The sequence below is a fragment of the Wyeomyia smithii genome, chromosome 1, assembly GCF_029784165.1.
Source record: "Wyeomyia smithii strain HCP4-BCI-WySm-NY-G18 chromosome 1, ASM2978416v1, whole genome shotgun sequence".
Classification (NCBI taxonomy): domain Eukaryota; kingdom Metazoa; phylum Arthropoda; class Insecta; order Diptera; family Culicidae; genus Wyeomyia; species Wyeomyia smithii.
Window position 1 is genome coordinate 13,006,180 of NC_073694.1, and position 241,249 is coordinate 13,247,428.

The 241,249-nt window shown below is 40.1% G+C and overlaps 8 protein-coding genes across 21 annotated transcripts in view; 2 read left to right on the forward strand and 6 right to left on the reverse strand.

Annotated features, from left to right (window-relative positions):
• LOC129716723 (protein phosphatase Slingshot) overlaps nt 1–8,381 on the reverse strand; it is a 66,829-nt gene extending 58,448 nt beyond the window's left edge. Inside the window, exons 1-2 of one of the 5 annotated variants that reach the window (XM_055666562.1) lie at nt 7,629–8,381; nt 2,653–2,699 (exon numbers count right to left, since the gene is read on the reverse strand). In XM_055666562.1, the coding sequence (XP_055522537.1) occupies nt 2,653–2,699; nt 7,629–7,691 (110 nt within the window). In that variant the 5' untranslated portion in view covers nt 7,692–8,381. Of the gene's footprint in view, nt 1–2,652; nt 2,700–6,796; nt 7,010–7,339; nt 7,523–7,628 lie in introns of those variants that run through there. The other 4 variants (XM_055666575.1, XM_055666579.1, XM_055666586.1 and 1 more) reach the window with 4 other exon arrangements.
• Nucleotides 8,382–20,996: 12,615 nt separating this feature from the next.
• Nucleotides 20,997–28,400, reverse strand: LOC129717778 (uncharacterized). 7 transcript variants are annotated; one of them, XM_055667932.1, is made up of 3 exons: nt 28,052–28,400; nt 27,397–27,540; nt 20,997–27,340 (listed from the first exon to the last, which is right to left on the reverse strand). In XM_055667932.1, the coding sequence occupies exon 3, from the start codon at nt 27,320–27,322 to the stop codon at nt 21,080–21,082; it is 6,243 nt and encodes a 2,080-aa protein (XP_055523907.1). In that variant the 5' UTR covers nt 27,323–27,340; nt 27,397–27,540; nt 28,052–28,400; the 3' UTR covers nt 20,997–21,079. The 7 variants fall into 7 exon arrangements, with proteins under 7 accessions (XP_055523907.1, XP_055523908.1, XP_055523906.1 ...); XM_055667933.1 differs by lacking the exon at nt 28,052–28,400 and adding an exon at nt 27,788–28,019 and having other exon boundaries at nt 27,401–27,540; XM_055667931.1 differs by lacking the exon at nt 28,052–28,400 and adding an exon at nt 27,788–28,019.
• Nucleotides 28,401–33,931: 5,531 nt separating this feature from the next.
• On the forward strand, nt 33,932–38,817 carry LOC129721945 (protein xmas-like). The gene is made up of 3 exons (XM_055675083.1): nt 33,932–34,171; nt 34,241–34,566; nt 34,631–38,817. Exons 1-3 carry the CDS (start codon nt 34,116–34,118, stop codon nt 38,716–38,718), a joined length of 4,470 nt encoding a protein of 1,489 aa, XP_055531058.1. The 5' UTR covers nt 33,932–34,115; the 3' UTR covers nt 38,719–38,817.
• An 18,929-nt stretch (nt 38,818–57,746) lies between these two features.
• Nucleotides 57,747–86,553, reverse strand: LOC129717604 (uncharacterized). The gene is made up of 6 exons (XM_055667622.1): nt 86,320–86,553; nt 77,943–78,220; nt 59,921–60,037; nt 59,337–59,855; nt 59,199–59,272; nt 57,747–58,834 (listed from the first exon to the last, which is right to left on the reverse strand). The coding sequence occupies exons 2-6, from the start codon at nt 78,125–78,127 to the stop codon at nt 58,746–58,748; spliced, it is 984 nt and encodes a 327-aa protein (XP_055523597.1). The 5' UTR covers nt 78,128–78,220; nt 86,320–86,553; the 3' UTR covers nt 57,747–58,745.
• An 11,029-nt stretch (nt 86,554–97,582) lies between these two features.
• LOC129717599 (amyloid protein-binding protein 2) lies at nt 97,583–128,870 on the reverse strand. The gene is made up of 6 exons (XM_055667613.1): nt 128,677–128,870; nt 128,291–128,541; nt 99,713–100,203; nt 99,266–99,649; nt 98,189–99,134; nt 97,583–98,130 (listed from the first exon to the last, which is right to left on the reverse strand). Exons 2-6 carry the CDS (start codon nt 128,429–128,431, stop codon nt 97,843–97,845), a joined length of 2,250 nt encoding a protein of 749 aa, XP_055523588.1. The 5' UTR covers nt 128,432–128,541; nt 128,677–128,870; the 3' UTR covers nt 97,583–97,842.
• Nucleotides 128,871–133,296: 4,426 nt separating this feature from the next.
• On the forward strand, nt 133,297–206,603 carry LOC129717871 (protein-tyrosine sulfotransferase). Of its 4 annotated transcripts, none has more exons than XM_055668107.1 (7): nt 133,297–133,942; nt 158,332–158,413; nt 174,466–175,424; nt 184,833–185,073; nt 185,143–185,459; nt 185,516–185,714; nt 205,474–206,603. In XM_055668107.1, the coding sequence occupies exons 3-7, from the start codon at nt 175,126–175,128 to the stop codon at nt 205,612–205,614; spliced, it is 1,197 nt and encodes a 398-aa protein (XP_055524082.1). In that variant the 5' UTR covers nt 133,297–133,942; nt 158,332–158,413; nt 174,466–175,125; the 3' UTR covers nt 205,615–206,603. The 4 variants fall into 4 exon arrangements, with proteins under 4 accessions (XP_055524082.1, XP_055524085.1, XP_055524083.1 ...); XM_055668110.1 differs by lacking the exon at nt 158,332–158,413 and having other exon boundaries at nt 174,466–174,670; nt 174,751–175,424; XM_055668108.1 differs by lacking the exon at nt 158,332–158,413 and having other exon boundaries at nt 174,466–174,666; nt 174,751–175,424.
• LOC129717870 (alanine aminotransferase 1) lies at nt 206,600–235,355 on the reverse strand. Its single transcript, XM_055668105.1, has 5 exons — nt 235,254–235,355; nt 221,242–221,866; nt 221,076–221,165; nt 207,347–208,433; nt 206,600–207,285 (listed from the first exon to the last, which is right to left on the reverse strand). Exons 2-5 carry the CDS (start codon nt 221,581–221,583, stop codon nt 207,137–207,139), a joined length of 1,668 nt encoding a protein of 555 aa, XP_055524080.1. The 5' UTR covers nt 221,584–221,866; nt 235,254–235,355; the 3' UTR covers nt 206,600–207,136.
• Nucleotides 235,356–235,565: 210 nt separating this feature from the next.
• LOC129732871 (zinc finger protein 239-like) lies at nt 235,566–236,623 on the reverse strand. Its single transcript, XM_055694229.1, has 2 exons — nt 236,461–236,623; nt 235,566–236,397 (listed from the first exon to the last, which is right to left on the reverse strand). Exons 1-2 carry the CDS (start codon nt 236,559–236,561, stop codon nt 235,650–235,652), a joined length of 849 nt encoding a protein of 282 aa, XP_055550204.1. The 5' UTR covers nt 236,562–236,623; the 3' UTR covers nt 235,566–235,649.
• Between the last annotated feature and the right edge of the window lie 4,626 nt (nt 236,624–241,249).

The window sequence follows — 241,249 nt, forward strand, 5'->3', positions numbered from 1 at the left end:
TTGAGCCAAAATATTCATGATAATGCATGTTTTACTTAGTTTTGTGTATAATATCTCTATTTTCAATTATCTATTTTTCTATCTTGAATGTCATTCCTGAATGTCAACGAACATTTTATTGAAAAAAATCACGTGTCATCGCTTTGAATTCTGATTTAGAGACAAATTGAGCCTAAAAAATTATGGTCTGGTTTTGTGGAAAATATTTAAATTTTAAATAATCAGATACCTATTATTTTTCCCTCAAATATCTTTCCTAAATACAGCGAACAATTTATTACAAAAAAAAATTACAGATCACTGCTTCGAGTTTTGATTTAGAGACAAATTCAGCGTAAAAGTCATGATTTTGCATGTTTCACGTAGTCTTGTGTATAATATCTCGAGTTTCAGTAATCAGATACCTTTTTTTTCTCCAATTACTTTCTTAAACATCAACGAACATTTTAATGAAAAACAGAACCACATGTCATCGTTTTGAATTTTGATTTGGAGACGAACTAAGTATGAAAAGTCATAATTTTGCATGTTTTACGTAGTTTTGTGAATAATATCTCAAGTTTTAGTAATTAGATACCTATTATTTTTTCTCAAATGTCTTTCCTGAACATCTATAACCGCTTATTATTTTTGTATTAGAACGATTCAAAATGATGATGATTAATGTAAACCTCAGAGACTGAGGGAATAATATCAATAAGATCAAGCGTTACGGAATTCCTTTTTTATATAGTAGATTTTTAGGTTAAACGAAAAATTTAAAATTTGTTATCTAAAAAAGCTCATTTTTTGAAAACACAGATTTTTCAATAGAAACAACACAAGATTACCTAAACGGTGCTGTCTATCCAAGCAAGGACAAATCAGGAAAAAAGAGTTGTAATATTTGAAAAAAAAATATTTTTTTCACAGGGAACATTTTTTTGGAAGGACAAAATTATTATCTACAACTTTGCCAAAGACACTGTGCAACCAAACAAACCGTTTTGTTCGTAAAAATATTTTTAATTCCTTATAGAGTGCTCTATTGCGAATTAATAACATTTTTACAGCCAAAACGGTATGTTTGACTGGCATAGTTTCTTTGGCAAATTGTAGATTATAATTTTGTCCTTCTAAAAAAATATGCCTTTAAATTTTTCTTTTCAAGAAATTGAAACTTGGTTTTCTTGATTTCTTCACGGTCGAACAGACAATGTTAAGGTAATCTTTTATAGTTTTTATAAAAAAAATAGATTTTCAAAAAGTGGGTTTTTTTAGATTTTTTTTTTCAAAAAAAATTATTTTTCAAATTTTAAATTTTGAAGGTCACGAGCAAAAAAAAAGGTCTTTACTCTATCTTAATGTCTGGCCCCGGAGTAGGGGGGGGACCCTCCCCCCTCAAATCCGGGCCTGTTTTCGACCAAAAAAAAAGCTTCAGTCAAATCAGTTGTCAGGAGGGGAAAATTTTGTTTTCTCTTTAAGATCAAGATGGGTAAAACGAAGCTTGGGTGAAAAGGGCATTCTTTTGACAAAGTCGTTTTAGTTGAATAACGTCAGGCGGTAGTGACGCTGTTAACTTTTTCTTACGAAAACGGTTAGGAAGTTTGTCTAAAAAGTGAGCTTTTCTCAACTTTTATTAAACTAATCCTGAGGTGAAAATTGGTTTCTCGACTTTCGCTCGACTTCGCCAGGAAAAGTGCATGCATCGGTAAGAGATTTGCTTTGAAGCATATATAATGTGTAATGTGTAACAGCATTTTTAGTGGAGTAGTATTGCACGAAAAAACCAAACGGTCGAGTCGAACATGTTTTGATAACCTTGATATAATTTTTGTTTGATACAACATACACAAGCTTTCGGTTGGCGTAAGAATTTTTTAAAATAAGTGGATAGACACCTGTTTAAAAATCGATATTTCGGAAAAAAATCAATATGGAGGCCAAATTTTATATAGCGACTACCCACTTTGATATTTAAAAAAAATGCCCTACCTTAACGATATGTTGGTTTGAGTAACTAAAAGTGAGAGCAATTTTGGTGAGCCAAGTTTTGACGAAAAACGAAGGTGTCAATAAAGGATTCATTTCCAGCTAACGAGGGGTTCATCAATTTGATTAACCAAATGCAGTTTCTTAACTTATTTGTTTCATACTTATTCGCTCAATTTGCATAAAAATGTCAGAGTCTAATATGACAGGCGAACAAAAACTATGACAGATTTGATGCTGATTGAACCTCGATTGCTGAACAAAACGTTTGCTATTACAATTAGAATTTTTGCAAAATTTGCTAAACATTTTTTCTAAAACCTGGCAAAACTTTACGAAAAGACCGAAGATGCAGTTTGCTTTGTCTAACCAGCTGATTGGAGAGAATGGATAACGTCAATCAAAATCTATCCATCGGAAATCTGAAGAAACTGGCAATCAGATGACAGTATTTTATCGCGGATTTAGTATGAGAATCTACTGTTTAAAAAAAAAAATGATACCGAAAATTCTGTTTGATTCTGTTATTCTTATTTAAAAAAACCTTTCTCAGGAAAAGATGGACATTTTCAACAAATTTTAAGAAGTTACTTGTGTTCTAAGCAGCAAACAAATGGCCAACAATTGCAATCTTTCATATGATAACAATGTTCTAACTACAATAGAAAAAAAAACACTCACCTCTTGTTCACTTTAGCATTTTCTTCATCATCCGCACCGCTCGTATCCTGCAAAAGTGAAGCAAAGCAAAGAGAATGCTGTGAATCAAGAGGTTAGTAAAGGTACGAAGGACAACACGTTTGTCATTGACGGCACGCCGAAGAGAAACAACGCCAACGAGGGAAATGATGAAAGAAAATAAACCGTTCAACACCGCCGCCGGTGAAACGGTGCTTTCGATGGCGTGAAGGACGCGGTCGTCATGACAAGTATCGGACTCGTGATACTTTTACAACGTTAAACAGGTATAGATTTTCAACTAAGTGAGTTTTCCATTTTTTCAAAAAATAGTGGCCGATAACTTTTTTTATTTCTGCAAAGTGTTGGATGATATTCGCTTTGGCTGTTCCCAGAATCCGGAAATCTTGGATTTCAAAATGATGTCTGAAGTAAATGTCTGACTCCGAAAGTGTTCGGTATTTGGTATTTGACCATTTCTGGGTGTTGTCCAGTTTCGGGCATTTGGTCGGGCATTTGGTCATCATTCCGGCTCGGAAAAATACCCATATTGTATGGTACATGGCCATTCATGTCTTTCTAGAAGAAACCACACATTGGTCACTTTAAGCTGTTTTTCAGAAGCTGAACATCGTCATCTGGGGCTCTAAAATGGCGTATTTGACCATTTTATGCTGAATGTTTGTAAAATAAACTATTTTTCACAACGCTTTCATTCGTTCCACCAATTAAATCACTGTTCCAGCTATCGTGCCATAAATGTTTTAACATTGGTCCTATTATTTTTGACGTAGGGCTTCGTCTTTCTCTACTATACTGGGTTACATTCTGTGAAACTGAAATGGACAGCTACACTTAACGAATGCTTCGACTAGCAATGCCAACCAAACAATATTGCCACAAAATTAATTTTCTAACACAGACATCAAAAAGATAGACTCAAGTCTACTTTCATCGATCAGCAATGCCGATCAAATGGCATCGAATTTAAACGAAACTTTTGGAGGAAATACTGGCGATGCGACGAAAATTTCTCATACCTTTTCAGAAGGCAACGGACTACCAGCAATTTATCATACCATTCGTAGTCCTGCGTTGAACCAGCGTTTGTGTGCTTAGGCTGTTTAATTTTCCCTAATTTCCCTGATATTTGTTATCATTTGAACGCTAATGAGCCGTTTGAAGAATCACATCTCAGTCAAAATTGTTTTCCATTTTTCTGATATTCAGGAAAACAGACGACTGAGATCAAAGAATTTTTGCGTCAATGATCCATGAGATCAATATATGGGCTGAGATGAAATCAGAAACATATATCCTACTTTGAATCGTTTCTCGCGTAATTTTTCAAAAGGACCTATCTAACATTGACATCTCCCAGATGGTCTCGAGGTACGATGCTGGCCTAACAAGCCAGTCGTCGTAGGTTTCGAGTCTCGGCTCGGGAGAGACTGTTAGTGTCAGTAAGATCGTAGCGCTAGCCCCGCAATTGTCCTGTACACTTAACAGTTGGCTGCGAAGTCTGTGTACAATAAACAGAAGGTCGAGTTCCGATACGGAATGTAGCACCAAGTCTTTGCTTATCTAACATTGAGAGACTCTCTTTGTTTACTTTCTCTTTGATCAATAACTATGTTATATTTTCCATATTTCAAAACACTCAATGCATAGTAAGCAAGACAGTATTACGATCTCTCGATTAAGGGGAAGAAAGCTTGGAAAACATTTATAATACGACTTAATTAACGAAACAAAGTGAGAGAGGATAGGATCTGTCATTGTTACTTAGGTCCTTTTGAAAAATTACGCGATGTTTCATCTGAAGAAAAAAAGTGAAACATTCTAACTATCGATCAAGATCAGAAATGTTACAGTTTTCACAGCATGCCAAAAGTAAGACATAGTCCTTCGTCGGAAAACGCCTTGTTAAAAAAACTTTTAATTGTTTAGTTGTTACAAACTTTATTGTTAGGAAATCGAATTAGTCTAGGCTCATGGAAGGCATAAGTTGACCTGTTGGGACGAGAAGCTCGCTAAAAGTTTCCACTGACACAGAAAATGAAGAGCAGCTGCACAGTGGGGCGACTCCATACAAAGGCTGGCCAAGCAAAAAAAAAATCTCGATAAATGCGACAAAAACCTGGTATTTACATAATTTTGGGGCGCTGAACACGAATTTGGCATCCATTTTTTGTTTGGGCCCGTCCATAAAGCACGAAACAAAATTTTTAATATTTTTTGGCACTTTTTTCCTTATTTATAGAGTTATATGATTGACCACAAGTAGTGCCACTGGGCGTCCTCTCCATTAAAAAAAATACGTAATTCATGGACGAACCCTCAAAATCAACCAATTTTGCCTAAATATATATATTTTTTTAAATGAACTAAAACAACATAGGTAATACAAACTAATTACAAATTGAAAAAGTCATCATCATCATCATCATCATCTCCCGCTGTGATCGCTTAAAGCTTGTGTTGAATTGTTTCCAGAAAATTTGAAGTTCATTATACTTATCAGCAGGAAAAATGTCTTTCGCTGCTATTTTCATTTGTGATTTTCGATGTTTCATTATTTCATATATATGTTATCTTCCTAATCCGGTTTTTATGGTTGAAAGAGGACATTTAAATATATGTATAACTCCATGAATTGACAACTTGCTAGACATTGAATTAGGTGGTGCCGCTGAAGTCGAAGGCTCCATAATAAAATTCAACGAATTTATGAATTCGAAAACCAAGACACTGGAATGATACAACGTTCTAATTGAATACGAAATGGTGCGGAGGGCGACGACTGTTTTTTGTTTTTTCTCATAAAGCAAAATGTGTGCTTTACTTTTGTATGCAAACGCAAAAGCAATCTTCAAACGGGCTATGGTTAGCCGGAGTTTGATGGTATGAATTTGCTGCTAGTATTTGACACTCCAATCAGTTTAGCGAATTTCATGTTCATGAATTGAAAAGTGCTGAATTTTTTTAATGTTGTTTTAAATTTGCAGAAAGTGATAAAATTTGACATAATTAAAATTTCATACAGATTTGTTTACTGTTTTTTGTTTAACACTTATTCTATAACTTTTCATTGATAAATTTTGTGATTTTTGTCCAAATTTATATTTTATCCTTACGGATTGAGTACGATATCATAAATTTTCATTAATGGGGTATCATGGTTATGATTAAATTATTTCTGGATTAAATTTCAACTTCAAAAATAAAAACTAAATAAATCTGCTATCGCTTTTTTCACTAAAGTGACAATTTGCGCAGTTTTGCGCAGCAGCGGACAGTATGCATTTGAAAGCTTACGTTTTTACCTAAATTTTGAATGTAGTCACAACCGTGGCAAACTGCGGCAACTAAACTTTTAAGCTATTTTTCTGAAAAAAATCACGTTTTTTTTTAATTTTTAAGTGTAAGGCCTACTATAACCGAATTTTACAATATCTAATGAAAAGGGTTTGTTTTGCACAATATTTGAAAAGTCATAAAAAATTCAGATTTCATGATATTGCACCCAAATTTTGGATTAAGACACTTGAATGTTATAGCAATAAAGGAAAAATATTATGAAACAGCTAACGAAAAAAAATTTTTTTGGCTGATGGCCAGCGATTCCCCACTGTGGGCTGGTGTCTACTCTTGACGGTCGAAATTCGACCTTGAGGCTTTCACCAATCATGACAGACTAAGTCTTGCTATTAGCACCATACAAATGTTACAGAATACACTATTCAATTGACGCAAAAACATTGAATGTTTTAATAAAACTGACAAATAAAAGTTACACCGGTTGACTGTACCAAATTTTAAGTTAACATTTTCAAAGGTTAATGCAGACTTTTCAATGTGTCTGATAATCACGTTCAAAAGTGCATTGATGCGCAAAAAACGCATAAATAAGACCTTAGTGTACAGATATACCAGCACTGGTTGCATCCTGTCTTCGCAGCTACTTGCGCTCCAAGATTAGACGCGGAGCTGAACAAGATATCATGTGAAAATGTCTGCTGGTAGGATAGAGTGAACAGTCTAGCAGCTGTTGTCATTCATAATCACTATTCGAATGATAGCGACGGGCACTCACAAAATCGCTATTTTTCCCTCGTTCTTTTTTTTCTACTCTCTCACGTCTCACCTCAGTAGCGTATACGCAAGTCTCGCACACAGAGTCCCTTTGTTGCCATTTACATTCACCACGCCTCACACACAGCGAAACACAGGGACGAGGTGACGAAGCACCAAGCAAAATAGCAGGCGGTGCTCCACCTCGAATACCCGTTTTTACTATTCAATTCTTTTGGTTGGGCGCACTATACCCAGGGGCATGAACTTTCTTCCGACCGACCGAATCAACTTTCAGGAGGATCGCAATTAATCATCAAGAATGAGATGGCGCATACACGGAAATAGCATGGGGTGATAATACACGAGAAATCCGCTTAGCCAGACGTAATATTCTTATGAATTTCGCATTAACCCAATCTCATCCAGCACTTGATTTTTCACTGTTGATATCCGAGTGCGCTGACACCATTTTTCGTTCACTGCTTCCGTCTTAAACCTTTTCTCAACAGTATTCACGCAAACAGAATAGACTATTTTTGAAAAGTTTTTCTTTGCTAACTGGAAGCACAGCTTCAATTTCCAAGGAAGATTTATCCTTGAAAAATAAACTCACTTGTCTTTCACATTTTTTTCTCTTCGGTTTCGAAACAAAAAAACTATACACTGCATTTATTGCGAAAACACCACCAAATTCAAACACGGTTCGTACACGCACACTGTACCAAAGCAAAAATACTACACCCAAACATCGCAGCAAAAATACGATCTCTCGATGAATTTCACGCAGGAATCGCCATACCGTTTACGGTAATATCTCTCATTCAATCTAGTAGACTGCACTTGCGAGCAGGAAAAAAATGTACTTCGAAATTTTAAACACTACAAAATTACTCAAAGCCTACCGAGTTAGAGCTGTGGGTTGAACTTGCGAGACTAGGCGACCGCTGGATGGTCACCAGGGCCATCGCATACTCGCGGCCACAAGTTGTTCCAGAATTTCCTCCTGTCTGTTCGCCACCTTTTTCACAAGATTATCCACACAGCCGTATCGAAAACAACCGCGGTTACCATCCACGTAACTTTTCCGAAACAACTAAGACCCGATTCGAAAAAAAGTGCAGCAAATGAAAAAAATACACACACGACACGACTTTTTCTTCCTTTCTGCAACTTTACTCGCAACTGTGACTGACTGGCGAGCGAGATGACGACGATGGCCTGCTTTTTGTTTCGCCTTCAGCACACTGCTTTTTCCTCCTTCTTGACTGCTCACTGGTTGACTCTCTGCTTGCTTACTGGCGGTCGCGAAGAGCAGCAGCGTACCAGAAAGGTGCCACAGAACAAGAAACACTAAACACTGCTTCTATACCGAACAAACAAACAGCACAGGTCAGGCTGCCTGCGTTTCGAGCAGTCAGGCCTTTGCCTGTGGCGGCTGACCGATGAACGTAAAAAAAAAACGATTATCACAACGATTTAAAACGCTAAACCGAAATAAACGTCGTCGCCTATACTGTCTGTCGTTGTTCACGTTGCGAAGACAAAGTGCAGAGTGCTTCACGTTCACACTTCACACAGAGAGGCAGCAGAAATTCACAGTGGAGAAACTGTGTGTGCTGTTTTTTTCTCGTCTTCCAATTCAGCCAGCCATCAACACCATCAAATCACATGCATGAATTTTACTGCTCGCAGTTAGGTGAATTGAAGAAAAAGAAGACACATTGGCAGCTGTCAAGTTTTCCAGCAGCATACACGCTCGTTCGCTTTGACTCAAAAATGAGTATAAGATTTGATAACCCGCATAATAATTAACCATAAACGGATAACAATTCATATTGTTTAACAATAACCCATACAGTCGAGAATATATCCCGAACTAGTTGTCAGGCACGTTATATGGTTATTGATTATACGGGTAGCTATATCAGATTTTATATCATTTAAAAGAGCTGCACCACATACATAAGACATATACGTATACGTAACACTCAGGAAGAAATCTTCCATGAAAGTTGGTACAAAATGAACTACTCGAATGGTACCACCACATACATAAGACATACGTAACACTGGCGTTTTTTTTTCTGGTACACGTTGCCCCATAGTACTCCGTACCTCGCCCTGTCGAACTGCTCGATAAATAATGAACCAAATGAATTATCTTTTTCTCGGCCTTATCGAGCCCCAAAGAAAATCCCATAAGGAACTGTCAAAAAGTTATTCACAAAATCAATGCAGCATTTTTCGAGTAGGAACGAGACAAATGCAGGGCTGCGTAGGAACACTGCCTTCAAAAACAACTCAAACAGAGGTTTTTTTTACAGAGGTTGGTACTTTCGAGTAGTTCATTTTGTACCAACTTTTTTGGAAGATTTCTTCCTGAGTGTTACGTATGTCTTATGTATGTGGTACCACACTCTGAATAAAATCACTGTACGCAGTGTACTTGCGCAGCCCTGCATTTGTCTCGTTCCTGCTCGAAAAATACTGCTTAAATTTTGTAAGTAACTATTTGACAGTTCCTTATGGGATTTTCAACCTCCCAGTTGGTCTCGAGCAAGAAGACTGGGAACTCTGCCTGGGATTGAGCGACACTTATGGCAGCGCAGTCTTTTGAGTAAAAGTGGAACTGACGCATGCTAGTGTGTGTGCTGGCGACGTGCATGCAAGCCGAACGCACAGACTGGATTACCACATACGCACACTATGTCTTTGCAGCGATGGAATTGGGTTGTTTAGCTATATCAGTTTTTTATATCATCTGAAAGATCTGCATTTTTTAAGTAAACCGTGATTTAAAAATTTTTTCTATCGCTGTCCTTCGCTTTTTATAGCACGATTTAAAACTGCTCGAAATCTGCTCAAAATCACTACAATGACAGTTCGCCCACATACATAAGACATACGTAACACTGGCGTTTTTTTCTGGTACACGTTGCCCCATAGTACTCCGTACCTCGTTCTGTCCAACTGCTCGACAAATAATGAACAAAATGAATTTTCTTTTTCTCGGCTTTATCGAGCCCCAGAGAAAATCCCATAAGGAACTGTCAAAAAGTTATTTACAAATTCAATGCAGCATTTATCGAGTAGGAACGAGACAAATGCATGGCTGCGCAGGTACACTGCCTTAAAAACAACTCAAACAGTAATTTTATTCAGAGGGTGGTACCATTCGAGTAGTTCATTTTGTACCAACTTTTTTGGAAGATTTCTTCCTGAGTGTTACGTATGTCTTATGTATGTGGTTCGCCCATATACCAACTGTCATTGTAGCGATTTAGAGCGAATTTTCATTTTTCATTTAAAAATCGAAGGATAATGATACCGTGCTGGATCGAAATCCGTACACCTAAGCACATGATAATCTTCGACGGTCAATATAAAATCAAGAAATCACATATTGCTTTGAACTGACATGTTTAGTTATAGGTCTACTTATATTTTATCACTATTTTCCAGCAAAATGATTAAAATCACTCTGAAACTCGAAAAAATCATGTTTAAATAGAACATGTTTTGAATCGAAATCCGTACACAGTTTTTTGTCTGAATCAAAACCCGTACACTTTTGAATCGAAATCCGCTCACACGCGATATAGACTGGATCAAAGTCCATACAACAATAAATCAAATTCCGTATAGATGAAGAAGTACAAAAATGAACATCTTTTATTTATTATTTATCTTTAAATTACCGAAAAAGTATATTTTGAGGATCAACTGGCTCCTAAAGTTTCACACGGTTTTCTAATTTTTGATATCAGCTGAAACTGACTCTCGAGCTGACTCTCGAAGCTTCCCGGTACGACTTTCTCTTGCGCACCTCAGTCACAGCTCCTTCGAAATTGTTTGCCGTATATTTATACTTGTTTTCTTCCATTATATGCTGAAAACAAGAAAAAAAGTTCAACAATATATGCATGATACACACGCTGCACAGAGGAGTACCTAGAACAAAAAGCTGGCCAAAATTAGAAAAAAAAATTTTTAAGCGTTCTGGTGCCACTATATTTTTTCAGCATCTTAAATAAATGCTTCACAAGATGCCATCACTCGATTAACATTATACGGTGTTTACATAGGCTGGGAGCGCTGTAAACATTGACAAATTTTCAAGCATTTTTTTGGGAATCGAACCATTGATAGTAACAACTTGTGCCAGGCGTCAACAAAATGATAATTGATCAATATTTTGCAGCAAATGAGTTCTTTATGTTCAATGCTAATAAACCGGTTGATAGAAATTCCGAAATTAAAAATTATAACTACTCTTTAGAAGTTTTGGAAATGGGTGATTTTTATGTATTTTTGAGCATTTTCAATATTGAAAAAGTTATCAAATCTCGCGGAATCCGATCATATCATCTTCGGGGGAATGAAAGTTCATATCATCACGAACACATCCTTGCTAATAGCTTATCGGGTAACGTCCGGCTTGACATTTGCGACCCGTTTGAAAAATGTTGTTTTTGATGAATTTTGACGTTAAGTGTTGGCGCTCGATGCACAGAATTAATAATCCGGGTAAAAAACACTCCGGCTTTTTCCAACTTACACAGGCATCATATAATCGGTAAGCATCAAATTGAAAATTCGAAATGAAAATATTTTGCCACATCATTTTTCTGGTAAATTCTTCGATTTGCACGAGCGTATTACTTCATCTGCTCACTAACACTAATGGAGACACATTAGGCTATGTAAATGTAAACACTAAGTTGTGTGTGTGATATTTGGAGTTACTCTTTGATACAATACTCGAACCAGCTATAAAAGGTCAATGTGTTTTTACCATTGTAGAAAACAAGTCTTTAACTGAGCTCTGAGTTAGCTTCTTACAGTTTACAAAAAAAAATACTAGTTCCATTACATGAGTTCCGAACAACTGCCTGTTTTGACATGAGTACTGTTGAACGTAACTTTAATCAAGTCAGTCATTTGTATATTATTAAGTGCCATTTTCAGCTAGTTCATCGTTGTATTATTTTGTTTGGTCTAAATGAACCTAGTTGTCAATATACTGAGAATCTAAAATCATAGGTTTCATAGGTTTACACATTCGTTTCTAGATTATAGTAAAGGTTGCAAAATTGTGACAAGGCAGTGTCTTTATGAGGTAATGCAACGGAATACTGGTTCAATATTCAAAAAAATCGACCTAATGGAAAAGAAACTATTAAAAGAACTTAATTGTCCCCATGATCAACTGCACACTGTTAAGCAAAAATTGGTTAAGTTCAAATCCGAGTTTAAAAAAAGATGGTCTAGTTGCTCTTACAATAAAAAGACGTTTGTTCAAAAGCACTCTTGTTGGTTAATGGGGTTTTTAAGTTTTCCTATGTGGCGAAAAGTGGGAACTTCTGGTGCTGGACGCCCCAACAAAACATTTTTTGAGGCAAGCGAACGTAGTAAACGGCGTAAGACACAGGAACTTCGGAAAAACGTACCAATTGAAGAATTAATTTATGCAACGCAGATGAGTCAACGGGCATCTGGTAACATTGCGGCTGCAGCAATTATCAAAGATGTTAGTGAATTACCATCTAAAGCACATACCTATCAACAAGCTTTGGTAAAATTAGAAACTGCAAAAGTAAATAGACATTCGCTTTCAGAAGCATTGGCTATTTTCGTTGAAGCAGATCTGACAAGGAGTCAATGGGAGATTATTTATGCTTCAAATAAGTCTATCTATCCATCATATTCGTCATTGCAAAAGGCTAAGGCACAATGCTACCCCGAAGAAAAAATTATTTCGGTTTCTGAAGTCTGGTTAGAGGTTCAGCTTCAAGGCTAACTGGACCATACAGTAACCAGATTATGTCGTTATCTGGATGAAATATTGACAACCTTAACAACAAAAGAGCAACAAAGTTTGGAACTATACTCCAAGTGGGGTTGTGACGGCTCACAGCAAGACAAATTTAAACAAAAATTTAAAAACAGTGGCGATAGTGACAGTAACATTTTTTTAAGTTCGTTCGTACCCCTAAGACTGTTTGTCAACAACGACAACAAAAGCAAGTTGGTGTGGCAAAATCCAACTCCATCATCACCTAGATTTTGTCGCCCGATTCGGGGCCGGCTCATACGTGAAACCAATAACAACTGTGAAGGAAATGTCGCATGTCGAAAAGCAAATCTCACAACTTTTAAAATCGAAATACTATGCAAGCGATGGACACCTGATTCAAATTAAGCATACTCTTCAACCCACGATGGTTGATGCAAAAGTTTGCAATGCAGCGTGTAACACTTCATCTACCATGCGGTGTTACATTTGTGGTGCGACATCAAAGACATTTAATGATTTGAAAATTTCGAATGAGAATCCAGATACATTTAGATTCGGCCTATCAACGTTACATGCCAGGATTCGTTTTTTTGAACTCATACTTCATTTGAGCTACAAGCTACCATTGCAAAAATGGCAAGCTCGTCTTGACGAAGAAAAAGGGATCGTTGCGGAGAGGAAAAAACAGATTCAAACGGAAATGAAAACTAAGCTCGGACTTCTGGTGGATGTGCCGAAAGCAGGTTGCGGAAATACAAATGATGGCAACACTGGTAGGCGTTTTTTGAGGAAGTTGATGCGGTTGCTGAAATAACTGGTGTTGATAAAGAATTGATTCACCGATTCAAAATTATAATAGAGGTTATAACTTGTGGACACAGTATAGACCCTGACAAATTTTCGAGATACGCGATGGATACAGCACGGAGGTATACATCACTATATCTTTGGCATCCCATGACCCCAACCGTTCATAAGATTTTAGTGCACGGGAAGAGTGTCATAGAGCACGTTTTTTTGCCGATTGGATTACTTTCTGAGGAGGCTGCAGAGGCACGTAATAAATATTTTAGAGTATATCGCCAGAACTTTACGAGAAAGTTCTCGAGAACGGCTTGCAATCGAGATATCCTAAACAGGCTGCTGCTAAGCTCGGATCCGTTTTTGAGTTCCTCCAGTAAGAATCCAGTGAGAAAAAGTAAACCTTTCAGCGTCGAAACTCTCAATACGCTTAAGATAGATAACGTCGTGGGAAGCTATGATAAAGACTTTGCGAAAATTCGAAGCGACTCTGATGAAGAATCCAGCTAAGCGAACGTAAACAACTGTGATTCATCTCTAACTTGAGCAGTTTCTTTAACATTTCTCTCGTTTCAGGTTTCCAATCGTTAAGCATTTCTTTCATTTTTCCGTCTTATCTGTAATAAATTCATGATACCTGAACCGCAGAATAATAATAAACTAAACTTGAGAAGTCTTCTAATTTTTTTGGCATGAAAGCCAAATTAACACTGCTGTGTGGATTCAACACGTCAAGGGATTTCAGTTTTTGTATAGTTTAATTCAATAAACATTCAACTGTCCATTTTATTTCGCTTGAGTGTTAGATTAGCTAAATTCAGGACAAGAACACGAAACAAAGCGGCGACTGGAATTTGAAACGAACACAACATTTTTCCCATGGGCATTAGAAGCCCATAAATCATGGTTATCATGGTTATATCATAAAGTTAAAATTTCAAACAAATTACAAATAAATGGTACCAAGTAACTGTGAAAACTGATGTACAAATTTTCAATAAGCATGTTTTTAACTGCGAAGCAAAAATGCCGGTCGTGTTAATCACATATATTATATATGTATGTATGTATGAAGTTAGTTCTTTGTCTTTCCTTAGCTTCATAATTTACGTAAAATCGTTGTATATACGTTCTATCTTTCTATTCTGTAAAGGAAAAAAATTAAATTTATCAATATCAGATTCCAAAATTGTAAAACTTGTTTTTTTGGTCCTAAAAGGGTTAATTGAACTTATTTTACATCAGATCATTCTGAAATCATTTATTTCCACTTTTCACTCAAATATTACCCAAAACATTGCTAAATAGCAGCGAAAATAATTTTGGCCAGGTTTTCACTCGAATTACTCCTCTGTGCGCTGTACGGATTTCGATTCAAGCAAATAAAAAGAATCAAAATCCGTACGGCACAGTTTTTGTTGAATAAATACAACTTACACTATTTATTAGACAATATACAGCTCTAAAATGACAAAGACTTACCTTTTCCATCAATTTTCAAGAGATTCACAGAGTAAAACACTTATATCCCACTTAAAAATCGTTTTTATCTGAAGAACGTTTCCTTAGTAAATTCTCTAACGAAACAACGAAATGACAACTGAAACCGATACACGATTGATTTTTCCTTTTTAATATTTTTATTTCATGGCCTACTGGCGCATAGTTTAATTTAACAGAAGGCCAACAACTCAACGGATATGTACATGTAACTATCATATGAATTTTCACTTTTATAATGCTTAAAACTGAAGAAAATCATCAAGGTGTATGGATTTCGATACTGTACGGGTTTCGATCCAGCACGGTATAAAGTTTTAAAAAATCACGTTTTGCTCAGAAAATTACACTCTTTCAGATGATATATAAAAATCGGCAATCCGTGAATAGCTAAACAACCCAATTGTCCTGTACACTAAACAGTTGGCTGCGATGTCTGTGTATAAGAAACAGAAGGTCGAGTTCCGAATCGGAATGTAGCTCCAAGGCTTTTCTTGTGGGACTTTCTTTAGAGCTCGATAATGCCGAGAAAAAGAAAATTCACTTTACGAACTAATTTCATTTTTGTCATATGACTTACATTTTCTTAAGTTTAGTAAAGCGGGCAATATATGTAGTTTTTCGAGAAGGCGAAAATGAACGGGAATAGAAGGTGTGACTTTTAGGCTTAGAAAAATTTTTCCCTCGTCCAGACGGGACTCGTACCCAGGGTTAATATTTGTTGACACTCTTGAGTGAAAGTGAAAAAAAGCATCCATAAACGTTAGTTTTTTACAATCCTTTCAGAGTTCTCCCTTCCCGCTTTTTGCATGGAAGTGAACTGTCAAAACACCTCATTATATTTCATGCGATGGAAGCAAGACAACAAAATCAGTTGATCAGTTAACGAAGATTGTCAAGGCATCGGTCAGTGTCAGTGAAAAAGTGTATCGGTGACGTTTATTTTGGTTGAGTGGACTGTTTGTTTTTCTTTTTCGCTTTGAAGTGAAGATCATTTGGATGGATTTGTCGTCAAATTTTATTCCGTAACCGTGAACGATGCGCGCGATCTATTTCATCTGAGTATAACAGCACGTTACTAGTACGAAAATCAAGTGTATGTGAAAGAGTGCTGCGATCATTGGAAGTGAAAATTGAAAATGATTGGCTGTAATTTTCGAAGAATTTTGCTGGGGAAAATGACTTTTATCAGCACTGCTCGTACCTGCAATCTCCGTTGTCTCCGGCAAGGTGTTTTGGCCAATTAAACTACTGGGGCGTATGTGTTATGTATGTCTTATGTATGTGGGGGTCAGGGTTGATATTTGTTGACACTCTTGAGTGAAAGTGAAAAAAAGCATCCATAAACGTTATTTTTTACGATCCTTTCAGAGTTCTCCCTTCCCGCTTTTTGCATGGAAGTGAACTGTCAAAACACCTCATTATATTTCATGCGATGGAAGCAAGACAACAAAATCAGTTTATCAGTTAACGAAGATTGTCAAGGCATCGGTCAGTGTCAGTGAAAAAGTGTTTCGGTGAGGTTCATTTTGGTTGAGTGGACTGTTTGGTTTTTTTTTTTTTTTCGCTTAGAAGTGAAGATCATTTGGTTGGATTTGTCGTCAAATTTTATTCCGTAACCGTGAACGATGCGCGTGATCTATTTCATCTAAGTATAACAGCACGTTACTAGGACGAAAATCTACACAGTACCAAAAAATGAAATCCACAACTAATACAAATGAAAGCACATAACGATTTCTAGCACATAAAGTGAATAATATATACAATTTCACACCGTTAATAATGCACAATACAGAATCGTTTTAAGCCATGTAAATTTGTATGTTAATTGATATAAACTTAAAGCTTCGAATATAAATATGCATGCAAATTCACAATATATTCATTTACTTTGCATGTGAATATAATACCACACGGAATATTACATGGTTTACAATGCTCCATTTATGTGCATTAAAAGTGATGTAAATTTTTTGTACTGTGTAGTGTATCTGAAAGAGTGCTGCGATCATTGGAAGTGAAAATTGAAAATGATTGGCTGTAATTTTCGAAGAATTTTGCTGGGGAAAATGACTTTTATCAGCACTGGTGGTGGTACCATTCGAGTAGTTCATTTTGTTCATTTTTTTTGGAAGATTTCTTCCTGGGTGTTACGTATGTCTTATGTATGTGATACCACCACAGAGAACAGACATTCATGTTCATATAAAGAAATTTGAAAATCGTGTGTAAAAATTTGAATCAAAATACGTTAATACACTAACGACATCTGTCTAATGGTGCCCCAGTTGCACTGCATAAATATTGCTGTATCGATATTTTATCGATATAAGTGCTTGGTTTGTAAGTGACAAAAGCGCCACATAGCGGGAGCATTACCACTTAGTGGTAAATGACGGTTGCAAGTTTTTACACATGTTTTGAAAAGAAGATGAACGTCTGTTCTCTGTGATACCACCACATACATAAGACATACGTAACACTCAGGAAGAAATCTTCCAAAAAAGTTGGTACAAAATGAACTACTTAAATGGTACCACACTCTGAATAAAATCACTTTTTTAGTTGTTCCTAAAGGCAGTGTACCTGCGCAGCCCTGCATTGTCTCGTTCCTACTCGAAAAATGCTGCATTGATTTTGTAAATAACTTTTTGACAGTTCCTTATGGAATTTTTTTTGGGGCTCTATCAATCCGAGAAAAAGAAAATTCATTTCGTTCAATATTTCTCGGGCAGTTTGACAGGACGAGGTACGGAGTACTATGGGGCAACGTGTACCAGAAAAAACGCCAGTGTTACGTATGTCTTATGTATGTGTTAGCACTGTCTTCTCGTGAACCCCTTCCTTTCATGTATTTCGGTATGTCAAAAGCAGAATCGGCCATATTGGAAAGAAAAAATGCCAGCGAGTAGGTTTGTTTATAAACAACTAGGGCATAAGAATTATGCTTATATATCATTTGGATGCAATTAAATTATAAATATGGCTATGCTACATCTATACCTTGCTACCAAAATTCAATAATTTAAGAAACAATTTCCAACTTAAAACATCAGAATTTGCGGTATTCAATCGCCTAGTTAGTAAGGATATATCAACAAACACGAAAAATTCGCTGTTGCATAGTGATGCTTCGTCTCCAACCCTCCAAAGTGAAAAAACGCTTCCTCACCCCGCGCCTATATTTTGAGCAAACCGTTACACCATGTTCTACTCATCATGAGTGCAGCTACACCTCGAAAACGAATTAAAATAAATTTGACCATTATGTCAGAAGGTCAAATATTTGACCATTGGACAAAGAGTGTAATAAAGGCTTAAGATATAAACATGAAAATAAGAATGGAAGGGGTTTTTTTTTAGGAACCGTATGAGAATCGCCCCATAGGGGCGACGTACAACAGCGTCTGACCCGGAGCGGGCGGCTGAATTATGGAACGCTGTATCCCGCAAGCTACACCTAAGATGGCAGCCCCATCAGCAGGATGTAGGTATCGCGACCCTGGTAAGGTAGCATACCGGAACCTTTCTTCAACCACGAACAACGAATTTAGAAATACAGAACGGATCAATCGGCAAAGACCTAGGCTACGAACACGGAAAAAGATTAAGGTAAACCATTGGAAATTGGGTACTTGGAACGTCCGATCTCTCAATGAAGCGGGACGGACTGCCTTGCTTGCTCGAGAACTACAGAGGCAGGGAGTCGAAATCGCAGCGATTCAGGAGGTTCGGTTGCCAAATTCCGGAGAAAGGGAATTCCGTGCAGTGGACCCTATTGCACGCACTTCTTTCAAGTACCACATCTACTACAGTGGCAGCGAAGCAGCAGAACGGGGCGTCGGTTTCGTAGTGCTGGGAAATCAGAAAACAAGAGTCATTCGGTGGAGGCCCGTAAATGACCGTATATGCGTGTTGAGGATTAAGGGCAAATTCTTCAAATACAGTTTAATCAACACCTACGCACCAAAAAACGACAAATCCGATAAAGTAAGAGATGAGTTCTATGACAAGCTTGAGCGAATCTACACACTTAATTTATCTCGGCAAACTTCCCAACAGCTGATTGAGCTCGGCGAAGTTTTTAACGAATGTCAGCAATATATTTCGACGAACATTCAACAAATATATCGATTTACCGTAAACCAGCAAGTGTTGACGTTTCGTTTGCCGTAGTTCTTAAAAATTTTACCGAGAACTTGTAGAACATTTCGCTGAGTTTATCAGCTGTTGAGTTCTCGGCAATAAAATCTAAGTGTGTATGAAGAGTGCCCAAAACACGACGTAAAAGTCGTCATCGGAGACGCAAACGCACAGGTTGGGAGGGAGGAATTCTTCCGTCCGGTCATTGGAAGGCATAGCCTCCACTCGTCAACCAATGAAAACGGCCTGAGGCTGATAAACTTTACCGCGGCCAGAGGAATGGCCATATGTAGCTTCTATTTTCCACGTTTGAATATTTGGAAACACACCTGGAGGCATCCAAATGGATAAGCCTGCTCCCAGATCGATCACGTACTGATTGACGGTCGGCACTTTTCGGATGTTACTGATGTTAGGTCTTTTCGGGGACCAAAAATTAACTCTGACCATTATCTCGTCGTTTGTAAGATCCGCGCACGGTTGTCGAACGTGCTGCAATCTCGTACAGAGAGGACGACGCGTTATAACCTTCAGCGGTTGAAAGCTTATGGCGTGGCAGCAGAATACGCCAGAGAGCTGGATCAACGGATCACAGAACAGCAGGAGGAAGGAGTGGAAGATATAAATGGGCTGTGGAGCAGCATCCACGGCGCCATCGAAATGACTGCGAGAGAGGTGGTAGGTACGACGCGTGGAAGACAGCCTAATGGCTGGTTCGATGCCGAGTTTCGGAGCAGAGCAGGAACAGGATTATGAGTGACGAACAAGCTGTGGAGCCACCAACACAGGAGGAGGTGAAAAGGCGATTAGTGAGCTGAAAAACGGCAAGGCCGCTGGGGAGGACGGTATCCCGGCCGAACTTCTTAAAGCGGGAAGCGAGCGGCTGTACTATGCGATGCACCAGATAATACTAAGGATCTGGGCGGATGAACAAATGCCGAACGACTGTTGGAAGGCCGCATATGCCCTATCGATAAGAAGGGCCATCGATTGGATTGTGGCAAATATCGAGGCATAACGTTGCTAAACTCCGCATATAAAGTGCTCTCCCGTATCCTGTTCTTCAGATTGAGACCGTTAACGGAATCCTTTGTTGGCGAATACCAGGCTGGTTTTCGACAGGTGCGTTCCACGACGGATCAAATCTTCACCATGCGACAGATCCTCGATAAGTTCCGGAAGTACAACTTACCGACTCACCATCTGTTTGTGGACTTCAGAGCGGCATACGACTCAGTGAAAAGAAACGAGCTGTGGCAGATCATGCTGGAATTTCCCAACGAAACTAATTAAGCTGAATCGTATGACGCTGGAGGGATCAAAATCGTGCGTGCGGATAGCTGGCGAAACATCAGCCGCATTCGTAACGTTGGATGGACTGAAGCAGGGGGATGCGCTCTCAAACTTACTGTTTAACATCGCTCTTGAGGGTGCAGTACGAAGAGCAAACGTGGAAAGAAACGGTACAATCATCACGAAATCTCACATGCTTCTTAGTTTTGCGGACGACATCGATATCATCGGTATCAACCGTAAGGCCGTGGAGGAGGGCTTTGTACCTTTTAAGAGGGAAGCAGCGAGATTGGGGCTTGTCATTAACTCTGCCAAAACGAAGTACATGGTAGCTGGCAGAGAGCGTGGAAGTCCCCGTGGTGTTGGTGTGGAGGTGGAGATAGATGGGGAACGATTTGGAGTGGTTGACGAATTCGTTTATCTTGGTACACTTGTGACATGTGACAACGATATGAGCCGTGAAGTGAAACGACTATCTTCAGTAGAGTACCAGGAAAATGCCGTCGGCTTCTTGGTAGGCCTCGCACGCGGTGGATGTGCGCGGTGGATGTGCGCGGTGGAAGAAGATGCACGGTCTGCTGGTGTACGAGGAGACTGGAGAACGGCTGCCCAAGACAGAAGAAGCTGGACATCTCTAATTCGTTCGGCCCTAGACCGGTAAACGGTCCGTTAGCCAACAAAGTAAAGTAAGTATGAGAATTGTTTTTGAACTGTAGAAAGATTAAAATACACATTCAAATGTAAATAATTTTATTTGATTGTATAAAAATAGTTGTACAACTCTTGAACTCGCTCAGTACTGTAATATTCTATTTCCTAACCACTTTTTTTTGGCTCTGTAGATGCTCCGGTTGCAGCTGGCATTACTTCTGCGCATTTATTGCACGAGTCAATCGGGATGACCTGCTCAGGGGTAAAGTTTGCTGTTCCTGGCTTGTAGTACGATTCGACCATATAAATGACACCCTTTATCTCCAGATGTGGGTTGTTCTTCATATGGTTTCCCAGTTCATATTCTAGCTTCATTCTAGCACAGTTCCGAACACCCCGTGTCGGATATCGCTGTTGGGTATCTTTGTGGTTATATACATCGTATACCACTTTGCCATCAACACCGCCGGGATCTACGAAGCGGAAGCCCCTAAACTCGGCAGAGTAAGGCGTTGATCGTTGATCGTCCGTGCCACTGTTTGAGAAATCTAAACTTATGTTGTCGATTCTGATGCTGAATGGTGTGCCTCCAGACACTGTCATAATTCGAAATATGGAACCGTCTGTAAACAGTACCTCCATAGCTCCCATCATCATTTCTATTTTTGGTCCATCCTTGGTATCAATTCCAAATGTTGGAGCGTGTTTGTTGTGCTTTATATACGTAAGCTGCAGTTTTTTGGTCAATTTGTTGAAGTCATCTGCTGCTTTCTTCTGCTTGTTAAGATCGTTGCGAAGAAAGGCTAGAGGTTCTTTCAGATGTTCACTCACTTTTATACGATCCATGTGCGATGGGTAACTATTCCCATGTAACCATTTTTTTCCACCAAACAGAAAAATGCCACGTATTCCAATGTCGTGAACCTGATAGGCGATATATCTTTCCGGATCAGCATCTATACGGTTTACGGTGCTCTGTCGCATTGCTGCTGGGTCTTGTCCAGTTTGGCTGCATACTGCTTCGAAAAGACAATTGTTACCACCTGTCCCAGCTGACCAGTTCTTGTCTTCGCCTAATGGAACGTAATGACCGGTTGGGTTGTCCGCATCCGGGGGGAAATAGCGCACCTTAATCGGTTCCCCTGAACCTTTGTACTGTTCTCCAATTACGATTTCGTTCCCATTTTCGTCGTAAATATAAATGGGTCGTTTGATTTCATCGCTCAGAGCGGTTGCTTGCTCCTGGCCCGCGAGTCCACCTTCTCGGAAGTTTTGATTCAGTTCAAGGCACCTGGCGATTCTTTTTCTTTCTAAGGTATAATTACCATAGGCTGACTTTCCAACGGAGTACACCTCTTTACAAGTTTTCACGGTGGCGCTTATAAACTGTGCGTATAGTTCTTCGGTGAATTGGTCCGTAAGAAGATGCAAAAGCTTCTCAATGTCACTTTTTATGAGCTCAGCTCTGCTGATAAGCTTTCTATTAATATCCTTACAAAGCTTTGTTACATAACAGTACACCTCTTTCCAACTTATAAACTGATCGGCCGCCAGTGCACACAACTGAACGCGCCAGTTGCTACAATACTTGGACAGTGACATTATACTATCTTTCAAAATCCCTGCCACAGTTCCAAAGTCGATTGTTCCCCGTACCTCTTTGATGATGGTTTGAATATCTTCCATTAAAAAATATTTCAATTTATCTTTGTCAATGGTCTCTCGAACGGACTTTTCGACATGCTTTCGCAGCGTTGGTTTTACCGCTCCCATAGCGGAACTTAGTGCTGGGGTTACGAGTTTACTCATCACGACATGTTCTACTGTTCGCTTGGCTACGTTAGTTGCCACACTGACCGCAACTTGTTGCAAACTGGTTACACACGCTTGAAACCTAGTTATCTCCGACAATTTTCCGATTTGCTTCATTTCCGCTGCTAATTTCTCGAGCTGGTGAATTTGATCTCCCAGCTGCTTGAGTTGGTTCAAATCGTTTGAGGTTTTTAACTTTTCATAGAAGTTTAGTTTTTCTAGATTACTCATTTTGCTGAGCTTGGCTAAAGTTTCTAATTTTTCAAACCAATTGGTAAGTTTATCGAATTTAGTCGCCAGAAATTCGCACGCCTTGCAAAAGTACGGACAACTTCGTAGTGTTTCTGATAGCCATCGACAAGCTTTCTTCGCAGCGTTCAGAATTTTCGGGCACTGCAGTGCAGCATTAATTCCCATCGTTACAAGCGATGTACCATAGCTGATTACTTTTCCTTTGATGTACGCAGCCCTGTTGAACTTTCCATCGCTGATCAGCTCTATCGCAATGTCGCAGAGACCCTCCGTGATCAGTGTGCCGCCGATGGAAGACGTAACCGGCAGTGCCGGTGGGAAGAGAACGCCACTGGCGATCAGGATGAGACCTCCAGCGATTTGCAGCTGGGCTGCCGTAACAATCTCCGGGCTTACATCATGCACCACACGAAGCGAATATGTTGTGTTTGCGGAAATTTGTCGCAACTCCGACAGCTCCGAGTTTGTAATCGTTTTCTTAAGCTGCCGTTCCTTTTCGTCCTGCGGCTTAAGATTTGCGACATAATCGGATATGCGGCTTTGGACACAAATGCCGCCCCTAGTTTCGTTGATAGTGTCGTCAATCTGTTGGATAAGGCTCTCAGTTTGGCTCATACCAAGTGCAATCGTTTGATGCTTCGAAGATAAATGTTTGATGAACAGATTATCCGTTGATTGTTGTTCAGCATTTTCAACGATTCTATTGAAATCGTCAACTTCAAACAGCTGCGTGATATATTCGTGCTCCTTTTGGAAAGCTTCCTTCGTTTTCTTTAAATATTGTTTAGCATTCGCTCGATATGCTCCATCTGGCTTTACCATCGGCAGTATGAAAACATCACCAACCGCTTTTCGAAACTTATCCATTAGCACTTGACCCTTTTCGATTGACACTTCGAATAATTTGATGTACGCACTGTGAAGCATTTCGGGGTTCTTGCTAATGAAAAGCGCATGGTTCAGTGCCTGCTCGGCCTTGTCCAGTTGGTCGTTCAAAATGAAATGCTCTGCCTGTTGTATACTGTAGAAGGGATTGAACCAAATCACTCCGGCAATCGTTTGCGCCGCTTCCGATCTAAATCGGTTGAATTCCTTCGCCGGGTCGGTCGATCCGAGAAAATCATTTTTTTCCAACCAGAAAGCCCAAAACTCTTTCAAATCGTCCAGCACGTATTGATAGTCACCGTCACTCTGATCTTTCGCCTTCAGCTGCCGATACAGGATGGAAAACTGCTCGAAAATTTTGTCCTGAAATTCTAGTTCCTTCACCTTAACATCTCTAATATGCCGCACCCTAAGTGCTTCCTTTTCGTCTCTGACACGTTTTATGTGTAACATCCGGTTCGAATCTAGGCCTAGTTTATCGACCTCACTCTGTTTTACTACCAGTTTTCCAGTCCCGTTATTACCTTGACGAGCTGTCCTTCCGAAAGCCTGATCCTCTACGCGCTTGTTTGCTGGAAGAAAGGCCACACACACGTGCAATCCTCCGTTCTGCTCCAGCTCCGGAGTTGTTCGAAAATCGGTTCCCCGGCCGGCGATGTTGGTTGCGATCACTACCACACCCGGTTCGATCTCTTGTTCGGTGATGTGAGCATTGTCCTCATCGAAAAACGTGCGAATGTCAAACGTTTGCTCGGTGGAAAGATTTCTTAGCACTTCCCGAACAGTTTTCGCATCTTTAATCGTTTCACAAATAATCAACACAGCCCGACCTCGGCGCAACTCTGCGAGAGTATCTTCGGCGATGTGTTCCCCGAAAAGATCATCGTCTACAACTTCGCCTCCGATTTCGTAGAATTTCTTTTCCTTATAGGTAGGAATTCGGGCAAAACCTACGTTGTAAACCGAAGCTAGCAGCTTCTGTTCTGCTTCCGAACCGAGCGTCCCGGTAAGACCGAATATCCTTGTGCCGTATTTATTGATGTAACCCAGATTGGAGATGAAGCAGCTGGTAAGACTTTCGGCGGTGAGATGAAGGCCATGTTTGAGCTGCAGAAACTGATGCAAACCATACTGCCAGATGGTGTTCTTCATGGTTATGCCGGTGTTGGCGTAGTCAACCGGTTGGATAACCTCTTCACCGGTTTTGCTATCCTGTCGTATTACGTACTGTTCGTCCAGGCAGTAATTATACTTGGCATTAATCGCACTATCGATCCACCGATCTAGAGAACGTTCGGCGTACTCCCGAATGTGCGACGGAATTATGTCTATTTCTGTTGGTTTTGAAAGCTTGATGAGTTCTTTCATTTTCGGCGTTATCGATCCTTGCAACTCATAGACAAACTCATCGTAAATTTTTTGAGCTTCCTCATCATCTATTTTTCTAGACTCCAATTCTTGAGCTTTCTTCTGAAGCCGCAGCTGCAACTCTTCGGTGATGATTTTTTCCGCCTTAAGCAACTCCATCCATATTTTGATGTACACATACTTCAGATTTTCCATTCCGGGCAGAGAACCGCTCAGCTTTGCAATGTGACTCGCATTGTCTATAATCATGGAGTCCACCTCATCGAGGATGATGTTTTCGAAGGGTCTTCTGGCACGTGTACCGTAACCGAGAAACGAGTCTTTTAGAAAATCAAACTGAAAATTACCAATACTCCCGTAAACGATATCCACCTCATAACAGGCCCGTTTGCCGTGTTTGTAGTTGTCATCGGCGTTGTTTGTTTCAACGCGAACATTCAACAGGCTGTAGAACAGCCCTCTATCTCTAACACCATCCGAGGCAAGCACGGGGTTACTAGTCACAACGTCAACCTTTTCCCCCTGTAGAACTTTAATTGCCGCTAACACCGACACGATCGTGGTTTTTCCCTCTCCCGTTTGTATCTGGCAAAGCTGACCTTTACCGGTTGATTGCTGCAGGAAAGCCAGCACCGACAAAATCTGGGTATCTCGCAACTTGTGGCCCCCGGTGACTAGTTCGTTTGCTCTATCCATAACCGCTATTGCTTCATAAATTTCCGAATCCTTTAGCGTCCCTTTCTTTATTGCGCACCAACGGTTAACATCCTTCTCTTGTATGGCCTCCCACTGTTGTGAAAACTGCTTTACCTTCTGATAACCCTCCTCTAATGCACGCAATGTAGCAGTGTCTTCCGTAATAATTTCCTCTAATAACATTCTCAGCGGCCTAGCGTCGACATCAATCGTCGAGCTTTTAAACTTTATTTTTGCTATCTCAGCTAGCACATCCTCACACGTCTGAACACCGCTGGCATCATCTTCCAAGCTGCTGGATTCTTTGGTCTGAAAAAAGCTCCGTAGTTTAGTATAATCCAAATCTAGCTTCCTACAGATCTCTTCCAACGTCGCCTCTAATTTATCATCTACCATCGATTTTGCTAGTGGTTCAAATATTTTCGTGAACATTTGCATTTGCTTGGGAAACTTAATCTCAATATCGAACTGCTGTTTACCCTTTTCTGTGTGACCGGTTTCCAATTTATTAAGCGATTTAGTTCCTTCAAGCACCCGCTTTCTCGCCTCCTCAAGCAGTCTCAATTTCTCAGCATCGAATAAATCAAAATCGCGTTCATCCAATTCGGCAACCTCCTTGAGCCGTGCCTGGTAAACACGAAAGTGATCAATCTTGTCTAGCAGCGGGATTCCATTAATGAACCTGGCAATCGCCCGCTTAAACTCAACATCCCTTGCCAGCTTGTCGATATCGCTAGCGAACGTTTTGTAGTAACCATCTTTGACATAATTGAACATTTCGTTCTTCAAGTGACTAATCTTTTTCGTTGAAATCCACCCAAAGTGGGGATTCTTCTGGTTGGCATAATTTTTAATGAAATCCACCCGCTTATCTGCTTTCATGTTTTCCATAATCGTCTCCAGCGTTTTTAGTGAAATTACCATCGAGTCATCCCGTTTGCTGATCGGTTCTATTTTGGCGTGCACCTTAAATTCGACTTTTGCACCAAATTTTACTTCCAGCAGACTTTTCACCTCGGTTGGCACTTCTATATGCTGAAAATCGTTATACAAGCAGAAAATCTTATCCCCGTGCTGTACAACACAAAACACAGCCATGGTATTCTCATTGATTTCACAGATTACGAAGAACGGTTCCTGGAAATTGTTGGTGGTCGTTTGAGCATCTAGACGTACCCTGAGCTCGGAAACCTTACACACTACAACCGCATTCGGTTCGTATCCATGGGTTTTAGCGTAACACTTCGCTAGATAAATGATGTCCCCATAATCCAAACTGTTACCACTCAGCAGTTTCCCTCCGACACCAGACACTTCTGCGTCAGTTTTTGTCCTAACTTGTGCATTGATTTTCTGATTGGAAGCCTTTACCGTTTTAGCCGTATTACGCTGCATTTTTACGACACCACTGGCCTGGCAAACAGGGAAAAACTAAAAGAACTATTTCATAATTCAGAATACTAACCTACCTACTCGCTTTGCTATTGGTGGTAGGTATGAGAGATAAGACGTGTGCGGGCCGGCTTTCTCAGAAGCAATGACTCACTACATTCGCAGAACTGTGTTCTGAAAATTATGGCAGTTTCTATCACCAACTTCTGTATATCGAATATCTGAAATTAAACGGCTGATTAGTACATTACGCTAATATGAAAACTTAGATTAAAAATCATTCACTCAATCATTTCAACGCTCAAATTCGGTTTGTTTCGCTGACTCTCGAGCACAATAGTAATGACAACGCTGGCAAACGAATTCTCAGAAAACTGCCCACTGCCCGACAGCATGTTCGTTCTAGTTCATTTGTATGCGCATGCGCATCTTTCTTAGGATAATAAAAATTCTCCTAACATGACTCACCAGTGAGAAGAGCTACAAAATTCGGTAGGCACTATTGTTTTCATCACTCGTTTGATTTTTTATTTTTTTTCCAATTGTTAATTGGAGAAATTCTTTGTAATAACTTTTAACTTACTACTAACACGAAAAAAAAGTCGACCTGAACGATATGACTGCAAACTGGCAACTGAGCAGCTAACGACAGAGAGCACAGACATGTTTGCGCGCGTTTGCTTCCACACAGAGTTACATAGAACTGATAATGACCGGTTCCGAAATATTCACCTATAAACGAACAGGCATATTGATTTATGATGTAGGATAACAGCATTTTAGTGCTGTGTCTAAAGAGCGTTTAAGCCACCAGCTCCATCGAAGCACATTTTCTAGCCAAACAAATCAACACTTTTGATAACGATTGCAACGATCGCACTTCAATCCACCCACGCACAGAGATGCCTGACTTTTTTTTGGCAAGTCTGTATAATCCATAAAAATGTCTGTATAAGTCTGTATACCGCTGCGAAAAAAAGTTACCGATACATTGATACCTAATTGTTTGTCGACCTGTCAGATTGTTTTGTTTTATTGCTTGTTTTGATTGTTCTTTTTCGAGTCTATCATAGTTGGTCGATTAATCGATAACTAATTTATCCTTTAAATCTAAGTAACACAAAGAAGTAAGAGTCTTTCCCGTGATAAAAATCGTCGTTCGTCGTAATGTAGCTAAACTGATACATGATGGCAGAAGTCTCGCGGTTATAAAAATAGTACAACCCTAGTTCACGGTCTCGCTATAGTAGTCAGCCTATACACCAGAGAGACGCCAAAACACTCACCGTTAAGGCAACTGTCAACATCAAAACGGATAACGGCAATGCAAAATTATACAACTCGCCCGTTTTGATGTTGACAGTTGCCTTGACGGTGAGTGTCACGGCGTCTCTCTGGTGTATAGGCTGACTACGCTATAGTCACTGTATAATAGTCAGCCTATACACCTAGTCAGCCTATACACCAGAGAGACGCCGAGACACTTACCGTTAAGGCAGCTGTCAACATCAAAACGGGCGAACTGTATAATTTTGCATTGCCGTTACCCGTTTTGATGTTGACAGTTGCCTTAACGGTGAGTGTCTTGTCATTTCTCTAATGTATAGGTTCGCTACTGTATAACTAGTCTGGCGCCAAGTATGATGACAGTTCTACAAGGTATGCTATTCACGTCGATGCATTAGTATTAGTAATCGTTATGAACTTTTCCAATTTTGTATGAAATTTGAAATGATTTTGCATTTTAAACTAAACTTATAAAACATTTTTTCCTGAAAAGTTATCGAAATGATGTTGAAACATGTTTTATTTGTGGGGAATACACAAACATGCTGCGATTTAGGTAAAATATGCTGTTTTTAATCAATTTGCCGGTAACCTTTTTGCACTTTTCGTTTTTTTATTGTAGTCTAATAGCGCTTCTAAATAGAGTCGCTTATGTTTCATACAGTAACAAAAGTCATGAGCTATGACAATGACTAAGATTATGCTCCAACTATTAGAAATATAGCATTTTTATATATTTTTCAGTTAGACATATTGTCGCAATTTTTCACATTAAATCTAAATTAATATCAATTTCTAGTGTGTTTCAACTGGAGATTCACTCTCCAGCCAAAAAAATCAGATATAAAACAACATAAAACGAGAAATTTCCAAAAATGTTCTGAATTCCATACAAAACGCGAAATTTTTCATAACGAGATTTGTTTGTGTGCGTGGATAGACAAAAATGTAGCATACCTTGTAGAACTGTCATCATACTTGGAGTCTGGCGTACGGGGCGTACGGATGGTATTATATCTGTTATATGCAGTGTAGGCATGGCTTGAGGCTGTAGTACACTCTATGGCCAATGAAGCTTTTTACGCCAGATCTCACCAATACAGGCTTAGTCTGTATCCTTATAAAATCGATTTGTTTCCAACCAAAAAATCAGCTGATACTCAATTTCGAAAAATATTGCACTTATAAATCCTAGTTCATTAGTGTTACCTGTTTCAACAAACTTTGTTTTAGTGGAAACCCAGATGAAATAAAACGGCTTACAACTTGAATAAAAGCTTGGGGCAGGAGGATATTTGTTGTTACCACCAGCGTGTTGATTATTTGCAACCAAAATTAAACTTGTATTAGTGAAATCGACCACTAATACTAGCAACATTATCTGCATGAAACAAACTCCATATATTATTATTGAGCAGTGGCGTCGGGTCCACCTGTGCAACATGTGCACCGCACAGGTACCCTATTCCCTAATATTCGAGCATATGAAATTATCAAAGTATTATAACCTATAAAAATAAGTAAGCATACTAACGAAACCCTTAATTCAAAGCATCAAACACTTTGGTTCGATTTTCTTATTTCATTTTAGGAAAAAAAAACTTGAATAAATGTTAGGTGCACATGTGACGAAATCAGCTACGCCACGCCTCTGTTATTGAGGAACAGGTTTGTATTCAAATCTAACGTGCATGCTTCATATTATAATATTCATTGCATGTGTGTAACTTATCGTCTAGACCAAGTTCCTATTGTCTTCAATCAGCTGCTCCAGAATGGATATACGTAGTGACGTCCTGCGGTGCGAGCAAATGGCTAGCTACCCGGGATTTAGATTTGTTGAGTGGGCGATCAAAAATTTTTAAACGCATGCACGCTATTTCAGCCTCCACTCAACTAGCAAAAATCATGGGCGCGGTTTCGATACCGACCAGTGCGACTAATAGTCGATTATTGGATAGTGCAATTAAATTGTGGGGTCCTCCATGGACGCGCCCACCGCTCTCGAGAGCAAATTGGAACGACTCACCAATCGATTGCTGTTTGCTGCTGCTGATGCTGATGTTGGCCGTTGGCATGTTGAACTGCTGCTGCTGGCGATCACATTAGGCGTCGTACACAAATTACGTAACGCTAAAAATCTAGATTCCAGACCCCCCCCCCCTCTATGTAACGATAGGTAACGTTCGATATGACTCCCCCCCCTAAAAATACGTAACACTGAACAGCCTGACCCCCTTCAAAATTTTCAATTTCGAGCAAACATCACATTTACGTAACTATCTCCCTCCGTAACGTAACGATAAGTAACGCCGACTCAACCCCCCTCCCCCCCTTTATTCCTTACGTAATTTGTGTACGACGCCTTAGGCCAACGCGGTCGCTCAGCACACGCCGATTTGGATGACGAAAATTATTCACTGCAAAGCGCCGCTTTCCGGGAACCCTCGACCGGAAACTGCCACTAACCTCACCGGAGGACTTTTGTCTGTTCGATGCTGGTCACGTGGGCAGATTTGTGGCGATCTGCGAATGTCCTGGGCGATAACACGGCTGCCGGGAATAAGCTCGTCCTGGCGAAGAATTGCGCGTTGCGTCTTTCGCTGTCCTGCTCTCACTCAATCGGCTGTGAAGGAGTGTGCGCAGCCTTGTGGCTTCTCTGCTTTGCACACTATTTATCCAGCTTTTTACGCACCATAATGGCGGTCGCTATAATGCGCGTTCGTAATATGCGAACCTCTCGGCTTACGTCAGATTTGTAATTTTCGAAAAATTGGCAACACAAATGTTGCCAAATATATATTTCTTTTGATAAATTGTATGAAGACTTCAAACTGACGTAAGCAGAGTTGTCAAAAGGGTGGGTAACTTATTACGAACTTTGCATTATAGCGTCCGCCATTATGGCGCATAAAAAGCTGGATACGCACAATTTGCAATAGATTCAAATGTACCCGAAAAAAAATTACATCAAAAAAACCTTAAAAGTTACTGTAATTGTACATAGTTTTATCATGATTTACCTATGTTTTTTATTTTAAATACATCAATTTTACATTGAACATCATTGTCCTGAACAATAAAAAAACATTGTTTTTGCCATTTTTACCATGAAAAAAGGGGGTTGTTATGTATCTTAACAGTGTTTTTTCAGGCATTTTTCCCATTGTTTTTAATGTAAAATTATTGTCGGTGGTAAATTCAACAACAAAAAACGTTGATAAAACATGGTAATAACAAAAAACGTGTGTAAGCTTAAAGTAAAAATACCATGTTTATTTTGTAACCATAAAAAACATTGTCCATTTACTGTTCTCACCGCAAAATACACCGTAATTTTTTTGGGGGTATCTCACTGCACTTTATAACGAGCTTAACGAAAATTAACACGAAAACGCGGACACTTCCAAGTTGCTTGACGATCTAGAACGAAATTAACGATCGTTATTAGTCCTCAGATCAGGGATTTCGTACGAATTTACAGGAAGTACGTAATTTCCCGCAAATCTCGTCGTGAATATTCGGTAATCTACAACTCTGCTGTTTCATTTTGGCTACCGTCATTTGGCCCTATCTGTCCCTTTCCAACCATTTTTTGGCAATTTTATATGGGAACTACTTTGGGTTTTCTCAACCGCCTAATCTAGAGATGCACATTCTCGAAGAGACGCGTGCGCTAAGGTGTTGCGACAGATACGACAAACTAAGGTTGTCCACATCTTGGCGCAACACAATTGTGTTGTTGTTGATCGATTTTATAATAATTCCCAAAATACTATGACAGCTACAACTAGTGGTATGAATCTAAGGCTACTGACATACTGAGGCGTCAAATGAAGCGAAGCAAGAAGCGTCGCTAAAGCGTCCGAGCTACTTCTTCGAACGTCTATATGAAACGCTCAAACCAGTCATACTGGAGCGGCAAAGACGCGTCGATAGAGGCGGCGAAACAGAACGAGTAGTGTTTTGACGCGCGTATATGTACGCGGTAATACCGTATTCAGACTAAATCTTTTATCGCCAGGTGCTTTATTTTTGCTTTGTTTTGGTTTGGTAATTGAAAAAAGCAAATAAAATACATTTTCGTTTAGAAAATGTTAAAATGTTTAGAAGAGGGTTGTGCAGTAAATCCCTGTTTAGACTAAACCTGATTTCGCCAGGTACTTAATATTTGCTTTATTTTGGTCTTAAATCTTAAAAAAGAAAAAAAGTAGGATAGAAAATACTATCGGGAAAAATTTTCAGGTCGTCGGGAAAATAGCACTGATATTATTGATTGATATTGTTGAGTTTTGATTTGAATGGCCAGAAATTTAGCATGCTGAACTTCTTTGGTCGCGAAAATGCAAGCCGCTGAGTAACTAGCTGTGCTCACATGGGTTATTGAAATCCTAACAGATATTATAAACTAGTTGAACGTTGCTCGGGGTCAACGGGTTTAAAATTCAGAATAATTTCTTATAGTTTTTACTACGTCTGTATTTTATTCCATGAAAAAATCTCTATGTTTACAAAAACGTAATTTTCCGTGCTTGAAGAAGCAAAAAAATCTTCATTGGACGAATTCATATTCCCTTCAAACAAAACGCCACTGGAATCTAGGAATATGACAACACAACGCATTTGCGACGCTCGCTCCAGTATGTCATAGGAAGCTTCACCCAACGCTTCTGTTTATTCCGCTTCTCAAACGCTCAACGCTTCGCTTCATTTGACGCCTCAGTATGACAGTAGCCTAAGCTACATGTTCAGTTGAACATCAATATATGTTTTAAACTTGTTTCTGAATAATTTTTTTCATTCGTGATCAGAAATCGGAAGAAGCTACTGAACATAATCGACTCAAAATGTTAAAAAGTGATAAAAGTCGAAGCAACGAGCTGCGATGATTAACAGTTTGGAGGAAACAAAAGCAACTTTACACGGGCTTACACGTTTCCTAGTGTGCGTAGGTGAAAAGTCACTTATCTCTATAGAGTTTACACCAATTATTTGTAATCCCATTTTTTAGCTCTAAATAAAACAATGTTTTCAACGGATTCTAGCTTTATTGGCCCTGACGACTCTGTTGATATTGGTTTGGTTTTTACTTGCGAAAGTGAAGGAGGGAAATATTTTTGCTTTTGTTTTCACACATAAATTGACAGTTGCATATGAGAATTCGCGTAGGTGCGAACAGCCTTAAAAATCTCTTCTACTTGTGTCAGGGCCAATTCTCCACGACTGATTTTTTTGTGTATGCGGCAAGAACAACAAAATATCAGCTGATTATTTTAGTCGGGTTCGCATTGGAGTGCGTTCGCAAACTCTTTTTATTTTCTAATCGTATAACAGTTTACTGAGTCACGTCAAAACGGTCAAAACTGCTGCCGCCGTTGAATGGAAAAAGTTAAAACAACAGAAAAACGCATTAGATCGGTTGCATTTTGCTTGGAAAACAGCAAGTTAACTATTTTTTACCGGTCCGGTTTTGTGCCTTGCCACCAGGCAAGTGGAAATCAAAAACAGTATGTCGGACGACGATGTAATCGTTATTGAGGATTCACCTCAGCGCAAATCTATCAGGTTAGTTCGAGCCGGCAGGCAAAATAGATTGTTGTTCCCGCGGTTTCAATGTTTTACAATCCCTTTCAGCTGCGAACAAATACCCGAACTGTGGGTCCTTGATAAGCTGATCGCTCGAAAGCACTTCAGTCAGTTTGGTAGGATAACCGGTTTCATACTGCGGCCGAAACGCTTTTCCTGCACGGTTGAGTACGAAAGTCAGCAAGCGGCGGAGGCTGCTCTGGCGCGAGGTGGCCAATTCAAGGATATCAAATTCAAGGTGTTCTGGACGGACGAAGCTCCAGCGGTTGCCGTCGCACGGGATGAAAGTTTTGTTGATCCTGAAGTGCAGCAGGAGTTGGACTCGATGGTTGGGGGGCCAACCGCGCTACGCGCAAGGCAAACCTCCAAGCAGTGTAAGTTGGATTGTGCTTATATTATGTGTGTGGATTATTGATTGATGAAAGGTTCTCTTTTTAGCGATTGAATCTTTTCTGAAAAAGACAGAACGCTTTCCTGCGCCTCCGGTGGTAGCACCACCGAAACAATTTCGCATTGTTCCGTCGGCGCGTGTGGAAGGAGCGGTTGTGGATTCAAAGGTTGCTCAAGCACGGTCTGATTTTGAAATGCTGGCCAAGCAGCCGTCCATGACGGCAGAGGATCGCTACCGGGTGCTGGAGGCCCGTGATAAGTACATTCGATTGACGAGTGATCGAACGACGGACATCCGGAAGGCTAGCAGCACTCAGGGAACGTGCCGGGATATGTGCCCGGAAAAGGAACGCTACATGAGAGAGTGCAAATTTCAGGTTGCCTCGTACGAAGCTGGTGCTAGTTTGCAGCAAATGGATCACCACAAAGCGATCAAGCAGTATTCGAGAAGTTCGGCCGATCAGGAGGCTCCAATGCCGCACGAACTGCGTTCGGAGGAAGGTTTGGAGAGGACAATGAACTATTTGCTTCAGCGAATTGTTGATGATTGTGACGACGACGATGTTAATCTTGCCGACTGGTTTCACTTTGTGTGGGATAGAACTCGTAGCGTTCGTAAGGATATCACCCAGCAAGAGCTGTGTTCAACGAGAGCGGTGCAGTTGGTCGAGCAGTGTGCTCGGTTTCACATCCACTGCGCTGCGCGGCTGGTAGCGGAGGAACCTTCAGTGTTCGATCAGAAAATCAACACGGAAAATATGACCAAATGCCTGCAGTCGCTAAAATACATGTACAATGATTTGGGACTGAAAGGAATCCGCTGCCGGAATGAGGCAGAATTTCGAGCCTATGTGGTGTTGCTGAATTTGAACGATGGAAATTTCCTGTGGGAGATTAAACAACTTCCGGCGGACATTCTGCACTCCATGGAGATCCGGTTTGCTTTGCAGGTTTATTTTGCGTTGGAGAACAATAATTATATTAGATTTTTTCGGCTGGTCCGGCAGACTTCCTACATGAATGCGTGTATTTTGCTGCGGTATTTCAACCAGATTAGAACACGAGCTGTGGAAACCATGCTAAGAGCTTACACGTATCGCGCTCCAGCCAGTTTTGCGCTGATTCATATCACGGATTTGCTTGCGTTTGAAGATATCGAGGCTACCGTTTGTTTTTTGGAATGTTACGGTTTACCCGTGGATCAAGCGCTGGGAACGGTGCTGATGGATCCTAAGCAATACGAACGTCCGGAGCTACCGTATCAGTTGGAACGGGCACTCAAACTGGTCGAAAGCAAACGGGACTGCACTGTGGGAGAAGCCATCGCTGGCCACCCATTGGATGATGATAGCGAGTTGGAGCATCATCAGTTAGAGGAAAGTTTCGATACCGCCGGCTTTCTTCGGGAAGCAGTTTTGCGGAACATTCTTAAACAAAGCAATCCGCTGGCAGGGGAAGCGGCAGCTTCGGCTCCAAACGACGACGACAAACTTTTCAAAGTGCCTTCGCCAAATTCGGTATCTCCCAAGCCGGTGTTTCCAAGGCCGCTGGCACCGCCTACTGGCACTCTCTTTCAGCCATCTCGTTTCACGTCCCGAATTGAAATCAACGCTCCTGCTCCGCTGGCACCGTCTGTATTCTCGAAGCATAGTCCAACTCCGATGCTGTCTGGAATCACACCGCTAGCGAAAACAGCAGAACCGACCACTTTCGGCCAAAATCTGTTCGGCACTGTTAGCTTTGTGCAGCCAGCCGAGGGTTCGAGATTCGGCACTGGTTCGATCTTTGTTGGTCCTGTGGTGCGGCCATCCAAACCGGACCACGAGCAATGCAAACAGGATGCAGAGGAGGCCGAAAAAGCCCGTCGAAAGCAACGCGACGAGGAGATGAAACAACTACAAAAGCAAGCGGAAGAGCTTCGTCAGAAACGGGAGGCCGAGGAGGAAAGCCTTCGGCAGCAGTTAATCGCCCGTAAGGAGGCGGAAATTCGACAACTCAAACAGCTGGAAGAGGAAGGTCGCCGTCAGTTGGAAGCTACGGTAAACAAAGTTTCAGAGCGCATTTATGCCGAGCTGGTAGCCGAGGTGTGCGATGAAGATTTGAAAAGTATTGCGACGGAGTGCTGCAACCGCCATCAACTGCTGGAGGAGTATCCGAAGCAGCTGCTGGAAGAATTGCAGGATGAATTTTTGGCTGAGTTTTTGAGCGCTACTGTGCGCGAGGAGGCCATAGTGCGCAACTGTCAGGAGAATCGCCAACTGAATGTTCTCCGGAAGTATTTTCGTCTGTGGCGCCGCAATGTTCACCAGCTGCTAGACAACAGACTGCAAATAGAGAATAGTCCGGCCTGGCTTCCGGAACGAAATTTGCCGGAACAAGCTAGAGAGTGCTTCCGAGATCATCAGGTGCTAAGTTTGGCTAACATGAAACGTTACTTGGGCGGCACTCCGAAGCAGTTTGAAATACCAGAAACGAAGGAACCCAAGTTGGATTTGTTCGCAATCGTTCGGAATGGTCTGAAGCGTACCACGGGTCAAAAACGCAACGGGTTGATCCGAAATCACATCTATTGGAAGATAGCAATTTCCATTCCCTTCAAACAAGAGGAAGATTCATCAGGTTTTTACTATTTCATAAGTAAATGGTTGAAAAATTTGTTTCAACGCACAGAGCAAGAAACAGGAAAATGCTTTTTCCTGGAGGCCCAAGAATCAACAACCGCTCGTGAGCGTTTGGCGGTATGCATTCGGCTGCTCAAAGGTACCTCTCCCCTAGACGAACAAAACTCACCCGATGAGGCAGCCTTGGACAACTCGAATGGTTTACTATTTCTTCTAACTTCAAACAACGTCACAAAATCTAAAACAAGACTGCACAACATACTCCGTAACGCGTCAGCCTGGGGTCCAATACCGCTCACCATAGTTGCCTACAACTGCCAGCCCAGCCAGGTGGAAACGCTAGAGCAACAGCTCGACTTGGACACACTGCTAGAGGAAGGTAAAATCGATGATTTCGAAGTCTACCACCATCGAGAGTCGCAAAAAGCGCCGCTCCGAGTAGCCCTCCTCAAATCGCTCACATTTTTGGCGTCCTGCTACAGCTCAGACTGCCCACTGGAAATGCAATCCCAAACGGCCTTCATCGGAACCTGTCTCGGAGATGAACAATGGCACCGGTTTCGCATTTCAGCCCAACAAAATCCCAAACTACTGGAAGCCTGTCAGGATTTAAATTTCACTCTAAGCCTCTTCAATCAAGCCGTCGATCGTACCATCAACCTCGTTCAGCACGATTTTTCTGGCTATCCGGATTTTCCTGCCGAGTTCAAACCGCTTGTTTCGAAGCGACGCTTCGATATCCCTCTAGATTTGGAGTATTTTCCAAAAGATTGGCGTTCTCGAGATCGCCAGCATAAGCTGCAAAACTTTTTCTTCCAACTCAAACTTCCCACCGCGGAATTCGAACCGGTATCCTGTACGACACTGCAAGATCTTCAATCACATCTGCTTGCCTACATTCGCGGCAGCTTGCCGCGACCAAACGATAAACTAGCCCGTCGTCTGTTAGCTCTACTCACCCAGGAGCTGCTGAAATCGTTCCCTCCAGCTATGGCATTTACGCAAGCTATCCAAGTGCAAAACTGGCTTCCCATCGTGTCCATCCTCGCTGAAGAACTACTCCGGCTACACTGGAGCGAACACATTGTGCACCTACCATGCGAAGTAATCTACCACCGGGGAGAGTTTGAAAGCTACAGTGGCACTCTCTGGTGGTTAGCGGAGCTAAAAAAAATACCAACAAAGCGAAAATCTCTTCCCGACGTGAGCAGCAATGGACAACCGGAAACAGACGAAGACTGCCTTGATGCTACTGCTGCTGAGGTTTCCATGACCAATCAGCCGCTGCCGGCGGCCAAAAGGATGAAGCTTAACATTACCCTAGCTAAGGACGACTTGGATGAAATTCTGTCACGCAGCCAACGCTGTCTGCAGCAGGCCGAAGAAAAGCTAACCCAAGTGCGGAACCTTACGGTGCAAAGTAAACAGCTGGCTAGCTTGCTAGATGGCCGATTGTACGACCAAGAGCGGGCTTTCCGCGCTAACAAGTGGACCTGGGAGACCAACTTCCGGTAGATGTTATGAGGGGTGTTTTGTGGTGAAATTAAATGGTTAATGTTGTCTTTGTTTTGTCAGTTCAGGATAATAAACAGAACGAGGTTCTATTGAAAGCAATCGATCTTATATCTTTTAATCATTCCAGTTTATTTTTTCCCCCCAAGTTTGTGATATTTTTGATTGATATTTGAAAATATTTTCCTGGCAAATTTATGTTGAAGTTTGATATCTTTAATACTAACTCTCTGACAAGCGACTTTTGGAGCCCTTCTCGACGAGTTTTTGATGATTTTTAACTGAGTTTTTCAATGACTTGAATTTTTTGGCGACATTTTTTGGTCAAAAAGTGCTGTGCTTTTGAACGATTTTTCGAGGATGGCTTTTTACCAGTTTAATATTTTGACTATTTTTTGTTTCAATTTGCATAATTTTTTTTTGCCAATTTGTTTCAATCCTCTTGATTTTGGTAAGTATTTGAGATGTGGTTGTCGACAACCAAATTTTCGACTAACAATTTTTTGGTAAAGTATTGACGACTTTTTGCCATTTTTTTCAATTCTAAGTTTTCTAACCTTCAAAAACCTAAAAATTCGATAACTGCCGTTGGAAAAATCTATTAGAAATCCTCATCACGGTGATAAAAATCGACAAGGATTAATCGGCATCAGCCAATCGATTTATCGCAGTATGTAATCTATAAATTTTAATCGAATTTGAAGAACTTTAAAGCATTTGTGTTGCATTCTAGGTAATCCCAGCAACCATTGCCTGGCAAAAAAATCCTTTCAATTTTAACCGTAAAATATAGAAAAAGCTTTTGTTTCACTCAAGCCCTTGGAGCTCCAAAGAAGGATGACCAACAAGTTCCTGATTGCAAAGCAACAATCCTGCTGGTGGCTCAACTCTCCGACGCGGAGTAAGTAAGAGACCATGTTGGCCAACATCAGCGAGTTCTGCTTCGGTCCGGGGAACGGCCCTTCAAAAAGTTTCAAAAGCAACGTACGTAATCTGGACAATGCAGCCCAGGTTCGACGTGACTACGTCAATTACATCCTTCCTAAGCTGCCGACAGCCACCTCTAGCCTTGAAGCCACTGAATAGACTTAACGTTAGAAGCGAATCAATATCTACATCATAACTTTTCCGTTGCTGAAGGTGAAAATGGTATCCAGAAGAAATACGTAAGTAATTACCTCCATTTCCTGTTAATCCAATTTTAAGCATATTAGTCGTAAATGCGTTTGAAAACGTGGACGTTGACGATTCGGAAACACATGATGCGCCCAAGAGAAAATTAAAGTGTTGTAGCGATCCGGACAACAATTAAGATAAGTAAAACACGAGATTGCGGAGCATATAAAAATAAAACGTGGTTTTATTCTGTATGAAAAGCTAATGATTGGCTATTGGAGAAAAACGGAAGTAAACAGTAATATACAAAGACGTAGTTGTAATCAGTGCTGATAAAAGTCATTTTACCCAGCAAAATTCTTCGCAAATTACAGCCAATTATTTTCAATTTTCACTTCCAACAAATATCTTAAAATAACAATATAGTTCACTCTCTAATTTACCATATATTGTTGATTGCGACAAATTTTCTCGCGAAAAATTCTTGTTGAAGTGCGCGGGTACGTCCAATCGCGGTAATATCTTCTAAAAAAGTGCGGAAATTGAATTTGCGCACTTTTTGTAGAAGACACCAACATGATTGGTTATACCCGCGCACTTCTACGGCGTTTTTCATGCACCTTGCGAGATAAATTCTTCCGCAATCAACAATATTTCCGTAAAGACAGACAGGGAACACCCCCTCTTGTGGTGAAAAAGGTAACTAAACTCATTGCACAGTGGTACAGTAAGGCAATTTATGCGGACATAAGCTTTTCGTTGCGATTTTGGTTTGCGATTTAAAGCCATAGTTTTTGTAAAAAGTTGTTTCTTATACATAGTCCTCTATTTATGTGTGAATGGAAATTAGGGTGGTCCTAAAATCAACGAAATAAAAACAAACTAACTTGGTTTTATTTGCATAAATAATTGTAAACCAACTAATTCTAAGCCTTTTCGCTTTATTTTTCAATTCAAATTTAAAAACAAAGTTTTCTTCGGTAACTTTAATCAAAGATACGCCAATTTTGACGAAAAAACATTGTCGATATATTGTACAGATGGACTATTCACTATTTCTATTTTAAAAATAGGCCCTTTTGATATATTGATGTTTCCGTTTAGGGCAAATATAAATAGTTTTTTTTGTATCATATGAAAGAACAAATATTGTATAAATATTGTGAAAAAATACCGAAATTTGCTTAAAATTAGTTGATCTACAACTGTGCCGATGAATGTATACATTTATTTCTGCAAATAAAAAAGTTAGTATTTTTATTTAGTCGATTTCAGGACCACTCTAATTTTCATTTGCACATAAAAAATAGACTAAATGTAAGAAACAAGTTCTTAGAAAAAAATTTACTCTAAAACAACAAAATCGCATCGAAAAACTCATGTCCGCCTACATTGCCTTACTGTACCACTGTGCATTGTTGTTGAATTTCTGTGAGCGTGTGACCGATATTTTCACACACGAAACTGAATTTACTCAATTTTAGATTTAGTTGACTCAATTTCATACTTTCACAGAAAAAAATATGTTGCAGATTTCGTGCGTATATTGTTGGTTTGTAAAACTAACGCCGTTCCGGGAGTTGAATATTGATAATATAATGTGATGTAGCTTATCGAGGCACTAAGAAGAATTATTCAAATAATCAGGCCATGACGTGTAAATGGTAAACTAATCCCAAGTTGCTATATACGTGGTTCCCTGTGTACCTTCACTAGCTCAGATCCATCACGGGAAGCAACTACGAAATGTGCGGCCGTCAAGCTCAAGCTCAATAATCAGGCCACGAAGTGTACAATTAAATGAATATTTCAATTACCTCGTGAAAAAGATAAAAGGAGAAACCGCACAATGGTTGTCAATAGTCGTATATGGTTGTTGTGCAACTTTTAGCTTAGATAACACTTGGATGTTCTATCAATTTAACAATTTAAGTATGAATACATATCATGTTGTAATTGGTTTAAAAGCTTTATTATATTATATATAAAAGATATTCAACAAAACAAACATAATAAGTGATAACAACTGTTATGCAAAAACTATTATTCAATGTTTAGTTTTCTTTGTTTTGAAAGTATTTTTTGTTTTTTTATCCCTCCGAATTTTTTGCTCTCGAGTTCTAATCTTCGTTTTCATCACTTGCAGCTTTGCTTTAACCAGCATATTTATGTATTTACTAGCTGACCCGGCAAACTTCGTCCCGCCTATTTTTGTGTTTAATTTAATGATTTTCAACATTCCAAATTCATTGATTTCTTGCGATTTGTTTATATCGTTTGAAATTATTGGTCGTAGTATTCGACTGTTTTCCAGAAGCTGCCATCTCACAATTCAAAATGGTGTCTGAGGTCAATTTTTAGCTCCATGCATTATTCTGGTTAAAGAAACACTAATATTGGGTGGTATTTGGTCACTTTAGGCTATTTTCCAGAAACCGGAAGTCACCACCCTGGATTTTAAAATGGCATTTGGAGACAATTTCTGGCCCCTGAGCGTCATTCTGGTTTAAGAAACACCAATAATAGGTGTTATTTAGTCATTTTCGGCTGTTTTCCAGAAACCGGGAGTCACCATCTTAGAATTCAAAATGGTGTCTGTGGTCGATTCTAGCTCCTGCGTATCATTCTGGTATCGAAGCATCTCACATTGGATGGAAATCGGCCGGTTGAAGAAATACCCATATTGGGTGGTATTTGGTCATTTTCGGCAGTTTCCCATTCACCGGAGGTCGTCATCTTACAATTCATAATGTTGTCTGAGGTCGATTTGTAGCTTCAGTGCATCATAACAATCCCGGAAATACCCATAATGAGTGTTATTTGGTCTTCTGCCACTGTTGTTTAGGAACCGGAAGTCGCCATATTGGATTTCAAAATGGCATTTGGAGACAATTTCCGGCCTCTGAGCATCATTCTGGTCAAAGAAACACCCATATTTGGTTGTTTTTGGGTCATTTTCGGCAGTTTTCCAGTCACCAAAAGTCGCCATTTTACAATTCAAAATGTTGTCTGAGGTCGATTTGTGGTTTCAGTGCATCATCACGATTTCAGAAATACCCATATTGGGTGGAATTTGGTCATATCTCACTGTTTCTTAGAAACCGGAAGTCGCTATCTTGGATTTCAAAATGGTATTCAGAGACAATTGCTGGCCTCTGAGCGTCATTCTGGTTAAAGAAACATCCATATTAGGTGGTATTTGGTCATTTTCGTCTCTTTTCCAGTCACTGGAAGTCGCCATCTCACAATTCATAATGTTGTCTGAGGTCGATTTGTGGCTTCAGTGCATCATAACAATCGCGGAAATACCCATATTTGGTCATTTGCCACTGTTTTTCAGAAACCGGAAGTCGCCATCTTGGATTTCCAACTGGCATTTGGAGACAATTTCTGGCCTCTGAGCGTCATTCTAGTTAAAAAACACTCATATTAGGTGGTATTTGGTCATTTTCGGCAGTTTTCCAGACACCGGAAGTCGCCATTTTACAACTCAAAATATTGTCGGAGGTCGACAAACGTACAAACCGTGGAACACCACCCATGGATTGCCTCATACATAGGCGAACTTTATTATTATAAAATATTCGGCCGAGTCCACTTCAGAATAAAATGTGCATTTTTTTCAGTGTACCCATTAGGGTAATATTATTGTTAAAAGTTACTCTTTTTCGCATGTCGTGTAGAACAAAATCAGAAGTGGCGCACCTAGCGGTCGAAAAGGTGACTAACGCTTCTGTCATTTTCAATTTGTCTTCATAATTTCACGTAAGTGAACTATATTGGTATTTAAGATATTTGCTGGCTCGCAACCTTCTAAACGCTGGTGCAGGAAGACTTTTAGTGAAAATGTCTGCCTGCTGATCTGCAGATGGAACGTAGTTAACTTTGATGCACCCATTTTCTATCAGTTCTCTTACGTAGAAATGCTTCACGTCGATGTGCTTCAAACGACTTGAATCCTTAGGGTTAGAAACTATCTTAATGGTCGACAGATTGTCCTCGTGAAACGGAACTGCATCATTGCTGGTCCAACCCAAATCTCTTAGAATGCGAACTAACCACTGACAATGGCAAGCAGCACTACTAAGAGCCACTAGCTCAGCTTCCGTTGATGACAGAGAAACTGTTGATTGTTTCTTAGCAATCCAGCTTACTGTTGAGCCAAACATTTTAAATAACGCTCCAGACACTGATCGCCGATCCACCACATCACTTGCCCAATCAGCGTCCGTGTACACCTCCAGCAACGGTCCATCGCTATTTCCTCTATATATCAATCCAAATCCTAGCGTACCTTTTACATAACGAAGAACTCGGCGCAAATGTATCCAATGTTCGTCATTCGGGCAGGCTGAAATGATTCGCAGCAGCAGCTAAATCCGGCCTTGAAGTAAGCGATACGTACATAATACACCCCACTAACTCACGGTAGGGTTGCATAATTCGCTTCGACCCCTCTCCTTTTGCCAGCTTGAGATGATTCTCCATCGGTGTAGCAATCGGACGACAGTCCTCCATTTGAAAACGATTAAGTAGACTTTCAAGGTAGCGACGTTGGCTGATTCGCAACACCTTGTTCTCGACGTTTCGATCGATTTTCATCCCAAGAAAATTTCGAACTTCTACATCAGTCATTTCAAATTTCTTCGCGAGACATCTTTTCACCGTGCATACGAGCTTCTCAGAAAAACTCACGACGAGTACGTCATCAACATATATCACCAGAATCACCTGATTCCCTCCAGTACCACGCGTGTACAGGCAAAGATCATTTGCACTGAAATCTGATAACGATTCTGGGAGATCCTCCACGAACAACAAAGCATTCAGTGCAAAACTCGCATCCACTTCGTAATCTTTCATCCACACGGGAGCACTACGATCGCGAGCCAGTCGGCGAGTAGAACTTTGTTCAGGCTTCTCTTCGGTTTCACTTTCGTGTTCAGTCAAACTTGTATACTGTTCATCGTCTTCATCATCATCATGTTCGTCATGAAGATCCTCTTCTTGATCGACAATTTCTTCCTCATCGTCGCGGCACACTTCAATCACTTCACTTTAATTTATTTTCCTCTTCATCTGCCCTTTTTCGACGTCATGTGACCTTCCCGTCTCCAAAAAGTCGACATCTCGAGCTACAGTTATTGAACGTGTAGTCGGGTTTCACACTCTATACCCGTTTGGCGCATAGCCAACAAACACCCCTTTCCACGCCTTTGAATCTAATTTCTTCCGACGCTCCTTCGGTACGTGAACAAAAACTACGCAACCAAAAGCTCGTAGCTTTGAAACGTCCGGTCTTCTTCCTTCCCATAACTCAGCAGGAGTTTTGTTCGAATTATTGCTACCAGTCGAGCATCGATTCAAAATGTACGCAGCTGTTTGTATTGCTTGTACCCAAAATAATTTGTTAATCTTCGCATCCTCAAGCATCGCTCTGGCCCGCTCGACCAGAGTGCGGTTCATTCTTTCACTCGTTCCGTTTTGTTCGGGTGTATATGGAACAGTAAATTCCACCTGTATACCCTTCCGACGACAAAACGTTTCAAAAACCTGGTTTTGATATTCACCGCCATTGTCACATCTGAATCGGGAATTTTTTAGTCCGAACTTTGCTGTGACCAATGCTTCATAATGTTCAAAATGTTGGAGCACTTCGTCCTTTGTTTTCATAACAAAAACCATAACAAAATGGCTCCAATCATCCGTAAATGTCACGTAAAACCGCTCACCGTTTCGACCGATTTTCGGTGTAATGGGCCCGCACACGTCAGAATGAACCACTTCTAACACTCGCGACGACCGTTTACCTTCAAACGTTGAGAAAGGCTGGCGCGTTTGTTTACCAATAATGCATGGTTCACACACTTGTTCGAAATATTCGCAGGCTGTAAACCATCGACCAGCCTTTCGCTTAACATTTGCTCAAGCTGTCTATTGTTCACGTGTCCTAGTCTGCGATGCCACAATTCAAGGTTCTTATTGATTCTACCACAAGCTATTAATGATTTACCTTCACACTCTGCTTGTGTGTAAAAATCAAGTTCATACAACTTTTCGCGACGTAAACCGGTAGCAACTAGTTTTGAACCATTCCAAATGTTCACTTTTCCGTTATTAAATACTACTTTCATACTCCTACTCTCGACTTTTAACACAGAGAATAAATTGAATCGCAATGGAGGAACATAAAGTACGTTATTTACCGAACAGGGAATGCACTCACCGTCTACAATGGAAAATAGCTTTACCGTTCCACTGTGACTAGCCTCGATCGACTCACCATTCTTGGCAACCGATATTTTAATCGGGTTCTGCAGTGGTTCCAGCCGCTCAAAGAGATTTTTGTCAATTACTAAGCGGTCTGAACATCCCGAGTCCGCTATCCACAAAACTCGTCGCTGCTCGGGAATTTCTCTACCATCAGCCAAAGAAACAAACGAAACTGCTTCATCATTCGCTAAATTTGCTTTCAGTTTCTGATTCCCTTGTTTAACATTCTGATTTTGCTGATACCTCCTTGGACAGTCTGAAATCTTATGTCCTTCCTCTTGGCAACCGTAACATATCAGCACTTTCTTTTTCTTCGGAAGTTTCTTCGATCCAGCAAAAGCAGAAGCATTCGCATCAGGGGAAAACAATTCTATACCTTACCCCCGTTGCTTTATCTCCTCATCCAATAACCGACACTTGACAAATTCCAAATTCAGATTGTCACACATCTAGATCATCCATAATTGCTCTCGTCCCACGATATTCTCTAACTAGACGATCAAATTTTAAAAAATGATCCTGAAGATTACCGGACTCAAAGCGGAGTGACAACATTTGCCGTTTAATGTACATTCGGCTGGCGATACTTTTACGTTCGAACACACGGGTTAAGGAGTCCCAAATTGCCTTTGGTGTAGCACGATCCTGCACGTACTCCAGTTGAGAATCATGGATCCGTGACACCAAAAAGGATTTACACCTTCTAACCTGTTTCGTTCGTTTATCGCGAGCCGCCTCCTTCTGTGTGTTCACCGCTGCTGTATCCTCCGGATCATCCTTCAGAGCATCCAAATCTACCGCATCTAATTCGATGCACTGCAAAAGTTCTCGTTCCTCCAATAGCACGCGCATTCGAAACTTCCAGGCATTGAAGTTCGAGCCGTCGAACAGAGGCAACAAAAACCTTTCATTTTTATCATCATCCATATTTACGGCACTTTCCAAAATGCACGACCCGTAATCTGGGCCTATAACCTAAAGTGTTGTAGCGATCCGGACAACAATTAAGATAAGTAAAACACGAGATTGCGGAGCATATAAAAATACAACGTGGTTTTATTCTGTATGAAAAGCTAATGATTGGCTATTGGAGAAAAACGGAAGTAAACAGTAATATACAAAGACGTAGTTGTAATACTTCATTAGGTAGGGGCGCAAACAAGGGTTGTCACGCAGGGATTGCACTCTTAACAAAAATGACAGATTTTTTTGATAACGAAATTCAATGATAACGAAAGAAAGTGGTCAACTATTTCACTATTTCCGCAGTTACCCATCGTTTGCCTACGTCGTGGAGATGCAAGGACATGAAACTTTTTGTCATGTGAACTCTGTGAACGTTGACACCAACTCTCAACATCAAAGGGTACTCAAGTAACTGATTGCTCCAAACAACACCGATCGTGCTCATTCTACGCATGAGGATGCGGAGCATACAACTTAGCTGAAGGAACGGCATCCCGCTCTAGAAGACCATCACAGTTATTGACGCCATCGTCTGCATAAGAACTTGCGGAGTAGCTTCGATGGACTGGTAATTCGGGAGCGGCTAGACTACTGCTTTAGTAATTCGTGCAGTAAGTGGAGGATTGATGAAGGACGTCGAGCTATTTCCATTGCATCAAACGTTCAACGGAAACTTGAAGATATAATGAGCCAGGGAAATTCTTACAGCCGTTTAATCTGCTGTTCGACTGGAAAAGTTAGAACTTAGCAGAGTTTTGGCAGATACGGTAGTTACCTCATTACCAATCTTAGGTCGTCTTCCACTTAATCGAGCCAACTTGCTTTGCTCGCTGCGCGCCTCTTTCGATTTTCGCCGTTTGAACGATGAGTGGTTCTTCCAGCAATAGCTGCAACTCGTGGTACATCCGCCTCCACCATCTACACTTCACCACGCAGCACCTGCCGTTCGAAAATCCAAGGGCACGCGTTGCTCCTCCACCAGCATGGCACAGAACGGAAGGTTAACTTCAGGTATATGATCAAACAGAAAGTGCACACAAAGAGGACTGAAAAATCACGAATGAATTTTCTTTGCCCTCAGCAATTTATATTTGTCGTGTACGTTTATGCCACTGCGACAGTGGTATAAAGTGGCATAATTTATTCGTTGTTTTGAATTGACGGTTATTTCTACAGTTTAACCTGTTTAATTCGAACTTTTACGTGCAATGCAAAAACGTTGTGCGAAAACGGCAAAGTTTCACATTTGTGCAATTTTTTATATTCGAAAATCTATAATGTGGCATAGTGGAAGTAAGTGAAAGTATCAACACAAGCTATCTGATGTCCCGTACATGTTGGTTTGGAACACGAACCACAATCAATGCTATTTAAAACCGGGTGTTCGAAACTGTTAATGATGCAATTATTGCGAAGGTCTTCCGCTCACGATTGTATCATGTGTTAGCGACAGTTATTTATAAAAATTAGTTTGTAACTTTATCGTTGTCATAAATCAAATATGAAGTGTTTTTTTTTGTTCTTGTTTAAAGGAAGTGCTACTTCGTGTTGTAAGAAGATGTTGTACAGATAAATTTGGTTCGGCAAATATCTTGATATTTTATAAATTTTTTTTTTGTTCACACAACATTTATTTGACACGGGAAAATACAAATTAATGTTTTACGGAGCCAAGTAAGTCTAATGCCTTATAAGCTTATAAGCTCTTATAAGCTAAAGACAAATTTTTTATGCTCGCTGCCGACTACGAGCTGAAATTATGTAATATTGAATCAATACCTTAGTCGACCATCCTGTTATTTCATTATATCACATGCTTATCGATCACCCGAGATCCAAACTCTGAAGGTATATCGGTTTTAGACTCATTGATGCTAGATGCATCCGATGGAATAAAAATAAGGAGGATGAGATTAGATAAACTTGGATAAGCTTCTGGAGCAACGGATAATGTGGTTGTAGCATATTAATTTTGCGAACGATATTTCGATATTAACTATTCACGGATTTCTGGTGTTTATATATCAGCTAAAAGAGTGTAATTTTCTGAACAAACGTGATTTTATATCATTATCCTGAAAAATTAAAACCGCTTAAATGACAGTTAGTACATGGGCGAACTGTTATTGTAGCGATTTCGAACTGTTTTAAATCGGAATTTCAAAACCGAAAGATAACGATAGAAAATTAATAAAAATTATGATTTTATTTGATGGAATAATTTTAAAAATCATGATTTTATTTGAATGTGTGAATGAACCGGTTCTTAGAAAAGAGCGAAAGAATGAACGGCTCACGAAAAAGAGATGGATTCGCGCAAACCCGAAGTTTACCGAGAAAATACGAACTGTCAACGCTCGTGAATTATTGTGAACCATGAGCGGTTCATATGAGTCTGTTCGGAACGGTGAGTGAGCGGTTCAGAGCCGCTTTTGCAAAAGAGCCGTTTCGCACACCCCTATGTGAAGTCTTGCTCTTCGGCCTAAATAACACAGTTATACATACATTTTACCAAAGCCAGTCGACATGTTGAGCAGGAGTGCGAATGAAATAGCTTGTCCCCGGGTCGTTTCACACCTCCTGATTTACTGGTCTTATTTCGAAAAATGCACACGAAAAAGCAGGTCTTCTTCACACAGAGTTCTATTCCACAAAATCAATATGCGTCGAAGCGAAACTAATTTAGAACACTTTTATATTAAATTGAAATAAGTCTTAAAATAATCTTTCACATTATGTGGATGTAACCAATATCTTCTTTTCAATGGTAGTACAAAGGATTTAGCGAATAGCATATGCAATCTCTCTGGTGCAGCGATACTATGTAAATCGCAGATTCTAAAGCACAGCAAAGCCTTGCTACTACATTCTAAATCGGAACTCGACATTTTGTTATACACCGACTTCGCATCCAACTGTTTGAGTGTACAGGACAATTGCGGGGCTAGCACTACGATCCTACTGACAGTGTCAGTCTGACACTAACAGTCTCTTCTGAGCCGAAACTCGAACCTACGACAATTGGCTTGGTAGGCTAGCATCGTACCTCGAGACCATCTGGGACGGTTCGAGATCGCAGATTCAATGAGCATTCGAATCCTAATCACTTTTCGTGACGGACGCAATTTAAATATTGCTTTCATCCCCTTACCTCTCAGTAGTAAAAATTTGCAAATTTCCAGATCGATTATATTATTCGTACTCATACGTCAAAAGTGTACTATAAAACATCTTTCAAATGCTTGTGATAACCATTATTACTGGGAAACTTGAGAGAATTTAAAAGTTATAATATAGAATAAACACATAACCGCATTAAAAGAGTGCACCTGTAGTGTTTTCGCTTGGCAGATTTATACCAGTGTGTATGACAGATGTCAATAAAAGAAGTATAAATTCTATTTATTTTCCATGTAAAATGCGTTCTTTCCACCACAAAGGAGCGCTGCAAAATTCACTGAGCACTCTGCAGTTTTCAAATCACAGATGACCTTCCGTTCTGTGGTTCTGTGATAATATCTAAAGGTAGTTTGTAGAAAATAGTTGTCCGATAGCTCTCAAGGGTCCGCAGTTTGTTGGATGGACATCAGCCAACGGAGAAATAAAACAACTTTTAGTCAAACATATTATCCAGCACTTGCGAGGGATGTGATGTCACATTGACGATAGATGCACTTCTTTTAGTTTAACTTAACACTGTGATTGTATTATAACTTTATTATCTACGTGTCTTAATTAACATATTGAGTTTTGTTTAATCGAGCCAGTAGCGAATGAGACCGGAAATCATCTGCGCTAAATGCTTTCATTGATCCAAGCTAATATTATCCGTGATTCAGAATCTCGGCTAGTTGATGCAGTTACTAGTGTTTCTCGAGTTGTCATGTTGGTACTGAGCTACTTGCAACGCGCCGGGGGAAATACGCCCGCTCCAATAGAGTGGATCACCAAAAATAGTATTTGGTGAAACTCTTCCTTGGAAAACATGGCTCAGCATGTCGAAGAAGAAAGTACTAAATAATGTCGAATTTCACGGTCTAGATATCTCAAACAACGTTGGGGTATCATGAAATTTATCATACTTATTTTGTGGAAGATTTATTTTCATTAAACAACTCTATCTTACTTACTTACTTACATTACTTTTATGGCGACAGATCGTTGAGATCCTATACCGAATCTAGAATACGTCACCACAAAACTCGGTCTTGGGCTGCTCCTCTCCAATCTCCTCTTACTCCCGCTGCTCTGGCATCCTCGTCGAGAGCACACATCCAGCGCGTGCGAGGTCTGCCTCGAAGTCGTCGGCCTCTATCCGGTTCTCTACAAAATATCATCTTTGCCGGTCGCTCATCCGCCATCCGTGCTACATGGCCAGCCCACTGTAACCTGCCGTGTTTCATTAGCTTGACAATATCAGCGTTGATTGCAGGATTCTACGCTCGAAGATCCCAAGCGCTCGTCGATCGGCCACCTTCCACGTACACGACTCATGTCCGTAGAGCGCCACCGGGAGGATCAGAGTCCTATACAGCGCAAATTTCGTAAGGATTTATAGCATACGGGACCTAAGCTGGCTACACAATCCGCAATAAGCTCCATTCGCTGCCGCAATCCGTCTCTTAACCTCGCGGCTCACTTCGTTGTCATATGTCACGAGAGTATCAAGATAAACAAATTTGTCAACCACTTCGAAAGTAGCCCATTCATCTCCACCGCAGCACCAACACCAGCAAAACTACTAAGCTCTGCCAGCCACCATGTACTTCGTTTTGGCAGTGTTTATGGTGAGTCCAATTCTCGCAGCTTCCCTTTTGAGAGCCGTAAAGGCCTCCCCAACTGCTCTACGGTTAACACCAATTATATCAATGTCGTCCGCGTGGGACTTCGGGATGATGGTGCCGCTCCTCTGCACACCTTGCACCTTCGAGAGCCTGTCACCTTGCTTCAGACCATCTACGTCACGAACGCGTCCAAAAATTCACCCGCTGTTCTGACGCATGATGTGAAACCGTCAAGCGTTGCACTTAACAGTTTAATTAGTTTAGCATGAAAACCATGTTCAAGCATTACTTGCCACAGCTCGTTGCGTTTTACTGCATCGATCGCCACCTTAAAGTCAATGTACAGATGATGTGTCTGCAAGTTTTGTTCTTGAAACTTGTCGAGGATCTGTCTCAAGGTGAACATCTGGTCTGTTGAAAATCGTCCCACTCAAAAAGCGCATGTGTATTCTCCAACAATACGGAATAACGGAATTTAGGAGGGTTATGCCTCGATAATTACTACAGTCGAGTCTATGTTACTTCTTCTAGATAGGGCATATGAGTTCTTCCAACCTGTCCGTAGGTAGTTATTCCTCAGACCATACCATACCACAGACGCTCACTCCCGACTTTAAAAAGTTAGACCGGTAAGCCCTCTTTCCCAGCGGCTTTGTGGTTCATTAGCTCTTTGCAAGCATTCTTCACCTCAGAGCCGGCGTTTCATGTGGGTAGTATGGGTAGTAGTACCCACTCGGAAAATATCCATGTGGGTACTTACCCACACGGAACTATCGGACAAAACCAAAAAAAAGTAATATTGCGAGCGACAGATTTTTCGATGGATATTGTTGAGCGAGAGGCTATAAATCTACAGATTTATGTACAGTTGTAAAGTTTCTCAGGAAAAAGGATTATTTTTTCAATTGTTTCATTTACGATAGAGTTCTAAAGATTAACAATGTTTTCTCGTAAAAATTTCCTATGCCAAATTTGAGCTTAATCGGACTTCGGGAAGTAGAGCCTCAAAGCGGTCAAAGTTACAATTTTTTGATCTCTTGTGTGTTCTGATGTAGCTTGAGTCTCTCAACGCAAAAGTTTCCATGTCCCTGATTTTTTTTTTATTTTCAAAAAATTTTTTATTAAATAACATCAGATCTCGATATTTCATGCATTTCTAAGAGATTTGCTTTAAAAAAATTCAATTCCGGAAACTTCAAGAACTACTCTCGTACATTTTTAGGTTGGTCAAAAATGTAAGACTTTCACGACAGTAAGTGAAACCTCATCAGAGGTCCGATTAAGCTCAAATTTCGGATGGAGACTTTTTTCGAGAGGACAAAATTGTTGAGCCCTAACGTTTGCATTAAAAAAATGCTCCAAAAATGCCGATTTTTCATGGGTTTACCTTTACACGCACTGACGAAATTACCCATGCAGCATCAATCATAGTAACCCATGAGTCAGCAGAAAAAAATTGACTCGAACTCTAATCGTAATGGTGAAAACAGTGAAGCTACACCGGTGAAGGGACACCGGTTATGCTTGTTCCGGTATCTACAACATCTTGGCACTGTTGGACTACAATCAGAGCATCGAAAGAAAGACCGGTTCCGTACGGCCGATGACCCTGAGCGACAAGAAACTCTAAAGAATGCTGAAGAGGAAGACCGAGGGAAAATTGGCTACATCGCTGCGTACGCTTGATCGGGAGGTCTGTGAAACCTGCCAAACAGCGAAAAAGCAGCTGGCGAACATGGACTTCGGAAAGTCCCGTCCATTGGTATTGGAGCTGCTGGCAATGCACAGTGTCAGCGGCTGAATAAGATGGTCGAGTCGATTTCTCCGGCGAATCGCGATATGATGGTAGTGGTGGACGACGAGACCTATCTCACCCTGGATGGCAACGACTGGCAGGGCACTTCGTATTTTACTTCGCCCACGAAGGAAGTGAGCTCTGAGATGAAATTCATTTCACACACCAAGTTTCCAAAGAAGGTGCTGTTGTTGCTGACAATCAGCGAGAAGCTCCATACTGGCCGTTATAGTACGAAGTGCCTACTGGAAGTTACGTCGTACATTAAAAAATACCATGGGGCGAAAACGCGGTGCTCTGGCTGGATCTGGAGTCGGCCCACTACTCAATGCAATCGTTGGAGGAGATGAAGCGGCTGAAAATCGATGCGGTACCCAGGTCGGCCAACCCATCCAACGTTCCTCAGCAGCGTCCCATCCAAAGTTTCTGAGCAAACCAGAAGCGTAAGACTTATTCCAACAGTTTTGACGCGAAAATTGAGGAAGAATTGATAAATAAAACGAAAAAAGAATTCAAAAACATGCCTACACGCATGTTTTTGTCCACCATGGCGAATGTTCCAGTAAACTCCCGGAAAACCACTCGCAAGGGCGTGGAGTTGCTTTTGCAAGTGAGCCAATGTAATAATCTTCCAAATTCATTAAAATCAATTATCTGTCTTGGTTTTTTTTATCACCATCCGAGAAAAGTTCACAACACTACTGAACGAAATTCGAAAATCTAATTTCTCTTAAACATTCCATTGGCACCCCATTGTTGATGCACTTGATTTTTCGTAAAATTATGTTCAGGTATCAGTAAGTCGCACAACCAACCCCCCCCCCCCCCCGGCTACACCGTTGTCACCCATGAACCTTCCCTATTCCTAACTACCCACTCGGGAAAATAAGGTGACGCCGGCCCTGCTTCACATCGTCCAATGTAGGTGGGTCCACAGCTTGTCCGTCCTCCCCAATTTCTATCATGTTCGCCTCGATGACACTCCTAACTTCCTCACCGTTCAACACCACTTCAAAATGTTGCTTTCAAAATGTTGCCAGCTGCGATTTATCAGGTTTCTTTCCCTGTCATTACACATGGCAGGTTATAGCACGTTCCGGTTCCTGATTCTGTTTCATAGAAGCTCCTCGTGTCGTGCCTGGTAAAGTAGTTCTCCGCCTCCGCGAGGATCGTAGTGCTCACGTTTCTTACGCGTCACACGATTAGCTGCTACTAACGTGTTGGCTTCTCTTCCGTCACCTCTAAACATCAGCACTCCGTTGTCATGCCTATCACTTTTCGCGCTGTTTCACTGATCGCATCATGGATTTGCTTCCACTGCTCGTTCAGGTCCACTCTAGCTGGTTAACCGATCCGTCCAATTTTTCGAGTAAACTTTGTAGCAACTCCTTCCGCTGATAACCTTTGACTGTCCAGACGTATCTTTCTCGCCGACCTCGATTTAAATACGTTGGACAACCGGGCGCGAATTTTGCCTTCCACGAGGTAGTGATCCGAGTCGATGTTTGGCCCTCGAAAGCACCACACATCTATGACGTCTGAAAAGTGCCGGCCGTCGATCAGTATGTTGCCGATCTGGGGAAAGGCCTCTCCATTAGGGTGTCTCCAGGTGTGCCTTTCTCTGACCGCGGCAAAGTTCACTAGCCTCAAGCCGTCGTCGTTGGTGGTAGAAAGAAAGCTTTCCCTAGCAATAATGGGACGAAAGAACTTCTCTCGTCCGACTTGTTCATATCTCCGACTACGATCTTTATGTCATATTGTGGGCACTCTTTATACATTTTCTCATACAACTCCTCATTTACGTCATCGGTTCTATCGTTTGTCGGCGCGTACACATTGATAAGGCTGTAATTGAAGAATCTGCCCTTGATCCTCAGTAGACATAGACGGTCATTAATAGGCCTCCACCTAATGGCGCTTCATTCGGTTTCCTAGTAGCACGAAGCTGACGCCTCGTTCCGCTTTGTCACCGCCACTGTAGTAGGTGTGGTACTTGAAGAAAGTGTCCGCGGTCGGATCAACCTCCTGGAATTCACGTTCTCGTATCATTCCCTGGATTGTTCGTAGTTTGTTTATTTCAGTAAGCTGCCTTACTAGGGCTGCGATGCATAGGCTCGTGACGGAGCTACCGCCTTAGGTGTAGCTGGCGAGACACCGCATTTCATAGTTCAGCCGTCCCTCCGGATCAGTCTCTGTTTGAGCCGCCCCTAACCTGGAGAACAGACGGCCAGGCAAGCCGCCCTCTGAGGAGAACAATCGTGCATCTTCGTCCACCGCTCACATCCACCGCGTTTGAGGCCTACCACGGAGTCGATGGCCTCTGCCTGGTTCTCTACTGAAGATAGTCTTGGCGGCTCTCTCGTCAGGCATTCTTGCTACATGTCCAGCCCACTGAAGCCTGCCCCGCTATATTACCTTCACTATATCAGCATGTTTGTATACCTGATACAATTCGTTGTTCATGCGCCTGCGCCAAACTCCTTCTAAAGTTTACCGCGATCGCAGAACTACGCTCAAAAACTACGAGCACTCGTCGATAAGCTTTCTTCAGCGTCCCTGCTTCATGTCCGTAAAGGGCCACCGGGGTATCAGCGTCCTATACAGCGCTAGTTTTGTGCGCTTTTGTAAACTACGGGACCTTAGCTGGTTACGAAGTTCGTAGAAGACCATGTTCGCAGCTGCAACTCGTCGTTTCACTTCACGGCTCATATCGTTTTCACATGTCACAAGCGTACCAAGATAAACGAATTCGTCAACCACTTCAAATCGTTCCCCATCTATCTCCACCTCAGCACCAACGCCACGGGGACTCCTACGCTCCCTGCCAGCTACCATGTACTTCGTTTTGGCAGAGTTAATGACAAGTCCCAATCTCGCTGCTTCCCTCTTAAAAGGTACGAAGGCCTCCTCCACGGCCTTACGAATGATACCGATGATATCGATGTCGTCCGCAAAACCAAGAAGCATGTGAGATTTCGTGATGATCGTACCGTTTCTTTCCACGTTTGCTCTTCCTACCCTCAAAAGCGATGTTGAACAGTTAGTTGGAAAGCGCATCCCCCTGCTTTAGTCCATCCAACGTTACGAACGCGGCTGATGTCTCGCCAGCTATTCGCACGCACGATTTTGATCCCTCCAGCGTCATACGGCTCAGCTTAATTAGTTTCGTAAGGAAACCGTGTTCCAGCATGATCTGCCACAGCTCGTTTCTTTTCACTGAGTCGTATGCGGCCTTGAAATCAACAAACAGATGGTGCGTCTGCAGGTTATACTCCCGGAACTTATCAAGGATCTGTCGCAGGGTGAAGATTTGGTCTCAATCTGAAGAACAGGATACGGGAAAGCACTTTATATGCGGAGTCGAACAACGTAATGCCTCGATAGTTGCAACAATCCAATCGATGACCAGAAGGTCATATAAGTACGTGATCGATCTGGGAGCAGGCTTCTTTATTTGGATGCCTCCGAGTGCGCCTCCATTACGTGCACCACCAACGTCGAATTGCCAAATGTTTTTTGTCGGTCTCTTGATTTTCGAACTTGCCGGGTAGCCGATCAAGAAAAAAGGCATCGTCTAAATGTCCTACTTCTTGCGCTTCACCTTGGGTACCATGGGCCATCGCTTTTGACCCAAACACTCGTAAGTGTGTAAGGGTGACACCTTTTATTGGATATTGGCTTATGAGGCCGTTGAAGACGAGTCTGCCCAAAACTTCCAAATTTGCTTTCGAACATCAGATACGAACGCTCCTGGATGGTAAGGTTCATGCGCTCCGTCAAATAGTTTTGTCCCGGATTGTGACGAATTCCGTGCGTACTTTAAGATACTTTAACGCATTCTCCGTTGGTTTCTCCGAGTGGACCTCCAGTTTCTGGAACACGCTGAAATCCTCTCTCTTAGTACTCTGGAAGTGGGCGAACATCATCCTGCTTATATCGTCGATGATGCACACATTCGAACGAGCCAGTTCCGGTTACTCTCGTATCTCAAGACATGAACGGTAGAATTCAAACTGAATTTTCAAGAATGTAATCTGCGGTGCTTTTAGGTTTAGAAGGAATTTTTCTTTCGAATAGAATCAGACAACAGGAAAGGGTTATGTTGAAAACAATTAAACAGTACAATAAATAACACTACAAGTCGACTAATTTTTCATAAAAATATGATGAGTCTGCACAATAGTTTTTTCTCGCTTTTCCTTAATTATATGTATGTATAATAATGTCTTTACACGTGAATTAGTGCTAAAATACATAATAATACTTCTAGGCTACAATTGCGCTGTTTCTTGCTAATTATTTGAGTTAGTTTTACAGGAGATTGTCAGTTTCAGTTAGCATAATTGATTTTAGTTTACGGATAACTAAGTTCGAGTCGTCTAGTCAAACTCGTTGAGATGAAAAATGCTTACGTCGGATTTCTACTAATTATCATGCTTCGTTAGCACTGTTTTTTTTTCTTTTCTCACTGCCAGTTAACGAGCGCATTTTGCTTCAGTTTTTGTAATCAAATAGCTTTTTTCACACATGAAACCGTTTGCAAGATGCAAGACAAAAAAGCTAATGTGAATCTATGCAAAAGCAATCGGACTGTTGCGTGCGTGTTAGCCCTAATGGAGGGCTTAAACCGGCTCAAGAACTTTGCGTGTGCATAGAAAAGTGAGAAATTCGCTCGCTCAGCGTGCGCCTTTCATACATACACATACTACAGTCGTTACCTAATGCTACCAAGTCTTGTCAAGTTAGCCGAAAAAAGATCGAAACCAATTTCTAACTTTCTTCCATCCCGCTAAATTACGTATTTCAACAAGATCCTACAAAACTAGAAGAAAAAGTACGTCCAACAGGCAATCACATAAATCACGATAGTCTCTCTTTTCACTTTCATTCATGCCGCAGGCATGACGAAATATTATGTTGTACAAATTATTGTTTACAACTATTGATAGGACGGATGCGAAAACGACACTAGCTGTGCTGAGCTGTACAACAGCCAACAACCGGCTTTGACCCGTTGCAGCGATAATCTCATGCTTTCGGTTCGTTTTGTTGCTCCATCGCTTCGCAACTCTCTTCCCGATGCAAGTAACGATGCACTAGAAACCTTCGCGCGCCTTGCGAAACTTCATACCGTTTGGGGTTTCCTCAACGCAGGGCACTTGCACCAGGTTGAAGTAGATTGACCCTATGTGTGTGTGTATGTTTGTGCGGGGAAGAAAGAAACAAACAATGAGAGTGAAAAACGCTGTTATTTGTTGTAGCAACGTGCATCCATGTTTCTACGGGGCATTGCTATGCAAAAAAGTGTTACTTTTATAAGAGACCATTGTTTCGCTCAACTAATGACTTGGAAACTAATCAGTTACCTGGGCATATGGTTCGCACGGTTAATTTAGTTAATTTATCCGAATATTGCACAATTTTTTGTTTTAATAACAGCTTTTTCCCGTACAGTTCTTCGTACAACTAGTGAAAGACTTTCACTCGTTTGAATTGAACTGTTAAAGTTGAAAATCAATCGAAGAGCTTATTCTAATTCGGTCACTTACCCATCACTTGTGCCGCCGAAGTGTTTGTCTTTTTGAGACACTCGTACAGCATATCGTCGCACTTGCAGTGAGATCTTAAACAAAGCAAACCAAAACATTAACCCTGCTCGGAATCACTCCGTCAGATAATATACTCACTTGGTGTAGATCGAGTTGTTGTTCAAATTGTACCGCTTCTGATAGGCTCGGACCTTCAGCGGGCAGAGATCGTGCGTCCGGCAGCACCGGTCCATAGTGGCGTCGTCACCCAGATCGTGGTAGCTCTCGGCAATATCGCCCGTGCCGCACCATTTCGTCCCCGGAATGATGCCACTCAGCAGCGAAAAGGGGCTGGTGTAGAAGATGCCCCGTTTACTGCCGCTACTTCCACCACCGCCTCCACCGACGCTAGAAATGAGCTGGAAAATCCCGATAGCCGGCGTCGTCGCATCGGTGTCACGTTCACCGTCGGCGTCATCATCGTCGTTGTCGATTTTGTACCCAACGGTATCGAGAGCGTTTACCGGTGCGGCAGTTGCGCGGAAATTAATCTTCGAATTGCGGCGATCCACCTGCTCGCACTGTTCCATCAGTTTGACCATGTCCCGGAAGGAAATCTCCAACGGGCGGTTGATCGAGGAGAGATTGCGCAGCAGACTTTTGCCCTCCGCGTCGGTGCTGGGTAAGGGTACAGAATTAAACCATCACGCGGGGAAGGTGAAACCCGAAAAAACACTACTCACTAGATTTCGATTAGCTCACACCCGATCAACATCTTCTGCGGTCCCAGTTCGACGACGGCCACGGTTTGATCGTGGAAATAGATCATCCGTAGCGATTCTGCGTCCAGCCGGCGTTGGCTGAAACGAAAGGCATAATTAGTAGAATTAGAAGAGACGGATCCACCATTTGTTTAGAAATGATATGTAAAAGGGAAAGCAAAACAAAATCCACCGCTGCGCTCGTCGATCGTGCATGGGAAAATTGATGAACGGGACCAGGAATAGTTAGGTCAGTAGCGCTTCGAGACGTCAGATTGCCACATAGCGTACAGCTAACAGTGGTAAGTACATCATATATGATGATGCTGTTGTTAAGTGGACTCACGGAAACTGAGCACAGCGACAAAACTGGTCATCAACGGGGACGAGGCACTCTTTTTGAGTAAGTGGAAGTTGACCGATTTTAAATGCACGGACCATAACCAACCAAGTGACCACCAAGCGTTTCTAGTTATCGATTGGTGAGCGGGCGGGCGGGCGGTCCGGTGCTGCAATGAAACGATCACTCAGTCAAGCAGTCTGCCAATGGAACATTACGAAAACTCGTTCATCGGTGACCACCTGAATGCAGATTATATGCGGAGTTGCACCATCTGCATGCTATGTACATGTTCATGGTGTTTTTTCTGTTTTGCGAAGAGTTCCACTTCTTTGGACAAAGTATGGTATGAACTCGAACACAAAAAAAGATTACCACTATACGTATCACCATCTTCATTAATTGGTTATTGAAGTTGAAACCATTTAATGTTCTACTTTTTTTCTTATGTTTAAATTACTATTGTGATTTTATATCAAATATGATGCTAATTTTCACCTCTTTAGCATTTTTTACCATTCTAATGGATGAAAAAATTGATAATTTTGGTTTTCCTTTAAAGGCATTTTAGACCAAAGTAGGATTCACTTCTTCTTCTCTTTCAAGTGGTCTTCCAGCGTTTCTCGGTTTAACTGGGAATATTTGGCAATGCATATTTAATCCCAATTCGCCATATAGTTATGCCTTCATTTCGGTCCATCAAACGGGTTTCAACAATTAATTTGCTCTCTTCCTTCGGCAATTTATGAAACCTATTCTAGCCGTTAGAAAATTCATACATTTTTGCCTTTTAGCAATCACTTGCAAAACCGAAAGTATAAAAGTGCTCCAAAGGGCCGAATGGCATATATCACTCGACTCAGCTCGACGAGCTGAGCATTTTCTGTATGTGTGTGTGTATGTGTATGTGTGTGTGTGTGTATGTGCAGATTTTTATTCTCACTCACTTTTCTCAGAGATGGCTGGACCGATTTCCATGAAATTAATTGCAAATGAAAGGTCTTGTTTCCTTATAAAACCCTATTGAATTTTATTGTAATCGGATTTTTAGTTTGGAGGTCATGTATCGAAATGTAAAAATCATGAAACATCATTATCTCAAAAACTACACAACCGATTTGAACAAAATAGGTTTCAAATGAACGGGCTACCTGAAATACCCTTAACTTTTGAATTGCATGAAGATTGAACTTGTGGTTCAAAAGTTATGACAAGAAACGTGTTTTGAAGACTACTTAATTTCACTCATGTTTCTCAGAGATGGCTGAACCGATTTTCATAAAATCAGTGTCAAATGGAAGGTCTAGTTACCCCATAAGACCCTATTGATTTGTTTTGCAATCAGACTATTACTTTGTTTATGTTTAAAAATGTGAAATCCAGCTATGAAAAGGAACATATTCCGAAGACTACTTGAACTCACTCACTTTTCTCAGTGATGGCTGATCCGATTTCCACAAAATTAGTGTCAAATGAAAGGTCTAGCTACCTCATAACACCCTATTGAATTTTGCTGTAATCGAACTGTAACTTCATCTGTAATGAACCGAAATGTGAAAATCACGAAACTTCATTGTCTCAGAAACTACACAACGGATTTGATCAATATTATTATCAGATAAGCGGGCTAGTTTAAGGTTAACTGATGAATTATGATTGAACACGTGGTTTCAAAGTTAGGCTGCCCTATACGTTCCCATTTCATTTGATTATAATCGAACTTAAGCAACCGTTATATATTAAATTGTTAATAAAACAACGAAAGTCTACTATCTCAAAGATTACATGACTTATTTGAGCATAACTAGTGTCATACGAACGAGTCATCTCTCGAACTTACAGATAACAAGCTTCATTACAATTTGATGTGGCTCAAAAGTTATGGAAAGAAAAGAAATTAAAATATTCAAAACTACACCTGCTTTGATCGATATATGTGGCCTCAACATATTTTAAATGTGGTATAGTACTATTTGAACGTTCCAAATTCATTGATTCCTTGCGATGTGTTTAAAATCTGAAAATGCACGACGAATCGGTCATATGATATGATCAAAGTCGAATAACAAATCGTTTGAAATGATTGGTTTTATCGAAATGACAACATCCTCGACTTTTGGCTGGTACTACGCGTTGTGATCTTTTTTAGGGGAGGGGAACAAACACTTTTTCCGGCCGCCGGATCATGCCCAATAGTTTCGTTTTCGCTGGCTGAGATCAATGTCCATATTGAGTATTATTCGGTCATTTTCGACTGTTTCTTAGAAGTTGCCATTTAGCAATTTAAAATGGTGCCTAAAATCAATTGTTACCTCCTTGTATCATTCTGGTTCCAGAGATACTCATATTGGATGGTATTCGGTTATTTTAGGCTGTTTTTCACAAACCGGTAGTCACCATCTTGGATTTCAAAATGGTATTTGAGATAATTTCTAGCCTCTGAGCGTCATTCTGGTTGAATGTTTTTAGAGGTAACAAATATGTCCATAATAGTTCGACGCCCCTACTAGAAGCACATGTTCCTGGGAAACAGCCGAAAATGATCGAATAACACCCAATACCGGAAGTCGCCATCTTAGAATTCAAAATGATATCTGTGGTCGATTTCAGCTCCTGTGAATTATGCTAGATCCGGATGTTATATTGGGTGGAAATCGGCCATTTTTGGCTGATTTCCAGAAACCGGAAGTTGCCATCTTACAATCTAAAATGTTGCCTAAAGTCGATTATGGAAAATATTTGTTACCTCTTAAAACATCCACATGCTAAATTTGGTTCCATTTACTCGGTTAGTTCTCGAGATGTGCAGAAATTTGTGTTTCATTTGTATGGGACCCCTCCCTTCCAGAAGAGGGTGGGGTCTCAAACTATCATAGGAACCTTTATTGGCACCAAAAATCCCTAAACAAATTTTCACGTCGATCGACTCGGTAATTTTCGAGCCTATTTGAATCAGACAGACAGGCAGACAGACCGGACTGCATTTTTATATGTATAGATTACAACATCAATATTTTAGAACCTAAAGCGTGAATATACATTCATTGGATTGAAGCGTTCATGTAAATCTATATTTACAAATAAAAGTTTGAATGAGAAAGGCTGGGTCTGACCGCTAGGTGGATTGATTTAGGTTTTTTGTTATAAAGTTTCAAATATGTTTTCAGGTGTTTAGAGCAGCTTTAGTGGAATTATTTGTTGGCATTTATTCACGCTTAGCGTGGAACATTTTGGATCTTGTTTAGTGATTTTTGACCCGACTTTAAATCTTTTGGTACATTTTCTATGACAGCAATTTTAGTTCTGATTGTGAATACTTTTATATTTATTCTCATTTCTCACCTTCAAACGTGTTAGTTCTTTTGAATCAAATTTGGACATTTCTTTACTAATTCCTGACTTATTTTTGACGTATTCCAGATGTATTTTTCCCATCGTCGCAACTTTCACACAGAGTCGATTCTTTATCCCGTTTTCGCTATCTGGTTCTATTAACCAGTCATATAAAACTATGAAATGATCTTTAATTTAGGTTTGATTGGAACTATTGTTGAATTTTATTATTTGTTCGACATTATTACCTAACAAAATGGGAATCATTTTGTTTACCTCCTCTGATATTTAAAACAGCATTTAGAAACGATTTTCAAAAATGTGGTCCTAGCCTAACTGGGCGATTTAAGACACTTTTTCCTAGATGGACGGACAGCTTACTGTGACTGTGCTTATGGGTTTGCTTTTACCCTTCCTTTTACGTTTCACGGGTAGCAATGATCTTCGAATTTTGTTTGAAAGTAGGGGTCAAATGATTCGTCTTCTGGAAAAAGTGCCATCCAAAATTTCAGCCTGATCAGACTTCGAGAAAACGTGCTTTAGAAATATCTCAGGAATGCAACGTAGAGTTTTAAGTCTAGATAACACCAGGTCTCGACGGTTTATGCATTTCTAAGAAATTTGGCATCAAAAAAATTGATATCGACAATTTCATGAACCTGTGCTTTTCTTTATCGAAAAAGTGAAACTTTGACCGTTTTGACCGCTTTCAGGCATGTATTCGATTAAGCTGAAATTTTGTAGGGGATTTTTTTTTTTTTTTTCGAGAAGACGAGACCTAATTCGAAAAGTCAATTTCCATTGGTACCCTACTGCTCTACTATACTGTGCTAGCCTCGTTCATCCTGTCAAGTATCGCCAATCATAATTCCCTAGAGAGGTTCTCGCCAGTTTAATTATAAGAGGAACTTATTTTGTCAAGTGGCAGTCATCGAGGATTTGTAAAATTCAGCAAGAAACACATTTAACCCTTTCAGGTTGTTACAAACGCCTTTAGATTTGATTGAGAACACATTTTGACCACTTCTGGTGTTTGTAGGTGCAATTCTAGACCAAATTCATTCACATCCTGCCTTAGCTCTAACCCTTAAAACAGTTCGCTAGCAATTGTTGTTGGAAACATTTTTTTGAAGTAGAATACTTCTCTCAGGAAGTTCGGCTACATAGGGATGTGAAATGAAAATCTAAAACCGAAAAAAGTGAAAAATATGTCCAATTTCAAATGCTAATAAATCGGTTATTATTCGATGGATTTCCTTCGTTCTTGCAGCAATAGATTGGAAAATCTTCTAAGATTCTTCCCAAAATAAGATAATTGTAATTTTATTATTCACACTATTGTACTATTGAAAATAGTCAAGCCATGTCAAAACGAAAAATTCGACCTCGGATTAGTCGTTATATGCTTGCTTCCCAAGCACGGTCGACAGAATCATATACCTTGCAATTGAAAACACGCTATTTGGCCTATATAAGAGCCTGTTTCAGCCGGAGCCGCTCATAATAGTTCTAGACAGCGACAACAGCAGTCGTCCTTCCTTAGCAGCAGCACTAGCCCTGTGGTTGGTCACCACGTCTCAGGAGCAGCGGGGTTTTTCTCAGCGTGTGTCGCCAGACAGCCATTATTCCCCCCGTGTTGGGGCAGCATGAAGATTGCCATCAGGAAATCCAATTTTGGAAATCAAAATGCCTTTTTCAAGGCAAATAAACAAGTCATTGAAAGTTAATAATTTTTGTCAACGCAAGCAAGCGTTCTGTGTTGGATCCTAGCAATTTAAATCTGTCGCACCCGTCGAATTTACTGGATGTTAAATAGCTTCCACAGTGCATGTTGTCCGTGTATCTTAATTCCCCCAATGTTAGGGCAGCTCAAAAGTTGTAATCAGTAACCGATTTTGTACCGCAAAATGCTTTATTTTTCAAGACAAATAAACAAATAATTGAAGGTTAATAATTTTCTGGCAACAACACAAGCAGACATTCTGTGCGGGATGCAATCAAATTCTGTTGTAGTTGTCTAATTTTCACTTTATTTAGTGAACCCCCCACTGTAGGGGCAGTGCAAAGGCTGCGCATTCACAAAGACAGTTAGTTCGACTATGCAGAGCTAATATAAAGTCGATTCAATCAATCAGTATAAACAGAATTTCGTCGTCTCCCAGCTGCCAAGTTGCAACATGATGCAACACGCAACAGCGAGCAAACGAAATCGCTTGATGTTACAAACCGCAATAAGATACGGGTTAAAACCGTTGCGTGTGTGAGAGCACCATCGGTGTTTATTCGCTGGATACACTATCTACTGTCTACTGAACGCAATAATCTGCTTACATGCGACACGGGGACGGGAACATTTTCTTCAACCAAGCTGCACAACACGACACAAAACATGTTATTTTGTTGCTTCAATGAGAGTGCTATCGGTCCGGCTCGACAAGAAATCATTTTTGTGCATCCGTGCTACGAAACTGAGGAAAAACTTCAGAAACTGAAAAAAGAGGTGGAGCTTATCAAATGATCGCTCTGAGCCGGAATGAAGTCACACATATTTTTCAAGTTATGTCATTCCACCACGTACGAGAAATAATTCATTCCTATTTTCATCCCTATATAAGAGCCTGTTTTAGTCGAAGCCGCTCATAATAGTTCTGAACAGCGACGACAGCAGCGGGAGCGAGCAATGGGTACCATCGATAGCGGATAGCGGCCACAACTATGGCATGGCTGCGGATAAGCGTAGCAGTTTCAGCGGATCTCACCATCGATAGCAGCAGGGCCAGCAGATGCAGGTACAGCGGATACCAATGGCGGTCACAACTGTGGCACGGCTACGGATAGCATTGCAGTTGCTCAGCAGTTGGGCCAGCGTATAGCGGCCACAACTGTGGCATGGCTATGCATGGCGTAGCTGTTGCAGCGGGTATATCAGCATCGATAGTAGCAGGGTCAGCTGATGCAACGACACTTCCTTCACTAAAATGCTGTTTCAGTGGTAGTGGTAGCGGGAAGCATCAAGCAGCAGGCTTGCATGAAGTGAATACATCATCCAGCAACTTTCTCTAAGGCCTCTGCCATAGTAGACGCGAAAAGCGGCGCGAACCGATTCGCTCGGCCGTAGGTTAATGTACAGCTTTACTGATGGCTGTACATTAACCTACAGCCGAGCGAATCGGTTCGCGTCGCTTTTCGCGTCTATTATGGCAGAGGCCTAATGGGAAAGTTGTATCATTTTGTTCAGGAGAATATTATTGTCGGTTATATTACAGAGATGCGATTGCGTAAATCCGATTTTGAATTGAACAATTGTTCTTTTGAGAACAAATAAAACACTTATTTGAAGAGTTAATAGCTTTTGGTACCAATAGCAGTATAGTGACAGCCTCAGCGGTAGATGCAGATGCAGCCGGTACTTCCCTGAGGCCGATGTAAAGGTAAATGAGAGCAGCACGGCGAAACAGTTCGGGTTATGCTTAGACGCGCATCATTTTTCGTTGCTGATATTCCCCACATGAAACGACGCGCTTTCGTATGATAGCGGTGGTATCAGCGGTAGATGCATTTGCCAACACTTCCTCCAGTAAAACCGTGTCTAGTTTTCAATGTGAAAACACATTTCTCATTGTGTTTACCGTGCGCCTTAGTCCTCACTATTAAGGTAACACAGAGATGTAAGATAAACACTACATCCTATAATAAATTGAACAATTGTCCTTATAAGGACAACAAAATGAATTAATGAAGATTTAACTTCGAATTAGAATACTTCTCTCAGGAAGTTCGGCTACATAGGGATGTGAAATGAAAATCTAAAACTGGAAAAAGTGAGAAAAATTTCAAATGCTAATAAATCGGTTAGTTTTCGATGGATTTCCTTCGTTTTTGCAGCAATCGATTAGATAACCTTCTAAGATTCCTACCAAATGCATGAAATTGCAATTTTATCATTCGAACTATTGTACTATTGAAAACTCTTAAGCCTTGTCAAAACACAAAATTCGACTTCTGATTGGTCGTTATACCGCGCTTTCCAAAGCACGGTCGGCAGAGTTATGGACCTAGTAAATTGGATATGCATCATTTGGCCTATATAAGAGCTTCATCAGATAATAAACAAACATTTCATCGGATATTAAATTGAACAACTGAAATTTGAAGAACACAAATGATTATTTGAAGAGTTCATATTTTCTCGTTTTACGCTATAATCCAAAGTTAATTATCTTCATCTACATGCATACTCTGATTATTATTACGTGTTTGCGTCGCTTAGTGTTTGGCTACGGTCATGCAGAACGCAAATAACGGCACGATGCGATTCGGCAAGACGAAATCTGTTGAAATGTAGAGCTCTACTTCGCCTTAAAAAGAGCTGTACATTTCACCACGGTAAGGCGAATCGCATCGCGCCGTCATTCGCGTTCTGCATAACCGTAGCCTTTGTTCCGTTCCCGTTAAATGATGTCGTATTAAATGTGCATATTACAATTCGGCAGCACCTCAACTTCTCATTTGCATAAAATTTAAAAATATTCAATGAACTTCATTCAAAATATCAGACAAAAAGAAATTACAATACTGCCAATGAACGGTCAACGTTTATTTACTAGAAAAAATGACTGACACGCAAGCAGCCGGGTTATCTTTCTTGTAAAAGTATTCTACTTCAACCTTGCGGTCGTGGCTTTGCATACAACCTTCTTGTGATTTTTTTATCCTAGTGTGGTTGAAGATTCCTCCGAACCACTACAATCCTACCCGAATCCGGAACGCTTAAAAAAGTGTTACTTCGGGGGAAACCTGTGCTCAAACACTTCTCCTCAGCTCAAAAGTATCTGATGGTTTCTCCACTCCCGTTGAGGCTCTGATATAATCTGTGCCACTATAGTGTCAACTGGAGATAAGATCTCACGAGGCACGGCACATTTTTTCGACGACGTTTTCGACACTTCTTAGTTTAAGCTACACTGGCTGAATTGGTATCAGCCTGTTCGTCCATCTTCCGTTCGTCGATAAATCCCATTCTTGTTGCCATTTGGCTAACGACTTCTCTCTCACAGTTTTTAACTTCTCTGGTGGCTCGCCTAAAGCATTTACTTTTTTCCACCAGGGTGATACCGGCAAGGGCAACTCCACCCCGCATCATATTTTCAATCTCTCCGATCACCTCGGTCACCAACAACTCCAATTCTTTAAGTTTCGCTCATGTAACCAACAATACTACATCTGCAAAACCAACGCTTATTTCCCCTTTGGGTAGCCTTAGTGTCAGTACACCGCTGTGTATTCCACTCCATAGAGTTTGACCTACGATGGAGGCATACGGAACTCCTGCTGTGACTTACATTGTTTTCTGCTCCTCGGCTGTCTCATATACCAACATCCGGCTTTGAAGAGTTATTCATCCTGTGCAGTGATGTGGCAATTCCTCCCCGACTTGCGCTATTAAAAGCAATCCTCACATCGCTCGTAGTTACAGCGCAAAATCTATCGCCTCGCTATTTCTTTTGGGCAATCTTTTCGGCTTTCTTTACCACTATTCGGATAGCCGCCGTAATTTTTGTCGGTCTGTCAAGAATGATTCTATTCAACAGTTTTCCTAGCGTATCAAGCACTGCTACACGCTTGAAGAACTCAGACTTTGCTCATTTTTTTCTCGTGCGAAAAGTATATTACCTCTTAATAAGCGGAAGGAGACGATTCTACAGGTATTCCTTCGAGAAACTTGGTTTTCTGTCCACAGCTGCGAATTTCTTGTCAAGCCACAAACTTCCTGGCAGAATTTTAGCGAGAATCAATTTGAAAGTGCTAGCGACATTTTCTCTGACAGTGGCCTTATAGTAGTATTTCAGGATCTGTCCAAAATACATCTTCACGTACATTTCGTCATCCATCAGCGTGGATCCTTCGTATTACTTCTTCGCTCTACAACTTTCGAGCGCTTTTTTTGGCACTCAGTTTTTTCTTTAGCGTCCTGTCCTTGGCTGTACTCTCACGAAAACGTTTCAGCACACGACCGATTTAGCCAATTTCAGTGATTTTGCAATTTTTGTACCTGACCACGCCGGATTTTAACTATTTGCTATCAAAAGATTCAAGATACGCCTACTATGACCGCTGGTATTAAATGAAAAGTGATTCCGGATTTAAAGCGTATGGATATCTAAGAATTGTTGTAAACCCCTGCAATTCGACAGTAAATTAACGATAGGCGAACTTAGAAAATATTGAGCTGCGAAAGTGACATTTTACTCACTTTTCGGGTTCCTGCTAAACATATTAATTTATCCGGCACTCTAGTTACATGCCCAGCCCACTGTAACCTGCCGTGCTTGACTGTACCCGCAGATTTGTATGCCTGATACACTTCATGGTTAAGGTGAAACCTCAAAGCAAAGCCTTGGTTACGTTCCGTATCGGAACTCGACCTTCTGTTTACTATACACAGACTTCGCAGCCGACTGGTAAGTGTACAGGACAATTGCGGGGCTAGCGCTACGATGCTACTGACACTAACAGAGTCACCACTCCAAATTTTCAAAAGCACAAGACACGGAAATACTTAATGCGTTTCCTATGAAAATGCTATTTTATGTTTGCTTCACCAATAGTATTTTCACAGGGAACGCATTAATTATTTCCGAGTCTTGTGCTTTCGAAAATTCGAAGTGGTGACTCGAAGTCAGCCATTTTTGGATTCAATGAGGTTTTACCTTAATGCATCTCTGTCACCGTTTTCCAGTTTGCCGCCCGCAAGAGTCTACATTCAAAATCACCAAAACCTCGCCGTGGCTGCTCTTCTAGTGTCATTGCTTCATGGCCATATAGGGCCACCGAGAGAATCAGTGTTTTTTTAGACTGCCAGTTTTGGTTGGGTTCAAAGGCTGCGGGACCTCAACTGATTACGCAATCCGTTGAAGACCCTGTATCCGCTTTTTCATCTCACGGCTAACCTCGTTATCGGACGTCACCAATGTACTCAGGTAAATAAATTTGTCAACTACTTCAAATGATCCCCCATCTATCACCACCGCGGCACCAACATCCAACGAGGCATCACGCTCTCGGCCAGCCACCATGTACTTCGTTTTGGCAGAGTTTATGACAAACCCAATTCTCGCAGCTTCCATTTTGAAAAGTTCAAAGGATTCTTCCACAGCTCTACGGTTAATACCAACAGTCGATAACGTCCGCAAAACCTACGAATATTACCTGTCATCAGTGATGGCATGAACTCGTGCAAAGTTGAACTGAATAACACTTTTCCAGATTTGAATTCAACTTGAATCTGCTTCCTCTCGATAGTTTGAGTTTTTTTGCTCTGCACACTCTGATCGATTGAGTTTAAATGCGTGCAGTGCACGAAGTAGGTCAACGATGTGACGCGATAAGTTTTGTTTTTAGATCAAGTTTATGCATTTAAAGGACAATGCAACAAAATGTTGCAGCAGACGCGGCGTGAATTTCACCGCAATTCAAGACAGCGTAACGGTTGGTTTGATGCCGAGTGCCAGGGAGCGACAGAAGAAAAAAATCGTGCCAGGAGCCGCATGCTCACTGCGACTACGCGCCAGAGCAGAGAGATACAGAGAGGCAAGAGCTACCGAAAATAGAACCCACCGTCGAAAGAAGCGCGAGTACGAGGAGTAGGTGCTCGCCAGCGCAGAGGACAGCTATGCTAGAAACGACGTGCGGAGCTTCTATAGAACAGCCAACAAAGTCAGAAGCAGGAATTTCCTTGTGCCGGTCATGTGTCATGACAGGGACGGCAACCTGCTTACTGATAAACCAACGGTTGCAGCCAGGTGGAAGGAGCAGCCGGATGAGCTGAGCAGGAACAGGATGACGATTATGAGTGACGAACAATCTGTGGGGCCACCAACACAGGAGAAGGTAAAAAGAGGATTAGTGAGATGGAAAACGGCAAGGCCGCTGGGATGGACGGTATCCCGGCCGAACTTCTAAAAGCGGGCAGCGAGCGGCTGTACTATGTGACCCACCAGATAATACTATGGATCTGGGCGGATGAACAAATGTCTAACGACTAATTGGAAGGCTCCATATGCACTATCTATAAGAAGGGTCACCGATTGGATTGTGGCAACTATCAAGGCATATTACGTTGCTTAACTCCGCAGAAAAAGTGCTCTACCGTATCCTGTTCTTCAGAATTAGGCTAATTCATATGACGCTGCATAGATCGAAATCGTGCGTGAGGATAGCTGGCGAGACATCAGCCGCGTTCGTAACGTCAGATGGACTAAAGCAGAAGGATGCGCTTTTTAACTTACTGTTCAACAGAGCTCTTGAAGGTGCAGTGCGAAGAGCAAACGTGCAAAAAAAAAAGGTACGATCATCATGGAATCTCACAGGTACCTTGGTTTTGGGGACGACATTGATATCATCGGTATCGACCGTAGGGCTGTGGAGGAGATTCTCGTGTCTTTCAAGAGGATAGCAGCGGGATTAGGACTTGTCATTATAGCCACCGAAACAGAGTACATGGTAGCTGGCAGGGAGCTTGGGAGTTTCCAGTGGCCCTTTACGGACATGAAGCATGGACGCTGAAAGAAGCTCCGAGTGCTCGGAGTTTTCGAGCGTAAAGTTCTGCGATTGATACTTGGCGGAAGATGGAGTGTGGCGTAGACGCATGAATCACGAGTTGTACCAGGTATACAAACATGCTGATATAGTGAGGGTCATACAGCGAGGCAGGCTTCTGTAGTCTGGACATGTAGCCAAAATGCCTGACGACAGAGGCGTCAAAACCATATTCAGCAAAGAACCAGGTAGAGACCGTCGACTCCGTGGTATGCCTCGCACTCAGAGGATGTGAGCGGTGGAAGAAGATGCACGATTTGCTGGTGTACGAAGTGACTAAGGAACGGCTGCCCAAGACAAAAGTAGCTGGACATCTCAAAGTAAAGCGAAGCGTGGCAGTCCTACGGGCGTTGCGGTGGTGATTGGTACTCGCATAACGTGTGATAGCCAGCTTAGATTCCGCAGCTTACAGATCCGCATGAAATTTGCGCTTCTCAGAACGCTGATCCTCCCGGTGGCTCTCTACAAACATGAATGGTGAACGTGGAAGGAGGCCAAGAGGAGGCTTCGAGAGTAGAATCTTGTGACCAATACCCGGTGGCAAACAAGAAAATGGGATGTGTCGCCGCTGCTCTTGTCAAGCTGATAATACACGTACAGGTTACTGGTGCCGAAGACTTCGAAGCAGAGGAAGTAGGGAAGGGACGACTGGAGAGGTGTTTTTTATCAATTGCAACTGGACACATTCTTATATCTGTTCCTGCTTTCCTGTGGTCTTTTACTGTAATTTTTGGCACTTCGTTTTTCTAATAGCTTTAAGGCAAGTCTTCCAACCATAACACTGGTAAACTGAAACTGAAAAAAAAAACAAAAGTTTATAGCATTTTAACCATTTCTGTGAACTTTGAAGCCCCTACAAAAAATAACTTATTCTAAACTCAACGAGTTTTCTCGTGAGCAAACGTTGTAGCGACGAACCCGACGAGTAATTACTGCACTAAGATCTTTTATTTGACCAGTTTGAACTGTCGGCCTGTTTAGGTATACAGGGTTTTTTTGAAGTAGAATACTTCTCTCAGTAAGTTCGGATACATAGGGATGTAAAATGAAAATCTAAAATCGAAAAAAAGTGAAAAATATGTCCAATTTCAAATGCTAATAAATCGATTAGTATTCGACGGATTTCCTTCGTTCTGGCAGCAATAGATTGGAAAATCTTCTAAGATTCTTCCCAAATGCAGATAATTGTAATTTTATTATTCAAACTATTGTACTATTGAAAATAGTCAAGCCTTGTCAAAACGAAAAATTCGGCCTCTGATTGATCGTTATATGATTGCTTCCCAAGCACGGTCGACAGAATCATAGACCTTGCCATTTGAAATGTGCAATTTGGCTTATAAAAAAGCCTGCTTCACCCGAAGCCGCTCATTATAATTCTAGACTGCAACCAGTCCTCCCTTAGCAGCAGCAGTAGCAGTGCAGTGGATACAGCAGCAGTACCAGCATCGCTAGCAGCGGATAGCGGTCACAGCTCTGGTATGGCAACCAATAGTGCAGCGCGTCTCAGCATCGATAGCAAGGCCAGCTGATACAGGGCAGCGGATACCAATGGCAACGGGGATAGCGCAGCGGTTGCAGTTGGTCTCAGCGTCAATCTTAGTAGGGCCAGCTGATGCAGGGCAGTAGATACAAATGGCAGCGAATAGCGACCACAGCTGCGGCAACGGATATCACCATCGATAGCACCAGGGCCAGCTGATGCAGTGAGGCATTTTAATGAAATGCTGTCTCTGAGTGATAGCGGGCACACTAGTAATGCATCCAATGAAAAGAACGTTCTGAAAACCTAGCGAAATTTTGAGCAGAACGTTCTGGATACCTGGTGAAATTTGGAGCAGATATATATTTGGCTTCATCTCCGTGTATCAGAACGTACTGAATTATCTTTTCCTTCAGTCATGAGCACGACATCCGGAAAGCTTTTATTATCAGCATAAAAATTAATTTTTCACATAACCAAAATTTAAAATCTGATTGATCTGATTGGTCGTTAATATGATTGCTTCCCAAGCACAGTCGACAGAAACATAGACCTTGCAATTTGAATGTGCTGTTTGTCTGTATAAGAGTAAGGATAGGAAATATCGATTAAAATGGCTATCGATAGTTATCAATGATTTCCTACCGCTATCGATAACGATCGATAGCTTTTTCATCCCTATATAAGAGCCTGTTTCAGTCGAAGCCGCTTAGAATAGTTCTAGACAGCGGCAACAGCAGTCCTCCCTTAGCAACAGCAGTAGCAGTGCAGTGGATACCAGGATAGCGGCCACAGCTGTGGCATAGCAATGGATAACGCACTAGTTGCAGCGAATCTCAACATCGATAGCAGCTGGGCCAGCTGTTGCAGGGACAGCGGATATCAATAGCAGCGTTTTTAGCGGCCAAAAAATTAGAATGGCTGCGGATAGCGTAGCAGTTGCAGTGGGTATCAGCATCGATAGCAGCTGATGCAGTGAGGCACTTTAGTGAAATGCAGTTTCTGTGCGATAGCGGGCGTAAATACCGTCAATGAAAAGTTGACTCATTTCGACAACACACCATGCTTTTCACTGTTTATTTCATCACAAAGAATATTTTATTCGCACTGTCAGTGATAACGCCAAGATATGATCGGTATCTTATTCGATATTGAACACCAAATGAAAAAATGACTGATACGCAAGCAGCCGGGTTATTTTTCTTGTAAAAGTATTCTACTTCATCCTTGCGGTCGTGGCTTTGCACACAACCCTCCTGTTATTTTTTTCGATTTTGTCAAAATCGTGTTTATCACTACTCGCCAAATTAATGCTCGGTTATCTCACGCTTTTTTCGTTTTCAACACGTTTTCAAAAAACAAAAATCTAATTCAAGAATAATGTACAACTTCCAGTTGTAGTAAGTGTATTCGAAACATAATTTTCACTTGTGCCTTGTGTCCTAGTGCACTAGTGTTTAATTTGATTAACTTAGTTCAATTGCTCATTTTCCTGGATAGGACGAAAATTGTCATATGAACTGAAAATTATCTATAAACATTATATTCTTTTGAAATTCATCATATTAGAGTGTTTTTCGCATCGTTCCTATGTTGTTTTTCTCGCTAAAAACAGAAAAATGATGTCAATTATGCTATGAACCTTGCGGCTTTACAGTTTCACATAAAAAGCAATAAATTTGCAGGACAGAATCAAATGGACATCGAATATATAATTGCATTGAGGAAAGTTTGTAAAAATGCTACGGAGAGAAACATTATGAACTATTTATTCCATTTAATGTATCTTAACTCATAATAAAAAATTTTGAACAATTAAAGTGCGTTGTTCTACTCAGAATATTATGAATTTCAGTGGTATTCAACAAAACATAATGCAGATTTTTATCGTTTCGCCAAATTCACGCTAAAATTTTTTTTGGCACACATTTTACCCTCATCTAGACTTTAAACCTTTCCAGCCAGTTAAAATTGTCTAATTATATTTTCTGGCATTATCTGTGTGTATTTTAGCTAGCTTGCAAAAAAATTTAACGCTTTTGCGAGCGGCCTTCCGGCAGTTATCCGGGACATTTGCCATGGCGGACGAAAACGAAACACTCGATGGGACGCAGCTGGGGGCCTCGGCCGACACTAGATCCGGCCAGAACACCACGTTTTTGCCCTTATAGTATTTCTTAATGAACGACGTAACTTCCGGCAGGCACTTCGTACTATGAGTTTTCTGGTTCATGGTCAGTCCGGACATCCCCTTCTCGATGAGTGTCAGCCACAGCAGCACCTACTTAAAGAACAAGGTTTGTGAAAACAACTTCACCTGGGAGCTCACTTCCTTCGTGGGGGAACAGGAACACGAAGTGCCCTGCCAGTCGTTGCTACCCAGGGTGAGGTAGATTTCGTCGTTAAGCTGCACTGCCATATCGCAATCGCCAGAAAAATCGGCTTTACCATTCAGCCGCTATCGCCACGTCATAACCTGCAGCTTCGAGACTAGTGGACTTCACTTTCGTTAAAAGTGAACCTACTCTGAACAGAGTTTTTATGATATTACTCATTTATGGGTAGAGTCACCATGTGTCAGAAATTGCGTAGGAATTACCTTCTTCTTAGAAAACCGCTTTGAAATAAAACTGAGTAAAAGTTACTCAGTTTGCTCGTTTTGACTTTTGATCCCTTTAATGAATGAAACTGCCAGAGGATTGTTGCATACAATTATAACAAAATCAAGTTTTTTTTTAAATCTTCGTATTTTGCATATACATATATGTAATAAAAAAAAACCTTATTAAATCATAGCAATACGGTTCACTTTTACCCGGGAACTGTGACTTGAGGTTTTAAATAGTACACATGCCAAAAAATCAATAACCATTCTCATATCTGGAGGAACTCTAATACACCAATAAAAAATACTTTTTTCAAACAACAATACAACACGTTTTTCCAAACAACAACTTATTTTCAGCGAAACGTTTTTAAATGTTTTCAATACCACTCAAAAAAAAAAGAGTAAAGCTGAAAATTATGACAATCTGAGTAACTGTTACTCAGTTCGGTAAACGAAACTTACACAATTTTTGACGTTTTAAAAGACAATGTAAAACTGAGTCAAAGTTGCTCAATTTAAAGTAAAATCAAAGGAGCGTGTGCGGTACTACTTTGACAAGATTTAAATAATCTAATAAAATCAATATCATAAAACCAGGTTTATTACTTCAACAGCACCAGATCTTTTCAAGTTGTTCATTAAGATAATAACGAAAAGATAGCCTCAAGCTGTCAAACGGAAACGAAAGCTCACGATTGACAAAAAAGATAACGATAAAAAACAAACAAAGTTTAGAAAAAGTAATCTTAAAGCTTATCTTTCACAATATAGATTGGCAGTTTCTGATACCGTTTAAATATCGCTATATAAATGGTTCCCGTAACATTCGACGGTCAATCAGTAGAAGTAGACAATAAAATCCGGTAGCAGCCATGCGAGTGTTGGTGCTAATATTCATACTAGCGATTACTGTGGCTAACTGCAGCCGCATAAAATCTGCCAAAACGGGTAAATTCTAGACAGGCCCAACTGTCTGTACGAAATCTAAATTACTCATTTTTGTTTTTAAAAGAATGTGGCGCAAACGCAGAGTTCAATTACTGCGGAAGTGCATGTCCTCGTACCTGCGATAATTATCATGAAGTGATAAATTGTCCCCCCGTTTGCGCAGAAGGATGTTTTTGCATCAAGGGATACATTCTGAATGGCAACGATGAATGTATATTGCCCTACAAGTGTCCCTGAAACCATTCGGGACTGGCGAGACAAACAACCAATTACTTGTATCGTTTCTAGCTAAAATAACAGCCGAAAACGTATTTGCTGAGTAAAAATAACTCTGGACAAACAGAACAGAAAAGAAATCCGTAACATTACGTCTCGACACGCTGCAGGTCCGGTGTGTGTGAATCGGAGCATGGAGTTTCTTCTCGCCTTCTTCTAACGCTGCAATAATTTATTGAACAAACACCCATCAAAACAAGCGAACTTTCGCTTTACCTCCACGCCACTTTGGAAGCGGCTAGGATCGTGTGCAGGTTTCGATCTTTCGCTTGCCTTGGTAGTACGAGAAGTGGTTCGACTCCCGCTCCCTACCTCGTCGTTAGAGTGCCAATCACGTTTTTTTTTTGCTCAACGGGTGATTTAACTCTTTCTCTCGGATGAGCTCTTCAATTTTCGGAACGGACAGTCATGTACTCACCTGTAACTTTTCATCGCTTCCTGCAGCTTCCGCTCGACGATCTGCGTAAAGCCCGGAATCTGGGACAGCTGGAAGTTGATGGTCGGTTTCGCCCTGGCCGTCGTCAGCAACGTCAGTGCTCCGCTCAGCAGAATCAGCAGGAACTTCTTTAGTGTTTTGGATGATCTCCATCGGAGGAGCGGCATTTTGGCGACAATCGACACCACCGAGAAGGTTCGCGAGGTACTTCTTGCGGGGCCCTTTAGCCGCCGTCAGGTTTTCGATTTCTTGATAGGCGCCTGTTTTGAGCGAAAACACAAAAAACGAATGAGAAACTAGTTTATCAATGCCACTCCAAGTGTTATTTTGACACATGTCTTTGTCCATTAATGATTTCGCAGCTTTCATGGCTTGCTGCAGCCAGACTAACGATTGCGTCCAATACCCTGAATAAAGTTTCAAGTTTACGAATTGCGCAGCTACCCACCCCCTCGCAATCGCATCTTCGCATCGCATCGCGCACCCATCTTCATTCACACACGGCCGCCGCCGCCACCACACTCATTCATTCGGATTTGTGCATTAAACTGTTACGCAAACAGTTCCGATGACGACGCTGAAGCCAATTTCAGGTTGATGGCGCGACTACGGTGAATTCCGCTACCTTCCTATTCCGCACGTTGCCTGCACTGGGCCGCGGGATGCCGGTTGCGCAATTAGCTATTCAGGTTTCCAAGCTCGACGGAATTTTGGCTAAATTTGCCATCAATGACGGCTGCTGCTGCTTGCAGCACACACGAGAGTAGGCGTTTGTTCCGCATTTCGTTTCCACAGCGGCTTTGTTGTGGTTTGTTTTGTTTTTACCAATCGAAACTAACCCAAAAAAAATCGTTTGCGCTCAAAAGCTCTACAGTGCTTTTTTTTTAGTTTAAGTGTTTTTTTTAGGATTTATTGAAATGACTATTCATTCGAAATAAGTTACTCGCTGCTAACAAAGAGTATTCGGAAAGCAAATAGCGTTTGAAGGAGCAAGCTTTTTGACTGTGAATCATAATGTTTAAATGTTATAGTTGGTTTCAAATGCTTGGAAAGCTCGAAGTAATTGAAAAAAAATCGACTTCGAGCTGAATTTAAAGTTCCAAATTGCTATTTGTTAGGGATAAAAGGATAAAATAAAATAAGGAAGGATAAATAGGAAGGATAAAATTTTAAAGCAGGAAAAATTCACCCGAAAAAATATATTAAAAAAAATAAGAAATAAACTGAGGAAAAAGTCATATTAAAGTTGTGAATCCGCCCAAGAACTACGGGCATGACTTTTGTTGTTTGTGTTGAGATATGTAACGAAAATCGTTACTCAGACTTACTTCAACTTATCTCTTCTGAAGAAGAGATTTGTGTATCATAGTAGGCCTTGGTGAAACGAAACGCTTAATAACGTCCGCCGTCAGGCCAAGCGCTTGTTCAATACATCAAAAAGCACCCAAATGGGATGAATACAGAGCGCCCAACTTTAAGGGGACAAAGCACTTTTGCCCCCGCATTCTCCCCCCATAAATTTATACGAGGGGCAATGTGTCATTTTTGCCTAACGCTTTTCTGAAATATTGCAGGCAGCATGCACGGATTCCATGAGTATTTCATCCCTGATTTTCTGGATAACCACTCTAAATTTTCCAAGTTGAAGATCTCGCAATCAGCAAGCTTCGACATCATGTGGGACTAGGAATAAACAGTGGTCATCTCCGAAGAGTTATCGAAACCTCGGGGAAACTTTAAAACTTCCGTTATACAAGAAACAGCATGAAAATTGCGCCTTTTTCGATGAAATCCAGATGAAGAGAATAGGACAAACAGTTTCTTATGAGAAAAAATAACTCGTGATCAGCGTGTCGTGAAAGTATCATTTTTGCTCTATCGAATCACTTTTTCTGAGAGGATTTGAAAACACTGTGAACTTTACGCATTTTGTAGGTCTTATATGCTAGATCGATTGCCGAAATACTGTAGACAAATTCAATAGATATTTTCAGATTGATGGCTGTAGTTTTCGCACTGAACGTTGCCTTTTACGCTGGATAGGCTCCCTCACAACTCTAACAACTTGCGATATCCTTGTAGATCGTGGTCGACCGAATTTTCTGTGGTCCTTCGAAAAGAATGTTTTCTTTTATGGTTCTATAAACGAAATCTCGCTCAGCCTCACACGATTTCAGACGTTTCGAAGCCTGTACTCGAAAAAAATACACCATTTTTATAAGTGTGGTAAGAATTGATGAAAAGCTGGGTATAACTAGTTTGGAGTGTATTATTTACATGTGCAAAATTTCATAGCAATCGGTTCAGTGGTTATTGAGATGTCATCAAAATGAGATGGATCGAAAGTCGACTGGGAATCACCCATACAATTCTGTTGATAAAATCGTTCAAGAAGTCCAGAAGACCAAGCGGCGGGCTGGAAGTGGAGGAAAATCGAAGACAGGTAACCCTGTGAAGGTCCGGAATGTGTTGGATTATTTCAAGCGTAATCCGAACCTTTCGATTCGCGTGGTTTGTTCAACAAACCATGAAACGAGGTGGGCTTCGTGTAGTCAAGGTCCGGAAGGCACCGAACCGGCGTGATTACCAAAACACGGCGGCCAACTCCCGCGCAAGGAAGCTGTATCGAGAGTGGTTAATGAAACCGATGTGTGTGGTTATGGATGAAGAAACCTACATCAAGGCAGACGCAAAGCAGATACCTGGGCTGGAGTTCTACGTTGCCGAATCACGGTTTGATGTTCCGGAAAACATAAGCAAGAAGAAAGTAAACTTGTTCTGGTAGTTCAAATGCCAATGCGGTAAACTGAGTAAACCGTACATCATAACGGGTACCATCAATCGTGATATTTAGCAAAGCGGTAAAGCGTCTGTTGCCCGCCCTGCGGTCCCACGAAGGTGAAACATTATTTTGGCCGGACCTAGTATCATGCCACTACGCGCGGTCGGCTTTGGATTGGTACAGGGACAATAACGTTGTTTTTGTACCAAAATCCGCCAACCCCCACGTTTACCGGAGATTCGTCCGGTGGAAAGATTTTGGGCCATAGTAAAGGCCAAAGCTCGAAAATCGTCCAAGATGATTAAGAACGAGTTGGAGTTGAAGAAAGAATGGATGAAAGTGACCAAAAAGGTCGGCTCCACCGTTGCACAAAATGTGTCGCAAATTATCGGGGTATAGCCCTTCTCAACAACGTTTACAAAATTCTCTCCTGTATTCTGTTCCATAGACTGAGGCCGTTGTCGGAGACCTTTGTTGGCGATTACCAATGTGGTTTTCGAGGGGGACGCTCCACTACGGACCAAATGTTTACCCTGCGTCAGATACTCGATAAATTTCGAGAATTTAACCTGCAGGTGCACCATCTGTTCGTTGACTTCAAGGCAGCGTACGATATAGTAAAGAGAAATGAGTTATGACGAATTATGGTCGAACATGGTTTCCCAACAAAACTAGTTAGGCCGATACGTGCCACCCTTGAAGGCTCTACATCATGCGTCAGGATAGCCGGTGAGATATCGGACTCCTTTGTGACGTTAGATGGTTTAAAGCAGGGAGACGGGCTGTCAACCATATTGATCAACATCGCATTGGAGGGTGCTATACGGAGGGCCGGCGTGCGAAGAAGCGGCACCATCATTACGAAGTCTCACATGCTTTTCGGTTTTGCGGACGACATCGACATCATTGGTATCAACCGTAGAGCTGTGGAAGAGGCCTTCGGACCTCTCAGGAGGGAGAGCATTTCTGGGCAAATCTGAAGCGTAAGATATACTCTAACAATTTTGTAGGGAACACTAAGGAAGAATTGATAAAAAAATATAGTTTTCCCTTGAAAAGGCCACCGCAAAGGCCGAAACGTCGGACAATTAGACTAGATTGTCAAGTATTTCTTTCAGAAAGACTAAGAAAGCCAAAAGACAGAACAACCATCACAGAATCATTATCAGTCGTTAATATGAAAATCAATTATCTGTCTTAGGCTTTTTTATCACCAACCGAAGAGAGTCTATTTTTCAATGCAAACGTTACGTTAAAGATTTTGGAAAAAAATAGATGAATGTATAAAATCAAACAATCCTCTAAACTAGTCTAAATTTGCTCATCAATCCAACAAATCTACGCTAGCATTCCACCCAGTGACTCAAAAGCAGGACTTAGTGGTGCCAAAGTGGTGGCTCCGAGAACAGATCCTAAAGACAGAATTGCTGGTAACGGAAAAAAAACGACAGGCGAAGCTGAAGGCTTATGTGCCTCCAAATGCACGCCAAAAATTAAACCAATAGCACAAAATAGCAACTTTTGCCTGTAGAACTCCTATACAATGTTCTAGCCAAATCAGGAATAGTTCATTAAATTAGTTACCTGTTTTTGACGTAGGACTACGTCCTTTTGTAAGTTAGATACCTGAATTTGAAAATCTAGTAATTAAACCAGGGAAAACCAGGGAAAAGTGGTCAGGTTTTGAGCGCTTATTTTTCAGTCATTTAGAATCAGGTTTTTGAGGTTTTGGCATCAATCGATCAGAAATTCTTTTACGGTTAAATTTATGTAACAAAAACAACCTATTGTTTAAGATACACTATTGAAAAATTGGTAAATAACATCGATTGTCTAAATCATACCGAGCAGCCAATCTTCCCAAGCAGAGTCGACACTAACGGATACAACCGATCTGACTTTGTTGTTTCTGTTGTTGTCACTTTCTATTTCCGATGCTTATTTACGTTCCTTATCATTCCATTTTCTTCTTAACTCCTCCTTCTTTCTAACTAACTGACGAAGCCTTGATATAAAAGGTACCATTCGAACATTTCACCCCATCAATTTCATTACTTAACCGTACCGGTGACATGCCGACGCTAGGTGTTAGCAGTTGAAAGGAGGAAAGACAAAAGATGCCGGTCATCTCGTGCCGGTTTCACCCGCAATGCTGGTGGCTGTTAGTAGTACATGGCTACTGCTTTTCTTATTCGAATACCTGCGAAGTGGGGATGCCAATATAAATAAGGTTTCGTTCATATATTTTGTTTATATTTATTAATAATTATTGTTTAAAGCGCTCTAATGTCAGCAAATAAGAATGCACTGTTAGATAAAAAATTTAGAAAAATGCCGTAGTCCTACGTCATGCGGTCGTGTCTTTGATACCACTTGAAACGCACTTGACAGCTGAGATGTGGAAGGTTCTAGAAGAATCCTTTGCAAAAAAAACCGTTTCAAGCCAAACGTTACTATTAGGCACGATTACGTAAGAAGGAAGGAATCTCTATGCGAGCTCATTTTGTTGCGTATGATGATCTTATCCGGCCTTTTAAGACCGCTGGAGTGAAAATGGAAGAAGGTGACTCGGTAGCGCAACTATTCTTAACACGAGAATCTAGAGGAGAACGACACTCAAGCAGCGGTTGTTGGCCGAAGAGAGAAAAACGGCAGACCGCCACTTGGAGTGGTGCGGCGTTCGTCGGAGATATGAAGAGGTAGCAGGAAAAATTATCGACAAGTGCCATCACTATGACAAGGTCGAGCGCATACAGAAGAACTGATGTTCGAGGAAACCTTAAGGAAATGCTCTAGCGGCAGTCGATAAGAAGGGAGTCGCGTTCATAGTAAATGGTGACCAGAAAAGTCTGAAACCGAAAAGATCCAGTTCTGTCTATACTCGAGATGCAGTGATCACCTCGTGAAGGATGAAAAATTTTGCAGAATGTTGTACTGCTGCCGTATTTTCGGAAAAAATACTACAAGGTATACAGCTCTAGGGTTGTATGAAATAATGACGTGGGACTACATACTGTAATTGCTGTAATTACAGACATAGTTAATTCGTTTGTTCTGTGATTTACGTATTTAAATTCTCACCCTCCCTTCATTTTTTTCAGAAATATATTCAATTACACTCGAAAGAACTTCATTTACCCCTGGTGATGTTGTGCCAGTACTGTTTTCTTTGTGCAAACAACATTTAACAATTACAACGAAGTTAAAGTTGAAAAAGATTCATTTTTTGCTTCACAAGCTTGTTACATTTGCCAACAATTACATTCACTGTATTACGAAGACAGCTAATATAAGTTTATTATTTTATTAGTAAAGTTTAAAATAAAAAAAAATATCTAACAATGTTGAAATGTAAAAAAAAGGTTCTGGAAAGATATTAGTAAATGGACAAAAAATTAGCATTTTTAGGAACTTACACGTTCGATACTATGTCGGTCATGATTATTTGGTGAATATTGAAGATGAATAATAAACAAAAATAACTTAAAACCGTTGCAAAAATGTTCAATTCTCGTTGAGAATATCACAGGGAATGGTTGGTGTCCATTCACGTCGTCTGTGTTAGGAATGCTCGCATCTGATTGGTTCATTGTTCGTGTAAATTTATCCTTGACACTTTTTATCGATTTTTACCGCTTTGCAATGAAAAAATATTGATAACTAGCGTATTACAAAATTGTTCAATATTTCATCTATTCACTAACATATTGGTTGTTGTTATCCATCATGTGCTGTTATTATCGTTTGAAATCTGACGCAAAATTTGCCAGTTTCATTTCCAATTTTACAGAATGAATACCAGTATAGAAAACAAAGACGTAGTCCCACGTCAAAATTGCTCTCGGTCAAGAAGCTCTCATAACATGGTATTGATGTACTATTTACTGCTCGCGATAACCAGGACCGTGCGGAGTTTAAAAAGGATGATGAACTGATCGGTGTGGCGTACATTCGGGGCAATATGTACTTGCTGAAAAAAACCTTGCCAAAGACACTTTTATCTAATTTATTTTGAATTTTTCGTAATTTTTTTTTCATTTACTCGAAAAAAAAACTCTAATTTTATTGCCATACGACCTTCAAAAGAAATTTGACATATAAAAAATCTTCAAGGATGTAGTGTCATCTAAGCACACTACTTTGTAGAAGACGCAATAAAGATAGCTTCTATACTGACCGAGTTATTGTCAAAAAAACTATAAACTTTCAGTACGTTTTTAATTTTTTTTCTTGTTTCTCATAAACTCTTTTTCGTCCATTGTCTCTTCTTTGCACATTTGCTCATTCGAAGCTCGAGCTTCATCATAGCCCAAACGGTATCAATCGGACATTCATGTCTTTCGGCACACAAACCGGGTAATTAGTGTAAAATTTGCGATCCCAAACACTCTGAAAAGCAAGTGGGCTAAATTTTGTAAATTTCGGTCGAGAATGCAAAAAGTTACGCAGAATGTAAGCGTCCCATTAAAGGATGTGACAATGTTGCTGATCTCCCCCAAACGATGTTTGGATAATTAAAGTTTGTATAATTAAAATACGAAAGTTGTAGGAGAATACTAACGTCACCCCGCTCGTGAACGTCAGTCTTAGAAATAAACTTTTCCGTTCACTACAAAATAATTTCAACCGAACTCATTCACATTCACGAGGTTCAAGGCAATGGCCTGCAATTGCACCCTAATTATGGCATCGTTGACGAAGGCCGCAACGTGACATCGACCGCCGAGCTTTCCAGATGATTGGCCCGTAATAACACACCTGCCGGCATGATGTCTCAGTCTGTTACATCAAAGGTTCGCGGTGACTAATAGCCCCGCAATTAACCTGAAATTCCCGATCTCTACGCACTTCACTCTAAGTACACACCACTCTATCGCCGGAGATCCGTCTCACCACAGTCGCACAGTATTGTTCTAGCGATGGCAGAGCGAAATGCGTTCATTGTTTGCCGACCGAGCGAAGGCGGGGAATCTCCCCGCAGACGCTAACGCACGTCATAGGTATGACCTTTCACGTGACGATATCTAAATCGTTTTTCCGCTTGTATGCGCCTGCTGCGATCGCTGTTGTGAGAGGTGCAATTTTCTCCATCCAAACGCAAATGAAAAAAAGATCTCGAATGCAAGGGCTTCATGCCGCCTGTCCATCATTTCTCTGATCAGTCGATGCTATAATATATGCAAAAAAGAAAAACGTGAGCACCGCTTTGCGCCCGATGTCGTATCTGGTTCGCTTTTTGCGGAGAACTGGTTTGGTGAAAGTTTGTTTTCCTTTTCTTGCACCACTACAGCTGCTGTCCCGAGCTAATATAATAGCTGTACAATCAAATGAGTCAATTTAAAAAAAAATCGTTAATCAACTGTACGGAGGGAACCTATCGATTTCCGATTTATGGCTCCCGCCATTCAAGGATTCATCTTTTATTCAAAACACTGACATCCAACAGCACGCTCGAACGCTCGAACGCTCGCTCACTCACTCACTCGCGCTTGCATTCGCCATCCCCCCACAAAGGAAAGTGTTAAATTTTTCAAATCAACCGAATCCGCACCGAGAAGCAATAACAAAGCGACGAACCTCTCTTTCACTTGGAGTCAAACTGGTGACTTCTCCCATAAATCACTGCGGGTTCCGGCGCGTGATGCGTTTTTCTTATTCTTCTTTTTCCTTTCTACCGATCGAAATGCAAAAACAAACAAAATTTGCGAACTTGGTTTTTCGGTTCTGGTCTCGATCGTACGCGCGCGTGGAAATTTCGCGATGCGTCCCGCACTAAAGCTTCGCTTCGACTGAGCGAAGAGGATTGGGTTTTTCTGCTTTACCGCTGCTCGGTTGCTTCGATTCGGTCTGGTGCTGGTTGGTAGGCCGTAGGCCTATAGTCAAGTCAACCACACGACGACCGTTTCTATACGAAAGCTTTGCTCGGTGGAGGGGTAGGCAGCCGGAGTAGGCCGTCCGGTCTGTCGTCTTCGATTGGGTGGCACGTGTGATGTTTGCGGTTGCTTATCACCCACCCGGGGGTGGGAAGGGGAGAAATGTTGCGCCCGCAGGGTTGTCAGCTGGAGATCCATTAACCACCGGTGGTCACCTTATTAATACTGGGCACGGGTGGCTTTTCTATACATAATTACATTCGTTGTGAATAGTCATTACTAAATAGTCGCGAGGTAGTAATTGATTGAGACTCTTTATAAGTACATTAGGTCCATGATTAGAAGATATTGAATAGCCACTCTTGTTAAAAGATCGATAAGTCTGCTTCTATTGAATGTTTTATCACTTTTGGCAATTTTAGACTTGGTTTAAATCAGGTCGAAAGTTTGGTAATGAACATTATTTTTTTCAACGAGTTACGGTTACGAAATTGCAAATTTTTCTCACAAATTTTCACGAAATCATCGAAGATTTTTTTTAGTAAGTATCAAATATGTCGACTGAGTTGCCCTACTAAAATTAAAAGTCTAATTTCTTCATCAACTATCCGGAACCAATCTAGTGTGAATAACTGTCATCCATACAATGCCTATGGAAAGTTCAATTATTATCCAATGGCCAGCTGTTGGTCAGTACATCGATTAAATCGATCGTCGTCGATTTGAGCGCAACCTTGCTTGAATGAGTTCTGACGAACAAAGGTCGCCGTAACATTCTGTTGCTATCGTTTATTCAACACGCCAAACAACGTTCCATTTAGCTTAGTTATACAATGCAGCACTCCGTTTTTTTTTTCTAGTGCTCATCTGCAAAACTTTTGCGCAAACACAAACCCGATTCACCCATCAGCACCATAGTTGGCGTGTTCCTCCCCTTTCATTCAAATTAGCTAATAAAGCACGGACAGCACGCGGCTAGCCGCGAAAGGAAAGTTAGCTGCCATAAGCCTCATAGTAGGCATTGATGCTTACCAAGACACCATCTGAATAGCTGATAAGCTTGTTCGGCCATAAAAATATTAACGATCGCACAAGTGCTTGTGCATTGCGCCGACAGAATTTTTAAAGGGCGCCATAAATAAATTAGCAAAAATCGTTTTGAACATTCGGATTAACTTCTAGAGATATCCAATTAATGAGTAATCTTTTTTTTCTGTCTAAATCAGACTCGATAGGCCTTCAATTTGACCACTGGCTGTGACGCGCGTGATGAAACGTGACAAATTGCCGTCACATTCGGCTTCCACCTGCGCGGACATAATTTCATGGCTAATCGACTTGGAGGCACACTACAATTAGCAATCAATATTCGTGACCATGGTAGACACACACGATTATAACGAAATAAAAAAGACTGATTGATTTATAGATCTATCAGATACAGTCGGTCAAATCTAAGAGCAAAAACCAGAATGCACCAGAACAACTTTCATTAAAAATATGTGAACAAACAAGGTTATGCTGCGAAATAATGCATTGAACTCTCCGCTGCCGGACCTGCCTTAGCTTAGTCGAGCCGACTTAGTGTCAATAGTTTCCATGGTCACGCTTGAACGAAAGTGAATCTTTGAGGGGAAGCGGTCCATATCATGGCTTGCTTCGTCGAGCCGGGAACGGTAATCATATTACCGGTTTTTCAATAGGTATGGAACGGAAACTGCAACCTTACGCGGTAACCTACATTTTTTCTCTTACATTGTTGAGCTGCACCCAATAACTCCATGCCACGGCGTCGCTGAGGAAGCTGCATTATTTGCAATAATTTTCAGCATCGGTGATGATGACCATTGGCGGAATCGTTGAATGAGGGAGGATGTGAAGCAAAAAATCGGACCACCTAAGATAAGACGACGCTTCACGCTTGACGCTTCATGAAATGGTTGGTAAACGGCTGGGCAGTGCGTACCAGCAGTACACCCGTACTAGTTGGCATAAAATAGACCCCAGTGTGGTCCAAAGCATAATGCCCAGCAACTCCTATCCCTACCTCCACGTGGTACCGACTGGGATACGAGCAACCAAGGGAAGATCGGTGAACCGGTGGGAGCTTGGTCGTATGCTGACAGGGAAGGGGGAGCTGCTCTCCTAGGAGGGCAGCTTGTCCGAGCGTCTGTTCCCCATGTTAGGGGCGGCTCAAACAGCGTCTGATCCGGAGCGGACGGCTGAATTATGAAATGCGGCGTCTCGCCAGCTGCACCCAAGACGGCAGCCCCGTCGCGAGACTAGGCATCCGCAGCTCTAGTAAGGCAGCATGCCGAAACATTAAAATACTACAAACAATCAAGAATTGAATACGGACCGGAACAATTGGCAACGACCTAGGCGACGAAATAAGGACGACGATTGGAAGCTCGGTACATGGAACTGTAGATCGCTGAACGCCCCGGGTGGCGACCGGATTCTGCTGGATCAGCTAGAACCCCGCCACTTCGACATCGATGCGCTCCAGGAGCTTTGCCGGAAAGGAGAGAAGGTACGGAGGATTTGTGGCCGCAAGGCACAGTACTACCAGAGCGGCGGCACAACAATGAGCTGGGTACCGGCTTTATAGTGCTGGGCAGGGTTCAGAGTCGTGTGATCAAGTGGCAGGCGATCAGCGACACGTTGTGTTTGTTGAGAATAAAAGGCCGGTTCTACAACTACACTATCCTCAATGTGCACTGCCCTCACGAAGGAAGACCCGATGTAGAGAAAGAAGAGTTCTACGCACAGCTGGAGCAACTCTACGATAGCTGCTCGCGTAGAGACATCAAGATCGTCATCGGGGACATGAACGCGCAGATCGGTAGGGAAGAAATGTACAAGCCGGTGATCGGCCAACATAGCCTGCACACCGTGACGAACGACAACGGCCAGCGATGCGTCAACTTCGCAGCTTCCCGAGGACTGGCAGTCCGAAGTACCTTCTTTCCCCGTAAGGACATCCACAAAACCACCTGGAGATCACCTGACCAACGTATATCAAATCAAATTGACCATGTTCTCATCGACGGCCGGTTCTTCTCTGACATTACAAACGTACGTACCTATCGCGGTGCGGATATTGGCTCGGACCACTACCTAGTTGCGGTATCATTGCGCTCAAAACTGTCGACCGTGTATCACGCGCGACATCGCCGAACCCCGCGGCTCAACATTAAGCAGCTCCGGAACTCCCAGGCTGCGGAGGAATACGCGCAACAGCTTGAAGCGGTGCTACCCACAGCGGAGGGGCTGGGCGCATTGCCTCTCGAAGACGGCTGGTGCAGCATTCGCACAGCTATCGTGGAGACCGCAACGGCGACACTAGGAGTGGAAGCACCGAGTGGCAGAAACGACTGGTATGACGGGGAGTGCGAGGCAGCGGTGAATGAGAAGAACCGGACCTGGGCGATATACCTGGGCAGGTCAACGAGAGAGAACAAGGCCAATTACAAACGGGCACGGAACAACATGACCACGGTTCTCAGACGAAAGAAGCGCCAGCAAGAGGATCGTGAGCATGATGAGCTGGAGCAGCTATACCGTGCCAGTGAAACGCGGAAATTCTATAAGAAGGTAAACCAGTCCCGCAGAGGCTATGTGCCGCAAGTCGACATGTGCAACGACGCGGATGGGAACCTTCTCACGGATGCCAGCGAGGTGGTCGACAGGTGGAAGGAGTACTTCGATGGACACCTGAATGGCGAAACAGCAAACAGAAGCGGAGCAGGAACTAACCTACGAGCACCAGCAGCGGATGACCGAGTACCAGCTCCCGATATTCACGAAGTTCTTTGTGAGATCGGGAAGCTGAAAAACAATAAAGCCGCAGGCAAAGACGGACTGCCGAGCGAGCTCTTGAAACATGGAAGAGAGGCGCTGGCTAGAGTGCTGCACTGGGTCATTTACAGGATTTGGGAGGAGGAAAAACTGCCAGACGAGTGGATGGAGGGAGTTATCTGTCCCATCTACAAGAAGGGCGACAAGCTGGAGTACCGCAACTACCGCGGCATCTCGCTTATCAATGCCGCCTACAAAATACTCTCACAGATCCTGTTCCGCCGTCTATCACCTTTAACCAGGAGGTTCGTTGGCCAGTACCAAGCGGGTTTCATGGGAGCCCGTGCCACCACGGACCATATCTTCTCAATCCGACAGATCTTACAGAAATGTCGCGAGTACAACGTGCCCACACATCACATCTTCATTGACTTCACGGCGGCCTATGATACAGTCGATCGAGAACAGCTATGGCAGATCATGCACGACAACGGATTTCCGGATAAACTGACTCGATTGATCAGAGCTACCATGGCGCAAGTGATGTGCTTCGTGCGTGTTTCGGGGATACTCTCGAGCCCCTTTGAATCGCGCAGAGGGTTGAGACAAGGTGATGGACTTTCCTGATTGCTGTTTAACATCGCCCTTGAGGGTGTAATCCGGAGGGCGGGCATCGACACGAGGGGCACAATTTTCACAAGGTCTGTTCAGCTTCTGGGCTTCGCGGATGACTTCGACATCATATCACGTAACTTTGCGACGGCGGAGGAAACTTACGCCCGACTGAAAGCCGAAGCTGGACGGATCGGATTGCGGATAAATGCGTCGAAAACAAAATACATGCGAGCGAGAGGCTCCAAGGAGAACAACATCAGCCTCCCAACTCAAGTCTCTGTAGACGGTGATGAGCTTGAGGTGGTCGATGAGCTCGTGTATTTGGGGTCACTGGTGACCGCCGACAATAACACCAGCAAAGAGATCCAGAGACGCATCCAGGCAGGAAATCGTGCCTACTTTTCACTCCGGAAGACACTTCGATCGAATCGAGTGCGACGACGCACGAAGTTGACGCTGTACAAAACACTGATAAGACCGGTAGTCCTCCACGGGATCGAGACGACAACGCTTCTCGCGGAGGACCTTAACGCTCTTGGAGTTTTTGAACGGAAGGTGCTACGGACTATCTACGGTGGAGTACAGACGGACGACGGAGAATGGCGACGGCGCATGAACCACGAACTGCACGCGCTGCTTGGAGAAAGTCCCATTGGACACCTGGCGAAAGTTAATAGGTTGCGGTGGGCCGGTCATGTCGTAAGGATGCCGGACGGCAACCCTGTGAAATCAGCAACCCTGCCGGCACCAGAAATAGAGGGGCGCAGCGTGCACGATGGCTCGACCAGATCGAAGGAGACTTGCGGGTGATGAGACGCCTGGGGATCTGGCGAAACACAGCCCAAAACCGAGCAACATGGCGACAAACTCTTGATACAGCACGAGCCACCACGGTTCTCGTCTGATTGGTAAGGTAAGGTAAGCTTCTTGAAATGAACTGAACCTTGAAAAAATGAAATAGAGCCAAAAGTTTTATGATTAAGAAAATGATGCCAATTTACGATCAGAACTACGAAAAAACATTCATAGAGGCCAGTGAAGAGTATAAAAGAAGAGGATCCCAAATCAAGCTGAGGACTGTGGAACAAAGCTTCTAAGGCCACAAAATAAAAACGATCCCGAATTAAGCTCTAAATTGCAAAACAAAGCTTTCTAAAGACCAGATATAAATGTCACAAATATTGAAACTTGTAAAACCTATATATAAAACACGAATTATTCCACAAAATATGAGAAGAGCAGAGTGAATATTCATCGTTTACACACTTCTTATCAAGCATGAGCGCTGCGTGTAGCAATTTTTTGCACTACACTTTTTTCCGTTTTGTGCTGTGTTGCTGCTGCTCGCAGAACACACATGTTGCTGCTTACACCACAGCTGAATAAAACAAGAGTGACGAATCACTCTAGTGAGCTTACTTACTTACTCTACTTTACTTACTTTGTTGGCCGACGGACCGTTTACCGGTCTAAATTCAAACGAATTAGAGATGTCCAACTCCTCCTGTCTTGGGCAGCCGTTCTCCAGTCACCTCGTACACCAACAGATCGTGCATCTTCTCCTACCGCGCAATGCCACGGAGTCGACGGCCTCTTAGTGTTTCTCTGCTGAATATAGTTTTGGCGGCTCTCTCGTCAGGCATTCTGATCACTTGTCCAGCCCACTGAAGCCTGTCCCGCTGTCCATTCCTGATTTATGCGTCTTCCAATTTACCGCCAATTATCGATCGAGAACTTTACGCTCGTTGATCAGGCTCAGCGTCCATGTCCGTGAAGGGCCACCAGGAGAATCAGTGTGCCATACAGCGCTAGTTTAGAGCGAGTTTGCAAAGCACGGGACCTTACCCGTCGTTTACATAGTTATCGGTGAGACAGGGGGTTGGTGCGCAGGCCTTACGAGCCGCCAGCATAAAACACTCACAAGTAATGAACGAGGAACAAAGAAATTCGGACTGGAACAATCGGCACAGACCCATGCAACGAAAACGGACTAACGATTGGAAACTCGGGACGTGGAACTGCCGATCTCTCAAATTCCAAGGGAGCACTCGAGTGCTCTCCGAAGTATTGAAATCCCGCAGGTTCGACGTCGTAGCGCTGCAGGAGGTGTGCTGGAAGAGCTCAATGGTACGTACGTTCTGGGATGGTCATGCCATCTACCAGAGCTGCGGCAACACACATGAGCTGGGGACAGCTTCTATAGTGATGGGCGAGATGCGGAAACGGGTGATTGGGTGGTGGCCAATCAGCCCTCAAATGTGCAGGTTGAAAATCAAGGGCCGGTTCTTCAAAATAAGCATCATAAACGTGCACAGCCCTCACCTCGGAAGTACCGAAGACGACAAGGATGAATTTTACGCGCAGTTGGAGCGTGAGTACGACCACTGCCCGAAACATGATAACAAGATCGTCATCACGATTTCAACACTCAGGTCGGCCAGGAGGAGGAATACAAACCGGTGATTGGAGGGTTCAGCGCGCACCAGCGGACCAACGAGATGGGTCTAAGATTCATCGACTTTGCTGCCTCCAAGAAAATTGCCGTGCGTAGTACCTGTTCCCAGCACAACCTACACAAGTACACCTGGAGGTCACCAAATCAGACAAAAATACAAATCGACCATGTTTTGATTGATTGTCGGCACTTTTCGAACATCATCGACCTATAGGAGCGCTAACGTCGACTCGGACCACTACTGATGGTTGAGATGCGCCCGGACCACTACTGATGGTTAAGATGCGCCCAAAACGGATTTCGTGTGGTTTGTCGGGTCCATTCGAACCCCGCAGGGGGCTTCGACAGGGTGATGGTCTCTCCTGCCTGCTATTCAACATTGCGCTACAGAGTGTAATGAATCGAGCGAACATCAACACGCGGGATACCATTTTCAACAAATCCAGTCAATTCGTATGCTTTGCTGATGATGTCTTCAAAACAACTGCGGCTGTGGCAGAACAGTACACCAGACTAAAACGCGAAGCAGTGAGAATTGGGTTGATGATTAATACGTCTAAATCGAAATATATGCTAGCCGGCGTAACCGAAGCCGACCTACAACGCCTAGGCAGTAGCATTACGATCGACGGAGATGAATTCGAGGTAGTCGATGAGTTTGTCTGTCTTGGCTCACTGGTTACTGAGGACAATGATACCAGCCGAGAGTTTCGGAGTCGTATTATCAGCGGAACGCGTGCCTACTATGGGCTCCAAAAGTAATTGCGCCCGTACGAAGTGTAACCTGTACAAAACGCTCATAAGACCGGTCTACGGGCATGAAATGTGGACAATGCTCGAGGAGGACCTGCGAGTGCTTGGAGTTTTCGAACGACGAGTACTAAGGACGATCTTTGGCGGCATGCAGTATATGGAGGCGAAGAATGAACCATGAGCTCGCGCAACTCTACGGTGAACCCAGTATTCAGAAGGTGGCTAAAGCTGGACGGATACGCTGGGCAGGGCATGTTGCAAGAATGCCGAACAACTACCCTGCGAAGATGGTGTTTGCCTCGAATCTGGTAGGAAGAAGACGACCAGGGGCGCAGCGGGCAAGATGGATAGAACAGGTGAAGCTAGATCTGGCATAGAGTACACAGTGTCCCAGGGATTGGAAAGCGGCAGCTAATAACCGAGTGAATTGGAGAAACTTTGCTAATCAGGCCATGCCGTTATGACGGAATGCCAAATAAATAAAAATAAAATAAATAATACTCTCTCTCGTTCCACTCCCCCGGTAGCTGTTCTGTATCTTAAATCCTGACTTGATAGTTGCGGATCAGTTGGGGCAGACAGGAAGCCAACTTTAATAAGTCTCTCACTTGCTGTACTGACGAAGGCGTTCCTACTGCCGTCTCAATGCTCTGCCTCTGCGCCATTCAGGTGTAGTGCTGCTTCCACCGGTCGACCACCTCACGTTCATCCGTCAAGATTCCTCCATCCTTATCCCGACAAATTTCTGTTGTCTTGCGTTCAGTATCTTGGCAGTTTTGACAAAGCTGCACGCCACCGCGGGCAAAAGGAGCGGCTAGGAGCTGGATTTCGTAATGGTACCACGTTCTCGGGCTGGCACCTGCATCGAGCTCCCCTAGTAACAACAAGTGTGACAACGGCTTGAAACGACGAGGTGGGAACCAGGCAGCAGTAGGATCAGATGGTTGTTTCTGACTTGCGCCGGTCGGGGGACTCAAAGTTGCTCATAAAACGCGATGGCTGCCAGGAGATAGATGCGGCGAAGTCTGGAGGTGGAAAAACGGCGAATTCGTCCGTGTCCACACCAGACATATTGGTAGACGGTCCCTTGCTAGTCAAGGCCGTGGAAAAGTGAATGGATACGCGACAGACGCCCTCTCTTTCGCGGCGGTTTGCTCTACGCGGCAGGTCGCTAAGCAAACGAGGCAGTCCCCGGAGAAAGCGGCCCCCGAGAACACCAAGAAACGATTGGTGAACACCAACCGGTTCAAAGTCCGCCGGAAAACCGGCCGAGGTGAAGTCACGGGCAATCCTTGGATTACCCTAGAGGGTATGAAGCGGCAGGAAGGTGCGACACGCCAAGATGGCGGAGCAGCCAGAGGATCAAAAAAGGTAAAAAGGCGCGGAGTAGGGGGGGGCGCCCTCATACTCAAGACGGATGGTTTTAAGTACTTAAAAGTCTTGAAGCAGATGAGGGGCGAAACGCCGCTCATGGATCTGGATGCGGAAGTGCGGAGTATCCATCGATCTGGCACTGGAGAGATGATGTTTGAGCTCCGGAAGGACTCCAAGAATAAGGGAGCTACCTACAAAACGGTTAGCGATAAGGTCCTAGGAAAGGATATGCAAGTGCGGACAATCACCTCAGAGGTGACTCTCTCGCTTGAAAACCTGAACGAAATCACCGGGGGTCGCGACATTGGTTCATCCAGATGGTCGACCTGTTATCTATGGAGCTAACGGGCCTAGCGCCGTTGGTGGTGGCGAGTGACTTCAACACTTGGCCTGTTGAGTTGGGAAGTCGCTCTACGAATCAGAAAGGTCAGATTCTGTTGAAGGCTTCAGCATAGCTCAACTTAGATCTGGCCAACGTTCGGTGTCATACGATGCCTATCAGCATCGCCATCAAGAAGGACAGAGCTTCGACCACCGTGACACAAAAGGCATATGAGGTACCAAAAGGTCATTCGTGATGCTCTGCTGGCAGCGGGAATGGCCTAACACCACGAAGGGCAGATGGACGCACCGACTTATTCCGGATCCTCACACCCTAAGATCTCTTCTCAGGTGTTTGTTCACGAATTTCCCCGCCACCTTAAAAAAATAAGTTCAGTTTCTTGTAGAATTTACATGTTTCCTGAGAACGATACAGATGCTCCGTTTCTCCATGCTTTCTTCGTTTCTGTTTACATCGCATCACGTTTTGACGGGAATCGTCTGACATTCTTTGTCGATTCCTCTCGATGAACCCAATAGCACCATCCGCTGCGCTGAGAATGGCTTCGATTAGCTCTCCCTCATCCGGCAACGTTTTGCCTGTACCCAGTGACGACTTCGGGAAGTTTAAGTCGCTCCAGATCATACCGTAGCGGGCGACGGTAGCGGATGTTGTTGACAAGCGAAAGTTTTTAGCGCATTTGGAACATCAGGAGATAGTGGTAGGAATTGACGTTTGCACCACGTTAAGTTCGAATATGATCAATATGATAATAGTCGGTATAAACTCCTCCTAAAGATCGACCTGAGCGTTGGGATCTCCGATGACGATGTTATCGTTATGTTTTGAACAACTATCGTAAGGCCTCTCCAGCTGCGCGTAAAAGGCGTCCTTATCATCGTCGGTACTTCCCATGTGAAGTCTGTATACGTTAATAATGCTAACGTTGAAGATACGGCCTCTAATTCTTAACACACATTATGTTGTCCAATTCACAATCGACGACTTACAAAGTTCAACCGAAATTTACAATACAGAGTTTAGTTCAATTTGCAGCAGTACGGAGTTTGTCGGGTCAGCTAGTACTTCAATATAAATAAACCTACACGCTCGCTAAATAGCTGGGACTGTGTACTCACCATCTGAGGACACACCGGCGATCGTAATTGGTCGTCTAGTTGCTTATCTATTTTCTGACACTTATCACTAACGAATCATACCAGCAGGATCATAGGCTTGACGCAGTACCTCCGATTTTCTGTATTGATTCCATGCAACTTGGTAGCTTCAGCACCTTTATCATCGCGAAGCCCATAACATAAAGAAATGGACAACAGGAACTCACAAAAACACGTCTGATTGTTCATTTCACCGTAATTGGCGACCAGAGACAAAATGTTAGCAATAGTTTTTTCCGAATGGGAGAATGTATATTACACAGCAGATTCATGCACTAAACTTAATTTCCCGAAGCACAGTTGAAAATCGTTAGTACAAATAAGACAGTAAACAAAAAAATGACTTTTGCGTTTGACGATTTTTACCTTCCATGGCCTACTTAGAACTGACTTATGAACTTCATCTTCAAACTTAAAAAAGAAGGAATTTCGAATATGTTTCCCTGCTTCGGACGGGAGGCAATTTGTCAACTGGTTAAAACTCTGCAAATTTATTCAAATAATTGGAGTGGTACGGTTGAATTCAATTCAAACTCTCAGGTTTTTCCTCTGTTATTTCAAATCAATTCAATAGTTAATCGACCAATTTTTAAGCAGGACAAGCATAACGCCAAGCGTTTCTCATAGATAGCGTTACAGGCGAAATCATAGGGGAGGAAACGCGTTTGCGTTTCTCAAAAGCGTCACATATAAGGAGGCCCACAGTCGATTCGATCGAAAGCTGTTTGCTCACATGCTGCGCAACATTTCCTCCGCTGAAGGCGTTGCCGAGGATGACGACGATGACGCAGCAGAACCGGTAGGAGGTGGTACCAGTAGTTCGTCACTGCTATCGGCCGCCGGAGGTTCTTCTTCCTCATCACCGAGCCCACTTTCGCCACTATCAGGCGGAGCCTCGTGATCCACCGTCAGCGGGTCCGCCCCAGTGGGGCAGCTACTGGTTGAACACATTTCGAAAAACTTACGCGTCACCTCCTCCATCGAGGCATCTTCCGTTACATCCGCCGGAAAATTGTTCTAAAATTTGAGATAAAATCACTTCACTATACACCTTTTGAGGTAAAAATAAAGCTACCTTAACGGTATGATTATCCTCGCGCAGCATTCGCCACTCCTCCAGGATGTTCGAGTACTGATCGTAACGCGTCTGGTCGCCGTTGATTTCGTAGATGTGAATCAGCCCCCGGTAATCGTACTCCAGCCCGGAGTACGACTCACCAAACAGTCGCAGACTGATATCAATACTTTTTAAGTACAGCTCCTCCGCTTCCTGGTACTTCTGCATGTGAAAGTTGTACAGCGAGGCCAGATGCCCAATAGAAAGACCCACCTCGTAGTCGTACGGTCCGAGGATGTGCGTTTTAATTTTGATTGCACGTTTATGCATCTGCTCGGCATCGTCAAACTTCGACATTGACTGATACAACCGACCCAGATTGCCGTAGTGTTTCGCCGTTTGCACATTGATTTCCCCGAACGCTTCCAAGGACAAATGGAGCGCCGACCGATGCAACTCTTCCGATTGTTCCAGCAAGCTTTTGCACCTATGGTAGTCGATCGTGGAAGCCATCGAGTCCAGTGCGATCTCCTCCAAGATCAAGGCTTTAACCCGTTTGGCCGAAGCCAACATCAGATGATTACATGGCACCAGTTCTTTCATGATGTCGATCGCTCGCTCGACGGTAACCGTCGCCGAATCGAACTTTCCCGAGCTATACTCCAGCACGTATAGGCAGTAGGCGAGGTCCTCGTGGGCCACCGCCACGTGCAGGTTGCGGGAGCCAAAGATTCGACAGAGAATTTCGAGCGCCTCCGTACGGACAGCAACACTGTTCGCGATCGAATCCACATTTAGCAGAAAGAATCCGTAGTCAAGCAGAGCGTCCGCGTACTTCTGATGGTTCGTTCCGAAGCTGGTTCCGGCCCTGCAAACGGCCTGCTTGATCAGCATGCTGGCCGACTGAAATTGCCGCTTGACCACACAGGACTTCGCCATCTGCCGCAGGACGTCGACGACGATTCTGGGGACACAATTAAATTTTAAATAAGCAACAATCCAACAATGATAATACAGAATTCGAAAGATAAGAGGGGAAATGTTCACATTAACGTCAAAAAGAGAATGGGAGCCTCACAGAGATAAGATACTCACTTGTCCGGTGTGTGTCGGTTGATGTGCTTCAGCGCCCGGATGCTCCATCGATAGCTGAGATCGTACTCGCTGCGGTAGAAGTGCAGCGCGGAAATCTGCTGGTAAATGTTAGCTAGCAAACTGTTTGGTATGTCGCTGAGGCTATCGTTATCACTGCCGGTTGTTTTCCCACTAGAATGGCTGGTACTGTTATAATCACTGCTAGGTTTACTATTACTATTTTTGTGTTTGCTGCTGCTGCTACTTCGGTTACCACTGGGGGATCTTCGAGGTCTGCACTGCTGTTGGTGCTGCTGGGTTAGTTTATCGATAATGTTCAGCGCCTGGGCACAACTGAGGCTCGCTTCCTTGAAACAGCAGAATGCAGTCTGCGCATAAAGTAATCTATAAATAATAAATAAAATCTATAAAACAACTTCCCTGAAGTATAATTGTGACAGTGCATACTTCTGGAGACAATTCAGCTCAATCAGATACCGCATGTAGCTAGTTCGGAGCAGCTGAATCATGAGAAGAGTGATGTTGAACACGTGCAGCGATTCCTCCAGCCAGCCGGCTTCCGACAGGAACGATCCCAGCCGTACGCCGTTGTTGATTTGATCCATGAACGAAGTGGCGAAGCGCCACACCTCCGCAGGGACGCCACCATCACACGAAGCTTCCGCCGTTGCCGCCGCCGTCGTCGTCCCGTACAGATAGTGCTCCAGCTTGGCGTCCTTCACGTGCGAGGCGTTGACATCCTGCAGATAGTAGACAGTGGTCGTGCGGCAGAACTTTGTGCGCAACTCGGTCACGATCGGCCGCCGTGCCGTCATCAAGATTTGAACACATTTGAACATAATCTGTTTGAGCGAGGCTTGCTTGATGAGCTTGTGAAACGTGTCCAGATCGGTCAGCTGAACCAACAGGATGTCCTTCAGGGCGTCAAAGTTGCACATCTACAAGAAAAAAAGAAAACGTTTTAACATCTATCGCTATTTTTATCCTTCCAGCTTATTTTTCTCCACTTGACGGGCTGGCGTTAAGCTAGCATATTAACACCAAGCTCCAAGTCTTAATTCACTATCCAAACAGAGTGACGTTCCCGAGCGGCTTGGGGCGATTGATCCCCGAGTAATCATTCTGCTTTAACAAAGAAGATCAGTATTGCTGCGCAAACGACCAGCGTTGGCTGCATATTTGGTGCTGAAAGTAAGTCGCTGCTCTCTTCCGGAGACGATGCTGATAAGCCAAAATAGCAATTGCGACACTACGTGCCGAGCCGCGCTCTCAACCGAAAATGCGCTAGTTAATATGTACGTCTTGGTTCCTTTTTTTTTCTTCGCTTCTTGTGACAAAAAGCGTCTCGCAAAATTGTCGAATGAGGATGTAGCAAATTGAACTTTGCTTTTGAAGATTTAGGCTGAAATGGCGCAACATCTTACGGAACACGCACACAATGAGAAGCGCGTGACAGGTTGGCCTGACGATTAACACCTGCCCGCCCGGCGATGCTGGCGTGAACGTGGCCTAGAGGCCGCTAACTAGTAACGGAACTATACAGCCAGTTTATTTATTTGAAGTCGTTCATTTCAACATCTCCTACCACCCCTGGGTTATCTTATGGCGTCATAAAAATGGAATTTTTGCACTCGTCAAAAACAAGCTTTTAAACATATTAGTGGTCCAGTTGTAGTTGTATTTGATACTCGGCATTCGCAGAGTAGGTGTTCCGATGTTTCGCTTACGATGCCATCAAGTTCGCCCGGGACAGCGCCCCCAGGTCTTTCTTACTGAGCCTAAGAAGAACGAAGCTCTTCTCTCGATTTGGCTCTATGAATGTTTTCGATTGTCGTAACCCGCTTGTAATATCCCGGTTTGCTTTGATGGTTGCTTTCTCCCATGCGCCAAGTTTAGCTTTTAAAGCACTCGGTGAAACTCCACAAAAAGGTTATGGGCCAACAAAATTAGTGACCAGAAACACCGGAATAAATCAAGCTAGTTTTTCTTAGCCAGCTGTCGGAGCTGTCGGAGTGGCGAAAAGAAGAATTCAGACCTTCAAATGCTGCCTGACCACAGAAAGTGGAGATTTTGCGTGCCGGTAATTTCTTTTCAGACAAGTATTCGCGCATTCTGTGTAGAAGCAAAATGAGCTTTCTTTCCCGTTCTGTCTCTTATATTCCCTAGGGGATTTCTTTTCCACCCAATTCTCGTTGCTTTTTATTAAAAAAAAATCTTTCAGTATTCTTAGGTGTCCTGTTAGTCAACCTCAGAGTGCTCTCTTCCACATCTGGTTAAACCAATTGATGAAGAGGAAGGAGGTGAAGTATTGCATCTAAGGCTTTTGATGGAGTACTTCTCATAGCTTCATAAATCGATGTCAGGCCGCTCTTTGGATTTAACCAAGCTAAGCTTGAGTGGTTAGGGGCGGCTCAAACAGCGACTGATCCGGAGCGGATTGCTGAACTACGAAATCCGGTGTTTCGCCAGCTACACCTAAGACGGTAGCCCCGTCGCGAGGCTAGGTATCGCAGCCCTAGTAAGACAGCATGCATGGAAACTTGGTCCTTGAAATGTTGAGACTCTCTTCCAACCGGCACCCGCGGGCGTCTTGGCCAGAGAGCTATGGAAGGCCAAAGTGGAGGTAGCAGCCATACAAGAGGTGCGTTGGCCTAAAACCGGAGAACGTGTATTCCGGGCGGTTGATCCGACCGCGGGCACTACTTTCAAGTACCACATCTACTACAGTGACGGCGACAAAGCGAAACGTGGAGTCGATTTTGTGCTACTAGGAAACCAAATGAAGCGTGTCATTAAGCGGAGGCCTATTAATGATCGTGTAGGCATATTGAAGATCAAGGACAGATTCTTCAATTACAGCCTTATCAACGTGTACGCGCCGACAAACGATAAAACAGATGCCGTAAAGGAGGAGTTCTATGAGCTCCTTGAGAAAACGTATGGAGAGTGTCCACAACACAATATAAAGATCGTCATCGGAGATACGAACGCACAAGTCGGACGAGAAGAGTTCTTCCGTCCCGTTATTGGTAGGAAAAGCCTTCACTCTATCACCAACGACAACGGCTTGAGGTTAGTGAACTTCGCCGCTGCCGGGGGAATGGCCATCTCTAGTACCAATTTTGCACGTCTGAACATTCGGAGAGGCCGGCTCGCAGATCGACCACATGCTGATCGACGACCGGCACTTTTCAGACGTCACAGATGTGCGGTCCTTTCGAGGGCCGAACACCGACTATCTCGTTGCAGGCACGATTCGCACCCGGCTGTCCAACGTATTTAAATCGAGATCGGCGAGAAAGATACGTCTAGTCATCCGAAGGTTATTAGCGAAAGGAGTCCCTGCCGAGTATACTCGGAAAGTTGATACACTAATCGGTGAACTATCTGGAGTGGACCTGAAAGCACATCCATAATGCGGGACTGGGAACGAAGTGGGTTTTACTATTTTGGCCTTTAGAAGCTCTTTTCGGCGATTTTGAGCTCAATTTGGGAACATTTTCTATTTTGGCTAAAAAGCCTTTAGAAGCACTTTTCGGCGATTCTGAGCTCAATTAGGGATCATTTTCTATTTTGGTCTTTTCTGGCCTTTAGAAGCACTTTTCGGCGATTCTGAACTCAATTTGGGATCATTTTCTATTTTTGCCTTTTCTGGTCTTTAGAAGCACTTTTCGGCGATTCTGAGTTCAATTTGGGATCATTTTCTATTTTGGCCTTTTCTGGCCAAAATAGAAAATGAAGCACTTTTTACCGATTCAAAGTTCAAATCGGGATAATTTTCTATTTTGACCTTTTCTGACCTTTAGAAGCACTTTTCGGCGATTCTGAGCTCAATTAGGGATCATTTTCTATTTTGGCCTTTTCTGGCCTTTAGAAGCACTTTTCGGCGATTCTGAGCTCAATTCGGGATCATTTTCTATTTTGGCCTTTTCTGGACTTTTCGGCGAGTCTAAGCTCAATCATTTTCTATTTTGACCATTTATGGCCTTTAGCACTTTCGGCGATGTCGACTAATGTAATATTTAGCAGTGAACCGAATAGAGGCCGACTACTTCGAGGTAGATCTTACACGCGCTGGATGTGTACTGTGGACGAGGATGCCAGAGCAGCAGTCCAAGACCGAGTTTTATGGAGTCGTATTCTGGAATCGGCATAGAATTTCAACGATTTTTTATCATGAGAGTAAAGTGAAGCAAGTAAGCAAGTTGAGTGGATGTTTCAGTCGTTATGGGCCACCAAACTAATGAGGTCATTTTGTTGTTTGACCTCGAGCGTACACGCAAAAGTTGAAGTCTTGTACAATCATTGTGTCTTCCCGATTCGCACAAATGTTGCAAAGAAATCGCACAATAATGTGTGAAATGCATAACGCAACAGTTGTACTGCGAATACATTGACATAGAATGAAATCAGAATATGTATCATATACCGACACTTTATTTCTCACGTCGAGTGTATTAGTGACTGCTACTCATGGAACAGTGCAAGCTGCAAACAACAACTTGTGAACTCACTAGATTTAAATAGCTATAATACTCGATCGATTTATCTCGATGGATTTGGTCATTAAAAGTACCATTGAATGATTTGCAAAAAAAAAAAACGAAACAAAATTCTGTTCACAAAATTTTGTAATCAACGCTAGCTTCACCGCAAAACTAGCAAAACCCTCCATTCCACAAAGCCACAAAAGCGTTGCTGATTTTTTATGGCAACACTTGTAAATTGTGAATAATTATTATTTGTCATTCTGTGCACGCGCTTTTTTCTCAAGCGACGAGAGAAATCTTTCTCTCGCTCGTAGAATTTCCATGTATGTGCGACAAGACTAGACACGTCACATACAATTTGCAGGTTGCTCTTTCGCTTCTCTTTCGGTTCGGATTGCGACGCGCAAGGCGATATCTCGTTGCTTCACGAAATGAGCGAGATACCCGTGCTGTACATACTTGATACCAGTATTGTTAGTCTCTCACTCATATTGTCGGTGCGTGCTTGCTGCTATTCAGAGGAAAGCATGAAGAAGAAAAAGTATCTCGAAAGCGTGTGTGCAAAAGACTTGAAAAGCGTAGCATATGTCTCGTCCTCAAGCAGAAAGGAGGAGAATGGCTTTGCTTCTCGCTCGCTTTGCAATGCTGCTTAATACCAGTTGAAACTGTTTAGGTGTAGTAGTTTGGAGCTGCCAATCATTGCAATCATTGTACTGGTTCCGAATTACATCAACAATTGCGCCAAAAACGCACAATTTTGTACTGGTTTCGCACCATCCAACTTTTGCGTGTACTACCAAAATATATCACCTCACATCGTTTCCCATTGAACTCCAGCTCAGCGCTGACACCACTGCAGTGCACTGGTATTTTCAAAAGGGAACATTGAAACACTTCAGTCTATCAAACGTCACTAAAGTGATGCCTCACCCGCTATTCGCACGCATGATTTTAGTACCTCTAGCGTCATTCGAAGCAACCGTGTTTCGCTTAACTGAGTCGTACGCCGCCTTGAAAATTGTTCATTTACTTGTCTAGTATCTGGAGAACATCACAAACAGTAGTTTTATCCTCCTCCTGTTTAAATGGTTCCACAGCTGGAGTGTCACTTACCACTCTCGTCCTTTTCGTTGGTTTTGAAAGCTTTGTTAGGGCACTATTGAACGGCGAGGAGCCGGATTAGCAGAGCAGGAACAGGATTATGAGTGACGAACAAGCTGGCGATTAGGGAGCTGAAAAATGGCAAGGCCGCTGGGAAGGACGGTATCCCGGTGTAATATCTTATTTGACCGGTAGGTAAGTGATAATAATTCCGTCTAGAACACTCGGTGGTTGAGGTAACAATGTCTTTATTCAGGGTAAATTTTAGCCTGGCTTGAAGCATGGCTTGAAGCATGCTGACTAAGGTACATTTTTAATCGAACACATATGCAGTGGGAACGGTAGAAATGATCGTTCCCACGATGTCATAGTGCCGCGTGTGTTATATCATATTACTCGAGCTCGATGGAATAATGTAGGTATGCTACACCTTCCCCGTTTGGAAAGAATGACGCTATGGAATAAGTTATTCCTTGTCAGCACGCTTCTAAGCTTAATAAGATCTGATGTTATAATAATTGTATTAATAATTTTTGTTCTTTTGTGTACTTTGAAATTATATAACTTCTACCCCCTGATGGGAAGGTTTAGTTTCTGAATTTTATCAGTCTGCTTTTGTGAACTTCTAAACGCTTGTTTTTGTCGTTAACTATGGTAGCATTCGAAACGTTTGTATTTAACACTTTGTAGGGACCGTCGTTCACTTGGTCGAGTTTTGTTCTGTTTTCTAATGCTAGGTATACAATGTCTCCGATATTGATGTTTTCTGAATCTGTTTTTATCTTTTTATTGAGTTCTAGGGTTCTTCTTTCCTTTGTTTTTTGGATAGTGTCTAAAACTTGTGTATGCGCAACTTGAAGTCTGTACTTCATTTCCGAGTTGTAGGATTCGTGATTATAAAATGGATTAATTTCTGATGGCATGAATTCGAGAATGTTAGATTTACGAGCAAACAACAATTCGAACGGGGTGTAGTTGTGCTCGAGATTTGGGGTCGTATTATAACAGAAGCTATAATATGGCATCCAATTGTCCCAATCATTAGTTCGTTCATTACAGAAAATTCGCAGGTACTCATTCAAGCACCTATGATTTCTTTCCAGTGCGCCTATTGTTTGGGGGTGATAGGCAGCTGAACATGAATGTGTTATTTGTAGTGTTCTGCACACTTCATCAAAGACAGCCTTGAACTCTGTTCCTTGATCTGTTTTAATTTTTGCGATTTGTCCAAATGTTAGAATGCATTTTTCGACTACAGCTCTAGCCATAGTTAGTGCTGTTTTATCTGGTATCGGTACTAGAATAATAAATTTGGTAAAATCGCATTGCATTGATACTGCATAACGGTTTCCATTCTCTGATAGCGGAAATGGTCCGACAGTATCAATCGATACGACTTCGAAAGGTTTCACGGGTGTAGTCGTGACTACTGCTGGAGCTTGTAACTTGGTAAAGTGCTTATTTAGTTTTTACGTAATTAGTAATAATTTCCTTCATATTGTGCCAAAAATAGATTGGTCTCAGTTTTTTATAAAGTCGGTTAATTCCTATATGTCCTCCGACGGGTGTATTATGATATTGATAAAGGATGTTTCCAATATCAATATCGTTTTTCACAAATTTAGGTTTTTCAAATATTATTACGGTAACATTCCTGAGAATTTTGTTACCTATTTCCTTAAGTAAGTTGGTGTCAATGTAATTGAAAATTAAATCATTATTTGCAATTGCGAATTGCTTGGCCATTTTCTTTATTTTTGAATAATTTGTAGTCATTCTTGTGTAAGGGATCCCTTTATCGATAACCTCGAATGCTTTCTGCAGCATGGGTTTCAATAATGTTTTATTATTCAATTCGAGATTTCGCACTTATGCAAAGCTCTTTTTATAGTTTTTATTAAATAAATGCAAATCTATCTTATTTGTATTTTGGTTATATAAGAAGCCTAATTTAGTTGAATCAAATGTTTTTAAGCCGTTGGTAGCATCAGCCACTCGGAGTTGATCAGATTCCTGTGGAGCTGGCTGAACAGTTGATTCTTTATTGTTATTTCTGGTCATTGACCTAGTAATAGCATATATGTTTTTAAGTTCGTGTATATCGAGGTTTACTCTAGAGAGAGCGTCTGATACTACGTTACTTTTACCCTTTATATATTGCACTGTGAAATCGTACTCCTCCAAATCTAGTCGCATTTGCGTTAGTTTGGATGATGGGTCTTTCATAGTGAATAAATAAACAAGTGGTCGATGGTCGGTTTTAATGATGAATTTTCTTCCATATACGTATGGTCGGAAAAATTTGATTGCCCAGTGGATTGCGGCAAGTTCTCGCTCTATAGTTGATTTATTACTTTCGCCTTTTCTGAATGTTCTACTAGCGAACGACACAGGCAGTTCTGTATTATCGTACTCCTGAGCTAAGACGGCTCCGCACGCCACTTTTGAGGCGTCGGTTGTGATAATGAAGTCCTTTTTGAAGTTTGGGAATTTCAAAATTCTAGGTGACATTAGTTGTTGTTTTAGAGTGAGAAATGCTTCATGACATTTTTCGTTCCAGTTGAATTTGATGTCTTTTTTCGTTAGGTGGTTTAATGGGTGTGAAATTTCCGAAAAATTGGGGATGAAGCGCCTATAGTAGTTGCAAAATGCAACAAATCTGCGTACTTCATCGGAATTTTTCGGTATTGGATAATTTTTAATTATTGAGTACTTGGCTTTATCGGGTTGTACTCCTTCTTGGGATACGTGGTGTCCCAGAAATGTTACTTCTGTTTTAAAAAAACAACATTTGGCTGGGTTCAATTTTAAATTACAGTTTCTCATACGTTCGAAAACTTTTGATAAGTTTGTAAGCTGGTGTTTTGCGGAACATCCGATAACTATTATGTCATCCACGTATAAGAAGGCACATTCGGGGGGTAAGCCACTCAGTGCCAGCGTCATCATGCGCTGGAAACTGTTGGGGCTTATATTTAGTCCGAATGGAAGTCTAGTGAATTCATAATGTCCGTTTCCTGCTGTAAATGCTGTGAATTTTTTACAATGGTCTTGTAATTGGATTTGGTGGAATCCGGACATTAGGTCGAGTGTGGAGAAATACCTTGCTCTGCCTAATTGGTCCAGTATTTCATCAATCCTGGGTAATGGAAATTTATCTGGTACGATTCGCTTATTAAGCTGTCGAAAATCGACGACCAGTCTCCATTTATTGTCTCCAGTGTTATTTTTCTTCGGGACTAATAAAATGGGCGAGTTGTATGGTGAGGTGGAATTTTGAATAATGTTTTGATCTAACATTTTTCTGACTTGTTGATCAATTTCGAGCTTTTGGGTTTCTGGTGTTCTGTAATTTTTGATATAGACGGGTGACTTATCGTTTAACAAGATCTCTTGTTTATAAAAATTGTTGGTAGTTGAATAGTCATCTTGTATTGCAAATATGTCGTTATACTGTATACAAAGATGTTCGAGTTCCGTTTTAATTTTCGGGTCGATATGGGTTAGTTGCAGTTCTTATAATAGTTGTTTGTTCCTTTCGTTTGTTGGTGATGTTTGCTGAATGTGCTGATTTCGAACGTAAAAATTTTGTAATGGTACCATGGTCGGCAGAAAATTTGTCGGGATGAACATATTTTTTGTTGTTGAATTTTATAAATTTAACGAATTTGTTTTCATTATTAATTATGCTGTTTGCATACATTAGCCGTGGTTTTATTTCTTTTGCTATTGTTACCATATCTTCATTTATGTTGGGTAATTCTAGTTTTTTGATTATCTCGCATCTTGGAGGTATAATCTGTTGAGTCAGTGATTTATCGTGAATAGGTAGCAAAATATAATTATTTTCGAAACTTATGGTTAGTATCCACGAGTTATAATCAATACAGCATTTATAGGCTGCAAAGAAGTCCCTTCCCAAGATTCCATCTGTAGGAATTGGGAAGTTATCATCAACGAGATGAAACTTAAGTCGTATGTGAAGCTCATCTGTCTGCAAGTTAGTGATGAAGCTCCCATATGTATTTATGGTACCTGTACCTATTCCTGAAATTGAACAATAATCGTTTGGGTTGTATTTTTGCTGTTGCTTGATTTTCGATGTCTTAATTACTGAAATGTCCGAGCCACAATCTACTATGAAGCTACATTGTTGCTCGGAGCACTCAATATTTATAAGTACGAAATTGCTTGCGGACAGGTTTATTGCGTAAGCTGCCCTTGCCGTGGACCTAAAAAATTCTGTTATGGTCCGTGAAAATCGTTAGGGATAAGCTGATATCCCTGTACGTGTTGCTGTATTTGCGGGGTATTTTGTGGCTGCAATTGTTGTTGTGCCATCATGAACATTCCCTGATTGTTGGGGTGTCCACGATGTGGAAAGAATCCCCTGTTCTGGAATCCTCTTCCGTTTCTATAACTTCTGTACCCGCGGTAGTTGTTATAGTTACCACGAAAAAAATTGTTTCTGGTGAGGTTGTTTTGATTACCTCTATTTGGGTGTGCATATCCGCGTCCGTTTTCGCGAGGATTGTTTGATCCTCTTCCTCGATTTTGGTGATTAACTCGACCGGCCGTCAAGATTTGAGCAGTCGCTGGTTGACTTGGAGTGTCGAGCTCCATGAGTTTCACAATTGCGTCGCTCAATTTTTAAAATGTTCCTGCCCTGAGGATTAATTTTGCTTCTTTGCGTCGCTGCGGTCTTTTGCGCTGGTGTGGCATTGGCGAACGTTTGGTCTACGGTGTCTTGAAAGAGGCGAACCGCGTCTATGAACGAATCTAAGTTTTCAGGTTTGCCGTCATACATTGGGATTAGGGTTGTTCCCATTTTCACGTCTACGACAAGTGCCATTTTTGTTTTACTTCGTTTGCGTCTGGATTTTATATAATATAGAAAAACTAAACCTATTGTTCTAACACTCGTTATTTTGTCTTCTGCATAAACAAGTTTTTCGCCTATAATAATCAATATATCGTTATATTTTTGTCTTGTTCCTTTTATGAGAAAATTTAATTCTTCTTTCGGAAATTATCCTTCGTTTTCGGCCAATCTGTCGTTAAGAAGATTGTAAATTTTTTTTGCTTGGTCTTGCTTCCTAAATAGAAACTTTTTACTATAAACCCTATTTGGTGATTTTCGAAAATTCCCTATCATCGTATTTAGTTTGGCAATAGGCTCATCTATTAACAGCCTGATGTCGTCTATGTCCATTTAATTGGAATAAGCTGTATTGTTATTTTTAATTGCGGCAAACAGTGGTTGTTTCGGTTAGTGTAACACATTTGGAATGTAAGAAAAACTTATTTATTTTTGTTCACGCATTAAATGTTCATTCGGAAGTAAAGCAAGTAAGATATTTAAATGTACTCAGCTTAGCGCCCCTCCGTTGCTGCATTGTTGCTGCTTGTTGTTATTATATCGCAATTGGTCCGATGGCGCTCGTTTCTGCGCACATATTCGCGATGCTGCTACTGTTGTTGAGTGGCTAGATGTTAATGTCCCTTAGATCGTGGGGCGTTCTTCTCTGCGCGAATCGCTGTTTTTCGGTTGCCATTTCATTGTGCTCCGTAAACTGCGCACTGTTGTTATTGATTTACACTACGCACGGTTTTTTCGCTAAATTTCGCTTTTATGCGTCGTTTAACGCGTTTTGAGACTTGCATCCCTTTGCGAATGCTCTTCTCGTTAGTCTCTTTTGATGACACTTGTATATTTTATATAGTATTTGTAGAACGTTTAGTGCTATTAGCACCCACAATTTTAGTTCATGATCGCTATGGCGATCGTTATTCACTGCTGCTAGTTCATTAATTACGTTCACATGGGCATCGCCCGTAATGTCTGTTGTTTTTGATTGTTGTTTCCCCATTATGGAGAAGGCTTATTGGTCCGGCCACTTGGCGCGGTCAGCCATGTAATATCTTATTTGACCGGTAGGGAAGTGATAATAATTCCGTCTAGAACACTCGGTGGTTGAGGTAACAATGTCTTTATTCAGGGTAAATTTTAGCCTGGCTTGAAGCATGCTGACCAAGGTACATTTTTAATCGAACACATATGCAGCGGGAACGGTAGAAATGATCGTTCCCACGATGTCATAGTGCCGCGTGTGTTATATCATATTACTCGAGCTCGATGGAATAATGTAGGTATGCTACACCGGCCGAACTTCTAAAAGCGGGAAGCGAGCGGCTGTACTATGCGATCCACCAGATAATACTAAGGATCTGGGCGGATGAACAAATGCCGAACGACTGGTTGGAAGGCCTCATATGCCCTATCTATGAGAAGGGCCATCGATTGGATTGAGGCAACTATCGAGGCATAACGTGGCTCAACTCCACATATAAAGTGCTCTCCCGTATCCTGTTCTTCAGATTGAGACCGTTAACGGAATCCTTTGTCGGTGAATACCAGGCTGGCTTTCGACAGGGGCGTTCCACGACGGATGAAATCTTCACCCTGCGACAGATCTTCGATAAGTTCCGGGAGTACAACTTACCGACTCACCATTATAAGGTTACGAGAATGAGACTCCCCCTTTGAATCTCAGGGATTCGGTGCGCGTCTAAATTTAACCGATACCTTGGAACCACTCCGAGAATAGGAACCCAGGGACTTAAAAATATAAATATATCGTTAGTTCTAATTCCTAATTACTAGTGCCCAAGTTAATTCGGACTTCGGTAAAATCACCATTATAAACACTTTTTAAGTGTTTACTGAAGCTTTTTAGAGGTTTGACTGGAGCCCGCCAAATAGCGGCATTGGGCACTAGAGGGTTAAAGTAGAGGACTACGAATAAATTTTACGAGTACGAGCGTTCCGTGCGCATCCTATAGCTTCTTCATATTCAGAACATCATAGCTTTTGACGTAGAACTACCTCTTACGGCAACATATATAGGGATACAATTTTAAAAACCAAAAACATCGAGAGCGTCACGAAAATTATCCACTTTCAAATGCTTAAAACTCGATCAGTGTCCAACGGATTTTCTTCATTCTTACAGCAATCGAATGGAAAACCAACCATGCGTCCACCAAAATGTAGGCAGTTTTGATTTTGTGATAACTATTGTACTATTGAAAAACGTAGAGCCTTGCTGAACGCATGTTTCGATCAACCCTTATAAAAACATAAATTAACCACCCTAATAAAAATCAAGTTTGAGATACATCTGGTTTGGAATGAGCTGTAATTTCAGAAGCCCGTTTTGAAATATTCCATATTAGAATTTCGGTTCCTCAGAAAACGTCCCCGAAGGTCGATTTTCGGTCAAAAAATTTTTTCGTGATCTCGACGTTTTATGCATTTCTAAGACATTTGGCATCGAAAAAAAATCGATTTTCCCAATCACCTGTACTCCTCTCTTGGTAGTTTTTCGAAGGTCGAAAAATCACAACTTTGAGCGCTTTGAGGCACCACTGAATCATGTCCAATTGTTTGTTTGTTTGTTTATTGCCAATAGCGTGAAGGAACTCCTTTTTGAATTGCTGCCTTTGATGTCGTCAACTTATTATCTATTATCTATTTAAATATACCCATCTTATTGACTATTGATTTTTCATATAATAAAACTTCTATTCATTCATCGATTCTAAAACTCTAGGCAGCCTCTCTCAATAACTACTTTTGAGGTTGAACGTTTGGTTGCAACAGATAATGTATTCCAATTGACTACACCTCGAACGAACAGTGAGTTAGAGTAACAGCAAAAACATCATATCAAGAAGACTGGGAACTCTGCCTGAGACTGACAGTCTTACGAGTAAAAGTGGAACTGAGGCATGCTAGTGTGTGTGCTGGCGATGCGAATGCAAGCCGATCGCACAGGTTGGACCACCACACAGCCCACTCTGTCTTCGTAGCGATGCAAATTTCCACCTTAAATAGATGGAGTGCGCTGTTTGATTTGACGCTTGTCATTTGTATGGGATCGATCCAGAGATGCCAGTCTTCTTGATATGATGTTTTTGGTAACAGGGTGTGTCGTATGGTGGAATTAGCAGATTTTGAAGACGACGTCCTTGAAGCGGCAGTAATTTCTGGAACAGTAGTTGAGGAGAACGTGTTGAAAGCAGCTTGCGTAAGAACATGCATGAGCGGTAAGCGTAGAAGGTGGTCAAAGGACATCCGATCAAGCACAACAATTTAAGGCGATACGAAGCCTTTCCATATCGCATATCGCCGGAACGTACGTTGATCAAAAGTAAATCACCGAACATAAAGTGCGGCAGTATTAAAGCCTTGAAAATCTTCAGACGTGTATCAATAGGAGCAAACGAGGTGCAGCAGTAGAGCGAGCGGAGGCTAGCGTATATTTTATCGCATTGTTGATGCCGAGATTTTTGGCACTATCCACCCATTCTATTGTCTGTCTGTCCAATTTGACTGGTGGCAGTGGATCTGGTAGAGCAGTTCTACGTCTTCCCTTGATGAATAGTGCCTTACTTTTGGAAGGATTGACGAACGATTAATTGAACGGTTGATTGCGCTGTGACCAATCAGCAATTTTTTCAAGATCGGCGTTGATAATCCTGATAAGATCTTGTATGGGTATTCCAGAGTGGCTAATATACAGCTGAACGTCGTCGGCATACAGTTGTATCGAGCAGTACTTTAGGACGGTTGGTAAATCATTCACATGACAGCAGAATAGTAGAGGTCCATGTACAAAGCCTTGCGGAACGCCGAAAGTAGTATTTCTTTCATCAGACTGTCGATCGGCGCAGAATACTATTTGGGTTCGTTTTTCCAGATACGATTTCAGCAGGAAAACGGCAGAGTTAGCAAAATTAAATTGCGTTTTGAGTTTAGAGCAGCGCTTACGATGGGATATGGTATCAAAAGCCTTTGAGAAATCCACGAGTAACAGTACAGCAGTGCCTTTCTTATCAATGTTTGCAGCTAAATCATCGTCTAGTAAGGCAACCTATCTAATCAATTACACTACGAACAATCAATATAACTCGAACCATTTGGCACGGACCTAGGCAACGAAAAACGGACCACGAGTGGAAACTCGGTACCTGGAACTGCAAGCGGCTAAATATTGTGGGCGGAGGTAGGGTGCTGCTTGAGTAGCTAGAACCCCGCAAGTTTGGCATTGTGGCTCTGCAGGAGATCTGTCGCAAAGGTGATAAAGTGTGGAAGCGACGGACGGCAAGGCTCAGTTCTACTAGAGCGGTGGAGCAACCGAAGGTAGACCTGACGACAAGAAGGAATCGTTCAACGCGCAGTTGCAGGCAACATATGAACGCCTAGGTTGGTAGGAAAGCGATGCATAGATCGGAGATAGGGCCTCACAGCCTACACACTGACACGAACGACAACGGCAAACGATGCATCTACTTTGCAGCTTCCCGAGGCCTAGTGATTGTCGAGCCGACAAAATGATTGGTTTGACGGGGAATACCAGCAAACGATGGAAAGGAAGAAAAGAGCTTGGAAAAACTATCTAAGCATCGCCACCAGAGAACGCGGCGAAATACCGACGAGCTCGAAATGAGTTGACCACGATTTTGAGGAGGGAGAGCTGGAAATCGAGCCAACTTTGCCCTTCGCAGGACGCTTCGATTCAGGAGCATACGCCGCCGCACGAAACTGACGATATACAAAACCCTAATTAGACCCGTAGTTCTTTATGGACTCGAAACTGTGATGCTGCTCACGGAGAACATACGCGCACTGACCGTAATTGAACGGAAAGAGTTGCGGACAATGTTTGATGGAGTACAAACCGAGAGCGGAGTGACGTAGGCGTATGTACTCCGAGCTGCAGGTACTACTTGGAGAGATTCCCATTGTGCACCTGACGAATGTCGGACGACAGTGCGGTAAAATCGCTTCTCTTCAAGGACGCCACCGGCACCAGGAAAAGAGGGGCCCAACGTGCTAGATGGCTTGATCAGGTTGAAATTGGCGACGAGTAGCCCAGGACCGAGTAGAATGGAGAATTTTTGATACGGCACGAGCCACTACGGCTCTTGGCTGCTGAAGAGCAAGATCGCGCGAAATGACCGATGGTCGAATATCGACCATTTTTTATTTGAATGAAACTTTGCACACGTATTTGGCTTAGCAAACTGAGCATTTTTCACAGGTGGAGAGATTTTTTACACCCATGAGTTACATTCTAAAAGGGCGTATGCCTTTTGGCTCAGGTTTTATTCGAAGCATTCGAAGCACACTGTACAAAAAAAAATTTTTTTGACCAAAAAAAATTAAAAATAAACATTAAATTTCAATTAAAAAAAAAAAAGAGTTGAATTTTTTTTCATTTTTTTCAAAGAAACTTGACGTTAATACGCAACTTTTAAAAAAAAGTCCGGGATGGAGAAATGGAAAATAATTTTTTTATGGTAGATTAATTTTTTTATAAAAGTTTTAATTTAAACATTTTTCAAAATATTTGCATTCTGATGATTTTAAAAGATGCAGAAAGTCATTTTGAATCATAAAGCTCTTGGTATTAACATTTTAAAGGCATCGGTTTTCGAGTTATTTTAAATTTAAGCTCGAAAAATTATTAATATTTCGGAAAATACACGTTTTTCTTAATTTGTCCATGGTTCTCCAGCAAAAACCATACGTTCATTGGAATGCTTGATCAAAAATATACAGTTCATTCTTTGACAACAAAACGATTGGATAAATAACTCAAGCGCTAAACCTACACGTTCCCCCTTGCCGAATGTTTTATAAAAAAATATGTTTGTCGTGCAACACTACCTACTTGTTTACTAATACTAACTGTTTTTAAAGTACGCAACCAATAACTACTGGGTTACCTATAATATCTGTTTTCGTATATAAATACGATTGCACTACTCCAGATGTGTTAGTAACAGTTTGCATTTTGTGAAGATGAATAAAGTGAAAATGGAATACACCAAGCCCAAATGCTGTAAACTCTTTCCTGGTCATCGGTGCTCATCAAGCTAACGCAAATTAAACGAAAACGTTATTGCAAAATTAAAAATATTGAACAGTCAAGCTCATTTTAATACGTCTTTATCAATTTGTAATTCGTGTAGTTATTGGAATAATAGTCAAGCCATTATTCATCCCTTTATTGTTTACTATTCAGAATCTGGAACACTTAAGAATGTCAGCTTCATCATAATATCGGAAGTACGCCATCATGATACTGTTGCGGTTCAGGTGTTCATTGCCAAATTAATGAGTTTTTTGAAAACAACACTACAGTTGAAAAAAGCGATATTAATGTCTGATGGAGCTGCCTCACAATATAAAAATAGAAAAAACTTTGCAAGTCTTTGCAAGTTCGAAACAAAATATAACGTCGATGCAGAGTGGCATTTTTTGCGACTTCTCATGGTAAAGGCCCATGCGATGCAATTGGTGGCATATTAAAACGAATGGCAGGAAATGCAAGTTTAGCTAAAGAACATGAACATCCCATTACAAGCGCAAAAGAATTGTATGATTGGTCTAATCAGAAAAGTAATAAAAATTCATCAAAAATGTCATTTAGTTGGGTATAATATGAAGAATATGAACAAGGAGTAACAGAATGGAGCAATATTTTCAAAAAATTTATAATAATAGCTGCCACACAAAAGTATTACTGTTTTGTTCCGATTTCAGAAAATAAGATACAAACGAAGCTGTTTTCAAAAGATGACGAATCATTTACTTATGATGTACAGAGGCGTCTCGTCCACCTGTTCAACCTGTTCATAGGACAGGTGGACAATCTCAGAAAAAAGCGATTTTTTCACACTTGTAGAGTGGATGAAAAATCATCGAAGGTAATTTATTTGTAATTTTAATGTTATCCTGAACCTCCTTATTTTATTTTCTACATAGTGGAAATTTATGCACCATGAAGAATGTAACCTGATGGGCTACACTTCAGACTACGCCATACAACTCACACGCAACGCAACCCACACGCAATAATGACTACCGTTTGTTCATACCTTTCACCTGAACTAACCGTCGTTCAATACTTCTCTGCACCTTCAAATGCGGCAGGGTAGACGCAGTCATTTATACTCACCACTACTAATACGACGCCTCGCGTAAAAATGACATTTTCGGTTCAAACTTTCTGCTGAACAAAACCGATGTCCGCGAGAGAAAACATTCATTACACACCACCTCTCTTTAGTGTCTGGTAATCTGTTTCGTTATGCCTTTCTGTTTCTTCTCTCGACGTCATTGAAATTTGAGAGAGACCACGTGGCCGCGAGAGTTCGCAGATCCATCTTCAGAGCTTTCGTAGTGCAAATGAAAACGAGCAAATTCATTAATTATTTCTGTCAATGTGGTGGAATTCTTCCGTCGATGTATAGTTTCATTCAAACCTCTACACCCATTTTGTTCATTCGAAAACTTGAACCTCGCATAGTCCGCATAGTATACGTTTGTCTTCTTACGCGCTGCTTTCTTTTTAGTTTAAAACTTCAACATCGTCAAAGGAAACGCTTTAGCATTGAACTAAGATTTGATAAACAGAGATAGGTTTTTTACTCATGCGAAAAGTTTAAAGGCAAAAAGATCATAAACATAATTTTAATTATCGTTGGACAAAACCTGAATGATACTTTTTTTTTTTTAAAAGGGGGGATTTGTTAGTAGCTTAAGTATTTATGATAAATATTAGTAAATAATGAGTATGTGTGTCCAATCACAAATGGTGACTTCTCAACACTGTTAGAAATTTTTAATTTTAATTGTTTGCTTTCGCAATTAGGACTTATCATTCGTAGGGATTTAAACCTACTTGTCAGAAAAGGGGAAGTAAACTTACAACTAACTTAATTGCTAACTTATTGGCTATAAAGAGAGCTTATCGTAGCAATTGAGGATTGCAACGATTTTTGTCGAAAATTGTTATTAATTTTATTTGACATAGTTTCTAATGGTTCAACACCAGTAAGTCTATGTAATTCGAGTGTACCAAACCAAGGAGGACGCTTCAAAATCATTTTCAGAATTTTATTCTGAATCCTTCTTCCTTGTTGAACAGCAACTTGACCAGATCGGTACAGCATAAAGCATTGCTGGTCTAAAAATTTGTTTGTAAATCAAAAGTTTGTTCTTTAAACAAAGTTTAGAATTCCTGTTAATGAGAGGATATAAACATCTCGTATATTTGATGCACTTGGCTTGTATACTCTCAATGTGTTCTTTGAAAATAAGTTTTTTATCATAAATTAGTCCCAAGTACTTAACCTTGTCGGACCAACGTAAAATAACTCCATTCATCTTGACAACGTGATTATTGTTTGGCTTGAGGAAAGAAGCCCTAGGCTTATGCGGAAAAATTATCATTTGAGTTTTAGAAGCATTGGGAGAGATTTTCCACTTTTGCAAGTAGGAAGAAAAAATATCTAAACTTTTCTGCAATCGACTGCATATGACACGAAGACTTTTTCCTTTTACGGAAATGCTTGTGTCATCGCAGAACAATGACTTTGTGCATCCTGGAGGCAAATCAGGAAGATCTGAAGTGAATATGTTGTACAGGACTGGACCCAAGACTGAACCTTGAGGTACACCTGCTCTGACAGGAAATCTATCAGATTTTGAATTCTGATAGACAACCTGCAGAGTTCGATCAGTAAGATAATTTTTTAAAATTTTGATTAGGAAAATTGGAAAATTAAAAGTTTGCAATTTCGCAATCAAACCTTTATGCCAAACACTGTCGAATGCTTTTTCTATGTCTAAAAGAGCAGCTCCAGTGGAATAACCTTCAGATTTGTTAGCTCGTATCATATTAGTAACTCTGAGCAATTGATGAGTTGTGGAATGCCCATGGCGAAATCCAAACTGTTCATTTGCAAAAATTGAATTTTCGTTGATGTGTGACATCATTCTGTTACGAATAATTCTCTCAAACAGTTTACTTATTGAAGAAAGCAAACTGATTGGTCGATAACTTGAAACTTCAGCTGGGTTCTTATCCGGTTTTAAAATGGGAGTAATTTTTGCATTTTTCCATAATTTGGGAAAATATGCAATTTTGAAGCAGCAATTGAAAATTTTTACTAAAAATTCCATTGTGCTCTCAGGGAGATGTTTGATTAGTATATTAAAGATTCCATCGTCACCAGGTGCTTTCATATTTTTGAAATTTTTAATAATTGATTTAATCTCATTCAAGTTAGTTTCAATTATTTCTGCAGGTAAAAAATTCTGGGAAGAAATTAAATCAAATTGACGTGTGACTTTATTTTCAATTGGACTCACAAAATTCAAATTTGAGTTATGAACACTCTCAAACTGCTGAGCAAGTCTTTGAGCCTTTTGTTCATTGGATACAAGAAAACGTTCACCATCTTTTAAAACTGGAATAGGCTATGAAGGTTTCTTAAGAATCTTCGACAGCTTCCAAAATGGTTTTGAATATGGTTTCAATTTTTCAACTTTAGTCTCAAAATTTTGATTTCTCAGAAGAGTAAATCTATGTTTAATCTCTTTCTGTAAATCTTTATAAATAGTTTTAAAAACAGGGTCACGAGAACGTTGATATTGACGTCTGCGGACATTTTTCAAACGAATTAGAAGTTGGAGATTTTCGTCAATTATTGGTGAATCAAATTTCACTTGAGCCTTTGGAACAGAATAATTCCTGGCATCAACAATTGCACATTTTAATGCGTCCAAAGCGGAATCAATATTCACTTCGTTTTGCAAATCAAGCTCATTATTGAAATTTCTCTCAATATGAGTTTTGTATCTTTCCCAATTAGCCTTGTTATAATTAAAAACAGAGCTCATAGGGTTTAAAACTGATTCATGTGATAAAAAAAAAGTTATTGGAAGATGATCAGAATCAAAGTCAGCATGTGTGATCAAATCACTACATACATGACTTTGATCTGTAAGCACCAAATCAATTGTTGAAGGGTTTCTTACAGAAGAAAAGCATGTAGGACTATTCGGAGACAAAATAGAATAGTATCCTGAAGAACAATCGTTGAATAAAATTTTGCCATTGGAATTACTTTGAGAATTATTCCATGAACGATGTTTAGCGTTAAAATCGCCGATTATGAAAAATTTCGAACGATTTCTGGTGAGTTTTTGTAAATCACCTTTAAAATAATTTTTGAGCTCGCGTGTGCATTGAAATGGTAAATATGCTGCGGCAATAAATAAAATCCCAAGTTCAGTTTGAACTTCAATTCCCAAAGTTTCAATAACTTTCGTCTCAAGATGGGGAAGAGCACGATGTTTGTTTCGGCGATGAATAACAATTGCAACTCCACCGCCGGAACCCTGAATCCTATCATATCTATGAACCACGTAATTGGGATCATATTTTAATTTTATGTTAGGTTTCAAAAATGTTTCAGTAATAATTGCAATATGCACATTATTTACTGTTAAAAAGTTAAAAAGCTCATTCTCATTGGCCTTCAATGAGCGAGCATTCCAATTTAATATTTTAATTGTTTTATTTAAAATCATTGCTAAATTTAAATTAGAAACAATTTTAATAGTAAAATTTGTGCCTATTTGAATGGCATCAAACATTGATTTTGCCTGCAACATGGCGTTCATAAGATCGAACATTGCCTGTTGCAAAAAAGAAAGTTTACCTGCCGTAATAGGCCCCAGGTAGTTGACATTAGAAAAAATATTTTCGGCAGCAATATTAGCTGCAGTAATAGGTGTACAATTATTTTCTAGCGTGTTTTGCTTACCCATATTAACGGTCATTTTCGAACTACCAACACTAGGCGGTATAATGTTCGAACTACCTGTAACCTGTGCATAAGTTAAACGGGTATGCAAAGGAGTAGGTAAACTATGCGTCACTGGTACGCTTGGAGAATTTTGTTTTGAAGTTGGTTTTAATTGAGAAATTGAATTTTGTTTACCTTGCCTTGCCTTAACAATTGCTAAACGGACTGGGCATTGATAAAAATTTGACATATGGTTGCCGTTACAATTCGCACAGCGAAAATTTTTACTCTCTTTCACAGGACATGTGTCCTTTTTGTGAGAAGAGTCTCCACAATTAAGACATTTTTGGTCCATGTTACAGAATTTGGAACCATGGCCATAACGTTGGCAAGTACGGCATTGGGTGATATGCTTTTCACCTCCGCCATACTTCCTATAAATTTCCCACTTTACACGCACATTATACAAAGCATGTGCTTTTTCAAAAAAATTTAAGTTGTTAACCTCATTGCGGTTAAAATGAATTAAATAATTAACAAGGGAAATTCCAGTTCTCTGACTGTTTTCGCCTCGTGATTTTTGTTTCATTAGAATTACTTGGGTAGGGGCTATGCCAAGTAATTCTGTTAAAGTAAGTTTGATCTCATCAACGGTTTGATCGTTGGTGAGACCTTTCAAGACAACCTTGAACGGCTTGGTGTTCTTGTAAAAAATGTAAAAAATTTATACATCTTGTAAAAAATTTGTACATCTTGTCAGTTAAATACTGAACAAGACGATCACGACCATTTACTGAGTCGGCTAATAAGCGGCATTCACCTCTACGGCCAATTTGATAGGTAACTTTAACGTCAGAAACAAACGTTGAAAGTTCCTTTTTGAATATATTAAATTCAGAAGAAATAGTTACCACAATAGGTGTAACTTTCTCCTTTTTTAAAGATTTTATATTTTGTATAGTTTCATTACTAATAACTTCCATTTCACCAGCTTCTTGCTCAGGCAAAATATCAAAAGGATTGTCACTACAGACACTCGATGTGTTAGAAAGAGATGCCTCTCTTTTCCTCCCCGCAGCGATGCGAGGTTTCTTTTTCCGTCCAGCCATTTCAGGTGATACGAAAAAAGTTAAAACAAATGTTAAATTCAAAAGTAGGTAGTCTTGAGAAAGACTGATGGGAAATAACTTTCAGGTAATCTTTAAAAGACACACTGACAAAACACAAACTTTGAAGCTATAGGCAGTCAAAGACCAGTCCACAAGCAACCGAAAAAACGTCTGATCTGTAGGACAGTTCAAGACGCACTGACCTGAATGATACTGACATTGCATATCACAACGCCATCCGTTGAGTGAACTTTTCTAGTTCTTCGACGGATCAAGAGTTATTTACGACTGAAACCGATCATTGAGAATCATGATGTGATAAATGTGGAGAAAGATTTCCTCTATGAAATGATGCCGATATCATTATTCTACGAGAAAATTATCTGAAAACTCGCGGTCATAATAGACCGTAGAATTTCTTTGCCATATAGATAAATGTATAAAGATAAATGTTTTCGAAACTGTTATCACGATACTGTTGCTGACTGAACAGGTAGCCCACTTGGTCACGCGTCGCCTCTGATGATGTATATAAAATATAAGGTGAAACGAGTTCTGTGAAGTATCTATGTCATAAAAAAATATGTTCTTAAGATAATAAAACTCTAAAATAAATATTTGATTCTTTTATATATATATATATATATATATATATATATATATATATATATATATATATATATATATATATATATATATATATATATATATATATATATATATATATATATATATATATATATATATTTATATCACTTAAAACATTCAACTCTTTTCTTGAGAACCGTTCGCCCAATCGTTTTGTTGTCAAAGAATGAATTGTATATTTTTGATCAAGCATTCCAATGAACGTATGGTTTTTGCTGGAGAACTATGGACGAATTAAGAAAAACGTGTATTTTCCTAAATAATTATAATTTTTCGAGCTTAAATTAGAAATAACTCGAAAACCAATGCCTTTAGAATGTTTACTACCAAGAGCTTTTTGATTTAAAATGACTCTCTGCATCTTTTAAAATCATCAGAATACAAATATTTTGAAAAATGTTAGAATTAGAATTTTTATAAAAAAATTAATCTACCATAAAAAAATTATTTTTCATTTCATTTTTCAATTGAAATTAAATGTTTATTTTTTTAGGTCAAAAAAAAATTTTTTTGTACAGTGTATATTTTTTATGGTGCATTTTTAATTCCCTACAACTCATTCTCAGACAGTTTTGAAGTAGAATACTTCTCTCAGGAAGTTCGGCTACATAGGGATGTGAAATGAAAATCTAAAACCGAAAAAAGTGAAAATATGTCCAATTTCAACTGCTAATAAATCGGTTGTTATTCGATGGATTTCCTTCGTTATAGCAGCAATAGATTGGAAAATCTACTAAGATTCTTCCCAAATGAAGATAATTGTTATTTTCATTATTCAAACAATTGTACTATTGAATATAGTCAAGCCTTGTCAAAACGAAAAATTCGACCGCTGATTGGTCGTTATACGATTGCTTCCCAAGCACGGTCGACAGAATCATATACCTTGAAATTTAAAATATGCTATTTGGCCTATATAAGAGCTTGTTTCAGCCGAAACCGCTCATAACAGTTCTAGACAGCGACAACACTGCCGTAATCTCGCAGACTGACGTAAGCGCCATTTTTTCAAATATGGGGTTCTTATGCCAATTTGTTCGTTATCTGAAGACCCATCTTTTGGTATCTTTCTTTTAGTTGTTACTTATTCGTATGTTGCATAAAATCAAGAAAACAAAATGACGTATGCACCATTTCAATACAAAAGTTACAAGTAACCCGTTTGTTTTTGGGCCCTATTGAAAAACAGATCAAATGGATCAAAATAGATCAAAATAAAAAAAATGAAGCATTTAAGCAATTGCAGCAATCGGCCTTTTTCGAGGCTGCTAAATGTTTTTGGAAGAGCATAATGAATGGTTATTAATAAACTGCAACTGAGGTTTGATGCTGCTGCAAATGCACAGCAGTGTGATGTTTATTACGATTTGTTGATACTGTGCATAACAAGCGGTATATACGAAACAAATCCGATTTCAAACAGGAAAGTTTGGCACGTTCTGCTCACGATGCTGAGTCTGTTTTAGAAAATTCACAACACTTCATTAACAAGGATGTAACGTCTTGAAGAAGACGGTTAAAGTTTGACATCCCTGCAGAATTTCGACCTTCATACTCATGTCTACCATCGGCAATATCAAACACGCAACAATTTGCTTCCATGCGACACGGAGACGGGAACATTTTTTTCTTCCAAGCCGCACAACACGACACAATACATATTATTTTGTTGCCTTAATGAGAGCTCTATCGGTCCGGCTCGACAGAATGTCCACAAGAAATCGTTTTTGTACATCTGTGTTACGAAACTGAGAAAATCTGTAGGAACTGATAATAAAGGCGGGTCCAGAATGAATGAGATGTATTTTTCATACATGAGTATTACGACATACGAATTAAAATTTTTCGAACGTTGTAGAATGGTATAACTGAAAATAATTTAGCCACACAAATTTTTACAGTTAGGGTAGATGATCCAATAGTTGTGGTAGCACCAATAGTTGCGGTATCGCTTTTAAATTCATCGTTTAAATTAATTAGAGGTGAATTGCTTATGCTACATGTTGAAGAAACAATAGATTTAACATAAGTACATACGTTACTATATCAATATGTACTGAAAATATCCAAACTACTGGAAAAAACTGTATTTTTCAGAAACTTACCTGGAAGGCACCCTTCACTACCTATTTTCTTATTTTGTCCACAAAGTTCTTAAGATATGTGTGTGTTTTTAGTACGATTAATGCTCATATAATTATTTTCCCAGATAGTAGATTATTATAGAAACTGTTTCACAGGTGAAGTTCGTTAATTGGTGATCATATTATCTATAAATTACTTCCTCCACTATTGGATCACAGGATATACTGTTCTCCTGTAGTTGCGGTATGTTCCGCATTTCTGATTTACGTTTATTAGAAAAGATTATGTGGGACTAATTGCGAATATTAAGGATAAGTAGGTACTAGGGGACATACTTAAATTATGTAACTTATCACTGTGAAAGGGGAAGGTTGGGTTCAAAAATTACCACACCTTCCCCTACCCCCGCGTTTACATGATCGGGCACAAAGTCTGCCGCCCTCAGCCCTAAAATGCTACGTTACTTATGCATGGCCTCTTAATAGATGCTTACTCACTGCTTATGGTATTGTAATTCTTTTGACGAGCCTTTCGCAGTATGTACAGTCAGAAACTAGATGGCTCTTTTAGTAAACACTAACGTAGAAAATGGAGGCGCAGACATGGTACGAAGCAGAGGTGATAGACTTTAGCTTTTTCCAAGAGAAACACAAAAGAAAGAGACGTTTAGGAAAGTGTCTAAAGTTTCACTTGAACAAAAAAAAAAAGATTTAAAAAAAAAGTGAGTTGATATGGAAACTGTTATCTTAGATTTCCAAAAACCAAGGTTTATAGACAAACACTTTAGTCGCCTAAAATTCATCTAAGCATTTCAAAATGAGCGCTATTAGTCTTTTTTATGTCCAACATTGTTTTACGTTGAAAATGTTCCATAAACATGACTGAATTTTTGTTAGAAAAACTTTTTAAATCGTTCAAAAAAGATTTAGGTAAATTGACTATCCAAAAATATCAAAGTTTAAATCACTTTTTATTTTTCATGCATGTAGGATCTCAAATTCAATTTTCCAATATCTTTATATGAAATTTCAAGCAATTTTCTAAAAGTCATTCCTTTACAACTTTTTTTCAATATCAGTCAATATCCAGACACAGATTTATACAAACAACAGATTTATAAAAAAACTGCTCAAAAACTTCAGCCCTTTTTAAATGTTAGTCTAGAGAAATGTTATGAAAAGCATGCAGAATTGTTTAGTTTAATAAAACCTACATACCCACAAACTCTCACTGAATTCTGCCAAAATCTGATCAAGTTGGTGCATAATCCGTCTCTTGGTTAACTTCGTGCATTTTTGTATTCACTTGCCAACCTACTAGTCGACCGATTAAAAACAACATGATAAATACTAAAACATTTAAAAACCACTTCAAGCGAGTTAAAAACCTTCATTTAACCAAGCAAACACGAATATTTTATATACCGCAACTATAGGAACACGCATTCGCAACTATAGGAACTCTACCGCAACTATTGGAGCAAAAGCGTACAGCATATTTTTGTTAATTTCAAGCCTCAAAACGTGTTTAAAGTAAATTTTAAGGTGCAAAACTATCAAGTAGAGCCCATTTCAACAGAAAATAATGAAAAGTACCAGCTAGACTCGTTTATCTTAGCCAAAACATGGCTAAACATGCATAACTCGTGCTTAGCTCCTCCACTATTGGGTCATTTACCCTATATCATTCCACAACGTTCGAAAAATTTATTATGTCAGAGCGGATATCGCACGCTATCTGACCATGAAGCATTTATGCAATAATTGAATGAAAATTGCAATTGCAGCAATCGGCCTTTTCCAAGGCTACAAAATGTATTTAGAAGAGCATAATAAATGGTTATTAATAACTGCAACTGAGGTTCGATGCTGCTGCAAATGCACAGCAGTGTGATGTTTATTGCGATTTGTTGATACTGTGCTTAACAAGCGGTATATACGAAACAAATACGATTTCAAAATGACTGACACGCAAGCAGCCGGGTTATCCTTCTAGTAAAAGTATTCTACTTCAACCTTGCGGTCGTGGCTTTGCACACAACCCTCCTGTAATTTTTCTATACAACCAACGGTTTCTGGGCTACAATGCTTCGAATAAAAGCTATGCCAAAAGGCATACGCCCTTTTAGAATGTAACTCATGGGTGTAAAAAATCTCTCCACCTGTGAAAAATGCTCAGTTTGCTAAACCAAATACGTGTGCAAAGTTTCATTAAAATCAAAAATGGTCGATTAAATTTTCGCGTATTTCCAGGCGATTTGAAATGATTCTGCTCTGAAGTTGTAAGTTTTTCGATAAACGATAAAGTTTTGGTATACGCGAGCATGATCGGAACATAAAAGAAACCTGTTGATAGGAAAGAACTAACGCCATTTTAGGTGAATCATTTCATTTTCTTACATCAGAAATGAGTTCAGCACCTGCCACTTCGAAGCGGCCTGCCGGGAGTTAATTTTATACTCTGAAGGAGATATAGTCAGGATAGCGGAATGGTATACACTCTACTAATTAACTACCAAAAGAAGGGAAAATAACACTACAGCTCGGCCATTTCTGACCAATGATTAATGTTCTTTAGTTTCTCGATTATTTCCGCCATTGTACACTCCAAAAAATGAGACGGCGTACACTTTTAAGTCGGAAATATTCATCATTCGCTATAGCGCGTAGCGGTTAGTGTACGTTCTAACTAATTCTGATCTTTTTCTGCCAAAAACCTTACAAAACTTGCTATAATTTGTTATATTATAGTAATTATTTGATAGTAATTATTTTGATAGAAATTTTGATATTCTAACTATTAACGAGACCGAGTTTAGAACACAAGTTGATGTAAAACAGTGCATAACAATATATCAAGATTTGTTATAATCCTGATATTTTTGACTGATCGGATTAACTGAGTCGTACACCGCCTTGTAGTCTGTAAACAATTGCAAGTTTACTTCTCTAAACTTGTCTGACTTGGATTTGACTCTCCGACAGACTTCCTGCAATGGTGTTAGTCTATGAAACAGAATGAGGAATGAATTTGCCGTCCAACACCTTAAAATGTTGTTCATTGGTTATTAGGTTCCCTTCCCTGTCGTTGCATATGGCATAGAATCAGAAAAAAACACCCTCCACTAGTCCTCACAATCGGTAGTAAGTTTTCGAAATCTAGTTCCGTGCTTGAGTTACGTCATACTTTTATTAATTAGCATGTGCCATTCTGTTAATTGCTGCCTCCTTCGTTGTTAGAATAACGTTCTGCCATTTCTGGCCGCTTGGCTTGCGAGCACAATTTAGACCAGTTTGCTAAACTGATTGTGGTGTTTTCATATGTTTTGGACCATGTTTTATCTCTTCAACTTATTTTTTATTAACTGATCGATGATTCGAATTCGCAACAGGTACTGTAAAATGGGACTTATGCCAGAAAATGTTATTAATATACTTTGTGCAGCCACATTAGCGAAAGCAAACTGTAAGACGATGTCGTTCGTCGCATGGGCTTCTTGGGTACCCAAAGATGCTCAAAGAAGATACAACAAACACAGCCACCGAGTTCGGTGTGGCTCGCAAGATGCGAGTAGAAAGCCAAAAGCCCAGAAAGTCTCTCTCCGCTCGCATCTGGTGGCTGCAGCTATATTGGTAATCGGTGTCGTGTGTAGCAAATTTCGCTTGCGATTTCGATCTCTACCTCAACAGCAGCAGCAGCAGCAGGAAAGGGAACACTGGCTCCCTTTCACCTTAGGACCGCAGTGGGACTGGCAGGTGTATTCCCCAAGTAACGAGAGGGGAAGAGGAAATTTGTCACCTCTGTGAATGCCCTTGGAGGACAGAATGTCTGTCTGTGGCTTCGCGATTTTCAATGTCGCAAGAATAAATTCGACGACGACGGGCTGTCAAACAATTAGGAAGTAGGAAAAAAAAAGCTCTCACCTGATCGTAGACGGTGGCAAGTACGGCTGTTGGAAGTAATCGTAGGTCCGCGATCCGATCCAGGCTGGCAACGTTGTGGTTCAGGTTCTTGACGTAGGCCAACAGGCACAGGTTGTACAGCGAAGGTGGTTCCCTGCCCATCGCTCCCAGCTCACAATATGGTTGGCCACAACGAAACAGAAACCAGCAAGTAACCCGTTTATTTGTGCTTTTGCTACTTCCGTGATTCGTTCTTCGTTCGAGCTGTTGTGCTATCACGATGACATACGATGGGAGAGAAAAAAAACTTTCGCTTTTTTCAATTGCCACCACTTCACTCACTATAAATTCACTGTCACTTCGCGAGCACCCAAAAAAAAAGGTTGCTTTTCCTTCCACGGCCTCACCTGTGCTCTTATTTAAACTAGTAATTTATAAGCCAGTAGAGAACAGTTTCTTCCACTAGGATCACTTTTATCTGATTTGGCTACGATTTGCTGCACCCGTGAAACTACATTATCAAAATACGCAAAAATCGACAACGACTACAAGAAGGACTCGAATTGACTGGCAGGCTAACGGACGACTGGCTGACGGCTGAAGGAAGATGTGAATCTCTCTGTGGCGAAGGAGGATGTGAATTGTACACTGTAAATTTAATTCACTAAAGTAAGTTGTTCAACGGGGATATTAAAAAAATACGCTCCTTCTTTAGAACTGAAAATTTGTTATGAAACTAGAAAATAAGCTGGCTTCTCGTGTAAAAGAAATTTTCAAGCAAACTAAATAAATAATAAGATGATTTATGTTTGTTTTTGACAGTCAAAATGGCGATATTTGTAAAGAAAACAAATATGTACATACAGTTAATCACCAAATTAGATTTCATTTTTATTAAGTTAAACGTTGTCAAAATTAGCAATACTCAGAGGGAGAGATATGCGAAGAGAGTGTTGTGAGCCAAACGAATATGTCAAAATCCACGCCAAACGAACAAAAACGGTAACACATTGAGAGGTATTGTAATAAGGTTCAATAAAGAATATATATATTTTTACACTTTTTACATGTTCTATTGTTAAACAATGAATTGAGAATGCTCCAAAGTTGCTCATTACAGTGATTTTTAACTGGTGGTTCACAAACCCTTTGTATGGTCAACAAAATAATGATGATAGTATATAAAATTAAGCATAAACATAAAATTTAACACCTTCACGCTCTTTGTGATGCAATTTATTATTCCCCAGGACTTCCACCGTCACCATCAGTTATACGAGTCGAATAAAAAAGTTAGTCAACATTGCGATTTGAGAAGAGATCTGGCACCTCTGATATGTGAAACAAAGCAAAGCCTTGGTGCTACATTCCGTATCGGAACTCGACCTTCTGTTTATTATACACAGACTTCGCAGCCAACTGTTGAGTGTACAGGACGATTGCGGGGCTAGCGCTACGATCCTACTGACTCTCCCGAGCCGAGACTCGAACATACGACGACTGGCTTGTTAAGCCAGCATCGTACCTCGAAACCAGCTGGGAGACTATGTGAAACCTAGTTGCCAAATCAGCGGTTTTTTTCATCGCTTATCTCTCTCTTTGAGTATCTCTAGTCAAAACTCCCAGGTCAAAACCACCGAAGAAATTTAAAAATTATATAAGATTGTACCAAGAGATTTCATTTTCATTTTTTTGGTGCAGAAAGGGGCCGCAGGTCCAATGTAAGATTGTACCAAAAGATCTGTGTTTTTTTAATTGGTTTCTGTTGATGATTTTTAAAAAAATATGAAAAACGATGTTTTTGACGGAAGATATTTTAATGCTGAGATTCACTGCACTGATTTTTAACCGAGTATCCGAGTGAAAATTAAAACAAAACATTTACAACTATAAAGTATAAAGAATTTCACTGTAGTTGAATGTTGTGCTGATTTACAGATATATATTATTAAACTATATATTATATATAATATATTATTAAGCGAAATTTGGCAGAAAAATTGTAAAATTGGGTCCTAAAGTTTTAAATGGTTTTTTGATTTTTGTATACCAGTTGAAAGAGTGCAATTTTCTGGGCAAAACGTGATTTTTAAAAAATGTTCATCGTTTTCCTTCGATTTTTAAATGAAGAATAAAAAACTGCTCTCACATACCGGGCGAAACGTCATCTTAGACCTTTCGAACAGTTTTTTTATTGTTCATTTAAAAATCGAAGGAAAACGATGAACTTTTTTGAAAATCACGTTTTGCTCAGAAAAAGCGGCTTCTTCAAATGATATATGAAAACTGGTATAGCTCTAGGACCCAATTAGGAAATGCTAAAATTACAATATAAATTTTGGGTAATCCTGAGATCCTAAAATTCCAAAATCATCAAATTCTTTATTTTTTTTCTGCAGATTTTTTAAAATTTCTCAAAATCCGTGAAATCTTATCATTTTATAATCCGACGAACCTAAAACTTTTGAATCCTGATTGCTTCAACTTCAAATTTGTCAATCCTGAAATCTTTGAAACCTTAACCCTAGAGATAGACTGCGTTAATTTGACTTCTCGCTTTTAGTGACATTTCCCTCTCCTTTTTTATTAGTGCGAATCCGTTCTCGTTGTGCAAAAAACTGAATTCTAGTATTTGTTTATCGATGTGCTAACACCGTGATGATCACTCTACAAGTTCGAATAATTTAAAATTCATGCGTCAATTTAACACTAGAATAAGATAACCTTTTCAGGGTTAATGATTCAAATAAATAAGTTCAAGAATACCTAAATTCTCGAATACTTCAATTTAAATTGTTGAATCTATAATTTCTTGAATTTTTCAATCCTTGAATTCATAAAAACTTGATTAATCTAATCCCTGAAATTTAAAATTCCTGAATCAATAATATTTTGAATTCTTAAATGCCTCAATTTCAATTCTTTCAATTTCAAAATCCTCAAATCGTTAAACAGTTAAATATTTAAAACCTCGCTTCCGTTAAATACGCAATGCCTCAGAAGCTCAAATCCTTAAGCTGATACATCACATCCTCAAAACCTTTGATCTTTAAATCCTGAAATTTCTGAATTCCTAAATTCTTAGATACTCAAATCCTCAAATCTCTAATTCGTAAATTATTAAATTCATTGATTCTTGTTTATTTTAATTCACGAATCCGCAAATCTTCAAATCCGTTGATCATAAATTCTTCAAATATTTCATCTCTTAAACGCTAAATTAGGTTTTTCAAATCTTCAAATCTAAAAATTCTTTAACGAGTCCATCCGGATAAAAATTAATTTTTACCTCAAAAAACCACAAAAGTTATTTGCAAAGCCACGAAGCAGGTTAACGTAGAAGCTTAATCAACTCTTTACTCTTCATTCTTTAATTTTTACGTTTTACTCTTTACTCTTTACTCTTTACTCTTTACTCTTTACTCTTTACTCTTTACTCTTTACTCTTTACTTTTTACTCTTTACTCTTTACTCTTTACTCTTTACTCTTTACTCTTTACTCTTTACTCTTTACTCTTTACTCCATCCGCACCATCCGATGGTAAAATGTTTTGTTTGAGTTTGAGAAAAGCTTGGCCGGTCAGGGAACATCCATTAATGACGTAGCTTTTTTAAGTTATTTTTACATTTTACATTAAATATCGTTGCCCAGAAAAATAGAAAAAACATTGTTTTTGCATTTTTACCATGAAAAAGAGGGGTTGTTATGTATCTTAACAGCATTTTACAGGCATTTTTCTCATACATTAAATACATTAAATCATACATTAAACATGGTATTGACAAAAAACGTTTGCAAGCTTACAGTAGAAAACATGTTTTTTTATGAATACAATAAAAAAACATTGCCCATTCACTGTTCTCATCGTAAAATACATCCTAATTTTTTTTCGGAGACTTTCGGGGACAGCGCTAAGTAGAGCTGTACATTTACCCACGACAAGGCGAGCCGTCTCCGCAACGCATAACGCGCCAGTATGTAAACGGCCTAACTGGGCTTTTTATTCTGTTCTGTATATTTCCCAATTATTTCTTGTTTATTACTACGAAATACTCAACAGTCATCACAAAAAGTTGCATTCCAAAATACTCAAATACTCAAATTCTAATTTGCTCGAATTAAGCCTTAAGTTTCCAAACTGATAGGAAAGTATGTCTATGTATCAATAAATTGTTTTTTTATCTATAAATAATTGTTGTAAATTAATAATATTTTTCTAATTTCACAGTAAGTAGACTAAAAGAAAAATAATCTTAAATTGCGAAAAGTTGGTATCCTTAAATCGATATTCGTAACATACAAAACGGAAGTTTGGAACCATACATTAGCAGATATATGTAAAAACAGGTACGATTTCTTACAGGAATTTTTTTTTTTTAATACCCTCCACTGACCCCCACACCAAAGAGCTCACACAGGAGCCCCCTGGTAGCGGACACTGACCAACAGCAAAAAGAAAAAAATTTTGTTCGTGCACATTAAAAAAGGTTTGAATAACTCAGACGTTATTTTGATGTTTTCACATATTTCTAATTAATTTGAGCTCTTTCTAGATATTTGCGATTAACCTTTGCTGTATTTTATTATTCAGAGCGTTAGTAACATACAGTTATTTTAAATGTATTTTTGTTTTCCCATAAAATCTGGCAACTGTTGCGTTTGACAGTTCGCAGATGGAGTTCTCTCTCGTTATTTTTGTTATTTTGTGCCATGTCGAACAACATTCTCTCGGCTTTCTCGCTCGTGCCGCGCACACCCACAAACAGCTCCACGTACACTTATGCACAGCTCCGTTATGTTTGGCATAAGCTTAAATTTTGTCCCATTCAAGCAAGGCGCTATCATCATCGTTCCATCAACACAAACACACACTCGCGCACGTATGCGAACGCGAAACGAACATCACCGAATCAGGTGCTGTCACTTTTCGTACACGCTCTCCGCGGCGTGTTCGCTTTGCTGTTTTGATGGAGGTGTGTGCGCGCGTGCTCTCGCTCACTCACCCCAGCCAGCAACACAACCGTTTCAGCGCAGTTCGTGTTTGCGTATTGTATAAAGATGAGGTCGGTTCTTTTTCCGTCTTCTGTCGTCGTCTGTAGCATATTGGACTTGCTTGCGGTTGTGGTTCGCGAATCGCTCCGTTCTGCAATCTAGTGACCCGTTCCATACGTGCGCTTGTACATTATCTTTTCTCGGTAGTTCGGTTTTTGACTGTCAGATTTTCCTGCTTTGTGATAAGTGTTGTAACAATTGGTTTCTGTTGAATTAATTTCGGTGTGAAGAGTGTCGGCATGTGTAACACCTAGTGCGTACAGGCAATCCGGATTCCACCAGTGTGCCATCGACGACGGGAAATTCCGATTGCGAGAGTTCTCAATGTGAATAGTTAGCTGCGGAAAAGGCCACGCAGTGCAGTGAGCAGTGCACATCATATTGTTTAAACTCCCAGTGATTACTAGATCGTGAATTCTGCGAGAACTTGGCCACTATTCTTTTTTGAGTGTAAAGAATTGTAGGAAGCAAAAACGACTAGCGAGAAAGAAAAGGTCGGAGGCGGCTGGGGCCAAGGTGCTGCTGGCGCTGGGTGGAGCTTTTATGGCCCTTTGAATTGGGGCCCCCATTTAAGTGGCAAGGCATGCCAAGGATAAAAAGGCAATACGGCATAGAAATAGGTGATTTACATACTTATAAAAAAATATATTTGCTCAGTACCTCTGCGTGTACCGAACGGTGGCAGCTGGAAACGATAGAATTGAAAAATGTGATTCCTTCACTGATAAGAAACGCGCCATCCAGCTGCCGGAGGGCAACTCGGTTGGTCTCCAGTTTATTTGACTAAATCCCATATAAACAGAAGTATGAAAGCGCAAGGATGAAAGCAAGCCATGAAGCCTGTGACTAAGTAGGCAGGCCTACTTGTGTTTCATATCAAGAGAGATAGAGAGATGTTTAACAAAGCGTCCTAACGCTACCACCTCGAACCCCACTTCTTGCATAGAAAGAAAAATAAATCCTGCATCATTCACCCACCAGTCTTTGTTTCGGTGGTGTCATCAGGGTGGTGGCATGAACCTGTTTACTGTCTAGCTGGAAACGGTTCAACACGATGCACAAGATGCTCGCACACTTTTCTCCTTTCAATCAAACCAACCATATCGATCTAACACAGTGACAGACTCTTCCGACTGAATTTTTAATTGCGCAACAAAAATATCTCCAGCTAGACGACCAATGAAATTTCTTACCGATACGAAGTAATTGGTTGAAGTTATGTTTACTTTTTAAGACGAAATTCGATTACAAAGTGCTCTGTTGAGGTTAATTAAATGATCAATTGCGATTGGAAAATAATAAGAAGAATTAATAGTAAATTAAATTTTCTTTATATACGGTATAACCAAATTTAACGAATTAACTTAAATCCTCTTTGCGCATCATCATCATCACTTGCCCAGGTAGTCGGAAAGTAATTCATAATTAGAGAATTATTCATGACCAATAAAACTTTCCATTGAACCAATCATAAACGTTACGCTTAATTTGTCTAGTAGGTACAAGTTATTGCGTTTTTTTCGTGGAGAGAGACCTTGAACTCTGAGCTATACAAAACACCAGAGAGTCACTGCACTCAATATAGCCAATATTGTTTTTCACATCTTATCCCTCAAAATGTCAAATATGACTATTATGATGGTCCCAAATATCGGTGGGAAATTCTGTGTTCTTTGAAATATGTTGGACGCGTTAATCCTTGATTTGACCCAAAAAATCGAATCGAAGCCACTTCAATTTGGAATTATGTTTGATGATGATGTTTAACTAAACTCATATCATGCTTTTTTATAGGTACGGCTTACGCATCCTTATGAGAAACGCTAGTGCTTTCAAAGCACACACCATTTGTCTGAAATTCAAATCATCATCACAATCGCCGGATACACACCCCAATTCGATTACAAGGAGAATCAAATTATTTGGTAACTTGCTGATTATTTTTTATCAAGACAAAAGGAAATATTGACCACTATACTATCGAGGAAATGAGATTTTTTAAGTTGAAGTCATACCCATTTCTCTGGTGAGATTTTTTCATTTGGTCTCAAGAATCGACGCTGATCTAACAAAGTTTTCTACTAAAGTTGGAACCACGAAAGACTGAATCACTTGAAGCACGAGAGGATGATGCCCAAAGGCTGGATTGGTTTCAAATGTCAACGTGTTTTAAAATAGTAGATGGCTTCTGGCTGTTAAAAAAAAACAGAGGCGTCTCGTCCACCTGTTCAACCTGTTCATAGGACAGGTAGACAACCTCAGAAAAAAAGTGATTTTTTCACATTTGTAGAGTGGATGAAAAATCGTCGGAGTAATTTATTTGTAATTTCAATGTTATCCCGAACATCCTTATTCTATTTTCTACATAGTGGAAATGTATGCACCGTGAAGAATGTAACCTGATGGGTTACACGCAACGCAACTCACACGGCCACACGCAATAATGACTACCGTTTGTTCAAACTTTTCACCTGAACTAACCGTCGTTCAACACTTCTCTGCACCTTCAAGTGCGGCAGGGTAGACGCAGTCATTCATGCTCACCACTACTAATGCGACGCCTCGCGTGAAAGTGACATTTTTGGTTCAAACTTTCTGCTGAACAAAACCGATGTCAGCGAGAGAAAACATTCATTACACATCTCCTCTCTTTAGTGTCTGGTAATCTGTTTCGTTATGCCTTTCTGTTTCTTCTCTCGACGTCATTAAAATTTGAGAGAGACCACGTGGCCGCGAGAGTTCGCAGATCCATCTTCAGAGCTTTCGTAGTGCAAATGAAAAACGAGCAAATTCATTCATTATTTCTGTCAATGTGGCGGAATCCTTCCGTCGATGTATAGTTTCATTCAAACCTCTACACCCATTTTGTTCATTCGAAAACTTGAACCTCGCATAGTAAACGTTTGTCTTCTTACGCGCTGCTTTCTTTTTAGTTTAAAATTTCAACATCGTCAAAAGAAACGCTTTAGCATTGAACAAAGATAGGTTTTTTACTCATGCAAAAAGCTTAGAGGCAAATAGATCATAAACATAATTTCAATTATCGTTGGAAAAAACCTGAATGATACTGACATTGCATATCACAACGCCATCCGTCGAGCGAACTTTTCTAGTTCTTCGACGGATCCAGACTTATTTATGACTAAAGCCGATCATTGAGAATCATGATGTGATAAATGTGGATAAAGATTTCCTCCATGAAATGATGCAGATATCATTATTCTACGAGAAAATTAACGGAAAACTCGCGGTCATAATAGACCGTAGAAATTCTTTGCCATATAGATAAATGTAGAGAGATAAAAGTTTTCGAAACTGTTATCACGATACTGTTGTTTTAGTGTTGCAAATGTTGATTGAACAGGTAGCCCACTTGGTCACGCGTCGCCTCTGAAAAAAACGAATACCATTCATCATGGATATTTTCGGCAATTGAGAATCGATCTCTTCCGGTTTTTGTGAAACTGTCTAAGATGGCCAGATATCATTTAATATGAGTAAATCGCAACTGCCCAGAGGCCAGAAACCGACCCTAGACACTGCACAATGGTGCAAAAACCAAATTTAGGGGGAAATTTTGGTCTAGAGCTCTATAGCAATATTTTAGAGAAAAATTTTCTTCTACAAAGTTGTTACATATGACAAAGCGCTTATTGTATAGTTATCGAAAATTAAAGCGACCCTAATTATTTATGAAATCAGGTATCAGGTCAATAAAAGATTTTTTCTATCTTTGAAAATAACAGATTTATATTAAAAAACACATTTCTTTCTCTAACTTTTTTATTTCAATTTTCACCTTTAAACTGTCTGACCGACTTTTTAAGAGTAAAGTAAATTCAATTTAAAAACGTTACGAAATTTCATTTATTATGTGTGTAAATACACACAGATTTATTTTTTGCTATTTTTTTCTCAAAACTAGAAGTAATTACCTTTGATTTGTTTAAAAAAAAACGAAAATCGATCAACTGGTTCAAAAGTTATGAATTCTTGAAAATTAAAAACATCGAATGGAGCTGTTTTGTATAGTCACCCTATTATTTTCGAAGATAGAAAAAAACTGTTGTGGACAAAAAAAAGATAAAAAAAACTTTTTTTACAAAATTACTAAATGTACTGCCTGTGATCGCATAATTGTAACATTCGACATTTTATGGATTTCGTGCTTTTTATTGGAAAATGCTTAGAATAGTATGTACTTTTTACATCTGGAAAAATATGCTTATGTTTGTGTGAAAAAAGTCGTAAAAAATACCAAGTTGTTTTGTCACATAGCGTAAATAACCGCAAAATTGTCACACTACTTAACTTTTTCAACTTTTTTGTCAAAAAAGTTTCCATCCAAATCCACATCTGCATCCTTTGGAACTCGGAAGTTAGTCTGGTCCGGTAACCAACCACCGGTGACCCGTTTCTGGTGTTCAGCTCATGCTTGTTGAATACATGAAAAACTTCTTTTTCCATGTGATATATTCCAAAAGTAGCTTGAAAGTGACGGCATAAATGTATCATTGCAAAAATTTCAACCAATTTGACTTCAAAAGTAATATTCAATGTATACATAGTGTAAAGTAGTGCTTTTTTCATGATACTAAGTTTAGTTAAAGTGTCTATTTGCGAGAATATATTAGTAACAATGCATTTAAGGTCAAAATATAAAAGTGCGAATTGCTCGAACAACCAATTTTGCAAATGTTACAAATATGCGATTATGGGCAGTGTAACGGAGACTGATTTTTACTTTAGTAAAATTGGGTGGTCCCTTTATAGAAAAGGGGTCCACTATCAAAAGTCGACCCTATGTTGGGTACAAATGGGGTCAAATTGTTGCTCAGGAACGTTAATGTTTTTTGCCGTAATGTTATGATGCTTCATATGGCCAGAACAAATCCCTTCCATCGGCATGGCATTTGTGAAAAAATAGAATCAAAATTTTCTTCAAACATTCGCTTTGGTACACATTTTGATTGATATCCAAACCACTGAACTTAAGCAAGATTTAAACATCCATTGTTTTGACCGGTTTTCCACTACCTTTCGGGAGAATTTTCGTTGAGATTTGCAAGAACTTATACACAGTCAAAACCTAAAGACTTTCGCTTTGAAAGTGGTTAACCGTAAACTTTTTGTTAACATGTTCGTGTTGTAAAGTGAGAACTGTACAATGCGCTTGCACAAGGCTCCTTGTTTTGACGTCATTTTGAACAGAACTGAGTATGCATAAGCAAAACAAAAAATACTGGCATATAACGTTTGTTTAAAAAAAAAACGGACAAAAGTCGCCGATTTCTCATGGGTTTACCTTTACACGCACTGACGAAGCTACGCATGCAGCACCAATCATATTGACCCATGAGTCAGCCGAAAAAAATTGACAGCTCTATCAGTCGAACTCTAATCGTGATGACGAAAACAGTGAAGCTACTCCGTTCAGAAATGTGCGCGTTCAAAGAACGGTACCCTGTCGCGTCGAAAATGGATATTGTGCGCAGTTCTTGGACACCGGATACGCCCGTGTCCGGCCTCCACAACATCTTGGCACTAAAAGACAACAATCAGAGCATTTAGAGATAGCCCGACTCCGGACGACCCACGACCCTGAATGGAAAGAAGCTTCAAAGAATGCTGAAGAGGAAGATCGAGAAAAAAGTGTCTATATCGCTGCATTTGCTTGGCCAGGAGGCCGGTGCAACCGATGTATGGCAACGACTGACAGGGTACTGCGTATTTTGCTTTCCCCACGAAGGGAGTGAGGTAAATTTTATTTCACAAACCAAGTTCCCCAAGAAGGAGTTGCTATGGCTGACAATCAGCAAGAAGGGGATATCAAAGCTGCTCTTCTTTTGCTCCGGACTGGCCGTGAACGAGGAAATATATAATACGAAGTGCCTGCCGGAAGTTGCGTCGTTCATCAAAAATACCATAAGGGCGAAGAAGCGGTGTTCTGGTCAGATCTGGTGTCGGCCCACTACTCAAAGCCATCGTAGGAGGAGATGGAGCGGCTGAATATCGATGTGATACCCAAGTCGGCGACCCAACGTCTCCAAGATGCGCCCCATTGAGGATTTCCGGGCAAACCTGAAGCGTATGATAAATTCCAACAATTTTGTCGCGAAAACTGTGGAGAAATTGTATTAATCAATTAAACATAGAAAGAACTCGAAACACGCATGTTTTCGTCCGCCTTGGCGAATGTTCCGGGTAACCACCGGAAGGCCGCACGCCAGGGCGTAGAATTTTTTTTCGCGAATAAGCTTACATAATTACTTTCCTTGTAAAATTTATCAAACTCAATTATCTGTCTTAGTTACCACCCGAAAAAATCCATTTTTAACGCATACGTTAGAGGAGTGAGAGCACTTACAAATACATGCTCTCATTTCTCTCTGAGCGTATTTGTTGTTGAGTAAGAGAGCCTTCTGGAACGAATGTGTTCGATGTGAATGAAATATTGGAAATAACTTCAATGTATTACGACTCGAACGTAATTTACGCTTATTCCTGGAGGTAAAGTCCTTTCTTGAGTACCTTCTTGAAACCTTCCGATGTGCCTATTAGCATCGGCCGACATCACTAACCACAGAACCACGGGAACCACCTTTACAAACCAAACTAGAGCAAACCTGCTAGCTGGGATTCAATGTTTGAAAAACTATTTTGATATGCATGAGGAATACTTAATTATGAAAACTTCGCATTCACTGGTATTAATAACTCTAATTTATTACAAATCTTTAAATGAAAATTAAACTTCAATCGTCAAAAGATTCATATTGAAGCTCTGAATCACTGTTTTCTACCAAATCTTTACCTAACATATACTTTGAGATTCGCATAACCTCTCAACCTCATATGTTGCATTAACCTTTGGGCTCATTTTGTTATCTTATCTGCGCTTTTTTCGTGGGTGCTCTTCCTAAAGTAGAATTGTTCTTGTTTGTCGATTTCAACTAAAAAGGATCCAATATTTCACAATATTTAATCAGTATAATAAAGAACGAAAAAAGTACTCGAAGAGTAATGTGACTTTTTTGATAGAATATCAAAAATACACTAAAGTCGCTTTTTACGCGGGGATACGTGCCGCGTAAAAAAACCGCGTTAAAGAACCGCGTAAATTCCGGAATCCGCGTAAAAAAAACCGCGTAAATTCCGGAATCAGTGTAAAAAAACCGCGTAAATTCCGGAATCCGCGTAAAAAAAACCGCGTTAAAAGCGACCTTAGTGTAACTTCAATTTTTTTTTACAATAACCACAATTCAATCGAAAACTAAAGACACGCTGTCAGATTTCAATTTATGGCAAGAAAAACGTGGGTTGCTATGATCGTTTCGAACGCAGCGGTTTACAGCCTGCTTAGTTGAACATTCTAAAAGTAGAAGGGTTTGCCAGAAGAATCATAACATCTTCCATTAAAAAGCATTAGGCACTTTGGTAACTCAAGCAAAGTTGCTTATTTTGCTGTTATCGAAAACTTTGCTGAACATACCTAAGTGGTATAACATCACAAGAATAAACCTGAGAAACTGATTTTTGGAGTCAACAATAATAAAAAACTTAAAGCCAGCGCATACTTCAGGCAACTGACGGCCACTGATAATCTCCACAATTATTAAAGACCTAACTTCGGGCTTTTAGGTGGAACTTATTGCAAGTGCAACGGTTTGCAACTTACTTAGTAATAACATTTTGAAAAAGGGCCTTCTTAAACTTAATAATCACAGTTCTACAGATGAGATCTAAACGCATAAGTGTCTAGAGCAAAGTTGTTTGTTTTATTATTATATAAAACTTTGCTGAACATACTCATGTTGTATAATGTGGATGAACTATACAAAAGTCCAAAAAACTAGTTTTAAGGTGCTACTTCCAAAGAGCTCTTCATATCTCAATAAATTGAAGTCAAGGCAACTTGATGTCTTAAGCAAACTTCATTAAAATTTGAGTACTACAACATTGTAGAACACATTTATCGCTATCGGTTGAAATAAAAAGTTAATTTTTCTAAATTCACCTTTACCTTAAAAACAGAATGGAGACGCGAGATCGACGGTGTCGATGAGATTTTGCGTGATGGGGCGGGCTGTTTCAAGAACCTCATGATGCAAAGTGTAAAGGTACTGGATTGCAAGCAATCGCATGCAGTATCCATCGATGAAGATTCGATCTGCATTGAAATTCTTCTGGACAGGATTCGTTTGCCTGTACGTCTGTTTGTACCGCGATTTATGCTCTGCCAAAATTTGAAGCAGGTTGGTCACACAGCACGCTGCAGCAAATGTGGAGTTAATCATGCTGAGACTGCTTGCGGTGAGGGTACTGAAAAGTGCCTCGACATAACCTTTCGGCATGTCCCACGTGTAAACAGTGCGAGGAAACAATTAAGAGTGGCTCAAAAGCGCTGAGCCACCGTCTACATCTGACGATCTCGTCAAAGGGTGCTCTAACTCATTGCCAAAAGGATCTAGAAAGAGAATACCTAATTCTCCTAATCTCTCGCAAAAGACCGTAAGATAACCTCTAGCTGAATGGCGAATGAAACAGCACAAAAGGGAAGCGGTGGAGAAAAGCAGAAGCTGTTAGCTCCTGGTTTTCAAACTTTGAAATCAAACCAGAAAAACCCACCGCTTCCTGGGGCACCAAAAATCACTTGTACAGATGCTTCTTGGCCCTTTGTTTTAGCTATGTCTTTCGATGACTAATATGCAGGGTGGCGAAAACCTGGAAATTCAGGGAATGTCAGGAAATTTATTTTTGGATCAGGGAAATCATGGAATATCAAGGAAAACTGAAAAACAATCGGGGAAATTTCTTGAACCGAGGGGAAGCCAGTCTTTCGAAGAGACAAAAAATTGAAAAAGAATTAAATTTTTATCCACATCGTGCATAAATCACCATTCTGTTTTTTTAAACGCCTTTCGTGATTGATAGACCTGACTTATGTTTCTAGTTAATCATAGCACTAGCCCCGCAATTGTCCTGTCCACTTACGGCTGGCTGCAAAGTGCCTCGACTATCAGTAACTGAAATCTGATCGGAGAAGTAACTTTGCCTAGAAGAGTGCCGTCTCTCGCTGTCATAACAAATCCTCGCCTAATGACGCCACCGGTTTGACTAGTGTGTCATTCATTGCACACTATCATCCACCAACCCTCGCGGGCATATGAGGGGGCGGAAAATCCCGCCTCGCAAAAGAAACTCTGTGCACAACACAACAAAGCAGCAGCCTCCCTCATTCCGTCATGATTTTTCTCTTGCCGTGTGGGTGGCGACAACGGAGCTCGAGCGGTCGGAACTTCGGAGAAGTGTTTCTTTATTCGTATCCTGACCCGGCGGTGCATAGTTAGTGGGCGGGGTGGTGTCATATTATCAGTTCATATCAACACCAGGCTATCACCTCATTTGATACGCGGCTCCGGATGAATGCGGCTGGCCTATCAAAACAATAGGACGCTGGGAAAAACAACGAGATTCGGCGTTAATCGGATTTGACGGACCGTACGACCGGACGGCAATCGATGGGTGGGTGGCAAACTGGACGTCACTGTGGCCAAACTTGCCCACGGTTATTAATGACTATGTTAATCCACTGCAGGATATTAATGAGCGTTATGCTCGATATGCTGTACGTTGTTCGAGCTGCTGAAACGCGAGCTGCGATAGAGAACGATTTAATTGCACAGCTTAGCGAGAGCTATGTGTGTGTGTGTGTGTATGATGTTTGTTTTTCGAGCCGTAAATTTTGAGGGCAAACGCCGCCAAAGCACTAACGTAAACGGAAATTCAGTAGACGACATCCGCCACCGCGCGTGGGGCGGGTTTAACGGGACTGGCGGGGAATTGGGGCAATCGCACTTAAGACCTACGCCGTACTGTTAGCCAAATAGGTATTGATTTTTCTACTAACAAATCGTCTATTTTAGGAGCTCTCGAATTGCAGAAGAAATGAAGTACTGGCGTCATGCGGAGAAAAATGAATTGATGATCAGGGCATTCAGTTAGCGTCATCTTGAATTGAAAACCGTCAACAGCCTCCTCCAGTCAGTTTATGCATATTAATGCTAGAGCTGGCGGCTACATGGAGAACCGTAATATTTTCCGCCTGCCTGGCTTTTGGTGCCAAAAAAATGATAATGATGATTATGATGGTCACGGGAAGCGCATGCATAATTTATAATTCTAACGACCAGCAATAGCAGTAGCAGCCCTCCGAACGCTACCACCCGAAATGTATCGGAACTGTCAAATATACTCTAGGAAAAGCGAAATTATGGCACCACTGGGAACAGTACAGTGGATAGTCGTGACTCAGGGCCACCGTTTTGTTTCAGTGCAATTTGGGCCCCGAATTGGATAAGCGGGCAGATTCGAGAGCCCCGCGGAGGATAGGAACGATGATAGGTGATGTCTGTCTGTTTGATTTCCGTTCGGTACGTGAAGTTTTCATTGGTTCCTGTATGGAACTGTTATTTGAGGGAGCAACAAATGAACAAATTTTCCTTTTGAGGGTGATAAAATTTTTCCGAAAGAAAACTCCAAAACGAACACGAAGGCAAGTGCTGAGGTTGAAAGTTTTCAGTTAAAAACTGTAACCACAAGTAGAAGAACTTGTTTCCACTTTGCCATAAAGGTAAGCATTATGGTTTTTCTTTTTCGTTCTTTCCAGCTAGTTTTATGTGCTGTGGATGAACTTTCGACTAATCGCTCTTGGAGTTGGGAATGTTTGACGGGGATAAATGTACGTTTTAATGCTTGAATGTGTGTTTTATGTTATTTGACATTTTACTGCAGATATCGTGGCAGAAGTATAAACGATTTGGATTGTGGAAACTAGTCTAGCTTAATCTGACCTGAGCTTTCATAGAGACTAAAATAGAAAATGAAATTGAATTGATAGCAAAACCAATAGTGCACTATCATGCATTAATCTTGAAGAGAATTTCAATCGGAATAGCAAATAAACCGAAACCAGAAAGAGATAAAAGAGTGTTTCCATGTCCAATGATCCGAAGGTTCGCAAATATTCAATCAATCATTTTTGATTTGAATGAAGTTTTACACACGTTTTGGCTTAGTTAGTCGCATATTTTTCACATGGGGAGGAATTTTTTAGGCTTGAAAGTAATTTTTGTAAGGGGTGTATGCATTTTGGCATGGGTTACCATTTCGAAACCACTTTGCAGCTTTTGTTGGCATCGACCATCGTATACTACTGAAGAAAATATCGTGATTGGAAGCTTAATCATGTTTCGTCATGTGGTTGAATTCATTTCTGTGTGATACAACGTTGCAGGTTAAGCTTGGCTATACTGTCTCTACATCCTTTACGAATAAATTTGGTGTACCACAAGGCAGTAGTTTCGGGTCACTACTTTTCATAATCTTATTCAACGACGCTCTTGGAATTGGCTCCAGATTTATTTACACCGATGATTTGAGAAGTTATTTGATTTGTAATATCGAATGTTGTTACTGTTTACAGTCCCTACTAGACTGCTTTGTGACCTGGTGTAAATGACTTGACACAGAGCACAGCAAAATGTGAAGAGATTACATTGCACCGGACTCGATCACCGATAATTTTGATGTAGGCCTTTGAAGGAAAGATGGTAAACAGAGTCGACCAGGTAAACGACCTTGTCGGTATCCTGGACCAAGGATGGAAAAAATCGTTCGAGTGATAATCAATCAGTAGTCCAAACTGATTTCTATATCGCTTTCGATAATTTCCAAAGGATATGTAGTGACAAATTTTCACTCGCGATTTCTTTGATTTGTTTGTTTCGTTTCGCGCTTTTGATTGTTTTTCACTCGTGTAGATAGGGCGCAAACCGAGAAGCTAATTTTCTTCTTTTGAAATAATTAAGCAAGAATGAAAGCTGGATGTTCTACGGGATGTTGTCTTCTAGTTATAGGAATTTTGATACTGGTTTTGTGGCCGGGGGGCATCAAACAGATTTCCAGAAGACATGTATTCAAGTATATTACATACAAGCTTTCATGTAACATTTCTAGATAAACATTTCATAGCGATTTCGTTTTTCCGGAGCGTCCTTTCATTTTGGTAATGGTTCAGCTTTAGTAAATTTCCCAAGCGTGGTTTCTGTTCAGAAGGCTAGTGTGATCCCTACGCTATCAACTTGTGCAAAGAACGTGTCATAAATGGTGTTCAATAAGTCTTGGGGATTGAATAAAAGTGATCGATCAAAGCAGATAGGACCTTTTAAAATGTTTCTCTAGATATGGTGAACGGCTTCGGCAATGGTTTTCTTCGGCAGGTTCCTGCATAAGATCGCTATCCTACATGAAGTACATGCAAGATTGAGATTTGAATTGCCTCATAGTTTGGAGGTTTCAACCAAGATATACATTAGAGAATTATCGAGAGACTAGTTTGATACTTTCTATACTTTATACTTTATGAGTCCAATTTTATATCATTGTGAGACAAATCTTTAGAGTATGCATCGTTTTATGTCGTTGATTCAATGTTGAATGTATTGCAAAAATTGCAGCCTTAAACTATTAGGTATTTGGTATATTGAATAGGGTGGGGAATCGTTATATGGAAATAAACAAAAATTGATAGCAGAAATCCAGAACCAAGTTTTTTTTCGTTCTATTCAGGGCCCCAAACAATCCTGAATTTATTGGAAGTCGATTGGTTTTGTCTCCGCTTGCGCATTGCATTTTTAATTTATATGGATATTTGCATGGAATAACCAACTTTTTTGCATTTTCCATTCTAAAGAGCTCAAAATGGCTCAAACCATAGGTTTCATGACTTCAAATGGTAGGTTTTTTGATGCCTAACAACTTAGTTAAAGACACTAAATAGCTAGGGTGTGCCAAAAAAATACTAGAGCTGTTCAAAGTTGAGTATGTCGAAATTTATGTTGCACATCATTTTCTCTGCCAACACTGCCAGTGTCGAGCGGGGGCCTTTTTTTCCGTGTTGGGTATTTTCGTCACTGCGACCAGGGGGCCTAGTGTGGTTGGTAACGTCTCCGCCAACCACGCTCAACGCCTGGGTTCGAATCCCACCGCCGACATAGGTGTCGATGGTTGTGAGGTGGCGTGATCCACTCACAACCAACCCAACTGGTCTAGATTCAATCCTAGCCGACACCGGGAGATTTTCTGAGGCGAAAAATCTCTGGGATCACGCCTTCCATCGCATGAGGAAGTAAAGCCGTTGGCGCCGGTCCGTTAAAAAACGGGTCGTGAGTTAGGGACCTGGGTGTGGAGTCGCCTCCCCGGGCGTCGGTAATTGGCCACAACAGTGGCGGAAATAGACCGACGGAAAATAAGCGAGAATAAAAAAAAAAAACACTGCCAGTGTACCGGCGTCAGTCAGATTTCCATCAGAAGAAACCTCTGAACTACATTCTACCTACGCCTAGAATATTTACCTGAATTTGTTTGTTTGATCCAGCTGAGTTTATAAACTCGTTACGACAGGTTATTTCTGATGGGAATCCTACTGGCGCCAGTACATTGGTAATGTTGGCAGAAAACAAGATTTTCTGCATTTAAATCGACATACTCAACATTGAACAGCTATAGCTCTTCTTAGGGACATCCTAGCTCATCAGTGCCTTCTGCAATGTTGTTAGGCATCTAAAATACTATACTTTAACATAATGTAGTGCATTATTAGAGCATTATTGAGCTCTCTAGAAAAATAAATACAAAAAAGTAGGTTTTCACATATGGGTCATTCCATACGAAGTGTACATCCCAAGTAACAATTCTATGGCTACTTGGTTTTCTAACAGTTTTATCACAGCAATGAATATTACCAACGGTTTTATGGCGGTTAAACCTGTTGCCAAAAATAGCAAGTCGTAATGAACACTGATAGCTGTCAATAAAACTCTAATGAAACTTACAATAAAACCGGCAAGAGTCAATGCGATTTTGCTTTATTATTGGTTGCCCCATAAAACCACCTCCAGCTTGCTGTCATATGACATAACAACAACAATATCGCACGCTAGCCTGGGGGCTAATGCGGTCTCGATCAACTAGATTAGTTGAGAGAATTCGTTATCGATATTGTTTTTCGGCACATTTTTGCTAACCACAGAACCACGGGGACCACATATGACATATGACATAGAAACCAGTTTTACTGCGGTCATTCAAAATCTAAAAAACTACTAGTTGGCTATGAAAAACATCTCATAAAATGGCCCAGTTTTAACCTGTCAAACTTGTAAACAAATATATGCAGGCAATGATATACATACAGGTGAAACAAAAGCGGCTTAGTTGGTTTAGTGTGATGCAGAATTCTGTCGCAGTCTCCGTAAGATATGTGTAAAATGCTTTACAGAATCTTGCAGCGCATTTGTGAACATTGATGACGTAGAACTCCAAACATCTAATAAAGTAACACGGCAAACTTAGTACTGTTCGGCAGTTTTTTTTTCGATTTTATCGCCAGTTTTGTCTTGTTTCGGTTGAAAATAATTTCCTATATCGTTAAATTATGCGTCCTTAAAAATAAGGTAGGGGCAAGACACTATTGATATATTTCGAAATATAATCAATATTTAATTCAACTAAGTATGTATCGTTACATTTTTTTATTTATATCAAAGCTCGTTGATTCCTCATTATTGTCGGTGTGATGTCAGATTTTTCGAAAAAATAAAGTCTAGGCCCCAGTGATTCACCATATTTTTCTCCAATAGTGCAGGCATCCAACCTTTGCCGCACCTTACAACATATATATCATTGAACTAGGCTTATTGCGGCTACGATTGATACCAAATAATTACCAACCGCACCATATTGATATTTTTGAAACTTTTTATGATCTTGAAACGAAAATCGAATTGTCGTCTGCTAACAAATAAATTGAACATCCGAAGTTGATTTTGATCTATCTCTGTATTATCTGCATAACTGAGCTGAAACAATCCAATTCATTTTTGCTAACAATAAAATCACTTTTGTAAGCCCGTACTATTTTGATAGCGCAGAAATTTTAAGCGCCTATGTTCTCAAACTGCACGACAAAATTTCATGCGCATATGCTTGAGAGCTACAAAACCTACCAAAAACCCCTCTTTATTCCTTATCTTTCTACAATATCACCATCAAATAAAATCGATTGCACGATGATAACCAACACAGGTGAAACATTTCTCCCGCGACGAGAGATTTCCTTATTAGAAAAAGTGACGTGATGTTCTGGTGTGTGCAGGAACGGCACAACAAATCAACTTATTACGGTTGCTGTCAAGCAATGAAAAGTTGAATTGGACTTATTGTGGCAAGTAGCAGAGCGCAATAATGCAACCAAACTTATTGTGCTCTTAAAGAGGTAATGCCAGCTGCTTACAGTATGCGGTACTCTTTCCATGTGGTTTTAAAGCAGTTTTATTGCCATTCTCATAATTACTTCAATAAGCTTGGCAAGGGTGGGCCACCTGGCTGTAAAGCAAACTTGTAGCAGTTATCAGGTGGTTCTGATAGTATTTCTAGTTTTAACAGCAGTTTTGCGAAATTGGTCATGAAAACCGCTAAAAGCATGCAATACGACTTAAATTGTTACTTGGGATGCCACTTGGACACGACCATCACAGATTTTGCTCAAAGTTGGGAGAATTATTCATCTACTGTCACTTTGGAAAAATCCCAAATTTCGTATGGAATGACCAATATGAATTTTCATGCAAATTTGAAATGCAATGCGCCAAGCGGAGACAAAACCAATCGACTTCAGGTAAGTTTAGGGTTGTTTGGGACCAAAAGGAACCAAAAAAACTTGGTTCTGGAATATCGATCACTTTTCCCCACCCTAATACTGAACAACTAAGTAGAAGGATGAGCTCATCTGCCCTATCTACAAAAAAGGTGACAAATTAGACTGTGAAAAGTATTTTGCAATCAGCTTCCCGAACGCTACCTACAAAGTGCCATCTTCCAGCGTCTGTGGTCACTAATAGAATTGTGGAAAGTTATCAGGTTGACTTTGTAGAAAATATGTCAACTACGAACCAGACCTTCACTTTGCGATAGATTCTTCAAAAGTGCCGTGGGTACAGAATCATCTTTTCATCTACTTCAAAGCCGCATATTATATAATAAGCTGGAAAGAACTATGAATGATTAGTGGAGCATGACTTGGCAAGCATTAGAAGCCTGTGGGAATGGAGAAACGCGGCCAGAAATCGAGTTCGTTGGAGGAATTTCGTTTATTAGGCTATATCGTGATAAACGAAGTAAAGTTACCATTGAAAAGATTTTGAGCTGAATACGGAATCATTTTCATCAATTTTACTTCTTGTTTTTCTATATTAATTATTTGAGTTAGAGATTTTGAAATATCTAGAATCTTGAATTTTATTTACGTTACTCAGACCAATTTTATTTTAACAGGGACCTATTTTTGTTAGGATAAAAGTCAGCTTCAGGATAGAATTCTGCTTGAAGGAAGGGTATGTAGTAGAGAGCCCGAGAATGAAACCATGTTACAGTCCTTTGGGAACCGAATGGCCTCATTCTACTAAAATTCGAACCCACGGCCACCCGCTTATTAAAACGGACTCTGCAACCTTGCGGCTACGAAGCTTTCCACTCTAGTACACTATTTGACTAGTAGCACGAAGCTAGATCCGGCCCGAACATCGCTTACCAAATCAAATATTCCTTGGCAAATTTTGAAAGTTTTCCTCCGGAACATCAAACTTGTGCTGGCCCATGAAGAACAATAGCCTGGATGCTGCCGGAAGTCCGCCTTGACAAAAGTCTCATCATCCATGAAGAGACAATAAGGCCTCGTCAGCATCTGGGTTTACAGTTTCCGGGCCCGTGACTTCCCCACTGTATTTCGCCGTTCGTCACAAGTTGAAGCCATTTAATTTTTAGCCACATCCCTGACTGAAGAATCGGGATTCTTCGCGGACGCTTTCACAACACGCTTGTGATCGTGATCACTAATAGAACATCCATTCTGACCGCATTTCTCCTTCCATTTGATGCTCAGAGTTCCGTAGTAACGTTAAATTATACGTTTCACCGTTGACTGCGCGATTCTGAGTTGTTTTCCGAAGTCCCGATGAGAGCGTTGTCGATTTCCCAGGTGCTCGCGACGTTGCTTTTCGGGAAACGGTATTTTTTCCAATTTTCTAAAAACTGACAACGATAAAAATACAGTGTAAACAATATATTCCAAACTAACCCCACCCAAATTCTCAAGACAATGGGTGAAGCGTTTTCTCGTGATGCAATTTTATGTGGGACACCCTTTATATACAACTTTAGGTGCTTTTAAAAATATAATTTATTTTATCTTGAAAAACTGTGGGCCACTGTTCCATTGGAATTGATATATTGATTCCTGGTCCAGTGACCCCAGCGCCTGTATACTTGCCCATTTTAGAGCCATTCGTATAAAATATAACTGATGCTGTACGAACTTTCGGACCTCCTTCTTCCCCTTCGCTGCGATTGGATTCAATCATTTTTAAGAAACGTTGAAGATGGTCTTAGAGTCCATCCAATCTTCATTCATGGTTACTAAGGTGTTAAGCTGGAAATTTTTGAGGTTCCTTAAATGTCCCTTTAGATCCCCTTCCTGAAAAGTTTTAACACCTTTGAGCCTAAGAACATCTTTTCGGGCTTCAAGTTGTACATATTGATGCAAGGGCAGGAGATATAAAAGAGCTTCTAAGGCTTTGGATGGTGCACTGGCCATTGCTTCTGTTGTTAATAAGCGTGCCAGACGTTGTAGTTTATCTACAACGGCCTAGCTTCTTCTCAGTTTTGGGCCACCACACTAGCGAGGCATCTTTTACATATGTATATCCAGTGAGTTATCCTCGGCTTGAGTCTCCACTTTTTACCAAATGTATTGCTGCAAGTCAAGCCCTATCAATGTCTGCGGTAGTCTCGAATTGCCGACTAAAGTTGGCACGCTGATCGACACTCCGCCCGAATGCCAGCCAGTCGACATGGTGATAGTCTCGGCGGGTTTGCTAGTGAACCTCAACTCCAGAACCGATATTTTAAAGCACCGGCCAATGGTCGGAACAAAGCTCCTCGAGTACGGTTGGATGGGCGATGCTGTTGAACACATTGGTCAAGGGTCGAAAAATTCCCTTTGCTGAAGTATGTGGGGCTTTCAGAAGCCAAAATGTTGTAATGACCATGTTGAAAGTCGTCGTTAAAAACAACCCCGTTCCGGTTACGGAGCGTATTGCTTCGTGTTTGGCATTGATGTGATGTTAGTTTTGAAGAACTCAAGCTCGATAATTTGGTTCTTGATGCATCGAGCGTTCTAATCTAAGAAGTTTAGGTTAGTTTCATGGCCCATATTAGCTGAGGAATTCAGACACGACTGAGATGACAGCGTGGATCTGGTGCTGTTTGCACCGACAATCCATTAGGCGTAGGAATAGATTCATTTGTGAACTCTTGGATAACCTCCGGGGAATAGAGGTTCACGGTGTTCCCACAGACCGAAAGAATCTGAGTACACCATTCGATTCGTTATGTCGTCCAGAACCTCTGGTCAAAATTTCAAAATAATCGTACGGTACATTTTTGAGCAATTCCTTTTCGAAAGTCGTAAAGTACAAAAAAGTGATATAAAAACAATGAAATACTTATTGTAAAGCACGTATTTTAACCACCATTTTATGTAATAACATGCAAAATAGTTTCTACACATTCGAAGGGTTATATTTCAAGACATTAACAATTGGTGAAAAGATTTATTTGAAAATCCCACAGTGCACAGTGGTCTAAACTCGAAAAATCGTGGTCGTTCTAGATTTGAGTCAGCTGGTTTTCCGAACTTGTTTTCGGCCCAGAACAATCACTTGCCGGTCACATATTTCAGCAGCTGCGCGGTAGCAGCAGGCGTTTCAATTTGCTGGTTGGGGACTTCGGCCAGACATTTGCTGGTTGAGGACTTATTGCGGCAACAACACCAGCAATAGGGTGTCCCAAAAATCACAGGAGGGTTGTGTGCAAAGGCACGACCGCAAGGATGAAGTAGAATACTTTTACAAGAAAGAAAACCCGGCTGCTTGCGTGTCAGTCATTTTTTAATTTGTTGTTCAATTCAATATCGGATAAGATACCGATCACATCTTGGCGTTATCACTGGCAGTGCGAATAAAGTATTTCTTGTGATAAAATAAACAGTGAAATGCTGGTTCAACACTCAAAACTAGACGGCTCATGTGTTGTCAAAATGAGTCAACTTTTCATTGAATGCATTTGCTAGTGCCCGCTATCGCACAGAGACTTCATTTCACTAAAGTGCCTCACTGGATCAGCTGCTATCGCTATCCATAGCCATGCCAATGTTTTGGCCGCTATACGCTGCTATTGGTATCCGCTGTCCCAGCTGCTATCGATGCTGAAATAGGCTGCAACTAGTGCACTATCCATTGCAATGCCACAGCTGTAGCCGCTATCTGCCTGGTATCCACTGCACTGGTACTGCTGCTGCTAAGGGAAGACTGCCGTTGTCGCTGTCTAGAACTATTATGAGTGGCTTCGACTGAAACAGGCTCTTAAATAGGGATGAAAAACCTATCGATAGTAGTAGGAAATTATCGATAACTATCGATAACCATTTTAGTCGATAATTCCCATTCTTACTCTTATGCAGACAAATAGCAAATTTAAAATGGCAAGGTCTATGATTCTGTCGACCGTGCTTGGGAAGCAATCATATTAACGACTAATCAGATCAGTCGAATTTTGCGTTCAAACAAGGATTGACCATTCTCAATAATATAATTGCTTGTCATCATTTGAACTTGATAATTTTTGAATTTTAATTATGCGAAAAATTATTTTTTATGCTGATAATGAGAGCTTTTCGGATGTTGTGCTCATGACTGAAGGAAAAGATAATTCAGTACGTTCTGAGACACGGAGATGAAGCCAAATATATATCTGTTCCAAATTTCTTGAAAGTGTAAATTGATTCAAGAGAAAATATTAACTCTTCAATAAGGTTTTTATTTCATCCTGAAAAAGACAATTTGTTGTTTAATTCAATGTTTGATAAGATGCCGATTACATCTTTGCGTTATCACTGACAGTGCGAATAAAGTATTCCTTGGGGGAAAATAAACACTGAAAAGTTTTCCAGAACGTTCTTTTCATTGGATGCATTTGCTGGTGTGCCTGCTATCGCTCAGAGACAACATTTCACTAAAATGCCACACTGCATCAGCTGGCCCTGCTTATATTGGTGATGAGACCAACGTCAACCGCTGCGCTATCCCCGTTGTCATAGTAGTGGACGCTTCCGTTGCCATAGGTATCCGCTGCCCTGCATCACCTGGTCCTGTTATCGATGCTGGCTGAGACGCGCTCCGCCGCTATCCGTTGCCATACCACAGCTGTGGCGGTTATCCGCTGCATTGCTACTGCTGCTGTATCCACTGCTGCTGCTAAGGGATGACTGCTCCTGTTGCAGTCTAGAATTATAATGAGCGGCTTCGAGTGAAACAGGCTCTTATATAGGCCAAATTGCACATTTAAAATGGCAAGGTCTATGATTATGTCGACCGTGCTTGGGAAGCAATCATATAACGACCAATCAGAGGCCGAATTTTTTGTTTTGACAAGGCTTGACTATTTTCAATAGTACAATAGTTTGAATAATAACATTACAATTATCTGCATTTGGGAAGAATCTTAGAAGATTTTCCAATCTATTGTTGCCAGAACGAAGGAAATCCATCGAATACTAACCGATTTATTAGCATTTGAAATTGGACATATTTTTCACTTTTTTCGGTTTTAGATTTTCATTTTACATCCCTATGTAGCCAACTTCCTGAGAGAAAAATTCTACTTCAAAAAAATCGATGTTGAAAAAGTCAAGGTGCTCAGCCCTGAATTGAAAGATAATGTTATTTATAGCATTTTTGTAGAACGTTTCGACTTTCTGAAAAATTGTTTCCAGGTTGCCCAAACGTGATTTATGAGAAAATGACTTTTTCTAGCTACATTACTACTCTTTTCCACTTTTTTCAAACCTGTACGATTCCCAAATTTTTTCATATATTTTTTTATATTTGTGAGGTTGTTTGAATATTTTGCATGGTTTGGTTCAGCATTGCATTCAGTTTTTTGACTCACAGAGCCCAATAAACATCACAGAAAAATGAATTTTTCTAATAATTTTTAGATAAAATGCTTCAAAACACAAATAAAAAAAGTTTTTGATCAAGAACTGAGATTTTCATTGTAAAACGAGATTTACGACGAAAATTTACATGAAAAAAGATACTTGATATCTTATCGGGGGGCAGAGATATTGGCATTTTTATATGTGATGGAAAACTATGCATTTAAACAAAAAGGTTGAATTACTGTTTTATTTTGGGAGATAAAAAATAACAATGTTCAGAAAACAAATGCATTTTTGTATGGCTGATAACTAGAGTAGGCAGTGTGACTTTGCACTCGTATCCAAGTGAGTTTTAAAACTTGCTTGCACATTTATTTTCGGTTTGCACGTAAACCCTAATTGTCCTTTGAAAGCATAAACCCCTGCATCGTTGAATACATCGTGCACTGCTTGCATTGCACGCATTAAAACTCAATCGATCAGAGTGTGCGGTGCAAAAAAAACTCAAACTATCGAGAGGAAGCAGATTCAAATTGAATTCAAATCTGGAAAAGTGTTTCTCAGTTCAACTTTGCACGGGTTCATGCCATCACTACTGATAACTTATTAGAAGGTTGAAAAATACGGAAAAATCTGCGAAAAAAATTAGAACGAAAGTTGTGATAGTATTGTGATAGCATTGTGAAAATTGTGATAGATAGTAAAAAAAATTGCGAAAGTATCTTCTAATAGAAAACTCAATGTTGCTCGTAATATGTAAGAGATAGAAACATGATGTCTTTGGTAAAGTTTGTTTTAAGATAACCTAAAACTTTGTCGAAGACACCTTGCGTCTATCTTATTCTGATTCAAAAGTAAATTTTTTATCTCACTCATTGGTGGATTGATCACCCATCTTACTACATTAAAAGATGCATTTTTGAATATCCTGAAACTTCTCTGAACATATCTTATGGCTATAATGAACATCCAAATCACTATTTAGGAGATTATACGCACAAACAGCAAAATAAAACACTGTGTAATGGAGATATTGAGCTTTAGTGGCATTTTTGACAAAATGCGTAGTTCTCCATCACATGTAAAAACGCCAATATCTCAGCCCCTCGATAAGATATCAAGGATCTTTTTTCATGTAAATTTTCGTCTTGAATCCCGCTTTGCTGTACAAATTTCAGTTTTTGATCAAAAAATTTTTTAGTGTTTTCAAGGGTTTTTATCTAGAAATTATGAGAAAAATTCACTTTTTTGTGATGTTCAATGGGCTCTGTGAGTCAAATGATTGAATGCGATGCTGAACCAAACCTTAAAATATTCAAAAACAACCCCACAAAAATACAAAAATATATTGAAAAATTTTGGAATCGAACAGATTTGAAAAAAGTGCAAAAGAGTGGTTTTGTAGCTTGAAAAAGTCATTTTTTCATAAATCACGTTTGGGCAACCTGAAAACGATTTTTTAGAAAGTCTAAATGTTCTACAAAAATGCTATAAATAACATTATCTTCCAATTTAAGGCTGAGCACCTTGACTTTTTAACATCGATTTTTTTCGGGACAACCTAACCAGCAAGTATTCTGTACTGAATCATGGCAATCAAAATCAGCCGTGGCCGTTTAATTTCCTAAATGTGAAAAACGTTTTTTCAGTGTGTGTGTTGTCAAAGTGCTTTTTCTCCCACTGTCGGGAACAGCACAAAGGTTGCGATTAGTATCATATCAAATTTTGAACAGCAAAATGCCCTTTTTACGATACAGCTTCAACAGCTCGTTTGCACGAAATTTCGAATATATAACATCGCTGCATATTTTTTCTATGATTGATCGTTCGTTGTTATTCTCATTCATGTTCTGCTTGCGACATTTAGTGCATGACTGAAAAAATCTTTACTGTCGTGGGTGTAGCTCAGATGGTAGAGCGCTCGCTCATTATGGGAGAAGAATGGGGATTGATGTCATATCGTGACGGTTGCTGAGTTGAAGATATAGATATGGAATTTTTCACAACCACGAGAAGGATTTCGATCAAAGACTTGTAATTCGTGCTCCAGCACGGCACAACACGTGCAAATTGTCTCTTACTCCAAGTGGAGCAGTTTTAATTTGAAGTGTTGTATTGTAGACTCCCAGCGTTTACTCAATGAAGAGTTTCTTAATTTGAGCAAGCAAAAGTAGACTTAACGACTCTAACAAAGCATTTGTTAATAGTGTTCAGTTTAGTTTAGTCTTGGATACAACCTCCTACCTTTTTAAAATTCCTGGTGTTTCGGAACAAAATTTTCGAATTTTGACATCTTTTCCATTTTCCATTTTCAGCTCAAGTCGCCATTTTCGAACAAACTTACGTCTGAAGTTGATCTCCCGGAAACTGGGTATCATCCCGACTCCGGAAAAATATTCACATTGGGAAGTATTCGTCCATTTATTGCTGTTTTTTAGACACCGCAAGTTGCCATAAGGGAAATTAAAATGGCATCTGAAGTTGATTTGCGGCCTCTGGATATCATCCAGGTTCGGCAAATACCAATGTTCCAAAAACAAAAAGTCACTCTCTTGGAGTTCAGCTTTTGGCAACTTGGCATTATTCAGATTCCGAAAAATACTGTATTGGATGGTATTTGACCATTTTAGATTGTTTTCCATGGACCGGCATTCACCATTTTTAATTTCAAAAAAGCATTCGCGGTTTCAGGACATCATCACGGTTTTAAGAATCCCCCTATTAGGTGGTAACGTTTGCATTCAAAAAAATAAACAAGAATTGCCGATATTCCACGGGTTTACCTTCCCACGCAGTGACAAAACTATCCATGCAGCGTCAATCATAGTAACCCATGAGTCCACAGAAACAATTTGACAGTCGATCTCTAACCGTGATGTCGAAAATAGTGAAGCAACTCCGTTCAGACGTGTACCCCGTCACGTAGAAAGCGGACATCTTGCGACAAGAAGCTCCAAAGATACGGAAGAGAAAGACCGAGGGAAAAGTGGCAACCAAACAGCGAAAAAGTACCTGACGAGCATGGACACACATATCAGGAAACAGCAATCCTGTCCACTGGTCTCGGAGCTACAGGCAACGACGCAGCAACAGCGTCCCGGCGAATCGCGACACGGGTGGTGGTGATTGACGACGAAACCTATCTCACCCTTGATGGCTACGACTGGCAGGACACTTCGTATTTTGCTTCCCCCATGAAGGAAGTGAGCTCCGATGTGAAGGTCCCTTCACACACCATGTTTTCCAAGAAGGTGCTGCTGTGGCTGACAATCAGCGAGAAAAGGATACCAAAGCCGCTCTTCTTTCGCTCCGGACTGGCCGTTAATGGGATAATTTTTATTACGAAGTGCCTGCCGGAAGTTGCGTCGTTTATCGAGAAATACCATAAGGGCAAAGATGCGATGTTCTGTTCGGATCTGGCATCGCCTTACTACTCGAAGCGATCGTTGGAAGAGATGGAGCGGTAGAATATCGTTGTGGTATCAAAGTTGGCGAACTCTCCCAACGTCCCCAAGTTGCGTCCCATCGAGGATTTCTGGGCAAACCTAAAGCCATAAGATCTACTCCAACTAATTCAAAGTTTCAATTTCAACTGAAAATTCTTTCATGACAGTAAAAGTTTGTAGCGCTGGCTTGGAGTAGAGAACCGGCTCTTGGGCATTATCCCGATGATATTTCGCTGTCGAAACTTGAATTTTCTGTTTATTGGACACAGACTTTGCTGCCAACTTTTAGTATATAAGACAATTTAGGGGCTAGCGCTACGATCCTATTGATACTTACAGTCTCTCCCCAGCCGGAATTCGAACTTACAACGACTAGCTTGCAAGGCCAGCGACGTACTACTGAAATACTGATGATTTTTTAATACCTTTTTTTGTGACATTTTAGGTGGACGGAACGGAATTTAAGCATGGGAGAACCGATGTCTCTCTCATGTATACCGCATTGCAGAAATTCGTCATGAAATATCGTAAGTTTTGCGACTTACCTACAAGCTACCTTGCACTTTCAGATTTACCGTGACACCTTAAAACGCTGCTAACTTGCTATTTTTCACACCACTATTTTTTTTTTGCTCCCGTGTTGTTTTCTTTTCCACGCCGATGACCAGCAGGATACTTTTCACATTACAGAAACGGACGAGTCCCTTATCCGCTTTTCTTCTTACACTAATGAACTTTGCGATTGTGGCTAATTTTCCGTGAAAAAATGGGCGAAATAGGCTGAAACATGCCTCAAAAGTGTAGCGTGTCACGAAGTCAAAAATTGAAAATCTGGCAACGCATCAGAAAAATTAATAATCAGGTAACCAATGATATTCGCTTTACTGCAATTATTTTTGAAACGCGTTTTCGCGTTGGAATAATTTTTGGAAAGATGTAGAAAAAAAACATTAAATTAATTTTAGAAAAGTTAGGCACTAATTTTTGAAAATAATTGACTTTAATGTATCATTCAGTGAGAAATAAATTATTTTGGCAGTTGTTTTGCAGGTTGAACAGGTTTTTAACATTCACATGTTCTAATACTTCAGTTTAAACAATTAAAACCAAAACTGTTCATTACTATAGAAATTTTGGTGTTCCCTACACACAAGAAACCCAGGATGCCTGCCATCATTTATTTATAAACCACTTCTAACATCTAACTCTGATTTATTTATTACGTTTCTCTCAGTCACGTATGAAGCCGCGTACTTTTCCCAGTGATAATGCAACTAACTGTAGAAATCTTCCCCCGGCTGTCATTAACTAGGATTCCGTTCGTGGAAAATAATTCCACACGGTTCCATTCCGCCCGCAAGGATCACTGCATAGGTATATAGGTGAACTGAAGCTTCAAAAGTTTCGTTTGTATTCCACCAACATGATACGGCTTTGGCATGATTATGGTTGTGATGCAGCAGCCCGAACAGGACCAGCATCCCAACATCGGAATCGGTAGCTCCGCAGTTCTCCTCCTAACATCCGAGAACTGAAAAGCCCGCCGACGCATGATGAGGATACTTTGATCACCAAGCAGCACTCGAGAACGTACTTTCAGTGTGCTCACATACAAGTACATTCACCCACACACATACACACAGCAGAAGCGTACCGCAGACAATAGTGTAGTATGATTTAGTTGTTCAGTTCACTTGTTTTCCCACCAGGGGGTGGAAGGCTTGGAAAAGCCTCCTTCTCCTATCGCGCGCCTCTGAAGTAATGTGCAGCGCAACTGGTGTATGTGTGTAAATGGGCGGAAGCACAAACAGCGTGAAGAAATTGATAATGTTGGCAATTTAATAATGATTCCTCGAACAAAGAACGTTTCTTCCGATAGACTCCCGGTATGGCACGTGAGTAAAAGAGAAAATCCCTCCCAACAGGTCTGTGGGATGCTTATGTCGGAGCATCATTAGAGGGCATATTGACACTGAAAACATGCAGCAAGTAGCTGCTAAAGACCGTGATTAACTCAGCTGCTGGTGTTGATGGAAGAGATTCCCTCAAATTAATTTATTCAATTTAAATTCTCGCTCGTAGAAAAGATAGCAAACTACGATTAGACCGGCTAGGAAAGTGTAGAATAGGTACCAACGCCCGGCCACTTTGCACAATCTACTTATATTCGTAGATACACACACGCACTGCTGCAGGCCAGAGCTGCACTGGACCGAGGCAAGACTGCCACACTCGCTAGATCCTGTTGTTTAGAGGTGATATTTTTAAATTAGACAGACAGCGAGCGCGTGTCTTTGTTGGTTGGCATGTTCGTTTTCTTCGGCGGGCAACAACCTGCCCAGCGGAAATGACGTAAGCGCCAAATTTTCAAATTTTGTTTTTTTTTACGTATTACTATATTATAGGTTGCCCATTTCAAGATGCTTGGTACCGTTTTTTTTTAAATATTGAAAAATAGCTGAGAAATATCAAAATAAAGAGTGACGTTAGCACCATTTGAATAGCGCTAAGAAAAGCGCTTCTGTTATTTTGCGAACAATTAGGAACAAATCGCTTCTGGAGCGGTTTTGTGATTCTGGCACTTACGTCAAAACGCTAGCCCACGGCAGTAATGTCCACGTGGACACGATATTTTCTTGCAAAACAATGGAAATCTGCCAGAAAAATATATTGGTTTGAAAAAAATTCTTTAGCTGTTCTGACTTTAGAGTCTTCATCAGCCGTATTTAAGATAACTTTGGCCTCTTCGTTTTTTTTTTTGGAAAGGTTCTGTAAATGTTAAGAACCTTCCAAGAATTTCAGGTAAAATAAGATATACCTAGGTATTTCTTTTTTTGTGTTTTATTTCATTAGCGGAGGCACTTTCGAGTTTTTTTAGACTAAATCAAAATGATTTTTCATTAACTTTGTTTTACTCTTTGAGGCAGTTCTGTCTTCAGTCTCATTCATTTATGGATCCACTTTTAGCTAAATTCGGAATCAATTTCTGCTTCGCCCTTTTCTTTCATTTAGAAGCGTTCTTCAACCATTTGGCTGAATTTAAACCATTTTCTTTCTGGCCTTTTCCTCCCGTTGAATTTTTTTCAATAATTTGGACCAAATTTAAAATCATTTTCTCAATGTTAACATCTGAAGTTAGTTTAGAATACTTAGTTGGCTTTTTCTGTTTGGTTTTACCATATTTTTTAAATAATTCCTAAATATTTTTTTTTTTGTTTCGTCTTTATCTACGAAGCATTTTGCAGCCAATCTATGATCATAATTTATTTTATTTTTTTCTGTCTGATTAAAGCGTTTTAAACCATTATTGCATGTTTTTCTAGCTTCCAGAAACGTGTACCAACCATTTTAAACTGAACTCAGAATGCATCTTTTTCATTTGAAAGATGTGTTTTCGGATGTTTGAAGCTACATTTACTAGAGTTTTATGCATTTTAAATTAAGCTTGATATACCGTAATGCATCAAATTTCGAACACTTAAGCTATGGTGTAACTTCTTTCACTAAAAAATCAACTAATCAGTTTTTTCGTGGATCTTGAAGGTTTAACATGTTGTTTGTTTTATTTTTGTTGCAATTAAGTGCTATTTATATAGATTCAAACATGTTTTGTTTATTAAATTAACGAGAATCCAGAACTCGGCTTGATTCATATTCCAAACACTTCAATGTAATCACTAATGTCGAATTCGTTTTTACGACAGGACTATACCGTCCCGGACTACACTTTCCGAGCAGTTGCAATGGTGTGCGTAATACTAGAAGTAGCTGTCACTTTGTTTTGTTTTTGTCATTATCGCCATTGTCTTTTTGTCGCGTTTGTGCTACTGTACGAAAAATTTGCCAATTTACTGAAAAATGACGGAATTTAATAATTATTTGCAAGAATATACATTGGTAGTGAACGGAAAAATCAATAATAATAAAGCAAACCGATTTTGACACATTTTTTTATTCTGACACATACGTGTGCATGTGTTGGTGTCTTCAAAACTGCACTCTGTTCCTTTCGCGGACTGTCCGGGACAGAAAAAGGGTAGTCCGGAGAATGAAAAAAAAACAGTTTTAGGACAAAGTGTAGTCCGTGGTGTAGCTACACCGCAAAAAACGGCATAAGAGATAGATAGGTAAACCGTCTCAACACTGACTGTCAATTTTTTCAAAGCCTGCTAGTTCTCTGAAAGTGGTCCTACAGTGAAAAACTATACATCACTGGGTAAAGGACATTCTGAAGAACGAAATGGTATATAATAATCATACTTTTGATTACCTTAGCTATAATAATGTGGTTTTTATTCCAAAGTTCGAACAGCTTGAGACTGTTCAAAGTCAAAACGTTTTTTCATAAGATTAAAAAAAATTCTGGTGTATGATTGATTTTTTAAGATATGGGATACTAACTTGAGATAAAAATTCAGCTGTTTTTCTGGCTTTAGAAACTTTTGTTTGCTCGTTCGAACGGTTTTTTTTTTTCAATTTGTAATTAATTTCTATTGTGGCCTTTTCGCTGTTTAACGTTTTTCATGCATTTTGGCTGAGCTTTGATCGTGTAATTTTCTTACCGTTTTGTTTTTTAAGGTTACAGATATGTTCGAGATGTATATTCTTTTGGCTTGTTTTCTTATTCACGAGGGGGTCTAGAATGATAATTTTTGTGTCCACGTGGAATGTGGACGGCTCCTGAGTATTTATCACGTAATAATAAGCCTATAGGACTTTCAATCGTGAGCTTCCTGTGTCGATCGAAAGCAATTTTCGCATAACTTTTCAACAGGACCCAAGCAACATTGAGAGACTCGATTCACTTTCCTTTGAATACTAAAAAAGCTGTTTTTTGTGAATAAGAATTTAGACAATACTTTTAATATTTCGATATGTGGCGAGCAATCGTTGAAAACTTTTGAGCTGACGTATAGCGTCACGTTCAAACACGGAGGTGGTAATATCATACGGAGTTTGTCCTCTGTATTGGATCAGCAAGATAATTATAATATCGGGGGATTTCGGCTAAGCGGTCTTTTAATTTGGAAACACTTATTTGATTCTGTCCAACGTTTCAACACCGGTTGGTGTCTTCATCAGGGAAAAAATGCATAGGACGAGGAACCTTAGCATTTTTTCCCTGATGAAGACACCAACCGGTGTTGAAACGTTGGACAGAATCAAATAAGTGTTTCCAAATTAAAAGACCGCTTAGTCGAAATCCCCCGATATCAATATTACGGTCGATTCCCAAATTATATAATTATGATAATTATAATGCACAAGTAATTTTACGCTCAGATAACGTTTGCATTAAAAAAATGGACAAAAAATGCCGTTTTTTCATGGGTCTACCTTCACACGCACTGACGAAACTACCCATGCAGCATCAATCATAGTAACCAATGAGTCAACAGGAAAAAATTGACAGCTCTATCATTCGAAATCTAACCACGCAACAGTGTAGCTACTCCGTTCGGTGTACCGTTCGAAAAAAAAGGGAACACCGCCGCGTCAGAAACGGGCGTCATGCGGCACTTTTTGGACGCTGGAAACGCCCGTTCCGGTATCTGCAACATCTTGGCACTATTGAACAACAATTAGAGCATCGAGAGAAAGCCCGGCTCCGGACGGCCGACGACCCTGAACGACAAGAAGCGCCAAAAAATGCTGAAGAAAAAGACCTAAGGACACATCGCTGTGTGCGCTTGACCGGGAGGTCTGTGCAACCGGCCAAACAGTGAAAGAGTACCCAGCGAACATGGTTATACATGTCGGTAAGCAGCAGTCCCGTTCACTGGTATCGGAGCTGCGACGTGGCAGTGGCGATGGACGACGATACCTATCTCACCCTGGATGGCAATGATTAGCAGGGAACTTCGTATTTTACCTCTCCCACGAAGGAAGTGAGCACCGAGGTGAAGTTTATTTCACAGACAAAGCTCCCCAAGAAGGAGCGACTGTGGCTGACAATCATCGAGAAAGGGATGTCAAAGTTGCTCTTCTTTCGCTCCGGGCTAGCCGTGAACGGGAAAATTTATAGTACAAAGTGCCTGCCAGAAGTTGCGTCGTTCATCAAGAAATACCATAAGAGCGAATACATGGTGTTCTGGCCAGATTTGGCGTCGGCGATGAGATGAAGCGGCTGAATATCGATGTGATACCGAAGTCGACGAATCCGCCCAACGTCCTCCAGCTGCATTCCATCGAGAATTTCTGGGCAAACATGAAGCGCAAGATCTATTCCAACAATTTTGTCGCGAAAACGGAGGAGGAATTAATAAAAAAACGAAAAAAGAGCTTGAAAACATGCCTACACGCATGTTTTCGTCCGCCATGGCGAATGTTCCGGCTAACATGATTACCTTCCATGGGAAATTTATCCAACTCAATTATCTGTCTTAGTTTTATTTTCATCACCATCTAAAAAGTCCGTTTTTTTTACCGCAAACGTTATTAGATTCGTACACAAATTAAGCAACGCTAAAAATCTAAATTCCAGATCCCCTCCGCCACTATGTAACAAAACGAAGCGCTTAATATGGCTGTTCCCCCCCCCCCTAAAATGACCTAACGCTCAACAATTGCCTCCTCCCCAAAACTTTCGTTATATAAAATATCACAGTTACGTAACTGTCTGAACTATCCCATCCCCCTCGCCCATATGTAACAACAAGTAACGAAAACTCAGCCCCCTTTCTCCCTTGAGCGTTACCTACAGGACCGGATTTGGACGCTGGGAGGCCCGGAGCAAATTTGTCTGTGAGCCCCTCTTTTCTTAAAACATTTAGAGGTAACGTTCTGGAAGGTGACGAGCAAAAAAAAGGTCACCCCAGTACTAGGGGGGCCCTTGAATCGGGAGGCCCGAGGCATTTGCCCCTTTTACCCCCCCCCCCCTCAAATCCGAGTCGGGTTACCTAATATGCGTACGGCGTTTTATTTCAAAAAAAAATTTCCTATCGTTATTATCTACCGAAAAATACCTCAATTAAATGATTTTGGGGCGCTGAAAAGTACCATTGGTGTGTCATAATAGTGAAAATTGCGTTCTACCATTTGCATGAGACGATTATCGTGTTCTTATGACGGGAGCATTTCCTTTGCGTAGCAGATCATGAATTCGTCCTACCACCTACCCCCTTATTAAAATAATGTAGCGCAGTAGAATTTGTTAACAAAAATGCTCGTTTTTGGAGTAAAATTATAGCCTCTAAAATTCAGTGCGTCTTGAACTGTCCTACAGATCAGACGTTTTTTCGGTTGCTTGTGGACTGGTCTTTGACTGCCTATAGCTTCAAAGTTTGTGTTTTGTCAGTGTGTCTTTTAAAGACTACCTGAAAGTTATTTCCCATCAGTCTTTCTCAAGACTACCTACTTTTGAATTTAACATTTGTTTTAACTTTTTTCGTATCACCTGAAATGGCTGGACGGAAAAAGAAACCTCGCATCGCTGCGGGGAGGAAAAGAGAGGCATCTCTTTCTGACACATCGAGTGTCTGTAGTGACAATCCTTTTGATATTTTGCCTGAGCAAGAAGCTGGTGAAATGGAAGTTATTAATAATGAAACTATACAAAATATAAAATCTTTAAAAAAGGAGAAAGTTCCACCTATTGTGGTAACTATTTCTTCTGAATTTAATATATTCAAAAAGGAACTTTCAACGTTTGTTTCTGACGTTAAAGTTACCTATCAAATTGGCCGTAGAGGTGAATGCCGCTTATTAGCCGACTCAGTAAAGGGTCGTGATCGTCTTGTTCAGTATTTAACTGACAAGATGTACAAATTTTTTACATATGACACCAAGAACACCAAGCCGTTCAAGGTTGTCTTGAAAGGTCTCACCAACGATCAAACCGTTGATGAGATCAAACTTACTTTAACAGAATTACTTGGCATAGCCCCTACCCAAGTAATTCTAATGAAACAAAAATCACGAGGCGAAAACAGTCAGAGAACTGGAATTTCCCTTGTTAATTATTTAATTCATTTTAACCGCAATGAGGTTAACAACTTAAAATTTTTTGAAAAAGCACATGCTTTGTATAATGTGCGTGTAAAGTGGGAAATTTATAGGAAGTATGGCGGAGGTGAAAAGCATATCACCCAATGCCGTACTTGCCAACGTTATGGCCATGGTTCCAAATTCTGTAACATGGACCAAAAATGTCTTAATTGTGGAGACTCTTCTCACAAAAAGGACACATGTCCTGTGAAAGAGAGTAAAAATTTTCGCTGTGCGAATTGTAACGGCAACCATATGTCAAATTTTTATCAATGCCCAGTCCGTTTAGCAATTGTTAAGGCAAGGCAAGGTAAACAAAATTCAATTTCTCAATTAAAACCAACTTCAAAACAAAATTCTCCAAGCGTACCAGTGACGCCTAGTTTACCTACTCCTTTGCATACCCGTTTAACTTATGCACAGGTTACAGGTAGTTCGAACATTATACCGCCTAGTGTTGGTAGTTCGAAAATGACCGTTAATATGGGTAAGCAAAACAGGCTAGAAAATAATTGTACACCTATCACTCCAGCTAATATTGCTGCCGAAAATATTTTTTCTAATGTCAACTGCCTGGGGCCTATTACGGCAGGTAAACTTTCTTTTTTGCAACAGGCAATGTTCGATCTTATGAACGCCATGTTGCAGGCAAAATCAATGTTTGAAGCCATTCAAATAGGCACAAATTTTACTATTAAAATTGTTTCTAATTTAAAATTTAGCAATGATTTTAAATAAAACAATTAAAATATTAAATTGGAATGCTCGCTCATTGAAGGCCAATGAGAATGAGCTTTTTAACTTTTTAACAGTAAATAATGTGCATATTGCAATTATTACTGAAACATTTTTGAAACCTAACATAAAATTAAAATATGATCCCAATTACGTGGTTCATAGATATGATAGGATTCAGGGTTCCGGCGGTGGAGTTGCAATTGTTATTCATCGCCGAATCAAACATCGTGCTCTTCCCCATCTTGAGACGAAAGTTATTGAAACTTTGGGAATTGAAGTTCAAACTGAACTTGGGATTTTATTTATTGCCGCAGCATATTTACCATTTCAATGCACACGCGAGCTCAAAAATTATTTTAAAGGTGATTTACAAAAACTCACCAGAAATCGTTCGAAATTTTTCATAATCGGCGATTTTAACGCTAAACATCGTTCATGGAATAATTCTCAAAGTAATTCCAATGGCAAAATTTTATTCAACGATTGTTCTTCAGGATACTATTCTATTTTGTCTCCGAATAGTCCTACATGCTTTTCTTCTGTAAGAAACCCTTCAACAATTGATTTGGTGCTTACAGATCAAAGTCATGTATGTAGTGATTTGATCACACATGCTGACTTTGATTCTGATCATCTTCCAATAACTTTTTCTTTATCACATGAATCAGTTTTAAACCCTATGAGCTCTGTTTTTAATTATAACAAGGCTAATTGGGAAAGATACAAAACTCATATTGAGAGAAATTTCAATAATGAGCTTGATTTGCAAAACGAAGTGAATATTGATTCCGCTTTGGACGCATTAAAATGTGCAATTGTTGATGCCAGGAATTATTCTGTTCCAAAGGCTCAAGTGAAATTTGATTCACCAATAATTGACGAAAATCTTCAACTTCTAATTCGTTTGAAAAATGTCCGCAGACGTCAATATCAACGTTCTCGTGACCCTGTTTTTAAAACTATTTATAAAGATTTACAGAAAGAGATTAAACATAGATTTACTCTTCTGAGAAATCAAAATTTTGAGACTAAAGTTGAAAAATTGAAACCATATTCAAAACCATTTTGGAAGCTGTCGAAGATTCTTAAGAAACCTTCAAAGCCTATTCCAGTTTTAAAAGATGGTGAACGTTTTCTTGTATCCAATGAACAAAAGGCTCAAAGACTTGCTCAGCAGTTTGAGAGTGTTCATAACTCAAATTTGAATTTTGTGAGTCCAATTGAAAATGAAGTCACACGTCAATTTGATTTAATTTCTTCCCAAAATTTTTTACCTGCAGAAATAATTGAAACTAACTTGAATGAGATTAAATCAATTATTAAAAATTTCAAAAATATGAGAGCACCTGGTGACGATGGAATCTTTAATATACTAATCAAACATCTCCCTGAGAGCACAATGGAATTTTTAGTAAAAATTTTCAATTGCTGCTTCAAAATTGCATATTTTCCCAAATTATGGAAAAATGCAAAAATTACTCCCATTTTAAAACCGGATAAGAACCCAGCTGAAGTTTCAAGTTATCGACCAATCAGTTTGCTTTCTTCAATAAGTAAACTGTTTGAGAGAATTATTCTTAACAGAATGATGTCACACATCAACGAAAATTCAATTTTTGCAAATGAACAGTTTGGATTTCGCCATGGGCATTCCACAACTCATCAATTGCTCAGAGTTACTAATATGATACGAGCTAACAAATCTGAAGGTTATTCCACTGGAGCTGCTCTTTTAGACATAGAAAAAGCATTCGACAGTGTTTGGCATAAAGGTTTGATTGCGAAATTGCAAACTTTTAATTTTCCAATTTTCCTAATCAAAATTTTAAAAAATTATCTTACTGATCGAACTCTGCAGGTTGTCTATCAGAATTCTAAATCTGATAGATTTCCTGTCAGAGCAGGTGTACCTCAAGGTTCAGTCTTGGGTCCAGTCCTGTACAACATATTCACTTCAGATCTTCCTGATTTGCCTCCAGGATGCACAAAGTCATTGTTCTGCGATGACACAAGCATTTCCGTAAAAGGAAAAAGTCTTCGTGTCATATGCAGTCGATTGCAGAAAAGTTTAGATATTTTTTCTTCCTACTTGCAAAAGTGGAAAATCTCTCCCAATGCTTCTAAAACTCAAATGATAATTTTTCCGCATAAGCCTAGGGCTTCTTTCCTCAAGCCAAACAATAATCACGTTGTCAAGATGAATGGGGTTATTTTAAGTTGGTCCGACAAGGTTAAGTACTTGGGACTAATTTATGATAAAAAACTTATTTTCAAAGAGCACATTGAGAGTATTCAAGCCAAGTGCATCAAATATACGAGATGTTTATATCCTCTCATTAACAGGAATTCTAAACTTTGTTTAAAGAACAAACTTTTGATTTACAAACAAATTTTTAGACCAGCAATGCTTTATGCTGTACCGATCTGGTCAAGTTGCTGTTCAACAAGGAAGAAAACGCTTCAAAGGATTCAGAATAAAATTCTGAAAATGATTTTGAAGCGTCCTCCTTGGTTTGGTACACTCGAATTACATAGACTTACTGGTGTTGAACCATTAGAAGCTATGTCAAATAAAATTATTAACAATTTTCGACAAAAATCGTTGCAATCCTCAATTGCTACGATAAGCTCTCTTTATAGCCAATAAGTTAGCAATTAAGTTAGTTGTAAGTTTACTTCCCCTTTTTCTGACAAGTAGGTTTAAATCCCTACGAATGATAAGTCCTAATTGCGAAAGCAAACAAATCCTAACAATTAAAATTACAAATTTCTAACAGTGTTGAGAAGTCACCATTTGTGATTGGACACACATACTCATTATTTACTAATATTTATCATAAATACTTAAGCTACTAACAAATCCCCCCTTTAATAAAAAAAAAAAAATAGCCTCTAAAATTAGAACCTCCCCCCCTCCGACCCCTATGAGCTAATTCGAAACGCTCAAGGGTACCCTCTCTCCTTTTTCCAAAAAAACGGCGTCTGATATAGCTGACAAAAATCAGAATATCTGTAGAAGTTTTTTAATAAGCCAATGTATATTTTGGCAGATATCCCTTTTCTTGAAAAAAAAAACGGGTCCACGTGGACATTATCGCTACCTCCTCTTCCGCTTCCGTGGACAAGCGTGATCATTTGCGTACCCCCCATGAGGTATCTACGTGGAAAATAAATGTATATCTTTCTCAATTGTTTGTTAAGAGACTACAGAAAGAAAAAAACAAAAATGTAACAGAAGTTATTAGTTTGTTACGGGAAAAACCTTACAGGCTCTGTTTTCAATTTGGTTCCGTTAGGTGTTAAAATAACAGAAATGATTCTAACAAAATGAGATAGTATATAGAACAATATAATAACAAACATTGTTAGAAACAACAGGTTTTGATAAAAACGAAAAATTAGTAAGACTTGTTTCTGAACTACTTCATTTCACGTTTTGTTACTATAACTCATTCAGATTTAATTTTGTTATCAAAATTATATGGGAAAATACAAAATTGTATCAAAATATGTTATTTGTATCTCACGTTGATAGAATTTTGTAATTTTTTAGTTATGCTTTTCTCATCTGGTACCTTCTCGAGCTATAGCTTTAATTTATACAGAAGTTATAAAATGTCGAAAAGGAAGAAAATGTAGAAAATTACTGAGTAAACTTTACTGGTATATTTTACTTTTTTTCTAATTGAGAAAAATGGATGAAAAAATAATACGCAAAGCAATCCTTAAGTCATTTTTCCATAAACACTGTAAAACCAGAAAGTTATAGGGTATCAGACTACTTCGGCAGGTTTTCTACAAGGTTCTTATGCAAAACCTGCCGAAGATAACCGCTACCAAAGACATAGTCCGATACCCGAGCTGCGAATTGTTTTCAACAAATTGGAGAACATTTTCAACATAGTATTCAGAGTGAAGGAAAATTGCAAATAAATGTCTGGTGAAACAATTCGCCAAAGGATAAAAAAGACATTTGGAAACTAAAAAACATTGGTAAAATTTTTAGAATGGCTTTTTATTTTGTTCTCTTAGTAAAGGTAAAGCCAAAGCGAAGCTATTTAAGTGCACAGGACAAGTGCGGGGCAAGCACTGCGATCCTATTAGCAATAAAAGTCTGTCCCGAACCGAGACTCGAACCTGCCGGCATCGTACCTCGAGACCAGCTGGGAGGTCTCTACTAACACCTGAAAAACACCGACTATAACGTTTGCGGTAAAAAATGAACTTTCTTTGTAAGCAAAGCAAAGCCTTGGTGCTACATTCCGAATCAGGACTTGACCTTCTGTTTATTTATACACAGACTTCGCAGCCGACTGTTTAGTGTACAGGACAATTGCGGGGCAAGCGCTACGATCCTACTAACACTAACAGTCTCTCCCGAGACTGGCTTGTTGGGCAGCATCGTACCTCGAGACCATCTGGTAGATGAACCTTCTTTGCATGGTGATGATAAAATAAAAAGTGAGACAGATAATTGAGTTTGACAAATTTCGCATTAAAAGTTACTATATTAGCTTATTTGCAAGAAACTTTCTACGCTCTAGCGGGCTTCCGGCAGTTAAACGGAACATTCGCAATGGCGGACGAAAACATGCGTGTAGGCATGTTTTAAGCTCTTTCTTCGTTTTATTCATTATTTCCTCTTTAGTTTTCGCGACAAAATTGTTGGAGTAAATCTCACGCTCCAAGCTTGTCCAGAAGTTTTGGATGGGACGCGGCTGGGGGACATTGGGCGGATTCGCCGACTTTGGTACCACATCGATATTCAACTCCTCCAACGATCGCGTCGAGTAGTGGGCCAACACCAGAAATGAATTTTACCTTGGAGCTCAATTCCTGGGGGAAGTAGAATACGATGTGCCCTGCCACTCGTTGCCATCCAGGGTGAGATAGATCTCGTCGTCCATCGCCGGGTAAATCGACTAGACCATCTTATTCAACCGCTGCCGCTGCGTCATTGTCTGCGGCTCCGAGTGTGTCGGTATTGTCGCTCCTTGATACGTATGTCCTGTCCATGTTCGTCAGGTACTCCTGGCAAAGCGCACGCAGCACTGTTGTCACTCGCTCTTCCTCTTCAGTATCCTTTGGAGCTTTTTGTCGCTCAGGGTCGTTGGCCGTCCGTAACCGGGTTTTCTTTCAATGCTCTGAATGTTGTCCAATAGGGCCAAGATGTTGTAAATGCCGGAACGGGCGTATCCGGCGTCCACAAAATGCCGCACGATGTTCGTTTTTGACGCAGCGGAGTACTGTTCTTTGAACGCGCACACTTATGAACGGAGTAGCTTCACTGTTTTCGCCATCACGGTTAGAGTTCGACTGGTAGAGCTGTCAAATTTCCGCTAACTTATGGGTTACTATGATTGATGCTGCATGGGTAGTTTCGTCAGTGCGTGTGAAGGTAAACCCATGAAAAATCGGTATTTTTCATCCATTTCCTTACGTTAAAATGCTATTGTTAGGTTAAGTTCATTTGTAAATTTTCAAATCAAAAGATGAGGGGTTTTTACGCGCACTTTAAGGAGAGTATCAAATGGGGTTTTCCCCGCTCTACTTCAATAAGACCTAAAAAGTGACGAATAAATCGATATAAATATGAATTAGGCGTGTAGTATTCTCGAAGTATACTGCATACAATCCATCCGACAATATATTTTTCTCAACGAATGAATCTCAGACTAATGTACATAAAACATAACTTGAACTTATATGCTTACTTTTATGGCGACAGATTTTAAAGATCCTATACGAATCCAGAAAACGCCTACATTAACTCGGTCTTAAGCTGCTCTTTCCTTTTTTTCATCAACATGATAATATCAGTGTATTTGTAATCATGTGTGGCGACACCCAATTGTCTAGCTTGCCACCGAGTATTAATAGCAGCATGTACTATTTAAGATCCTGAGCGCTCGCCGCTCGGCCTCCTTTCACATCCACGATTTGTGTCCGTAGAGCACCACCGGAAGCATCAGCGTCCTGTAAAGCGCAAATTTAGTATTTTATCTGTAGACTGCGGGACCTTAACTGGCTACGTATTGCGAAAAAGACCCTGTTTGCTTCGGCAATCCACATCGTTATCACACGTTACGTGTGTACCAAGATAGACAAATTCATCAACCACTTCGAAAGTATCACCATCCCAGCATCAACACCCACAGAACAACCACGCTGTCTGCCAACCACCATGTACTTCATTTTGGCAGTGTTTATGGTGATTCCAGCTCTAGCAGTGTCCTTTCTGAGAGCCATAAAGACGTTTAACACAGCTCTACGATCGTCGTTCACTGCACACCCGCCTTTCATATAGCAGTTCGTGAGTCCGTCCCGTTGCTTTAACGCTTGATGTGAAATCGTCGAGAGTCGCACGTATCAGCGTAATCAGTTTTGCTGGAAAGCCATATTCAAAGATTATCTGCCACAACTTGTTTCGTTTCCCTGCATCGTACGCCGCCTTGAAAACTATAAATAGTCCACTGTAGATAGTTTCGCTCGAAAACCGCAATTGGTATTCACCAATGAAGGCTTTCATCAACGGATTCAGTCGATAAAACCGGATACGAAAAAGAATTTTATATGCTGAATTCAGGAGGGTTATTGCTCGATAGTTGCTACGGTCGAGTCTGTGTCCCTTCTTGGAGATAGGGTAAGCTTCGATCAAGTAAAGAGCATAGTGAACTTGAATTCACCTCCCGAAAGAGCAACCATCGTTGAACAATAACGTGAACAGAAGTAGGCCCAGGTTACTTCCTTGTGGTTCTCCTAAAAGGAAGCCTGTATCGAAAAGGTGTGTATCTTAATTTCTATCGGGTAAGGCCAAAATGACATTACTCCAAAGCACTCTCAAACAAGGTTGCCAAACAGCATATGAACTTTAGAGCAGAATCAAAATGAGATCTTTTCCGCGAGCAGGGTTCAGATTTAGCATTCAGACAGTCAAACCTAGAATCCGGTTAAAAGTTCTTGCGCGATCCTTGCAAGACGTGTTAAAAACGGTGTTAAAAACGATTTTAGCACGAAACGTTAAATCAAAGAAGTCTTATTGAAACCTCGTTCCTTTTGCCAATATCTACGTCAAAATTGCCCCGCGAAGCTTAAAAAACACAATTTACACCGAACTTCCAATCGATACCCGCTGGAATCCTGATGAATAATTATCTTCAATCAAATTATGACTTTTATGGCGGAGGGTGGGGTATCTACCACACAAGTCTGCCGGCAGAGCTTTTTGAGACTGTTAAATAAATTCCATGCGCATCGCCACCGCTTTGACCTTGGCCGTTCCATGGAAGAAAACAAAAACTGACATGCATCGTAATGAGGCTTTTATGTGTTGTTTGAATACCACAAAGAAGATATTTATTTGCTCTCCTTTCATTGCGCCTAGCCAAAGTTCCATAAATCGTGGGTATCATTTTTATGCGGACGGTAGCAAACCAGCATTTAAAAATCCTTTCGTTCCGGCTAAGAGGATTTCTTGTTGGTTGACTTTCGCGAACATCCCTCCCCCGGAGGGAGGGAGAGTAGTTAGGATGGCTCGGTTTATTTGGCAAATCCACTGGGGTAGATGGTTGTGAACCACACTAACTTCGCATCAAAGAGACCAAAATGGCAGAACGAACGGAAGAAGACAAGGTTCTTCGAAAAGGGAAAGAAAAGAAAAAAACGACGCCTAAACTCGTGCTATATGAGTGTATGTTGTAATGCATGCATGTGGGGAGGGATTTTTTTTTTGTTACTCGACCTGCTGCCATTCCTCCAACCCCCCGGCGGAAGCACAACAAACGCCGGGCGGGAAATGAATGTGTGACAACTGAATGTGATCATCTTTTTCTTTCTCTCCTTTCACCCGACACAGGCAAAGGCAAGCGGGCGGCGGCGATAGCGTCTTGTTCTTTTGTGGAGGCCATTTGGGGAGCGATTTGAAAACGGCATCAAGAAGAAAACAAAAATCAGTTCATCAGTTACAACGTTCGGAAGAAGCTTGCGAGCGATTTTCAGTTCCAGTTATATCAACAAGCAGTAACATCCAGCACGCATACGTCAGAGGCAAGTGTCGGTAGGTAAGCTGGCCACCAGATCATCGGCATCTTTTGTGCTAATTACTTTGCCACGAGCCGATTCGAGTGAACCATTTTTGTAGACCATCCGTTGAACGCATTCAACTCCACGCAGGCCACAGTTTGGCTGGAGCTGCCAAAGCGCGCGAGTGATCGTCAACAATTGTACATACTGGCCGGATCGACCAAATGGAGGAGCTCACTTCGATGAAACGGCAGACCGATCATTCGACGACTAGTTTCTACCCGAACAGCAGTACAAATATCAGCGGTCATTAATAGCCGATCATAAATCATATAAACTGAGCGAATTTATTGGCCACGACTTGCAGGAAACGTTTCCGTACAAAGTAAGAAACCACTTCTTGGTTTCGGAGAAGAAGGAGGAGGAGGAGGTGAAGCAGAAGAGAAACGGCACGAGAGTGCCGTACCTCGTGCGTGTGCCGGAAAAAGGGGAGATGCGCCTCCTGATGCGACAACGGAAGTTTCTGCTCGGGTTGTTTCTGGCCGGCATTGTTCTGGTGGTGCTTTTCCTCAAAGGTACCGACCTGGGCGGACGATGCCTGAACGGTGCCTACTACGGACGGTTGTCTTCGGGAGGCGGTGGCAGCGGGGAGATGGTACGCGCCGAAGACGAGGAAGGACATAGCAAAAGTTACCACTATCATCGCAACATGCCGCTGATATTCATCGGCGGTGTGCCGCGCTCCGGAACTACCCTCATGCGGGCCATGCTGGACGCCCACCCGGAAGTGAGGTAAGTGTGTTCTGTACCGTATTATTTGTGTGTATTTATATGTAGAGTAAAGAGCAGTGGGGAAGTTTTCTTATCAGCACTTTACCGCTAGACTCGGGTGAGAATTTCGTTCAATTCCATAACCCAACGGGAATCAGTTTTGTTTGTTGAGAATTGGTATTTTTGTTTTGTCGGCGCTTTATAACAACCTCTCAGAGCGTTGCTATAAGTACCGCAACTGCTACAGTGTTTACCAATTAGAAGCTCATACTTCAAAAGAGATTATAAAATCATTTGGGTGGGATGTGATATGTTGTTGTTGTTGTTGTTGCCTGCTCAGATTTGCCTGTGCTTTCGCGAAATTACCCAGGCTGTTAACGTGTTTCCAATTTCGAAAACACCTCTCCCATTATAAACCGTTGTTACCTTTTATCAGTAAATCTAGCCGGTTCAGCTTATTTTGTTTTGTGCATGATTATATCAGGTAGAACACTTGCTGCCAATTGTGCTTTCATCACTGCTTGCCAGTGAAAAAAATCAGTGACGGTCGTTAAAAATATCGAACAATTGTATTGTACTAATTCGCTGCAACCCGATTCTGGCTTGTTTGCAACGCAGTGCTTTAAGCGATAAACCTTTTGTCCTACTAATTGGCGGATGAAACCCAGTGCCGTTTTTTGCTGTTCAACACCGGCAAATTGGATCTTTTTTCGATATGTCAGACTAATGATCTTGTTGATGTTAAGCATGTATTAGCGTCAAAATGAAGTATCTGTCCCTATAGCAGTTGGGCATGACATAAAGCAGCTTCTGTAGAATACAGTGGTTGGAGGAGCAATTGGAAACTTAAATCGTGTTTTTCCGTTATTTTTATCGAATTATTGCAATATGTGCAACTTTTTTTCTACACTAGATTTTTACATTCTCTACATATTCTCTCTTCCCATTTTATTGTTTCTTGGTTTCTCAATTGCAAACTAGTCAAAAAATTAACTAGAATTAATTGGAAAAGTAGCGACTAACCAATCACGAGCCTACTTTCTGTTTGCGATGTTCATTTTAGCCCCATGTTCTAAGAAGCTCCTTTTTTTGCAAGGTAAACAGTGGAACTGGTATGATGGGGCTCTCAGCCACGCAACAAAATAATACGTTGTATCATGTTGCGGCTTGGAAGAAAGACAACCAAATTTTCTCGTGTCAGATGGAAGCAGATACTAAGAGCGCAACACTCTCAGCTTCGTAAAAGTTTTTTTTTCTGTTCCTAATTTTTTTTTAAGTCGTCCAATATTTTTCCTTCTGTTCGTTTTTGTCATTCTTGAAATTTTAGATATTTTCTCTTTTTTCATATCATTCCCCGTTTAGGTAGAACCGTTGGTTCCCCTCTCTCTATTTTATCTATTCTTATTTGCTACTATTTAAGTTATTGTACTTGTTGTATTATCTCAAATTTCCCTTTTTCTGTTTCTTTTCCATTTTCACTCTTGTTGCTTTTTATCTCTGTTTCTTTTTTTTTCACATTATACTCAACTATTCTTTTGCGACTGTATATTTTTCTCTTTCGATATTATCTTTTCTCCTTCTGTTTCTGTTTTAATTTATTCTACTTTATGAAATCTTTCCCCCTCTTTATTTCTTTTGTTTTTCTGATCTCGCTGTTTAGTCCCTCCTCTCTCGGATTATTTTTTTCTACCTATTCATGTTCTCCCTTTTTTTTATGTCAGTTTTTTTCTTCCTCATTTTCTTTACCTTTTTCTCCCATCTTCATTTTTTCTTTAATTTTTTTGACTAACGTTTTCTCTTTTTTCTATTCAAACCTTTTACTTTCTATTTCCTTTTTCTTCTCTATCTATTTTTGCCATTCTACTTTTTGTATCTTCACTTTTTCTCTCCCTTGAACGTTTGTTCTCTTTCAGATCAATTTTTTCCCTTTTTTTCTAATCTTTCACTCTGCTGTTTTGAGCCGTGCGCTATTTCTTTTCTCCTATTTTGTTGATTCTTTTGTCATATATTATTCTCCAAATTTTTAGCAGTTTTGTCTTTCTTTAGAATTTTAATTCCTTATTTAATTTTTTTCTCATCGCTCCTTATTGGCTTTTCGTAATGTTTAATAACGCTCTCAGTATTCATATACACTAAGGTCGCTTTTTACGCTGTTTTTACGCGGATCCCGGAATTTACGCGGTTTTTTTTACGCGGCACTTATCCCCCGCGTAAAAAGCGACTTTAGTGTACTTAATGTTCATGTAACTCGATTTCTATATTTTTATTTCACTCGCTTGTTAATTCATTGTGTTGTCAATTCATGTCCTTCCCGATATTTTTTTCCATATTCGTTTCTGCCGTTCTTCTTGACATGTTCGTAATACTTGACATCTGGACATTTTACACTACTTTTTTGGTCTTCCCTAAAATTTCTCCACTGTATTTTCCTTTCGAAACTTTTCCTATTTGTTTATTTGTTTATCCTAACAGTTTTTTTTCTTTCTGTTTTTTTCTCTGATACCTTTTCTTTTCTTTTTTCCCTTTTTCTATGATTTACATTCTCTGTTTTCGATTTTGTTTTATTCTATCTTATTTTTACGTTTTTTTCTGTATTAGTTTTTTCCCTAATTTCTTCACATTTATTTGATTGGTGGTCTTTTCCTCTTTATTTTTTTGTTTCCAATTGTTTAGTATCCAGCATTATTTTTTTCTGACTCTCTCATCTCCATTTCATATGTTTACCTAGACTTATTCTCTAGACTTCTTCCTTAGACTTCTTATATTTTTTTCAGTTATTTCTGTTTATTTTTTAGTATTTCTACTGCTGCTCTTCTTGTGTTTTGTTTGGTTAATTTTTACCCATAATTCTTTTTTTTTGTCATACATACAATTTCAAAGTTGTTGTTTTTACAATGTGATTTTTTCTAACCTTTTTGTGTACCTTGATTCTCTGTATACTCTTTCTTAGTTTTCTATCTAATTTCTTCTTTATTTTTTTCGTTATATTTCTGTCTCTCAGTTTTCTATTTATTTCTTTATTTCTTATTTATTGTTTTTTTTTGCCCAGCGTTTTAATTCTTTCAACATTTTAATGTGCACTTTTTTCTCTTTCCTTTTCAACATTTTTTTTTGTTATTTTTTTTCGTTCTGTATTTTTTTCTCAATTAGTTTTTTCTTTTTTTTTAGTTTTTTCTTCTTGAAAACTTTCAATTTTTTACATTTTTGCTATTTTTCTTAATTGAGCTAGCACTGTTACGAGCCTTCTCTATATTTTACCTTTCCCGATTGGTTTATATTTTTTTTTATTTCACTTGTGTTGTTTTTATTTTTATTTTTTATGTCAATTTTTTATTGTTCTTTACCTGTTCCATATTTGCGCTCTTGTAGTTTTTTATTTCTGTCTGTTTTGTTGTCCTTTCCTACTTTTCAGTATCCCTATTTTATTTTTCTGCCGCTTTTCCCAATTAACGCTATTTTTCTATTTATTTATTCATTGCCCCAGTCTTCCCTATCCGACTGTGATAATTTTTTGTTTGAATTCTCATTTTTCTCCTTTTTAATGCTTCCAGTCATATTTTTAAACTTTTATCCTTTGACTCTATTCGTTTCTGTTTTGTTATCTTCTTTTTCTGTTTTAACTTATTTCATTTTTTTTTTTTCTTTTCATTTTTCCCCCTTCTTTTTCCTAGCTTTCTTTTCGACTGTCGAATATCTTTATCTCCTTTTCATTTACATTTTTTTCCTGATCTCCTTATTAATTCCCCTCTTTCGGTTTAGTTTTCTCCCTCCATTTATTTTTCTCATATTTTTTCTTATTTTGGTATTTTTTTTCCACATTTTTTCACCCTAAATATTCTGTCTTCTTTTTTTCTCATCATTATTTTCACTCTTCATCGTTCTCTCTGTTAACTTTTTTTATGTTTTTTTTTTTCAATTTTCAATCTCAAATTTTTACAATCTTATTTTGAGTTTTTTGACATTTTAATTTTTTTTTTTAATCAATCGTTTTATTCTTGATTTCCTTTCTATTTCTTTGAACCCTTTGTATTGTTATTCAGATCGATTCTTCCTTTTTCAACCTTTCGCTCTCCCGGTTTTTGATTTTTTTGTTTGTTTTGTTTTGTTTTTTCTCTCTTAATTCCATTCATATTTATACAAATCTTTAATCTCCCAGATGGTGAGTTTGAGTCTCGGCTCGTTAGAGACTGTTTGTGTCAGTAGGATCCTAGCGCTAGCCCCGCAATTGTCCTGTACACTGACCAGTTAGCTGCGAAGTCTGTGTATAGCAAACAGAGGTCGAGTTCCAAATCGGAATGAAGCACCAAGGCTTTCCTTTTTTCTCCCAATTTTTCAACCATTTTTTGTTCACCTCAAATTATTTAGATCCTTTTTTCTTTTTTGCACACTTTATTCTTCTCATTGATTTTGCTTTTCTTTTTCCATTTTGCTTCATAACTGTAATCTTCCTGTAACTTTCTTAATATTTTGATTTCCTTTTAGTTTTCTTTTTGATTTTTTCACTGTTTTTTTGTCAATTTATTTCTCGCGAATTTTCCCCTATTCGTTTCTGCCATTCTTGACATTTCGGATGTTTTTACTTCTTTTTTTTCTCCTATTTTTCTAATTTATGTCCCCTCTAAATTTTCTCAAAATGTTTTTCGCTCGAAGTTCTACTTATTTTGATTTGTTTCTTTATTTATTTACGTCAATTGTTATTTTTTCCCTCCGTTTTTCCATTGTCTATAATTTTCTCTCCATTTTCGCCGTCGTTATATTCTTCTTATATTTACTCTCGTCATTTTCAATGTGTCTGTTTTTTTCTTTTCTATTTTTTTTACACTTGTTTGTTTGATTTAACCATTTTGCCACTCCTTAATTTTTTTCTTTTTGATTTTTTTCCTTTCATTTCATTAGTATTCCTACAATATTTTCTTGCCTATTTTATTCTAAGCGGTCAAATTAAAGACTGCATGACATGGTTGAGATAAAACCAAACAATTAGAATTTACAAGACCATGAAAAAAAAATTTTTTTAAGTAGTAGTTGAAAAATTGTTAGAAGAACTAGATACCAAAAGATAGCGAATTCAGAAATAATTGAAATTTAAACTCACAGATTGATTGCGTAATTTTTAAATTTTGCTGCTGTTAGAGGAATTTTTTCAGTCCATAATTTTAACAAAATGTAAGCCGGAAACAAAATAGTTCTGATTAAAATGAGTAATTTTTTGCGAAGAGTTATCTCTTTAGTTGCTGTATAAAAAAACTAACACTGGATTCAGTCCCCATAACAGAAAAGCACTCTCACAATCATTTTTTTGCTTTTTTTTAATTTATTTGGAATCCAGTTTTTTTCAGTTTTTTTTTCAGCCTTTTTCCAGTTAAATCGAAAATTTCATTGGCAACTCTGCTCATTAGTTAGTATCTTTGTTAGTATTTGTTTACTCACTTCACTTTTTTCTCTTCTTTTTTTTTAACCACCTGTTGTTTATTTATTCACTCTATTTACTCTCGTGATTTCTTTCTTATTGCTGTTTTTCTACTCTTTCTTATTCCTTCCTATTTTTTGTATTGAAAATTTTGAATTGTTCCCTCCTTATTTTCATTTCCTCTATTTTTCTATTTAATTCTTACTTCTCCTGATTTCTTAGTAGATTCACTAAAATTTTCTTGTGTCGCTTTTTATTTTCTTATAATTTGCATTTTTAATTTACTTTCGATGTTTTGATTTTCTGGAGGAGAAGAAATTTCAACAGGGATTTTTGCTATCTCTATTGTTTTGAATCTTGCTGTTCTCGTATTTTTTCCTTAACTTTTCATACTTTCTAGATTTTCTGGCAATTCATCTCCTTTCTCTTCATGCTCACTTATATTTTTGTTTTTTTCTTGTTTCAAATATATCTCATTAGGCTTTTTAAGCTTTTGTTTTTAATTTCCTTTGTTTTTTTTTTTTTTTGTTTATAAGGTTTGGATAACTACGACCGCTGTTTTGATCTTTTGTGGTTGCCTTGTTTTCCTTCCTCTTCCAGTCTGTAGATTTTCTCTCCCTAATTTTCTTACTGATTTTTTTTCCTATTGATAGTATCGCCACATTTTCCTTTTCTTCATTCGTTGTATAGTTTTTTTCTCGCTCTTGAAATGTTCATCATTTTTGACATCTAGATATTCCCTATATTTTTTTACTTTTCGTTTCTCCTATATTTGCTAATCTTATTTCCTATATTTGCAATTCTTTTATTCGTCGTTTGTTACCACAAGTGTTTTTGCTCTCTATGTTTTACCTTTTCCCATTTGTTTCTTTTTTATGTATTTTCCTAGTTATTTATCCACTCGTTTTGTTTTTTTTTTCGACTTTCTCTCTTTCCTTTCTATTTTTTTCAATTCATTCACTCTTGTTATTTAGCTGTTTACTTCCTGTTTTTCTAATTCCTGTCTTTCTAATTTCAATCTTTCTCTGCTTTAACCAACGTTGATTTCGTTTTCTCTATTTTACCGTGTCTTATTCGTTGCCTGTTTCTCAATTGCACTTGTTTTTTTTTTCTCTGTTTCCTTAATTATTTGTTCTATTTTTTTATTTTTTTTATTTTTTATCTCTTCCCATTTTTTTGTCTTTTCTCTTTTTTTCTTTGTGTCATAATTTTCTATGATTGATATTTCAAGTCTCCTTACTCGTTCTCTTTTTATGTTTTCTTACTATTTTTTAGTACTCTAGAGTTTGTTTGTACTTTTTCATCGTAACTTCTTCTTTGTTATCTTGTGTTTCTCTCTCTTTCTATTATTTCATGTCTGTGTTTTAGTTTTTTTATTGCTTTCCGCTTTTTTTCAGTTTTTCTCCTAGCAGGCTTTCATTTTTATTTCTTTCCCTACTTATTTTTGTTTTAATTTCTTGTACTACTTCTGAGTGCTTCAAATTTTATTCTTTCCATTTTTTCTCACTTTTTTAGTTTAATTTTTTTCTCGAATATCTTTGTTTTCTAATCATTTTCTCGTTGTTCTTCTGATCTCACTGAATTTATGTTTCTATAATTATTATATTCCTTCTCTATCAGTTTACTTCTTCCTCATTTTTAGTTGCCCTTCATATTTTACCTTCTTTTTTTCTCTCATTATTTTTTTTCCCTTATCGCTATTCAATTTTTTTTTCTCACAATGTTGTTCTCTTACCAACCTGACGTTAAATTGTCTAATTTTCTCACATAAATTTCTGACACTTGTTTCTGTTTTGTTTTAGACTTTGGTCTTTATTTATTTTATTTCTAACATTCCAGTTTTTATTTTTTTTTATTCTCCTCATTCTAATTTTTGTCTTCCCACTTTTTTAGCTTGTTATTTTTCTCTACCCTTATTTTGAGCCCTCTTTTTGCTTTCCAAGATTGATTTTTCTTTTATTTTTTCCTTATCTACTGCTTTTTTTTGTTGTAGACTTTTTATATATTTCTTTTTTTTTTGTTTTCCTTCTTTTTCACTTAATTTCACATTTTTAATTTTTTTTCTCATATTTTGTTCATCTCAATAGTTCTAATTTTTGCTAGTCTATTATATTTATATTTTTCTCATATAACTCCTACTACCCCCTTTTTGTTATCTCTTTGATTTTTTACTTTCCTTTTCTGACCCATTCCCATTTCTGACATTCCCTAGTTTTTATTTGTTACTTTCCTTTTTGCTAATTTCTATCTTCCTTATATTTTTTCTCAATGTTCTCTCTCTCGCTTTCTAAATTTTATTTTTTTTACATTTGTTTTTTAGGGTATTGAACGTCTTAGGGAGTGTTTTTTCTCGGCAGGTTTTTGGATAAGAATGTTGCAGAAAAACTGACGAAGAAAACCACTGCCGAAAACATGCTATACCCTATTATATAACTTTTCGTCCGTTTTATTTTTTTAATGTGATTTGCCTTTGTTGTTTTCCCTTTTTCTCATTTTGGCCATTTTCAACGTTATCCAGTATCCATGCCATTTTATACTTTCCTAATTGTTTGAAATCCTTGACATTGACAATATTTTGAATATTAATATTAACTATTAATTTTTGTAACAATTTTTTTATATTTCAATAACCATTTTCGATATTTTTACCAATGTTGATATTTTTCTTATATTTTCTTCTCTCATTTTTTTCTCCAGTTTTTCTGTTAGTATTTTTGTTCTTTTTCGAAATTCTTCATTCTCAATTGTGTTTGTTTTCTATTAGTAATACTGCTAGATTTGTTTAAACTTTCGATAGTAAGCTACTGGGAAGTAGAATATAAATAAATCTATATTTATTCCAAAATAAAATGTTCAACCTTTAAGTTGCTCGTGACGATGGTACAATCCTATATTTTTCAGTTTAAAATTCAACACAACAGCGCACGTACCAGGAAACATCTACCTTTGTTCAAATATTGAATGAATGAGTTAAAACCGATTAACCAATCTGCAATGGCCGTTTGAGCATAAACAGAGCAGACAATAAACCAGAAACTTTTAATATTGCGAAAAAAAAGGTGATTAAATGCGTTCGAAGCCAAATCGATCGGGTGGATTAAAAAAAAAAAAAAGTCACACGACACACCCGCTCAGCTGCATACTAATGGGAACAGAAGCAAAAAAAAGTGACACACCATAAATTAAAGTTTTCGCTGTCCATTTTTTCTGGCGGCACCAAGCGAAAAAAAATCGAAATTCTACCCATATGTTGGGGCAGCAAAAACCGGAAGTGAAGACCAGGCAGGGAAAAGTCTAAACTGAATGTCACGTGGTGTCGTTTTTTTTTAGACGGGTTGAGGATGGGAGCTGGGTGTGGTGTACATGATGATTGTTAATCACACTCATCCATCACCACATGTACACAAAATTTTGCAACCAAATCAAGCCGTTAGTTTAAATTACGTCCTGGAGAGAGATAGAGAGGAGAGGGAAATGTTGTTTACCACAAATTGGCAAACGGACTGCACACATGTTTTGGTGGCATACGAAACATAACCTAATTAGATGGGTCTGTTTACACTTTTAACCGTCGCCGTCGTCGTCGTCGTCCGGCAGGCTGTTCCAATAAAGTTCAGGGCTGGTAGCAGCAAGTCAACCTAAAAACACAATAGCAAATATTTATTACCTCTTATTCGTGGAAGGCCGCTCTGGCGCGACAGCCGTCCTGCCGGCAGGCAGGCTGATAAATAATGCAAGAAAATGGGAAAATTCCCCCGCTGCTCATTCACTTAAAACGGCTTTAAAAGTCATTTTTCTTCGCTGCGGCTGCTCTGTGACGATTGTGCACTTGGCATGCTGGAGCACCCCAGCACCGCATTTGTTATTACCAGATGCTAATTCTAATTCTCCTTTTAATGGCTCTCACTATACGACTCCCGCTTATCGCACAACCCGCTGTGGTGGTGTGGCCTTCGTCGTCATTGTCGCTCGCCCCGCTGCTGTGCAATTTGTGTTTCGCAACGTGTCATAAAATGCAGATGTGGCCAGGAGACACGCGTCATTCCCCGCATTCTGCAGCTCCGGTCGCACTGGATGAAGTCGGAAAAGGAATCGGTCCGCCTGGTGGAGGCCGGCATCACCAAGGAGGTGCTCAACGGTGCCATTGCCCAGTTTTGTCTGGAGATCATCGCCAAACACGGCGACCCGGCCCCGCGGTTATGCAACAAAGATCCGCTCACGCTCAAGATGGGCACGTACGTTATTGAGCTGTTTCCGCAGGTTGAACAATCATCGCGAAATGTATTATTACAAGCCTAAATTAACGTTTTATTATTGTACTATTTGCAGGCAAAGTTCCTATTTATGGCCCGGGACGGGCGAGCGACGGTGCATTCTATCATCTCGCGAAAGGTTACCATCACCGGTTTCGATTTGACCAACTACCGCCAGTGTATGACCAAGTGGAACCAGGCGATACAGACCATGCACGAGCAGTGCAAGGAAATCGGTAAGGATCGCTGTATGATCGTGTACTACGAGCAGCTTGTGCTGCATCCCGAAGAGTGGATGCGAAAGATCCTCCACTATCTGGACATTCCCTGGAACAGTTCGGTGCTGCACCACGAGGAGTACATCAACAAGGAGAATGGCGTTGCACTGTCCAAGTGAGTGAGATCATCAGTCTCATTTGAGTTGAGGTGCTAATTTTTGACAATTTTAGGGTGGAACGATCGTCCGATCAGGTGATCAAACCGGTTAACTTGGAAGCACTGTCCAAGTGGGTCGGCCACATACCGGACGACGTAGTACGCGATATGGCCGACATTGCACCGATGCTGTCGGTGCTGGGGTACGATCCGTACGCGAACCCACCCGACTACGGCAAGCCGGATTCGTACGTGCAGGAGAATACTTACAAGGTAAGAGTAAAGTTATAAAATGCATTTCAACTAGAAGTAATGCTCCTGGTCACGGTGGAAGCAACGACGATTAAAAAAGTGTACCAGCGTTGATTTGATTTCAATTGTTTCATTCTTTTGCAACACTGAAGCGTCAAAAAAGCTGAAAATTCTATATGAGAGCCTTTTCAAGTGCCAAGATCCAGAATAAATAAAGTTGTATCTTATGATAAATCAAAAGACAGCTTCGAAAATGATTCCTTCAAATTCGACAGGACACAAAGAAAAAAATATTGAAGTGTGCTGTTAGCATGCCATGAAAAATCGAGTTTTGCTGCCTGTCACATTCTGACTCAGAAAAAATGGTAAATTCCGATGAAACTTAATCTCACACAATAAAAGAAAGTGTGCAAAGAAAGACCAACAAACTTTGCGTGTAAATTAATCGACCGCAGTTCTCCAGGCCATTGCACCCAGAATTTGAAAACTATAATCAATTTCAGAAACATGACATTGATAATCTGAACAAGCAGTACATATAACGTGGCTGATGAAGAATAAACAAGAGGTTTTTGAAAACATAACTGCTGGTCGTAAGTTAACATTATTAGAAGTAGTTTTTACCGCTTTTGGCTATATCAAAAAAGGAAAATTAAAATACCTATAATTAAATAATAGAGGACTTTATTACTTGACACTATAATTAGACACAGATCTATGGATGCTATATTCAATAAAACTAATAGGACTGTTATGGCATCGCGAAAAATCGTAAAGATTGGAGTTCAATCTAACACTTCAACCAATAAAAATAGAAATAGTTACCCAAGTGAAACGAAATCAGATTTATCATCTAGGAACACTCAGAGAAGAATAAATCGAGATCAAAATTTGTCCTCAAAACCACATAAGGATTGCCTGATTGGCGAATATTAAATAGTAATGGCACTAGGCGTTGTTTCACACGGGGACTGCTGAAGAAGGATTTGCACATCAATCAGTGACAAAGACGTGCGTGCGGATAAATTGTGGAAAATTGGAGAGTGTAGTAAATAAAAAGTGAGAAAAGGCTGAGAAATCGTGAGCCAAAAGGAAATGTAGTGTTTTGGGACTTTTTCTGGGAAAATGAAAGCGAATAAGAAAGACTCCATTCTGGTAAAGCAGAAGAATAAAAGTGAGGTCATGGCGAACATAAAAGAAAATCCTCCGGCACCGAAGAAAAAAAAAAGAACAACAAAATTAACGCGAAAGTTTGCTCCTCATCGAGTTTACAAATGTCGAATACGTCAACAAGTTTTCATTGGGTTCAAAGCTGAGTGATGCCCCGCTGTACAAAAATCACACAATCAATATGAAGCAAATTGGAAGGAAATTAACAAAGAAAGGACGGAATATATTCGGCATACATTCCAAAACAGGTAGCCACCATAAAGCTCCCACTAGAGGAGGACAAAAAGCCTTGAAGAAGGCCAGGCTAAAGGTCAGCTGGTCGGTATTGCCTCTGGATATCTTCTAGCAGCCTAATGGCTGCTTCAGGTGCTATGAGAGCGGGCATTGCGGGTCGAAGTATGACATTGCCATCGTTCCGGACCCGTACCGCATTTCACTCGAGCACGACAAAGCAGACAAGTCTGGTAAGGCGGTCATATGGACGACAGGTAGGTTCCTGTTGCAGGAGTCTCTACTATCTACCTCGAACGAGGGGTACAGACTATGCGCTAGTGCCAACACGAATCTATGGGGTGACAAAAAACGACAGTCCTTCCTGCCTCCTGTTCGAAAATGCGCTTGAAGGCACACCTGAAAGTGTTACGAAACGTGCGGCTTTTCACATGCGGAACACGCACGCTTTAGCCAAGTTGCGTCTTTCCTCCAATAGTTCTAATCTAAACAGCAAGCAACGACTTTCATAACAGGGTAGGTGGCGTGGATTTGCCCACCTGAGGTGGCGCAAAGCGAAGCGGACGAATCTGCGTTGAACAGCCTCAACGCGGTTCTTCCCATCCTGATTATAGGGTTCCCAAACCACAGATGCATATTCCAGTAACGGCCGAACAATTGCACAGTATAATACTTTCAGGCAGTAAATGTTTTTGAACTTCTTGGCAAAGCGAAACAGGAATCCTAGCTGCGACGAGGCTTTCGAAACGATGTATGCAACATGATCTTTGAAGTTCAGTTTGGTATCGAGCAGAATTCCCAGGTCTTTCACTGTTGATTCGCGCTTTAACTGGTACACCTGCCAAAGCGTAGTTGAAATTGATGTTGAAGCTTCTGCGACTAAACGAAATGACCGAGCATTTGGATACGTTCAACGACATCCGGTTAATTTGATACCAGTCAGCGAAGGCTTCCAACTGCTGTTGCAAGAACAACGCGTCCTTTGGCTGTTTTATCGTGTAATATAACTTCAAGTCATCGGCGTAAGAGAGTTTAGAGCACTTGAGGGTAAGGATGACATCGTTCATGTACAGCAAGAATAGAAATGGTCCAAGATGACTTCCCTGAGGAACACCGGACCAAACGGGAAAAGGTGAGGAAATGTGGTCACCGATTTTGACGGACATATTTCTTCCGGTTAGATACGATTCGAGCCATACAAGCAAATTAACATTCATGCCAAGTTTGTCAAATTTGGCTATGGCAATCTGATGATTCATTTTATCAAACGCCGCAGATAAATCGGACTACTACGGACTCCACAAGACGTTGAGATCTGGCAAACTTCGTTCCCCGTACCAAGTACACTATGTACAAGACGCTCATAAGACCGGTAGTCCAGAGTAGCCAGAAATTCGCTAAAGCTGCAATGGTACAATGGTCGGGACATGTTGTAAGTATGCCGGACAACAATCTTGTAAAAATGGACCGAGCGCGTTGGCGTAAAATTGTGACGCGGGTGAAATCCTGAGGGATGTTTCACGAGAAAAGTTAGTGTAAGAATTGCGTTGAATTTTTCATTGACAGTAAACTCACGAGCACTGAGGTGTTGAAACTCACTTCAACTGCTTCAAATGAAAATATGTGGTCATTCTGATTCTTGGTTTGAGTTTCTACGAAGCTGGGAATTTTTCGAATTATGCCTTATATTCCATTTTCTTACGGAGCAGTACAGCTTGGAGTTTCGCCAGGCCACCTCCCTGGGAATGAGTGACGCTGGATAAATGCTTCTTCGTCATTGCGGATTGCAAACTACAGATGACACGGAATGATTCTTTTTTTTAATTGTCATCTCTAGCAGCGCTTCCCACCAATTCTGACACTTCTGCAGCAAGATAATACATTGCAGCCGCCAGATTGGCAGGTACAACAGCACCAACGTGCCCAGCTTCCATTATTATGCAACAGACAATGAATTCGACCTACCGCGAATAAAAGTTCAGCACGAGATTGCCACGACCAGAAAAAGTAATTTTCAAAAACAAAACTGCTATCTACATAATAAAAAGAACTTTTGGATTGTCTTAAATACCTACGCACACTGGGGCAGCCCCATACAAAAGCTCAGACAAAACCTAAAATATTTTTTTCCGGAATTTGGTTCGAAATCGATATTTTGCAGAAACTAGAATGCCTACAGACCAAGAATCAAGCATAGGTTGTAAAGAATTCGCATGTTTTAGTACATCGTGAGGTAGGAGAAGTTGGGGTTTAACATTTGATAAAACCAAAAAAAAATATTTCGATCATCTTTACCAACCTACGAAATGCAGGAGCTCCCAAATAATAATGATATTATGCATGAAATCTCTTCAATATGAGTTAAATTAGAGGAAAAAAACATAGTTAGCTGAGTATATCCTACTATACCACGAATGAGCACAACGTTTCACACAGATAAAAAAAACCCAATTTTTCACTAATTTCAAACATTTGAAAAAGTGATTTACCAGCGAGTACTCTCTCTATATTCTTCTCAAATTCGAAGATGCCAGTCTCAACTATTCAAAAAACCCAAGTTTAGCTGCCGCTTCAAGAGTTATTTGATTTTTGGTACAGCATGTTTTTAGGTATAAATCATGCGTTTCACGGCAGCTTTCTATTCTACATTTTCTACATTTTAACAAATTCTACTTCTTTTCTACATTTTAACAAATTCGTGAAGCGCACAGCCAAAAGTCCAGCAGAATTGAAACCATGTAAGATGTATTGAACGGTATGTTGGTTATATCTGACCCCTTTTTTGTCCAGTTTGAAAACAAACTTCGATTCAACTGATACCCGCTAAACAAAAAAAGCGGTCGTGAAACTCCTTTACGTTGAAAATGATATGGAAGACAATGAATAAATGTTTCTGTAATCTATTCAAATTCAATCATTTTTGTTATATATCATGAATCATGATCTATATTTGATATACTTATTGCACTTTGACTGGATATTTTCAATGTGCTCCTTGAAAGTAAGATTCTTATCATAAATTAGCCCTAAGTATTTAACTTGATCAGACCAATTTGAGACCACACTGTTCATCTTAATAACGTGATTATTGGTGGGTTTGAGAAATGAAACTCTCGGCTTATGAGGAAAAATAATTAACTGTGTTCTAGAAGCATTAAAGGAAATCTTCCATTTCTGCAAGTATGAAGAAAATATATCTAAGCTTTTTTGTAGCCGACTGCATATAACACGAAGGCTTTTTCCTTTTGCGGAAATGCTTGTATCGTCACAAAACAGAGATTTCTCACAACCTGGTGGTAAATCAGGAAGATCAGAAGTAAAAATGTTATATAAGATTGGGCCCAAGATACTCACCTGAGGCACACCAGCTCTAACAGGCAATCTATTAGATTTACCATTTAGATAGTTAACCTGAAGAGTGCGGTCAGTAAAATAACTTTGTATCATTTTTGTGAGGTAAAGCGGACAACTGAAATTTGACATTTTAGCTATTAAACCTTTATGCCAAACACTGTCGAATGCCTTTTCTATATCTAGAAGAGCAGCTCCAGTCGTATAGCCTTCAGATTTATTAGTTCGAATCATATTTGTTGCTCTAAGTAACTGATGAGTATTGGAATGCCCATGGCGAAAACCAAACTGCTCATTTGCAAAAATTGAGTTCTCATTAATATGTGTTATCATTCTATTAAGAATTTTTCTTTCAAAAAGTTTGCTAATAGAGGAAAGTAAACTAATTGGTCAATAACTTGATGCCTCAGCTGGATTCATTTCGGGTTTTAAAACTGGATTGACTTTGGCATTTTTCCATTTCGTAGGAAAATGTGCTAGTGCAAAGCATCTGTTAAAAACCTAAATTAATCCAACTAGCGGTCAGACCCAGCCTCTCTCATTCAAACTTTTATTTGTTTCAATAGATTCACATGAACGCTTCAATCCAATAAATGTATATTCACTCTTAAGGTCCTAGAATATTGATAATGTAATCTATACATATAAAAATGCAGTCCGGTCTGTCTGTCTGTCTGTCTGATCCATATAGGCTCGAAAACCACCGAACCGATCGACGTTAAAATTTGTGTGTAGGGGTTTTTGGTGCCGATAAAGGTTCCTATGATAGTTTGAAACCCCTCCCTCTTCTGGAAACGAGGGGTCCAATACAAATGAAACATAAATTTCTGCACAACTCAAGAACAAACCAAGCAAATGAAACCGAGTTTGGCATGTGGATGCTTGAAGGGGTAACGAATATGTCCATAATGGTTCGACGCCCCTCCCTTTTCTGGAAGGGGAGGGTTCCATACAAATGAAACACAAATTTCTACATTTTATAATGTGCATGTGTATGCGTGTGAAATAAGTGACTTAAACCTTTTTATGCACGACCCAAACAATTAAACGATCCTAACAACTGATCTAAGAACACAAAATTGCTTAGACTTGAACTTAAGTAGCAAAAAGAATTTCACTTTGAAAATTGAGCGAACTAGATCAAACAGTAATCCAAGCATGTTGTAGGGGTAAACAGGGTAAGACCGCCCACCGTAGTTTTACTACCAAGTTATAAAATAATTGAAAAATTTCTTTAACGTGTCTATTACAGTATAATTACATAACATTTTGCACGTTTTTCCGTTTTGATAGTGCGCGAACGGTCGCAGAAATAATCAAAAACAACCTTTCAGCTGGCAACCAGTCAATGCGCTATTGTTTTGCGGCAACGGGACTTGAGGTTTTTCAGTCTAAAAATCTATTGTTTTGTTCGTGAGTATACGTTTAATCGCTTGCCTGAATCTATCTTTTTTCGAAAATATCGAAGACCGTGAGTAATCTTGTAATTTTGACTACTTTTTCGGTCAAATATGAAAATGTTCCACTGGGGGTAAAGTCGCCCACTATACAAGGGGTAAAACCGCCACGTATACAACTGCTTGTTGTTCTACTTTAAGACCCAAATGCCTCGACACTACAAAGGGAATATTTACAGGATCAGTAAAGCAACTTCAAGCCACATGAGACATCGATGTTAATCGACCATTTTCGATTTGGTTGAAGCTTTTCTAGACTTATTTTTGGAAAAAGTAAACCTGTGTGAAAATGGTGTTAATGAACAAAAATAATTTTCAGAGCCAGGACGGTTTGTTTGATTGGTATGACGTCTCCGGCAGAATTGAAAATAGTAGTTTTCTACTTCCGAAAAAAGTACACACTCTAAAAAAATTTAAAGAAAAGATATAAAATAGAATTGAAAATATTTTTTTTTCAAATTTAAAAAAAAAACATGTTTTTTGCCTGTAAAATCTTCAGAAGGTGAGCTTAAATTTTATGGTTGTTGGATCATGGAGAAATAGAAATATTAATAGCTCAAATTTTGTGAAGAAATTTTTTTGGACGGTTTGCTTGGTGTATAGAGTCGTTGGTAATTTTGTTCTTCAAAAAAAAAGAGCATAAAAAAATTGAAAATATGAATAAAAGAAATAATAATTATAAATATTTTTCTATACATAATAAGTCTTCAAAAAAATCATACAGACAGGTTTAATGAGTTTTAATTTTCAGCCTAAAGATAGGTATATTATGAATTCAATAACTCTATTTAAAAAGAAAAAAAAATACCATCTACAACTTTGTCAGAGACACTATACCGATAAAATCAACCGTTTCGGCTCTAAAAATATTGTTTATCCTCAAAAATGGTGGGCGATCTTACCCCGCTGGTGGGCGGGCTTACCCCGCATAAAAAAGATCTGCACATTTTCAATGAATTTTTAAAATTAAAAAAAAAGCTGGAAAATAAAAATATTTCAGCTCTTTTTTTTTAAATGCGGGTATTGAATAGAAGAACCTCTTAGCGAAGAAAAAATGAAATGGCAGCCGCAACTTTTTTCTCTATAAACAGAATTGCTTAAGGGGGCGGTCTTACCCCGCTTACCCCTACATGAATGTACTACGAATCCTGCCAAAAAAATCGGATGAAAATGCCAAACCTTCTGTGCTACGGAGGCGACAAGCGCAACAACTAGATGGCGCGGCTTAGGTGATAGAATGAGGGAATTCGAAAAGCCGATGGACTGCGGTGCACATTGGTTGTAGTTATACGACAACAAGCATATCGTTCAAAGTACAGAAATACTTTACCAAAGGTGACCAGAAAGAGTCTATAGCCAGTAGAGTTAGGCAGGCATGATCCAAATAAATTGCTTCATTGCTCACAAACACGCTCTAGAGACAATGTGGAATTTCTTACCCTGCAAATGTACAGTTCTACATTTATTCCAAGCAATTGAGAAGAGACACTAAAAATCGCAAAAAATATTGTTTTTCACTAAATGTGCATGTGATCGAGAATCAAGTGGTATTTTGCTATGACCAGAAAATTAACAGACTTGTCGGGTGTCATTATCATGACAACACCAAGTGCGCTTCTTAGCGCCCCGAGATCATTTATTTGAAGTAATTAATGTTACCACTTGCCAAAACATGGCGGACAGAAAAAGGTAGAAAAATGTTTTGCTTGTTTCTAAATCTGTCGCCTACGAGGCTCCTCTCCCAGTAAGAGTTCGCTTATGAAACTACTATACTATAAAAAATGTTTCATAAACTAGAATAATTTGTTCTCCATCTAACGCAATGTTAATGAACAAAATCCGTTCGGTGGTAACTAATTTACAAGCTTTTGAAATCTTGCACTTTGCCGATTTACTTCCTTCTCGATTTGTCTCATTTTTTGCTATCGATTGCAGCGTGCTACGCAAACAATTATCTAGTACATACTAAAGGTAAAAAATAAAGGTTAAAAGTAGTTTAATTTTAAGAGACTAGCTGACCTGGCAAACTTCATCCCGCCTATTTTAGTGTTTAATTTAATAACTTTAAACATTTCATTGATTCCTGGCGATTTGTTTATATCGTTTGAAATGATTGGTTTTATCGGAATGACAACATCCTCGGCTTTTGGCTTTTGTACATCACCTCTATTCCGGAAATATATTGGGTGCATTTCAGTTATTTTCGTTGTTTTCCAGAAACTGAAAGTGGTCATCTTCGAATTCAAAATGGTGTCCAGGGTCAATGCTTGGCTTCTTTACATCATTTCGATTACGGACATATAGGACATTGCCATTTACAATTCAAAATGATGTCTAAGGTCAATTTTTAGCTTCTTGCATCATTCTGGTTTCGGTGATACTGGATTTAAAAATGGCATTTGGAGACAATTTCTGGCCCCTGAGCGTCATTCTAGCTTGAGGAACACCCATATTGGGTGTTATTTGGTCATTTTCGGCTGTTTTCCAGAAACCGCAAGTCACCATCTTTGAACTCACAATGGTGTCTGAGGTCGATCCTAGCTCCTGTGTATTATTTTGGTTCCGGAAATACTCATATTGTATGGAAATCGGCCATTTTTGGCTGTTTTCCAGAAACCAGAAGTGGACATCTTACAATTCATAATGGTGTCAGAGGTCAATTGTTTAGCTCCTTGCATCATTCTGGTTCCGGAGATACTCATATTGGGTGGTATTTGGTCACTTCAGGCTGTTTTTCAGAAACCTAAAGTCGTCATCTTGGACTTCAAAATGGCATGTGAAATTGATTTCTGACCTCCAGGTGTCATTCTGGCTCCGACAACATTATATTGAATGGTATTTGGTCATTCTCGGCTGTTTGCCAGCCACCGGAAGTCGCCATCTTTGAATTCAAAATAGTGTTTGTGGTCGATTTTAAGATTCTGTGCTGTGTAATTCAGGTTGCGGAGCTACTCATATTGGATGGAAATCGGCCATTTTACAATTACAATTCAAAATGTTGTCTGAGGTCGATTTGTGGCTTCAGTGCATCATAACAGTTCCGGAAATACCCATATTGGGTGGTATATAGTCATTTGCTGCTGTTTTTCAAAAACCGGAAGTTGCCATTTTGGATTTCAAAATGGTATTTGGAGACATGCCAGAAAAAGGGAGGGTTGTCGAGCCATTATGGATAGATTTGTTATCCCTAAAAACATCCACCTGCCAAATTTGGTTCCATTTACTTGGTTAGTTCTCGCGATGTACAGAAATTAGTGTTTCATTTGTATGGAACCCCTCCCTTTCAGAAAAAAGGGTGTCAAACCAATATGGAGATATTTGATACTCCTCAAAACATACACATGCCAAATTTGGTTCCATTTGCTTGTTTAAGGCCAAGATTCACACACGGCGTGACAACGCACAGTGGGACCAAACTGAAAAAAGACGGACAAAAGTCTTTTTCGACGTTTTAGCATATAGGTGTTCTCGGAGAAGTTTTCTAATATGCGATTTTAAATATTTTAAGATATTTGTTGAAAATGTTATTAAGGGGGTATTCAGTCAAAATAAAAGCAACAACATCTAGTTGCAAGATATCAAGTTTAGGTCTTCGGCAAAGTTATAGAACTATAAAATTTATGAATTTTTATCGAAGACACTAAGTGTCTATATTGTAAAACCATTGAGCTATAGTTAAATTTCTGTCAACACCCCCTTAAAATCAAATTATTGAGTTTCTTGAGTTTGAATCGCATTTAATCGAGTTGACATATTCTACAAAGTTGTTGATGTCATCAAGATACACAACTTTTCGTAAGACTTCAGTATCGTATATCGAATTGTTTGCTCAGAAAATTAATTTTGAGTCAAAACCATACTCATTTTTCAATTATATCTCAATGAGTAGCACTTTGTGGCAGTTAAAATTAGCATAATTTAATCAGTCGTTGTATATACTAGAAGTGTACGAAAAATCATGGCCGGGTAAGATCGGGTAATATGGTTTTCCCTGCAATGTTTTCGATCATACTAATCAAATTTCTGATGACCTTGTATACGGATTTCACACTAACGCAACCAGATGTTGGCAGCAGTCTCTCAGAATTCCATGAAACTTTGCCGATGTGTAAGCCTTTCTAAACTAATCTAGTTTGCAATGTACTTTACAATAATATATGCAAAGATTTAAAAATTTTAAGCTTTTTTATGGATATATCTAAATAATTGTAAGATATAGAGAAACGTTGTCAAGAAATAACTTACAGGGAATTGCCTGAATTTTTATTAAAAATTCAAAAATCAACACACTGAAAAAGCTGGTTCTGAAAAAAACAAATTTTAAAAAAAAAAAAACAGATCAGCTCAGAATTCTTTGACGTTTAATTCTCATAAAAAATTTAGCTATCAATAATCTTTTGAGCATTTTGAAAAGGAAGCAGCACTTTCATGGAAAAACAGTGTTTCTAACAAAAAAAATTAAGTCCAACATTGTTTCATGTTGAAAACATTCCAAGGACACGACAAAATTGTTAGAAAAAGTTTTTTTTTCTTAAAAGTGCCTATTTTAAAAAAATTTCTGTAAAAAAACGATGTGTTAAGAAATTTAAAATGGCCTTTTTCTTCTCAAATCACTTTTTGTTTTTAATATCAACTTCTTTTAGTGTGCGATATCAAATTCAATTTTTTCAATATTTTTTAATGAAAATTCAGACAGTTTCCTAAAAGCCATCCCTCGAAAACATTTCTCTATTCCTCTTCATTATTTAGTTATATCTAGAGACAGTGGAAATTCGCGGCAAAAAAGTTTAAAATTCGCGGGTGACAAATTAGAAAACATTCGAATTTCGCGGTAGTTTCGCGGCACCTTTTTTCTTCAGAAAATACTGAATAAAGTGATTTTTTCTACGATAATTTAACCGCACAATCCATAATTTCTTTGCATTACTAACTAAAAGCACGTGCTGTGTCAAATTATTGCAGCGTGCTACGATAGGTAGGTTGCAAATCGAAATGTTTCATGATTGTCATAGAATGCTGCTGTTTTTTGACGTGGGACACGTCTTTGTTTACTATACTGGGATGCATTCTGTAAAACTGGAAATGGAACGGGCAAATGTTGCGTCAGATTTTAAACGTTAATAACTGCATAATCACATGATGGATAATAATAACCAATATGTTGTTGGATAGATAACATGTATAACAATTTTGTAATATGCTAATTATCAAGCGGTAAAATTGATAAAAAATTTCAATAAAAAATTTACGCGAATGATGAACCAATTACATGCGAGCATTCCTAGCACAGACGACGTGAATGGACACCATCCGTTCCCTGTGATATTCCCTGTATCAATTTCGAAATAAAAATTGACAGAGTCTCCCCGTCCCAATAGGTCAATTTATTTTCGCTTCCATGAGCTTAGACTAATATGATGTCTCGAAGGTAAAAGTTTTCTGAAAAGTTTGAAACAATACCCATCCTTGAACAATTTTTAAACCTACGTGTTAGGTTCTGAAGAACCTAATAAAAACTGATGTCTTGAAAGAAAACATGCCGGTAAAAGCAACAGTACCAATGAAGTAAAGAACCGCAGGTCTCTCGTCGTCTATGATTGCAGTGGTAATCTTCTATTCGTACATTTCAGCGGTACACTTCTATTCGTACTGCAGCGGTACTATTCGTATTGCAGTGGTACACTTTTGTTCGTAGATTTCTATTCATATGCAATTGAGGAAAAACTGCAATGCTGCTGTTGATGGTGATTGAAAGTTTATGTCATAAATATGATTACCATTAATTAAACAAGAATTGTAAATTTTGGCAATGGATATTTATTTAATGTTGTCTTCGATATTCACTTAATAATCGTGACCGGATAGTATCGAAAGAGTAAATTCCTAAATATATACATTTATAGAAGAGTAAGAGCCTGCGAATGCTTGTGATTTTTTTGTTTTTTAGTAAGATTCTTACAGAATCTCTTTTTACATTTCAAAATTGTTAGATGATATATGATTATTCTAAGCTTTACCATAATAAACGTATATTTCCTGTCTTCGTAATACAGCGAATGTAGTTGTGAAAAAAATTTGTCAAGCAAAAAATTTAAATGTATTTGTGGATTGCTACGATTTTTTGCTGGAACTTGTTAATAATTTTGTTTAAAATATTTCCTTCTGTTTGCCAATTGATGAACCTTTGTAAGTGCTTCTATATTATTTTGAAAGTAAGATCCATACTATAGATTTGTATTATTTAGAGTTAAATAAGACAAAACCATTCATTATGATAACTCAAGTATTATTGGATTTGGTTTTTGAGGATATAGAGTTAATTCTGACTTTGACGCATTACGAGAAATTCTTTGTGCTTCTTCAACAAGCACGATATGCTTGTGCATTGTCAAATACATATTTTTTGAACAAAAAAATAATAAATGATATTCCTTCGAGTGTTTTTGAATATATTCCAAAAATTGATTTCCAGAGGCTTAAAATAAAAATACGTACAGTCGCTGAGCAAACACATTGATTCTGTCTGCAGACTCTGTATATTTTGTAACAAAAAATCCCCCAATTACAGTGTTTAGTCCCACTTCACCATTTCATACAACCCTAGGGCTGTATACCTTGTAGTATTTTATTATTTTCGCGGCATTTCGCGGGTTTTTGTGAATTTCGCGGTCGAAGCTAGATTTCGCGGAATTCGCGGCTTCCGCGAAATCGCGATTTACCACTGTCCCTAGTTATATCTTATTATACAAAAGACATAAAATGTTCAAACCTTTTCAACAGTTAGTCTAAATAAATTATCGGAAAAAAGTTTGCAAAGTTGCTTTGTTTAGGAAGGCTTTCATACTTACAAAGTTACAATGAATTTTGAGGGGTTGCTGCCAACATTTGGTCGAGCTAGTGTGAAATCATACAAGGTCATCAGAAATGTGATTGGTATGATCGAAAAGATTGCTAGGAAAACCATAATACACTTCTAGTGTATACAACGACTGATCAAACTATGCTTTTTTTTTTTATTTTTTTTTTTTTATTTTTTAAGGGGGGATTTGTTAGTAGCTTAAGTATTTATGATAAATATTAGTAAATAATGAGTATGTGTGTCCAATCACAAATGGTGACTTCTCAACACTGTTAGAAATTTGTAATTTTAATTGTTAGGATTTGTTTGCTTTCGCAATTAGGACTTATAATTCGTAGGGATTTAAACCTACTTGTCAGGAAAGGGGAAGTAAACTTACAACTAACTTAATTGCTAACTTATTGGCTATAAAGAAAGCTTATCGTAGCAATTGAGGATTGCAACGATTTTTGTCGAAAATTGTTAATAATTTTATTTGACATAGCTTCTAATGGTTCAACACCAGTAAGTCTATGTAATTCGAGTGTACCAAACCAAGGAGGACGCTTCAAAATCATTTTCAGAATTTTATTCTGAATCCTTTGGAGCGTTTTCTTCCTTGTTGAACAGCAACTTGACCAGATCGGTACAGCATAAAGCATTGCTGGTCTAAAAATTTGTTTGTAAATCAAAAGTTTGTTCTTTAAACAAAGTTTAGAATTCCTGTTAATGAGAGGATATAAACATCTCGTATATTTGATGCACTTGGCTTGTATACTCTCAATGTGCTCTTTGAAAATAAGTTTTTTATCATAAATTAGTCCCAAGTACTTAACCTTGTCGGACCAACTTAAAATAACCCCATTCATCTTGACAACGTGATTATTGTTTGGCTTGAGGAAAGAAGCCCTAGGCTTATGCGGGAAAACTATCATTTGAGTTTTAGAAGCATTGGGAGAGATTTTCCACTTTTGCAAGTAGGAAGAAAAAAAATCTAAACTTTTCTGCAATCGACTGCATATGACACGAAGACTTTTTCCTTTTACGGAAATGCTTGTGTCATCGCAGAACAATGACTTTGTGCATCCTGGAGGCAAATCAGGAAGATCTGAAGTGAATATGTTGTACAGGACTGGACCCAAGACTGAACCTTGAGGTACACCTGCTCTGACAGGAAATCTATCAGATTTTGAATTCTGATAGACAACCTGCAGAGTTCGATCAGTAAGATAATTTTTTAAAATTTTGATTAGGAAAATTGGAAAATTAAAAGTTTGCAATTTCGCAATCAAACCTTTATGCCAAACACTGTCGAATGCTTTTTCTATGTCTAAAAGAGCAGCTCCAGTGGAATAACCTTCAGATTTGTTAGCTCGTATCATATTAGTAACTCTGAGCAATTGATGAGTTGTGGAATGCCCATGGCGAAATCCAAACTGTTCATCTGCAAAAATTGAATTTTCGTTGATGTGTGACATCATTCTGTTAAGAATAATTCTCTCAAACAGTTTACTTATTGAAGAAAGCAAACTTATTGGTCGATAACTTGAAACTTCAGCTGGGTTCTTATCCGGTTTTAAAATTGGAGTAATTTTTGCATTTTTCCATAATTTGGGAAAATATGCAATTTTGAAGCAGCAATTAAAAATTTTTACTAAAAATTCCATTGTGCTCTCAGGGAGATGTTTGATCAGTATATAAAAGATTCCATCGTCACCAGGTGCTTTCATATTTTTGAAATTTTTAATAAATGATTTAATCTCATTCAAGTTAGTTTCAATTATTTCTGCAGGTAAAAAATTCTGGGAAGAAATTAAATCAAATTGACGTGTGACTTTATTTTCAATTGGACTCACAAAATTCAAATTTGAGTTATGAACACTCTCAAACTGCTGAGCAAGTCTTTGAGCCTTTTGTTCATTGGATACAAGAAAACGTTCACCATCTTTTAAAACTGGAATAGGCTTTGAAGGTTTCTTAAGAATCTTCGACAGCTTCCAAAATGGTTTTGAATATGGTTTCAATTTTTCAACTTTAGTCTCAAAATTTTGATTTCTCAGAAGAGTAAATCTATGTTTAATCTCTTTCTGTAAATCTTTATAAATAGTTTTAAAAACAGGGTCACGAGAACGTTGATATTGACGTCTGCGGACATTTTTCAAACGAATTAGAAGTTGAAGATTTTCGTCAACTATTGATGAATCAAAGAATAATTCCTGGCATCAACAATTGCACATTTTAATGCTTCCAAAGCGGAATCAATATTCACTTCGTTTTGCAAATCAAGCTCATTATTGAAATTTCTCTCAATATGAGTTTTGTATCTTTCCCAATTAGCCTTGTTATAATTAAAAACAGAGCTCATAGGGTTTAAAACTGATTTATGTGATAAAGAAAAAGTTATTGGAAGATGGTCAGAATCAAAGTCAGCATGTGTGATCAAATCACTACATACATGACTTTGATCTGTTAGCACCAAATCAATTGTTGAAGGGTTTCTTACAGAAGAAAAGCATGTAAGACTATTCGGAGACAAAATAGAATAGTATCCTGAAGAACAATCATTGAATAAAATTTTGCCATTGGAATTACTTTGAGAATTATTCCATGAACGATGTTTAGCGTTAAAATCGCCGATTATGAAAAATTTCGAACGATTTCTAGTGAGTTTTTGTAAATCACCTTTAAAATAATTTTTGAGCTCGCGTGTGCATTGAAATGGTAAATATGCTGCGGCAATAAATATAATCCCAAGTTCAGTTTGAACTTCAATTCCCAAAGTTTCAATAACTTTCGTCTCAAGATGGGGAAGAGCACGATGTTTGATTCGGCGATGAATAACAATTGCAACTCCACCGCCGGAACCCTGAATCCTATCATATCTATGAACCACGTAATTGGGATCATATTTTAATTTTATGTTAGGTTTCAAAAATGTTTCAGTAATAATTGCAATATGCACATTATTTACTGTTAAAAAATTAAAAAGCTCATTCTCATTGGCCTTCAATGAGCGAGCATTCCAATTTAATATTTTAATTGTTTTATTTAAAATCATTGCTAAATTTTAAATTAGAAACAATTTTAATAGTAAAATTTGTGCCTATTTGAATGGCTTCAAACATTGATTTTGCCTGCAACATGGCGTTCATAAGATCGAACATTGCCTGTTACAAAAAAGAAAGTTTACCTGCCGTAATAGGCCCCAGGCAGTTGACATTAGAAAAAATATTTTCGGTAGCAATATTAGCTGGAGTGATAGGTGTACAATTATTTTCTAGCGTGTTTTGCTTACCCATATTAACGGTCATTTTCGAACTACCAACACTAGGCGGTATAATGTTCGAACTACCTGTAACCTGTGCATAAGTTAAACGGGTATGCAAAGGAGTAGGTAAACTATGCGTCACTGGTACGCTTGGAGAATTTTGTTTTGAAGTTGGTTTTAATTGAGAAATTGAATTTTGTTTACCTTGCCTTGCCTTAACAATTGCTAAACGGACTGGGCATTGATAAAAATTTGACATATGGTTGCCGTTACAATTCGCACAGCGAAAATTTTTACTCTCTTTCACAGGACATGTGTCCTTTTTGTGAGAAGAGTCTCCACAATTAAGACATTTTTGGTCCATGTTACAGAATTTGGAACCATGGCCATAACGTTGGCAAGTACGGCATTGGGTGATATGCTTTTCACCTCCGCCATACTTCCTATAAATTTCCCACTTTACACGCACATTATACAAAGCATGTGCTTTTTCAAAAAATTTTAAGTTGTTAACCTCATTGCGGTTAAAATGAATTAAATAATTAACAAGGGAAATTCCAGTTCTTTGACTGTTTTCGCCTCGTGATTTTTGTTTCATTAGAATTACTTGGGTAGGGGCTATGCCAAGTAATTCTGTTAAAGTAAGTTTGATCTCATCAACGGTTTGATCGTTGGTGAGACCTTTCAAGACAACCTTGAACGGCTTGGCGTTCTTGGTGTCATATGTAAAAAATTTGTACATCTTGTGAGTTAAATACTGAACAAGACGATCACGACCCTTTACTGAGTCGGCTAATAAGCGGCATTCACCTCTACGGCCAATTTGATAGGTAACTTTAACGTCAGAAACAAACGTTGAAAGTTCCTTTTTGAATATATTAAATTCAGAAGAAATAGTTACCACAATAGGTGGAACTTTCTCCTTTTTTAAAGATTTTATATTTTGTATAGTTTCATTATTAATAACTTCCATTTCACCAGCTTCTTGCTCAGGCAAAATATCAAAAGGATTGTCACTACAGACACTCGAAGTGTCAGAAAGAGATGCCTCTCTTTTCCTCCCCGCAGCGATGCGAGGTTTCTTTTTCCGTCCAGCCATTTCAGGTGGTACGAAAAAAGTTAAAACAAATGTTAAATTCAAAAGTAGGTAGTCTTGAGAATGACTGATGGGAAATAACTTTCAGGTAGTCTTTAAAAGACACACTGACAAAACACAAACTTTGAAGCTATAGGCAGTCAAAGACCAGTCCACAAGCAACCGAAAAAACGTCTGATCTGTAGGACAGTTCAAGACGCACTGATCAAACTATGCTAATTTTGGCTGCCGCAAAGTGCCACTCATTGAGATATATTAATCGAAAAATGAGTGAAATTTTGGCTCAAAATAATTTTCTGAGCAAACAATTCGATATACGATATTGAAGTCTTAAGAAAAGTTGTGTATCTCGATGACATCAACAACTTTGTAGAATATTTCAACTCGATTAAATGCGATTCAAACTCAAGAAACTTAATAAATTGATTTTAAGGGGGTGTTGACAGAAATTTAACTATAGCTCAATGGTTTTACAATATAGACACTTAGCGTCTTCGAGAAAAATTCATAAATTTTATAGTTCTACAACTTTGCCAAAGACCTAAATTTGATATCTTGCAACTAGATGTTGTTGCTTTTATTTTGACTTAATACAGTCAAACCTGTTTTTGTGCGACTCTTTTTTGTGCGGCATATGAAAAAGAACCACTTCCGACAACATTTTCAGCCATTTAGTTTTTCTGATTCTTGGAATGAATTCCAACACATTACAGTAGTGTTACGTCCAAAAATTACTATTTGAACCAGTTTTACGTAGGAAAAGTCACGAACTGCTTACCTACGAAGGAAAGCGGTTGGAAAGACTAGTATGATAAAAAAAAGTTTCGTTTATCAATCCGATGTGATAGGTATACTAAATCAGGTATTATAGGTATTCTAAATCAGAATCAACAACTTTCGAGTTATTTTTAACTGAATTTTTTTTATGCGGTCCCTATCCACCGCATAAAAACAGTTTTTTTTTTCAATAATGCTGTGAAAATATTGTTTTGTAGCTGCACGTGAAATTTGAAATGATTTTTTTTATGCGATTTTTTTGCGGTCCCTACCCCCAGCACAAAAACAGGTTTGACTGTACCTCCTTAATAACATTTTCAACGGATATCTTAAAATATTTAAAATCGCATATTAGAAAACTTCTCCGAAGACACCTATATGCTAAAACGTCGAAAAAGACTTTTGTCCGTTTTGACCCCACTGTGCAACACCTTCCTGACAAAAATTGTCAGTACCTTCTTGAAACCTTCTAATGTGCCTTCCAGCATCTACCACCTTCCAATAGTCTACATGAAAGGCGCAATCGCGCCAACTCAAACTACGCCGTGTGCTAACCTGCTTGTCGTCATGCCACCCAATTCATGTTTATTTATGTTTGTTGGAAGAAGAAATAAAGCAACACACTTCTAGAATCACCAGCGCCTTCGCCAAAAGAAGGCGACACAAGTCTACACGGAAGGCAGTCAAGTACGCAGCCGAAGGAGGCGAACGACTGCCTTCTTTCACTTCACTTCTAATTTGAATGGACAAGGCGTCATTACGCCGTGTGTGTATTCGGGACTTTAGTTTTCTAAATGTGCATAAATTTGTGTTTCGTTTGTATGGGACCCCTCCCTTTCAGAAGAGGGAGGGGTCACGAACTATCTTATTCACCTTTCTTGGCCCTTAAAACCTCTGTATACAAAATTTCACGCCGATTGGTTCAGTTGTTTCCAAGCCTGTATGGATCAGACAGATAGACAGACAGAGCTGCATTTTTATATGTTTAGAAGATTAGACTCAGATTGAACTTTTGTTACACTAGTAGGAAATCTATTCGATTGAAAGCTTTCATCTCTCAAGAAAAAAGTTTTAACAAAAATATGTTTCATAAGTCATTTGAGGCAACAAGTATGAAATTAAAAAAATCGAACAACCGAAACTCAGGAAAAACTAGAATCTAAACAACCCTTCGAGGTTTACATGCCTTTTTTGGTTCAATTTAAGCTTTAAGTTTAAAATACCAACAATCTGGATAGAGAAAGTCATAAAATAAATAATGAAGCAAAGCAACTCGAAACAACGTGCACCGAATAGAGAAGGTAGCCAATTGGTGGTGAAGACCAGAACTGGCCGCGTTATAATTTAGTTTTCACTACGTGAATGGTAGACGTGTCGTAATTAGAGTAAGCCTTGGTTTTTGCGAAACGGATAAACAAGGTTGACCACCATTGTTACGTTGAAAAAAGCCAATCAAACATCGAAATCGAAGCAAGCTGTTGGCCGAAAAAGTCAATCCTTACATAACTTTGCTTCGAATTCGAAAAAAAATTTAAGAAAATTTCTACTCCCGAGCTACCATTTACTAAAATTTGTTCTTCTATTAATTACAGGTCCGCGCCAATCCGCAGATGTGGGAGCACAAGGTAAAGGAGCTACTTAATCGCGACGAGATTCCCCCACCGAAGGTGAATCAAAACAATAACATCGAGGACGAGGATGACTATGGCAATAATCGGGAACGTAAAACGTGATATTAGAGAATTTAACTGGTCGACAGAAGAAACACAAAAAATGAAAGAAGTTTCGTTTGGTTTTATAAATCGCAATGTTCAACTGATGTTCCTGTAAGGAACGGAAGGCGTGATCGTCCAGATGTAGGCAAAGCAGCAGAAGTAGTAAAGTGCGCCCGTAAGGAAGAAGAGAAGGGCGTTTGTTTTTTTTTAGTGAATTCGACCGGAGTCGCGTCATTTTAACCGGCACAACCATTACACAACGTATCGTATAGTAGTAGAATAGTTATCGCCCGCCAACGATGCCAAAAATAAGCGGTGTGTAGAAGCAGGCATCAGACTTAAATCGCAGGCAGAGCAGCGAACCGGAGCCAGTGTGCAATTTCTGCGATCACCTATCAGAATTAAGAGAGCTTTGAACCATTTTTACTGTCACATGAGTGTATGTTGCATAGGAAATAATCAAAACAGCAAATAATTACGCAACGTGAGTGGGTGGTGCAAGTCAGCGCAGGGTGGGATTAGTTGTTGCATTAATCTAATAACTATGCTAGGATAGGAAACCAATCGATTGGACTTTCGGAAGCGGAAGTTCACCACCGTTGCAACGATCGCTGCACTTTCGAACTGAATGAGAATCGACCTGGGCAAAGAGGTCATTATTTTAAAGTTTTACACGAACAAACGCACCCTCTTACACACACACCCACAAAAACACAAACACACGCACAGGCAAACACAAAGAAATACAGAAACAAGCTAGCAAATATCAATCGGAAGATACAAAACTGACTGTAAATAGTATGTATGTACCTATTAAAACAAACAAAGAAAACTTACCATCTACCAACCTGTGGGGGGTGTTTAGGATTAGGATCGAGGCGAAGGAAGAGAGAGCCGTCTCGAAAGCGACGAAGTCTTTAGTGTAAAAACAAAAGGAACCGAACCTATTAAACGGGGCACGTTTTCGCTTCTTCAATGTTGAAACAAACAAAAAACAGGCAAATTAATTGCTCGATCTTTATTTTTACTGCTTGTTGAAAGAAAGCTACTTTTTTTCTCTTTTCTGAGTGATGCTGGTATATACACAGTGGTTTTTTTTTCGGTATAACGATATGAAACACGTTAAAATACGCACATTGAGGAGAACAAACTACATACAATCGATTAACTGCAAGGAACAAAGCCGTTTTTATATGTGAGTAAAGTTATTGTCTTTTGCATTTCGACATCGCCAATGAGTTTGCCAATTTTTGCGTTTTTTCTTTCCAGCCGAGTGCTTTGTTCCCGCTGCAGTTTTTTGTCTTCTTTTTCTAAGGAACTGAACCCGGATCACAGGCATGCTCCGATGGCAGCTGATATTAGATGATAAGGTTTTTTTTTCTTTGTAATTTTATAGTTGGTCTCTCCCTCTCTGTCTTCAGTTCCTTCCTGCGGAAGGTTAGACCATTCGCAATTAGATTGCTGTTTTTTTTTCATGCATAGTGTTACTAATTATGTGCACTGCTTTGCAAAGGTGAAGATTCGGGTTGAAAACCGCTGCTTACTTGTACTGCTGTAAGAACTTTTCGTGGTACGATTTGAAGATGTCCAGCATCTCCTTCAGTTTTGCGGGCTGAGGGAGAATCGTGGTGCGGAAATGAAACGTGCCTGGACGCTGTCCGAATCCGGAGCCAGGTACGATGCAAATGCCTGTAAACCGTAAGCAAAGTGAGTGTAAAACAGCTATCAGTTCAAAGCTACAATTACTAACCGGTGTTCTCTAACAGCTGGAATGCATAGAAGACGTCCGGAGCCTGGCCGGCCTTCTTGGCAGCTTCAATCGCCTTGGGCGGTAACCGGATCTGTGGGAAGGCGTACATTGCCCCCTGCACCGGATTGCAAGAGAAGCCCTCAATCGAGTTGAACGTATCGGCCACCATCTTGGCACGATCCTTCAACGATTCCAGTACACCATTTTTCTCCTTCATAAACAGGTCGTAGGATGGCTCACCTTTTTTCGGTGGATTCACGACCACATCCATGCACGCCTGACCGATCGTGGTTGGACAGAGCTGTGCGGACAGACATTTTAGCAACATAGCCTTCACATCGGGGCACATGTTAACGACTTCGGCGTATCCGCCACGGATGCCACATTCACCCATGTAGCACTTTGAGCATGACATAAAGCTGCACAGTTCCATCTGGTTATAGGGAGCTCCCATTTCCATTAGGACCTTCTTGAACGAGTGGAATTTCGAACCCTTCTCATAGATGTTGTCCTGATAGACTTCATCGGCGAAAAGCACCAGCTTTTCGCTGTGCGCAAACTTGATGATCTCTTCGATGTTCTCCCGCGACAGCACCTGTCCAGTTGGATTGCCCGGATTGATAACACACAGCACCCGAGGGGCACAGGTTTTCTTCGCTTCCTCCAGGGCACGCTTCAACTCGGTGATGCTCAAGGCCCATTTGTTATCCTCATCCAGATAGTACCCAATCTGTGCCATCTCAAACTCGGCGATAGTCGCAGAGTAAAGTGGATACTGCGGAATCGGAATCATTACCCCGGGAATCTTGCCATCAATGGGGCATCGCAGCAGCGACATCAACACCTTAATGCCACCGGAGGCACCAGCCGACAGGATGATGTTGTTGTAATCCGCCGGAATGCCACCGTCCCGATCCTGAATGTACTGCGCTACATGCCGCCGGATGATTTCGATTCCGGTCGAGTCGGTGTACGATCCAATCGAACCACCCTTGCAACCGTCTAGAATATCACGCGCCCGCTTTTTTGCATCGTCCGGAATTGATTTGTCATTGAACAGCGGTGGGTAGGAAACCAAACCGAGGACCTGAAATGAGGGAGAGAAAAAAGAATAGATTGTACAAGGACGCAAAAAGACAATCTGATTACAGCCGCGCTGGATGGCGAAGACAAACAATCAACGTCCGATAAGGTCGAATGGCTATTGAAGGTAGGAGCACTTGGTCTTATCTGCAGGGATTACACAAGCTTTCTACAATGATAGCTTCTTCTTCGAACCGCTTTGCGGTTACGTTTTTCGAGTGGTACCCAATTACCTATTCAAACAATTTACTTTCAACGGAACTGTGTTGCCTTGAAGGAATTTTGAAATTTTCACTGTTATGTAATGCTTGTAATCAGAATTGGTAAAGCTCAGGTTGCTATGTTTTTTTTTCATTGCAATTGAAAGCGAATTGCGTTTCACTTGTGCTGCATGGGTTCAATTTAAATTATTAAGAAGAGATACCTCCCCTCTTTCGTTCGCTCTTTATCACCTAACAACACTTAAATTTGTCTAGTCAGCCACGCTTGGTGGATTTATTGAATGAATTGATGGTGCACTCTGGGGTCACACCCAATTTTCATCGCCTCATCGTTCAGCAAATGTGGATAGGATCGTCTACTCTCTTATCACCCATGTGCGGAATCTTTTCGAACAAAGTAGGAATATTTGCGTGAGCTGACTGACACAAAAACCGGGGATTGACGACAGCAGAAGAACAACAAAACATGCGTCGTAATTCTTTCTGCTGTCGCCAAGTGGCTGTTTTTTACCATTTTCGGGCCGAGAGCTAATGACGCGACGTATCACGGTACGGAGCTATTAGCAACCGTGTGTTGTTTGAGATACCAATTTTTTTGGAACTTAAATATTCTGCTTGACTGGCTGATGTGTCAACCGAGATTTTATTGTTCGCTATCTGCTCTGCCGTAAACAGCAAAGCAAGCTGTGGTGAGATAAAGTTTACTGTTTGCATTGTCACTTGGATTAAAAAGGTAACACTCGGAATAAAAGTCATTGTTTAATTATCAAAGAGTCCGTCAGTATGAGAACCAATTAGAGCAGGGAAACTAATTGAAGATGAAAGGTGGTCGTTGTTTTTCCCGAACGATACGTGGGGAGGTAAATATTTTGAAACTGTAGAAGTAGAAAATAAATTGAATGTTTTTGAAATCCGATAATTAAATACTAAAATTGACAATATCAAAACCAAGATCTAAGAATTACCAAACCTCATAAAATTAAACTGTGAAAAAAAAACGGGTGATTCAAAATTTAAATTAGAAACACTTGTATACAGAGTCCGACTGACTCTCAAATAAACTTTTCAGAGCCTTGAAGCATCAAACTTGAATGCGATTTTGAATGTAAAAAAAAACTTCGGCTTTCCAGGAGAATCGTTAAAATGAAAACTGGAAATTCACGAATTCAAAATTTTTTACTCTTGATTCCAAAAGTCGAGTTTTAGCAATATTAATAATCAAAACATAGACGTCATCCATAAAATACGTAAGGACTTTTCGGAATTTCCGACTGACCTTAAATGCGTAAAAGACTTTAGATTGTCAACAACTTCCGCCACTGTCACCCACCATTTTATGACCTGTAACTGAGTACGCGCAAAGCCATGGGACAGCGTTGCCGGACGAGGCAAAGTTCGACGAAGCCCCTCTAAAGGACTGCTGGAGTATAGCCAGAGCAGCCATTAACAGCGTAACGGAAAATGCAATCGAGTTCGTCGAGAGGAATGCTCTGAATGTGACACGATACAAACAGAAACGAAGACAGCAGACCTATCTTTTCCGGGACAAAAAGAACCGCCTGGAAGAGCTGGAGTGTGAGGCAATGGAGTTGCTGTATTTTTCTTAAGAAACGCGTAAAATTAACAAGAAGTTTAACTCTCAGGATTTGTGTCGCAACTCGAAAAGTGTCGAGATAGATAGCGGAATCTTGAGGGATGAACGTACAGTGAACAACAGGTGGAATCAGGATGGATGGCGTAGAGACAAAAGATGAAGACGGCAGAAGGAAGCTCCATATCTGCACCAGCTGCTAGTAATAAAATTTGTGGAAAGTTATCGATCCGCTTTTGTGGACGGTCGAAAAGCATGTATCTGCTAGCAGGAGGATTCGAAGACAATAGGCCTCACTTTGGTAACGTCAAACAACAACTGCAACAGAGAAGTACGCAGACTTATTGTAACTGAAGGTCGTGCGTATACTTCGGACGCCCTAAGTGCACCATGAACAAGACGCAAGCATGCGCTGGCCATTCTAACTGAAATAGTACATATCTGCGGACAGTATGAGAGGGTACTCGATCCTTTGGTAGTAAAATTAAATGGAATCATTGAGATTTTCTTCGGGTACCTTTCATCAAAGTCTGGACTATCTGTTAGTCACCCTCGGTGGCCATTTCATAGTCCGATTGCTTCATTTTTGCATCCCGAGTCATTTCCTGGTCATTATCACGTTAAGACTGAAGCGAGCTTACTAAAGCTGGCCAAAAATTCACCGAACCTTAGTTTTCTGTCCCCAGCAGCAAATTTTTCGCTAAATCAAAAGCTTTCTGACAAATTTATCAGCTGGGGATATCTCCTATTGCAGTACCGAGCCTTTGTGGTGTGACCTTTGCTGTACGTAAGAGTCGTCTCCATTCTACTCGCTCCATGGTTGTAGTCTGCGTCAGTGAGCCCAGATACACGAACTTGTCGACCACCTGGATTTTATCATCACTAACTTAAACTCGTGATGGGAGGCTAGCACTGTCTTCTCGTGAACCCCTTTCTTCCATGTACTTCGTCTTCGATGCACTGATGACCAGTTCAATCCGTTTGGCTTCGGTCTTTAGTCCGATGTACGTATCCGCCATCTTCACAAAGGTCCGAGCCACGATTTCAATATCGTCAGAGCAATCCAACCAGTCGAACCGACTTATTGTGCCACACGTGTTAATCCACGCTGTTCTAATGACACCTTCCAGGGCAATATTAAACCTCTTCGAATTTCGGAGGAACTCGAGAATGCCTCGATACTCGAACTACACACAGTACCTTGTAGGCAGTGTTCAGCAGAGTGATTGCCCGGTAATTACTCAAGCTGGCTTTTGTAAATGGGAGTCCCATCGTGGAAAACACAATACCTTCCATCCACTCCTCCGGTACTTGCTTTTCCTCCCAAATCTTGACGATGACTTGCTGGCACTTCATCCTTCGGAAGACTGAGTTTTGGCTATTTCGTGCCTGTCGGTATCGTTCGCTCTCGTACGGTGTAGCAGCATTCTCGCCCGTGCCGTGTTGTTCTCCACGACTAACTGTTTGCATTCGCCGTCAAACCAGTCATTTCCAGTGCTACCTATGGATGATCGGATGCTCCCCTAGGTACACGAACGAGTAGCTGCGCCAAGCTGCTCTTCCGTGGGTAACACTACCTCTAGCTGGAGCGCGTATTCCTGTGCAACCCCGGCGTCTTACAGTTGCTCAAGGTTTGGTCGCGGCCATCGACTTCGGCGGGTATAATATACCGTCGAGAGTATTGCGCGCATACACACAGCTATCAGGTACTGGTCCGAATCCATATTCGCACTGCGGCAGGTACGAACGTTGATGATGTCGGAGAAGAACCTACCGTCGATTGAAAAGTGATCGATTTGATTCTCTGTCTGTTGGTCGGATGATCTCCAGGTGGTTTTGTGGATATTTTAGCGGGGGAAGAAAGTAATTCGGACTACCATACCACGGACTAACACCCCATCACGCGTTGGCGCATCTTGTCCAGTACTATGAAGCCGGTACCCAGCTCGCTGATGGTGCTACAACTCTGCCGCCCGTTGCCTGCTTTTCCATACTTTCTGTCCTGTCAAACAAAGTTCCTGTAGCGCTACGACTTCGAAGTTGCGTAGATGTAGCTCATCGTAGATTATTCTGTCGCTCGTTGCCTAGGTCCATGCCTATCATCTCTTACGCTGTTCGTAACATATTGTTTTATACCTCAAAAGATCAAAATAATGATGGCAGTGGTCCAAATCTTACTAAAAACATATTGTTTTCCGAGGCGGCTCATTGGGCCTTCGCCAACCCTCTGTATCGTCGGGGAACTATCGTGTCAGCTCTGTTTAGATAGAGTCCAACGTTGACACCATGTTAGGAGCGGCTGATGATTCGTGGATGAACTTATAAGGGCCAAAGTTTTGCCCCGCCCTTCATTCCAGAGTACAAAGGAGTGTAAACCATCATAGAAATGTTTCTTGCCCTCAAAAACCTCAACATTCCAAAATTAGTTTCATTTGTTTGATTAGGTCCTGAGTTATGTAGAAATTTGTGTTTGATTTTGTATGTGAGCCCTCCTTTCCAGAAGAGAGTGGTGGCGAACCACTATGGAATTTTTGTTTGTCCCGAAAAAAACTACACATGCCAAATTTGATTCGACTTGCTTGAAAAATTCTTGAGTTGTACAGAAATTTGTGTTTCATTTGTATGAAACCCCTCCTTTCCAGAAGAGGAAGGGGTCTCGAACCTTTCTCGTCCCATAAAATTCCTACACACAAATTTTCACGCCAGTCGATTCAGTAGTTTCCAAGTCTATCGATCAGACAGATCTGCATTTTTATGTTTAGATTTTACACCCGCACTTTCCTGTAAGACGTAGTCCTACGTCAAAATTGTGATACCAGAATCTGATTATCTAAACTCTATTAGAAAAATGTGACAACGTCAAAAAAGGTAGAAAAAGTTGAGTGAAATATTTAATGGAGTTTTTTTCTTTCTAAGTAAAATAGGTCAATGATTTAAAAAAATCAAAACAGAGAATAGCTTCCAAAAAAACTTTCAAGAGAGGCCAAGAGTTAAAAAACATGAAAAGGCAAAAATATAGAAGAGTCTTAGTTCAAAAAACGTAAAAAAGTGTCAAAAATTAGAATTACAATTAAATTGCCAAAAACTAAATAATGTTAAAAAAAGGTCAAATATGTTTAAAAACTAACTAAAAAATCGAAAATTTTTATGATTTTGTCTTTCTCACACGATTTATATAATTCGTTGAAACTGATTAAATCTCAGCAAAATAAAAATACAGACTGATAACACACGTTCCGCTCCAAAACCCTTTTGTTTTTCAAAGAGAGCAGGTTGCAGCGGGGAACCTCTTGTGTCAAGGCCTGCTTCTGTTCCAATTGATTCATAACTCGCACGCTTTCAGACGAGGGTAACCAATGTCGGTCGGACAGGAACTGTTGACGTTTGAGTATGAGTCAATCAGCAAATAAATTGAATATGAAGTGAAAACAAATGAAAGGTTTGATTGACTCAACTTGTGACAGCTAGTCTTTTTGGTACCTCATTCCGATGCGGTGTGTGTTGTAATTCTTATAGTTGTCGTCTTGTTGGTTTGTTGTAAAGTACTGTTAGGTCATCGAATGACCTGGGTGAATAAGTTGTTGGTTCTTAAATTGATTTGTTGCTGGGCGTTGTTGTTTAGTCATCTGTTGACCTGGCTGGATAAGTTGTTGGTTTATCCCCATATGTTGGTGTGTTTTGTTCCTCATTCTCTCCAAGCATTATCTGATCATCATCGCTAAATCCCTCGAAGTCCGAAGGAATCAAATCCTCGCGTTCGCTTTTCCAGTCGGAGTCGTTGCTTGTTTCAAATTCGGCTTCTACCATGTTTTTGAGCATGCTTTTGGACAGCTGTTTGATATTCTCCTTGTTTAATGCTGCCTCTTGCCATGTCTCGATGGGTATGTTGCTTGTCTCGATGTCTTGTCGTAGGCTTGTTTTCCAAGTATATGCTGGTCTTCCCACATTTTTTGGTTCTGCTATTCTGTACTTGAGTGCCTTTTTTCAATGTTCCGTCTGGATTGCTGCGTAGGATGTGTCCATAGAAATTGAGTCTTGATGCTCTTATTTTGTTATTTATAGGAGCAATGTGACCGCTGCTGCTGCTTTCTTGAGGTGCGTCTTGATTGATATCCTCGTTAACTTCGTTGGTATTGTCGTTGTCTTCTTTAGTGTCTGAGTTTTACTGATTTATGGGTGGTTCGTAATCAACCTCTGAGGTTATCATGGGTTCAGTATCATCATGGCAAAAGTTGTGGAGTCCTAATAGCATTTCCTCTTCCATTCTGCGCAGAGAGTTTCTGTTCCGCTTAATTAATGTGCTGACTTCCATCGAATATGTTACCACCGGAGTAATTAGACAATAGTACAATTTCTTGACAACGCTCCACGTGAGGGGGTGTATTTTAAGAAACGAACAGAGGTGGTGATAAGCTTTATAGGCTTTCTTTACTCGCTCCGCCGTTGTAGCGCCTATTTAAGATGTGAACAGTTGTGGATCAAGCGGGCATCCTTGTTTTACTCCTTTCGATTTCTTAATTGATTGAGTTCGCTGGCCGAACCATTGCACCGAAATGGCTTCTTTTAAACAGGCTTCTATGATGCGGTTTATCAGTGCCTTCGAGACACCCATGCTTCTTTCGAGACGGCCATGCATTTTCAGGTAGCCATTTGGTATTCGGGTAGTGGGCCCACCTGTTTCACAAGCCGTTTGAGAAGGAGCCTCGCATAAATTTTGTACGCTGTTGAGCAGAATGTGATGCATCTGTAATCCTCCGTGCTCTTTGGATTTTGAATTTTAGGAATCGGTACTTGGACAGTTTCTGTCCATTCTTTGGGAACCCGGTTGGTTCTGAAGACTTAGACCATTAGCTCTGTGAGCTTTTGAAGCAGCTCTTCTGATCCATATTTGAAGAATTCGTTGTGCAAGTTATCCTGGCCTGGAGCGCTGTTGTTTTTTGGTTCCGGACCTGCTTCACGGCCATCATCTTCGGATACCGGTCAGGGTTAGGCGTTAGGAGTTGCCAATTTTTCTAGTTTTTGGTCCCACTGTTGTATGTTGATGTATCTCTTGTTCTTTGATTCGTTACTTCTCTTGTGCTGTTTTATGAACCTGAACGTTTTGGTCATTTTGGCCAGGGGGTTCTCCTCTTCCATTTCTAACAAGAATTCGTTTACTTTCTCCGAGAAGTGAGCCTCGTACGCTCTTTTTTGATCGATTCTGGCTTGTCAGGCAATTTTGTTCAGGATGGGTTTTTTTTCTGTCTGACAAACGTCTTTGTTGGGCTAGGAAGTAACGTTTGCAAGCTGCGCGGCGACGCTTGGTTTATAAGTTTCTTTTGCTGCTGAGGTGACGGTTGATTCTATTTTATGCCATGCATTTTCTATATCAGTAGCCTGCGGGGATGGCTCTTCATCTGTCAGTTTGCGTTTACTCTTTCCCGTTTCCGGGTCTCCTCATCTTTTAGGGCTCCCATATCAAATTTCGGTCTTTTTGGGGGATTTTCTGACTGACTTCGAGGTTTGACTGCCCATGAGGGGGGGTTTCCTCGTCTCACGGTGCATGATATAATTTTGTGATCACTTATGAGTTCTGGAGGGAAATATGCTCTGATATTGGGAAGCCGCATAAAGGACATGTTTGTCATAAGTACGTGATCTAGCTGGGATTCACTTTCTACATTTGTCCAGGTGGTTCTTGCTGACGGTGATGTGCTAAATGTCAGATAGTTTTTTTAGTCTGAATCCATGCATTGATCATGTAGCAGATTGTTCCCAATTAGTGCTTTATCGTGGTCGGCCAAGTCGTTTTTCCCCAATTCTTGCATTCAAATCACCCATTATGATTATGTGTTCCCAAGTAAATTTCCGTAGCTTGAGCAGGTATGTTTTCAGAGTACTGAATTCTTCATTTTCAGCCTGTGTTCCGCTTCTGGCATATGATGATACGATGATCACATTTTCGCCGAATATCTCGCACATGTAAGAGCATGAATTGCTGCTTATTCTTCGGAATTTGTTCGTATCGCTAATGTATTTAGCTAATATGATTGCCGTTCCTCCCATCTGCCTATCTCGGAAGTATCCTTCTGTGTTAAGATTGTCTGTATTGTGCATTGTGCCAGACGGGTTTCCTGCAATGTTATTATCGCATAGCTGTTGTTAGCCAATTTATCATCCATTGCATTCAGTGTCGCTTCGTCCGAGCATCCTCTTGCATTCCAGTTTGCGATAGTGAATATGTCTCTGTTTTGGTTGAATCTTGAGACTCCATCCTCGATCCCAAAGTTAATTGTGACATGTTCGCACTTGCGTTTTTTTAACTTTAGTAACGTATGAGCTTGGAGGATTTAGTCCTTGATTGTTGGAGCTGTTTCTGTTCTGGTTACAGTGAGGGTTAAGTTTTTGCAGAACGCTATCATAGTGGTTCCTAGACAGGATTTTCCTGCTCCTGATCCCCGTTCTATACGCTATTCTCAGTAGCCCGTGTGCTGCTGGTGGTGTTGCCAAACGCTGTAATGGGACTGTCACAACCCTGTGGGATGTGATGCACCTCCATCTGTACAGTCTTGAGCCGCCGACGGCCGATCAGCAACCCTGAATGCTCAACTGTCTACGACTGTATTGACAGATGAAAGGAAGTGCAGAAAAAGGTAAAAAGTTGTCAGAGTGAGCTCGCTTAAGTTACTGATAAACGAGGTTCTGAAGGAGATTTTTATACTACTGGAATTAGATTACATTTAAAATTATACCTACATCTAATAATTCATTGTTATTATACCTACATCTAACTTGAACTATTAGTACGGGTTTTCTTATAAGCTAAAAGTCTGGTAAAAGGTAAAATTTTATTTAAATTAAAATCGCTTAACCTAAATGTCACGATTACAGGATTACTCCGTTATAGTTAGTACGAATTTCTAAAAGTACGGGCTGTTCTAATACAGGTTGTTATAATACGGATAAATAACAGAAGGAGACTAAACGTGAGTAAAAAGATATAATTTGCTAACTAAATGGTGAAGATAAAAAACTGTTACGTACATAAGCAATAATGATTGTATTTTCATTATGTTCCCCGAAGGGATTTACAACTCTGTTCCTGTACAATAAAAACGAGTTTAAAACCGGAAAAAAAATTCTGTCTGTCCGTTGCTATCGCAACAGGGACCGTCTTTATGGTAGATCTCAACTTTCTTTCTGAAGATTTCTACTGCCACTGCTATGGTTTCTACTCCGCCCCATTCATTAGTCTCAGCTAGGCGTTCAAGGGACTTCGCAATCCTTGCTTCCGAAGTTGCACCCAAGTGTGTCATTTCTTCCGTAGTAACTGCTAAGGACTCCCTGAAGTTTGGTTCGTTATATGCTCCACAACCGTTCTCCGTAGTTCCATGATTTCCATTAGGTGTTCTTAAGTACCTATTTGCGTGTTATATTCTTGTAGCACTAGCGCTGAGAACAACCAATGTCCGTCTCCGATTGGTTTTTTCACTAAGACCGCCCCGTCGTTATATCTCAATTGCTCCATTTCGTATTATCGTAGCTTTCGTAGTCTCAGAGACAATTGCCGTGGGAGAAAGAAAAATAAATAATGAATATGATGTTACAAGCGGTAATATTTTTAGACGTGGCCATTCAGTATTGTTCGACGGATGCCTGATCCTTGCAAGCGCCACAATTCTTTCTGCACTCTAATACTGCATGCGATGACTCGTGTGCCCGGTCTTCTATACTAAATCATGCGTGTTCAGGCCAAGCCCCACGACTCATTTAGTTGACTCTGTGGTTCCCCGGCTCGGCCACATCCCGCACGACATTTCATATATACAGGCACAAGAATCCATGACAAAGGGTCACCACTGCCGAGCGGATTGTCTATCGTTTGTCATGTAGACTTGTCCAGAGAATGGATATTTTAGGTTTTAAGTTTCAAAATTATTATGTAGCGAGGATGCAGCTTGACAGAGTGTCGAAGTAGCGTATGCTACCCGCTTTTTAACAATGTGACCAGGGATATCTATGATATTGCTTCTAATGCTCGTCAGTGGCGACCTACTGTCATCGCTTACTCACATTTGACATCTACCTCGACAAAGTTGGTAGAACGCGCCCAGACCCTTACTGAACCAAAGGGCAGGGACACGTTTCGCTCCAAAACTCAAACCAAAAAAAAAAAAATGGAAAATTTTAGCTGTTAAACCGTCTCTGTGAATGTTGGTGCCCCTAGTATACGTTAAAATGCGTCAAGTCTTCAGACTTTAATGCAATAAGCTAACATTGGAACGACATCAAGTTTGCTCTGAATGTCTGTTCGGTTTTGTTCGAGCAGAAATAAAACCCTCACAGGGTCTGACGAAATGCTCTTGTGCAACACCTTGCACGAGAACGCCTCATACTGAGCTTGAATGAGATGAACTAGCTTATATGGAACTCCTCTACACCTGAGTGCGCTCCAGATGTTTGAGTAGGTCAAAAGCTTTTTCGAAATCTACGAAAACCAGTAGAAGACAGTCCTGGAATTCGTTGCTCTGCTGATGTTCAGTCCATCGTTTAGGCTGATCTGTTAGTTAGTCAATACTGTGGTTCGCCGTGAGCTTTTTTGCCACAACACGCCCAGAGATCCCAAGATTGTTGTGAACTGCTCGAATCACATTTGCTAGTAGATTCCGGTCATATGTTCCACCTCTAAGTCTGATTTTTTTTTCTAGATTGAAAAGCAATGGTCTATCGGTAACGTTTGAGTATGGTATTTACAGTCGATTTAGGAATTGAACGATCCTTTTTCCTTCGACCACGTCAGGTTCTCAACGGGAATGTGAAGATTTTTTTCATCGGCGATAACTTTCGAACGCGTGCTTCAATTTTGATGGAAATTTTACCACTGTATAAACCACCCACCAGGATCTAAAAAAAGCGACCAAATACTAACTAAAACAGACTTTAGTACTTCATGGAATTTTCTAATCCAAAAAAATATGCAAGACCAAATGTCGCAGAAATGTATGAAACGTCGAGATCGACTTTCTGAAACTTAGCAATTTTTGAGCCGAAAGACTCCCCTAGTCTGAATCGATAGTAAAGGGGTTCAAAATCAAATTACCGAAAAAATAAAAGAATGCCAAAAGAACGTCAAAGGCCAAAAACAGTCACATAAGTTTGAAATTGTTCACCAAACACGGAACTTTACCATACACAAAATGACCAATTCTTTAATTGGTTTTGTACATCTAAAACATGCCAACCGTTCTTCAAACGACCGCCCCGCTGGATGGCAGATAATTGCAGATGATAAAATGAAGGACAAATTTAATCACATCACCACACACTACTAACACGCAAACAAATAACGAGCTGCTGATTATGGTGTGTCGCACTTTTTATGTGACGATCGTTCTGAACAGAACGCAAATAAAATGTTTACAGTATTCTTTGCAGGTCACATCCCGCGAGCTCTCGCGAGTGTGTGTCGTACAACTAAAACAAACAAGCGGTGAACTGAATGGCGTCATCGGTTACGCAAGCGAAACTGGATGAAACAGGCAATCACCTCAAATTTGTGATAGAGAATATTTTTCCCCCATCTCTACCAATTGGTTTCGCATGTTTACGCAAAGCTACGCGACATACGATACGTGGTTCCGTCAGCTCAGCTGATGTGGTTCTAATCAACGCTTATTTTAGTTAATTGGTAGAACGTCAGCCAGGTGAAGCGAGCGCTGCGGACTGACCAACGAACCGACAAGCACCAAGATCTGTGCAAAAATATAGAATTACACTCTGATGTTGGGGTTACCAACAATTTTCGACAGCTGTTTCAAGTACAAGTCTTGGGGTGGCATAGAAATTCTCTATTCTTATTAAAGATTATTATCTTTCTTCTTTCTACTTTCAATCAAAAACTCTTTTCGTGAGAAACTTAATGACGAATCTCAACTGCTCTTTCTTCCAGTACCAAACCGAGCGTTGCGATGGAAATTGCGTTGTTCATTTGAGCAACACACCCTTTCTTTGCAAGGGAAAACAAACCCAAAAATAGAAACAATGTCTTAATCTCAATCATGAATAAATTTGCAACGATTTGTCTGAAAGATTTCCGCTACACGCGCGATCCCGTGTTTATGCAAAAAACATCTGTAATCTTTTTTGATTTACAACATTTCAGTTTGAGTGATCGACGGTTTTTAAGTAAAACAAGAAAACTCTCTGAGCAAATCTAGCAGCACTGTTCCGTATGGAAACGACTGCTGCAGAAATTCGCACTTCGCAGCAGGATAACAAAACACATAAAACAAAGCAATTATAAGCGCAAAACCAGTAACACCAGTTTACTTCAACAGTGATAATGAATGAATGTCACCTCGGAGAGGGCGTTCAATTTACACACCGTCATCCGAAGCGCTACATTATGAATACTGATAATCAACCGTTTGTCGCTAGGCAAATACATTCAGACAATCGCCCATTGCTTAGGCTCTAAATATATCTGCCAATGTTTTCATTGGTGATAATTGCGGCGCACTGTAAACGTCCACGCGTATCACAGTGAAGCTTTCTTCACTCGACGTGAAATATTCTAACTTAATTCTAGTCTTAATTTTCCATGCAGTGGTTACTAAATCAAGGCTCGACTGTGCCCACGACGTATGACGTTGTACAAATTGACTACCTAACCGCGTTGCGGTGATTGGGTGTCGGTGCCGGAGTAGGCACAGGCGCGTTGCGCTACCACGCCAGCAAAAAAATTGGGCTCACAACTCCCACCCGCTCTGCATTACATAATTTTGCACAGCAAAAATTAAACAAACACAAACAATAATAAAACTAGGCTACACTCGATGGAACGGAGAGCACTAACCTGCCGAATGAAGGTAATCGGCTGCTGGCCCATAGCGTGGCAATCTCCGATGTTGGCCCGAATGACTTCTTTAAACGGTTTCTTGGCACCCTGGCGAAATGAAAGCGCACATATCAGAGGTGTGACGACGTTTGGTTTATAAAAATCGATAAGCGATCGTCCGTACCTGTTCCAACTCCTTCTCGATGGCAGCTGCCCGGATGACGAGCGGTCCACGGACCGCATATTCCATCACCTTAATCGCCGGATTGATGTTGTCCAGCGTAACGCAGGGCTTGTGTACGCAAGCCGTCGTCGTCATGTTTCTTCTTGCGGTCGGGAGCGGGTTGATCGTAGAACTGATGGTAATACTGTTCGGCTGCTGGTGATGTTCCGTGGTTCGCGATAACAACAACGTTGTTGATGCTAACTGACCAACACTTCTGGTTCTAATGGCGAACGCCGAAACCAGACAGTTTCCAGCTAGCGCACTTTTCGTGCTGACGTTTAGTACTTGACTGAGAGACATGATTGCACGTTTCTACTGTTCTCACTCTCTCTCTGGACGAACGAAGAATATTAAAAAAAAAGGTTAGCTTGTGTGCGTGTTTCCTTTGGCGCGCGCGTTTGTTTGACGGCTGGCTGAGACTTGAGAGTACGAGAATCTCTGTGTTTTCGTTCGCTCTAGACTGTATAGAGCTTTGTGAATGGACGCGCGCGGGTCCTCCTCCTTGGCGTACGACGCAGACGGATCGCTGTACCCAGAGTTGCCAATGAAATTTTCGATTTAACTGGAAGAAGGCTGGAAAAAACTGGATTCCCAATAAATTAAAAAAAGCAAAAAAATGATTGTGAGAGTGCTTTTCTGTTTTGGGGACTGAATCCAGTGTTAGTTTTTTATACAGCAACTAAAGAGAACTCTTCGCAAAAAATTACTCATTTTAATCAGAACTATTTTGTTTCGGGCTTACATTTTGTTAAAATTATAGACTGAAAAAATTCCTCTAACAGCAGCAAATTTAAAAATCACTCAATCAATCTGTGAGTTTAAATTTCAATTATTTGTGACTTCGCTAGCTTTTGGTATCTAATTCTTCTAACAATTTTTCAACTACTACTTAAATAAAAAAAATTTTCATGGTCTTGTAAATTCTATTTGTTTGGTTTTATCTCAACCATGTCATGCAGTCTTTAATTTGACCGTATTTTGTGCGAGAAGATAGAATACTGAAAATAGTGTTAAGAATTGACACAATAAATTATCAATCTAGAAAATTTACGTTTTAACCCTCTAGTGCCCAAGTTAATTTCTAAACGGGCTTCGGTAAAATCACTATGAATCATTATAAACACTTTTTAAGTACATATTGAAGCTTTTCAAAACTTCAACTGAAGCCCGCCAAATGGCGGTATTGGGCACTAGAGGGTTAAAAATATTTCCGAAAATCAATCGGAGCTTCAGTGAATGAAAAACTGGATAAAACTGGCAAATATCTGAAAAAAACTGGAAGATTTTGAGAATAAACTGTTTGACTGGATCACTTGAAAAAAAAAACTGGAGGAATCCAGTTTAAACTGGAACATTGGCAACCCTGGCTGTACCTTTTGTTGGAGAAAAAAAGAGCGGAGAAATCACATTAGGGTTGCAGTTACACGAAGGTTGAACGCTACGTTTCGCTATTTTTGGCTTCAGCTGGTATAGTACCGAAACGTAAATAAAAACTGGATAAATGAAAATACACGTACTAACTAGATATACACACGGAAATAGCACTACTTTCGGGGGGAAATGGAAGCAAAGTAAATCAGGATGAGATCACGGAAAGCAACAGAGCATAACAAAGGGCTGCTTGGATGGAACCGAATTGTGACACACATACGGAAAGGTGAATGCACCATTAGTGGACCTGTTTTTTTCTTACATGTCGACGTTGATGCAACAAGTAATAAATATGCGATTATAAACGATTTCTTTTTATGCAAATATGTCTGGTTTTGAGTTATTTTTTGAAGTAGAATACTTCTCTCAGGAAGTTCGGTTACATAGGGATGTGAAATGAAAATCTAGAACCGAAAAAAATGAAAAATATGTCCAATTTCAAATGCTAATAAATTGGTTAGTATTCTATGGATTTTCTTCGTTCTTGCAGCAATAGATTGGAAAATCTTCTAACATTTTTCCCAAACGAAGATAATTGTAATTTTATTATTCAAACTGTTGTACTATTGAAAATAGTCAAGCCTTGTCAAAACGAAAAATTCGACCTCTGATTGGTCGTTATATGATTGCTTCCCAAGCACGGTCGACAGAATCATATACCTTGCAATTCAAAATATGCTATTTGGCCTATATAAGAGCCTGTTTCAGCCGAAGCCGCTCATATGTAGTCCTAGACAGCGACAATAGCAGTCATCCCTTAGCAGCAGCAGTAGCAGTGCAGTAGAAACCAGCGATAGCGGATAGCGGCCACAGCTGCGGCATAGCAATGGATAGCGTACTAGTTGCAGCGGATCTTAGCATCGATAGCAGCTGGGTCAGCTAATTCAGGGACAGCGGATATCAATGGCAGCGTATAGCGGCCACAACTGTGGCATGGCTACGGATAGCGTAGCAGTTGCAGCAGGTATCAGCATCGATAGCAGCTGATGCAGTGAGGCACTTTAGTGAAATGCAGTCTCTGTGCGATAGCGGGCACTAGTAAATGCATTCAATGAAAAGTTGACTCATTTTGACAACACATAAGCTAGTTTTGAGAGTTAAATCAGCTTTTCACTGTTTATTTTATCATAAGAAATACTTTATTTGCACTGTCAGTGAAAACGCGAAGATGTGATCGGTATCTTTATTCTTTATTCTTTATTTGTAAAAAACTCATCTGACAAAAATATTCTTAATGAATGTGCACTTGCCAATTCAACTTAAAAACTACGACGAACTCTCATTGCGAAATTGTGTGATGGTATGCCAAAATCAAAAAGGTCTTCCACTTTGGAGAATGATCGAATACAGCAAGCTAACGGGTCGTTAAATCCGAAATTAGTACGGTGAAAGCTAGGTTGTAGCAGTCCAGTAGAGCGAAGAAGACGCTGTGAAGCCCGGAAATTCAATTTGGAAAGGATATTTGGTGAATCGATTTCAGAGTTCAGAACTTTAGCTACGAACACCGCTTGTTGAACTTCTCTGCGCCGTTGCAATGTGTCAATCCCAAGAAGACGACAACGGTCAGGATATGGAGGTAGGTTAATCGGGTCACGCCACGGAAGATTTCTTAACGCAACTCGCACGAATCTTTTCTGCACTCGCTCAAGTCACAAATTCCAGACTAGTTGTTGAGGACATCAAACCAAGCTAGCATTTTCGAGGAGTGGCCGAACGAGAGCACAATACAACGCCTTCATGCAATGGGGGTCCCTGAAGTCGCGAGCAATTTTCGAAACGGAACCAAGTTGTCTCGTAGCTTTAGCGATTATATTAGTACGATGCAAATTGAACGTAAGCTCCGTATCCATTACAACTCCAAAGTCACTTATGTGGTCAACTCTTGTTAGGTTTTGATTATCGATTTGATAGTTGAATAATATTGGATTCACTTTGCGATGAAAGGTCATTACTTGACATTTACTAATGCTGACCGTCAGCTAGTTTTTGCGGCACCAATAAACAAACTAGTCCAAAAGCCCTTGTAGCCGCCAACAGTCGTCGATGGAGCGTATTATCAAATACAACTTAAGTTGTCTGCGTACACTAGTTTACAACCAACATCTAACAGCGAGGAAACGTCATTGAAGAACAGCGTAAACAGCAACAGCCCTAAGTTGCTACCTTGTGGAACGCCGGAGGTATTTGAGACTGTGCACTCGTAGAACTCTGTCACATAAGTATGAACTAAGCCAACCGACAAACCTCTGCGATGCACCAAGCCGTGAGATTTTTTTAAATAATATTTTATGGTCAATCCGATCGAACGCTGCTTTCAAATCTGCATAGATTACGTCGGTTTGAGCTTTTTGTTCCATGTGCGATATACAAGTCGAAGTGAAGTCAAGCAAATTCGTACTTACTGAGCAGCCAGGTATAAAACCGTGTTGGTCACTAGAGATATAACTCCTTGTACGTAAGAGCATAAACGTACTCACGATTATTTCGAACAGTTTTGATGCAGCAGAAAGACTAGTAATGCCACGGTAGTGCCTAACGTTTCGACGATCCCCGCTTTTAAATATCGGGAACATGTATGAATGTTTTCACACTGTGGGAAACTTTCCTTGCTCAAAAGATTTGTTGTAAATATGGCGTAAGGGTTCGGCTAAAGCGTGTACACAACGACTTATTATAACTGCCGGGATTCCGTCGGATCCAGCGGAGTACGAATGTTTCAATTTTTTTGCAGCAGCTTTTATCATGTCTGCAGAGATGTGGAATAAATCCAGGTCAACCAAATCGACAGGAACAGACTCAGCAGCAGCCTCAGCGTCGAGATCGGATGCGGTATTATCAGCAAACACAGAGGCGAAAAACTGTGCAAACATTTCACACGTGTCAGGATCAGATTTAGATTCTAGATCATCGAGGCATACATTTGTGGGAATTGTAGCACATTTTCGTTTAGACTTAACGAAATTCCAAAAGTCGAAGGTCTGTCTGAACTCGCATGACGTAAGATTTGTACAAGCCAGCATTTAACCGACGATAATCATCACTCGATCGCTTAGAAAAACACTTAGCATCGACTGTTTTAGTACGACGATATTTGTGTCGCCATCGATTGCGTACACGTTTTAATTCTCGCAGACGCGAAGTGGCCCATGGTGGAAAAACTGGCGCTTTTACTAATGGTAGATTCGATTCGAGCCACTGAAGTAAAACATCATTAAACAGCGCCACCATTTGATCAACATCTGGTTGTAGGGAGAGAGTTTCCCAGTTGATACTTTCCAAATATATATTGAGCGCTGCGAAATCAATTTTACGGTAGTTAAGCCTTGTTTCAGTCACTCTAGAGCGCTGTGTTGAGTTACTGGAACTTCGTTCTATTGGCACGGATATGTTTAAAGCCGGGTGATGAGGATCGAGTGGTAATACTAATGGCGCGACGCACACATCGACCGCACAACATCGATCTTCAGAGCAAAAAAACTAAATCGAGCACACGTCCAAGATGGTTTGTTTCTCGGTTAACTTGCCGGAGATTTAAGAACTCAATACCATCGACCAACGCCGCACCAGCAGCAGAAAGTACGTTCGAGCTGGTGTGCTGACCGTTATTGTTCCACACAATGCGTGGCTGGTTGTAATCGCCACAGACCAAAACAATTTCGTCGTCAGAAGTGCTTTTGCCACACAGCTCCGCGATCGAGGCAATATGTGCATCAACCGTACCAATCAATTGACTTTTATCAGGCGGAATGTAAATACGGAATGTAAAATGATGCGAATATCACTTCGTCTCGAATTATGAACAGATTCAATCCTGCGAACGCAATACGCATTGTATAAATGCCGGCAAACACAATGAACCAATTCATCCTTTGAGGACACATTTTGACGTAGGACTACGTCTTTCCTCACTGCACTGCCCACAAAAAGGCATGAGTCCTATATGAAAATGCTCACAATTGAGAAAAATACAAATGAAGTTAAAATCTTGAATTGAAGGCATTAAACTGTTTTTTAACTAAATGTATGGTTTATGCAACTGCATGTTCATCAGGCGGAACATTATTTATTTCAATGAGTTCTAACAACTTTCGCATGAGTTCCAAACCTTGAAATAAATTATGGGACTCGTTTGACTTCATTTTTCTTCTATATAAAAAGGCATTTCTGTCTCCAAGCATTCTAAGACGACCAAGGCATTTATTATTATTTCTCATTTTGTCTGTCATGTGAACAGTTCATTTCAATCCAACATTTTTAGATCATACGAATTGCAATACACTAAGGTCGTTTTTCACGCGGGGATGCGTTCCAAAATTGTATGGGCCGCGTAAAAAACGACTTTTTTGAGTTGCAAATGTAACAAAGATAACCGTCCTAAAACGTTAAAACCTCGTTTGAATATGATAGTGGCCAATCTAGAGACCAAAATTCAATATTTTAAATTTTGAGCAATCACACCAAAAATTGTGAATTTTTTTGATAACTGATATACTCGTGGCCTAAAACGGAAAACGTGATTGAAATGAGGTCGATACCTTGTACCGTTTTTGAGTAATGGAGGAAAGCAACCTGCGTAAGAAAACCGCGTAAAAAACGATTTGGTACATTTCGTGAAAACTGAAATGGGCATGTAAGGTTTTGGGTTTGCAGAATGGAAGTTTTCAAATGCTAACAACTCTCATACAATTGTCCCGAATCCAATAATAATGTCGTTGAATAGCTAAACAAGATGCCCCGCTCACTGAACCCGTTCAGCTTTAGTGACTTTCTGGCTACTGGGGTCGCCCCGTAGCTACACAGTAGCGTAGCTAGGGGGGTGCGGTTGGTGCGGTCCACACCGGGCTTACCACTCAAAGGGGCCACAAAATCTTGCGAACACCGAGCCGGTCAACATGCCCATCTGAACTCAACCTCATGTATTTGTGCTCGCCACTCTGCCCTCGTGATCCACACGGACAGAGTAAACGTGATACCGATGTTCATTTTTACATGATTTGTGATTCGACTGACGCCGAAGTTGAATGTTTTCCGATCGCAGAAAACATTTGATGCAACGTGGAAACACGTAACAAAGGAGCGATTTTTTGCGATGCTGAAAACGCTGTCTAGGGTATTTGTTTAGTTATTAATTTCATTTGGCGTTCACGAAGAATGCATGGAGTAAACACAGATTTACACGAAATCGTTGAACAAATAAACAAAATATGATTACATGCTCTCATGGAATCGCTCATCAATAGAAATTTGGTAATCTTAGTTAGTTTTATCCTGAATTTTGTAAAACGAACCATTTTTCACAACATTCCCATACTCATCTCAAAACCTAAACCACTGCTTAATTATTCATCTAATGACGCCCCCATAATGAACGTTGCCGCATACCGTCGTAGTAGGTTAGCTAGGTATTCGCTGTAGTTGTTTATGCGCAAATTGGTAGTCTAGGTATCCAATGTCGTGCTGTCGATTTATGCCAATCATGTCGGAATTATTCAAATTTAAAACTTGTTTTTGGAAATTTAAGGTGAACATTTTGAAAATTACAGTATTCTTAGTGTAGTGAGTGATTTTGTTTAGTGATCAATACAAAATGTAGTCCGCAAATGATGAAAAAAACTTTGGTTGGCTGCTGAATGTATCCCGTTGTAGTCGTATGCGTTTTTTTTTCTAGTTTGCATTTGAGTTTTCGTTTTATAACTATGAGCTGAGATGAATAATGGAACAGTTCTCCTATCTGTGTTGCTGTGTTTCTAACACAAATCAGAGCAAGGGAAATAAACCGCGTTCGCCATGCCGCCCAATTCATGTTTTATGTTTGTTGGAAGAAAAAATAAGGCAACACCAGCACCAGAAAAAAATGATACAGCAGGCGGAAAATGATACAACACGGCGTTGCCAGCACCTTCGCCAAAAGAAGTCAACACAAGACCGTGTGGAAAGGCGGCGAACTGCTGCCTTCTTCACTAGAAGGCACAGCTAGAAGATTCTGGTTGAAAGGCGTCCCAACGTAAGGCGCGATTACGCCTTCTAATTTGTATGGAGAAGGCATCATTACGCCGTGTGTGTATTCGGGCCTTAAGGATTTTCCAAATGGAGTTGATATTCACGTGATTCGATCCGGTGTTGATTACCCATCCACGAGCGATGATCTGGGAGAGCACTTCGTAGCGTTTCTGCGTTGAGAATCGTGATCGCTCGGTAACTCTTACATTCCAACTTGTCGCTCTTCATGTATGTTGGGCATATTACTCCCTTCTTTCACTATTCCGGTAGCTCTTCTGTATTCAACATTTCTCATAGTTCGTGATTAGCATTGGGTTTACTATCTCAGATCTGATGAGGAAACGAAAAACCAATTCGAAAAGCCTCTTTTTGGGTGGTAATACTCCTCCTATGACATCTAGAGACATGAATTGTCGATTGCATGCAGCCTAGAGCGATACGCATAAACGGTATCGTATCTTCTCTAGCTTTAGCATGTGTGAAGCAGCTACTGCGAATCGTGGTTTGGTAGAGCAGGGTGGCGAAAAAAATTTCAAAACTAAATTCCCTGATTTTCCCTGAAATATAACTTCAATTTCCCTGATATTTTTCAGCATTTGGCACGAAAAAGTGCCACGTAGATGAACGCAACTCAGAAATCCCAGTGAAAAATGTATTCGATCGATATGAAACTGAACAGCAGCGGTCTCGAATTGAATTTTTATGCTGAAAAAATCAGTTTTTGTGCTAAAGATCCATTTGAAAAAGAATCGCGTATCGGTTAAAATTTTTTTTTTCCTGATTTCCCTGATAGAAAAACGAATTCCCTGATATTCCCTGATTTTTCCAGGTTTTCGACACCCTGTAGAGTCTTATCGAATCCACTGGGTGAGATCCCCATGGTGTTCCTGTTACCTTTCGAAGAAAATTGGTTCTCGGTTGGGATCTTTGCTTCGAATAATTAACATGTTTTTCCCATGTGCACTTAGTATGGACTCTAAGGGTATTCAAAGCTAAGCTCCGAGTTATTTAGGCTAGGCGATAAGTGATGGGTCTTCAAGACAGAACTAGTTTTTTTTTAAAAGACTATCATCTCCGTTTTTTCTTCAAGTGAGAGCTCGGTTCCAAGACAACTGGCCCAACCGGTCAGATTATCAAGCGAATTTTGCAGGCAACCACCTCTGAAAGAATTTCGATTGAAACCGAATCAAATGCGCCTGATATCCAGAAGCACCGACGTTGTCGGGCTATTTCTACTTCTGTGGATAGCATTGCTAGACACCGAATTGGATCTCTGACAGTTAGTTGGTTGTTTCTGCCAAGCTGACAAGTCTTCGTAGGATCTTTTTTTAAGCAATTTGCATAGCATAGCATAGCAATCGGCCGGTATGATCGGTGATCTGCAGCAGGTTTATCCGGTTTTTAATTGCAACTACCTTAACCTGCCTTCAAGATATCGGAACCATGTTGTTTCTGGTAAACTTATTGAACAGTTTAAGAAATCGTAGTTTAGCCGAGTCCGGTAGGTTTCACATCAAAAGAAGCATTGAAAAATCTGGTTCTTCAATGGCAGTTGAACCACTGAATTTCTGCTGTGATTGGACAGCGTATGAACATACCTGTTCTGCGAAATCATAAATCTAACGCTTCGAGTATTCATTATTCTCGTTATTTGTCGGTACTTCAAAGATAGCTCATAAAGGTGTTTTGGGTAATGCGCTCTCTAGCATTAATATTGCAAAAAAGTTATCTTCGTCGAATGGAGAATGCTCCTCGGTTGTTTCGATACCCTGGGATATTATGTTCGAGATTTTTTTCCAATCAATATTCCGAGTGAGATCATACTTAACTTCAACTGCGGCTGCAGAATGAAACCTACCAACGATCGACAAGCTTATTGCCGTACCATGGAAATTGAAACCTCTCAGAAAAAAAGTTCCGTTATTTGTGTTAACTGCAACCGGTTAATAGTAGCTCTGGGCGGAGTGTAGACTAACGCGACAGTGAGGCTCTAACCAACAATTGTTACAAGCAACAATTTATATACCGTTAGTTGCTAGAAGACTTCAGGGCAGCGTACGATTCTGTCAAGAGAAATGAGTTATGGCAGATTATGATTGAACATGGCTTCCCAACAAAGCTGATTAGGCTGATTCGTGCCACCCTTGAAGGTTCTACATCAAGCGTCAGGATAGCCGGTGGGATATCGGACTCGTTCGTGACGTTAGATGGTTTGAAGCAGGGTGACGGGCTGTCGAACTTATTGTTCAACATCGCATTGGAAGGTGCTATACGGAGGGCTGGTGTGCAGAGAAGCACATGCTTCTCGGTTTTGCGGACGATATCGACATCATTGGTATCAACCGTAGAGCTGTGGAAGAGGCATTCGGACCTCTCAGGAGGGAAGCTGCGAGATTAGATCTCGTCATAAACTCTGCCAAAACGAAATACATGTTGGCTGGCAGAGTGCGTGGTAGTTTGTCGGAGGTTGGTGCTGCGGTGGTGCTAGATGGGGAAACATTTGCAGTAGTCGACGAATTTATTTACCTGGGCACATTAGTGACATGTGACAACGAGGTTAGCCGTGAGATAAAGAGGCGGATAGCAGCCGCAAACAGGGCCTTTTACGGATTACGTAACCAGCTAAGGTCCCGCAGTCTGCAAATCCGAACTAAACTTGCACTCTATAAAACACTGATTCTTCCGGTGGCGCTCTACGGCCATGAATCATGGACGCTGAAAGAGACTGATCGGCGAGCTCTTGGTGTTTTTGAGCGTAGGATTTTGCGTTCAATCCTTGGCGGCAAACTAGAAAATGGTGTTTGGCGCAGACGCATGAACCATGAAGTGTACCAGGCATACAAATCGGCGGATATAGTCAAGCGGATAAAACACGGCAGGCTTCAGTGGACTGGGCATGTAGCGAAAATGCCGAATGAGCGTCAAGCGAAGGCTATATTTAGCAGGAATCCCGATAGAGGTCGTCGACTTCGAGGTAGACCCCGCACTCGTTGGATGTTTGCTGTCGACGAGGATGCACGCGAAATAGGTGTTAGGGGCGATTGGAGGATAGCAGCCCAAGACCGAGGGACATGGCGACGTATTCTGGATTCGGCACTGGATCGATAATCGGTCTGTCGCCTTAAAAGTAAAGTAAGTAAGTAAGTAGTAAGTAAGTAAGTTGCTGGAAGAGGGATTTGGAAGAATGTGTACCACTTTTTAATGCCTAGGAGCACGCCGCCGTAAGAGTTTCCTCGGTCTAAACGAACGATATTAAAGTCTCGATTTTTTATTGTCGTATCAGTTGATTACCATATCTCAGATAGCGCTAAAATATCGCATTTGCTATCGTGGAGCAGAAGTTTAAATTTGTCTAACTTAGGAATCAAGCTTCTACAGTTCCATTTTATGATCCTTGATGTCGATTCATCGCTCAAGTTGTCTAAATTAAACATCGAAGGATACGAATGCGAGGAGGAGCCATCTGGTGCTAAGTTGCTTACCCAACATGCAAATTGTTGGAAGTCAAGCCGAAATCATACTTGTAAAGGAATCGGATAGACCAAAAGTGGCAAATTTCCATTCGACGATCATTTTAAATTAGGTACGTCGATCAGTGGTCGGTATTTCAAGTTCCGATGACTATTTTCCTCGGGATTTAGGGAAACTCCTTATCGCCAATAACTTGAAACCATATGGTGGCGCTTTAATGTCTTGCTTAGAAGCGCGGGATGTCATTAAGTGTCTTCTTTTGCTCCTTTCTAGGGAGAGTAGAAGATGCACTTAGCCGTCTTTGTCATCATTTGAATCAGCCTAACCGATCGTTTCGAACCGATCCGTTTATTTCTTATTGAAGCTCGAGAAAAGGTTGTTTCTACTTACAATCTACCGTCAACGGGTTGAGAATGATCCGCTAGGCGCTGACCCTACACCCGAAATCATCGATTCTGTATGCATTGCCCTTATTTGTTCTGGCCAATTCTTGGAGTGGCTGATCGGACGTCTATATCTAACACCTTCAATCACTTTAAACGTGATCGAAAATTGGGTTCAAGTTTACCAATGTCATAATTGTCATCCAACAGAAACATCAAAAAGCTTAGCATTTCTTTTTTTTTGTCTGCGTGCTCCCGAGTATCTTCGGTTGCCAAGGCAACAAGTCCTTAACGGATTTACTTATCAAAGCGGTGCTTTCTCTGCAACAGACTGAGGAGTAGTATTATATGTATACACGTATTCAGCAAGTGCTTTCTAACAGTCGTTTAGCTTCATACTACAATTACCTATACAGATAGCAAGGATGTAGCCTGTGGTACGAGACTTCTTGTAATGTTATGACTCTGCAGTTTACGTTACGTTTTTTTTTTTGTACTGAAGAGTTTTTTCCCTAACACAGAATCATGTTTGTGTAAGCGAAAAAGCAAATACTTTTTTTTTCTTTGTACTGAAGAGTTAATTTGCGATGCAATGACGACATGCGAACCTATTTCCATAACACATTCTGTTGGCAGATATTTGTGAAAGCTTCACAGCAAGTTTTGTACGCTTTTCTCTGTACTGAAAAGTTATTTCCAGACATCAGAAAGGCAGCCTAAATGATTGCATTGACTAGCAATGTCACCCAAATGGCATCGCATTTGAGTGAAAATTTGGAGAAAAAAAACGCAGGTTACAGAATCTTCTTCAAATTTACTTGAACTGCAGAACTTTTGAATTTTTACACTTGGAAATTAAAAAATACCAGACTGTAACTGGAACATTTTGACTCTCAAATTCTGACCTAACCAACATCCGTTTCCTGAACTCATCTGCTAATTCACATTTTTTTGCCTATTGATAAGACAGAAACGACCAAAAATGCACATGAAAATGTACAAAACATTATGCAACTCACCGGACCGCGCATACAATATTACATTAAACGGGTTTCAAAGAATAATCAGTAATTTGTTTTATTTTAGTTTTTTTTTCTGCTCATCACAATCGCGATCGCTCTGTGCTGGAAGCCAGACATTGAACATCGGTTTTGACCTTTTACTCATCGGACCGGACCGAAGTCCCAATCGAGATAACGATTCGAACCTTGCCATTTGAGCAACAAGAGAGCGGAAAAAAATGTATGAATGATTGCAAATAACAACAATTCACTATACAATTTTTTGTTTTCTTAACAGCTGTTGAGTGTGGCGTTTAGCTGGATGGAGAAAAAAAAGTTTAGAGACGCGTTCTTAGTCTGATTAGCGCCGTGGCACGGTGTCGGATGCCGGCCCAGCAAAAAAAATGTATTAAATACAATCTATCAGTTATTTATGTATTCATTCTCAATCAAATTACAACTTTTTCAGAGATTTTCAAAATTGCATGTGTTTTTCTGTTTAGGACTTTCTCCGTTCTCCTATCGGAAGAATTGCTGTTCGAATGAATTGAAATTTTACTTGCTTTTTCAACACCTTGTGGATACAAATTCCATCACTGCAAGTGTGTGTATTTTGGCAGTATGCCTTGATTGTGCTACTCGCAGCAGCAACTGCAAAAAATGACATGACAAAGCAAGCGCGAAAATTGGATATGAATAAAAATGAATCCATCCAAGGGTAGCGCATCCTATATCCGAGGGTTATAATTTTACGCATTGAAATATTCGTGCAAGTAAATTTCGGTACATCTACCATTTGCACCCAACAACAACAAGATGAAAAGAGGTCGAACGGGTTTCTCTACCCATTCTCCACTTTGATTCCATCGAATCGAATTCAATCACCCTGCCAAAAAAGATATTGTTGATGCTGATGTAGAAGCTCCAGAAGCTCTAGAAAAGCTCGCCTTTTCATTATCTAAATAGTACGGTTTCGCTAGTTCCATCACGAGTTTTTACGATGGATTTAAAACAGTACGTCAATCTTATCTTACTTCGCACATGAGCAAATTATGCTTCGAATAATTTTTCAGCCAGTTAGAGGCTCGTCATCAAAATCCAAAACGTCGAAGTAGCCAATGGCAAATGCAAACGTCACAGCTGGTGCATTTTGAGTGCATCCATACCCATCTCGCTGCTCGCCTACTATGTTGTTGTACGTGCACATGCGATTGCATAACCGCATCCACCATCGCAGAAAAGGAAAAATTGCCATTCTTCGCGGGGCAATAAATTCGCATCACTGTCTAGGGGGGCTACCGAAAGGACAAGATAAGATAGATAAGATGTTTCCTAAGTGCGAGGGAGGAAGGTCATGTGCAAGTGCCGCTAATGATTTACGGTCGCAAGGGAAAAAATAGCGCAGATAAACAACGGAATGTCACCTCGATGCGGGGTTTTTTTGATTTTTCATTTTCGCCAATTCTCCGGCCAGGAGCCGGAACCTTCTCCGAACAATTTGGATGCCAATTAGTTATGGTTGAGGATGTTGATATCACACCACTAGTTACTAGCATTATAATTTCAGCTTGTTTCCGTTGCTTGTTGGGGAAAGAATTTTGACACAAACACGGATCACGGTTACGAAACTCACAGAAAGAAAATTTAACATAGGAAAAGTACCACTGAAAAAGAAAATGTTCACCTTTTGATACGGAAATATAAAATCAAAACACAAACACTCCGAAAACCGAACTAGAACGAATCGCGAGCCAAACGAGACTGGCGAAATGAAAGCGGTTTCGCCTCATCCGGCATAAGAGAGTTTGACACGCGCTGATTCGCGATGAGAGAGTAGAAGGAAGCAAAGAGAGTCGTGAGACGTGAGAAAATTACTACGAGCGTAACGTTTGTTTACGTTCACATGGAGTGACTTTCCCCTGCCACTATAGGGTTATTCTTACATTTCGGCAAAAGAACATAATCCCGATTATTCAAAGTTATATCGTAAGGTTTTTCGGTCGTTGACCAAAAACTCTCATTTCATATGTTCTTTATTTGAGTAGCTTTTACTTAAAAAAGAAAAAAATTACCTTCACCATCACACGTGTTTTCCCAAACAACCGCCAGTAGATTGATGCTGACGCAGTAGCAACTTGCTATCAAATCCTTCCCTACATTTGCCACACCGATGGGGCTTACACAGCGGATGAGCCCGTTTCTGGTGCCTTCGCAGCGTCCTCTCCGTAGCGTATCTTTTATCGCAAACGTCACACGCGTGAGCATTCTTCCTAGTCTGATGAACCGCAAAGTGATCCTGCAAGTGACCTGACTGCAGGAACGACTTCCCACAGAGGGAGCACTTGTGCAACCGTTCGTCGTTGTGCGAGTCGATATGCTTCAACAGTGTCCCCCGTTTAATAAATCCTCGGCCACAGCGGTCGCATTTATGGGGCCGCTCGCTTTTGTGTAACGCGAGGTGGGTTCGTAAGTATCGCTTCAACGCAAACTCCCTGCCGCAAATTTCGCAGCTGGTCAGTTCCTTCGTAGTGTGCAGAGGAAGGTGCGCTTTAAAGCATTTCACGTTGGTAAATTTCTTACCGCAGTATTCGCACTCGAAGACGCCGCGAGGGTTTGCCTGAATGTTGATGTTTTTCCGCCGCTGGCGGGTATGGCTTTTCATATGTTCCTTCAGGTGGGCACTGGTGTAGTAAATTTCCTCACACTCTTTGCACTGGAAGGATCGTACACCAAAGTGAAGCAACTTGTGCACGTTTAGAGTATTCTGACTACCAAACTCTTTTCCGCACTCGTTACATTTGAGAAGTTTTTCAACGGCTTCGCTTCGACTGAAAACATGAAAATTAGTTCACAGTTTTTTCTGCAATAAAAATCCAATTTTAAGAGCTCACCTTTCTGTCTCAACTTCAGAGCCGGTTTCCTTACCAAAATTAGCCGTGTTTTGAACTGTCACAGAATCATTTAAATCATCATTAACATTGGTAAAATCCATTTTTTAACCTATTGTCTACTGGCAGTAAGAAAGTGAAGAAAGTTAAATATTTACGTTTCCTCAGGTTTGACAATCAAATGGGGAAATTTCAGTAGAACATCACTATACCAAAGAAAAAGGAATAAAGGTAACGTAATGTATCATTCAAGCCAATCAAAATTTTATAGAGCATATTCGAAATGTTCCGAAATTGAGCTCAGAATGACCGCTACTAAGAGCAAAAACATAAAATGATCCCAAATTGAGCTTAGAATCGCCGAAAAGTGCTTCTAAAGGTCAGAAAAGGCCAAATTAGAAAATGATCCCAAATTGAGCTCAGAATCGCCGAAAAGTGCTTCTAAAGGCCAGAAAAGGCCAAAATAGAAAATGATCCCATATTGAGCTCAGAATCGCCAAAAAGTGCTTTTAAAGGCCAGAAAAGGCCAAAATAGAAAATGATCCCAAATTGAGCTCAGAATTGCCGAAAAGTGCTTCTAAAGGCTAGAAAAGGCCAAAAGATAAAATGATCCCAAATTGAGCTCAGAATTGCCGAAAAGTGCTTCTAAAGGCCAGAAAAGGCCAAAATAGAAAATGATCCCAAATTAAGCTCAGAATCGCCGAAAACGCCTTCTAAAGTCCAGAAAAGGCCAAAATATAAAATGATCCCAAATTGAGCTCAGAATCGCCGAAACGCCTTCTAAAGGCCAGAAAAGGCCAAAAAAGAAAATGATCCCAAATTGAGCTTAGAATAGCCGAAAAGTGCTTCTGAAGGCCAAAATAAAAAATGATCCCAAATTGAGCTCAGAATAACCGAAAAGCGCTTCTAAAGGCCAGAAAAGGCCAAAATAGAAAATGATACCGAATTGAGCTCAGAATCGCCGAAAAGTGCTTCTAAAGGCCAGAAACGGCCAAAATAGGAAATGATCCCAAATTGAGCTCAGAATCGCCGAAACGCCTTCTAAAGGCCAGAAAAGGCCAAGATGAAAAATGATCCCAAATTGAGCTCAGAATCGCCGAAAAGTGATTCTAAAGGCCAAAATAGAAAATGATCCCGAATTGAGCACAGAATCGCCGAAAACGCCTTCTAAAGGCCAGAAAAGGCCAAAATTTGAAAATGATCCCAGATTAAGCTGAGAATCGCCGAAAACGCCTTCTAAAGGCCAGAAAAGGCCAAAATGGAAAATGATCCCAAATTGTGCTTAGAATAGCCGAAAAGTGCTTCTGAAGGCCAAAATAGAAAATGATCCCAAATTGAGCTCAGAATAACCGAAAAGCGCTTCTAAAGGCCAGAAAAGGCCAAAATAGAAAATGATACCGAATTGAGCTCAGAATCGCCGAAAAGTGCTTCTAAAGGCCAGAAACGGCCAAAATAGGAAATGATCCCAAATTGAGCTCAGAATCGCCGAAACGCCTTCTAAAGGCCAGAAAAGGCCAAGATGAAAAATGATCCCAAATTGAGCTCAGAATCGCCGAAAAGTGATTCTAAAGGCCAAAATAGAAAATGATCCCGAATTGAGCACAGAATCGCCGAAAACGCCTTCTAAAGGCCAGAAAAGGCCAAAATTTGAAAATGATCCCAGATTAAGCTGAGAATCGCCGACAACGCCTTCTAAAGGCCAGAAAAGTCCAAAATAGAAAATGATCCCAAATTGAGCCTAGAATCGCTGAAAAGTGCTGCTAAAGGCCAGAAACGGCCAAAATAGAAAATGATCCCAAATTGAGCTCAGAATCGCTGAAAAGTGCTTCAAAAGGCCAGAATGAGCCACAATAGAAAATGATCCCAAATTGAGCTCAGAATCGCTGAAAAGTGCTTCAAAAGGCCAGAATAAGCCAAGATAGAAAATGATCCCAAATTGAGCTTAGAAAATGATATCAAATTGAGCTCAGAATCGCCGAAAAGTGCTTCTAAAGGCCAGATAAGTCCAAAATAGAAAATGATCTCAAATTGAGCTCAGAAATGCCGAAAAGTGCTTCTAAAGGCCAGAAACGGCCAAAATAGAAAATGATCCCAAATTGAGCTCAGAATCGCTGAAAAGTGCTTCTAAAGGCCAGAAAAGTCCAAAATAGAAAATGATCCCAAATTGAGCTTAGAAAATGATATCAAAAGAAAAGCTTAGAAAATGATCCCAAATTGAGCTCAGAATCGCCGAAAAGTGCTTCTAAAGGCCAGAAAAGGTCAAAATAGAAAATGATCCCAAATTGAGCTTAGAATCGCCGAAAAGTGCATCTAAAGGCCAGAAAAGGTCAAAACAGAAAATGATCCCAAATTGAGCTCAGAATTGCTGAAAAGTGCATCTAAAGAAAATGATCCCAAATTGAGCTCAGAATTGCCGAAAAGTGCTTCTAAAGGCCAGAAAAGGTCAAAATAGAAAATGATCCCAAATTGAGCTCAGAATCGCCGAAAAGCGCTTCTAAAGGCCAGAAAAGGTCAAAATAGAAAATGATCCCAAATTGAGCTCAGAATTGCCGAAAAGTGCTTCTAAAGGCCAGAAAAGGTCTAAATAGAAAATGATCCCAAATTGAGCTCAGAATCGCCGAAAAGCGCTTCTAAAGGCCAGAAAAGTCCAAAATAGAAAATGATCCCAAATTGAGCTTAGAAAATGATATCAAAAGAAAAGCTTAGAAAATGATCCCAAATTGAGCTCAGAATCGCCGAAAAGTGCTTCTAAAGGCCAGAAAAGGTCAAAATAGAAAATGATCCCAAATTGAGCTTAGAATCGCCGAAAAGTGCATCTAAAGGCCAGAAAAGGTCAAAACAGAAAATGATCCCAAATTGAGCTCAGAATTGCCGAAAAGTGCTTCTAAAGGCCAGAAAAGGTCAAAATAGAAAATGATCCCAAATTGAGCTCAGAATCGCCGAAAAGTGCTTCTAAAGGCCAGAAACGGTCAAAATAGAAAATGATCCCAAATTGAGCTCAGAATCGCCGAAAAGCGCTTCTAAAGGCCAGAAAAGGTCAAAATAGAAAATGATCCCAAATTGAGCTCAGAATCGCCGAAAAGTGCTTTTAAAGGCCAGAAAAGGTCAAAATAGAAAATGATCCCAAATTGAGCTTAGAATCGCCGAAAAGTGCATCTAAAGGCCAGAAAAGGTCAAAACAGAAAATGATCCCAAAATTAGCTCAGAATTGCCGAGAAGTGCTTCTAAAGGCCAGAAAAGGTCAAAACAGAAAATGATCCCAAATTGAGCTTAGAATCGCCGAAAAGTGCATCTTAAGGCCAGAAAAGGTCAAAACAGAAAATGATCCCAAATTGAGCTCAGAATTGCCGAAAAGTGCATCTAAAGGCCAGAAAAGGTCAAAACAGAAAATGATCCCAAATTGAGCTCAGAAAAGCCGAAAAGTGCTTCTAAAGGCCAGATAAGTCCAAAATAGAAAATGATCCCAAATTGAGCTCAGAATCGCTGAAAAGTGCTTCAAAAGGCCAGAATGAGCCAAAATAGAAAATGATCCCAAATTGAGCTCAGAATTGCCGAAAAGTGCTTCTAAAGGCCAGGAAAGGCCAAAATAGAAAATGATCCCAAATTGAGCTCAGAATCGCCGAAAAGCGCTTCTAAAGGCCAGAAAAGGTCAAAACAGAAAATGATCCCAAATTGAGCTCAGAATTGCCGAAAAGTGCTTCTAAAGGCCAGAAAAGGTCAAAATAGAAAATGATCCCAAATTGAGCTCAGAATCGCCGAAAAGTGCTTTTAAAGGCCAGAGAAGGTCAAAATGGAAAATGATCCCGAATTGAGCTCAGAATCGCCGAAAAGTGCTTTTAAAGGCCAAAATAGAAAATGATCCCAAATTGAGCTCAGAATCGCCGAAAACGCCTTCTAAAGGCCAGAAAAGGCTAAAAGATAAAATGATCCAAAATTGAGCTCAGAATCGCCAAAAATAGAAAATGATCCCAAATTGAGCTCAGAAACGCCGAAAAGTGATTCTAAAGGCCAGAAAAGGCCAAAATAGAAAATGATCCCAAATTAAGGTCAGAATCGCCGAAAACGCCTTCTAAAGGCCAAAATAGAAATTGATCCCGAATTGAGCTCAGAATCGCCGAAAAATGCATCTAAAGGCCAAAATAGAAAATGATCCCAAATTTAGCTTAGAATCGCCGAAAACGCCTTCTAAAGGCCAGAAAAGGCCAAAATAGAAATTGATCCCGAATTGAGCTCAGAATCGCCGGAAAGTGCTTTTAAAGGCCAAAATAGAAAATGATCCCAAATTGAGCTCAGAATCGCCGAAAACGCCTTCTAAAGGCCAGAAAAGGCTAAAAGATAAAATGATCCAAAATTGAGCTCAGAATCGCCAAAAATAGAAAATGATCCCAAATTGAGCTCAGAAACGCCGAAAAGTGATTCTAAAGGCCAGAAAAGGCTAAATTAGAAAATGATCTCAAATTAAGCTCAGAATCGCCGAAAACGCCTTCTAAAGGCCAGAAAAGGCCAAAAAAGAAAATGATCCCAAATTAAGCTCAGATTCACCGAAAAGTGCATCTAAAGGCCAGGAAAGGCCAAAATAGAAAATGATCCCAAATTGAACTTAGAATAGCCGAAAAGTGCTTCTAAAGGCCAAAATAGAAAATGTTCCCAAATTAAGCTCAGAATCGCCGAAAACGCCTTTTAACGGCCAGGAAAGGCCAAGAGATAAAATGATTCCGAATTGAGCTCAGAATCGCCGAAAACGCCTATTAAAGGCCAGAAAAGGCCAAAATAGAAAATGATCCCAAATTGA

Coding starts and splice junctions, on each gene's coding strand:
- LOC129717599 (XM_055667613.1), bottom strand. CDS start 128,431: ATGGGCAGGGAACCACCTTCGCTGTACAACCTGTGCCTGTTGGCCTAC. Junction 99,135..99,265: donor AACCGACACACACCGGACAA/GTGAGTATCTTA, acceptor TTGTGTCCCCAG/AATCGTCGTCGACGTCCTGC. Junction 98,131..98,188: donor AGGATAATCATACCGTTAAG/GTAGCTTTATTT, acceptor CTCAAATTTTAG/AACAATTTTCCGGCGGATGT.
- LOC129717604 (XM_055667622.1), bottom strand. CDS start 78,127: ATGCCGCTCCTCCGATGGAGATCATCCAAAACACTAAAGAAGTTCCTG. Junction 60,038..77,942: donor GAAGCGATGAAAAGTTACAG/GTGAGTACATGA, acceptor CTTTCGTTTCAG/CCAACGCCGGCTGGACGCAG. Junction 59,856..59,920: donor TGTGAGCTAATCGAAATCTA/GTGAGTAGTGTT, acceptor ACCCTTACCCAG/CACCGACGCGGAGGGCAAAA.
- LOC129717778 (XM_055667932.1), bottom strand. CDS start 27,322: ATGCAGCGTAATACGGCTAAAACGGTAAAGGCTTCCAATCAGAAAATC.
- LOC129721945 (XM_055675083.1), top strand. CDS start 34,116: ATGTCGGACGACGATGTAATCGTTATTGAGGATTCACCTCAGCGCAAA. Junction 34,172..34,240: donor CCTCAGCGCAAATCTATCAG/GTTAGTTCGAGC, acceptor AATCCCTTTCAG/CTGCGAACAAATACCCGAAC. Junction 34,567..34,630: donor AAGGCAAACCTCCAAGCAGT/GTAAGTTGGATT, acceptor TTCTCTTTTTAG/CGATTGAATCTTTTCTGAAA.
- LOC129717870 (XM_055668105.1), bottom strand. CDS start 221,583: ATGTCTCTCAGTCAAGTACTAAACGTCAGCACGAAAAGTGCGCTAGCT. Junction 221,166..221,241: donor TCGAGAAGGAGTTGGAACAG/GTACGGACGATC, acceptor TCATTTCGCCAG/GGTGCCAAGAAACCGTTTAA. Junction 208,434..221,075: donor CGATTACCTTCATTCGGCAG/GTTAGTGCTCTC, acceptor CCCTCATTTCAG/GTCCTCGGTTTGGTTTCCTA.
- LOC129732871 (XM_055694229.1), bottom strand. CDS start 236,561: ATGGATTTTACCAATGTTAATGATGATTTAAATGATTCTGTGACAGTT. Junction 236,398..236,460: donor TCTGAAGTTGAGACAGAAAG/GTGAGCTCTTAA, acceptor TCATGTTTTCAG/TCGAAGCGAAGCCGTTGAAA.
- LOC129717871 (XM_055668107.1), top strand. CDS start 175,126: ATGCGCCTCCTGATGCGACAACGGAAGTTTCTGCTCGGGTTGTTTCTG. Junction 185,074..185,142: donor TTATTGAGCTGTTTCCGCAG/GTTGAACAATCA, acceptor TACTATTTGCAG/GCAAAGTTCCTATTTATGGC. Junction 185,715..205,473: donor TGCAGGAGAATACTTACAAG/GTAAGAGTAAAG, acceptor TATTAATTACAG/GTCCGCGCCAATCCGCAGAT.